Source organism: Athene noctua, chromosome 1 (genome assembly GCF_965140245.1).
Source record: "Athene noctua chromosome 1, bAthNoc1.hap1.1, whole genome shotgun sequence".
In the NCBI taxonomy this organism is placed as follows: Eukaryota; Metazoa; Chordata; class Aves; order Strigiformes; family Strigidae; genus Athene; species Athene noctua.
The window spans coordinates 109875962-110127293 of record NC_134037.1 but is presented as its reverse complement, the minus strand read 5'-3'; the positions used below and the strand labels follow the sequence as shown (position 1 = coordinate 110127293).

At 38.3% G+C, this 251332-nt stretch overlaps 1 protein-coding gene across 6 annotated transcripts; it reads left to right on the top strand.

Annotated features, from left to right (window-relative positions):
* The first annotated feature begins 61501 nt into the window (after positions 1-61501).
* Positions 61502-251025, top strand: CDC42BPA (CDC42 binding protein kinase alpha). Of its 6 annotated transcripts, XM_074897328.1 has the most exons (41): positions 61502-61930; positions 62722-62946; positions 122803-122894; positions 129104-129187; positions 133723-133818; positions 138611-138759; positions 170973-171066; positions 171811-172011; positions 172607-172855; positions 174530-174609; positions 175699-175865; positions 176292-176414; positions 182636-182769; positions 184330-184572; positions 184826-184936; positions 188817-189064; positions 193739-193844; positions 195580-195704; positions 202717-202822; positions 203424-203572; positions 204782-204873; positions 207572-207648; positions 208789-208836; positions 215797-215916; positions 216629-216709; positions 218842-218947; positions 219700-219836; positions 220467-220606; positions 221470-221551; positions 222728-222944; positions 223679-223741; positions 224669-225262; positions 227171-227268; positions 228878-228962; positions 230668-230791; positions 232098-232215; positions 238286-238354; positions 238495-238680; positions 243646-243763; positions 244763-244920; positions 246104-251025. In XM_074897328.1, exons 2-41 carry the CDS (start codon positions 62751-62753, stop codon positions 246233-246235), a joined length of 5598 nt encoding a protein of 1865 aa, XP_074753429.1. In that variant the 5' UTR covers positions 61502-61930; positions 62722-62750; the 3' UTR covers positions 246236-251025. The 6 variants fall into 6 exon arrangements, 5 of the variants coding, with proteins under 5 accessions (XP_074753429.1, XP_074753430.1, XP_074753433.1 ...); XM_074897329.1 differs by lacking the exons at positions 238286-238354; positions 238495-238680; XR_012632934.1 differs by lacking the exons at positions 238495-238680; positions 243646-243763; positions 244763-244920; positions 246104-251025 and adding an exon at positions 236354-236509 and having other exon boundaries at positions 238286-238310.
* Positions 251026-251332: the final 307 nt, after the last annotated feature.

The window sequence follows — 251332 nt, the reverse complement described above, 5'->3', positions numbered from 1 at the left end:
TGCAGAATTATCCACAGACCCCTAGATATGACATGCGTTGGTTTTGTGAACAAGATATCTAAACCCCTAGTTCCAGTTTAAAATTCCTCCACAAAACAGAAAAATTCCCAAGTCTCATGGATGTTTCCTAGCACTGTATTTAATCCTGTTTGCTTCATTTTGATTTTTATGACTTTTCTTTCCTTCTTCAGTGTACCAGACTTAATAGTTTCAGTTAGGTTTTTTTGATTTTCTTAAAATCCCTGGGAAAGCACTACATCAGTCTCTCTCAATTCACAATACAACAAAACCGAACTAAACTACTCTTTTCAGAAAAAGTCTTTCCTTCAGTATTTTGGAAATATGTCAGAGTGAATACAATACATACATTATTTTTACCAGCTTTTATCTTCTGACTAACGTATTCTATTGCCCAGTCTATCCTCTAGAAAAGCTATTTTATACGAAGTGTCAAACGTTGCCTCAGCCCTTCTTTACAGGCATTTAGTTTGCTGACAGTATAGCTCACAGCAAACTTGTGCTTAACACCAGCTGCCTCAATCTACATTTGCAGTGAAGTTGTGCATAGCTGAACCAGTGCTGACACCTATTGTCTGGCACCTCCCACTTTGTAATATAGGAGTATTGGAAAAATGACACTTTTCTCCAAGAAATCTTCAGCTCTGTTGCTTTATATCTATGTGCAGATTTACACCGTCACTACCCTCACGTAGCAAGCATCAATCTCAAGATTAGTGTACACAAGCTTAGTACTCATAAATAGTTTTGTAATATTTAAAATAACAATTATTACTCATAACCACAGGTACACATTACAGCAATCTTAAAGCAACTAGCCATTACAGTATTAACACCAAAATCAAACATGCTTAATTTCCTAATCTGTCTTTTCCATAATGCATGATGTTGTTCTTAAGTTTAAAGAACACTTGTAATCATGTCATCTCTTTTTTTAAGGAATCCCATGCACAAATTTTTGCCTAGCCTTGGTGATAATCTTATGGCTAAACTATCTCTTTCTAAATCAGTAAACACCATCTTATGATATTCCACCATAATGTTTATTTTTGACCCATCAACCTACTATATACATAACAAAAATAAATACATCCGTAATAGTAACCTCTATATGTAGATTACATAGAAACACAAAACTTCAGACTTCACCTCAGTAGTGTCACTGATCACAAAATAATAACAAATCCATTCATTCTCTCACCACCCCAATGGGATAGTCTATTACTATACCCATTTCACAGGCAGAGAACCAAGACACCTAGAATGGGAATTTTCCAAATCCTCTTAAATAACTCTGGAGCATGATAGCTTGTGTTATTGAAGTCTCTTAGCCATTTTTGGAAATCCCACGCCAAACAGTACGGAGGATTACCAGAAATGACAGAGAAGAAAGTGAAAAAAACCCAAACCCTACTCTGACTAAAATTCTGTAACAGAATAACATCTCCATTAGCATAAAACTCCCCTAAGTGAGCCGAAATTAAAAACCATTGTCAAACAAACACAAATTGGTTATGAGACAAAGTATTCTGACTTATTGGCCAGTTTAAATCTAGAAGGTTTCCCATTTTAGAAATCATCCCTTTGCCCATTCACAACTCCAAGATGGGTACATTTTTGAAGTTTAAAACTCCCTGCAGTCTCTCTCACTTATTAAAGAGCTCAGAAAGCAGTTGATATTAGTCAAGAATAAAAAAAAAAAAAAAAAAAAGGCGGCAGCTGGCTTTTCTCATTTTGACTGGTTAATCCTGCAGACCTGGCTGTTGCAATCATGATGATAATCTGTTCTGCAGATGATCATACATGTAGCTCCATAAATACAGTGAAATTTAAAGAAACACCATTCCTGACTAAGGAGTTTACCGCCAGAATTAGGTAAATGCATGGAAGTACAACAATGAACCAATGCTGGAAGTAATAAAAGAAAAGGCTTAAAACAAAAAATGGTGAGCTTTGTTGCTTTGTTCTCATGATCACACAATTCTGTGATTCCTCTTGCAGGAAATGGGAAGAAAGAAAGTACAGGCAGCTCTGAAAAGGATTCTGTGGAGGCATTGATGAGAAGCAGTTTGGTAAAGTAGATAGTAAAGAAAACACAGTCCCAAGTCACTGCTTTAATGTAGTACCCCATGTATCAACCTTCCAGTGTTTTCATATTAACTCTGTGTACCTGCTGCCCCTCTCTCATAGCTGTACTACTTCTACAAATTTATGAGGAATCCACTGTTGCCAAAACACGTGGACAGCATCTTTCAGCTGAAGTGGAAACCACTTGTTTGCTTTAGATCTGGAGACTGCTCTTCAGTTGGCAGAGTTATCCTGGCACTCTTTTCAGGGATCTCAGGAGGTGTCCACCTGCTGAAATCAGAGTCAGCTCTGAGGACTGTGCTGTGTTTGTGTGTGTGGTGGGGTTCTTGGTAGTGGGGGAGGGGGCTACAGCAGTGGCCCCTGTGAGAAGCTTCTCAGAGCTCCCCTGGCTCCAAATCAGACCCAGCTCTGGCCAAGACAGAGCCAATTAGTGACAGTGCCTGTGCCTCTGTGGAAGAGTTGCAAGGAGGACACCTATGTGAACACCGAGGTCAGTGGAAGAAAGGAGGAGGCAGGGAAGAGTGCTGGAGCAGAGAGCCCACTGCAGCCCATGGTGAGAGGGCAGGGCCACTCCCCTGCCACCCATGGAGCAGAGGACCATCTGTGGCCCGTGGAGGACCCCACACCAGAGAAGGTGGCTGTGCCCAAAGAAGGCCAGGACTCCGTGAAAAGAAGTCCCCACTGTTGTAGTTCATCGCTGAGAGGACTGCAACACATGGGAAGGATCCACACCACAGCACCTTAGAAAGAGCTGTAGCCTGCAAGAAGGACTCACATAAGAGAAAGTTCATGGAGTACTGCCTCCTGTGAGAGGGACCCCATACTGGAACAGGGGAAGAATGTACAGAGTCCTCCTCCCCACTCCCTGCCTCCTGCACTGCATAGTGAAGTCAGGAGCAAAGCTGAGCTCAGGAAGAAGGAAGAGGTGGAGGCACAATGTGCTTCTCACTGTCCTACTCTGTTAAGTAGTGTTGTTAGTGTCTGAATTAAGTTCTTTATCTTCCCCTAACAAATCTGTCTTCTGCCCATGACCATAATGGGTGACACACACACACACACACACACCCCCGTCCTTATCTTGATTGCCAAGTTTTTGTCTTCATTTTCTCCTTCCCATTCCTGAGGGGGAAAGGCAGAGTGAGCAGCTGCATGGTGCTCAGTTGCCCTCTGAGCTCAAACCACAACAAAGGCATACCAGGTCAGTTAGGGCTTTACACACAATACCTTACTTAAAGATTCCTTTTCAGAGCATAAACTATTGGTGGCTGTGTTGCTTTGTTGTAAGTGTTCTTTGTATAAGTTTAAAAAAAAAATAAAAAATTCACACAGTAATGATTACAGACTGTGAATGTGAAGGCAGAAAGTGTTGCCTGAGGATGTCTGTTCTCCTTGGCATCACCTGTTGACCACTGTTGAAGACAGGCTCCTGAAGTAAGTGGACTTTTTACCTGACTGTATGGGGACATTCATACTTTACTAGCAAAGTCTCCCAAAAGATCTCAAAGAAATGGAATCTCTTCAGGATCATAATACAGGCAGTAAAGTTATTACTTTGTAATAACAGCAACAAAAAAAATCCATAAAATTTCCATATGTGTATGAAAGTAAGGAACTGCTTATTTTTTCAAAGGCATTTATCAGAGTAAAAAAAATAAATCCGAGGTTTCATGAACTTTTGTATGAGGTTGTCTAAACTCCTTTCTGGTTACAGAAAAAGACTGGTCTGAAAAAGACCATGGTCACAAAGAAAATATAAGTTGGATCTCCTGACTGAGGTTTGTGAGTGGATGCTAGCTCATTTTTTGTGAATCACTAATCACTCAGTGTTCAGCTTATAATTGTATTAATATTGTCTAATTGTATGGATTCATTTCCTGAATTATGATCTCTTCACCTGATTTGAAGATGGGTGGAGTTTAATTATAGTTCTTTTCGTAGTCGTACCACCTGGCTTCCTCTGACAGCAAGAAGAAATGAACAAAGTTAGTTAATCCTGACTTCTCTTGAAAAGTATTGGTTGTCACTAGTCTTCAGAAAAATTAACAGAGCAAGATATTTCTTCCAATTTACAGTTTTTCTTTCATTACCTAACTCCAGTGGGCCAAACAAAGAATGTTTCAGATATTTGACCAGACAATCAATTTCTTTTCAAGCAGGCTCTTTAATATGTGTTTCTCGTCTTCAGAAGCATTGTCTTCAGCAGCAGCTAACTTGACACCCATCAGTTGTCTTTTACTTGTTTCCAGGGTATCACAAGACACTCTTCAGATACCCGTCTGATAATCTAACTCAATAAAATCAGTAAGGTATTTCTATCTTTCTTCTTGGCCTGCCTTTCCCTTCATCAGCTGACATTCCAGCAGTATCTTTTGTATTTAGTCATTATAGATGTGCCAGGATGCTCCTGAAGGAAGCAGTCTCCTTGCAGAGACTGGCTGCTGTCTTTGTCCCAGGTGGAAGCATTGTCTTCAGTGGGTGTTTCAAGGAAGAAAGAGGAGGGGAGAGCTGCAGCAACCATTTAGAGCTCTTAATTCTTCTGAACAGCTGCTAAAGCACCTCCTCTCTGGCAACAAATAATACCCTGATATTCCAAAATAATACCCAGGATATTCCTGAGCAGGCAAGTAGGAGCTTCTGGGCCAGTCTAAATAAGTAAAAGCTAGTTCCCATACCTAGCTTGCGTAGCATATGGCTACTTTTCCACTCCTTTTCTTCACAGGAGACAGTCTACACAGTGGTCTGCTTGTCTCATTTTCTTCTGCCTCTGAGAAAGTATGGATGAATTTTGCTCAGGAGATCATTAAATCTAGTATTCTCTTTGTCTATACACCACATGCAGTCTAGCACATGGCTCCTTGTCAGATCTCTGATACCAGCTATATGATTTCAGTTTCTATTTAATATACTGTCCTAAACCTGTCTGGGCATCTTCACAACTCTTCTAGCTACCCTGTGTATCTCACTGCTAGTCACTTTCTCATTTTAAAATGCAGTGTTTGCGTGAACAGTTTTTTTCAAAAGACAAGAAATTCTCCACAATTGCTTCTGTTAAAAAAATACTTCCTAACATTTGACTGTTCTGTCTAGGAAGGATTTGTATGCTAAAAAGCTTGTGAGCATTCTCCTGCTACTTAAGTTTGCCTAAGACTGCCTCTCTTCACAGACCTTGCTTAAACAGAGACCTGTAGATCTTAGTACCTTGTACTATGATTTCCGTCTAGCTCCCAACTAGCTTCTACCATTAAGATGACTGACAGCTGTCAAAAGTAGACTTATCTAGACTGGACAAGTATGGCAAGTCAGTCCCCCAGAGAATTTCAGAAGAGCTTTCTTATCAGTATAACACAGGAGAGCAGATGCCATCATGAAACAGGCTAGCAGTCTCAAATTACAGCCATCATGGTCAGCTTGCATCCTCCAGACTGTCTTGATTTATCTCCAAAACAAACTCATTCTAAATAATTTGCCACTAAGTAATAGTAACAGAATACATATCAGGCAGGAAAAAGCATCCCACTGGAAAATCATGGACAGTGCTGGCTCAAGAGCAACTGCTATAAACTCAGCATGAATCATTTAAGGTGAAAATTAGAAAAGCCATAAACACTATAGCAGTGACATTGAAGAATACCCTTCCAAGAGAAGCAGTGCATGAAAGAAAGATTAACTGCTTTCAAAATTAACCTTGAACAGCCTACAAACTGGATAACATATTATGCATATATTACAGAAGTCAAAACTTGAAATAATTTAAGTCCTGTGTTTCCCCTCCAATCCTACCTCATGTCTAAAAGACAGGTTTTCTTAAGTCATGTTCCTGATAGCCTAGTCTCAACCTGAAACAAAAAACCCTTAATACTCCCAAATTTATTTTAAGATTAGACAGGGAAGAAAGCTGACAGTACATAGAAAGCCTGGAACGATGTACCTCTTAAACATGTCTATGAATCCCCAACTACTAAAAAGAGATAATTACCTGGATTATTTTCAAACATATGTACCTTCTAGCCAGTCTTGCTGCTTTCAGTGGTAGACTTTATGCCTAAGTATAAACATTTGAATGCACTAAACAGAATCTTACACTGTCATCATTCCCAAGTTTTCTAATTCATGAAGAACAAGTTACCTCCACTTTTCAAGAATTCACTTGGAAACCAGTTGAAAGAGATCAATGTATTCCCTTCATTACTTACAATCCTTCCGTATTTACATGATGGACTTACATATCCCAAATATTTCTCATCATTTACCATGATTGTCCTTTGTACCACCTGATGACAAATACAATTTTCATCTCCCTTTTGAATTGAAGTGGCTTCCTTCTTTAATAAGACTGGTTTCCCCTCACTGTTATTTTGTATCCTGTATTCTTTTCTATCTGAATACAAAAGATAAGCCAATAGTGTTCATGGGATGGCAGGAGGTTACTTAGCAGAATTCAAGCAAGCAAAATGAGGTTGAAATATTTACCAACAAATGACTTACAGGGCTGTTGCAATAAAATATCCAGCATGACTAATGCAGACACCTAACTAGAGTACAGATATACCTGTACTTTCAGGACAATGATGCTGATGTATCTTGGTGTAAACATGATTAACAACCTTGTTAAATTAAGATGATAAGATGGGCTTTAATCAAGCCACTTAGAAAAATACCTGGGAAAAATTATGGAAGAGTAAGATAAGGTATAAGGATGTGTGCATGTAGGAATTGCCAAAGTGGCATCTCCCAGGACAAGGTAATTGTGCCCTAATGGTCAACAAAGTTGGAACTGTAGCAATTGATAACAGACTGCTGGTTGGTTTTTGCTCTCTGTTATCACTACTACTAGCAATACAGGAATGTCCAATCATACCTCTGTCTGGTTTCTGCTGAATAAACCCAAGGTTTCTTTGCAATGATTTTTCAGTAATCCTTCCAGGAGATAAATCAGATCTAAACAAAGCATCTGAAGTTAAGTGGTCAGAGTAGCCAACTTTAGTCACTTTATTAAAGACACAAAAAGCTTTTATTCCCTCAAGCAAAGTATAAGCTATTCTATATAAATAAAAACACAGTGGAGTTAAATCCAGAATTTCAAATCCATCTCCTTTGAAGACTATGATGGTTCCAGTCCTAAACTAGATTCCATACAAAACAGCTCTGACATTTTTTGTCCCAGGAGAGTTGCAGCAGTGGTCCTATATTATTGAGTTTATTACCACTACAGAATACTTCCAATAAGAGGGAGAGATTTCCATTTTTGTGCCACAAAGCTTGCAATCCAAAAGAAAAGCCTCTGAAGAAAAAAAAAATAGCTAAGAGCCCTTAGGAAAGACCTAGTTCTTTTTCTGTTATTTTTATGATGGCAATTACTAGTGTGGAGTCTGTAACATGCAACCTGCTGCATATTCCATGTCTTACAGAATATTAAGCACAAACACAAACAGTAACCTGCATTGAGAGCTAAACTAACACGAGAACTGATACGATTCTAGCATCATCAACACCAAGCTACTGATATCAAATACCCAGATCCTAAGGAACTTGAATGGTCATCGGAATCAATTTTTTTTCCATCATCACATCATCCCATATCACAACTGTCCATGGCAGAGGCAATTTTTTCAGATCTTTATTTTAGTGATTTTATCTGTTGCATTGGTCAGACAATATTTGCATGTGTTCAAAGATTTTACTTTTTATATTTAATCGCCCTAATCTCTAAGTTTATAGTTGTGAGCCATTTTCACTGTGACAGTGAACAAAGATCAAGAACAAGGCCCCAGTCTGTTAGTCTCTTTGCCAGTTCAGAGCACAGTCAGTCTCTGATCCACTACTTCCACTGTAGACAAAGCAGCTACAGAGGAAGAACCACAATCCAGCAGAACACCCATAAGATCAAGGAGTAGCAGCCAATTAGATACATGATTATTACTTTAGAAACAGCAAAAAGTGGTGATAGGTTTTCGCTAGACTCTGTTCTGGAAGCTACATTCTATTCTTCGAAGGCAGGGTCCATTTCTTACACTTGCCTCTTCCTTTATGAGATGCAGAGCTCAACCAAGTTGGCCTTCAAACCCCCATTTTGATCCATCTGTTAGAGTCATACATTGAATGATCCCACTTTTCTATGAGTATAAACAATATTTGGCAAGAAAAAAGACAGCTATTTTGTATCTACCTCTTACATTATTTGAAGTGTACAAAACCATCCTCTTAATGGAACATTCTTGGAAAGCCAGCTTTTTATACATCACACTTCTCATTTCTATGTGGATAAAAAGAGCTAGTTTGAGTTTATCTTAAAGAAATTATTGCAGGACAGAAAAGTTAGACAACCTGATCAAATAGCAGGACAAACAGTGATGATACCAAGGGTGAAATTTTCAAGAGTGCTGAGTTTCTTTCTCACTACACTCAGTGGGAGAGAAGTTAAATAAACATCAAATGCTTTCTGAATAATTCCACACAGTGAGAAACCACCCACTGTTTTCACTGAGACTAGAATCTGAACCCAAAATCTATACTCTGTTGACTGAAACATGTACATATCTTTTCTTTGTTTACAATTCCCACCACCAATGCCCCTGCAAAAGGATGCAAAGTCAAAGTAAGAACAACAAGAGTAAACACTAGACTGTTTTCCCACACTGACCTGAAAGGCATGAAAGCAACATAAGCTTGAAGAACAACGCAAATACTACCAGTTTTCCTGGAAAAGTTTTGTTTTGTTTTCTGGAATAAGAAACAACTATAAAGCAGCTTATTCCGCAATGCATAATCCAGTGAATTTCCAAGAGCAGGATAGAGAGTTCAAATCATATTCTGTTATCACAACTCCTAGATGTCCATTATATCTTTATCCAAATAAGATCTGTAGTGAGTACAGCAACTCAAGTAATGTTGCAGTCTCCCAAAATATGAACTGAATTTTTTAATTTCTAGTTACCCACATTTCTTCCCTGTATATCAAGAAAATCTCTTTAGCACATGAAACGCTTTTTACATTAAAACCACTAAAAAAACCCCCATATAGTAAAATTGAGTACCCACCAGTTTTGGGGCACCATTGATGATATCTTTGATTTTGAGATATTTTTCCCACGCTTCATGTTTCTCAGGTGGTCTAACCTGACCAGTGTTCATGTCAGCATTTCTTGTAAGAAAAAACATAATTGTCCCTGATCCCTTACCTACACTGACGTCAGAGGAAGTTTGCATGCAGAAAGATGACAAAGTGTTCAGGATACACTAAAGGAAAAAAAATTTAAGAAATTTCATGGTCAGGGTCAGCTGATCTGTGAAACCCTGACTCAGCAGCAACTTAACAAAAAAGCAGGTCCCTATTGGGTGAGAAGAGGGAGCGGATCCCAGAGCTGGTCAGCTGGAGAGGTCAGCAGCAGGCCTGCAGGAAAGGTCAAGGGCCTGGCAGCCAGTGCCTGGGCCCTGTGCCCAGCAAGGGCAGGCAGGGATGGCCAGCGGGGCACCAGCAGGGTAATCCTCTTTCCTGCCCTGCACTGGTCACTCCACAGCCCTCAGAAGGACCCCAGCACTGGGATAGGGCTTACTGTCCACTGATGGCAGCTCCTCCACGCTAAGACTTTGTGGAGACCAGCTTAAATGCAGCAAGCCTTCTCATAAGCAGACATTCAAAGAAGAAAAGGGGGGGGAAGAGTCAGACATCCCACTGCTTATATAAAAGATAATGGTGAGCAAGTATATACACTTTATTGAGTCTTAGTGGATCTCCCTGCACTTCCTTCAGCATGTGCCATGCCATCTACTGGCTACTCCTCAGCTTGAGATGGTCTGAACTGAGCAGTCTGGCAGCACCTGCTGTTTCTAGATGGGCCATGAGCTAGACATGTAGATAACCTAACCATCAAAAGCTGAAAAAAGCCAATAGTTAGAGAAAGAGAAGAACAGATGCACTTCTAAAGAGTTGGGGTTTTTTTTAATTATAAGTACAGGAAAATTATCAGGCAAATAAGACATATTTTTTTCTCCGGAAAAAATATCTCTAAATTATTTCATCTATTGGTTGAAAAGTCTTCTGGCCCTGCCCAGACTGACAAGGCACATTAGGATGGCTTCCTATCAGATTCAACTTCTCCTGCATTGCATAGGACACTTCAACAGCTGCCCTGACAAGCTATAAATAATTAACATAATCCACATTGTGCAAGCAACCGGGCAAAAGATTACAAAATCCATTTATGCAATTGAGACATGTTACGTTGGGACACGCAGAATACACCTCTTTCACTTTTTATACATAAGATGGAAAACCAGACATAGCATAAGCTAAATCTCATTTAAAATATGGAACTCCTAAGCTGGAAAATAAAACATTTTTTAAAATACTCATTAAGATTCTCTCATACAGCATTGCTAATGCTGAACTTCAACACAAAAAAGACAGCACAAAAATAGTTGTTTATTCTATTTATTCCATTGTAAAAGCTGAAAGGCATCTGAAATCTGGTAATCAAGATAAACAACGCATTTAAACTTGGTTTTCCTTCCTCCTTTCAATTTATGATCTGGCAAGAAGATGACAGTTTTCCTGTAGGCTTCTGATTTTTAAAAAGTATTCACAAATTGTTCCAGCACATCATTTTTGATATATTGATAATGCAAACTTCTGCAAGCGTTCTCCACAATGCAGAAAGTTTCCAAACGATTGTGACTAACTACAACTACTCAATCATCATACAATTGATAGCATTAATTTCCTTGCCTGGAGAAGGCAAACTCTTACCACCATTGCTTGGTGAGACATTATAATCCTCTTCACTGACTACCAACGGAAAAAACCAAGATCAAATTCAGCATTTTTCTTCTAGCCTTTCCATATAAAGGATGTCTCAAGATCACTGCACACTCCAGAATTATTAAACTGCTCAGCTGTTTATCACACACCTCACACACCATTTTAAATAAGCATCTCTGAGTTACAATAGTGAGACAGAATGAAGAGCTGGTTGACAAGTTATGGCAATGCATTGGAACTCAAGGGAAAGGAGTGACACCATCTTTAATAGGGCAAAACCCATACTTGGAAAACCACAGGTAGACAACATTCTCAGAAAATATGGCAATGCTCTGATGAAAATGTACCAAGTGAGTGATGATGTAAAAAAGAGGTTTAGAGCCTTTTTCCACTGAGATGTCAGGGGACACTTATTTGATGTCATAATCTGTGTATTACAAGTCTTCTCTCAGATAGCATGGCGTTCAGCCTGGGCCGAGCAGTTCCACAAGAAGGAAGCTGATCTTACAGGGCTCTTGGAGCCAGTCTCACACTCTGCTGAGTTGAATATACCCAAGTTCAACAGGGGACTGCCTGTACAAATACATCCACAGACTAAGTCCATCAGGGATCATAGTGTTCACAAGGCCAGACATCTCATCTATCGTTATGACTACGTATTTTGAGTTTCGCATCCAGCTCCACAGAACTTAGAGATGCAAGAAGGGAAAGGCTGAAACAGATTGATCTTAAAGTTTCCTTCTTGTAAGACTAAAAGCTGAAGGAAATAAAGAATGATTTCTCCATAACCATTGTCTTAAGACCATGACTCTTACCCCTTCCAGCTGAGAGTTTCTACTCAGAATCTCTATTACCTTTGATTCATCCAGGACTGGGACTTCAGAAGGTCCTTTGAAGTTACCAAATAGAATAATCATAAATATGCTTTAGCAGTGATTCCCCAGAGAATTTCATTGAATGGATCCCACTACAATATCTATCCCTAAGTCTTGTTGATCTCCACTGATTATTATGAATTCCTGAAAATCCAGATTGATTCAGGACACATGCCATGTATTTCAGTCTCTCCACACCACATCTGCTACTTGCTAGCCTACAGAATCACACTCCACAGCAGATCACTGATGCCTCAAATTCCAACCATGCTGTCAGAAGAAGATTTTATTACCTTTCTGATCTAGGCTGTTTGTACAGAAAGGTGATGGCGTATTTCTCTTCCTTAAATTTGTCCCCTGCTCAGTTTTCTACTTCTGCTCTGCAGCTTACTGACTCAAGGTTGGCTTACTGCTCCTTTCATACAGCCTGACACATTGCTTGAATGCCTCCATTTCATTTCCTTCTCCTTGGCTGTGTTTCATAAGTACCATGATAAAATGCTTAAAAAAAACCAAAAAACAAAAAAAAAAGCAATGTCCTCCCTGGCAGTGTTCAAGGCCAGGTTGGATGGGACTTTGAGCAACCTGGTCTAGTGGAAGGTGTCCTTGCCCATGGCAGGGGGATTGGAACTGAATGATCTTTAATGTCCCTTCCAACCCAAACCATTCTGTGAGTCTATGACTTTTTCAAAACTTGTGCTCATTAAGGGGTTGTGGGGTTTTTGTGCTGGTGCATCTCATTGTTCACACTTCATGAACAGAAATTTCCTTTCCATTTCAATTACTGCTGGGGATCCTTACAGCAGTTTAACAGAAGCTAAAACCTGCCCAGATAGACTAAAACCACATAGTGAGCAAGTGTACCTCAGGCATTCAAGCCTGTTGTGGATATACAAGAAGTATGCATGGTTCTAAACCCAAGATGGACTGCAGAAGCAGCTCTTTGATCAGCACATTTAAATAACAAGTAGACACCTGAGTATCAATATCTAAGTAATCAGATATATACATTATCTTATTCAGACATCTGATTCTGCTGTTTTCCCTCCCTCCTGTTCCTATGACACTGAGCTGTCTTCAGTGAATGTTTCATGACTACGTTCACCAGAATTACCATTCAATCTTTTATTGTCAGCTGATTCCTCTTCCATGGAGAAAATCAAACCTAAGTACATACTTCATAACAGTTTTACTCCCTTTTGAAACAAGAAGTGCCTCTAATACAGCCAGGATTTTGACAGATTCTCTGCACTTTTTTTCATCAGCTGGTAACTTCAGTCCCAATAACTCCCTAGTTGCAAAAAAAATATAACCAGCTGCTTCCATTTGGTGCAAAGTGCACCTGTACCACGTTATCTGTTCACCACTTCACCATTTCCTATCCTCTGATTAATTTACTGTTTTCTTCTTGTGATTCTTACTCTTCAGCATCCAGAAAAACTGGTTTAAGCCCTCCTTTGTGTCTGTGCTTTTCTCCTCAACCAGTTGAAGTCTTTCTGTTGCCACCCTCACAGTACTTTTTCCCATAACAAAACAAGTCAGAGCCCTCAGTCATCTGACACAGCTAAGCATTTGCCATCTAGAACTCTATGCTCAGCTTGGAAGATTTACCTGAACACTTCCACCCTAATTTTGAGCCCTGTAGTATTTCCTAAGCATCTTAGGAACGCAGGAAACTGGCTGAGAACACAATCATCAGGATGAAGAACCCACAGGTATGTCCATCGGGCAGAATAACACCCCAGGCCCCATTAAGACAAAGTCTTGAAACATTACTCTCCTTGACTTCCTTGAGGGTGAAGGCAGTGGGCCTCCATCCTTGGCTACATAGTGCTCCTCTTCATCTCCCTTCTTATTTCTGACCTCAGTGGAGAGGAGACTTGCTTGCACAAAACGTCACCATCTGCCAAGTGGGATGGTCAGTGGCTGGCTCCTTGGTGTGGAGCAGTGGGTTCTCCTCCTTACAGCAGTGTTGGTGCATTCTAGGATCAAGCCAGATGGCTTCCTCCAGCTTAAGCATCCTGCAGATGAAAGCCATGTATTCCCACTTTTGCAATTCAGTCACCACCTACAGTAGCTGTTGTAGGTCATTTAGCAACTGACATGTTTTGCCTTGAGTGGTACCTCTGACCTCTCATCCTTTAACAAAACTATCAGAACTACATTCCCAACAAGTCAGGATCAGAACTGAGGTGGAGAGCTCCAGAGGCAAAGACAGAAGCAGAAACAGGAATAGAGACAGAATGCCTAGTTTTCCCTCTGGAGAGGTAGAAAATAGGCACCTGCTGTCCTCTCTCACCTGAGGAAGTCAGATGGTCTCTGCCAAATAAAAATTATTAACTTTGGTTTCCTTGACACCCTAGACCCTCTTAGTAGCCTAAAGAAAAAAAAAAAAAAAAAGAAAGCCTGGTCCAGAACAGATTACTATTTCTATTTGTTAGAAATAAAGAGCTTGATGACAGCAAGCTTTTTAGGCATAAAGCAGCAGCAGACCCTAAATGAGGTTCTTCCTTTTCACACAAGTTTGGCTTCATGAACTCCATGTCTGAGGTCCCTGCTCTGCTAGACAGGAAACCTCAAAATGAAGCATCCATACCTGCTTTGCCTAGCCTCTGCAACTTTTCCAGTATGCATACAATTCTTGGAGAAGAGCTATTTAGACCTAGCTGTGATTTCTCAAGCTCTAGACAATTTCTTCATGTAAAGAACTCCTTTACCAGTTACAGCTTCCCCTTCTGTCCCACCCCATATGACATGATGCATCAGTTAAACCAGTGCAGTGGGTGTCCCAAGAGCACAGCAACTTCTTCTTGTTTGAATTCTTGGACAACTCCTTTCTGTGTCTCTCTTGGGCATCATTTAACTCTGCCACACCTATTTCCACCTCCTTCAAACAAGGGCCCCATCCTGTTGAGGAGTAAGGCAGCACCTGCATGAAGGCATGGACTTTATTTAAACCAATTAAGTGATACCAAAACAATAGGATAGTGAGGGGGGGCAGGATCTGTCCCATTGCTTGATTAATAATGATCAGTTACCAATATTACAAAATCTTCAGGCACATTAAAGAATGCCAGGCTAAGTATTTCTTGGTCAAGCAAATATTATTGACCAAATCCTGAAATGAAAACTATGCTTTACTTGTGGCAAACCCTCCACAACCAACTACACTTTGTTGTAACTAACATGTGTGGTATGTGGAGTGTGAGGATGGCCCGAGTCCAATATTGACGGAGAGGTAGAGTCTCAGTGAACCAAGCTAGCTACCTTGCTGCTGGAAAGCAGGGGACTGAAGTGTCACCTCATCATCCACTGGAATGGAGTGAGAAATGCTCCAGAGCCTAACTGGACATGCAAAGAGAAACTAACATTTGGAAATATCACATTCTTCTTCCAAACTAAGTTATACATCCCACAATGACAAAACCTAGCTGAGAAACCAACATGGCAAAGGAACTGTGAAGTCAGACACAGGATATTTGACATGCCACAGACCAATCCTTCAAAGAGTATACCAGAAACAAAGCAAAAAAGATTTATGCTCTGACTCATTCATATTGTAGGATGCCTCAAATGACTCAATGGTACACTGTCAATGATGTCATTCTGGAAAGTTTATACAAGTGTTTATAATTACCCAGGAACTGTTTATAAATTGGCAAACCAAAGGAGATGTCCCATTCACAATATAATCCTGTTGTATCCTCCTAGTGTGGCTCTGAAGTTAATAGAATATGAACAGTAAACTTAAAACCATGTGACAAACTCAATTTACCTGTCAGGTACAGACCAGAAATTATACCTTACAGATGAAAAAGCAGATACAAAAATGTTGACACTTCGCCAAAGAAAACGTTGCAAGAGTAATAGGGCACAAAAGTCGCCAAAAAGAACTGCAAAATAACAGAGAAATAAAATGTTTCTGTGTATTTATTGTGTTACATTCAAGATGTTGCTGATGCACGTAAGACAAGTCCAGCAGTGACTTCAAAACTATACATGGACAAAGCTGTAGAAGTGTATCATGACAGAGGAAGCATCTTATCATAGCACTATAAAGTGTAGTTTTGGTCAACTGAACTGCTTAATAAAAAAATCCTAAAACCCCACGTACAGAAACTCCTTTCTACAAGCCATCAATTATTATTTTCATATGGGTTTTTGTAGGATATACATCCCCAGGAGAACTATAAACTTGACCCTATGTATTCCATACCTTTCCAATTACATTCACAAAGTCAATTATTTAAGGCTTAGAATCAAAGTTATAATCCAAATCTGAAATTTTACATCTTCAATGTGCATATTAATGATTTGAGAAGCGCCTGTAGGAAATATCAGAATTCCTTTAAGTCTACCCAGTGTTTAAGACTGATTTGATTGAATCTATGCTTTAAAAACTTGAACAGGTATATTCATTCATTTTTGCACAGTGCTAGTACTGGGCCGCATACTATTATTTTTCCATGTAATAACTTCATGTTGCTATGTTACCAAGAGCTAAAATAATCTAATGAACATTAATTAACATTTGCACAACACCCTGTAATGTGGTTACTTGCAGTTTTACGGACAGGAAAAGCTGACACTAAGAGGAACTCTTCGATCATTTGAATCAGCAGTAGCTGAACAGGAAGAGAGACAATAAATCCACACTCCTATTTCTACAGTGTCTGGGTTAGGCCCTTTATAAGTGACTAAACCATCCAACTAATTATATTATTTCAAAACATTGCTTCAAATTAATTTGTTGAAATTGATAGTACAGCTTTTCACCCAATGCTGATGGGTTTGATCTTCATTTACTGTAGAATCTTATAAGAAAAATCAAGGTTCCTTCTTAAATTGTTAGAAAGCAGAAACTGCAATACTGGCAGGGCTAAATTAAGGTTCCCATGATTTCACCTCCAGCTGCCACCTGCTTCTGTGGCAGAGTGGACAAGGAAGAAGAGTTTTTCAGGTCTACATATACAGAAATTTCCACCAGATTCTCCCAGCTGATCCAGCAACAGACCACAGGAGAAATCACTGATGTCTTGACTCTCCTTTTGCCTGCAAATTCCTCCTCTTTCCCAATAATTACATTGCCCACATGGTTACCCAAGGTCATCTAGTACTTTTGGTTACAGCTCTACCTTCCCACGTATCAGTAAGCTTCAGCATTTTTAGAGCAGAACATCAGCTGTCAACTTCAGAGCCCACCTCAGAGCAGCACCTGTCACACACGAACACAGGAAAAAGTGAGTCCCCAGTCTCACCCTACCCCACATGCTTTTGAGAGACAAAATTTCTTTCTCCTGAAGTAAACATGGCCATCCAGAAAGAATGGTCCTGCAGAGACAAATCCAGTCCATATATCAGTTCAAACACTCCCACCATGTATAAGGATAACGTCCAGATGTGTTTGCACCTCTTTTGAAGTTTTAATTTTGGAAAATTAAAAGTCCATTCAATCACAAAATTGCAAAAGCTTGGTGTCCTTCAAGGACATGAAACTGAGCAGTTAATGAAGATTGCTCTAGGGATTACCAATTGCACAAACTTTGTAGAACCTTATTTGTTGTTTTATCTTGCCAATTTGATTACACAATAGTTGGAAAGTAGTGCTGACTAAATTTCTCCTGCAGTTCGATGGGCCAGTGCTAACTTGCCTCTGGTTCAAATCCAAAACAGAATAAAGTGAAAACTAAAGCATTTGTAAAAATCAGTATCTTGTGCTTAAATAAGCTGCTAATGTTTCTCTTAAATTTAGGTAACTGTTTCCTAGGTGGTATTTTACTAATTCCTCTAAGGTAACCAGAGGCCTTATCAGTTACTCTGAATCTACTGCACTTAAATCTTACCTTTTATTTCTTCAGCCTTCAGCAATTTTGCCTCTTGAAGTTAATTTTAAACAGAGAATATATCCAACCCAGAGTTATCTTCATTGATTTATGTCAGTTAAGAATCTGAAAAGGTTTGCCGCTGCCTGGAAGAGATGTATATTTATTTTACTGCTCCTTCTAGATTAATATCCATGGTTACCAGTGATGGAGTTTTCCCGTGTATTCAGTTTAATGCTGATAAAATCAGCAAGATTATGCAATTAGCAAGATACTATCTAAGATTTTGATTAAATTTTAACATTCAGAAGTTCTGCATAAAGATTTATGCTGCTGGGTTGGACAGTTAATACAATTTAGTCTTAGCAGTTAGGGTCAAAATTCACTCTCTGTCTGGCCATAAGTTAGACACCCTGAAGTTCGCTAATTCTGGTAATGTTATAGTCAATAAGGCACTCACATTTATTCTAGAACTAGTGCCATGAGATTTTGTGCCTAAAGTGCAGTCTACAGATGACACTTGATTCCCTAGTTCTATCAAAGACAATTACAAGTAGCATCAAGCCAGTAATGATGATTTTACAGGTAACGGTGTCCAATTCTATTTCCAGCTCAGATAATCAAATATCCTGTGAAGATGTGCTTACAATCACTTGGTGAGACCACAGTAAACTGAAGCAATTCAAACTAGTTCTGCTTTTTCCCCACTACCATTACTAAAGAATGTCATGAGATGTCCATTATCATGAGATCTTTTTAGATTACAAATGCATCACTTGCAATAAATAATTGATCCTAACACTTTAATAAGTCACATGAAAGCACTTATTACTACCTGACTAGCTTCTGCTTGTGTTTAACCGCAGTAGAAGCAAACTACTCCCATGGCCTCCGATTGACTGGCACACCTCAGAAAGCCTAACGTCACTGTTAGGAGGTCATTTTTAGAGATGTGTGTATGCTTTCCCATTGCAATCACTAAAGAGCAAACATTGACTGATTTAAGTAACCTGTTTTGAGTATGTGAAGAATTATCACGACCTTGATCCATCCTTGTGTAGCAAAAGTCTAGATGACCTATCAGTTGCAACTTGCAACACCTTTCCAGACTCTTCACCACTTAGGGTAAATGGCGCAACCCTGAGCAAAGCCAATGCACTTTGGAACATTCACCAAGTATTTCACTGTTCCCATAGTACACGGCTGGCTTAAGGATTATTCATAAGAGGAACACCCATTTCATTAATTGTCTTTGCAAATGGTAGAAATAGAAAATGCCAGAACTAAAGCTTTTTAAGAGTGGTCCAAAAGGTCAAGATTTTGTCCAAACACAGTGAGAACCTACAAGGCATATTCTGATGAAACACAGCGTCCTTACCTATAGTTACAGCAGTCATAGTTGCCCTATCTTATCCCCTCAGGGAAGAGTTTGTTAGGAACAGCGCTATAATCTAGCCCCTCCCTAGGTTAGTATTCCTTATAACACTTAATTTAACCACATCTGGGGAAATATGCATATGCTTTCCTTTTTTTCAAAGAATTATGTATGTTTCTCATGTCAGTGATGAGGGGACATGGGAGAAAAAGCCACACAATGACTTCCAGAAGAGGATGAAAGTGATATTGAATATTTTCCTAGTTCAGGTTGCCATCGGTTGTTTCATGAAGGAAGTGTATTCAACCATGCAGAGCTTTTCAAATCTTCTCATCACACCTCCTTTCAAGTCCAAGTGGCAGACCTAGAATTTTCTGGAAACACTAATCTATCATTGAGACAGGCACTCCCTGAAAAATGGCTTGTCATATTCTTCTAAAGACAGAATCTGTCACAATGTAGAAGCTGAGGGAAGCAGTATGTATGAGTGCTTAATGCTGGCTAAACACTGCATGAACTAACTCATGAGCCATTTAATCTCCTGTCTCCAAAGGCAACCATGCTGCCTTTTAAAAGCCATTTTTTGTTCTACTCTGTGCCTCTCCTTTTATTATTTTTGCAACATCAAAACATGTGCAAGCATATCTTCATCACTGCCACATTACAATTTTCTTCTCCAAGGCACCTAGACCCTGCATCCTTCCCAGCCACAGGATGTCAAGGAAGCACTTCCCTGCAGTCTGTCACCCATTAGGCAGGTTGCACTCCCTGCAAAGACAACTACTTGCAACACTCTGCCAGTTGCCTTCCAAACCCAATTTCTCCTGAATGCCAAGTTACTTTTTCCATAAACTAAGCATTCAGTTAAGCCCAAGGCAAGGACATATCTCTGGTGATTATCTATGTGATGCAGTGAACTTCCCTGGCCCATATCCACTGCAGTGGCAGTGCTAATGCTTTTTAGCCAGTGGAAATCAGCAGATCACATCCATGAAAGACTTTCCTGACAAAATCTGCTGTGGACAGCTAACACAAGAGGCCTGGTTTCTACCCCACATGTTGCTGCATCAGCAGAGCCAAGGGAGAGGGAGCTAGTGTGCCTCATTTGAGACTGTATCACAAAAACAAGATCATACCTTGGATTTACACTACACTGGTGTGACCTCTTTCAGGTCCTCTTGCTAGCTGTCTCAAAGAACGTATATGTAGAGTGTACAGACTACACTCTCCATTTGCCCTAAAAAGTTACCCTTCCAACTTGTTAAGGTAGCACTTTTGCCCCATAAATCAAAGATCTTAGGAGTGTCCTGAAGTTCGGGGATAGTCTGCTGTTCCAGACACCTCTTCCTCCTTCAATTTAAGCAGCTCAGGTGAGTCAGACAACAGAATAGCTAACAATGTTGTGGACTTGCTTTTCTGTTTAAATAAGCCAGTCAAGAAAGTTTGTTCCTCATATTTCCCGACATTAGTTCAGCCCATTCATAACTTTTCCAGGCAGATATGTCCAGCTGCATCTCTAACTCTGAAATTTAATCAGGCAATTATGTAAAAAATACCTGCAGTGACACTCATGACACGCAGCTCCTCAGACATGCCAGAATTTTTAGAAGACAGTAGCAATAGTAGCTGGATACTTTGACCTAGAAGGATGTAGAAAAAGAACTAAACTGAGCAGATTGCCAAAAGACCTGCTAATTAACTTCCTCCAGGACCAGTCTATCAGTAGGATGTAGTTTGAAGCAATTAAGCGTAGGAGATTTTTATAACTACTGTTTCATTTTCTAACCACTTTGCTCTGGCTGCACACCTATTGAACCTTGGGGATCAGTTTGCGCTGTGTTACTTACACCAGCTTATCAAAGATATATCCTATAACTGCTTTTCTATAGGCAGCTGGAGCATGACATTAATATTAAAGTCACTAATTCAGATTTTAATGAGCAACACTGAGCTTTGCAGATCATCCACCTAAGTTATGCCTGTGCAATGTATCAGGCAGGTTTCCCCCAGCTGAACTTAGAAAGCAAAGGTTAGAAAAGTTTTTCATCTAATATTACAAAGGAGCATAGCTATCAGGGCTCTTCTTTACTCACTGAGCAATCTGCTTTACAATACTGCTAATTCCCCCAGAAATCAAGAAAAACTTTACTAATGATCTTTATAGGTTGCAGGCTGGGCTTTTATCTTCCATGGACACTTTGCAATTCAAGCAATACAACTGCAGTTGTTCTCTTTCTCAAAGGGAAACTAATAGCCTATTTTACTTAGCTCCTAAAGACACCTACTTTCTAACTGTCCTTTGATAGCAGTGAAAGGCATATGCTGAATAAGAAAGGAAAAGTTACACTGCAGGCAGATTAATTCAGTGAAATCAGAAGTGCCTTTTGCAGACTGCAAAAATCAACTTGCATTAGGAAATCTCTAATATGCCAGCCTAAATATCTATGTGGTCTGTTCTTTCGAACTTCCTGCATTCGCCAGCAGCTGCCAGAATGATGCTTGCCCACCAGGCAGGAGGGGGCCAGCCGTCTTGACCAGGACTGCCAAATTTCTGACAGTGCTGTGGCAGGTACTTCAGGCATTGAGGGCATGGTAGGACCAGCTGCAGAGGTAGAGGCTTTGCTCCTGCTTGCAGGGAGCTTAAGCCACGGGCACAGCAGCCCAGGCCTGCTTGCTGCAGGGCACCAGCCACCCTTGGAGTTACAGAGAACATCAGTCCCCTCCATCTGTCTCAGACTCCTTTGTGTAGACTCAAGCGCTTGAACCTGAATCTCCCTTATGGGAAGGTCACACCAAGCAGACTGCCAGCAGGACACAAAGCCCCCAGGGCCTACACCCTGAGTACAGAGAGGGCATGTACCACCTCATACTGCTCTGCCCCATCCCTCTTAAAGACCAGGGCATGAGACACCCACCTCCTTACAGGGGGCTGCTCTGTGCAGGAGGAACACAAAGACCCCACTGACAGGGCCAGCTCCTAATCCTAATCACTACCAGGAGTGCAAACTGGGAGTTCTCCCAAGGAGGAGTTTCCTGCATCAGGGTGATGGCTCATGCTGGGAGAAAGCCAGTAGGAACCACTGGCTTGGCTTCTCCAGCAAGCACCGCCTCCAGCAGCCCCTCTAAAGCACTGCTCACAGAGAGCTCCAGTGCAGAGGGGACAGAGGGCTGCACAGCTCCAGGTGATGTTCACTCTGACTGCAGGGCTGCCACCCTCACTCTATTCCCAGATCAGATGGCTATAAACCCCGGCCCTGCCTGCAGGTGGGCCATGTTGCCCAGAGTGCTACTGAGGGGCCTACCTCCGCCCTAAACACAGGGCCCAGCCCCGGGCTGGAGTACTGATCTACTGCTGTGCCACTCAAAATATACTACAGAGTTTTGTTTGCTTTTAAATGAGAATGGGCAAGCGGATTCACACACACATTCGGACATCAAACACCTCCCCAGAGGAGGAAGGGGACTCCAGCCGGCCAGAATCAGACAGCCACTTTGCTTACCCATCAGCAGGAGGAGACTGCCAGGCCTATGGTGGCCGACAGCACTCAACCAGCCAAGGAGCTTCAGAGGCTGCCAGAAGGCAAATGGCAGAGCATGGCCTGAGTTCAGGCCTGTCAGGCTGCCCAGACACCAGCAGGGGCCATCAAAACAGAGCTAACTTGCTGTTCCCTCCAGCTTCTCCTCCCCCATATGAGGGGCCACAGCTTTTTCCACCAAAATGCTGCAGTACCTGAGGAGCTACAATAACAGCAGCCAACACCACACCAGCCTTCTTTCTCCCTTTCCTCTGCATTTATTAACTATATACAGGCACAGTCAATTTGTTACTAACACAGCCTACCTGTGCCAGGGCCCATGTGCTGTCACAGAGTACCACTGAAGATAAAAAGCCTTATTTAGCCTCCTCTTTCCCTGTCATTCTCTTCTATTTTTATATTTTTAATATCAACATGAGTGTTTTGCCAGCTGCAATTCCAGCAGTTTTTCAGTCAGGCGCACACTAATGCACTTGCTTTGTTATGCTCTGCTGTCCTTTTCATTGCTCAGCAGCCCTGTCTCAAAGGATCAGGAAAAGGATCTCTGATCCCTTCTTACCTTCTCCTTGGGTTGAAGGAAATAAACATTTATGCTAAGACTTGTGAAGACAGTCATTGAGCCTGCTAGACTGGGAATGAGGGAAAGGGCAGACATTAAACCCCAACTACCCCATAAGTCCCCAAGAGGCACTGAATTCTGATGGAAGTCGTAGTCAGAGAAAGAACTTTTCCTGTGGCAGAAATGTATCAGTCCTCGATTTTCCTTATGAAGAATTGCATCTCTATGCCTTGCATTTAAACACATATTCTTGCAGTGAATTCTGTACTCCTCTCCACCTGACAGCTTAATTTGGAAGCACTCATCTGACCGTACAAGCTTCTGGGTAGATACCACACTCCTGTCATAAACTGGGTTAGCAGCTTTAGGCAAAGTACAGCAATTGCAAAAAGCCATCACTGCCACAGAGGTTATTAACTCTTCCCTGCAAAAAGAAGGGAACCTATGTAAACTGTCATTATGACAGTGCATCATTGCAATGCGTTATCCATATCATGGTAGCATCAATAAGTTCCAATAAAGTCATAAGCTCCTCCATTCGGCAAGTACATAGCCTCAGCCCTAGATGCCTAAAATTTAAGTAGGTAAGACAGAGAAAGAGTGTGGAAATGAGGTATAAGAAAGTATTTTCCCAAGGTCACTCAAGAGGTCTGTGGCAAGCTGAAGTACAAAACTCTACATCTAGCTGTTATCCACAGAGGGCTCATTCCCTCATGTCCCAGTCAGTACATCTGAAATGGGTTTTGCCTCCTGCCTTCCTCCTCCTTAACGTTACTTCATTTCCGAGGTTTAGTTCCTGGCCCATGCCACATTTGGCAGACACTGCCTACACGTCACAGCCTTAGGAGCTGTTATTATAGTTTAATAATGGTGCATGTCTCTCTCTCTTCCCTATTTTCCCTTGTCATGTTCTCCACCTGGTGTTTCCAAATTGATTTTACAGGCTGCAGTCCTATTCAAACCCAGGGCCTGAGATACAGGTACTGGGAGTTGGGTAAAGTAAGGAAGATAGTGCTGCATCATGGATGTGTCCTCAACTGTCCCCACACAAAAAAAGTCTCTTTAAAAAGCCTGCAAAGTCCAGAGTAAGTAATGTCAAGAGTTTCCCAGACTTACTACTTTTGAAAGCATAAGAGTTTATCCTCTAGACTGTAGTAGCAGAATCAGCTATAAAATGGGAAATTACTGTGTCCTGTCCAGCCTTGGGGTAATCTTTAAATACGCTTTATGAATCAGTGATACAGACGGTGACGGTTTTTATTAACGTACTATTCCCCAGTCCTAAAATGCTACCAAGATGTTAAGCAGAGTCCACGTTTGATTGTCAGATATGGTTCAGATCTGATAGCATCCATTGTGGCTGCACTCAACAATGATGCTACAAAGCTCACATGTCAGAAACATTCCCATTTTAAAAAATCATTGCCTCTCTATTTGTTTCCAAGTTGTCAAATAACATCACTGGATGAGCCCTTCTGAGTAAGAGGGAAGTTTCTACACATCAGACTCATGAAACTTCCAGAGGAATGCTGGGATTCAGTGATCTTCTCTGATCCCTAGGACACCAGCTCACAAGCCAGCTCACACAGCCTCTTAGGGGCAGGTGTTTGTTAATGCTTATGCCTCAGTAACCCAGTTTATAGCTTCACCATACTCTGGGATAAGGAAATGTTCTGCCAGTAGACAGCCATCTTGAGATTCAAATCAGGTTAATGTAAACTGCAAATGAATGTATGTATAGCATACAAAAAAGACAATGTAGAGACAAATACTTACAAAAGATACAGGTGAAGAAATTAAAGGGAAAAAAAGGTATAATGTATTTGCACCAAAGTTGAATTCTTAAAACACCTTTCCCTCATCAGATCTGAACTATTGTGAATGTTTTTGTTACACATATACAAACTAATTAACATGTGAGGGGATCTTGACAGATTAAATTCACTTCCTTGCCTTTCTCAACAAGCCTTATATATTTCATATTCATTTAGAATATAGCCTTGATATTTTCTAACTAACCAAGAATGTGAGAGAACATTTTTTTTTTCATCAACAACAGCCGAAATCAGGACCCTGCTCTCTCTTGGGGTGTGCATTTGAAATGCTAGAGTTTCAACCCCAAGCCCTGAATTAAGGTTAGCATATGAGTGATTCCCACAGCCCTTCACAAAGGGGGGGGTGAGTTTACCTTTAAGCTTCCCTCCAGGGTGCAGTGGCCTTGCAGGGAGAGCCATGAGGTAAATGAGCCCCAGGTGTCTGCATTGAGTAAACAAGGGTCAGGTGTCCCACTTATAGATAAAAGCTGGGACCACTTGCAGGAAGGGGCAGTGTTTGTCTGTGGGGTAGATGCACTTTGCAGAGTTCCCTGTTGGGGAAGGGCCTCCTGCCTCCCTGGAGCTGGGGTCCAGTCAGGTCTGGCTTTTGTAAATGTGGGCTGTGTAGAGAGTCAGTATGTGGCTTCCTTGGTTTTATGTTTGGCTTGTTGACTTGGTTGTCTCATGTCCCTTCTATGGAAAACTGCATTTCACCATTTATTCCACCCATTGTTGGTTTTGAGGTGTCATTGTTTGGGTCAGTGGGATTGATGTTGATTATGTATAATCTGACTGACTTGTTTGTACCCCCAGCGCTCACCCATGTGCTGACCCTTTTGTATCAAATACAATTTGGTTATTGGTTCATCTTTATGCTGGCTATGTCCTTTATGCTAGGCCTAATAATTGGCAAAACAGCATTTCAGTTCAAAGCCTCTTATCACTGAACTTATTTGATATTAAATTGTCCCTAAAAACATGTATGTTACAAGCATGTAAGGAAAATTGTCATCAAGCTCATAACTGGTTCTTGTTCTGTACTGGACACAAAAATACTAACCATTTGGAAGCAGCTGACCCTTCACCATCTATACTCTAAAGATTCAGTGCCATCAACATACTCATAGGTCTTCATTCTATTAGGCAGACATTTCAGGCTCAAATTTGCTCTGCTCCTATTTCTGAAAAGCTACAACACCTTAATATGTCACATTGGCAGCTTCTCCTAAAAGAAGCACAAAGATGAGCCACTTCTTATGATGAGGTGACATGAAAGAATTCTGCATATATCTAGGCCCATGGAATCCATTAATTATCTTGATATGTTAAAATACTGTGATTTTTTTTTTTTTCCAGGGATGCTTTTCAGTTTCTCCGCATAGAGCAAATTATGTGATAAAAGTTTTACTCAAATTCAGAGAATTCACGCAGCTTTGGGATTAGATCCCTTTTTACTTCAATTCTCTCCTATGCTGCACTCAGTCATTGTAACTTTTAGGTGACATAAGTAGTACAGAAAATAGTCCTAAGTCTCCCATGATATATATGCTCAGAGGAGGGGGAAGTAATTAGGATGATAGATGCTGCCAAACTGATTCCAGAGTATCTGTCTTGTGCTGTCCAAAGCTACAAAGTAATAGCATTGTCAGGAAATATGTAATGTAAGACAAGGGAGGATTAAATTTACATCAGGCTCAGAGAAAGAGATTGGCTATGCACCACCCAATCTCTTAACTATTTCTAGTTGCTGTCAGCTTCTGTAAATGCAAATGTGGCAACATATGCCACAAGTCCCTGGTAGTGAGAGGTACTCCAATAAGGGACAGACATCTTTGGCTACTGCAGGAGAGTGACACTAGTTACTCAGTGTATTTTCCCTAAACTTCATAATTATATCACCATCAAATACAGAATACTTCTAAATAATCCAATCTACAAGCAGGTCATAAATCCTGGGTAACTGGAAAAGATTTCACCTATGTTAGGTGGAAAGGAGTTACAGTGTTATCCCATCAGGGCAATGTGCTCTGAGAGCGCTAGACACTTTTTTGAGTAAGTAAGGTTAGCAGAACTCCCTATTTTTAAACCTTCCTAGCACTTTCTGTTGCAGAGCACCTATTTCAGTTGCTTATGCATTTGTCAGCCAAATCTGCTAGGCTGCAGTTTTCCACACTAGGTGAAAAACTATTAGCCTTAGTCCCCCTTTATTTAGAAAATGTTCAATCAAAATTATCCATCCGTTTCTAAGAACAAGGCTAAGGGTTGATTTTGATGTTAAAAAATGACAGTGTTGACAGTTGTTTTCTTGGGGTGGGGGGGAGGGGAGGGGATGTTGGTTTTTATTTTGACTAGAGGAAAGCTGGAGAAGCGTTTTCTATGAAGAAGAGAGTTTAAATTTGACCTGGACCCAGAATTCCATAAAAAATCTGCCCATGTTTGCACAAAATACAAAACCTCTTAACAATGACAGCCTGTTCATCTTCAGTAGAGTTGTTTAATAGCTTCACCTAATAGCTAGAATTTCATCCTTGCTGAGTGTGCATTCACACAGCTCCTCTGCATGCCAAAGTTATGCATGTGTCACCCCTAATGACCAACTGTTCATGCCTAAATCTCATAGATCCTTTGTGTTACTGTATGTTTATATGCCATATTTATAAAAACACAACCCAGACCTGTAAGTGGCAGAACTAAGTCTTCTGTGTTTTTGTGTGCTAGCTACCTGTTTGCAGTGTCTCTGGCCCAAAGTGATACAAGGGCAAGGGTGAGCAAGGAGGCAGTTTGTCTGTCCCTCCTGCTGATACTCAGTCAGTATGGGGAAGGAATGTGTCTTATTCTATAGCAGGCCCCAAATTGAGAACATGAGAAATAAACTCTTGGAATTAAATTTGGAAAAAGTATCTGGGCAACATAGCCTGGGATGAAGGTGGTAAAGGCTCTTCAAGGACTCTTTGAGGTCCATGGAGAATAAGGAGGAATTAGAGGACAAGCAAAGGACTAAGCATAGGGAGGAGTATAGGTTAAGGACACGGAGAGAGACAGGAACTAACAGAGTAAGGATATTATGTCTGGTAACAACAGGGATGGAAAGTAATAGATGGAGGGATGAATGGATAAGTCTATGCCCCTCCGAGGCCTGGAATGGCAGGCAAGACCTCATGGCTTCCCCACTGTTGGAAAGCACCAATGAAACCTGCTTGAAAAGAGTCCTGACCCCTTCTAGTACTGATCTGCTAAAGCCATGACAGCCTCTTCCTGGTGAGGACTCACCAGCATCCTCAGGAAATCTCTATTCAGCCTGGCTGTAGTTTCAAACGGAGCAAAGTTTAAAACAGGCTCAAAATATGAAAGGAGCATTTTTTACATTGCAGAATCAATCACCCCAAAGTGATTCCAAAATCTGCAGAAGAGCTCAACCAAAGCAGCCCGAAGCAAACAAAGGTGCACACTAAATTCAGCTGGTTTTACCTAGCAAGACCAAAAAAAAAAAAGCAAACAGGCTGGCTGATGGTATGCATGAGTGTGAAAACAAACTTGTCACATTGAAGATATTGTTGCCACTCACTCAGGAGTCACACTAAGCCACAGTGACTTTTTTCAGTCTCCCACTGTTACAACATGGGAGAATTCACCTGGGTCAGCCACTGGTATTCAAACCTTGCCATACTTTAAGCATTGCACAACCAACCAGCTCTGTAGGACAGTGTGGTTCATGTACTGGCAGTAGTAGCTCTTGCTTTATTTACACAGAGCAAATCTGTTGCTCGTTGCAGTGGGAAGTTTTAAGAAAGGACAAACACAGGATTATCACTTAGAAATTATTGGATTCTTTCTCTGTGCTCAGAGCCTTGTCCGAGGCCACCCACACAGACGTAGCTGGGATTAGCCGGGGTTAGCTGGGGTTGCATGCAGGAGTCCTTGGCTTCCAACCCCATGCTCAGTTACCTGACCTCTCTGGCAGATCTGCTGGATACAGAGGCTATACTGTTGCAGACTTTCCTCAGCTGGCACAATGGGCATCCCCCAATATGACCAACAGCAAGAGAAGTCCCTACATACTTTGATCCCTTCCTCTAATTATGACTAGATAATGAATCTACAGCCCAGCCACCGGCATACTGGGAAAGGTTCAGGGCAGTCCCATTAAGGTCAGCACGTTTGTCCCAAACAGTTCCTGAAGAAGAGGGTACACCACCATGCTCAGTGCTTCATTTGTTCGCTAGTCAGTGGAGGCGACAAGCAAAGCTTTGACATCTCAGATATTAATAAGCAAAGTGAATGTTCTTCTCAATCCCACAAGATGGCAGGAGATGCTCAAAAATTCACCCTTGGTCAGCTGGAAGGGCTTTGCAAGCTTTTGTAGTTCTCCTCTGACAGCTCTTGCTCTGTGAGGAGTTAAATGAAACCATATTTTTTAATAAGACAGGAGAAGCCTGGCAACAGCATATCAGCGAGTGCTCATGGATCTCTTAGGAGCAGTGGGATGTTATGTCAGTGACTCGACAGCTCCGACATACCCATGTGGGGGAGTGTTTCATGTGGGAACTATCTCCAGAATTTGCTTTCTTGTAAGCAGAAAAAAAAAGAGAATGAGCAAACTAAAAGTGGACAGAGGAAACTGCAACTAGCTTGTATAATTTTTTTGGTTTTTAATATCAGAGCTTGCAGACATTCTGCCTGCAGCATTCCTTACATTACTCACAGCATGAAGACATGAGAAAGCCACGAAATTTCAGACAGTTTTTCAAGAAAGGTAAATTTTTACTCCCTGTAGTTTACAGCTGACTTCTCCCCCCATTAAGCACTTTATTTTTCCCAAGAACCTAAATAAATGCAAGTTCCTGCACCATATCATATTCTACCCTTGGGTTGATAATAATCCAAAATGATCCAGAATGACTGAATTCAGTACTAATTAATAGCCCTGTGAATGAGTCTGGTACTTCATGAAAAAAATATAAAGGAAAGGTCACTGAAAATTGAATGAAGTATCTACAGTGATATCTCTGATGCAGGAAGCACTGAAGATAATCCTTGTGTGATCAGCTTCAGAAGGGAAAAGAAATATCCAGATGAATTCAATCACCCCGAAATCAGCTATCCCTATAAGTGAGTTTTCCTGTGACTACACAGAGTAACCATTTGGAGGTCAAAACAGCACAATTTGACTGATGAAGGAGACTGAGCCCTGACCTGACGCTGACGTGTTTTGGGTTAGATGAAGCTCTTTGCCTGCAGAGGTGCCAGCCAGGCAGTGTGATGGGAACACTGGTCCTGTGGAGCTGAGGCAGAGGTCTACCATTTCTCTTGACTCAGAGCTGTAAGCAATGGTGCTACAAGATGTTGAAAAGAAAATGTTTATGCTCAGAGGGTAGTATCTGACTGCCATTAAGTCTGCACTATGGACCTGAATCTATGGACATGAAGCAAGAGGTCCTAAAATCACATTGTTTATCCCTGATACATCAAGTCTTCCGTTTCATGCCTTCTCCTCCAAGTACTTTTACAGGGCTAAAGCTTCTGGCAGGCACCATATGCCACTTCATATATTGCTTCAACCTCCTAACTTAAAGTACATTTTTTAATTACATACACTTAAACATTTATGGATTTTTTTTTCTACACTGCATCTGGAATATATTTAGGTACTTTATTTCTCTAATCTCTGCTGTGCTACTTCAGCAGATATATTTTTGTATCTGATTTGTACTGACTAGAATATGGGTTTTTTCATGGAGTTTCCAAAAATCGTTAATACTGTGGCACTGACTGTCTTCTGTCCCCTTGTGGCCAGAAACCAGACTGAACTCAGTCTACAGATTCAAGAGATCATTTGCCTTGAGTAAGAAGGAAGAGCTTATTTTGCTCAAGAAGGAAGCTCTTACATATCATACTAGTTCCTAGAAAGCCTTAGATTTAACTATTATGGAAGTAATTTTCATCTCCAAAATTCGGATTCCCTTTCTGAATATCCTGAAAACTGGTCATATTCACATCTGAACTCCGGGTTCTGCTATTAACCATTTGCAAGAAAAATCTGGATCCAGGTCTGAACTCCAAATAACTTTGGTGGTTAAATCACTACAGATGCATGAGCAAATTCAGAAATAATGGTTATATTTCACAGATTCTCATTCACAGTGAAACACACACAAAGCCTGGGGCTACATGTGTGCAAAGCTTTGCACAAGGGATGGTAACTACCCTTTATGCAGAGAACAGAACAACCTTCGATTCTGTCCCAAAGTCTTTAAGTCCCAAGCTGAAATGCCTATCAATTTAGCTCAGACAAGTGCAATTAAGTCTTTTCATCAGGTGGTTAACCCTGTACATTCAATTAACATTTTCTAAATTTTAAGTTGAGCAGCAGCTATAATAACAGATACACTAAGCATGAAGGTTTGTGGAAAATGAGGCCCTCCTCAGCAAAGTGAAAAGCACAGAGAGATGCACAGCTGGGAAGCACCGTGGACTGTAAAATGGGAGCCTCATGCCACTCTAGCAGAAAAGGAACTGCCCAGAGCTGAGGAGTCAGAGTGAAAGGAGTGGCACAGTAGAGCACCAAGAACAGAAATGAAGGGCACTGGATGTGAGACTACAGAGAGAGCACAGATTTGTGGAGTTTTGATTTATAATCTGGACTCACTTGGTAAACCTTCCTCTCTTCCTTTGTTTTACGCCTTCTGTGTTTTTAATTACCTCTGAGTAGAAAGACAGTTTTCAGAAGCAAGCCCATCTCACAAGGTGGACATATCATACATACAAAGGCTTCCTCACTCCTGATGCGTTTCCCGAAAGCTGCTTCTGGCAGTCTTGACACTAATCCGTTTCAGTGATAGGGTTTCATGAAGCACCAAACATACTCTTGGCAGGCAAACTGTTTGTGCATCTGGATGTAATAAGGAGCTAGACTCTAGCTGATGTGGTGGCTCAGCACAGTGAGCCACCAGGCACAGGATGGTCATTTTTTTCCTGCTGCCCTAGTTCAAATCACAGCAGCACATTGGAAGCTGGTTGTGGTGCGAGCCTCTCGGTAAAAACATCCAGACCACAGAGAGGGAAGTAAAGGAAGGTCACTGGGAGTCAACTGAACAGCTGGTTTCTGGCTAGATGACTCTGAAGAGTGTGACAGTATCTCCCACCAGCAGGAGTAGGCAAGACTCCCCTCAACAAGAACGTAGCAAGCAGGGAAGCATCCCCGTCCCAGAAGGTAAGGAAGGAAGAAGGTGAGGAAGGAGCCCCCTAGGGGTGGGGAAGATGTTGGCCCAGCTGGGATTGCTAACAAAGAGAAGGTTGGTGCAGCATCACAATGGCACTCCAGTGGGGCTCTGTGCACTGCTACGCTTCCTTAGAGGCTTTTAGTTTTTCATCTTTATCGCTAAAGAAAGCTCCAGCATTGCACCAGATGGGCTGCTGCTGTTTCCCTGCAGGAACTGTTAACACAAGGGTGGCACTGGTGTAATGCAAGCTCTCCCTGCCAGCAGCACGTGCTTGGAGGGACGGTCTTATGTAGGGTATAGCTGGTCTCTGGCACTGCTGAGCAGCAGAAGATGGCAGGATTTTAGTAGGGAAGGAAGGACTTTTGGCACTATGCTGAAACAAACTGGGCCCAAACCAGCTCACACCAGCTTCCAGGATCCCAGCTGCAACATTTACCCCTCTCTTCAGCCCTGCACAATGCAAGGCATATCCTCCTGACTCCGTGTCTTCACTGCACACACAAGAATAAAGGAGAGCAAAAATGATCTTGCAGTTAAAAGTCATGCTGAAGAAGAGCAAGGTCCCTTTCCTACAGCTGAATTGGCCTTGCAGGGCTCACAGATGTGGGGATTTTTAAAAAAAAAAAAAAAAGAAGAAGAAAAGAAAATCACAGTAAAACCTTCATTTAAATGTTATTTAAGTATATCTGACTCTTAGGATACATGCAAGAAACAGATGTGCAGAACAAAGAAGTGTCATTTTTATGGAGTGGTTCTTCAGTGTTTGAACCACACTAGGTTACATTTGTAGTGTGAACTCCTCAGCTACACAGTGTAAGACTTATAATAGTTTAGAGCATATGGCCAAATCTTTCTGCCAGTGAAGCCATGTGCCTCTATCAAACTCAGCACAAGGTGGCAATATACCAAAATAAATGGGATATTAATACCTTGTTGTCCTACACTTTGCAGATATCCCACACTTCACCCTACATTAGATTTACTTCTCTCTCTCTGCTGTTGTTCAAGCAAGGGGTTACTTCTCCCTGACTTTTATGTCCCGGGATGCAAGTTCAGGGAGCACAAATCAGTGTAAGTTGTTTATCAGGCAGAAGCAGAGCCTGTACCGTTGTCAAGTCCCTGAATCCTTCATGTTAGTATTTTTCTCTGACACTCTGTCCCATATTTGGGCTTTGGATAAGCTGACAGGAATGTAGTTTCTATTTAAAGTTACACTGTCTGTTACTTTTATAATAAGTAATAAATTCAGGATTTGAAGTACAAGCACCAGGAAAAAAACAGTTGGACGATTTATACATTGAGTCACCTCTAATAAAACACCATTTAAGAAAAAAAAAAAATAAATTAAGCTATTCTTATGCACTTCCTCATAATCTTCCCAAAAAACTTCCCTTGGCCTGAAATTTCCTGTGTTTGGTCTCTACCCAAATGCGAATATTTAGATTCCTGCCAATTGTTTTCAGTCAGTTTTCAATTACATGAGGATGAAAAATAGACATTCCTTCCTATTCCTAGGACCAGGGCTATATTTTCCCATAGCTACTCTGAAGCAATCCGAACACTGAAACCTAATTTCAGATGAAAAAAAGTTATCAATAGGGTACAAGGCCTTTGAGAGTCTGGGGAATCCTTTTTAAGTTTTACAAATGCATTTTTACCAAGGAAATTACTGTTACACTTGTGCCTCCTTCCACATATGTGCTGCATATGTATATTCAGTCATAGATAATTAGTTATTGTTGAAAGCAAATGTATTCCTCCTCAGCCCCATTACCCTTCCTGAACATGCTCTTTGATAAAAGAGAAAACTCAATTCTGTTATCTCAATTTCTGCAGATGGTTTTCAAAAGTACTTAAGAGTAAGTAAATGTTTGACTCTCAGTGATTTTCAGCCATCACTCATGTACCTCTTCAGTGCCCTTACCCACATTCAAAATTCCAATTGAAGCTGATATTAATGTTGAGGAATAAGCCAGAAAGGATCCAGTAGGGCATTCAGGTTGCAGACAGCGTTGAGAATAGGCAGTGAACTAAATGCAGCAGATATGATATAGAAAATTCTGCAACATTATGTTGGAAACCCAACATATCACCCTTGCAATTTCTTTGCAGAGACAAAACCCACCTGAACCACCGCTTGTCTGAATTAAGGCTAATGTTTTCTCTCTTTAAGCCTTGATTTAAAACACTGGCAGGTGACCTCCCTTCATATTGACTAATACAATTACCCCTCCACTTCCCACTTTCCTAGCCAGTGAAGCACAACACTGCTCCTCAGAATTTATTAAATCCTTAGATCACTCAGTAGGAGTATTTGTGCACTCAAGTGCTACTCAGTGCAACTAAGCATGACAGATTCAGCATGCTGCCTGTAAACAAGTTTTTCAAAATCTAAAGCCAAATGAAAAAAGATCAACCCAATTAAAACATTTTGCTTATAATTCATGAGCCTTCCCTCACTGTTTATAATCCAGACACTGCAGTTCTGGAGATGACATGAGGCAGATATCAATTATTGACAAATAAAACAGATTCACTGCTTCTTATCATTGCAAAAAAGTAAAGAAACCTAAAGGCAACCGTCAAAACTTTCAGGTCCTTAGTCATGGCTTAAGGTTATTACTTAGGAACTACTCCTGCTGCCCTCTCTCATCCTGAATAACACCTTTTTCTCCATTAGTACCACTAATTTTAGTAATACCATTCCTGCAGGAAAAGCCATAGTCAAGTTAAAAATGCCTGTCTTTTCAGATAGATTTCTCCTAAGCGTGTGCAGAGCAAAAGGAAAGTAAAGGTGTCAGGATCCAACCTCAGAAATAAGGAAAGTGAGTTCTAACGAGAATGAACTCTCAGGGGAGAAAGAAAAATCAGAGTGCAGAAGGATTGAACAAAGGAGATAAAGGCAGGAGAGGAGAATTTATCTTACACAAGCAGAATTTGTGTTGGCCCATGCATCCATGACACAAGCACTAATAAGGCTGCCCGTTCACAGAGGCCTCAGATAAACATACAGATGGTCATTTAAATCACCACAATGGAGTATGTGTATTACGTGAGCCAGTGTTTTCACTTGGAGAGGGTAGATCGGAAAAGACACAGGGCTGGAGATGATGAAGATAACAGGCCAGGATTATTGGACTTTTCCTATGCCTCAGCCTTCATAAGTTCTTCTATGAAAATGCTCGTAAAGAGCTGGACTATAAAAATTCCAGACTTTACTGTTGGCATAATTGATCTCAGATATGTCACCACAGAAGGAGACAGAGGAGTATTCATGTAAGACATACAAATCTTGGAGAGGAACCAAGTGTAATATATAATCTTTCCTTCCCAGAAAACCATTCATGGTGGTTTTGGAATAGATTTAGATTTTTAAAACCTGTTCTCCGACCTGCAGCACATTTCAGACAAAAGCTCTCAGGTTCACAATAAAGAACACTGGAATTTGATAGCGTGAATTGTGTGAATTGTGAATAGTAGTGAATTTGATGATTATTCATCGAGTTTTGAAATAATAATTCCTCAATGATACTTTCATATTTCACAGATAGGGGACTGAGGAACTTCCTCTTTAAAAGACTCTTCAAAGGATCTGAAATTTTTTAAAAAACAGAGACCAAATTCACAGCTGGCACAAGTGGGCACTGCCCCGTCTGAGTGTGTGATCTGGGGCTTACAGAAACATTTTTGCTCCGGTTGAGGTGTCTACCCACACTGTATAACTGTTACAGTACCACTGCAAGAATTTTTAGAAGCCTGGCTTTTATTTATGCACCATGCTGTATGCTTTTTTTAAAAAATACGTTGCTGTTCGTTGTTGTTGTTGGCATTTTACCCCTGGGGGTGTCTGGGAAAACCTGGTTTCCGTTTCTAGTCATTTCTTCCTTCGCAGCTTCTTCACATTCCTCTTCAATTTCCTTCACAAATGCTGATCTTCAGTCCTCCTGACACTACTTTTTCAGCACCCTGTTGTCTCGCTTGTCTTTCTTCTCCAGGGAGTACAAGTTCTTAGCTTCTCCCCTTCAAAGCTGTTGCTGCATCAGCAGTAACTGTAGGATACACCTAGAGGCCACAACTGACATTACAAGCCATCACACAACGTCGGACACAGATAGTCGGTCCCCTTTTATGCCTCTTCTGCTATTGTTTTACACTGTCAGCATCTACCCTGTAAGCAGTTGGGACATGTGGCCCAAACTGATTGCTATGGGCTTGATTTGTGGTCTCTTGACTGAACATCAAAGAGAGACTCACACTGGGTTCAGCAGGCTGCACATCAGATCCTAAGACACCATCAGAATCCTCCATCAGGGTGTTGGAAAACCAGCTGAAGGAAAGCAAAATAAATTTTCCTGTGGAAATTAAACGCTGTACCCAAGCTGCTTACAAAATTAGTGCTATAAGCATGCAGAACAGGGAATTGCTTGTCTAAACACTGTGTGTGTCTGTGTGTGTGAGCAAATGAGCAAGACATCCTGTGGGCCTTTTAGAGCTGGTTACATTTAGTGGCTTTGTGGCTGGTGCCAAATGTTTAGTAGCTGTGACTCACTGACTGACTAGCTGTCTTAATGTCTTGCTTCATTGTCCTTTTCTCTTTATGAAGGTTTCCCCTCACCCCCATCCGAGATGTCAAGAACAGTGATTCCAGATGTAAGCAAAAACTTTTCCATCACAGTGCATTACAGGACCTGCAGGCGTGCCTCGAATGAAGATTGCAAATTAAGTGGATGCCGTTAGACTGCTGAACACCTTGAGAGCAACGCTGATGGATGAAAGTGAATGCGCAAGGCAGTCTGCCTTGTTATATGGCCTTCAGGTGAATGAAAGATTAGTCTGTAAGATATTTTGAGATGTGCCTTTTCAGAGCTCAGGAAGCAAATCTGAGTTCCTTGTGAAACAGGCAGAGGCACGTGGGATTTTGGGGGTACTTGTGAATACAGTGGAAAAGGACACAGGGGTATTGTGAAGAAATTTGACCAGAACACACACCAGACCCTGCCCAGATTTAAAGGAACAAAATCCAGTAGCTATTGGAGAGGAACAATACATTGATGATTGCGTTCTCAAAAGAGCTCAGTCAGAGACAGCAGCCATCCTTCTCCCCTGAATCAGCATGTGCTACCAAGGAGATATGATCCGAGGTCTCAGGACACATGACCTAAGGCTCCAGCTCTACAGTGCTTGCAAAGCACTCTCACCCGGGTGAGCTGATACTCCTCAGCTCTTGTGCAGAGATGTTCAACACTTCACAGCACTAAGTTCCCCATCTGAGGATATTAGGAGGCTGGCTAGGGAACCCACTCTAGGAATGCTCGGTGCCAGAGAGGTGGTAGCAGACCCTGGGCAGGGATTAAACCAGCAACATTTAGAGCCGTGGATGCTCAAGGAGTAGAACAGCAGTATTTAGTGCTGTGGATATTCAAGGCTTTCGAGTTCATCCATCTCCGTTTGACTGTCCCTAGGCAGGAAATTGCTAATTACCTTTCCCCAGCAGGAGCAGTTCAGCTCCTCTAGGGCAGAGGGGTGAGAATTGGCCGTAATTATAGGAGGAGCACACAGAACACTCTCCCTGGTAGTGGAGGGACTGAGCTGCAGCCAACATTTAAAGGCCGATTAGTATAACTGCTTGCAGTCAGTATTTACAGTCACTTCTCAATTGCCCTTACCCTGGGAAAAATGAGATGCTGTCAGCGAAAACTTAAGAAAAAGAACAATAGAAATCAAATTATCTGTTTTCTTTTGATATTCAATCAATCATAATTTAAACAATTACATTAACAATAAGATTTTTTTCCTAGCCCTCCAGTGCTCCTTTTGAATTTTCCCCACAACCCATAGTTTGGAAAATTTGTTTTCAGAACAAGTGAACTGTACATGCATTCAATAATGGCTTGAACAGGGGTGAGGGGCATTCTTACTAAAAAGAGCTGTGTGAATATTTTAAGTTATTGAGTAGGAGGGGTGGTAACAAGAACAATAGCAGAACAAAATTATTGCTATTTTGTCTCTTCCAGACCTCAATGCTGTCATACATTTGCTCTTTCCCCTGAAGTGGGGTTTGTCTCCATGATGAGCTTCTGGGGAGCTGTCTGAGCTAACACAATTATTGTGTCAAACTCTTATCTCAGGGACCGAATAATGGAACCAGGCTTTGACAGACTGTCTCCTCTGATTGTTAATGAACTGTTTATTGAGATTAGCACCCGTGTTCTTTTAGCTGGGTCTGGTGGAGGAGTGTGTTTAAAAAGCTCTAAGAGGGAAGAAAAGACAGGTAAGAAGCAGAAGGATTGGGGGGGGGGGGGGAAGTGTAAACAAAGAATGTAAGGAGGGATGGGAAAAGAGAGAAGAAATGTTTGGAAGGGAAGAGAACAATTTCAAAGAATAGAATTTGCGTGGTGTACTATTTATAAAGACCTTTAAAGACTGACAAATACAGGAAAAAACGTGGACCCTTTATTCAAGTTAGCTTGAAGTGTTCACAAGCACGGTTGCACGGCTGGTCCTGCAGTCTTTGCTTAGAAGCAGATCATTCAGGTCAAGAATAAACACGAGAGGGCAGCATCGCTCTAGACTTACGGTATGAGCTATTGAAGTGTTTGGGAAAATGCATGTGGACAAACCCTTCATTGTGGGTCACCAGGCAATATATTGATGAAGGGAGTTTGCCGGCAGGTACCTCACTGGAGGAAATGTCTACATGGGAGGACGATGCAAGAATAAGGCTTTTTGAGTGCAGGGTAGAAAGCAATGTGAGTGTGGTACTTCAGCAGTGCTTTTGCCTTGTTTCAGTTCAACTGCTGAAGAAAGACTCCAAAACTCAGCATTAGGCACCATACATCTAAGGACAGAAACTTCCAGCAGTTCATCCAGTTACATTATATCTCAGCCATTCATCCAGTTACATTATATCTCAGCCAAAGATCACTATACTCTTATAAGAAAACTTATTTCAAAGATGCACAAATGATACACAAAGGGTGGTAAATACCCTGTCAAGTGTGCCATGTGGCCTCAGGACAGCATGTGGATGGCCACGCTCCCACTGAAACACATCACGCCTGTCCATTGCACGAGTGCAGGGCACTCTTTTAATGATTTCTGAGATGTAATCAGCAGACCAGAATTGCTGATTCAGCTTCACCTCAAGGATCAGTGCTCTGCTCTAGTGTGTTTCAAATCAATTTATTTGGTTATATAAATATATGAGAACATCTTAAACCCTGGCAAAGATACAGTAGCCTTGGTTATATCAGTGGAAACTCTAATGTTAGTGACTTTTAACAGAGGACAAAATTTGGTCTGTTAACTTTTATTTTTCTTCTCCAACAGCAGTTATTAGAGGCAGTTGTGGATTAATGAACTGCTCTGGGCAGGGGTTCTCTCTGACATACGACTTTTTCAAGTTATGCAGTGTGCAAAATCACATGGCAGAGAAATTCCCACACACATAAAAAATAGCCATATCTATCAATTGTAACCTTGGCTCTGCTTCCTTTCTGCCACAATGTTATGCCTACTTCAGTGAAGAGAGAGTAATTCTCTTTACAATTGATGGTTCTGCTAGTACATTACTAAATCTGCAGAGCTGTACGGGATTTGCTGCACTGCACCCTTTTCAAATCAGGCTCACCATCCAGAGAGGAAGATGAGTGCCATTTCAAAAGAGGGTAATGGTACATTGGTTCCAAGGGAGTTATTTTACTCAATCATTTTGCAATATAGGTGAATCACAGAAATCTTTTTCATTTCATAGACAGTGTTTTAATATCTCTGTTCTGTTCCCAAGGTATAGAATGAGAAAGCTGGGGTTTCATTTACTGAAGTTTGATGGTTAATATTTCACCATCCATGTAAATTAATTGTTTGATCTCTGTGGAAATTATCAATAAAATACCGATACTGAAAGAAGTAATCTTGGAGATGACTCTGTGAGAAGTCTGTGAATGAGAACACCAAATACACATAAACCTACAGAAACCACCAAACATCTGTTTGGACATGGACAGAATTCTAGAAATACAGAGATAAATGACTGCCTGACCTTTTTATTGAAGCAGACATTTCAAGTAACATTTTCTAATTGTAAAATTATTTTTGATCCACTATTTTGTAACGTGTAAAGTTGTATTGATTACACTTAGGATCTTCAGATAAATGTTGAAATGGAAGTGGTTTTGTTTTGGCAGTTTTAAAAATCTAATCTTAAAAATAACTTTTTTTCTTTCCATTATTTAATATCTATAGCTGTGCTAAAGTAAATGAACCATTGTTACTGGCATGTTATCATATAACTGAAGGATTGCATATGACTGAGGATGACTGAAATATGTTCTTTTAACACATTTTCAAAATAATACTGCCAGATGCTCTTTAGTACTGTATGAAACATCTTATCTTTTCTAGCCCAGTATGTAGGAGTGGCATTTGATGTTTTAAAAGCAAATTTCCATCAGTAGCCTCTTCATGTAATGAAAACTAAAAATATTGTGAAAGAAACACTAAGCCTTGAAATTTTCGTCCAAAACAACACTAGCTTGGATTTTCTGCTTTATGGTAATATTTTTTGCTTTAAATATCCTGAATCAGAATGAAAAGTAACATTTCAGTGTCAAATTTCCCAGAAAACAGAAATTCCATGTCTTGACCAACTATAATTACCAAATGAATGAGTAATTCATTTTCTCCCAGGCCCTCAGTTTTGTCAGCACTAAATTTACACACAATAATTTTTTAAGGAGATATGGGAGGAAATGCATAAATGCCAAGAATGTTTGTTCAGGGAAATGACACACCATCCTTTTCCCAACATCTGGTTATTCATGAAGGGCTGACAAATCTTCTTTTAGACTTATTAAGCGTGAAGTTATCTATTCTGAGGGGATCTGTGATAAAAGCAATTTTTTTACGGTAGGGAAGTTGGAGCTGAAGCCTAGTGCAGACAGAGAAAAGAGACTGGAAGAAGGAGAGCTGCTTCTGTTGGTCCGTGGCTTGGGAGCATTAGCTGTCCTCCTCTCCAGATCTCTATTTTTAGATGACCCCCAGTGCATTAGATCAAATGTATAAATTGAATGAGGTCAAACCATCTCTGTCTGTGAATATGCAGCTCCCAGAGGTGTGGCGATGCCTGTGGAATTCAGCTGGCTGGTATTAACCTGAACCTTGTGAAAATCAGACTACAATGTCAGTCTTTCTATTAAACACGGGCCTGATAACCTTTTGACAATTCGAAGTTAAATTCTATTTTAATTTATGCTGATGTGGATGTAGAGATGTTGTCAGTAAAGGGTATTTTTGCTTTTACATTGTCTTCCTTACCATATTAGTAGCTCACTGCCATCATAAAATGTCTTTGCAGGAAAAAAATTATCATCCCTGAAAACAGTAGAAAGCCCATCATTTCTACTTTTGTAGCAGTTTGATGTTATTCTAACCGGTGTCATCAGAAATTTTATATAATGGAGCATACTTCTGTAGATGTAGGTGTGTATTTATAAATACACACACACAATTAAGAATACAACACTTACTAATTCGTTATCCAGGTAACAGAGGAAGTAAGTACACTTCAGCAGACCACAGAAGCCACCCATAGTAAGTTCCCTTTTGCAAAGCATGAGTACTGAGTGACTTGAACATCACGTGTCATTTGTTTAGCCTTTGTACTGAGAAGAGAATTTCACCTCAGAACTGTGAACTGGCAGCCCCGAGCCCTGCCAGATTTATGTGCGGCTGCTGGTGGTGTTGTGTCACTTGGTAATGTAGGACTGTGTCTGTGGAGGGAATACCATGCAGTGTGGAGGCGAGCTAAGGAATTAAATGGGACGGGATTTGCATTAGAGCTTCACCAGAGTTAATCAGCTTTGTCTCTGAAATCTGGCTGCAACTTGCTGTATGGCTTCCTGCTCTGGTCAACAGAAACTCTAAGACTCCAACATATAAAAATGCCTTCAAGAAATACAAGAGGAAAGGAAGCAATTATTCCAGTTCAGCTAGATAAGTGCCTAAGGGATCAAGTCCCCATCTAAAAAGTGTATTGGCATTCTCTGCCTCATGACACAGATTCCGCAATGAAGAAAACCCACATATAGAATGAGGTCAAAAAGTTAGCTGTGAGTGTATTGTCTGGGCTTTAAATTTAACCTTGCCTTATATCTAAACCCAGATGACTGAAGCATTCTGCTAAGTCTTTGTTGCTTGTGATTACATATATTTTAAAATATGTGGAAAGCTCTGTGGCTCCTTCTCTTCCAATGGAACTGGGGATTCAGTTCAGCGAGTATATGGGCTGATGGATACAAAGGTCACCAGTTACTTCTTGTGGCAAATTAATTTTACTGAGTATACCTCATTATTTATCCTGTATGCATCAAAAAGAACACCCAGCTTAGACTGAAAAGTTTCTGGATTCACATTCATAGAGAGATGAGAATTGCCAGACTGGACTAGCCCAGTGTCAGTCCACATAGTCCAGCAATCTGTCTTTGATAATAACTAGCACTAGATACCATAAAGGAAAAAAAGCCTCTACTGAGCAATAACCCCAGTCATTAAAGAGTTTTACCCCAATCAGAGTGAAGTTGGTGCCCAAAGCATGAGGTCTTTTCCAAATATTTGCTAATCCGGCTGGAACATTATCAATGTAAATGTCTGATTCTTTCCAGATCTTGCTCGCCTCTTCAGAGAAACCACGTGGAATAAAAGAGCAGTTAGATGAAGGAGAAGACAGAAATTTCCAAAATGTGGGATATAAACAAAGAAGGTTTGGGGCAGAATGAAAAATAAACAGAGAGAGTGTCTGGAGGGGAGGAGGGAATGAAAGAAAAATTCTGTCCTTTAAAAATAACACAGGCTTCGTTTATAGCTCGCAAACCACTGAGGCTTACCTTACAGGGAATAGTTTATGACTCATACCCTGTTTTGGAAGTCCAGCAGAGATCAGCAAGATGTCAAACCAAAATTCAGCTATCTCTGCAAATGTGCTGATCAAAGTTCTGCCCAAGACAGAGCAGCAGACACTGTGGATTATGTCGACTCAGTGAAGTCAGAGGTGACCATGGAGGATCTGCAAGCCTAGATCCTCTGGCCCTAGTCCTGCAGAATATGACAGTACGAGGGCTTGACTTAGAAAAGGGCTGGGATTTTATCTGCTGTGGAGGTCAAGAGGGTGGAAGGAAAATCTCACTTCACTGATAGCATAAGGGTTGAAAGCTACAACTGCTCCAATGATAATAAGAATTCAGGACTAGCAAGATTTGTGCTTTCAAAGAACTAGTACAGAAAAATGTCTCAACCTCTTGCCCATGAAAGCTGATAGATAAAGCATTAGCATGATATACTTCAATATGGTTTCCAAATCAGTCCAATGTAAACGCCCTGCTTTGGGAGACATGAATAACAACTACTTGCGCAGGGCCGAAGCGCACAAGGCAAGATAGACAGTAACACGTTGTCATGGTTTGAGCTCAGAGGGCAACTGAGCACCATGCAATGGCTTACCTCCCTTTCTCCTTCAGGAATGGAAAGGAGAAAACAAAGCAAAAGGCTCAGGAATCGACATAAGGACAGGAGGGGTGTCTCACATATTACAGTCATGGGGAAAAGACACGCTCATTAGGGGAAGAAAAAGAGCATCAACTTAATTCAGACACTAACAATAACAACACTTAAACAATAGGACAGTGAGAAGCATTACCACATCTCGGAAACTCCCCCCACCCCTCCCTTCTTCCTTGGCTCAGCTCTGCTCCAGATCTTTTACCTCTTTCCCCACAGCAGAGCAGGGGGCAGGAAATGGGGGGGTGCAGTCAGTCCTACCGCTTCTTACTCCTCGGGGCAGGGGGCTCCTCACATTCTTCCCCTGCTCCGGCATGGGGTCCCTCTCACAGGAGGCAGTCTCCCATGAACTCTCTCTTACGTGAGCCCTTCCCAAGGGCCAAAGCATTTCCTTAGCTGCTCTGGTGTGGGTCCCTCTCATGTGTCAGCACCAAACTACAACAGTGGGGGCTTCGTTCCACAGAGTCCCGGCCTTCTTCGGTCACAGCCACCTGCTCCAGTGTGGGGTCCTCCACGGGCTGCAGGCAAATCTCTGCTCCTCCAGTGACCTCCATGGGCAGCAGGGAGGTGGCCCTGCCCTCTCACCACGGGCTGCAGTGGGTCTCTGCGCCAGCACTCCTCCTTGCCTCCTCCTTTCTTCCACTGACCTCGGTGTTTGCATAGGTGTCCCCCTTGCAACTTCTCCTCACAACTCCAACTCCTCCTCGCAGGTTCCCCTTCTTAAATACGTTATCACAGAGGTGCAGTGACCATTGCTAACTGGCTCAGCCTTGGCCAGAGGTGAGTCTGACTTGGAGCCAGGGGAGCTCCAAGAAGCTTCTCACAGGGGCCATCACTGTAGCTCCCTCCCCTGCTACCAAGAACCCCACTCACACACACAAACACAGCACACATGTAAGAGTCAAAAGAGTTTGCAGAATAAGGGAAGATTGAACTTTGAGAGCCATATCCTCAAATACAACAGAGAAACCCACTTTCTAGGGTTCCGGTACTGTGAGATCTTCTCACAAATGTGGACCCCACGCATGATAAATAACCCTGTTTCCAGATATCCTGAAAAAGTTTAAGGGCATAGCTAATGACATTTTTAAAGACAATTTCTGTGCTGATAGATGGTAGCACTGACATTTTGCATTTATTATTTAAGATTGTTTTGCACTTGTAGAAACAGTGAGTGCATTTTGAAACTCTGATGGTAATTTGACATTCACAAATTTCTTGTCACCTGGCAGAGTCTGTTAAAATGTTACAAGCAATTATTTTAATCTTGTTGAAGATTAATCATACTTTAAAACATCGGTTCTGGAAATAAATTCTAAATGTTAATACTGATAAATTACTGTTGCGAATGGATCATTATGTAGAGGAAACATTTAGTTTAATTGGAGTTGTTCCTGAGCCACTCTACATACATTATATGCTTCAAGAAGCTGAAAGCAAGTTCTGTCCTTCTGAAGAAAAAACTACTATCCCATCCTGGTTTTAGCCTCTATTGTAAAAGGACTAAGGGAAATCAGGTCAGACTAGGTGCCTTGCTTGGATGTCAATTTTTAATCCAGCAGACAATTCCAACCAAACTGGGCAGAGCATTCACAGAGATTAAGTTTAGGCAAAGCCAGCCAATATAAAGATTTTGCTAGGGTGCTCTGATCATGAAAAGAGACACTTCTGGGGATATCAGAGAATCTGCAAGAGACTGAGACTTGGTCATTAAGGGACGAGGTCTCTTCATGCAGGAGACAGAGCATTCAGGAATATCTCTATGCAGCTCTTCCTTGAAAGAGAAGCACATCACCCAAGGCTGCTAAAATGCACCTGTTAAGTCATTTTAATATTTCCTTCCCTTACAATGCCTTGGTCCTGGCTCTAACCAAAGATAAAGTAGCTGCAAATGAGGCAAAAATGCTGGTAAGCACTCTTTCTCCAGCAAAATTCTTTGGAGAAGTCCTCTGCTATGTTGGCAACCAAGATGGATGTGAAAAAGAAAAGCTGTGTAAAGCTGACACATAACTGGAACATCCTTAGACTAGGAAGATCTATTACTAACAGATAGTTCTTGCTGGAAACACAGTATAAAGTGAACCTAACATTCTGAAAGCCAAGCCTGAGACCTGTTTCACATTGGTTTGAGCCTTGGTTTTGTGAGAACTTGAGCATCCTCAGCACCAGCATTGCTTGGGCTGGAGGGCTCCCGGACCACTTCAACAAGCCCAAAGCACCATGCAGAACTGGGCTTGTCTCTCTGCCCTGCCCTGCCCCGTGGCTCCTCTGCGCTGAGGCACATGCCTGAATCTCTATGTTTTTGCAGGAGTTCCCAGCACACCACATGCAAAGACACACTAGGGAACCTTGTCCAAAGGGTCCACTTCTGCTACACAGCATGCATTAGCCATATATGAAGACAGCAGCCTACTGGGTAACAACTCTATCACAGTCTCTGAAAGCCAGGTTCTTTAGAGAAGACAAAGGTCTTAAAAAAATTCCTCTTGTATCTTCCACAGAAGCATCAAGCTAGCTTTCAAATACCAGCATCTCCTAGACAAAGGTCCTCATTTCTTTACCAGCTCCGGGGGCACTGCTATGCTCCCATGTATTGCATGCAGCATAGCTTCTGTGCCTCAAAAAATGGAACTGTCTCCTTACAGTCCATCAGCTCCTCACCATTCCCTACCACCAGGGTGCCCAACAGGACAGGGCAGTGCTACTTCACCTGACTTTTGGATGGGGAAGCTTTTCTGCTAGAAGGCTGGCTAACATCATGGACTATTTCTATCCAGGCAACCACACTACCCTGACAATAAGAACGGACTTGGATTATGTTCAAGACCATGTATGGAGCCCAGGGTTCTGTGTCCCATACCTGACGAAATGGACTAAGAACTTGAACTATTTCAGGCTACCACATAACCCTGACATGTTAACAACTTGGGCTGTTACTGAGCTGGGTTAGATTCAAATCCATGGAAGAAGGTAAAAGGTTTGGTGTTCCATTACTGGCGCCAAACATTCTGTTTTCTTACTTGGCTCCTTTCATTACCATGTTTTTCAAAGCTGTTAGAAAGCACCCGTTAGCACTTCATTCTGTACAGCTAATCTAATAAAGGGACAAGTGATGTGGGAGGATGGAGAAGGTGGGCAGGAATTATTATCCAAATTAGGTGTTAAACTTTGGCTTCTGCCCCCACCTTGGGTGAGGGTTACAAGGATTAGAGTGGAGAGAGGGAAAGGAACTTCTGTTTCTAGAGCATGACTGTGAAAATAGACACACTGGTAACTATGAACAAAATGGAAAAAGTAAATACAGTCCATGAAGTAACACCATCGGGAAAACAAATGTTCTCAAAGAAAAATTTCAGAAACTGCACAATTCTCTGCAGTATGAAGCACTAAGAGCCAAGGTCTGTTTTTTTGGAAAAGTTCCTTTGCATCTGGATCCCCATCAGACTTGGAAGAAGGAAAGTCTAGGAGGGCTGTGGTTTGGAGTGCGCCGACGCTCTCATTGCATATTGTTCCATTTTCTTTGTAATAACAGCAGAAGTTTCATGTCTGACATAGTGAGTCTCCCCTCTTCTGTCTCACCTGAGATGTTTCTTGCCACAGTCCAGACGCTGAAGAACTGTAACAAAGCAAAAGCAGAAGCTGGATATTGATCTCAACGTGAGACTCAGATCACACAGAGCACACATACTACTTTTGAAGATTTGCTGTAACATCAGGCATTGCTTGCCTCAAGCCCTGCTTTTGCACTTCATATATGAGAAAGAGCTTGACACAGATAGCAGCAGAAACTGGAAAACAAGATCAGTACATACTAGCTCAATTCAACCCCTGAGCAGAAAATATTGTGGTGTATTGTGATGACTTCATGTTCCAAACGTTGACACAACACCTGTAAGTTATGTCAGACCATTGCACTGTGTAGCATCCACCTAAAAACTGTAAAGCCACTGTGGCATATTTATGGACAAAATATTAAAGGGCGACTCCCCTTTTACGATCCATCTTGACCTGGGTGACAGTAATGCTGCTTTACAGCTTGGAGCACCTGCAGATTTCCATAGTTAAAAAGTAATTGACAAATTGCATCTATCTTATGTGAATAAAGAATTTAAGTAAGTTTCTTTTGTCATTTTTCCTCCTCTTCTGAGGAGGTGTTCACCTGAACTGAAGTCATAAGGCCTTTCTTGACACTGTCAGGAATAAACCCTAAATACAGCAGAAGGATATTACAAAACAGAACAAAATACATTTCAGTTACAAATTCCCGAGAACACCATCGCCAACAGACTGCAGAACAATTTTTGGGTTTAAGGAGTGATACGTAATTTAAAAGTCATGCTCTTTGGGATTACAGGGGAAAAAATCTGCAGACTTTATTGCCTTCCAGATTCTTAATTTTTTTTCAATCCGGTGGTAAACCAAACATTTTTATGCATTTTTTGACATGTCCAGTGCATCTGGCACCGTGCAAAATCCTTGTTATTTGGGTCAGAAGAGCGTCCTCAAAAACAAGGCAACCCAGCAGACCTTCCAAGCTGGGCTGTGCCAGATCCTGTTTGCTCTGGTTCAGTGGAAGAGGCTGTTAAAGACAACCTACAGGAAGCCCTGCTCTGCACCAGGGCTGTGGCCTCTGTGGGGACCTGGGTTGCCTGGCTCAGCCTCCTCATCTTCTTCCTGACTGCTCAAGGTCACACCTGGGAATCCACTGCCCTCCACATGGGGCATGCCGAGAGACAGCAATCTTCACCAGCTCCCTATCGCTGCCCTTGGCCCTGGCCCCAGAACTGGCTGATACTCATTTGGCAATACACCCTGATTTCATGCCTCCCTGCTAGAACTCACAGTGGAAAGACAGAAAAGCAAATGGGCCATAAGAGCAAAACCTCTCTCTTCCCAAATTGTAAGTCTGTGCGTAAGAAGAGCCTCTGGTGCATTTGTACGAGTTTACTGCATGAATTGATTGGATGAACAGCTCTCATTTACTGCACACAAGAGATACATCTCACAGCTGCATCTCCTCCTCTCCTCAGGTACAGATTATCACAAACAGAAAGGATTTAGATCCTTAGTGCCCTCCCACCAAGCCCTACCCTCCCTCCCAGCTTCTGTCTCCCTAGTTGCTTCTTTGTATCAGTGTAGCCTGAAAATAGAAGCCCTTGTCTCCTTTGGCTGGTAATTTTACCTCCTTTAAAGAGGAATCTCATTTTACAAAAGTTCAAGAACTGAAGAAAAGTTTATCCTGGTTAGCAAGTTTTTATCTTCAACGCTCTGACTCAAGGCAGTTGAAAATGAATATGGCACAAACGTATGATGGAAACTCTCTATAGGCTTGAAAACTGTGTTTACAAAACATCCTACGTACTATGTGAATTCACTCTTTCTTTAAAATATAGCGGGTGGGATCCAAAGAGCAGATACATTTACAAAGACAGAAGATGATAACTTTTGTTAAGATATCAGATGTGGAGCTGTAATTCTCACAAACTGGTTTTTGAATCAACTGTTTTGTCTCTCCAACATATGTTGCACATTGTCCTCACTCATTTGGGTAAAAGCATTTCCTTGAGTGACAAACCTGTAAGTCCACTTAATAGGAGCCATATTGCCTCGGCTTTTCCTTGCTTTATCACAGATGTCACTGTACCAGCCCACTTGGATGAGCAACTGGCTCATTTTAGGTGTGTACATTGTAAGATCCCAAGTGTACTTTAGAAACTGTACTTAACCAACAGCACACTAAACCTGGGTAACAGCAGCCATCAAAAACATCAAACCCAAACAAGCTCAGCCCATTTTTCTTGATGACAGAGACATAGATGTTGGAATACATTCATATTTACATCAAATATTTATCACATACTAGAATGCCTCAGTTTGCAGAATACATAAGCAGCATTCAGCACACATGACTTCTCTCACTGTCACTGTTGTACTGGCAGACAGGCAGACCCCAACATACACTGCTACTTTTCCTCTCCAACACTCCACAGCTGCTGCATTTATGTCATTTGCTATATGTATTTCTCATGCCACTGGAAAGCACCTCTGATATCTCTCTCCAGAGGCAAGGCACAACCGTAACACCCCACAGACGTGAGCACTACGGGGGAACCGAAAGAGTTTGGGAACCGGCAGGCGAGGATGGTGGGAGACCACAAGCATGGAGGACCCTTATTGTTCTGCCCACTACAACACCTGGAGCACTCCCACCAAATCCAGGTCGGGCTGCCCCACGCAGCCCACCAAGCACAGGAAGAGACACTGTTCTGTGCCGAGGTGCAAACGTGGCCAACGTGCCCAAGAGGAAGCCCTGTGCGATGGGCTGATCAGTCCCTGCTGTATTCCTGAAAGGGACACACTGAAGCTAAAGAAGTGGATGGGGTGAAATCTTGTCCTAATTGTGTTAATAGGAGTATTGTAATTGTCTTCAGTGGAGCTAGGCTTTCTCTGTAGGGAACCTGCCAGAAAATCCCAATACCCATTTGTATTTTCCTATTTCGGGATGAAAATTAGGTACAGCACGTATTTCACCCACTGGTGTATGGCTGTCACCGTGGAAACCCTGTTCAAGAGAGTGTGAAAACTTTTACAGTATTGGCTGGGTTCATAGAGTGCTAAGCACCATTTTTTTCCCCATTAACTTTATTAAGGGTACTATCATTCAAAAATTAGGCCACCCACGTATGTACAAATAGCTGTAATTATACACATAGCTGCTACGTATGTCTTCTGAAATAAATCCTGTACTGTATTTCTCAATTAAATTCCGCTCTTCAAACATACCATGATGATATAACAAGAAGTTCTGTATTTTTCCAAGCATATACTAATTATGTTTTCCATTGCAACATCCTATGAGTAGATACTGCCCCGTTTTGCAAATGGGGAAAGCAGGGTACACAGGAGTCGCAGACCTTGTCAAAACCATGCAGCCAAGTCCTGCCAGATTCGGGAATGGAATCCATGAGTCCTGACTTTAGTTCTTAGCTCTGATCACCAGACAACACTCCCTTCCTCTGAAATAGGCTATTTTGATTGAAAACAGATGGTGTACATTTTTGGCACAGTGTTTTAACTATATTAAAATGCTCTGAATGAATATGTGCTTATATCATACCTATATATATGTATACATGTATATACGTGCATACTACATCTATGCATACAGAAATAGGTATGAGTTAAGGACATATTAATTTACATATATCGTATGCAAATGTAATGGATATGCTGAAAGATACTTCAGTGCAGCTGGACAGCTGACATACCTAAACACATAAGCTGTATTCTTCGGTGGTATTGTAATTACACACTACGTATTCCCTCTAAGCAACAAACTTTATATTACTGATGGAGTATGCACTTTGATGTAATACACGTATTAATGTTTTTTATCATTTCATGAGACATTTTAGTGTAGTTTCGGTAAGGGATGAATCACATCCTTTTCCATTAGCTCCAGGACCAATCTCCATCCTAGCTGAACAATGCACTTAGTGGACACCGCCTGCATTCGTAGTGGGTTTTTTTCTGCAACTGAATTGTTACATCTTAAATACCATGCTTATCTTTTGAATTTGCTCTTTCTGTCATAAGATTTGCCCTTGCATTAAGCCTTTTCTAGACAGTTTGTTTCCAGCTAAAGACTGGCAAATCCTCTCTTGGACTCACTGTCTGTCAGGATGAAGATCTTCACACACATCATACCCTGGAGAAGATGACAAGGGCCAGTTTTTATCATCCAGTTCTTTGCCTGCTCACCTGCAGCCTTGAGTCAGGTAAAGATGGTGTGTCATATCAGCTGGCAAACAGCTCAGGAGATCTTCCCCATGGTTGGAAATCACCAGAACGGGCTTGTATCGCTTTCTGTCTCCTGTGCATCCCCTGCAAGGGTAGGAGGCTGGGCCTTGAAAGTTACTCACATGGGATACATCCCAGTTACAACCCCCTTTCCATAAACCCCTTTTCCACAACCCCTTCCCATTGACTGTATTTCCATCTCTTTTATTGGTCGACTGGATTTTCCCCTTCACTTACCGCAAAAGAGGTAAGGAAATAAACCTTCAAATCCACAGTTATGCAGGGGGAGCTGAAAACAGCTCATTCCCCACGGGTGCTAATCCTTTGTCTGCACGTTGGCCCCAGCTACCTCACGCCTTATATGCACAGAAAGTGAGCCAGAATTGGGGGCAAGATTAGAATTTGGGAATTGTATCCTTGCAGAAAGGGGAGCCTGAGCAAAACCAGCTATTTCGGTTTGTGCTAATTCCTGCTGGACTGACCCATGAGTGCACAACAGAAAAAGGAAATATTGCTGATACTCACTGCTCTTCAGTCTTTTGGTTCTAAATCTGCAGAACTCGGGAATCAGGAAATGCCTGCAGAAAGGTTTTGAGGAGGTCACAGAAACAGAAGTATGCTACAGTGCTGCTTTATCTATGGATAAACAAAATATGGCCACTTTTTATAAAGAAAGAAGAGCTTATTCTCTTTCAGAACTGTACCTCAAAACCCACAAGAAGTAACATTGGCATTTTCTGGTTTCACAAACAATGCTGTAATGTAATATTAAGACCTCCACAACTGTGCTTACAACATTAGCTAGCAGCTGTTAATCAGGAGAGAACCTTACCTCAGCTCTTATCTTGCATAGGATGGATTAGCATGTTTATATTTTCCTATCTGTTTGTTATGCTACAAAACTAATATTTTGGCACAATCTATTCTTAGTAAAGATTTTTTTATGCTAATTTCCTCTGTATCAAAAGATACAGTAAACATATGCACTCAGGATAGCTCTCTTGCAATTCAGTACACTGAGCTATTTTGCTCTAACTGCAAAATGTAATATAAATTTCCAAGTAGAAAAAGTGTTAAAAGAAAAGTCTGTTCTTGCAAACTATTATGTGGTAACCCGGCCTCTCTCATATCAATAAAAAGCTCTCCACAGTGACACCCTTGCCCTTTCTCTGGCCACTTTCTGCCAGGTACGAATCGGAGAAATGCAAAATAGCCTTAAAAGCTTCATATCTGATCAGAGGAAATTCTCCCAGCACAGGCTAGGCAGAGACTGCCAAAGGCTTTGTTCCAGTTCCCTTTTAATAAGCCATTGCAAAGGGAGTGAGTTAATTTTTCAGGCTGCTGTATGGCATGAAGGCAACAGCCTGGACAAAATCTGCTGGATTCGCCTCCTACAGCAGGCAGTGCTGGGATGATGAGGCTTCTTGAAGGCAACGCAGCCTAAGTCGTTCTGGGCTGTTGGTTGTGTGCAGTGCTGGATCTTCTTCCACTAGTTTCTGAGGGATTCAGACTACACTCTTGCCATTTAAAGTGCAAGTGGACTCTCTGCTAATAAGTTACCTTATGTCTTTCACGAATACTGAATAGAGTCCAGAGACTAAAGAAAAATCATAAGGAGAACTAACACATAATACATACCCAAGCAGAAACCTGTTCTGTCTACAGCACTTTTTCCCTTCTGTGATGTTCTGAAGAGTTTTTTCATGTTCCTTCATTATCTCCCTATCTTTACCAGTCAGAATAGATACCCTATGATAAACATGTGCAGGAAACTAAGCCCCAGAACAACTCCGTGATTAGCCTGAGACTACTTGGTGAACTGGCTGGAGATGGGAAGACTGCCCAGCTCTCTCAGTAATCCACCCTTGGCCCCAATTCAGCAGAGCACTTAGGTACTTGTTTAACTTAAACAAGATACAGTGCTTTACTGTGAATCATAGACCTTTTTATTATTATCACTTTTACTGCAGGGCGAGGGAATTGAGAGAAGGACCTGAAGCAAACGGGAGCAATAAATTCAACATCCTGAGGCTCTGCACCCTGGGTCTGTCAGAGTCCCCAATTGGAGAGAGGATGAGGTTCAGAGACTGTGGCCCAGCTCATTTCCTCCTCCCATAGGAGACAGCAGTGAGATTAGTAAGATTGCTGCTATGTAGAGCTGTGCTACTCATAGCTGGAAGCTAATTACACATCCGCTAGCCACTTTCCTCATTCTCATTCTCAGTCAAGAAAGTCTTCACTTTGTTGGAAAAGGCAAAAGAACAGCTAATAACTGCTGATGTCTTTTTTTTGGTGGTTTTTCTTTTTTTTTTTTTTTTTTTTTTTGAGAATGCACAACTATGGCTATCACTCTTCTTTGTAAAAATACAAATATTTTCTTTATAACATCAAAAAATCTTTTTTCATTACTTGCATGGAAACCCAGTTTTCATAGTCTCGGAAATGAAACCTTCCTCTTCAGGAGAGAGAGACAAGAAATCAGTTGCAGCAAACACTGGACTTCAGGTGATGAACATGGCTGGTCCTTGCTTCCCCCTGGTGCACCACACATAGAAATTGTCAGTCTTCAGGGCAAACTGTGCTGGTCTCTATGGCTGAGGAAGAAAAGGTTTAAGAAATAGCTGTATTATGATTAATGTTTCTATGACAGATAAATACACTACTCGACTAAAGTTTTACAAACATTCCATTTTATGTGGTGATTTTAATTCACTTAGTGTGTGCTTTGGCATAGCTTGGGGATGTTAAGGGGAGGCAGCAACATCTCTGTAGTTAAAGCTGAAGCACCGTTATAGCACCCTATTTCCATCCCTTCATCATAACTTTGGCTTGGAAAACTTCTCGAATCTAAAGCTTGCCAGGTGGATTTTAGTCACTTTTGCAAAAACTGAGGAAAATCAGCCAAATTACTTTCAAGTTAGGGGTTGTTAAAACTCACTCTGATTGGAAATATTTACTTGTAATAAGTATTTTTAGTTCTTGTCTTCAGTTTGATTGATTGAGTCAAATCAATGCAGACCATAGCAACACTCCTGCCTTACCAAAATGTCACGTAACTTGAACTTCTGCCCAGCTCAATGACAGTGACTGTACAGCAATATTCTCTTTCCGACCCATGTGTGCCCCATTATGAGAGGTTATTGTCCCCAACTCCATCTCTGATGCTTGTCTTTGCCCATCTGCTGGAGACTGTCCATCCTTTTGATGTCTCAGGAGGACTAAGCGAGCCCCAACTTATCCCAGCCAAGGTAAACTGGGTTACTTTAAACTATTACATGGTGATTCATTGCTAACCTTGCTCTCTTGCACTGATGCAGGTAGGGAGCACTGGTGCTAGCAGATCTGCTCTCACTTCTGTAAGAATGGTTACCTTCACCGAGGCAGCACTATTAAAAAAATGAAGCTCTACCACTGGCCAGCAGCTTCTTCTACAGGTGCAATTATTCTCAGTGCACAGGGCTTGCTACCCCCATACAAGGATCCAAGCCAGTGCTATGTCCACGCTTTTGATTAAACTAGTACAAATATTTGTCCTTCTCTACCTCAAAAAATAGTTGGAATCACACTTCTATGTTAAATCCTCTTAATTTGTTCACTGACAGTTTACAAAGAAAAATGGTTGATCTTGTGCAAAGATATAATCCACTCTCACTATTCATAAACCTAAGTCCAAACAGTTTTGTTTTTTTCAGAAGAATTATGAGTTCACATATGTTCTTTCTGAGATGAAGGAGCTTTTTTGGTATTGGCTTGGGTGAGATAATGACTGAACACTAGATAACATTTTGAAATCATCTTCCATTGCCCATTTCTCTTCCAGATTTCCTTCTCTTTGGGAGGTGACCTAAATTTACCTGCTGAGCGCAAGAGGCCTTTATTTACAACAAATGCTTTCCACAAGTCTCTCAAGTTTTACAGAGCACTTCATTTTTCTATTAGTTTTCACCACAGAAGGAATTAATCCACAAAGTGTAGTATGGGCAAATAATAAAGGTGCTGATTTCTAGTCAATTGTTACCACCTGCTTAAAATGTGATGACTAATTGAAAATTTAATGCATGAAGAGAAAGATGGGGCTAGCTGCCTTGCCATCTAAATAAAATTTAGCAAACACAAAATGCCAATTTTGATGAGTCACAGTATTGTGATTACAATCTGCAGACCACGATGGAGGTGTCTCTTTACATTAAGGGTCCTATCCGTGATTAAAACACTGACTTCTGCCTGCATTGCAACTGTCATCATTGTCCGTATCTGTCTTCCCAATGAAATACATATTTTAGAGCCTTGTTGCTGTTTTGCAATTTTTAAGTTAAAAATAAGTGACACATAAAATAAAGGCACCACTGTTTTCAGTATATCAATGTTCCTTCAATTAAAATTCAAATAAATGAAAATACTACTTTAAAACAAAAACTGAATTGGTCAGACTTCTAATCTGAAAACTCCACAGCCTTGGAAATTGAGATCAGTGTGTGATCTCTTTCACTCCCTTTTGTAAAGAGCTGAGCACTCTGAGCCCTTCTGTGACGTAAAGCTAATCCCGTTCAATCCACCCTGAGCTCACATTCCAAATTATGCTTCTTGCTGGGCTTGTTTTCATCTAAGTGCAGAATCTGCTGTTTTTTACAAATAAGAGCTTTTTTTTCCCCTCTCCCTCTTCACAAGCTTCCCTTCCACTCTCTTGCCAAACTCCCTGCCCTTGGCTTCCTCTTTCAAAATTACTCTTCCTTCCCATATGATCTCCAAATTAATCATCACTGTCCCTCCCTGTCTCCTCTCTATCCCATTTTTATTCACTTCATCCTGTTTCCTTCCCCCATCAAAGATCTCTTAGTCACAAGTTTCCTCACTCGTCTCTTCCATCATTGTTACTTATATGACAGTAGCAGCTCATTGTGGGTATTTTTTTAAATCACTTTCACAGTCAGGTCCTCACTGCATTTATCTCTAAGTATGCCCTTTTTTAAAAAAATCCATAATACAGTATTAGGTGTTCACCAGAAGAAGAGGTGAACAGTTTTAAAGGAACAGATATCAAAAGTCTTGATTATGATCAGCAGAAATTATGAAACATTGCAGAGAGGAGGTTTAGAAGCAGCTCTCATGCCGAGTTACTGCAATTATAAGATAATACTAGTTTTATATAGGCATCAGCCAAATGATGTAAATGTATCCACTTTTCCTTGGAATCAAATGGATTTTTTTGCCATGCTTTGTGTGGCAGTGGCAGAAATTTGCATCCATCCAGTTTCACAAATAAATATGTGGTCTTCCTGAGAACTCTTCAGTTTGAAAAGCCACTTGACCTGAGGAAGAGTTCTACCTCATTAAATAGGTTAATTTAAGGGACTGAAGTATCTTGAGGGGAATCCAACTTCTGAAGGTGGCATAACATGGTTAATAGATTTGGGAGACAGTGGAAGAAAACTTCAGCATAGATAGAAAAATCCAAATGAGAGGACTGGACTATGGAGTGACTAAAGGCTTGAAAAGTTACAGACATTCTAGACTACAAAAATGAGAGAGAAAAGAACAGTCTTAGATTTATGTTACTGAAGAAAGGAAAGTAAAAAGAATCCCAGATTGCTACACAGACACTAATTAAGCTTTACAGCATCCCTAGGAGCTTTGGCAGACTTGGTCCCACTTTTACAGTAAGATGAAAAAGCACTGTCAGAGTGCAAACAGGGTCCTGTTTGGAGGTCAGCAAGAGATGTGATTTTGGTCAGTTGCTAGTATGCATCATAAAAGCAGGATTCAAAATAACAGCAATTTCATGCAGTTATAAATGTAATTTCATTGCTTCCTCTCCTCTTCTTTAATCACAGAGGCTAGCTTGTTTCTGTTCAGAGCACAGCACCCCTGGACGCTTCAGCAGGGCCAAAAGCACTTAATTCTTCACAGAAAATTGTGTCCTGGTGGTGGCTACGTTCTCATTAGTTTTAAATGAAGACTAAAACCAGAGGAGTGAGGCTGATGCAGAACCAGTGTAGTGAGATCAGCATGATGCAATTTGTCTCTGAGGTAAAATTAGCCAGTTCAGCCATTCACAGAAAATTGTTAAGACTGTAAATAAGACTCTAAAGACCAATAAAAGAAGCAAGAGGGAAGAGAAATATAATTCCATACTTATTATAATATCTATATATGCATACACATCTATGATCATTGTTTTGGGATTAGGTAAATAATAAGCATCAATTTTGCCAGGTACCATTTAGTGCTCGTACTTGGACTTGTCTGTAGACCTCACAGGAGAAACAGATCTTGGCAAGACACTTAAAGAGGAAAACAATAATAGATTTACAAGTCTTTAAAAACATTAAAGCATATTACTAAATGCATTATTATAGGTACTAAGTTCTATGATAGTCATCAGTTTTAGTGAAGAGACCTCTGTGTTCGCCAGGATTAAGTTTGCCCCAGTAGTAAGATTTATGTGAAACTACAATGCTACAGACACTAGAACAAGTTTTGCTCCCTTCACACATGCAAATCTTCAGAGTCATCCTAGAGTGCAACCAATGTGTGCTCCACCTGCAGCTACCTGCAATCTATTACAATAACCTCAGTTATTGCTATAGTTCAGACAACAGCTGTAGGACCCCTTCCCAAATGGCACCATCACATGTCTAAAGACATGTTCTCTACATTGGGTGCCACTACTGTTTCTTCATAGACTACTGCCCAAATTTTCCTCAGGAGATGAACTGCTATGTCAGTACAAACAATGCGTGTCTACAAAGTTTTGGAGAACAGAAAAGACTGGATGCAAAATGTTGCCAACACATAAAAACCATTCTTGAGTATTTGCCCCTAAGTATATAACAGATTTACCAGTCGCAAGCATTTATTCATCTGCCAGGAAGTGTATGGGATGCCTCTTTACTTTAGAAATGGTTTGCATGCCAAAAGCAGATATCTGCAATATTTCACCCAAAACAATAAATCTCCCGTCCCTCGGGAGAAAAGGCTGTTTACTCTATTATACCAACGTTAAGTATTGCAACACTCAACATACATGTTGTTAATACATAAACTATATTGTTTCGACTGTATCCTCCTCATTCCCCACTATTCCCTCTGTTGCTATCAGCTTGCTTAATTTATTGTAAGATAAAAATGCTTTATTATCATTAGTTACTCTTTATGTACTGTAAACATTTGCAAAGCTACGCAATAAGAAGCGAATATTATTGTGATATTAATAAAATAAGAATGGGGTGAAACAAATACATGATAATTATGAAATACTGGGGTATGTTTGCACAACTCTGGGTGTATTTTTAGGAGACAGTCTGTCTTAGTGACAGAACATACAAGGGAGAAGGAATTTCCGAGTGTTACGCTAAGTTCTGTTGTTGGTTTTCTAAATATTCTGGACTAAAGTCTCTCTTATAAAACAGAGAAAATATTTTTTCATCTCATGGGGGTATTGTGAGAATTACTCATCTGGTACATAGATAACACCCAGCAAATAAAAATGCCACTAGGCATTGTTGTCATTACCTGTTCCTCAAAGCTTCTATGACAGGACGGCTGACTACAGTACAGTGGGCGTATCACCAGTTGACATGGGGACCACCTATATAATTCTGGACAGGCTATCAGATAAGAACAAATAATTCCTGTTTTTTGGGTTCAATTGCAGCTTACATAGCACAGTTTTAATAGAAAAATGTGTCGTGTGCCTCTCATAGCCTCACTTGAGCTGAAAGCATGCTGAAAAGAACTGGCTTGATGTGCAACTTCTGGCAAGTGCTGCTGACAGAAACAAGGGCTCAACTTTAAAAGCAGAAATATAAGGAAAGTGAGTGCCTTTGCTAGGTATCCCTCCTTGTTTGCAAACACTTTGTCTGCAATAAAAACAAGGAAAGACTTTATTATTAGCTGAGGAAAACACAGTAACATAAGTAAATAAGTAAAATATCCACACCCATCATATCTCTGGCAGTGGTTCTTTAGTTCACTTCCCTACCAAGTGGTGCCAAAGTCCAAGGAGCTAACATACCTTTAACTCTTTGTTTTCTCTCTTTTCCCTCTGCAATGCTATTAATGGTTAATGTTTGTTCAGGATGAATTTGGCTAACGTGTCTCCAACCCCTATAGGAAGTGCTATCTGATCTGGTCCACCAACCCCAGCAATAGCAATTTATTTTTATTACTGACATCAGACGCCCCTCACCCCCAGCTTCAGTCCCTATTTCTGCAAGTTCAGCGGAGAGCCAGCAGGAAATACCTTACTCCCGCTGTAAAACTGCCTGCGTGCCGCAGCTTCTGAGTGGGCTCCTACCACGGAGGCACTGTGTTGACTTGTTCAACGAGACCCGTAGTGGACAAGGACCAGCAGCACCCCAGATCCTTACAGGGCTCTTGTCATACCAAGGGTGTACGTCAGCATGGGAAGGGAACCCTTTCCTTGTCCCCATCTTCTTCGTTTAATCCTATCTTCAACGCATCACAACTCACTTGCATTTTCAGTAGTTCCTAACAATATTTCTGGGAGGGTTTCTGCATAATAAGTTTTTAGAATTAAATTCCCTGCACACCTTCATTCACCAAGAGTTGGCAATAGAGTTTCTTCTCTTGAAAGGCCATTGCCCAAGCTGATGGATCCCCTTCCCAGGCTCACTGACAGCAAGCTCCTCTTCCCAGCCCCACAGCCCGTCTGCTCTGCCTTTTCACTCGCACGGAGTAGGAGTCATTATCCTCTTTAGCTTTGCACTAGTGACTATACTTGAGCAACTCTGAGCAAACATATGGGACTTTTGTTTAATTGTATTGTATATTTCATCTTCATGGGTATATAAGACTGATGTTTTATATCAGCCAGTAAAAAGGCCAGTTTGAAAAAAGAAGTATTATAGAGATGCTTGTTATGGCAAAACCCAGCTGAGGGTCTTCTGTCGGTTACTGAACTGAGGAAGCAGATGTCCGAGCCGTTTCGCTCCCCGGAGCTCCAGCAGACGCAGGACTTTGCAGGTTTTCGGAGAACGCTGAACTTCACCCACAGCCAGTGACCCCTGGGAGCTGCGCTGCCTTCCTCCCCGTTCACCTGACTTCTGAGGAAGGACAAACTGAAGTTACTGGTTGACATACAGATGACATTTAATCCCCCGCAGTAGCCTGAGCACCACACCGCGCCTCTGACACCTTTGGGGAGGAGAATCGCCAACCACCGCGCTGCCGGGCAGCTGCCACATTCCACCCCGGAGGTGGCCCCGTTTCAGCGCCGAACAAGCCCGTTCCCCCGGGTGTGCTGGGGGGTGGCACGGCGGGCTCCTCGGGGGGGCCGGCACCTCATCAGCGGGGTGTGACCGCCATGAACCGCCGCATTTTCGGTCACGTTTTGAGCCGTCGAAGCGTGAGGCGGATGGGGTCTGTGCTCGCTCCTGGAGCTCGGCAGAACTAACCGTGGCAATGGAACGGCTGGCAGGGTACTGCTCTCCCTGCCCGCCGGCCTTAATGGGGCTGATTTTTAATTAAAGGCGGAATTGCCGGGAGACGAGCCGGCAGGGCAGCGGCTGAGGGGGACGGGGCCGCGGGCGGCGGCGGGGGGCCGCCGGCGGCGGCGGAGGGCCGCGGCGGGGAGGTGGCTCCTCTCGGGGAGCGGGGGAGGCCCCGGAGGGACCCCCGGCCTGGCGGGTGGGTCTGCCCGGGGCAGCCCGGCGGCTGCGGCCGGAGCCCGCGGGGAGCTGCGGGACGGCCTCTCCTCTCCTCTGTCGCCCGCCGTCCCGCCCTCCCTGCGCCTCGGTCCGCCCGTATCCCTGCATTCCCTGCTGCAGCACCCCCCTCCTCCCCTCAATCCCATCAGTAGCGGCGGGCCCGGGCTCGGCTCCCCGCGCTGCGGCGGCGCTCGGCGGCGGCTCCCCCCCGCCGCGGCCGCCATGTTGGGCTGCTGCGAGCTCGGCGGCGGCGGCGGCAGCTGCTGCGTGTGACCGCGGGAGGGAGGGAGGAGGGAGGGAGGGAGCGGCGGGGGAGAGGAGGGCGCGGAAGCGGAGGAGAGGGAGGGGGAGGGAGAGAGGGAGAGGGAGAGAGAGAGAGAGAGAGAGAGAGAGAGGGAGGGAGGGAGGGCGCCGCCGTTACCCCTCCCCGCCGCCCCGCGCACGCACGCACACACACCCCACACGGGCACCGGGGGAGGATGCCCTTTGCCCGGCGGGGCGAAGCCGGGAGAGCATCTCGCCGCCGGGAGTGAAGCCGCCGCCGCCGGGGCCTCCCGGCCCGCAGCGTGCGGCCGGAGCGGGGTCGCCGGCGCTTCCCCTCTGCCTCAGGACGCGCACCCGGAGGAGGAGGAGGAGGAGGAGGAGGAGGGCGCCGTCTCCGCAGCAGCAGCAGCCATGGGAAGGATTTGACAGGGCTCGGAGCGCTTCCCAGCCGCCCCGCGGCGGTGCCGGTGTGTAGGGGCGCGCGTCCCGCCCGCCGCCCCTTGGCGCAGCGGAGGAGAAGGGGGCGACGATGAAGACTTTAGTTTTTTTGAATCACTGAAAAGCCTTAAAAGGAGACTCGGTAAGGAGGAGGAGGAGGAGGAAGGGAAAAGCTGCCTGGGGCAGGACGTGGCTGCGCCCTGAGGAGGGGCGGCCGGGGGGACCTGCGCCCCACCCCCACGGCGGGCGCGGTGGCCGCGGAGGCGCTGCCCGCCGGGGCCGCGGCCGGGGCCGGGGCCGGGGGGGCGGCGGCGGGGCTGCGCGGCCCCCTCCCTCCCTCCTTCCCCAACGGTGTGCGCCCTGGTTCCTTCTCCCTTTCGTGTCTATAAAGATCTAAATACATATAATTTTTTCCTTTCCCATCCGTTGTGGGAAGCGAAAGGCTGGTGCGAGCCGAAGGGGGCTGTTACGCTGTAATGATGCGGTGGGGCTCCTCTCAGGATCGTGCTGCATGATCTGCATTTTGAATGAAGGAGAAGACCTTTTTAAATATATTAAGTGCGTATGCCTGTGCACGCACGGGGAAATCGGTGTCAGTCAGTCTTGGTTGAATTTGAGTGCAATTATTATTATTAAGGCATCAGGAGTGGCCATGTATTTTTTTTTTCCTTCTTATTAAGCATATTAAAAGATATATATATTTTTAGGATAGCTATTTTCTTATCTTAAAAATTATGCATACACAGATATACACATTGTGTGTGTCTGAAAGTCGCAGGGGTTTAGTTTCAGGTCGGTAACACCGAGGTGGGCTGGAAATCAAGCACTGACAGAGTTTGACACTTGTTAAAAATACTGTTGACTTCTTTTTAAGCAACAAAACCCTCAAAAGATTTTTTTTTGTTTTATTTTTTGTTATTTTTTTTGACAAAGTAATAATAATCATTAAAAAAGAAACCCCAATGCAAACTGAAACAACCATGTCTGGAGAAGTGCGTTTGAAGCAGTTGGAGCAGTTTATTTTGGATGGGCCAACTCAGACTAATGGGCAATGCTTCAGTGTGGAAACCTTGCTGGATATACTCATCTGCCTTTATGATGAATGTAATAATTCTCCTCTGAGAAGAGAGAAGAACATCCTTGAGTATCTAGAGTGGGGTAAGTTTGAATGTGTTTATTTTGTGTACATCCGTCCATGTTCCTGTCTGCTTTGTATAACGTCTGTTACTTATGTGTAAGAGGGGATTGTTTATAATTCAGTGTTTTACTGGGAAGTGTTATCAGTTTTACTGTTTTTACTGTATTTAAACATGGTGGTGGTGCTAAAAAAAAAAAATCCATATTGGATATTCGTCTTTGAGGTATGCATGTAAAATGTATGTGGAGTTTTTTGTGAGAGGTTTTTTTGACATGGATCACACTCTGGTACATGAGGCGTATTTGTTGCCTTCAGGCCCAGCTGTTGAGTTTTGTATCTGAAAGTTGCTGGGAATGTAGAAGGGTGAGGGCTGAATTCTCTGATGCCTGGAAAAAAGATCAGTACACAATCCTCTGGTTTGCATCTGCAGTCAGATCTATACTTCTTTAAAAGGTGTTGATCAACATGGAAATCCTCCATCTCTCTTAAACGATATGGTTTTGAAATGACTGTGAAAAGGGAGAAAATAACATTTTCTTCTTTAACATAAAATAGTTGCTGACTTTATTAGATTGATTTTCCTGATGAGGATAACAAAGTTGAAAAGCAGAATGAGCAGAATGAAATTGTGTGTCCCCCCAGCACCCTTTCCATTTTCTTTGTTTCGGGGAGGTAGGGTATTTTGCAGATTTTTAAATGAAGACAGGTAGATGATAGCATTCCAGTTCTTCTTAAGTTGTTATAGAACTGGTTGTCTCTATGTTTTTCTTTTTAATTAATTTTCTTCCTCCTCCTAAACATAGATGCAAAACAGAAGATGCAGTCTGACATAAGAACCTTGATGAGAAACGGTTACTGTATCTGACCTTCAAACTTCAAAGTCATGCAGCACTTCTGTATTTACGTGCAGAACCATTTACCACATTTGCTTTGTAATAAATACATAAGCAGGCCTCCTTTATTAAAAAAAGGGCACATTTTTAAAAAACGTAACAGGCGCTTGATTAATTAGCTGGTTGAGCTCTTCATAATGAAGTCACCGAGGAAAGACATTGTTTTGATAACTGATCTAACAACTTGAGGCTGATATATGTGTGTTTTATTTTCCTGCTCCTCACTGTAGTCATACTGACATCTAAAGGACATCTGACTCAGTAATTAAGTTTCTTGTACTGTTCATATTGCACTGGCCTTTGTTTTCTTATTATCTGGAGGAACAGGCTATAATTAATGCGTTCTAGCTAAGGAGGAAGTAGTAATTAAAAGTACTTCTGAAGAATCTTCCCTCTAAAACTGTCACTGGCATACAGAAGCTGTGAAAAACTGGGAAAATATGGTGGCTTCAAGGGTGTTTTGTATGCAGAAACTTAGTGTCGTCTGCAGCAGATCTAGCCAGCTGATATCCTGTAAATAATAATAAAAAAAAGTTAACCGTCAGCGTAATGGTGTGTTTGGGACCCATCGTATTGGGTGCTTGTGCGTTCGGTGGTGGTTGTTTGATGGAGAAATGTATCATTACAAGGCTCTTGACGGTACCTGAAGATTTCTGTAATAAACTTTACAGGCCGCTGATGGAAATAATACACTGTTTTGGAAAGGCTGGAGTAAGGTTTCTTGCTGGCCTATTTTTCCTGCTTCTTTTCCGCTCTCATGCTCCAACTGTGCCTTAGTGGGACTCTTCATCTTCAGACAAGACCAGTTCCTCCCATTTTCAGAGCTGAGTCTGTCTGCTCCCAGCTTTGCTCTCTGGACTTCTACCCTGATTTTCAAGAGTGTTTGTGAGGTGAAATGCAAGAGCAACAGTTTCTACTGTCTGACGTTGAGGGTGTCTATGTGAATGATGTCTTTATCCTGCAAACACTCACATGAGTTGTCTCTTCTGAAAGCCAGCCCTTCCATTGAAACTAGCAGTCTCTGGCATTTCTGTTGAGATCAGGGGGTTGGCAAAATGAGGTTCTTGCAGAGGTAGAGTACCCTCCAGTGATTTGGTGCAGTCAAGTTACTGAGGGTACCCTGTTCTTTGATGTAATCGTGACCTCACGTATCTCTCCCCAGGAGGGGAAACAATGCAAGGGGTTGATTAGAAGGAGGTTATATGTTGTTTTAAAGTCAGAGAAGTGCCGAATGGTGGCAGAAGCAGAAGGCTGGCAGCCAGAAATTGTAGGCTCTACCCCTGCATCCCTCAGTGACTCAATGTTGAAGTGCTTTCAACTCGTTTTTTTTCAGCTTCCCTACTTGAACGTTAGGGAAAATACCACCAGTTGTACACCAGGGAGTTCTGAAAGCTGCTGTATATGAAGCACTCTTAATTTTGAATGTACCGTATAAAATAGTGTGTGTTAATTTATTTTTCCCATCAGTGACATAAAACGTGGTGCCTGTTATATCTACTGGTGGTCAGTTGGTTGCTGTCTTGGAAAGACATTTTGTGGGTTTATGCCAAGCATCCATAATTTTGCTTTATTACTATGATGAGTGCAATCTGAAATTATTGTAACTGGTCTTAGAATGGTATGAACTGGTAGGTTTGTGCACTTACAAATTGCAAAGTACAAAGTACTCCTGAGAACTGTTCATCATTAAACTGCTTTTAAAAATTATTTCTAGAAGCAAATAAAATTTATTTATATAGTTATTTTTAAGAAAAGCCTAATAAATAGCTGTTTGGTGATCAGAGTCCTGCATGGCTCAACAGCAAATAATTTTTTCCTGCTTTTCAGTGGTGCAGTTTTGAGGGTGCTGTTTGGTTTTGTGGGTGTTTTGTGGTTAGTTTTTTTGAGGGTGCTGTACATGGATGTGTATTTTTATTTAAGCTGTTCTAGGTCTGAGATGTTACATGCTGTGTTTTATGTAAGACTGAATACTCATAGCACAATCTAAATTTTTTGGAGGAAAGGTTTAGGAGGTATTCTAGCATGGAAAAGCTAATGTGGTCTTAGTAACGGCCATGTGACTGCTGCTATATTTAGGGGAACTAAGCAGCTTCATGTTCTAGTCCTTGGATCTTTTAGGACTATTTTATGCACTTGTTATCTAGATCTATAATTTATTAAAAACTGAAGCAGCGTGAAACAGTTGAGAGTCTGAACTGGTTGCTCATCTTTTGATGTTACAAGTTTGACTCAGCAAGTGGAGAAAGTGAGGTCTTTGGAATGTGAAGTTGAATTTTACATTTTTGTAGGTTTTCAGTCGTTTTGAGTGCTTGGCATTACATTGGATTGGTTTGAAGTGTTGGGTTAATTGATTATTTTGTGATTTAGAATCTGTATTACTTCTAAAATCCCTTTTTTGGCTTAAAGTGAAAGCATAATTTCCCTATTTTTATACATTATTAATTTTGTGACATGCAAAGAAGATGATTTGATTTTGTTGTTTATTTTACGTAGATATTTTATATGCAAAGACAACCATGGAAACAACCATTGTATTTTAGTTCTGAGGGTTAAATCAGGGCAAATTTTGAGATGACGGGAAGGAAATGGAACGTTTAGGTTTGGCTTGTTCTATGTATCTGATGCTAGTTTTCATTTTTATCTCTATTGATAGCTGTATTTGTGATTTAGAAAAGGGACTGTCTAATTATAGCAACTGGAGCTTACCAGAAAAATCTATTGAGAATTCCAAGCACTTTGCTTTTTCTTTTCTACATGTGTTTGAGTTGCCACAATGTCTCAAGACCGTGAGGGATGTAACAAGGGCTGTTAAGCTCAACCTGAAATAAAAATACAGTGTTAGAAAGAAACTTCTGGAGATGTCTTAGTTCTGGGAAAACTTCCTTTACAATGGCTTCAATTTGAATTGTTTTTTAAAAGAAACTAGAACAATGTTATTTAGGATGCATTGAAAGAAAACAAGAATAAACTTCAAAATGTGTGGAGGTATAAGAGAGGGAAGATGGAGAGCACTACCAATAGTGTGGGGAGGTCAATGACTTGATTGTTTTCTTGTAGGAAAAGTGTAAACTGTCCTTTAGTGGTTTTTATGTTGGATTTTTTTCTACCAAAGGAGGGTTTGGAAGGATTAAATTGTTCTGATTTCACCTCTGGTAGAACTGAAATGTTGTGGTGTTTATGCAGTGCTGTTACGGTCACAGATTAGACTGTCATCACTGGTATCCTACTTCTGTCATTCAGATGTGCAGCGTGTCTTCTGGATGTTAAAAATGGTTCTATCGCCATAAACCCATTTTTTCAAGACAGAGATGTGGAGAGGTTGTCAGAGTTTTCTTTCTCTTTCCTCTCACATTTTTTCTTAAGAAAAAATAGTATAACGTTTTGAAGCTAGGTTTGGTTTTAAATATTAGTAACAAAATAAAATAGAATCTTGCCTCTAGACTCCTGCACCTCTTCTGTGTTGTTCATTTGTTTGTAGGTCATGACACAAGTCACAGGCTTTTGCAGCTATGAGTTGCTTATATTTTGCTTTTAGAACAAACTGTTAAAAAATAATCCTTCTTTTAGGTTCTACTCTTCATAGAGAGAGCAGTAAAAGACTTCAGCTTTTAAGTGTTCCTTATTTTTTATTAAAGTAGACTTTGGTGCTTAGTACTATCTAACCTATTAGAAATAAATTTTTCAAAAAAAAATTTACATTTTAGGAATTACCTTTTTTTTTTTTTCCTTAATGTAGTAATAAAACTGGAAATACCTCTTGGTCTGATTGACATAAGGGAAAACAGTTATTAAATTCTTTTTGGGGAAGAATGAGCATCCTGCTTGTCACAGCAACTTAATGGGCTTAAGCATATATCTGATTGTAAATGTGAGTTATTTCATTGCCTGCAGCTGAAGTATGTGGAGGTGTGGGGATCCAATCTATGTAGAAGTCATCGTGGCATTCTTGAGGCACACATTTCTGTCATTGTTTACGATAATGCTTTACTGCTTATTTTATGTAAACTGGTGTTTCTGTTACATAGCTGCAGCTAACAAATGCTTTTTATTGATTAGGGTGAAAGAAGGAGGGTTTTCAATGCTGTCAAATAGAAACGACCTTCCAATCTCATGTTTCAGAATGTTGTGTAAGCAGCTTTTGCAGAGATGCAGTTTTATACCAACTGACTTGAAAAACAAAGAAAAAATTGCAGGAAAATACGTAGGAGAATGGTTGACTGTGCGGACCTTATTGTTAGGTAGCTCTGTGTTTAGCCTCTATCTATACCTTTTGAATTGTGACCTCTCCCACATTTATTTCAGTTTTGATTCTTGTCATGAACAGAGGAAACTAATTACTGTAAGTTTATCAACAGTTCTGATGTGATCAAATGAGCTGTGAGATCATCCAGTTAATTCTACTTGTTTTGCATGAGCGTTAAAGCCAATTTCCAGTAGAGTGAGGCATTAACCCATTGTAACACATTTGTTTCTTAACACGTATACCATATACCAAGTTTTTAAAACGTATTTTTACTTAAAATTAAGTGGGTTTTTAAGGATGTTTGTTTTGGTTGGTTTTGTTCTTTTGGGCTGGGGAGGTTTGGAGGTATTCAGAGGCTGCCTGACAGACTCTGTGGCTTGTGTATTTAGATTGACTGACTTCTGTCAGTGATGTCCTTTTTATTGCAAAGGAGTACAGCTTGCTTAAATAGAAAGCTAACTAATACTTCATTTTCAGGAATTTTAGGAATGCCTTTATTCTGTACAGAAATTCCTAGCATACTTTGGTCTAATGGAGACAAATGGAGAAATACAATTATGAGTTAGTCTGCTCAGTGGGCATTATAAACCTCATGACAAAACAATAAATTCCCTGTTACTAAGACATACCACATTAAAGGGTTAATCCAGTAGTGTATTTGGGGGGCGGTCATAACTGTAAAATATACTGCCAAAGGTGTGTTTGTCTTAACCTCTGTGTAGCACATGATGCTGAGTATGTGTGTACCTGGTTAAACTCCTTCCTTGTCTTTTGGCCCTTTTACACTCTTTTGTACGTTTTTACAACCCGTAGCCTTTTATTAGTTCGCAGTTGACTGAAAGGATATTGTGCTGTAAGAACAATGAGCTTATTTGGCCCAACATAGTTTCATACTTTGTTTTTATATATATTTTTATTTTTTTTACAAAGATGGAGAGGAATTACCTTTCTTTTTGAAGCTGTATCTTATGCCTATGCATCAGTGCTTCTGAATAGCAGCAGCAAATAAAAGTAATTTCACTTCTGATTCATACCTGTGGCTGTATAGTTAAGTGTCAGTGTTGATTTGAAATTTTATTGTGAATAAATTGCAAGTACAGTATTTCCAGATACAAAGTAGATTCAGGCTACTATCCTGGTAATTATTTTTCCCATATTAGTTTTTGAAAGTGGACGCTCTAAATTATCCTGGATGTTTGCAAAATATTAACCCTTTGCAAAATATTAACCCATACATAGCATCCCTAGTTACTTTTATACTGTAAAAAATTTATCATCTCCATTTGCACAGAGAACTTCCAGAAGCAATTAGATCAATCCTATTGCCAAGCTGTTAAACCTGACTAGAAAAGGTACAGTGGATAGCTGAGACAGAATTAAAAGAAAAGGCCAGCTCCTAGACTCTTTTAAGTTTTACCTTTTGGCAAAGCAGGCATTCCTTCCATAAGCATTTGTACTTGCTTAATTTGATTTTCTTTTTCTGGCGGAACAACTAGAATATTTTGTTCTACTCTGGTCTAACTTACCTCACCACATTATTTTTCTAAAATCCTCATTAAGCTTGGGAATGCTACTAATGTGGACTAAAATCTTTAAAAAATGCAAGTGATTTAGGTCAGTCATGTGCAATCTTTTGTTAGCTACAAGATTTTTATTTCAAGTAGTTTAAACATGACATTAGGCTTCATAATACCTGAAAAAAATCTTCTATTCAGATGAGTCAGTTTGCTTTATTTCTCGTAATACACCCTAATTAGGTTTACTATCAGTCACCATGGATAAAATCCACATGAGGTGTATCCAGACTCCCAAGACTTAGTGTTTCATAATTCTTCCTTATCTGTATCCGGACTTCTAGTTTGATTTAAATTATTTTTGTTACACAATATGATAGGTTTCTTTTATTCTTAGGGTTCAGCTTCTTAGCACACCTTATCTCTGCATCTTTTGGAAAAGTTTTTGATCTGGAGCTTGTAGATGTTATGAACTGCAGTATTTTCTAGGCCATTTTGAGGAAAAAAAGCCAAGCTTTTAAATGTATTTTGTTCAATAATTTAGTAAAAATATATGGTAATTTTTTTTTTGTAGAAAGACTAGGTGAGTTTAGAGTGGCATTCAAAGGGGAGGGAAAAAGCATGCATAGATGTTAATAACAGTAGCTACGTTTCCTTCAAACGTTGTGGGATTAGGCCAGCAACACTTTATTGATCTTTTGTTCGGCTTCAGTCTCAGAAGTCTGGACTTAGAGGAGGACTCTGTTTTATCTCAGGAGCATGGAAATATGTTGTTCTCCAGAGTGGAGGATATTTGAGCAGTTTTTCTGTGCAAAGTGATTTTCTTTCCTTTTTTTTTTTTTTTTTTGTATTCCCTCCCACTGTTGTCCCCATTTCGTCCTTTTCATCTTAAAATCCTACCTTATTTTAGGCTTGTGTGACTGTGCTACTTGTAACATGACCTCACCTGTGGTGAAGTGCCCACAGGTCTCCATTTCTGAGTTCTTCCTCCTTTCCTTTCTGTGTGTGTTTCATGAGTAATGTTTTTCCAAAGCAAAGCTTTAGTGTAGGTACCTTTTCTCAGCTGAAGCCTCCTTCTCTTATTCCCCGCATCCATTCTTGTTGCTTTTCATCTGAGCAAGATCTCACTTTCTCTTTCTTATATGAGGCAGATATCTGTGTGTCAGTGGGATGCTCCTGTGGCCAAAATCTTGGTTTCTGCATTTGGATTGCTTTTTTCCTTTGTTTCTCCGCAGTCATTGTCAAGCTTTCATGATTTAGGTGGTCAGGCTCATAATATAGAAATTGTGTGTGGAGAATGGTAACAAAAAGTTGTCACCTGTGTGAGCCATACACATAGGCTTTATTTACCTACAGGTGCATCTACACAGTGTTTTCTGTAAACACCCTGTATATTTCTTATTAGATCCTGTAGGTATCAATCGATTTACTAACATGAATCATTTCTGTTTGTAAGCTCTTGTAGAGCTGGGGCCTTGGGCTGTTTGTTCTGGCTGTAAGGAGTTGTGATCTGTTTTAAAAACTCTTGTAGTCTAAATATGAGAGACTTGAGTGAGAGTATAGCTTTTACCATTTTAATACCTAAAACTAAAATAAAGAAGTTGTAGGAAGGGTAGCAACAACTTTTGTTACATGACTGTGAAGTGGTTTAAGAAAATGTCATTCGTGCTGTGGGGACACCGTAGTCCCAAGGTATTTCCTGCTGTTGCTCATTGAAGATCTTTCACCTTTATTACGCTGCCCTTTGTAAATAAAGCACTGTGTTGTCTGGATGTTTTGTAGGACACATAGTAACAAGAGGAGGAGGAGGAAATAGGAGTTAGTATTTTAACTGTAACTCGTCTGGTTTTATCTTGGGTGTGAGCTGACTTGATGGTGTCTTAAGACTGGCCAAGTCCACTGATCTCTGTTTTGTTGGTGCTTGTGTGGGCAGAGGGACAGATTGCAGTTGAAAACTAACCCTGCAAAAACATGTTAAAGTCTGTTGATCTGGTTGTGTGAAACGATTGTACTGGTGTTTGTACAAAAGAAGGGGGCTAGGACTGTGACAACCCAGACTTCAGTGGCTTCACCTACTGTAGCTCCTGTGCTCCGTGTTTGGAGGCTGCCTCTCAGATTCCCTCTAACATACAAAAAAGCTACAACTTTGAATCAAATTTTGACATTACCAGCTTTTTCTGATGGATATGTGGTGTAGAAATTGTGAGCCTTTTTGTTTCCATAAGTTACCAAAATTTTTCTTCTTGCAATGAGAAAACTTCTAATCATGAATAGGCGTCTACAAAATAGCTGTCTGATTTTGATGATGGCAGTTTCTTGGAGAAAGAAAGTGTTGGTGTGTTTGTGTGTTTTGTGGTATTTGGCATAGTATCAATCAATGTCTTTAAACAGTTTTCCTTGTATGTTTTGTAACTGAAAGACAAGAATTCTTGTATTAACACACTTGGAATGGTTTTGTTCTATTTCCCCCAACTTTTAGAAAACACTTGACGTTGTTCTATTTTGTGATAATTTAAAAGGATCCTTTTATAATTTTGGTAGGGACTGACACAAAAGAGACTTGTTTTTGCTGTGATCTGATATGTTGGAGGGAAATTATAGAAGCAGCTTCCTACACAAATAGAAATTTGCAGAGAAAATCATTGTCATTTAGCTGTGCTGTTTCTGTCCTGAGATGCTTTATTTTGTTGTGTCCCTCCACCCCCAATATTGACTATTTTTATTTTCTTAGGTAGCAACCGCCTTTAGCTAGTGAAAGATATATTTCTAAACTTTGTATCTTTGCAAAAGTAGTAATTTAACTCTCGAAATAAATTGAGGCAAATTGGTTTTTCTGGATCTAAGTATTTGGTAGGCTGACATTTTTGTTTTCTTTATACTCTTGTGTCTTACCTGTTTTTCTGAAAGGAAAAATTATCCACTGATTTCTGAAAGGAAGAATTATCCACTGATGATAATAATCCAGACTCTCAAAAAGCAAACGGCACTAAATAGAGTTAAGGTGACTAAGATATGTATATTGTTGCAGCTGGGGTGTGTTATTTCTTGGTTAACTTGATCCTCGAGTAACACTTGGAATTGAGAGAAGATCGTCTGGGAAGCAGTTACTTCTAATGACATAGTTTCTTAGATACTTCAGTGAGTGTCTGTACAAATAGGCTGTTGAGTATATGCTGCCTGAGCTCATGTGTAACATCTGAAAAGTCTCTTCCTGGGTGATTTAGCCGAGATGTCATCTGATCTTACTGGCAGTAGCCTAGTGCTTTAACTGTCTGAGGGGGGAAAGAAGGGGTGCAGTGGGGGCAAGCAGTTGCTGATTTGCTGTCTAGCTACACTGTTGAATTTTTACATTCCTTTTCTCCAAAAGTTAGATTATTTAATGAAATTAATCAGTATTAGTTACTGACAATATTACATTCGCTTTGTGATCCTTGGCACTACTAATAGAAGGGAATCTCTTCCAAGGAATTCTTGACATTAGTACTTAAAAATTTGCTTTAATTTCACCGCTAAGTTTTCTTCATAAGGGAACAATCCAGTCTCGAAAGTTGTTTTTCTTTATCTTGATCGTGTAATTTATGTTGTCAGTAAATGTATTTAACCATGTATATGATCACAGTTATAATTACAAAAGCTTCTTAAACAGCCCAAAAGCTATATATGTCACTGTGCATTAACTGCTGCTGAAGCCTCAATACATTTAGTTCTACCACGTGCTGAATCTGTGGCACTAAAACCCTTCAATAACATCAAACTGTCATATGATTATTCAAAACTTGTCTAATTTTGTTCCATATGATCTTGTGATTTTTTTTTTTCCCCATCCATCTTTAATTAAGAAATAGCATGTTAATGGCAATTCTTAGTGATGACTGCTTGTGTTCAGCAAAATTGAATTTTGCTGAGCTGCTAGGTCTTAAAATGTAAGTGTTATTCTGTCTCTAAAAGAACAACGGTTTCTTGCCTTGCGTCTTTCACTTCAGAGAGAGATTCCATCTTTTGGTGATTTCCTTTTATTTTTGTTTACTACTTTTTTTTTTTAATTTTTCAGTATAAAGAAACCATTTTCTCTAATAAGTCTCTGCCAGATCTGGTGAGATCACTTGTTTGGGGCAAGTATTTTCTTCAGTAAAATAAAGTAGTTTTGATCTTACTGATCCCACTGATTTCTAAAGCAATAAACAAAACTTAGTGACAGATTTTCATGGCATTTTTGCTAAAGACTGCCATTTGGTTTTGGTTTTACTGTAGATTTTCAGTTTCTCTTGAGCACACCTTCTCCAGTTCTTTCTGTATCCCTCCCCGCCCGCCTCCCCTCCAGCATGTGAAATCACACACTTTTACAGCGACAGGGCGTGAAGGTCATTCTTAGCACCGTTCTAGCATCTGAAGTACAAAACCATTTCCTATGGGAAACGGCAGAGGAAACTTGCAGGAGTTGGAAGATGGTAAGTGAAGTAATTTTGGCAAAGCTACAAGGATTTCTTCGTGGTATGCTGATTGTTGTTTTCAATAGCACCCCCCCCACCATCCCCCAAAAGCTTGTGGCAGAATTTTAATTAACTTAAAGAGAAGCCAGGTCAAGCATGTCAAACTGCACGTTCGAGTTAAGCATAAACACGTATCACAGGGGTTTGGGGTCCTTTGTGTGTGTGTTTATAAAAGCGGTGTAGCTCTGCTGCATTGTGTAACACCTGATGTCCTTTCTCACTTAGAGTATTCGAATAAGCTAAGTATTTGAAGTCTGTAAGTGTGCTACTTGCCAACATTTTGAGCCTCTCAGTTTCAGCCTAGGACTTGATGAATAAACCCATGTTCTCTTCTTTCTCTCTGCCTTAATGTCCATCTTATATCATACTCCTCTGTACCTGGTACTTGAGGACTTAGGTGCTGTTTTTCCAGGCTGCTTGTTCTCTTACAGAAAAAACAGGCTCTCCAGTCAAAGGCACATTTCCCAGCCAGAGGTGGTGTGCCAAGACTTCAGAAAGTTTAGACATCTGAATGGAGATGGATTCATCAGTGGATATTTAGGAAGGGGGACTGTCTGTCTTTCAAGATGAGTCTGTATAAAATTCTTAAATAGAAATTCAAATACTGTATTTAGAAGACTCTGTGTGTATACATAGATTATATATATAGGAAAATATTTTTTTTTTTTTTTTTTTGTTACAATAAACCTATACAGACTTTAGGTGGTAGGCGTTGACTTAACAGCTATGAGCCAAAACTGTCATGTGTGTCTGGTAGGAAGAAGAAAGCATTTGTAAGCCAAATTCTTCTCCCATTTAATGGAGATAAGCGTGATGTTAATTCACTGATAGCCGTGCTGTATTAAAGCAGTTCATATTTGCTGCTGAGCTTTTAAAGAAAGCCAAGCCACTTATGTGAAGGCATTAACTAGTTAAGAATTTAAAACTAGATTTCAAGTACTGTAGCTTTTTCTAGATGTCCAGGGAGAGTATTTTCTTTATTTTGCTTTAATTTTTTAAAGGATACTTTAAAAATGTGTATTTGTTTCCAAGTTAGGAGGGTTGTAAATGTCCTTTTTCAGTAGTATGATTCCTGGTGAGAAAGTAATTTACAATGATACTGGACACTTGCATATATTGCCTTGAAAATCTGTTTGAGAAAATGGAGTGGTTGTTAGCATCTTAAATATCTCTGCAAAGAGATGGAGTCAGAGCTCTGATTTGTTCAAGGCCATTCAAAAATTCATGTGGAAAAGCAGTTTCTAGGGTCCAGGTCTATGTGTACATTCCTTCCAAATTTTTTTACTTCCAAAGTTTTTGAAATGTTTTCTGTGGAAATTCCTGAAGGTGTGGGTAGCTTGTAACTTCTGTGTTTAAGTGCTTTATTTATTTGCTTAAATTTTCAGCATACTGTTTGGGCACTCTCTTTTTTGGGTTGTTACTCAAGAAACATTGGAATCTTATTTCTGTGATCTTGTTGCTGTGATGTCCTCTTTCCTCCCTGTCCTGTAACTTCAGCGTTGTACAATTTGTAACAGTGGCAATTGTTTTATTTCTCAGAAGGGAAGTGCTCTTTTCTGCAGTGATCAGGTGGCTGGTTGCCAGGATTGTGTTTTGAGCAACTGTTTATGTTTGTTGAACTTGGACCTGCATAAAAATTAAGCTGCTTTTAACTCATACAGCAGTTTGTACCTCACCTTTTCAAAATTTTTCCTGCAGCCTCATGAAGTACATGCATGCCACTGGTACTTCAGAAAAATTGCCCCCAAGTGTCTAAAGATCTTGTATCAAATGAAATACATACCTTTAAATCTTGTTTCATAAATAGTAAGTAGGATACCGCTCTGCCACTGATTCCTGCTGCATGTGGGGTTTGCTTAGCTTGAGTGGACTTTGAAGATGACTGTTGGTGGTGTTGGAGCAAGTAACCATTAGGCTGCAAAATTCAGTTCAGAGAGGAGAAAGGGAATTTGTATATAACATTGCTACACTAGAAACTTTTCCCATAAAACTTTGTATGTTTTCAGGAAGTCAAATGTGATGACAAGAGAGATATCCAGAAACTTGATTATAATCTCCAGCTAATGCTGGAAATTATCTCCTGAAAAGCTGTATGTGCACAGGTATTGCTCTGAAAAGTTTTAAGTGAAGGTTGAGGCAAGTCCTCTTATAACCTTATATTTAGTCATCAGTTGAAGTAAAACAGACAGTATAGGTAGGTAATTTCACAGTACAGTTACTTCCGTGGATGAGGAAATTCCCCCTCTCTACCCTTCCACCCCTCCTTTTTTTCTACCTGGTCCTCCTGAGTATCTGCTTCCTGCCTGTTCCCACTGCACTGTGAACTGCCCTGTGGATTTTTGAAGCAACTGTGCTGAATAAAACTCAACTTTCCATTAAGAATGGATGCTCTACCTTTTTAGTTAATTTTGTTTCAGTGTTTTGTGCATAAGGAATTTTGAACACATTCAGTAGGGTGCCCTGAGGTTGGTTGGTCAGTCAGTCAATTTTTACAGCAACCTAGTCATGACATGCCAGAAGAGAAATGCTGAATTTTTCTTTTTTAAATAGTACTGCAAAAGAACCATTCAAGATCTATTCATGAAATACTACTTCACAGATAGCAGCTATCTCCCATATGTAATACATAATGCTTTACATTGGAAGCTGTTATTTTTTATGAGGGAGTTTGTTTAATAAGGATATTTCTGAGTGGTTTCACTGTGTCATTATAATTTGCACTTACTTTGTGTTTTGTTGGTGCAGAAACATTTTATACAACTTGCTGTAATTTATCTTTTTGCTCTGCCAGATTTAAATGGCAAAAGTTCTTGAAGTGTCCCAAGGTAGCTATGGTATACGTGGAATAGAGCAATTGGAACAGGCATGGAGTTTCTCCAAGTTCGTCAGTGAAAGTATGGTAGGGGTTGGAATTTTCCTTCCAGGGTCTACTGCCATAGCCAGCCCTTATGTGTGCTTTCTGAATGTGGGGAAGGAAGATTAGTCCTCTGCTCTGCTGTAACATATTTAATATTTGTAAAATGACAGTGATTTAGGGTTCTCATTCTTGATTCAGTACACTAGGACTTCAGAAACTTGCCTCCTTTCTTTTACAGTCAGATGTGGAAGGTCACAAATTAATTGGTGCTCTGAGGTGATAGGTTTACTGAAATGAATATTTCTTGCTAGTCTGCGGAGAGTGGAATTTGGGGTTTTAATCCAGTCTTGGCTTCATTAGCAGATGGATAGAGTAACTTTTAATGAGTTTTTTGTTTACAGTGAGCTTTCTTGGAAAAAAAACATTAACAAAATATAAGACTTCAGCCTGACCGCATGACATCTGAAGTAACGGATAGTCATTTACACCTGTGTAAAATAAAAGGCAGTCAGAACAGTAGTGGGTTTTAATTTTTTTTTTTTTTTTTTTTTTTGGTATGGAACAGTAATATCTGAATGAAGTGCAAGCTAGTGCAAAACCAGATCCTACATCAGTATTTGTGTTGGAGAGCTTTAGTAACTCATTTGTGGTTTTCCTGCTTGTAAATAATGCAGTTATCCCGTCTCCTGCTGAATGTTTTTATTCTTTGTATTTTCTGCTGATGAATGTGTCTGTTTCTCTGAGCTATATAAGGAAGGGTATAGAGCCAGTTACTCACTGATTTCTTGAGCTAAATCCCAACTTGCACAGAAGAACTTCATGTTCTCCTGGAGGTTCTTGGGTCCTTTCCCCATTCTCTTCTCAGTTTCATGTAACAGAGGAATCTTCCTGTTATGTGATATTAGTATAGCAAGTCCTGTCCATTTTGTGAGCTCAGTACTGTAGTAGGTGAGTTGAGGATTAAATGGAGAGTAACACCTTTACTCATCCCTTTGAATACTTTTTCCCTCTTGTTTCTTGTGCGTTTAACTAGTAGCTGAGACTGAATTGCCATGTTCAAGAATCTCCTAGGCTTTGTTAGCACACTCAAAATAATCTTTGTTTTAAGGTATTTTTCAGACGAAGCATGATGATATTTTTCCTGTGGGTTCCTTTAATTCCTCAAAAATGTTACTGCAGATGGTTGCAGTAGAAAAGAAGCAGCATGTTTCTCTCTTGTGATTTCATTAATTGCATACTGTGCATCACTTTGGGGCTTATTAGCTGAGAGGAGTTAGGATTCTAAACTTAAATACCTGAAGTAATCCATTAATATTTTTCTTTTTTTATGTTGATCATGGTGTTAAGAGAAAGATAAACACAAGAAAAGTCAATGTGATAATTTTTCTTTCCTCCTTCTTTCAAGCCTGATAGCTCAGGAAGGAAATCTTACCATGAAAAGAGAATTTGATCCGTCACCATTTCAGTGGTATTGCAGAGCACTGGCCTTCTGGTCATGTTCAGGGCACTGCCCTCTGCTTAGCTTCTGCACAAGTGCAGAATAAATAAAGGGTGGTTCAGAACAGCCTTTCCATGTTTGCTGAGCATTATGTACTCATTCTTAAACCTTAGTGCTTTGATATGAACTAAATGCAAAGCCAAAGCCTCTGTTCTCCAATATATGTACCTTGCTTTTGAGGGGTTTCAAACTGGTGGCAGGACAGGTAGGACCAAATCTTGCTTACTGAGTTCTCAGAATCATTCCAAGCGTGCGCTAAATATGACTTGAACGGTATGCAAGGACTGTCTTTGAGTCCTTTGGCCTGGGGTACTCTTTCCCCTGAATTTGAGGAGTTAGCTTTGTATGTGAGAGTGTGCCCACTGCCTGGCAAATGTTCAGGTTTTCAGGCAGTCTCCGATAAGAGGAGTCGTCAGTCTTTCCTGTCATTTGTAAATGCATGGCCTAATTCATGACTGTGTTATGACTTTTTTGTTTGATATCAACTGATATTTTGAAAGCACTTGTAGAAGTAGAATCCTTCCACACTCACTAGATGTTGAGCATTTTTTGCCTGGCCTCTTAGCTGCTGTTTCAGTCATAAAGATTTACAGCTCAACTCCACAGTTGGACATCTGCACACCTGAGGGCAGTGAAGTGATTGCAGGGTGAAATGTGTCTACAGTAGCAGCAAGGCTAGCTTAAGAAGTGGAAGGAAGTCTATTGTGCAACTGTACCTGTTAAGTGTTCAGATTTTCATTTATCTCTTTCCCAGAAATACAACATCAGATCCTAATGGTGTAAGAATGGAGTAAGGCACATGACAGTGTTGGTGTTATGAAGAAATTTACCTGGTGTTCTTTCTGCATCTGTGAACTATTTTGGCTGCCTAAAAACTTGAGCTAATTCTGGTTTTGCATTAAAAGTCAGGGAATTACTTCTAGTCTGAAAGAAAGGAAATGGGAGTATTGTTTATAGCTTTAACCAAAATAGTCTATATTGTACTTTATTCTCAAATGGGAAGGTAAGAGGCATTCCGAATTGCAATATGGGGAGTCTTTCTGGGAACTGCTTTGAAGGTTAATGTTGCTTTCTATACTTTTCTCCACTTGCGGGCACTTGAGTGTGGAATATGGAGCATCAGAATTCAGAAAGAAGGAGCAGCAGGGAGCTGGTCTCTGCAGGTCCTCTGACGTGTGGTGAGGTTTAAGCACGCTGCAGAGAAGAGGGGGAGGATGAGGGACATTGGATGCATCTTCCAGGGGCTCTCTCAGATGTCAGGCCTGGGAGCGGCCACTTCAGAGGTCTGGTAGAAATTGGGTTTAGGAGCAACTTAAAGGTGATTTTTTTGTTTAGATGTATCCTGAATGTTACGTAAGTAGATTTTGCCTGAAAATTTTGATGTTATTTAAGTGATTATTAAATGATTTAAGAATACAGAAAAAATTTCTGAAAATTTGTTTTGTTACTAGTATATATCTATGATAGAAATACTGAAAGAAATAATAATTAAAACCATATAAACACAAACTGACAGATTTAACAGTCTATCTGTGTGTGTCCCGTCTTTGTACCTGTATGATTGTGGCATTTTCTTGGCCCCCCCCCCCCCAGTTTTGCTTATCCCATAAGACAGTAGGGCTCTGGAAATTCATTCAGATGCTAATGGGGAGTAAGCTGTCAAAGTTAGCTGTCAGTGTAGTGAGTGAAGTTGTGGTTTGCAGAAAAGGAATTTTTTTTTTAATGCGGTAATTGAATGATGCTATGGAAAATGTGATTCTTTTGTTGACTGCTAGAGACGGTTGGGGTTTTTTTTTATGCTGATACTAGATACTAACCACATATTTTGTATGTAGCCACTAATTCTGCGTTCATCACCATATGGATCAGTTAGTTGACTTCCTGTGGTTTGATGTGAAGAGATACTGAGAAGTCTCAGCTGTCACTTAAACCAGTTGGAGCTCTGCTTTAAACTATAAAGCTCTATGTAATGCTATGTGGTCTACAAAACTTTTGTCTGGATTTCTGAACTTATTAGTTAATATTGGATGACCACTTTTTCCCTTAATGTTTTATGTCCCAATTTCCTTTGTGATAAAGGTGGTAACATCACTGGCTCTTTGAAGGGTACTTTGGAAGGTACTGTATTTAGGATCCTCTATAAAGAGTGCATTTAACAAATTTTGTGAGACTTCACAAGTCTTGAAGCAGAATAAATAAGATGGGCTGTTTTCAGGAACCACCTGAATATATCTTATCTGAGCATTGGAAAGGTCGTAGAGTGTTGTCATTTGTATATTCATGCCCTCTAGTTTGTCACCATCCCAAACTAATCTCCTTCAGCATTGACGTCTTAGCCAGTTTTGGTTAGGATGGCCATTTTCTCTGAATATGTATTTCGTACCATTCTTGAAAACAACTGTTTTGGAAGAGATGAGCAGAATTTGTCTGAGTTAAAATGAGGTGTGATGGAGCTACTGATAGATGAGGAAAGGGAAAAGTCTGTATAAAAGAGGTGGTGACAAGTTTCGTTTGGCTTAGTCTCAATGTAGATAGCTGAGGGGGGGTATGCTGTGATTAAAAGAAGATAGTCTGTGTTTTAGAGAAGTAAGTGCATTTTAGAGCACATGTTTAAAATTCCCATAGATTCAGTGAGAGTTTGTAAATGTATTTAAAGGCTTCCAGAGAGGGATCCTGTCTGCCTAAATTAAAGGTTTTCTGTCACGTACTTCTCTCAACCTTTAGGAGAGCATAGTTCAGCTTTTGTGTAGTGCACCTGTCAGTTTGCCTTATCACCACCTTGCAGTTGATGCTGTTGTGTCTTTGAACACGCAAAGGTAACTCTAAAGCCGTAGTCCAAAATAATTTTTTTCTTGTTAATTTGAAGGAGGGGTGATTGTAGGGAAGCTACAGCTGCATGTTGTTACACTGTTTGAAGTAATGTGCCTCAGCCAGTAGGGAAGGAAGCCAGTGTTTCAATTCCAGCTCCAGTCGTTTGTGGCTAGAAGACAGCATCCAGGCCCAAAGATAAAGGACATTCTGTATCTCTTCTGCCTCACCATTTTTGGGAAAAGAGCACTGTGTTTTCCTTCTCCAGTGGTAGGCTTTGTAGTAGGAACATACTTTTCCAAACCTTAATTTAAGAAAAAGCATAACACTGATTGTCTTTCCAAAATTCCAAGTATTGCTTTTTGTACTTTCCTCTTTTATATTTTCACTGCTACAGAACAAAAACAAAGCAAGCTACTTGTCAGTTATCAGGAATATTCAAAGCTGCACTCCTGACATTGTGCCACATACTTGGTATAAGAAAAACCTTCCTTTTGATGGAGATGTGGGCATCTTGAGCCCTTCTTCTCTGCCTTGGTAGGTACACTTCTAGCCCTGGTACTCTTGCTCAGATTCATAGAGTGCAAAGTGGAGAAAGCAAGCCTTCAACAGAGACAATACCTTCAATAGCGATCAAATCTTAATCTTTACATCCATACAGCTACTTCCATGTGGTTTGGAGAAAGGAAACAAAAAGTATATAAGTTATGCCTTAAACTGTGCTCCCATGTCACTATTTCATCAGCAGCCTCCCTCATTTAAAGTTTTCCTTGCCCCTGGCAATTAATCTTCTTCAGACCCTAAGCTTGGAAGCTTGCACACCACATGCCTTGCACTAGACTTGAGATCTCTTTGGGCAAACTCCTTCTTTTAAGTTTACTTGGAAAAATAATGCATTAATACCAGTATTGGATACTCAGTCCATAAGAGTTCCTGGCAGCCTGGCTGTATCCAGTTTAGAGGTAGTTCTGTACCTGGACAGATACAGGTGGTAATGATGCAGTTATATAGGTGGCCAAAAAAGTTGCTGAACCTTGCTAATTAGTGGAGAATGATGCAAATCACTTAGCAAATCTAACTAGGGAAATTAAAGATAGATTTTATTGGCAAATTAGTATGATTCTTCTGATTGTATATTCTGACTACTTCCATAGGAAAGGAACCTGTAAAAACAGTATTTCTTTTCAGTCTGACTGTAGATTTGCAGGGTATGGGGAGATTGTCTACAGGACCTTCTTAATTATCTCCTTTGAAAGACTGAATTTTCATCATTTAGTTTTACCAGATCAAGTTTACCTGAAAGTGAAAATAATTGTCACAGCCTTGTATTTTATTTTATTTTCTGCAGTGTTTTTTATGGTAGCATCAATCCTCATGTTTGATTCTAATGAAGTTCCAGATACTTGCTTTCTATGTTCTTTAGTTGCATAATGTGGACAACAGTTGATCTGTGCTTCTCAGGAGTCTTGAGGCTTCCATAGCTGTAGTATGTGATGTGCTTTGAAGAATTCATGTAAAATACAATGTTTAGTCCTGAAAGCCACAAACTGGTAATTTACTCTGGATTTCTGTCATACCCTTCGCTGATTGTCTTAGGGGAACAAAGGGTGCTTACAACTAATTGAGGTGATCTGTTGGAGTTCCCGGTGAGTGATGCTCAGAGAGAGCACTGGGAGAGGCCGGGTTGTGGCCTGTGTACCCCATATTGGGGGTGGGATCTAAACTTTATGCATATGGAGGGGTAAGCCATTGTATTGCACTTAAGAGCTGTCAGGAGCTGTTTAATTTATTTTTACCTGCACAGTATTCACCTTTTAATCAGAGGTTTATATGAAGTGCTGTGCAGTGTTGCTACCTGGTTAATTCTGTGAGAAGGATCTAATCTACAAATACACCCATGGGTATCAGTTTGAGTGAAGATATTTAGGATATATATTTGGGTTGCAGGTTTTGGACTTTTTTTGTGGCTGTGAGCCTGTTTCAGGTGAAAATCTGAGATGTGGCACAGTTACAGAATCCAAAAGAAGTCTGAAATGGTTCAAATGTTGGCAATTTTTTTATATGACAGTCTGTATCATCTGTTGATGTATTGAGATCTAGTCATTTTTTTAACGGTTGTCAAGTTATTAACTGATTTTTGTTTGTGGGGAAACAGTAAAGCTTGGTCAGAAAACAATCCTTTAAGTTGAACATTTCTGTTCTTAAGAACAAAAGCAAAATCCTTGTGATCTTATTTTGCTGTTACCGAAGAGCTACCTGTGGTATTCATCCACACTTTGACTGCTGCTGAAGTAAGCACCAAAGAAAAAACACTGCAGCTTGTTCTATCTTCATCCAATTGTAACAAAATGATGCAGTAATCATGTCCATGTTGATATTTTATTTTAAGGAGCACCAATGAAATTTGATTATTTCAAACTTTAAAAATGAATTTTTTGTAAAATAATGGAAAAATACCAATTGGTGTATGATATAGGAGAGAAGGTGTGGGGGTTTTTCATGTAATTTATTCCAGCTCCCACATCTACATGCAAAAGACAGTTATTCTAATAGACTTGTACAAATCTTCTGAGCTTTGGCAAACACTGTGTTGTTGCCCGATTCATATTTACAAAAAGTTACTCTGTGTGCTCAGATATGACTGCAGTATCATGCAAAGCTTGTTAATTAAATAATGCTTTTAAATTCTTTTTGAGATAAATTTCTGTTCTCTAGCAGCTCTAACAACAGACATGGCTTTTCTGTTACATGTGGCCACTTTTTAAAGAAACAGTTCTACATACTGATTTTCTAATACTTTTTATTTAGAAATCTTTTGGGCCTTTGTGGATAGATGGATAGTTGTGTGAGAATATAAAACTATTAAAAAATAAAGTGTTTAAATGTGAAAAATAAGTGTTACTAAATAAGAGTGTACTTAATAACTGCTGCTGATCTGCTGTCCACTCAGGTAACATAGATTTGCAGACTTTTAAAATACAGATACAGTTTTAAAAAAATTTGAAGTAAAGCAAAAGACATATTTTTATACACAGAAAGTATGCAAAGATAATTAGAGCTGTGTGAACATGTATGTATTTTGGTGTTGGGTTTGGTTTTTTTCAAGGCAGACTATCAGCTGGATTTTCTTGTGTGTTTTGTTTCTGAAGGCTTACAGTGAAAAATTTTGTAAAGAATTCTTGTGAAATAAGCCTAGAACTCTTATAAATACATTTTAGTTTTGGGAATTGAATTGTGGGTAAAAAGTTGGAGAATCATGTTGCAGTGCTTAAAAATATGTATATTATTTTTAATTCAGAAAAGCCATTCCATAATGGTGAAACATAACTCCAAATGCTCCGTGCTTCTGAGCAGTTTCCTTTGCAGGAAGGCATGACCATGCTTAATTCTGTTTCTGGAGTTATTCTTGCGTTGCCAGTGGGATGCTGGAGGCACATCAACAGATGGCAGCCAAGTGGAATTTGAATGTGGGGGTCCAGATAGGAAGTAATTAAATGTTCGAGGTTTTGTTTACTTGGGTTCATTTTAAATATCTTAATGGATGTTTTTTGGTTTTGGAAGCCTGGCCCACAGCATTGATAAGTAATATTGAATGAATGGCTGTTACCAAAGAGTGAAAATGGTGTGGCGGTGGTGGTATGTTTGAAGAACCTAATGTAAAGGAAACTTAAGTGTGTTCTCACTGACCTTATTTGCTAAATCAAAGCTAACATTAATGTATGGCCACTAAAGACGTCAGATGGCTGGGCTTTCTTTCAGACTTTAGAAATAGTGTTTTCCATATTGTTACAGATGCATATTTTACATTGCAGTGTGGGAAAGCCTCTTTTTTTCAGTTTTCTTATATTTATTGAACTTATTAGAAAGGGCTTGCTGTGGTCTCCTCCCTGGGGCCTGCAGGGCAATCTCTGCTGTGCCACCTGCAGCACCTCCTCCCCTCTGCCTCCTCTGACCTCGGTGCTCGCAGGGCCATTTCTCTCACTCTTTATCCTCACTTCTGTTTGCCTTTGTGGCATTTTTCCCTTCCTTAAACGTGTTTTTTCTCCAGGGTGTCACTACAGTGGCTGAGGGACTGGGCGGGGGAGGCCCTGTGGCAGGGCTGCTGTGGGACCAGCCCTGACCAGCATGGGCAGCCCCATCCTCTTCTCACTGAGACCAAGCCTCCTGCTCCCCATGCTCCTTTGTAGGTGAAAATGATAAGCAGCAGCCAAGAACCAGGGTTAAAGTTGGTTTTGTTACATTGGATTAATGATCCCTTCATAAATTGGTAATTAGGCAAGTATAAGAGTATAGGTCAAGACGACTAGCACTGAAATTAGATGGTGTTAAATTATCTGCATTGCCGCACAGCCATGTTTTCTATCCCACCATGCCACAAAACTGTAGAATTGTATCAAAAAATTATCTTATTAATTCAAACAAATAAAGGATTTTTTTTTCCCCTCATAATGCTTTTCAATTCTAGTTGAAAATTATTTGCTGATTGTAGAATCAGCTTCAAACCTTCAGGCTTTAGGTTGTTATACATTAACATTAAAGTTTATTATTGTTGCTTTCAACCTTGTGGAGTGAGAAGAGTTTGAAAGTTAACTTTTAGGACTATAAAGGGGCTTCACTTTCCCACATGGAACTGAAATCCATATGGTAGCAGTGTTTTATGCTGGGTTTGAACCATTGTGTGCTTCCATCCATTTTTCTGTCCTTTTCTCAGAGGAGGTAAACAGCTGTTCTTAGGGGGCAATTTAACCAGTGGTGGTAACCACCAAATGCTGTCCATCATCTACCTACGTGCTCAAACACAGAGCAGTTTGGAGCTGCTGCCACTGTTGTCTCCATTTCTGCAGCCACAGAGCTGTCCTGGAAACGAGACTTCCCCAGCTACCGGCACTTGAATTGGCTTGTTATATCCAGTTACGCTCTCAAATGCACCTGTCTGATTGCTGCTGGTGGCAGAGTCAGTGTTTGTGAAGCTAGTTTGCTAAGCATTGCTTGTGTGTCAGGCAATACAACTCATAGTCTTGAGACACTGTCTTTTGCCTAGTCCAAGCAGCACCTGATTATTGTGAATCTGAGTAGTCATTAAATACAGAACCATTTTTGTTCTCTGGTATGTCCCTTTACACAATATCCTGCTGGTAAACATCAACAGCTGATGAAATGTTAAGCAGCCATATTAATTTTAAGACCATTTCCATGTTTCTCAGACTTTTTTCCTGACTGTGTAGCTAGAGAAGAAAACCTATTTACATCTGGGTATTAATGGTACAGAAGAAACTTTTAAAATTTAGCACTGTATGTGTGAATTTTTCATTAGCTTTCTATTTTTCAGACCTACAAGGGAGCTTTTCATTTGACCCATTTGAGACCAAAGAATATCTCTGATAGGTGCTAAGTAACTACTAGACTGTTTTCTGGTTTTCTATGAAGTATGTGTGGTGTTGTATTTAAATTCCTTTAGGGACAATTTTTGGTATGTGAACTCTGTTACTGGTTTGCCCACAAATTAGGCAAAATTAGCTCTCAGTGGCTGTGGTAGAAGTCAGTCTTTTTTGATTGGGAGCAAAGTACATAGAATATAAAACAACAACAACAACCACAAACCCTCCTTCTGCTTAATAACTGACTTTTAAAATTTATCTATTTTAAATGAGGTAATGCTGAAAATACATGGGAAAAACTTGTTGTCTTATAGGCTAGTTAGTGATCAATCTTCACTTTACCATGGATGCGAAATTTAGATGCTCAGGAAGCTGGAAATACTTTTCCACCATTGGTCTTAATACATAATAAGTATTCTTAAATTGTGAATTATAAAAAAGAAATTGCATGTATTTACTGGAATCATTGTTTTGAAATACAAATTAGCACTTGCTCTGACAACTACTGTGTTCATGAAAACCCTGCTGTGGAATAGCCTGCAGAACAATTTCTTCTAGTACAGTTGTTTTTAAGTAATCCCTGTCAACACTAGGCATCGAAAATGTGCTAGCTATGCTGTGGTCTGAAACAGCTGTCAAATGTAGTTTCTGGCACAAAGCCATCTTTAGATATTGTTGTATCCTGTTAACACAGAAAATGAAGAGATCATATTCTTCTGAGCTGGTTAGATTTGTGGTCGATGGAAGAGGAAGAAAAGGTCCCAAGTTATAAATGAAAAGAAATTAGTTCAAGAAAGGTGTAAATGAGCCTTAATCAGTGGCTACCTTTATTCACATCATGAAGTGCTTTCCTGAGCGTAAGGATGTACTTAACGACATGCTTTCCTGAATCTAGGTCAAAGCTCATACTGCTTTTTGACTTTGGGCTAAGATAAACTGAGCAATTGTAATTTATAACTAAGTTATTAGATACTATCCAGAAAGTATATTAAAAATAAGTAATTTCCAGGTGATTTCTCTTTGATCCATAAGGACAAGGCAGACAACAATGAATTTGAGGTTAATAGGAAAACAACTAAAGTAGAGAGTTCGGGAAGAAGATATTTTGGAGAGGGGCAGAAAGGGAAGTCGTTCCAAGGCACTGGCGTGTCCTCTACATACAGGTTTTACTTTGGATAGGACTGTATGTATTTCAGTTGGCAGAATTCAATTTACAAAACTGATTTTTTTCATGGTAGCTAGATGTCATCCCACAGAATCCTGGATTGTTAAGAGAACGTAATAGTTTAGTTAAGTATATGGAATCCTCTCAGGAATTTGAGTTTGGCAGGGTAATTACAATATATTCTGGCAGAGTACATGAAGTCTTGCATGCATTCTTTACTTAAACTATATAAAAGAATCTTTACCAGTAAATAGTTTGTATTTAATTCTTTCTTCCTCTTGGTCGTTATGGTTATTTTGCTCATCCTTGACAAAGCCTTTTCATTTTCCTTGAATTTTAGAAATGGGAAAGCCCCATTAGTATTAGATCAATCAGCACATTCCCTTGTCAATGAGGGATTTTCAGCAGAGTCTTTCTGCCTCTTGTTTTATGAAGTTCCATATTGCAGCCATGAAGGTTTTTGCCATAGAAAAACCGGATAAGGGCTTCTTTTAGAGTCTGTTAATGAATTTTAGCAGATCAGAGCACTGTAACATCATACCAGATCAATGTAATCTAGTCTTGGTTTAGACAAAATATCTTGTGTTTCATGTTCTTTCAAAGTGGTTGTTAAGGACGATGTTATAGGTTATGTTTAAGTATTGTCTTTACGTAGTTGATGTAAATAAATCCCTGTCCAGAAATCAAGGTTACATGTTATCTTCACTTCGCCATTTTTCTGTAGTTGGTATGTGTCGTTTGAAAACCACGTGTCTGTACTAATAGGTTTTCTCTGTGTGATAACTAATACAACAAAAAGTAAATTAATCTAAAGATAGTCTCCATACTCAGGAAAAAAGACAATACATAGACACCACATATGTCATGCTGAAATTGAGTGGGGATTTTTAAATACAGTTTGAAGTGTCGTCTTGTACAAAATGCATCTGGTACAGGTTTTAACTGCGTATTCTGGGTAATGAGCTGTGAAATAGAATGGGACTGTATAGGCTGACGATACTCTGTGGTTTGAAGATGCATAACTCTTTTAAACTCTTAAATTTACTAGAAGGAAAATGACATTTGTATGGCTTGTTGGTTGTTTATTTCAAGGTACTTGTTTCTGACAGGCAGTAAATACTGTGAGTCCAGTAGTAGTAATATTGTTACAATGATTATGATGCTGATGTTTATTTTGGTGACTAGTAGTGTGTGTTTTATGGAGAACATGGAAGGAGCCAATCCAAGGACATTTCTACTAGATGTTTTGTTCGTTGATTTTTGTTAAAGTTAGGTTCAAGTAATGCTACAATTGTATCCAAAAAAGTGCTGTGTTTAAGACATTTGTAGCTACTTGAAGTGTCTTCAGCTTTTGGTCTTTTCAGATCCCTATTTGCAGCCCTGTGCAGGTTGTATACTAGTATACATGCTTATTGGAAAACATTTCCATATCCTTTGTTTCCTCTTCTTCTCCCTTCTACCTCACGTATTTGCATTATATCTTTTGTAGGAATTGAGAACAAGGCAAAGATACCTGCAGTGTATCTGTCTTGACATTTCAAAATCTTGGATTTCATAATTATTCAGTGAACCTACAAAGTGTGTATTTTTATGACTAACTTATGTGTGCTGCTAATTTGATAGGAGCTAGTGTTATTTTACTATTTGTAGAGATAAAATCAGATCTTCAGGTTAAAAGTGTACAGATTATGTCATTTCTATTTATTGTAAGAATTCATCAAATCACCTAAACTGAAAGATGCCTGATGTTTTATTGCCTGGCCTGCGAAAGTTACTTATGCTAGAAATAAAGTACAACTGCTATGTTAATGCATAAATGTCACTCACCTGCAATTGTTCTTCTAATCACTTTGGTTTTCTGCTTTCACTGAATCTAAGTGTTCTTTGTATAAACTTGTGGATTATTTGTGGTCTGTGATATCACTGAGACTTGCTGTACTTTTTTTTCATGTAATACTGGTTGACAGATGAGTAAGTTCCTCTTGGTTTCCTCCTGCTTTGTCATAGGAAGTCACATTTAATTGATTATGTGACTGAAGAGTAAGGATACAACCACAGGAAATCCTGTGGCTGAAACCAGTTTTGTTCTCTGCTTTCTTTTGCTAATAATTTTGCATTTGCAGCATACTATCTTTGATTTAGGACTTCGTTGTACTGTGACTTTAAAAAGGTGGTACTTTCTGCAACATACAAACAGAATGGCTAACAGTTTTTGAGATGGAGAGTCTTTTTTTACAAAAGATCTAAAAATAGTGGTATTGCTGATGAGAATTTGTGGATGAAAACTTGGCAACATGGGTCACTGCAAGCAAAACAAAAGCTAATAGTGTCAAATGTAAACACACCTGAAGGAAAAAAATAAATGTAGCATGTGCATACTACATTTAGAGGCTTTGAGATGTAAGAGGTACATGGAGGCATATAGGGCTTCTTGCTCATTGTTTCTTGAGTTGGAGCAGCAAGCTGATTCTGCTACACAAGCCCTCGTTCTTGTAGAAAGAAAGGATGTGTCAGGAGAGTGGGACTATTCTTTCTGAGAACACAGCACATTTAAATTGTTTTAACCAAGTCTTCACCCTCATTTTTGATCAAGAACAGTATATATCTTGTCTTGAAGCCCTTACTTTCAGGATATAACAATATGCAAGTTTCTAATTATTTTAATTTTTGTTTGGGACAAAAATCAGCTCTATGCTGACTTTTGAGGCACAGCAATAACATTATTGAGTGTCAGTCTCTCTATAAAAATTTTCTGAAGAAATTGAAAGATGAGCTTTTAGATACAGCTGCAGATTTTTTCCTTTCCATTTTAAAGTAATTTAAAGGAATTTATTACCATGCTAAGTAAAACTAGGGAAAGGCACAATTAATCAGAATGCATTTTCCTTCTTCCTTGCACATGATGTTACTGTTAGGCCTTATTTAATTTATAAATTTGTGAAATAAATGTATGCCTAAGATAAAAGGGCAAAGGAGGGAGAAAATGTTTTAAGAACGTACCTCCTGGCCTTGTGGAGAGTGATTGTGGTGTTAACCCTGACTTGACAGCTCTTATAAAAAGGGATTACTGTGATAACCAGAAGAAGGCAAGCTACTAGTGTTTCCAAACTGAGGCGTGCTGTACTGGCAAGAAGGGAAGATGGCTTGAAAACAAACCAGGATGGGGAAGAAGGGGTAGGAAATGCTGAGGTCTTGAAGCATGTCATCCTCAACTCCTGTACTCTGGGCAATCACCATCTGGTATCGCTTGTAGCTCTATACTCACTGGACACATACAGCCTTGGCGCTGTGTGTGCTGGGGTTGCTGAACCTGGCTGGGACCTTGTGCTTCTGTGCCGCTGTTACATGTCATGAACTAGTGCAGGAGTAGGTGTTGACCCCTAGCAGTTGAGCGAGTTGTGGATACCTGTAGCAGTGTTCTTCAGTTTGGGTGGTTGGACTCTACATCGAAAGCCCCTATAGGACGTGTGCTGTCTGGGAAATTATGTGGAGAGTTGAAAAAAGAGGGGAAGGAGGCAGTAATAGTAGAGGTAAATTGGGATAGCAGTACTAGGGACAGTAGTTTGGAGAATGTTGATTTAATAGGAATTCAAGTTTCTTTTTTATTTAAATTATGTTCCCATAATTTTTTCTCCCTATTAGAGACAATTACATAGTGTTCAGAAAACAGAAATATTATCAGTAGAACTGCTTACCTCAGAAACTTATGTGGTAGAACTACCGTACCAGCACGAATGACAAATTATCTGCTTATTCAGACTGAAACTAACAATATTAGTTTGAGCTTCCTGTGTTGAGGTAAGCGTATGTATCCCACATACGTTTCTCTTTGGATGTTAAAATGAAAGTTAAAGCTCAGAAATAATGGGAATTAACTAAAGGCGTTGCTAATAGCTGAAAATTGTCTGGAATAACTTGTGGAAAGTGGTCTTTTGGAAGAAGTAGTAGTAGGATTTTTAAAAAAGTAGTTGAAAGATGCCCGAAAATTACTTCGCAGAATCTGGGCTGCATTCACTTCATTTTCTTCGCAGCTCGAAGCATCAAGAATATTCTGTGATGTAATATTTTTTATTGTCATCGGTAGTAAATTTGGGGAAGCATGTTGTTGCAAATGGATTTATGAAGACTGATTATCTGGTTCAGAAGTCTGGGCCAGAGGTGGGAATGTGGGTGGCTCTGCTAGCCTGCTTGGGTCATCAGAGAATGCCCGTGAAATTTATCTAGAAGAGTAGTTTAGATCTGTTTTTTGGGGAAAATTTCTTCTTTGAACTGGCCTCTCAGCAAAAGAGTAGGGATGTTTTCATAACATCTCACTTGAGCTTATGTTTTTATGCTGCCTTCTGTGCAAAATCTAAAGACTGGGAGGGGAAGCGCAGAAATTGATGCTTGATTAGATGCAGTTCTAAGTGACAAATAGCTAAATGAGTTCTTGTCATCCAGCATAGTTTAAAGCTTTGCAGAGTTAGCTCCTCTTTGTGTAAGTACTTCAAAGAAGTTTTAAGACTATCTGTGGCATACTGAAAGGCATGGACTCCCCCCATTTTAATTATAAAATATACTGCATGGTCATATGAGCACTTAAACATAACCCAGCAAAAAAACCCCACCTTGACCATAGTGACCTTTAAAGGAGATCACCGATCATGAGCTTTGTGAGACTTGGAAATGGATGAAACTTAGCTGGTTTATGTAAGATGGAGATCTGGCCCAACTGAAGCAGTTTATTTTTCTGTTTTTTCCTCTGAATTATTAAATGTGCAGTACATAAGCACAGAAGCAATAATACTGTACAAGTACTGGGGCTGTGCGTGGAAATACCCAAACTCCAGAACAGTACCTCTCTCTCCTCCTAGTCTCTTCCTTTCCCATCTCCTACAAGGTTATTTAAGGAGTGAGTAGTTAGTGAGGAAAAAGTTACGGAAGAACACTTTCTTCCATTCCATACCATCCTGTTGAAGTGGCTTCTTTGGGCAGCTGGAATTGTTACCTACACTGTATTTCCTGCACCTTTTACTTGTTGTGACCCACCCCAAAATTGTAAAGCATTAAAAACCCATAGCATGGTCAGAAAATGCAAACTTTTGCACTCCTTTTCCTCACATGTATATCAGAAATAAAGGTGTTATTAAATTTGGACCATGTCAGAACACTTAAATGTGTAGTCAAAGAGGAAACGCCTTTTTCCTCGTAGAAATTGCAGGTCAAGTGAAAGTGGATGAAAGGAGTAAAAGTGATGAAAACTCTGGTGAAGGGAAGAGAAATCATTCCTTGGAAAGACAGTGACTATCTGCAGCGGTTTTGCGGAAGATGTTCATAAACCATAAATGTTGCCGTGGAGAGCAGGCAGAGCAAACAGACAAGAGTTCTTGACTATACATGGGATGGGACTTGTGATAAATTCCTAAAATAGATTTACTGATCTGTTCCAATATACTGAGTGTTTTGAAGATTATATCCAAACAATCTGAAAATTAATTTTTATTCCTGCATATACTCAACTGTTGAGAGGAAAAAAGAATAAACAGGATAGATCTAAAATCAAGAGAAACTTTATGCAGCACTTTTTAGGATAAAATGTTTTAGAGTATTTAGTACACCAAAATATTTTGGATCAAGAGACTTGAGGGCATGTTGACTTCATTTGTTAATAAAGCTGTGAAATGCACCTTTGTGTTTTCAGTTCATAGTGTGATCTTTATACTGCCTTAAGTGGGCTGAAGACCTGCAATACCTCTCTAGCTTTAGAGCAAGCATTTTATCTTTGTTTTTAAGCTAAATTTTACCCTAAATTCAAATGAAGTGAGTGTTGCATTTGTGCAGTAGTGAAAGAAAATTTCTTTTTCTAACAAGGTTTGAGAAATTGCCTTTGGCTTTGATTATTGATGCATGCACTATAGAACCTTAACTCTCCTTATCAAGTTTAAAGTAGTACAAGCACTTCAGCGTGAAAATAATACTGGTTAAAAGTACCTCCTATATTGTGTGTACCTATGGAAAACGTGAAACTATAGCAGTGTGAGCAGTTTTACTCTCAACATTTGCACAGTAGCAATTAATAAAAGTGCAAGACTTCTAATGAAAGTTATTCCTAGCTGCTGTAAATGCTATGTGTAGCCTAACATTTTGTTCAAAGAAGCTTACTTTTCTCTTGCGATTAGTTTAAAAAAAATATGTGATGAATATGTGAAGTAATTTTTTGGAGATAGTTTGCTTTAAAGCATTCAACATGAATAAGTGTTTTTTTTTTAATAACGCAGATAATAGCATTGAGGTAAGCCTGTTGGTGGTGTAGAATGCAGTGGCACAAGTAATTAGTAAATCACTACTATATAGCATACATAGTAAACTATGGTTAGTAAGGAAAGAGGTATATTTCTGCTTGTTAATGAGAAAGCCACTTGCTTTCTTCAAGTAAATGGACTCTGTTGAAAATATAGCTTCAGCTGATTTACCAGCATCAACTAAGGCTACAGGATCTTAAGTTTGAGAGGGAAATACCTTCTATTTGTATTATGTTAAGGAGTAGAGTATGTGAGATTGCTTTGAATCAAGCACTTATGTTTCCAATATTAGACACTATTTAGTGGTAGTAATGTTTCAATACTTTGTTTATTTTTGTTTCTCGAATTAAGTGCCTGGGAAACCAAATACTAAAAATCAGATCCACCAGTTAAGTGAAGGACATGTTCATATTGCAAATGTTCTATCTAACTGATGAAAATCTGTAGGTAGGGCCAGAACCCATACAGTGAAGTTGTGCCTGATCATTGCAACAGACAGCTCTTAATGAAATCATATGACTAAGGACCTGCAGACTTTGTCGGTTGTATTTAATATTAACTAATTTTATTAAACATATAGTTCTAGGTAAATATAGGTATACTATCTACATACATAAGTAGGTGTGTTCGTGTGTAGGTGTGTATATAGACACATGCACACAGTTACATACTGATATATATATATTTGTATAATAAAAAAGCCAGCTATATGCTTTGGTACTTGATCTTGGTAAGAGTTTTAAGGCCCAGTTCCATAAATTTCTGCTACCCTCCAGAAATGTTTTAAAGTTTTAGTTCCCAGGGAGAATTAAGATTGTTCTCTGCTTAGTATGTGTAAGAATCAAATAATTATCTCTGTGATTTAATACTGGATTAGCTGTTGAGCATATTGTGCATGTTAGGTTTTTAAAAATTTTTATTATTTTCTTGATGTCTGATGTAAAGGCCACAGGAAAATGTGTAAAGACTAACTTCAGAAAGCTTTCAAAATCAGGCTGTTGCTAAACTCAGAGTAATATTTTATGGAAAAAATTACATCATCAGATCAAGCTGTAATGTTCCAGGTGCCTAGGGTTTTTTCTCTTCTACCTTTGTGCATATATATATAAAAGTAATAGATCAAATATTTTAACTGTGAAGTCAGTGTCAGTTCCTTTTTGGTATACATCATTGATACTGTAATAAGTACGTATTTTAATGCCTGAATTCTAAAAATGAATAAAGTTGCCACAGTACTTAGTAGCAAAATAGGTAAGTGTTAAAGAAGCTCTTGCACAGATGCACATGCTTAACAGAGATTATATTGAATTATTGTAATACCAGTATAAAATGGTTGATGTTCCAGACTCTGTGCTCACCAAGTAAGATGAAAAAGCTGTCAGAGGAAAGGGGGGGCATTAGAGGAAAACATACATGCAATGTACACATAATTTTTTGCTGCTGAGAACTACTGATAATTTTTCATTCTAAAAAGGTGTCACTGCCTGAAATAAAATAATACATAGATATAATACATTCTCAATGGTATGGATATTTATAATGTTATTTTAGCATATTCTTAACGGAATTTTTGATGATTTCTAAAATTTTAAAACACAGGATTTTGTGTGGCAGTTTTCTCTACTAAGTTATAATATATACTAACTACTTTGAAGATAAGAAGAACAGTATTTGTGAACTGTTGACAAATCTACATGAAGTTATCTTGTTTCACGTTTAACTCTGAGACAACGGTATTTTAAGGTTTTGCAACTGTTACATACACATGAGCATTTTTCTTACTGTAAAAATAATTAATTTCCAAGTCTTTGTGTAGGGAGACATTCAGGAAGTTTTCCTTTTTACTCTTCACTTTGAAACAATTCCATTTCCCTTCCACTAGCTCTTTGTTGGCAAAGGTAACCAGGCCTCTTTCCTCCAGGAATAGCCTTTTGTTTGTTTCTGTTTGCTTGTATTGGTCTAGTCTGCAAATAGGTGTGTTATCACACAGACTTTATCCTTGATTTTGCGCTAATAAAACTTGTCAGGTCTCCTTATAAATGTTCCAGTTTCAGATGAGTTGTGTTTGATATTTGCAGAAGGAGGGAAGGATTGTCTTTCATTGTTTGCAGTCATCAGTTGAATCACAGTCTAAAATACAAGTTGAAGGTGGTTGGAAACTGCAGTTCTTGGTCTCCTAGAAGAAGCGCTGAGCTTCAAGTGGCACTTGATAGTAATGTGATGGTTACCCAGAACTACTGAAATGTAATGTTTTGCTCTTTCAGTCCTTGATTCTGCCAGTGCAACCTATTGTTGTATATGGGTTCCTATTAAAGTACTATGATAGCTACAAGAAAGGCAAATGTAGTTTAAGCCATAGTGCTGGCTCTCACGGGAGGTAGTTTGTTCTGTTGGCATTGCTGAGGTACAAAATTTGGAGGTCAGGAGGACACCCTTGGAAAGAGTGGCAAAGGACAGGCTAAAGATCCTTTTCTGTTTTTTCTTGCATAGCACTGCCGCTCGGGCACTTGCTGAGCCAGGGAATGGTTCCTTTCGTGTTTAATAGCCTTGTGACTTTTTTTATTAAGTTTATTTTTCTTGTTTCTCTATTTGGTGGGAAAGGTGCTGTGTTTTGGGAAGGAGACAAGTTAAACTGCTACTCGTCCTTCTTGTGCCTTCTCCCTTTTTGACATTGAGACTGTTCTGTGCTGTATTGGTGTTACTTAATTTGTGTTTGGTCTAACTTGTGAGAAATTCAGCTGTCTGCAGATATTGGGATATTTAGTTATGTAAGACACGGTCATTGCAAGAGAGCAGGCTTTTTCGTTAAAACGTGACTTTCTGGGGCTATCAGATTTTAAAGTTGTGAGGCCTTACATATGACTATAAACATAAAAGATTTTTGAATTTCAAGGCTTCTACTATAGCTGTAAAATCTTCAGGGCCAAGTTCTAGGTGAACTTGTGTAGTCCATTCAGTGATAACTGGATTTCACAATCAGATACATGGTTGGAACATGGACACGTGCTTTTGCTTGATTTAAAAATGGATGCACTGTTCACGGAGTATGATCTAGTTGCTAGACTTCGTCTCTTTTCTTATCTAGAATATACAGTAGTGATGTTGAAATTCTAATGCAAATGATTTTTATGAGCTTTTGGTGCCCTTGTTGAAGAACTGAGGGTCCAGTTGTGAACATATTCACTATGTTAACATAAAAAAACCTGTAATATGTGGACTTCAGATTAGTGTCCTCATTGATGTTAGAAGAAAGTCATGATGTTCACAAAAATATTTGTTAAAAGTTTGTTAAAACATTTTAAAGATAGAACAACACGGGGTATTTTAACACATTTTACAGAAAATTACTTTGTTAAACATGTAACTGGACAGTAGCACTTTTGTAGTTCTAGTAAACAAGTTGTCATGACCCTTTTTAACTTTACAGATAAAATTGAAATCTGGAAGATGGTTAAAAAGAGCAGTTTAACAGTAAACAAGAAGAATGTGTTGAGTCTTACAGGAGCTGCCACAAAAATGAAAGCTGATTTGCTTTCTGAAATCTATTTCACTGTTGATCAAATGGCTCGTGTTTGGAGCTTTTGAAAAGTAATGCCCATTATGGTCTGCAGGAGCAGCATTTGTCTCTAATTTTAACACCAGCTGACCATTTCCTAAAAGACTGCAGCTGTTATTTACTCAGAGCAGTGTAACTAATTTGATTTTTTTTTTTTTTTGTCTGCTGCAGAGCTAATGAATAATTTTTTCTCTTTACTGGGTGCTATACATACATAAATCATTATATCAAATATTACATTATTCTGAGGCCTTTTAAAGGGCTATGTTGTTGAAGTACTAAGTGTAATGTAAATGAGGTACCAAATGTAATGTGCTTAATTCTGGTATATTTTCCTTTATTAATCAATTTTCTCAATTTATTAAAAATCATATTTGTAAAGCAAGTAAATAATATGGCAACGGTGCATAACTGATATCACTTGAAGGTCATTTAGGATCATAACAGGAACACTGGAGAGTTGTATTACAGAGCAGATTGCAATAGTAGAGGTTTCAGCATGGGAATCGCTGCAAATTGTGAATTATGGGATTCTGTATTGGTGATCTTCTGAGAAAGCATGGAATGAGTCTTTGGCAGAGGTAACTACTCTTTACTACTACTGGCAAAGTAATACTGTCAGATCATGCGAAGCTGAATCTTCTGAGCTTGATTCCCTGTGTTGTGTGGCTCTTATTTGTTCACATATCTTCATTAGCATAAAAGCTAACAAAGCTAATCAGTATTCAAAGAGGATATTATAAAGGAAAATGGATACTGCACACAAAGAAAGCACGTGACATTTTGGTTAATAGAGATGGTGTTTAAACTGTAATTGAGCATTACTATCAGCATGCGTCTGGAAGGGATGTATTTCTGAACATGCTTATTTCAAACGTTCTTGGTTGGTTCTAATTTTTAGGACAAAATGTATGTACTAGTGTATTGTAGCATAATTACAGGATTTGTCTAGTATCAATTACTGTGTATAGGCTGTAGACAGTTTAAACAAAATTGTGGAGGCTTTTTACAGTTGTCATTGTTTGGATTTCCTGACCTGTTTGGTTTTGTAGTGTTGTGGGGTTTTTTTTTGTCACGATGCTGAGCACTTCAGAAAGGTGGTGAATGTCTGTTATCAACTTCCATAGGAGATCAGTTCTGAACCCTGAAGACTTTCTACTAAGTATTTACTGTGCTGTTCTCAGAAGTGGCATTGTTTTTCTGCTATGCTACAGTTGTTATCAATATGAATTAACAAAGCACTATGAGGTTAAAGTATTGAATGAGTGTGGGGAAAAGCTGTAGTATTTTGCAAAGCCATTTCTTTTAACAGGGGCTTTATATTTAATAAGTATTAAAATAATTACAGTAAACTGTCTGATAAGAGTTTTGAAAAAGTTTCAATTATAGGGGTAATAAACAGTATTTGGAATCCCTTAACACTAGCTTTCTACCTTTTTGTCTTAAAAAGAATTCCAGTGGAAATGTGGGCTTCTGTACAGAACATTTAAGTCTGTGATGTCCATGGTTTATTTCAGTTACTCATGAACTTTTGCAGGCCCTAAAGTGTTCACAATCCAGAGGTCAAAGACTAGTGAATTGGAAGGCTTGTCTGACCTGCTGATGGAAGAGAAATTGTGTATCGGTCTGTTCTCGCCTTCAGGAATTTTTGTTCATGACTGAAATAAAACTAAGATGAAGAATGTTTGTAAGAGCAATCTCCAACTCTGTGAGTACTCAGAGCAGCCTGTAGACAGGACTAAAGTGGTAAGGATTGAATTTTCCCCCTTCATTTTGACTCAAATAACTGGAGTTATTCCGTAGTTGGAAATATTTTTTCAAATATTGCTATTGCTTAACTTGTGGTTTTGGATAATACTCCCTTGTATGTTCACAGAGAAACAGAGATGGCATTCCGATGACTTTACACTGGAGCGTGTGTTTGTCTGGACCATTGTAGATATTATTAAATCCTGTCACAAAAGGTTACCAAACATAAAAGTGGCACATTTTTGAAGTTTAACAAAATATTCCACCTAGAAATTCCCAAACTGAACACAACTGCTTTGTGTGTGTGCATGCTGTCTAATAGCTGTTCCTCTTGTGTATGCAATGACAAGTTTAGCATTGTCATGTGAAATACCTGTAATTGATATCTTGATTATAGAATCTGACTTGAAGGCCTTTGAATGGCAGAAAGATTCTCTCATCCTCGTTGGGGGTCAGGACGATTACATCTTTATTATTTCTTGGCTGTTAATGCTTTTTTATGTTAATTCATTTGCTGCTGCTTAATTAAAGCTGTAACTACTTGAGCACTTTCTTCAGAGTGTAGGAAGTGTATTTAACAAGCGTAATGCTCTGCAGTGGCTGAATGTACCTGATCGGTCTGTATGTTTTGTTCACATAAGCAAGTATCCCAGAGGAGGGTTTTGCCAGGAAATATTCTGCCTTCCAGCTGTAATTGAATGGGCTTGAACAACAAGCTGAGACAGCTGGGTCCTGTTTTGGTCTTGATTTGTAGGGACCCAAGGGATTGGGAGAGTGGGAAAGGATCCTGTGCCAGTTGAGTGAGTTCAAATGAGGAAAAGAGAGCTTTGCTCCCTCGGCTGCTCTGCATTTCAACTATTAATACAGCAATAAAGCCTATTCAAAGAGTTCTGTGTTCTTTGTGTTTTTTGAAAGAAGGCTTGTGTGCTTAGCTATTGTGTCTTTTTTGAAATTTAATGTCTTATCACATGAGGCAGAATTTTCCAGGTCAACCACCCAACTTTAATCGTGAGATCTTGTAGAGTGCAGGAAGGAAGCTGAGAAGTCCTCACAATAACCAAGGAATAACATCCTATTGGAAGTGTTCTTTCATAGGGTCATTCACATTATAATTAAGAAATCCCAAGAAACAAGCAGTTAAAGCATTTGGACCTCAATCTTGATCAACTTTTGAGTAGTTTAAGTCTTTGATGTATCTGTATTTTAAATGAGTTTTTGGTGGTCCTGAGGTGTAACAGGAACTTTTACACGGTCCTTTTAAATGCTGGTCAGTTCTGAACATGTATTTCACGTTACTGTAAGGAAGTCAAATTGCTGCTTTCAGAGGGAACTCTTAATTTGAGTATTTTCAGGTTACATTGCAAACATTAACTGTTTGGTTAAACTTTCTATTTGCCTCAGGCTGACCTGTTGTTGACAAATAGCTATTTCTCCTAACTGAATCAGACTGTTTTAACAAATTGTGTTTAAATTCTTTTGTCCAAATCCAGCTAATGTGATTGCCAAATGAAAATAATATGAGGGTAGAAGTGGGGCAAAATGAAGCTATGTTTACATAGTGATCAACTGCTTATATTAAGTAAGGGTGAGACATACGCAGAGATTTGTGGAGGAACTGCCTATTTTTAAAAATCAGGAAAAAAAGCTACGAAGACAGAAGAGATCATGTCAGAAGAAAATAAGCATGTCTATACTACAATATAAAACAGAGGATCCTGTGCTACCAGATTCATCCTAGCAGTACATCCTTAGTAATGTTAGGGGGGGAACAGCTCTGTGCTGTGATGGCTAGATCACTTCTGGTACTCTGATTTCCTATACATCCAATGATGTATTACTACATCATTGCTTGCAGTGTAGACAGACTTACTTTAAACACACCATCACAGAAAGCTAAAATTTCTTATATACTGACTTTTGAATACCTGATGTATACACACAGCTGAATGTAGACTGACAAGTTGAATTTCTAGCAGCTCCTGGATTTTCTTGCATGATAGTGTACCTCCATGGCTAGGGTTTGTCTGATGCTGTGATGCAGTGGTGAGAAGTCCAAATACAGAGGGCTCTAGTTCGTACACTGCTGTAGTGATTTTTGTGGCAGGTATCCTCTAACTTCACATGGGGCAGAAGTATGTATATGCATTTGTACTGGTTCATCAGTACAAGACAGCCAGCTGATCTTGACGCTTTTTATTAGTTAGTAATTTTGTTTAGGTACCAACTCACGGTGTCTCCGTGTGTTTTAGTGATTTTGTGCTCATTTGGTTATTTGGATGTGTAGAGTTCTCAAAACTTTTTCGTAAGTAGTTATGTTCTTGCAGGTATGAGTTGTAAGCTAGGTTAGACTTATAAGTTCTTGGCTAAGGAGTGTTTTGTAATTTTTGTCTCGTGTGGTATCTCATGTGTTCACAAATGACTATTTTGCGTGAGTATTGCAACTGTTGTGAAGTGTGGGTTCGTTGTCATCAACTCCACTGGGGCAAAAGCGGTTATTCTAGAGAACTGTACAGTATGCAACATTTATTCCAAATAAAATTTCCCTTGATGACAACCAGTTTTATAAAAGGAAGTAAAAAAGATGCGGCACGAGCTTCTTCTGCAGCTGTATGGAAGTTCTGCCATCTTTAGTTAAGAGTAACACTGAGCAGAAAATCACGTGGTCTTTTTGCTGCCTCTGGATAGGTAAAATATTTTATTTGTATTATATTTAGATTTTTCCCTAGAACAGAATAGCAGAATTTATATGGACCAGACTAAGCCATTTTCCAGTTTTTCACATTCTTAAAGAAGTTAACTCCTTAGTGGAGGCTTTTTCTTTCTTTTTTTTTGTCTCAAGGGACTTCATACTGTTGCTTACAAGCAGAACTGGGAAAAGCTGTTTTACATTAGGTCTAAGTGCTCTTTTAGGGACAATCTCTCTGTTGTCGATTGGTTTGAAAATTTGAGAGAGAAAGGAGAAAAATGTTTGTATAGCTAGTGCTGTGAAGGCTATTTTTCGCATAACATTTTACGTTGGAGGTGACACTTGGTTTATTTTAACCATGTAGCAGAGGGGCTTCTATGGTGTCAAGGTTGTAGCCAGAGAGAGACTCTGGGAAATTTTTTTTTCTGAGGTAAAAGACCTATAGCATGTGGATTTGGATATTTTAGGTAAAATTTTCTTTGAGATTAGAGGAGATAAACTATTGTTGTTTTTTTTTTTTTTTTAAAAAAGTAACTGAAAATACAGTGTTTCATCTTCAACTTTTTGTAACGTTTCTATACAGGCAATACTAAAAGCATTTATATGTTTCTCTAGTGTACTAGCAGGACTCCTAGCACTTTATATTTACATGTCGCATATTATACTTCTTAGAGTGACAACATGTAATAAAAATAAATGGATATCTAATTATCTTTTATACCTTTAAAGGTTAAATTGATTTTTTTTTCTTGATTATTTCTTTTAAATCTATCTTGTGTGATCCCTGCAATGAGTTATCGATTAAACCATCATACCAAAAAAAAAAAAAAAAAAAAAAAAAAAAAAAGATTTAAATACTATTTTAATTGATGGATTGTCCTGAATGCTTTGTAATATGCCTAAAGAGCCACTAGAATTCATTAGTGTATGTTTCATTTGAGTATGATTTTAGACTATTTTTTTAAAAATGCATATCCTTAGAACAAATGCTGATGTGACAAATAGCAATTGCTTTTGTTTAATTATTATTTGTATTAAGGAGAAGATACTGCTAATTAAGAAGTTGAGCTAGAAGTAAGGAAAGTGGTTATCACCTTTTACATAGCAAAATGTGAAAGCTGTGTTTACTCTCTGTGTATGCACACAGTCATACAAATAGCAACAGCAATCCTGTGCAGCACCGGAGGGTAGAAGAACGGTGTGGTCACAGATTTTGTCACCTTGGTTGTTATCTAGCCTACTTGTGTTTGCTGTTGGGTAATTTTTCACTTTGAAATGGAAAAAAAAGGTGCCTTTGAAGAGGAGAGAGTAGCAGAAGCCTCTAACTAGAAGGAAAGAAGGGAAAAAAAAAAGAATGAAGAAATCGAATCTTTTAGATGGCTTTCTTATTTCCTCTGGGAGGAAATAAGGCCAATCATGTCAGTAACAGTCCTCTATTATTATTGATTAAATAACATCTGCCTTGTTTCTATGGTGTCTTTAACTATTTAGTTTTCAGAAATAGAAATGTTCTTGTCTCATGAAGGAAAGGAAATGGTTATACTGGCATATGTATTAGAAGTTTTCAAGAAGAAATCCTATTTTTTACATAATCTACTCAACCAGACCTCATGCATCTTGTCAGATGGCTCATTTTTTGCAATGGGAAAACATTTTTTCTTTCCATTTATTATACCTTTGTCTTTTATTTTGTGATTTTGTTCTAATGAACAATTCAGTTGGGTGAATAAATGCGAACCACCCAGCTTTTTCTGTTAAAATTGCTCAGTTATCTCTTTGCTTAAATGTTTCATTCATTTATGTATTTTGGTATGTTATTTTCATAAGTCAAAATGTGATCGCAAAATGGCAGTTTAAAATTTATGTGCAGGCTGCACTTGACTACGTTCATGGCATTCTGTTGAGACTATCAGGGTGAGAACTGAATGTTGCCTGCCGCCTTGCTCTCTGCTTTTGAAAAGTTCAGGCCTGTAATCCTGACAACAAATTTGTGTGCATGTACACACATGTATATGGCATTTGAAGTATTTCCCAAATAAAACTGGTCAGGAAATAATTATTTTTCCCCATGTGCAAAATGATAAAGGGTTCTTTGCTGTTTTGAGTAAGTACAAAATGTTTGTTTCTTGGATCAGTGAGAGAAATTACTACTCATGGGGCAAAAATTTGTTTACTCTGTCATGTGTACTGCAGGGTTTATGGGATGGGGAACAAAGCACCATTTCCTTTTCCTGGAGGCACAGAAGCAGGGTTCAGAGTAGATGTTTATCTGCTACCTATATTTGATAAGGAAAGAATTGGGGAAAAAGCTAAACAAATCACCCTATAAACTTGCATAACCCCAGTAAATCATGGTAATTTTTCTTCATCTCTACCTGACTTTAGTTAGTGGGAGAAATGGCAGGTCAGGTCATGCAGATTATATCCTATAATATTCTCAAATGCATCCTGGTGACATCCATCGTGAATGCTTCTTTACATCTCTTTCATGCTTTATTAAAGCTCCAAACCACCATAGTGTTTCAAAGATGGAAGATATAGTTTAGGGTTTGGGTTTTTTTGTGGTGTGTTTTTTTTTTTTTTTTTTTTTTTGTTGTTGTTATTGTTTTGTTGTTTTTTTTAAAAAAAAGAACAAACCAAAACAAACCCAAAAAACCTTTTATGGTCTCTGAGAAGAAATTGTTCATAAGGTTATTTTCAGTGTTCCTTCCATGGTGTACGTTTTCTCTGAGTTGAGGTAGTGAGGAGAGCATATGAGACTTCATGTGTGAAGAAGGTGGTCCTTGTTCTTTTAATGGCTTTATGTGCGCAGCTTCATAGATTCTGGACATCACGTAGAGGAATAGGATTTTCTGTTTGTACAGTGAGTTGGTTTAGGTTAATTTACTAGTTAGGATTCTCTAATTTACTGGTCAGTTTTTGGAATGACTCAAAACTTACTTCTAGTAATTAGGAAATTATATATGATGTCTGGTCAGTTATCTGTATTTTTTAAAAATCTGTGCAATCTTTGGAATTTTAATCTATTGTACTCAAATAGTTCAGCATCTTTCAAGAAAATAGCTGAATTACAAACTCATTAATTTAAATCTAGAAAAGGTGGTAATAAATGTGGATAATAAAATTAATTTATTTCAGATATAGTAAGCTTGTTTGCAGTTGTATAGTCATTCAAACTTGAGAACAGCAGTTGTTCTTTTACAACAGAAAGGATGGAGTCTGAGATATTTGTCAGTTTTCTTCTAAAAGTTGCATGTAGCACAAGGGTCTCAACTGTCCTTTTGACTTTTTTTCCCTCCTTCCCCCCACATGAACATTGTTACTTACATATATGGCAGGGTTTTGTTTGACTCTTAAGCATAATTGCATTATAGTACTCTTTTGTGTCCACTTTCACCAAGTCTTCCAAGTTTCTCAACTGATGTTGTATTTCCTGACCACTGCATGCCCTTGCAGCATTTCAGGTGTACTACGTTCTCTAATAACAAATAAAGTGACTAGTGTTGTCATTGAAACGTACTTACGGTGTCCAGAAAAAATGAGACATGTTTCATTACAAGAAAAAATGCTGCTTTGAACCTCCATTTGCTGCTTCCTTCAGAATTGAATTGAAAACTTGGGAGCTCAGTTGTAATTTTGTGATGCTGTTTTAACACCCTGTTTGTAACTTTGTTACCTTTTGCTTACTGTTTCAAACTTACACTTCAAACTTCTATTTAAAAAAAAAAAATCAGCACATGTAAAAGCTGAGATTTTAATTTCAGTTCTAGCTCTGCAGCAGGTGGGGCATACTTCCCGTCTTGTGTGGAAACATGGGGACGTCATCTGCTGAAGAGTACGAGCAGTTGTAACACTGCACAAAAGGATTTTTTTGCTTGTTTTACTAGTACATCAAGGCTGCTGTTCTCTGCTGAGTTTGGGGCCAGAAGGTGTTGAAATATGTTTGTTTGGTTTTGTTTGATTTCTTCTGATGGTGCTATCTCTCATATCGGCACAGGACCTGGGCCACAAGAATTTGGATGTTTCTGGGATAAACTTTACATTTCCGTCATTTCCCCAGACAGACTGAGGAGGGTACAGCTGTTTGGAGTGCTTCAAGATTGTCTCCAATGTGCTTGAGTTCAAAAAACTACTGGGGCTTTAAAAAGCAGAGCACCTCCTTGAAGGCTGCCTTCATCCTTATGTCTGCTCAGACGTCTGTTGTTTTGTTGTGGTTTTTTTATTATTTACTTTTCTCTCAGAGGATTCTGTGAGATATATAAATATCTTCATCTGGCTATGGAATTGTATTAAGATATATAGGAATCTAGATGCTTCTGTGGGAGGAACAAACCTTTCAGAAGAAGGTTTTGTTTTGTTTTTTCTTATCTAAAAAAAAAAAAATCCATGTACTGTTTAAAGGGGATGTTTGACCAACAAAGGTAAACAGCAAGGCTAATTACTAATACTATTTTTTTTTGTTAAGTGTGGTGCTGATTTAAAAGCAAATTGGGCTTTCCTTGATACCTGCATGGGCTTGGTGTAGTGAAATTGTGAAATTTCACTTATACCCTAGAAAATCTAGCTCTTAGGTTGCTGCAGAAGTTGTGTTATGATTGGAGGACCGAAACTCATTTTCAGAACCATATGTCACTTAGCCCCTGAATTTTGCAAATTCAGCCTCTCTTGTGGAGGATTGTTCAAATGACACTTTTATGCATTATTTTTCAAGCTATTCTCTCTGACTCCCATAGAAAACAGATGGTGCTGCTCAAAAGGCAGCTTACACGTGAGAAGATTTTTTTTTTTTCTTCCTTTTTTGTTCTTTTTGGGATTTGTTTGGAAGTAATAAGTTGGTTTAAGAAACTTGGTGTTTCCTACAGGCATGTCCTTCCTCTGGAAATTTCCATTTAGTGGAATATACATATATATGTATACATACATGTGTGGGTACACACACACATATGTATAAATAAAAATTTTTGTTAGCTTAGTTAACACAGACTAGTCCCTATTATGGACGAGGAATAGGCTTGGTTGTAACTCCTTCCCTGATCTATATCATAATTGCATTATCACAGCTACTTCCTCTTGAGTGCAGCAGCCTGTTTGCTTATTGGGATTCAGCTAACTGTAATAAAATTTCAGCCTACCCGACATTCTTTACAGTACATGATTGGAAATTAATAGATTGACTTTCAGCTGGAGAGTGTATATTTTTTGGTCCCCTGGTGATTCAGACTGCTAATTTCAGTAACTTGTTGATCTCCTGTGGTGGCACTCGTGTCAAGCTTGAATTCTGCCATTTTACTTTTAGGCTGCAGGACAGAGTTTTCAGGAGGTAGATGTGGATGTGCAATTTAGATTTTACGAAAAATAAAAATTAATTTTTTTGCCCATCTTAGATGTTATGGAGTTGTGTTCATTTTCTGTGTTCTTAAGTAGAATATCTAATAAGTCAGAAATTGTTTTGCATACTTCCTCAAGCCCTTGGGAATAAATTTCATTAGGCCTTGATGATTGAAGCATATCTAATGCATTTTCTTGTTTATTTAATCTTTGTATTGATATCAGCAGAGGTATTTGTGATTTGATTGAGCCAAAAAAGTTGAAATGCCTTATCTGTAGAAAAGTTGTTCAGATAAGGCATGTTGGTTAGTACACTGTGGGGAAACCTGCTCTGCCCTTATTTCAGACAGCTAGTACTCACCAGTCTAGTAACTTTCACAAATACTAAATGCACATTTGTTCTAAAATGTACTAAAATAAGTGTAAACAGGCAAAATACTACAGTGTGAGTGGTTCTTAGCTTAACAGATGGAGCCTAGGCAAGCTATACTGCCAACTGGTAAGACTGAGGAAAAGCTAAGGTGAATGTTGTCTGTTTTGATGACTAGCAACCCAAGTTACTGACAGTCACTGTTTCTTGAGTTCAAGTTGAATTCTTCTTGAGATTCAGAAGGATTTTAAGATGATGGCATCCATTTATCGTGAGGTTTGTAAAGAAATACTTGAACACAATGTGGGTAAAAAGTTTGTGCGTTTGTACACTTAACTGATTAGTATTGGTGCTACTATCTTCGAGCATGAATTAAATCAAGTCCTAATGTTGGGTTAAAACAAATGCATTTTCCATTCTTTCTTGCATGCAATAGTAGTTGATTTAAATTAACAGTTGTGTTGACCTAGAGATACTGTTGACACTTGAAATAGTACTGAGTGGTTCATTAGTTGAAATTTATAAAGGAGCAAGAGGTAAGATTTATCTCTACAGTGAATATTGGTCCTTTGTATGTTGGTACATAGAGGGGAGGCACTGCACTGTGGCTTGTGCAGAACACGGGGGAAAAATACCAACTAGGCAAAACACATAATAACTATAACATGCAGTAACTGACTCCAGCAGAAAGGACCTTTTGTAAGGGTTGTGTAAGTCATCTGAGAAAGTTTGATGTTGGATGAGTTTTGATATTCAGTATCCCAACAGCCTCGTTGTAAGGTGGATAAGTTGGTGTTTGATGCAAAGATTGAGAGATTTACTTGGCAGTGCTCAGAAGAAACTGTAGGAAAGTAATCTGGTTTTAAACTTCCCTCAGCGTAACTTCAGAGAAGCAAAATATGAAGTAGTAGTAGTTGTTAACATATGCCACTGAACTCACTCTCTCCAATGTAGGATCTGTTTTATTTATAATGTTAAAATTGCATTATCATTGGAAGGCGAGACTTTTGTGATTAAATGTATATAAATACCCGTTTTATTAAATCAGGAACAATCACAATTAAAAACAAGAAAATAAATGGTTTGAACATTTCTGATGGTGCATTATATCAAGGTGCTCCCTATCATTAAAGTTTTGTTTATCCCTCTGTGAGGGGTATGCAATTAATTACAGACAAAATGAGGCGTGAGGAAGTTGAGGGTCTTGGACATCTTTCTAATACATCAGTGAATAATTAATTCGCGTTCTGTGAAATGTTCTTTCTTTTGTAATGAACCCTTGTGTACACAAATAAATTTCACAACTCTAATTCTGTCTTGTCTGAAGTTGGCAGTTTGCATCGGAGTTGACAGTTATGTGGTCACAGATGTCCTGTTGATTTCAATAGGAATTAAGTGTTTGCATTCCTCTGAGGATTTGGGGCCCAAGATATCTTGAAAACCCATTGCAGTAATTTCCCCAATGAATGTGTATTAAATTATTTTCCTAGGAGAAATATTCTGTGGATGTCAGGTTTCTAGAGAAAGGTTTCTCAGCTTTGTAAAGTGAGATCTCATGTTCCTATTAATCATCTTTCCCATATTTGTGTGTCAAAAGAAGTAGTAAATCAGAGTTGCTACCCTTGGAGCTGCCCAAACTTTATGCAAAATATTTGTCTATTTTTTTTCCTTCTTTTTTAAATATCTGTTTGATTACTTCCTCCAGCTCTCAAGCAGTTGCATCTGTTGGTTATGCTAGGAGTCTGGACACAGACTCTTGATTTAAAAAACTCCAGAAAACAGAAAAACAACAAACCCCCAGATGTCATCCATGAGCAGAAGTGACTAATAAAGCTTGGTTTCCTGTTAATTGTGCCTTGTGGTTGATTAGAGTCCCTGAGTTAAAGGTTTTGTCGCAGTTACAGCACCTGTATGGGAAGATGTCTGCTCCCGCCCATCTGTCCTGTTCCCAGGGTGTTACCCTGGGATTAGCAAGCAAGGGGATGGTGCTGTAGGCTGCATGGGTTTAGGAGTCTCTCCTGCCACACGCCTACCTTAATGGAACATGCAAAAAGTGAATTGTCTTCAAAATATCTTCTGCTTAGTTATCTGATTCAAGTCAGGTGCTGGGTAGAAGTTACGAGGAGACCTGGATGCAGATGTGCGCTGTGACAGTGGAAGTGTTGCTTCTGTCATCTGTGTCACTCTCCTGACAGTAATTAAAGTATATTTATGTGTAAGGGTTTTGGTGGTGGTGATGGTGCTTGGTCAAAGTGATTAATTTAAAAATAAATCCAGGTCTGTCTGAGAGCAATTGTAAATCTGGAGGACAAACCCCAAATGTTTCTGAATACCGCCTCTCTTACAATTCTTTGAAGACTGTATTCTGCCCTTCTGGTGGGTTCGCTTTTTATGGACTATCTGTAAGAAAATGTACACAATGGCTATTGTGAATACCAACCTTCCATTTGTTGCTGTATGTAGAATTTTTAATTTATCTGCCACCATTATTTGAAAAAATAATAAGAAAGTAATCCCAAAATACCTTATTGTATGAAGGAGTCCTTTCCATTTAGGCAGTTAGATAAGCAGCCCATTTCCTCTGAATGCATATTGCTCAAGTTGCTTATAGTAGTGCTGTATCTGGACTGAATTCAGGTTTTCCAGGTGTGTGTTGTACAGATAATTTTTGAATGCACTTTGAGATAAACTTAGAATATTTAAACAATCAGTTGAATATTATATTTGAATGATAAATAGAGAAAGATTTAGGTGGAAAGAGGTATCAATATAGGTAGGAGTGGATGGGTTGAATCTGAGTTGTTGGGGGCAAATGCATTTTGAATTCTTACATGTGTTGCATAAGAGTGCTAAATTTTCCCTTAATTTCCCTTCCCATTTGACATGGATTTAGGCCTAAGAATATTACATTTACTTTCAGTAATCAGTTTTATTTACTAAGATACAACTAGAGAATCTGAAAAAGAGCAACAAATTAAGGGTTTTTTGGATGAGCAATGATGTGAAGCTAAGCTAAAACTCATAGGAATGTATTGTGGTAAATTCTGAGTAAATACAGAGTAGTAAACTAAAAATGCTTGTTAATAAGGACAAGAGTTGCCACACTTTCCTAAGGATATGAGATCAGAAAAAAACAATGTTCAGAGTGTGGGAGGGGAAATGTTACAGTTCTCATGTTTTTCATAATAGTTAGAGAGTGCAGTGTGTTATTATGGAAGTAATCTAGGTTTGACCTAGGACTTGACCCATTTGTCAAGAATGGTTTAAAAGTAACAAGCTCTGTTTGGCAATTACATGGATGGGTACACTTATGACCCATACCTTCAAATATAACTAATTCCAAATACACAATTTGAGGCTTCATTATGTCTAATCTCCATTTTTAGTAATAGTATTTTGGTACTGTTTTCATATGGATAAGTGTTTGTAGGATTCGGACTTGAGGAAGTTTTAGCCATCTTTCACGTTGTGTTGTTAAGCTTACGGTAATTAAATATCTTGCTCTAGAACACAGACTACAGTCTGGAGGAAGAAGAGCTGTCATGACCAGGTGTTTGAACTGAGGAATCTTGCTGAACAGGGAAAGATGATGAAATAATTAAGAAAATTGGTTTAGTCATATAATATGGAACATACATTATCCATACTAAAAAGAAATATTAATGTTTGCTTGCATTTTACTGTGAACTACTTAAATTGCTCTTTTGTGAACTGTAGAACAAGGTGACATTCGGAAACGTGAGATATGAATTCACCTCCATACAAGTACTTTTTCATAGAACAGCCTTCTATAAACTAATTCCGGAGTGAAAAGTCATGCATTCCTAACATTCATTTTGCTTATGATTTAATTATGACTTATGTTTTTAAAATGTTTTATTATCTGTAACTGGAATCCATTTTTATTAAAGTGCAGTTTCCATTTAAGTATTTATATTAAGTAACTAGACTGATAATACTTAAAAAGTATAATCACTAACTAAAATTTGTGTATGTTACCTACTTCTGAAGTGTGGTTGCTTTATTGAGGTAAATGAGTACACTCTCTCTCTCCTGAAAACCAGTGTGTTTGTGTATAAATTAATAAATATGTTCTGTGCTCTTCTGAAAATGTGTCCAACTTCCTTATTATCCTATTACTTATCTCAGACTTGTTCGTGTGTGCTATGTCTTGCCTCTTAAGTTTCTAGTAAATAAAACTTTTGAGATAAAACTTGGGTAAAAGCATTCAAAGAATTTTTGGAACTCAATGAATATTTTTATGCATTTAGTATCACAACTTGTGAAACATTTCTTCAACAATGCATTGGATGCATACAGGACCACCTCTCCTGACCACATTTGGGGAGAAAAGCATGCAAAATTTTGAAAAGTTGTCTAGAATTTGAAGATGAAGAACATTTTTAATTGATTTTAATTATTTTTGATTAGTTTATAGTTTGAAACAATCCTTCATTTACAGGAAGAATGTTAATTTCACTTGCTGTTACCTCATTTTCTCTTAAGCTGCTAAATAAAATAATCATATCTTGTTATAAAATTATTGTATTGCCATAGAAAAATTGCCTTTTATCTATGTAGCAATAAGCCAACCCTTCAATCTGTGTAGACTATCATAACAGGGATTCAGCAGTGCAACTCTGTGTTACTATAGGGAGTAAGATTTAAAAAATATTTAATTTAGGCTCAGCCCTGCAAATAAGAGTTCATGATTTTGAGATCTCTCTTATTTCTGACTTGGCATTGATGGGGGTAGTGAGATAAATGATGTGCTCAGTGGCATGGAAGTCGTTTCAGATGTACTGCTTAGTGAATCCAGTCACTTAATTCATTAGGAACTCTGAAGGCTTAATTTGAAACAATATGCCCTTAAAGGGTAGTCTGAAAACCTTTTTGTGTTTGGGTAACATAAGCATAAAGGGGCCTAAAAACCTAACAGAGAAACAGAATTTAAAAAAATCAGTTAAAGCTTCTCTTTGGTTTCACAACCAGTTGGGTCCATCAGTGATCTTGGTTCCAGAATTATTCTTTACTGCATCCTTGGTGATACAAAGCGGGTGCGAATCAAAACAAAAGGGCTGTGGTGCAAGAATCTCTGACGTGTGTGCAGACGTGCACACAGACATATGAGGTTTATGTAGGAACTTACTACTTACAGAAAATACATCCTAGTCTGATAGTTATGGGTGTTGGGAAATATATTTGTCTTCGTCAAAATCAAGAATCCGTTGAAAGTTTGATTTATATTAATGTGGATCATTGATCTTTTTGAAGTAATAATAGATTTTAGCGATTAAACTGCACTGGAGATTGAATGATTAAAATTGACATGAGGTAAAATGCGGTCAAAATAAAAATATCTTAATTGGCATTGTTTTACAGCGATCACTTAATCAGGAAGAAAGCGAAGATGATTGTAGTTGAGAAATAGAGTGCCGGATCTGGTGCACAGTTAGATGCTTAAGCATTATGATATGGTCTTTATTCTCAGGTGGGCCAAATCAAGTTTATTATAGGCAATTCATATTCTAATGGCAGTGAACTTTCAAATGATTAATTATCTTCTAATTACATTAGTCTTAAGGTAACTCTGAAAGCATGGTGATGTTTTAGGATCTCTGAAGATCTTTAAGGAGTGTTGTTAGTTTAATAAAGGATTACTGTTAAAGTCATAACTCTCTTAGAGGTAGCAAAACTAAGAAGAGTTCTTGCAACATCACATTTTTTAGAATTACTTCCTTTTTATCATTGTGTCAGTGCAAAAGAACCAGGCAATAAGGAACATGTTCAATTGCATTACACAGCTTGAACACAAGGAAGCAAGCAAATGAATACTTTGCAGTTCTTACAGCAGAAGTAATACAGGGTGATGGCATTAAAATGGTGTGAGGTATGTGTGAAGTGGGAGCTTAAGCTGTGGAGGTTGAAAAATTTCTGTGGACATAGGAAGAGTGTTTTGTTTTCTTCAGTGACTGTGAACTTTGAGTAAAAAGCAGTAGAAAGACTGCAGCAGTGTATTTTTGTTTTTCATTGCACTTGCAGCTTAACATTCAAAAGCAACATTTGACTGTGATATATTAATGCAGTGCAATACAATCTATTTTCTTATTTTTACTAGTTTCTGAGTAACCCACAGAATGTATCAGACAGTGTAAAACTAATGCAGGCAGTGTTCAAAAGTAACTTTTTATTTGGATCACAAATGCTACTTTAAAAATATATGTAATGAGTGGTTACTTCTAAAGAAAATTAAAAATCTGACTGTAAAACGTGTAGTATTGTAACCTAGGCAAAATTCCTTCTCAGGATATTAAGTTCCTAATACTGGTTTTAATATTTCCATTTGACTTAAGTCATATCAGAGTAATTATTGCTTTTATGAATTTTGAACTTCAATTCAGTATCAGGTATAGATCATGAATGCAGGACTTCAAATAACATCTTTCATTTCAAACGCTGTCCAGAAAGGCAGAATTAGGAGTGCAGTTGTGCACAGCTAGGAGTGTAATTGTGCACATTTGTACGATATTCACTATCCAAAGTTGTTTTCCAGTCCTGACTGGGACTTTTGAGATCTGTTGCATTGCAAATAAAAACAAGTGTTGGTGAAACCTGCTGTATACGAAGGGCTTATGATCAGGTTTATGCCATGCTTTTAGAGAGGAAACATGGTATGTTGTTACATGATAGGTCAGTTCATGTAGTGGGTGCATGCCTGCGACATCCTGAGGAAGAATTTCCCTGCTGTTAGAGCTCAGCTGCGTTACTAGCTGCCTGCTGGGAGGGTAGGCCCTTGTGGCTTGCTGGGAAGTGTTTGCAATGATGGGCAGCAAATTTGGGAGTAAAAGCACCGTGATGGAGGAGTGAGAGACAGGACTCAACTGATTCATGTGCTGCGTGAGACTTGACAGATGTGCATTTTGACAAGTTCTAAGTGTAAGTATAGTTAAGAATACATGACTACACAAACGCGTCATTTTAGAGGAGAGTTTGTGGAGAGCCTGCTCACCCCCCTTCTCATGTGGTTTACAGCATATCCTTTAACTAACTAAAAGAGATTAAAAGTGCTTTCAGTTTTACAGAGCTTTTACAACTTCTTTTCCTTAGAAATGAAAATGAATAATGCTAGTTGTTCACCTAAGATGTAATGAAACTCACTATCAGCAAAAAAAATCAAAAGTCTGACCTCAGTATATTTGCTTTATATAGATGACTGTAAAAACGGTCTTTCCTTTTAATTAAAATTCTAAAGTAAAAGGAAGGCAGGCTGATGTGTAGCTGAAGTCCTTGTTTGTTAGTCACAGCTTGATGAAAATAAAGGCGCTCAAGACTAGTGTGGTAAACGGAGAAAGAAAATCTATCAGGGAATTTGAGAAAGGATAGTGACAGGGCATCCTGCCTTGCATTTTGGAAGAGAGACTCCAGCTGGGTTGATCAGAGTTTGAAAGGAAAAATAAGAAATTATAGAACTAGCAGGACTTTGCTCAGATGGTAGCTTCTGTGATCATCAGGGCAATGGGATGGGGACCTGGAGACAGAGAGAGACATGAGCAGACCTATACAAAGAAGCAGGCGAGGTACAGTTGTGGAGAAAACTGAGGAGGCTGTGGGCAGAAACCATCAGGTGTGGTGGCAAAGCTGTATGGGGACAGGACAGAGTGATAGTGGATGATGAATCTTGTGGGAGAGGTTAGGACTGAATAGCTGAGAAGGAAAGCGTTGGGACGAGGAGTTCACAGCAGAGATGATGTGAAACTGGATCATGTATTTGTGAGAGGCAAAAGAACGGAGTGTAAGGCAGGCTGCAGTATTACACAGATGTTTTGAGTATCCCTTAAAATCCTTCTTTAGCTTCAGAAATGGAACGGGAGACTCAAAGTGCTGTGAAATACCCAGGAAACTGAGTGCAGGCCCTCATTAGTGCCAGTCCACACAGCGACAACCTGCAGCACTGGTCCTTTAGTCAGTGAGGATCATGTACCAGGTATCTGTGTTCTGTGGACCAACATTGCTAGCTGCCTTTTTTCTTTTTGTTTTCATCCCCCCTGGCCCCTTGAATTTGCTCTGTGGTTGCATAATAATAATTTTTTTTCTGTGATATTCATTGACACAGAATCTTTCATAAACAGTAAGATAGTATTTTTCAAGAGTCTAGTCAGATTAAATGGTGATATCTCTGTTTTACATAATAAAAAGTAATGTATTGAGGGACTAAGAATTTTACTTAAAATATTAATTTTTGATGCCTGGTTGATTTTGACTTTTCAGAACATTTAGTAATTCTAAACACAGGTCTGATTGATTTTATTTACAGCTTAAATGTCCAGCATTTTTCGGCAGTTAGATACCAGCATATTGAGTTACATGTCAAATATTGAGGAATGTGAAGTTTCAACTTGACTGTCAGAAGTGTGATTTTAACTGACTTGTCTCCAGCTCTGTGACAGTATGAGGCATGGAGTCTAAGCAGTATTCTGCTTTATAGGTGTAGGACCACCTTTCTCCTTTTCCTTTGTTAGCCTTTCAAGTTTTGTAAAGATCAAGATCCATCAGCTCTTGATTTGCTCACAGAGCATTTCCACCCACTGTAGTAGGTGGAACAGGAGTCCTACAGTAAAGATTTTACTGACCATGCTACAAGCATTGCATCAGAATTCCAGTGCACAGCAGGATGAATTAAAGTTCGGTATTTCACTCTGCTGCTAGTATAATAATATTTAAACATAGGGTGGTTCACTGAAATTCTTGTGACTAGAAAGAATGGTAATATAAAAAAATAATGGCCATATCTTGATGTGGTATAGAAGTGTTGCCCAGATCTGCTGTGGGCGTTTCATGAATACAGGTATTACTTTTCATCTGAGTCTGGGGAGGGCAAAAACAGAACTGCTCTCATAAGTTTGGGAAAGATATTTCTCTCCCTGATTTTAAAGTTCCTGTTGAAGAATCTTTTGTGGTAGCTGTAGCCAGAGATGGCTGGATGGTCTCCACTTGACCTAGATGAGAACAGAGTACTGGTTGTTGTTTTTTGTTGGTTTGTTGTGTTTTGGTTGTTTTTTTTCCCTCCAAGATGAATAGGATCCAGAATATTGTGTCCATACCATAGTACAGGAATTTGTGGACATGCTTTTCATTCTTGGAAAATGCCAGATTCTTAACTTGTACTTACAGATGTTGGCACTTAACTGTTCATCAGGAAAAACATCTTAAAAATGTTCTGAGGGAGTGAAAACTGAATCTCAACTGTTAAAACTGAGAAGGGTATTTGTGGCTTGTATTTTTTTACATTGCCTTAACTAATGCTCTGTGGTTCAGCTGCTAACACTGTAGTTGACAGCGATTTGTCCCAGGTTTCCTTCAAAGAGTTGGCAGAAACTGCAACAAAGCTTTCTTGTGCTGTTTTGCCCATCTTAGGTGGGTGGAGAGATTTCTGTCCTCCCTCAGTTTAATTAGGCGTTAAACAGCTCTTATCTTGCTGATTGTCAATTATTTCTCCTTTGTTTTGAGAAATACTGTTTATTTTGGGGGGAGTATTCTGTCACACCTCCCTTCTGGAGTTTTTTTGAAACCTCCAGTTATGGTCTGTCTTAACTCAAAAATGCTATTTACACATTTCATAATCACAGCTGATAGAAGCCAGTGGAAAATAAATACTTTGGGTTTGGACTGAGTCTGTAAAATAAAAACACTTGTTAAATTCCTTCCAGGAATTTAGCAGAAACTTCAAAACTGGAGAATGTTTTTAAAAACAAAGCTATCAATGTATATTATTCTGCTTTGTTCTTTTTTAAAAAAAAATATTTTTTTCAAGGACAGCATTAGGAAGATTTGGAGAGCCTTCTGGTATTCAGTTAAGTGACAATCTCTTAAGTTATATGGTTTTTCTCCTTTACGTGGGAAAGCTCTGTATGTATTTTTGTAATTATTTTTAACTAGTGAAGGAAAGGTGTTTTTTTTCTTGAAATGGCAAGCAGCTAGTTTACCGTGGTGGTTGTTTTCTTTTCCAATCTATTTCCTTCATAATGAACTTTCACCATTGCTGTTGACAATTCTGGTGGATACAACTTCTAATTTCTTTGTCTTTGGCTTGACAGAGTAGTGCAGTGGGCAGAAGCCTGGGTTTGCAGAGTGATACCTGAATCACTAAGGAAGCAGGTTTTGTAATTCCTCTGGGACGTGGGTATCTTACTGAGACCTGCCAGTCAAGGATGCAGTCTTCCATCTGAGCAGTTAGCCAGCCTGTTTATCCAAAAAGCAGCTAAGACACCAATGAGGCACCAAGAGGAATTCCTAAACGCTGTCCTGTTCTGTATTGTTTTCTATTTAAATCAGTTGTGGGGACCCATTTTCAATTGCTGCTCCAAGTCTGCAGCACTTCCTTTAAACAGTCAACATGATCTTCATCTCCCTTTAGTTTCAATCCATGCCTACAACAGCTCTGCTTTGCTGCAGTGCTTTGTTTGGGGGGCTGAGAGGCACTAGCAGGTGAGAGAGAAAGGAGGAGCTCACCACGAGCTCCCTGCCCTGGCCAGCAGGTTAGCCCTAAAAAATACGAATTTCAGGGATCACCCTGCCCAAGCTCAACAGGCAGAAAGTGGGAGCTGGAAGGAGAGCGAGCAAGGCAGGAGCATGAGACTTAACTTTGCAAAGAAAGCCTCAGTAATGCTGTTCTGTTATCACAGTACATAAACTGTCTTGGGTAATCAACCATGTCACCATGTCACTTGTCCTCCCTGTGTCAGCTCCTTAGGAGATGGACTTTTATTTCCAAGAGTTTAAAAATGAAACCCCTTGGTATTAAACGTGCTGTAAGTAACACTAGTAACTGCTTTCCTCCCCCATAAATATGATAAACGGACTATTGAAGCACAGTGTTGCTACTGCAGAACCATTGTTTTGCTTCTTTTCTGCTGGACAGTTGGAGTTGTAATAAAATCCTCCCTTTTCAGGGCCAGAGGGTATAACATATGCTGCTTAGTATGCCTGCTTTGGTAGCTGCAGTCCTGCTGACTGTTCTATGTGCTTAACATGTTACTTCAGGTGAAGTTCTAGTGAAATTTCAACCAGAAAAACCCTTAAATTTCAAACACTCGTAGAATTCTCCTTTTACTGATTTTTATTTTTTGAATGCATTGTAAGCATAAATGGAATGAATGGCTAGAACATAAATGTGGGGAAAACCCACAAAAACTTAAATAACTTGAAGGAATAGTCATGACGGGTTCACCTTGTTTGAAAAAACAGCTCAGCTTACGATTTCAGTACATTGGTTCCCCATGAGGGTGAATTGGGTGATTGGTTTTTCTTGCCATGTGTAATGGATTGCAAGTGCAAGAATCTTGCCAAGTGGGTGGTGGTGCAGTTTTCCCAGGCAGTAGCCTCTTCTGTAGACTGTATGACTTGTCATTTTGTGGCTGTAGAGAACATCGGGGCAAATTTGCAAGTTTTAAACAATGAATTTTGGTTTCTGCTGAGTTGAAAAACCAGGAGGAGCCAGGGGACATGCTGCTCACACTTACCCTCTGGTTTGGAGGAGGCAGAATTTGATTTGGCAGAGCAAACTACTGGTCCCTGGTATGTATCACACATGGCTAGCAACCTTGAAAAGGGATGTCTGTTTGGAAAAAATCAGCTATCCCTCTGTGTATTTCTGTAGGTTGAATGAAGTACCAAAGGAAATGCCCATACAGCCTTTTGCTCTCAAAAAGCTGTAAAGACAGTGTATCACTCTGTCACTCTGGTATCAATGATCAAGGAAACTGCAGCTCCTTCTGAAAAAGAGGGTGTTGTTTTCTGTTAACTTCATGATAATCCTCTTTAGGGGGATGGGGATGTAAACAAGGGAGGGCTGTGTACCTGTATGTTTTAAAACAGCTGTGTTGCAGAGACCCCATTGAGCACATTCATTTTGAAAACCGTTCCCTGACCTCAGAGTTTGCTGTCTTTATAACAGCTCATATGACATTGCCAAACTAGTTGCAAGAAGTCTGCCTGTTAACCTCATAGTCTGGAAAGCTGGATGTATGAAACGGCTGTCTGAAGATATGCCTTCCAAGACCCTTGGCCAGGCCAAGTTTTCTGTACTTAAGATTGCTGTTGCCACAAGAACAGCAGATGTTTGCACAGCAGACAAACAACGTTGATGATAAAGCAAATTGACCTTTTTTGGAACAAGCTATTTGGAGCACATTCCTATGGCAATTTTTTTTTTTTTCCCCTTCATTCTTTTCTTTTCTTGGACTGTATGTTTCTTCATAAAACTACTTGGCTATACATTGACATGTTTGTTGCTAGAGAAGATGAAAAAATGTAAAGAGAAGAATTTACAAACTTTTCCACTAACACTGATATTACAAATCATTAAACCTAGTCCAAACCTATTTTTGTCGGCTGTATTTTACTGAAGTAGTTATAATGATGTTTATTTTTCCAGTGTCCCTATGGGAACCCTGGAAGATTCCAAAATGTAATAATTAAAGAATGACAGGCCTTTCCTTACAATATAAAGTGAGGAAGAGTTCTGTGGTTTAAACAGCTATGCTGTTGCTTGTTAACAAGATATTTTGCCTTGTAGTCTAGCCAGGCTTATAATTGTCAAAAAATGTTGAAGTCAAGAGCTACACGTTTGTTTTCAATCAGTTGTTTTTCAAGTTAAAAGGCTTTAATTGCTTCTTTTAATTTGTTCAGTAGTATTTGTCAGTAGCATTAATATTCGTATTAGATCACTTGGTACAGTACAGCTGAGACTATGCCAATAAGGCAGTACAGTTTGTTGTTACTTATTTTTTCTATTGCAAGACCTTTCTTTTAAGTATAAAAGATTAACTGGAAGTTTGGGTAATCTGATAATTTGAGTAATTACTTCTGTTTATATTCTATTTTTAAAGTATTTTAAATGTAATATTAAACCCTTATTTTAATTGTATAATTAAATATTGTGAATAAAATGGTTAAAAATTTCAAGTAGTAATATTATTAATGTGAAAAATCTCACTCTTGTATGACTGCATCCTTACTATTTGGACCTAAACCCTAGGGTTTTTATTCATAAGCTTATGTTCCTGTAGTTATAAAAAATAACAGCTGTAACTCCTATTAGAGAATTGATTTCTGGCATCTGAGGAGTTTTAGAGAGAATTACTAAATTCAGACTTTGGAACCTCTGAGATTTTAAAACGATTTCATCTATTGTACCACTAACATTAGTGGAGGTGTGCTGTATTGCTTAACAACAAGATTTTTCAGATGTGATTTACAGTGCTAACTTAAGGACGAGGATAAAGAAGTTTTTTAGGTACTGAAAAGACAGGTAACATGACTCAGTTTATAAAATTACTTTGCTGAATAGTAGGCAGTAGGCTTCTGAACAAAATTTTTGTAGTGTCTTGAAGGGGTGTGTGCTAATATCAAAATTATAAATTGAATGATGGGTTATCTGTATCAGTATTAGGGTTTTTTTTTTTCACAGGATTAGTTCATAACGTTAGAAAGACAAAATAATGAATTCTAGGAGAACCCAAATCACGTTTCTTACATGTGTCTGGATATAATTTGGGGTTTTTTGTAGCTTTTGGAGCTTTTGAAAAGCAATTCTCATTTCTATTCAGAAACATTATTCTGAACAAATTGTTCTGCAGTATGATGCCTTTTACAACTCTTCACTGCAAATAAAGCTGTACTAATTCCATCAGCCTCTGTATGGATAGAAGTGGACGTAGATAGTCCCTGTACCATGAAGGCATAAGCTAAAAAGGTTTTTGTGGACCATGTAAAATGTCTACCTTAAGATACGCTTTTTTGTTTCTGTCTTGATCCAGGTAAGTGTGTTCAGTGGCTTGTCTGTCACAAAAATACTGGCCCTGTTTTACAGATGTAAAACTCTAGGTGAAGTATCTGAAGCTGCTGGTTTAGGATCATTGAGAAAGACTGCCTTTGAACCAGAAATTGAACTTAACATTTTCTGAGACCCATTCCAGTCCTGTGTATACTGGGTTTTACAACCATCTTTAGGGACAACTTTTATGAGCAATACTCACTGAAGCTTCTGTTTTAGTAATAGATTTCATTAGTGTAAAGTATAAAACATGATTTTAAAAATAATTATTTTCAAAATAACTTATTTTCCTTCTTAAATTATTTCAAGTTCGGGGATTTTTTTCTTTTTTACCAAAGGTTGTGTTGTGTGGTTTTTGAGGTAGAGTTATCAGTAACTTGGATGTTTTTCATGCAGAGGGCATGTATTAATGAACCAGAACTCCTTAGTTGTAGTGATAACTGGGGCTGAAAGAAGGGAACAGTTCTCCTGATACTGTTGCGTTGCAAAGAACACTAGGGTTAGTTACCTGGCTGGAATACTATACCTTATTTTGCTTACTGCTTTCAAAGACATTTTAAAAGAGGGGAAAAAGAAGAGGGAAATAAAGGTTAAGTTTATATATGTAGGTTTTTTCCACTGAATATGTTAATAATGTCTTGAGTACAACTGTTCTCACTTCCAGAAGCCAAGAATTGAGTGTTAAGTGTCCCCTGTCTTGAAGAAATGATCTCCAAAAATATTGCATAATACATCATTTAGGCCAGTATTGCCCTTCCAGTTATCAACATTTTAATTTTTCATTGAATACATTATTGTTTTGCTGTTTGGCAGAGGAATTAATATTGTCCAAAGTGAAGTCCTCGTTATATTTGCTTTTGCAACCAGAGTTAACAACATACAGCACAGATGCAGTGGATATCTATGATCTCTTAAAAGACTGTAGAAAAATAGACAGCTTGACTATTATTTTTATTTTGAATTTAAAAAATAGCAAAAGCAAGACTTACTTAATAAACTTTTTCTCACAGCAGTTTTGGCTTAGTTTTTACTGGTCATTATTTCTAGCTTTAAACTTCACTATATATTACATTAGGGAATATAGGCATATAAGCAAAAAAGTCTGGTTTTAGGGCTCTGATTACATCTATTTTATGTTACTATTGTTGCTTGTTTTTTTGATTTTGGTGTGGTGTGTCTTCGTTTTGTTTTGGTTTTTAAATGATTGATATTTTCCTTTGTTTCAGCCAAACCTTTTACATCTAAAGTGAAACAGATGCGACTACATAAAGAAGATTTTGAAATCCTGAAGGTCATTGGTCGAGGAGCCTTTGGGGAGGTATGTATGTGAAGGAGGTGGAAGGAAGGGTTTGAATAACGTTTTTGCAAATTTGCAGTACTGAGGAGAGACAGTTAATAGCAATACACTGATGTAGAGGTTTTTGCATTATTTAGCCATAATGGATATTGTAGGTCTACCTAATGTTTGATGCAAATACATTTTGATTTATACTTTCTTTGACAGCTCTTTTTAATAAAGCCTTCTGAGGGAAAGCAAATTCACATGGATTAAAACACCATGTTTCAACTGCCTGATGATAAATCATTTACTTGACTAATTACTTCCAGTCAGCAGGTGGAGGACAGCGAGTTACTGATGGTATAAAGATCTAGCCATTTCTAATCATCCTAATAACTAAATAGTCTGAAAGTAGTTTTCAGCAACTTAAATTGCCAAACATTCGATTCCTGTCACTTTGTTTCCTATTTTTAATGAGTGTTTGAATATTTTTCCTGTATTTCTTTTGAAGAGTTTATCAATTGTTAGTTTCTTTTTCAGTTGTCACCTACTGCTATCAACCTATACAATTTTTTCACTGCTTCTGATTAAGCCATCTTTTATTTGAGGTTGTCAAAGAAGGCTGTCGATCTCTAGGTTTTACACTAGGATGCCACATTATATAGGTTGAGGAAACTTGAATAAATAAATATTAGGCTTCTTCCCCTTCTTAATCATATTAGGTGCAGGTGCTTGTGCTTTTTTCTTCTTGCACGACACTATGTATGTAGAAAGATCAACCTAATGTATAACAGTGCCTTGAATTTTTGATAGCCAAATACACTACAGAAGGGGATAATATGTAAAGCTTCTGCAGAGGGTCCTCCATGCTGCCTGAAAATATGTGTGAACTGAAACCTAAGTATAAGAAAAAGATTTTCTAATGTCTTCATTGCTTTTGGAACTGGGAATGTTTTGGGTTTTTTTTTTTTCCAGTTCTCTTTGGTATGAGAGCATCTCTAGAGGCTCTGTGGCATATGACAGAGAAGAAGAGTTGAATTTAGGTTCACTTACATGTTTGCATCGTGTATGAAAATTAGTCTTTACTGGTCTGCAGTTATGGAAGAATAGACTTCTATAAGTAGTATATAAGGAACAGAAGTTTTTGTGGTTGTGTATGTCACTATGTACTCTGATATCTACATTCAAATATCATCATTGGGCAACTGTAAAAATAACAATAAAAGAGTAGTATTTATTTAGCTACTTTATCACTTTTGGTTGGTTTTGCTCCATCTGGAGTAATTGTTCTTTATAAAGGAGGCTGAAGTTACATGTGGATAATTTATCTTTAGTCTGAACCTCTGCCGCAAAGAGAATGTTGTATTCTCTGTTTTGATGTAAAGGCTTCTGCTTAAAACATCAGCTTTTTTCTGTGCTGCCATAGTAGTTGCAGCTGAGTTCATGTACAGATTGTATGAGATATAAGAAAAATCACTGATGTTGCTGCTTTCCTGGCAGAAGAATCATATGTGAAACCTGCCTTGCATTGTGTTTCTAACAGAAGCCATTTTTGTCTGCTAAAGCTCCACAGCAGCTAAACCACAAAAACTAGTTCCGTCTCAGAAAGCTTCTTTGTGGTGAATCATCCCGTGAATAGTGAGAGTGTAACTTTCCCCATGCTCTTCTGGGGACAGCCTGTGTAATTGGTTAGATCTCTTCTTTTAGGAACAGTGGTTCCTTTCTAGTTCCTTATCTGAGAAAGATAGCATGACTCTACTTAATTGTCAAAATCTTCAGTAAGGGGAAAACTGAAGTTCTGCCAGTGAAGGTGTTTGGTTTTGTGTGACCTTAAAGTAGGACTTAGTAAATATTTGCAAGGATATATGTAAAATTTTATTACTAAATAAGGTAAGTTTCAAGTCCTACATGGACATTTGTCTGAGAAAACAAGTTCTGTATGACATTTCCAGTTACCCTTTAAAATAACCAATAAATATCCAAACAAGGTTGAAAAAAGGACCGCCAAATTCTACTACTACTTACACCACCAAAACCTATAGTAATATTACATTGCAAAATACTTGTATGATTCGGTAGACTACAGCAGTTTACTGAGACAGATTAAGAAATCTGGAAGAATGTATTTTCTTTCCAGCAAGTTATAAATGCTCTAGGTTACTGGGAGGAGTAATTTTTGTCTCCTGAATCAACATAATTCTGAAATTCTGTAGACTACAAAGTTAGTGCAAGTTTTCTTTGGCATGGTCTCAAACTCGTTCTTATTTTGATTTTACGCTACTCAATTTCTTCAATTTGCATAGTCAAGAAATATTTCCCTTTTTGTTTTTACAAGTTTGATGTAGACAAAAAGTATTTTAAACTAGTTATTGCTTATAACTGTAAGAGTTCATTGTTCCTAGTTTTCTTTTTCCCCTACCCTGCTTGCTGTCAGTCTAAGAATGCTTCCTTTTTGTCAAATTAATGACATGCCCTTCCCTCTGCATGCATACATTTACTTATTTAAAATTTCATGTAAAGGAGAGTGATGTCTTTAGAAAACACAGATGTTTTGCTTGGAGGAGGAAAATTATCTTTATAAAATTAATAATGTGGGCATCATGTGTTCATTGTGCTGGCTTTGGGCAGCATGGTCTGAAAAACTTAAACAACTCTAAACAAGAAGACTTTAAACTTGGGATTTGAAGAATGCTGCTAGGAAAGGTGAAGCATCTGGACAACAGCTCTTAGTGTCTCAGCAGTATAGAAGTGCACCTTATTGAAGGGTCTAGAAAAGAAAGTTCAGTGCTTGCTTATGCAAGCAAATGTTATGTTATGTTGTTGATATTTTGAAGATGATGAATTGTGTAGCTCTAGGAACTAGTTAGTTACTCTTAAATTTTGGCATCCAGTTACGAACAGTAGCATTTCCTCTTCCTCTTTCTGGAGAGGAGCCTACTCTTGATGGACAAGAAAATCAATGCTGAGTATTTTTCTTATTTTTCTTTTTTTTTAAATTTCATTTTTAATAGCTTCTGTTTTAACTTTTTTCTGTGTGAGGCTGTTACTTTTTAAGCAAAGAAAATGTTCAGACATGTACTGTAGAGACAAGTAGCCGAGTTTGGGGCAGAAGGTGTCTGACAGCATGCCAGACTGTACTGCTGTTTGTGGGAAATACGGAAAACTCTTGGAAGAATGGGGAAAAAGAAAAATATCTGACTAAACCACGATGTTTACATCAGCACATACCAATCATTTTTTGTTGGGCTGCTCACAGGAAAATATAAATTTAAAAAAACCCCTACACTTAAAAGTCCAATTTTAAGAAACTCCAGTAGCAAGACATTTTAGGATAACTAGATGGGAATGATTACCCGCCCTTCTATCTTGACAGCTTCACTGGGGAAGGGAGAAGATAAAAACAGCACTCTGTGTATATGGGCCTTTGTGTACAGAGTATGTACCTCTGTGTGTGTATGTAAACGCTGCTTGGGTCTGTAATCATGTTTCAGAATTTTTTGTTACAATTAGAAGATACATCAGACTGCTCATTGCTAAGTGTCAGATTTTTCTTTCACAGTCCCGAAATAAGCATTTTAGAATTTACTTTCATAAAGCATGGAGACACCCCCCACCCCCCCCACCCCACCCCCCCCCAAAAAAAAAAAAAAAAAAGAAGATGCTGTGATAACAGAAAAATTATGTTTGTGATCTTTTTTGTGTGTGTGTGGTGGTTATTGATATGGAATATCATTAATGTCTTGCACAGACTAAAAGGCTGCTCCTGACTAATTGTAAACACAGCTGGTAAACATGAGTCTATTTTTGTTCTTTAGTCACTATTCAATACTATTACACATTCACAGAAGGTATCAAGCCCTTGATCTTGTAATTGAAAGCCTATGCTCCAGCTGTTAACCAAAGGCAGTGCTATAGCTCTCTTGGTTGTGTCCAAGTGAATGCTGGATAGGAGACGACAAATTTAGGCAGCTGTGCAATTAGCATATGTCTTTCAATAAGCAAGTCTTCTGTAGAATAACACAACCTTTACTAAGCGAGCTACAGGCAAGAAATGAAATCTTGAAGTTGGACCGGAAATACATGTATTTTGTCTTATGCCTCTGGCTGCCTATACTACAGTGGTTAATGGTGGGGAAAAGGTTATTTTTCACACTGGTCAGTCGCAGCAGTCTAGTCAGCTCTAGGACCAACTCTTTTAATTTTTCCCTCCAACAGTTGCAAAACTCTTAAAGGTCTTTAGGGCAGAATTGCATTGTAGCTTCATACCACAGACTGCATCATGCAGGGGGGTGGGGTGTGAGGTATGCGTGTCCCTGTCATCCTAGACATGATATAGTTTGAATGCTGACTGGTTTCAACGTTAAGGATTTCTCCTCCTGACATTTCTTATTAGAAATCAGTACAGATATGGCTTATCAGAGTTTCAAGCTACTTTTAGCTAATAAAATAAAAGGAGAATCAAGATTCAGATCCACATTGTGGGTTATATATCACTGCAGACGATTCATCTTTCCTTCTTAAAGAAAATTGTGATACTCAGTCTTGGGGACCATACACATAAGAGTAGACATTCTTTATGAATTAAAATTAGATTACAATCTAAAGTAATAATTTGGTTTTGTGTTTCAAATCTGAAAGTACCTCGAGGGATCCCAAGTCTGGACTTGAATCTCAATTTTTATGCATGAAGTAACCTTTAAAAATTTCAGTTCATAAACTAGTTTAAACAAGCAAATGTATTACCTTTCTGTCTTCTCTCCTTTTTTTATTCCCCACCACTTCCACTGCCCTGCGACCCCAGAAGGCAGCAGTGTCAAGAGCAGGGATGATAAACTGATGCTGCACATATGGGAAGTGACAGCTGCTTCATCTATTAATCTATAGCTAAGCAAGAGGTACACTTTTAGATATGCTTTAGTTTAGACATCTGAGTATTGCAGTCCTCCAATCTGCGCTTTTGCCATGTTCATGAAGCTGCTGCAGCTGATGACATATTTGAAGATGGTTGAAAGAGGTTTGCATGACACTTTCTTCAAACTGTCTGATCCTGTATTTTCTTCTCTCTTATCACTGTCTTCACACGTAGCTGGTTTACTGATTATGAAAGAGGTGGAAGGAATGTAGGATTCAGATTTAGTATTTTTTTGTCACTGGCCTGCAGGATCAAGATGATGATCTGTGTGACAACATGTTGGCTTGTAACCAGATGCACACAGAATTAAACTTTTATCTGTTTAAGCCTTAAGATTTATTTCTATAGGAAGAGTTAGAATTGGATAGTTGGAGGATGGTTGTTTAAATCTATTGATTATTGAACTTTTATATAGTTGGGATGGTAATGTAGTGGTCTGGTCTAGCTCTGAGTCTGTGACAGATTCATGGTCGTTTTGGGTATGACACTGAGCTTTCCATACTCAGGGAAGCCTGAACTGTGAGAACATGTTTGTGTAAACTTCTACTCTCCCTTTTTTCAAATAATACTCTGTGTTAGCTTTTATTGTAGCTAAACAAAATGGTAATCTCAGAAAAGGACTGTGTTGGTTGGCTTTGTTAATTTATTATTATATAGGCCTATGCTATCTAATGTTTCAGAAGCAATGAGAGGGAAGAGGGGGCTTGTGTTTCCTAAGTTTTACTTCTCTAGAAAATGTGGATTTCACTGTTCCCCTGTCGCTGACAACAGACCTAACTCACTGAACTTCAGGTGGAAAAATGTGAAGTAATACTTTACTATATTTTTGAAGAAAGTCTAATGCATTATTTGAAATGACGGTGGAAGTTGTTTTATGACAAACCTACAGTCTAATTTGTGTCTAAAACCTAGAAGATATTGTTTATTTTACTTCAGAAACTCCTACATTGTTGTCTTTTCTTGGCACTTCTGTAATTTAAATTAGTGTGTAGGACTGAAGTCCAGGAACATAAAGTATACAGCCAGTGATAGTGTCATAATAGTATGATAAAACTGGAAGTGTGATGGTGAAAAATACCATTGTTCATCTACAGTCACCTAGAAAAAAAGATACATAATGAAAGCTTAAAATAGACTTGGAACATTTGCAGAATAAATATCCTGTACTGTTGTGATGGTACTCTTTCTTGATGGTGATGGTATGGTATTGTATGGGTAGTAAAGCTAATTGTCCAGAACACTGAAGAAGAAAACTCCAAAACTGCAAGGTTTCATAAAAATGAAAACAATATGCATTTTTGTGGTTTAACATTTATCTTTCATTTATCTTTTCTAGGTTGCAGTAGTAAAACTGAAGAATGCAGATAAGGTTTTTGCCATGAAGATACTTAATAAGTGGGAGATGCTGAAGAGAGCTGAAGTAAGATTACAGTAGTGTTTTCCATAATCATGCACCCTCTTACACTGCTGAATTGTTACTTCTCTTTTCACAAGACTCTGTGTAGAGAGGGATTGAGGAGGTGCTTCACTCCTTACTGACAATATGAGTTTAGTATTGAAATGAGCTTAAAGCAGTTAATCAGAAGGGTTAAAATGGCATGGAATCTTGACTTAGATAGGGATGGGTGTTTTAGACATTATAACCTTCCTTTAATTGCTCAAGAATTACCAACTATACAAGCAATCTTTTAATGCATTTATTTCAGTTAGGAATGTAGTCTTTAGCAAGTATTTTCCATGGTGAAGGGTAATTACTGAGCTGTATCTCACCAAGCTTATTAGTTTATCAGTAGTTAGAACTTAGTCCAGGTAGTAGATTTCGTAGATTAAAAATCAGAAAGATAAAAGTTTCAAATTAATTTGAGTTCATGTTTCATAAAAATGTTCAACTACAAAAATCTGTGATGCAAGGCTCCTTGTTAAAGCTTGAGTCCATTCTGTGTTCTGAAAAAAATGGAACAGTTCTCTCACCAGTCCTGCTTTGCCTTGGGTTCCCATTTTCTTTATACAACTCCACTCTTCATAAAATCCTCAATACATTTCCCTGGACTCCTGTGGAAGGAAACTTATAAAATGCAGGCTATGCCTGAAGACTTGTGTTATAATTTTAAACAGAACATCTATCTAACTCTTTGAATTGCTTTGAAATTCTTCATATATGCATACTAAAAACAAACTGAAAAATAGATTCATAAAAATATAACTCGGTGAGTTACAGATACAAAGTTGCTTTAGCCATTGGGTTTTCTTCAGTTTGGACAGTGCAAGCACTATCTCAGTGTCTCTCCCAACTTGTCTGATCAAATTATCTCTAGCCTCAGTTTTTATTTGAGACTCCTACTTTGCTACTCTCAGACTACCTTGCTGTTCAGTTGCTTTCAAGTTTATTCTGATTTCTGCGTTTATGCTTTAATGATACCTTGTTAGGAAATGAGATCAATGGGAAACCATCACACTTTTAAAAAAATAAAAATGTATCCAGACAAGTTAAAGCCAATTTCTGATGTGTGCACATCTTGTCTCTTTTAATGAAAATGTTACCACATTAAGAGGTATAAAGGGCATGCAGATTGTGGTTAGATGTACACAATGTGTTCCCTCTTTATCTAGAAACTATTCAGATACTGAGTAATATGGTGCTAGTCTAGGTACAAAGAGGTATTTCTCCCCATGACAGATGTCATTATTGTAAGTTTTATTATTTCAGTGAAAAAGAAAGGACCAGAAATAAAGTTCCACTCTATTTTTAAATGTACCCTTTTAAAGTCAGTTTAAAGCTATTTCTTTCCATTATAATACAGTTATAAATAGGTTTGAAAGATTCTTTTCTATGCAAGGTATTAAAAATACTCTTCCCATGGGTCCAGCTGAATTTCTAAAAGTCTGAACCATTAGCCTAAAAAGAACTACAGCTATGTTTTTCTATGTATTTGTAACCTATGGGTATACAGTGGAAACAAAACCATCTGGAGTGAAAATGCATTAGAAAGCACGACCTTCAACAACTGTAACCTGTCATTTTTAAACGTTGATGAATGCATCTCACTTGTTACTACTGCTAGGGAAAATGACCTATTTTGGCTCTGTGAGCAATGTGCTGCACTAGCACTGAAATACACAGGAAGATCACACAGTCCAAAATTGCAAGACAAGCATATAGGTAGGTGTATATGTAAATGGCCGAAATAAGTTGTTCATATATCCCTCTATCAACTCTGTGGGAAGTGGGAGTTATTTGTAAAAACAGAAGGGAGTATGTACTCAAGAGGCTTGTGAATGCCAGGTTAAGGTTTATGACTTCAAGCTTTGAGAGTAATTCTGTGCAAAAACTTCGTTAGAATGAAATTGTACAAATTGTGAGGTCAGTGTTCTCTTTCCTATTATAAAGAGCATAAGTTTTCCAAATACTTGCCCCTGTTGAAAACTCTGAGATGTGATGTAGAACTGGGGACATTACTGATACAAGGAGTACATGAAAGTGTGCAACAGCTTGCTGTTACACTCCTAGACCTGTTACCCTGAGTGTTGACAATCACTCACAGTTATGTGTGTGCCATGGTGGTGCCAGATGAAGCTTAGGAGAGACCAGGACAAATACTATGCAGCATGGAAGCAGTCAGCACTCCCAGAAGGTGCTAACTCTGAGCTCTGAGGTCATGAGCACCAAATAGCTGAGCAGCCCGAGTTCTTTGCTGGTTGAAGGCCCTGGTAACAGTACAGATATAACTAAGTTGGCTTTGCTGTGACAGAGAGTTGGATCAGATGACCTCTGGAGGTCTCTGCCAACAATTCAAGGAGACTGTGCTTAGGGAAGGTGAATTGTAATGTTGAAATAATGAAAGGCACAAAAAAAGGCTTAATTTAAAAACATAATTGAGCTGTGTTACAATAATTACAAGAACCATTGCTACCATCTTTTTTTTTTCTTTTTTTTTTTTTTTCTTCCATGAATTAATAAAAAGCCCATGAACCACTTAGACTTTATGGCTGTTACTGTCTCAGCTGTGATCTACTGTGGTAATAGTGGTTCCAGTCAGCTTTAGGCATGCTGCCAGAGGTGGGTGTCTAGAATGCTTAAGGAATGCACAGCCTTTTGTTAAATCATGGCAAAACCAAGTGGAATTATATAAACTCTCTAGTAACTAATCCTGTGAATTGTGTTATTAACAAGTAGAGAAACTATGTGTCATTTATCCTTGTGAAAACAAGAGTTCATAGTATCTCTCTCTGAAATATGTCAAGAGTTTACAAACAAGGAAGGAAAAAAAATCAAGCTGAAGCATAGAGCAGCTTTTCTTCCTTCTGGAGATCATCCTTTCTCCTTCTCCCAACAGCAAGTCCATTTTTTATTTATTTACATTTGAGGGTATTTGTTTAAAGTATGTTTTGTTATTTTCTCAGATTTCACTGATTTATCTCATGCGTTGTGCTATGATTAAAGTATACCATCTATCTTTTTCCTGATCTGCATTATTCTTACTCAGTCTATTCACCAAAACAAGACTTGGTATGGTTTATTTGCCTGGAGGAGGGAGTTATCTGTTTTTATTGCATGTATTCTTGTGCATAGCTCAATCTAAAATGATATTTTGTTTTTCATTCTTCACTCTCCAAATCTCACAGCCAACAATAACCATGACAGAGTTCTGGTATTTGCCTATTGGTTTTGGAAATGAAATTGGAAAAGTGGGAAAAAAAAGTATTTGGTTTCCTTTAAATTTAGCTATCTCCTAAGATGGGAGAGACAGAGCATGTTTCAAATCGATGAAACATCTTTGTGAAGTAGCAAAGTGTGATGGAAGAGATTATGGTCTATGTTTTTCTCTAACTCTCCATCTGCCTTCTAAATAGAGCCCATAAAATTATTATTCTTTCTTTTACACTATCTTTTAGAGCTTTTCTGAACTAAATTGTGTGTTGGCTTTGCTATTTGGTACCTCTTATTTTCTCATGATATTACTTCAGAACTCTGTCCCTTCAAAAAGTTTATCATATTTCTTTGCTGTAGTTTCTTTTTGGCTTCTCATCTGTTTGGTCAATTTTCCTCTGTTATTCTGCAAAACTGCTTTTGCTGAGGTGTTTTGTTCACTTCTTGGGGCAGACCTCCACTTATTTAACTGCCTTGCTTCTTTCCAGTTGATTATTTTCTTCACATTAAATGTTCTTTTGTTTCATATGAACCTGTGTTCTCCTTCTTCTCTTAGGTATTCCTTAGCATTTCTTGACAGTTCTTGTTCCTCTTCTGTTCCACTTGCTGTGAAGGCACTTTTTGCCACCTGTGTTTCTTTCCAGTATATTGAGGCGATGTCCTCCTGGATGTCTTATCAACAGCTTATATCTGGCAAGAGCAATACTGAGTTCTGTCCTACCTTTTCTGAGCAAAAAGTGGGGAGAAAACACCAGCTGGTTAATGATTATCAAATTATGTCTACATGGAAGTTATTGGCAGCTACTTTCAAATGAAAAGAACCACCTTGCTTATATGAAAATTCAAGTGTAAAGCTAACAGCATCATGAGATAAAACAATGACACAAGACTCCAAATTCTAGTTCTTTAACTTCTATTGCAGTTATAATTATATAATGCCATTATTGATTGTTTTCTTCCATATTATATTGCACTTCTGTCATTATTGATGCTTTATTTCAATATCTATACATACAAAAAAGATAAGATTTTGACTTGGAATTTTTTGACAATAGGAAGTATCAGCTTATTTTTCCCTTTGCATCACTTAACAATATAGAGAACTACAACTGTTTAAATTTAAAGAAGATGAACTTTTTTGATACCTAGTTTTTCTAGATTTGGGTATGTCTGGAGACTGTAGTAAATGACTTTTTAACTGAGGGGCAGTTTAGATCCTTCCCCCCCCCCCCCCCCCACTAAACGTAGTCAACTTAAAATGTTTATATATTTCACTTAAAGCCTATAATTATTTTTCTCCTCTTCAGACAGCCTGTTTTCGAGAAGAGAGAGACGTGTTAGTGAATGGAGATAACCAGTGGATCACAACATTACATTATGCATTCCAGGATGAAAACTATTTAGTGAGTGTTGCTTTTATGTATATATAGATGGAAATGCAGATTCTTAGTTGTGGTCTGAGACCGAAGTATAGTTTTTTTATTTGTTAATTTTGTGTTCTGGACCACAGACCGTGAGGATCTGTGATTTTCTGTGTGAGATTCTGAAGGGTGGAGAGTGGTCAGAAACTTTTAAAGTTTTTTATAAATATCTCAGGAATGCAGTGTTATTTTCTAAACCACTTTGCATTTGTTGATAAATGTTAGTTTAGTCTTTCTGAATCTTCTTTCTTCTAATTCATCACTCCAATTGGTTTCGCAGAAAGTGCACTTACATAAATTTTCTATTTGATGTTAATTTTTGTGATTAACATTGCTGATTACTGGTTTACACTTAGAAATAGGGAGTAGCCCTGTTTTGAAACAACAGTTCACTTTGATTCATCTGTGATTTTTTGAGGACTTAAACCCACTAAGATGTTATAAAGCAATAAAATGTTCTTGCAGAATGGAAGAATACCACTAAATGTTCATAAATAAGAGTTGGAAGCTCTAATTGTACGTGAAAGTGTCTCTTTAATATTTAATGTTATTTAGTTTACAAGTATTTTGAAAGACTTGCAAAATGAAGGTAATATGGGGGAAAAGTGCCAATTTTCTATGAAATCTTTCCCACTTAAAATGTATTTTGATTGTGATACACTTTTGATAATATTTATGTCTGAAAAAGTAAACAACTACACATTGACAGATTTTGCTTATTTGGGTTTTATTGCCCCATGCTTTGGATTCTATATTATTATTAAGTTCTAATGTTTTCTTTAAAAACTGCTATGCAGTCGTCATCTTTCTTTTCCCTCAATGTGTCCAATAAAAGAAGTGTTATGCATGGAGTACTTGCAGAATTGCAATGCTTTTTGCCATTATATTGCTTTCTGTTCTGTCAGCTCAGATACTTGGAGGTTTTGATGGAGTTTATATAGAAACAGGGCTCTGCGTTTGTGAATCTGACTGTTGGCTTAAATACCTCTCAGCCAGCTTCATGCTTTGTTAATGTGGACAATAAAAATAATCTCATGTTTTATGTAATTGTGATCTTACTATTAACAGTATTTCAAAGAAAATGTTATATATTCCACAACAGCCTGCTAGAATTTGTTTTAATCTTGCCAGTTTCCTTATTTCACTAAGCACAGAGCAGCTTCTGTTCTTTATCTTTGATAGTCTGCTAACAGGAGCTAGTTTTGCAGCCTGCTAGGGAAAAGAACAGTAATGCTGTTTTTCCTCATTTTAGTGTGAATGTACCACTAGTCCTATATGCTTTTTAGTAAAATAAAATATAACAGAGGTGGGCTTTAATAAAAGAAAAAAAAAATCTGTGTAGATTGAGCTGTAGATGTGGTTGAGCAGTGGATGTTGTTTACCTTGACTTTGGTAATGCCTTTGACACTGTCTGCTGTAGCATCATCACAGATAAGCTGACAAAGTAGACATTAGAGAAGCAACAGTGAGGTGGCTTGAAAACTGTCAGAACTTCTGGGCTCAGGGGGTCATGATCAGTGACACAAAGCCCAGCTGGAGGCCAGTCAGGGGTGGTGTACCTCAGGGCTCAATACTGGGGCCGACATCTTCATTAATGATCTGGGCAGTCGAATGGAGTGCACCCTTAGCAAGTTCACAGATGATAAAAAGCAGGGAGAAGTGGCTGATATGCCAGATGGCTGTGCCATCATTCAGAATGGACCTCGACAGACTGGGGAACTGCACAGGGAGAAGCCTCATGAAGTTCAATAAAGGGAAATGCAGTGTCCAGCATCTTGGGTTGGAATAAAACAAACCCGGTACATGCTGGGGGCCAAGTGGCTGGAAAGCAACTTTGCTTGAGGTCCTGGTGGATAACAAGCTGATCATAAGCCAGCAATGCACCATCTCAGCAAAAAAGGCCGAGAGTTTTCTGGGCCAGCAGGTCAGTGGAGGTCCTTCCTCTCTGCTCAGCCTTGGTGCAGCTGCATCTGAAATATTATGTCCAGTTCTGGGCTCCACAGTGCAAAAGTGAGGTGAAGCTACTGAAGCGAGTCCCATGCAAGGCCAGAAACATGATTAAGGTATTGGTGGACCATCTGTCATGTAAGGAAAGGCTGAGAGAGCTGGGATTTTTCAGCCCAGATAAGGGAAGGGTTGGGGGGGGGTTATCATTAATGTGTATAAATACCTGATGGGAAAGAATGAAGATAAGGGAGCCAGATTCCCCTCAGTAGTGCCTGGTGACAGGACAGAAGACAATGGACACAAACTGAAACACATGGAATTTTCATTTTAACACAAGAAAACACACTTTTACTGTGAGGGTGGTCGAACACTGGAACATGTTACCTGGAAGAGTTGTGGAGTCTCCATCCAGGGGATGTGGAGTCTTCATCCTTAGCCTGCTCTAGGTGACTCTACTTGAGTAGATGAGTTTGGGGTAGATGATCTCAAGAGGTCTCTTCCAACCTAAATGAGTCTGTCCTTTAGAATTACATGCCCATGTTAAACTTCCACTAGTTACTAGAAGTCAATGTCCTTAAATCTGTGCTGCTTCTTTCTCTTGGAAGGACAGTGCTGTTGTACAGTAGTATTTTGAGAAATATTTAAGACTTGAATAGATCTGGGTGATTGTGTGCATTTTTAGAAAGTATTTTTAAAGCTTTTTTTTTAAAAAAAGTGGTTTTTAAAGGACATGTATCATTGACATTGGATGGGATGCTATACGTTGACTGAATTGTTTTATTAAAAATGTAGTTGTTAAACATAGCTTTGATTCCTATGCATGTGTTTAATTTCCAATTCACAACCTAATACTGTGAGTTACAGTTTCAAGTGTTGGCATATTTGAGGAATTGAAGGTTTCCTTGTCATTAGGCTACTGTGTTGCTCTGGCAGAATTGGAGGTGCCGAGTCCTGTGTTGTAAGAGCCAAAATTTCATCATTTTGGTATATCCAGTAACTGAGTTGTACTGGTTTTTAAAAATGCTGAAGAACAAGTGCAGAGATTCTACATCAGTTATGAGAATCTTAAGAGTTTTTTTTCAATATAATTTCAAAGCAGTAAGTTAAGCTCTTGCAGATCTCTATATAGTGTATTGGTTAATAATCATTATATTAAGTTCCAAAGGCTTAATGTATTTTCTAAAACTGTAAAACATGAGAAACGAATACTGTAGATCTTGTTTCAGAGGGAGCGTAGGAACACCACTGAATAGAAGATACTTACCTTGTGTAAGGCTTGTGAGCATAATTTAAGAAGTTTACTATTCATGTCACAAAGCAACAGATGAAAAATCTGACTGTCAGCACATTTAAAATTTTGTGGAAATGAATTTTGTACTTCATGCACTTGGAATTAATGCGGATGCTAAGGTTATTCTGCATCAGATTGTTAAAATCTTTGTTCATCACCTTTATTGTTATGGAAGATATGAGGGAAAAGAAACAAGTGTAAGATTTCTGCCTGCCCCACATCTTCCTTGCAGCTGGTATAATTTTGCAGAATTTTTTCCACATATCTTTTTCTGAAGGTGGGAAAGACTTGAACAAATGAGGAGAACTAGTTATAAAAAGTCCCTTTAAGTTGCTATATCAGAAGTTTAAATTGGGATATACATTATTTAATCTTTAATATTTTTTTATTATTTGTGATTCATTATACACTATTGTTAAGAGTCACTGCTTCAAATGTGTATATATACTGCCTTACTGGAACTCTAGGCAAAAGCTTTCAGATGCTATATACGTTAGTGGGAAACTATTGTCATAGCAGTGAGTGTTAAATTAGATTGCTTATAATTAGTTTGTTAGTTATAATTAGTTTTATTTTTTTCCCTTTTTCCTAGTTACCCTTCCAGTTATTGTTCCACAATAACTGTTCCACAAAACAACCTAAAATAAGATAAAAAGATATTAATTGTGAATTTCCCACTTTTCTGAGGTTTACTTTTTTCAGTCATTTTGACCACGTCTCTAAAGAAATTGGCATTTTGTTTTGTCATACTATAGTAAAATGGAGAAAGGTTCTCATCTCTTTAGAGTCTTTTTACCTGATTGAATGGCAAGCAGGTTTTATGTTTCATTAATAAATCAGAAATCAAGGGTATTTTTTCTTACCAGTTTTAGACAAGGTGACTCCTTCCACTGTATGCTGGCAGATCCTGTATTATGCACAATGTCAACAATATCTGGAATTGTACTGTGAGCCACTGGAAGTCTCTTAATCTTTGCCTTAATCTGAGTAGTCTAAAAATTTTACTCTCCAAAATAATTTGTTTAATGGGAAAATAAGTTGGTAGGAAAAAAAGGAGAGGGAAGCCTGGGAAATTAGAGCCCTTATATGAGAGCACAAGTAAACAGAATTGGAGTTGTTTCTATAGGTCTAGGCTTTAATCCTTTACTCCTTTTGCTTTCTTTCAAAGGGTATTGTTTTTACAAGGGAATCCAGAGCATATGAATATTTTATGTTTGGTGATGGGACAGTGGGTGAAGCTGATACTATTTTGTCATGAGGCTTACTGTAGTTGGGGAGGTATAAATATGAAACATGTTCAAGTAGGTTAAATAGTAAAATGAGGCTGAACCAGCTACTTTTCCTCAGAACATCTAAGCTTCTTGGTTAGCTTTTTTTAATGCCCATAATAATTTTTGCAATGAAATTTTATGCTTAAGTTAGTTTTCAGTCTCTGATTCACTCAATAAATTGGTTGTTGTGTCGTGTCCCCCGTGTCCCCCCGTCCCCCCCCCCCCCCCCCCCCCCCCGTGTTTTCTTATCATTCCCACTCCATAGTACCTGGTTATGGATTACTACGTTGGAGGAGACCTGCTTACATTGCTCAGCAAGTTTGAAGACAGACTACCTGAAGATATGGCTCGTTTTTATTTGGCTGAAATGGTGATAGCTATTGATTCAGTTCATCAGTTGCATTATGTTCACAGGTAAGTAACTTGACCTCCAAATTCCTGTTGGGAGTTATGATCAGTTATTTGATGGAATGAAAACAATTCCTGTTAGAGTTTAAGCTAATAACAAGTATTTGCTGTAATATTAAGCATGGTAGACCTAACTTGCCTACATCTTGTGGTTATCAAGAACTGTGGCTAACCTTGTAGCATATAGCCAGAGACATGAATCAATATCTGAATGCATGTGATGAATCCTGCACACTGGCATGTTTCAAAGTTAGTGATCCGTAATTTATAAAAGCAAAAGTGGAAACCTGTTTGTGAAATATGATCAACTTTGAAAGGTTTATTGGAGGGTCAGGTTCTGTTTCTTTGATTTGTTCAATCTATATGGAAATTGAAAATACAGCATTGTGTGATCCGCTTTGGATTTTTTTCACTATTTTATTTTGGGCTCAATGAAATTCTTTAAAATGAAGTGAGGGCACTTTGCTAAATGAGTGGAACTATGTATATTGTGGTACTTATGTTTATCTTGGTATATAAAAGAAAATATATTCTGTTCAAGGGAAAATAATAAAGTTGTTTGTATCTAGCGTTTTTTGGAGTCCATGATTGATTTTTACACAAAATTAGTGTCATCTTTTCTTTAATGCATCATTCTCTACTGGGTTTTATGGTAGTTCTTGTATGCAGAGCAAAAGATTATGTTACAAGAGTAATTTTCAAATACACTCAATAGGTGTACTCTGACCAAAATCAAGAGGAAAATTCGCAGTTGTTTAAGTTGAATCATGAAGTTGCAGAGTAAGTTCATTTGATACATCCATCTATTGCTCTTAATCAGAGTCTGTACTGGCCATTCCTTCTTTTACTGTTCCCGTTTGGCTGCTTCACTCCAGAAAATGGTGGAGTTTCTTTGTCCAAAAGGTGTATTGTGGTTTGTTTTGGTTTGTTACTGGGTTGTGTTTTGTTTCCTTTGTGACTGTGGCTTTTCATGTAAGAGCTGTAGTTTAGGAGTGCTTTAAAGTGGGATTCTGCTAAACTGCAATTTGCTCTTCTGGAATATTTTGAAGTCTTGATAGTTTTGTTGAAGAAGTGAGTACCTGCTAAAAATTGGTCTTTGTGATAACACTTTGTGGAAAAACCCAAACAGAATATTTTCCTTAAGCAGTTTTTTTGAATTTTGAAGATTTCATCTGTGTTATTTCTGAGAAGCTGTTTGTTCACTTAGAACCTGATGTGCAAGTCTTGTATTCAGTTTAATTGGGATTTAACTTTTACAGTGTGTTTGTGGGTGAACTGTTGAGTTGCTATCTCCTGTTACTAGGTGGAGAGTACTTCATGTACTACATAAACTGCTGTATTTTACCCAGTAAGTCTGCATATGTGGTAGTAACTCTTCCCAGAAGACCAGATGCCCACCATCTCTACCTTTTCCTCCAAAACTGATAAAAACCTGTGTAATTCAGCACTGTTAGTATGTAATATGCAGCAGCTGTGATATTTCCATCTTCAAACAGTTTCCCCAAGATGAAATAGGTGTTGATGTAAAATTTGATAGAAAATTCAGTACCATTGCAGTTCAAAACAACATGCTAATTATTATGCTTGCATATTTATTAATATGAATGCTTACCAAAAGAAAAAAAGTCCCTATACATTCCCAGTCCTTTGTTGTTTGATTTGTGGCTTTGCCAGTGAGGTTCCAACTTCTGAATATCATTTTGGCATTTTATCATTAATACAGCTGTAATACAACCCTTGTTTCTAAGGGGATGTTTTGCAAAGATTAAAAATGTAAAGAGCACTTGAGTGTGTGTTAAATGATCAGCCTTTGAAATGAGACCCATTCCACTGTTAGTTTTATTAGGGTATTTTCAACTGCTAAAGCAAAAGAAAGGAAAAGAAAACACATCATCTAAATACCGCTAATGCTCTTTTCCTGAAAGTTTAACTGTGGTGGCCACATCCTTTTTGGGGGTGTGTTGCACACAGGAAAGGACATAGGAGAAGAAGGAAAATACTACTAAATGATGGCTAATGTAACAGCTATAGTAGCGGTGGTATTTCATATGAATAGGCAGTATGCATCAGGATTTGATCTGAGTTGCAGCTAGTGAGCTAGAAGTCATGCTTTAGGCATGTTTCATTCCAGGCTTTTGTCATACAGTGAGATAGCACATTGTTTCGGTTTGTTTCCTTTTAGTGCCCCAGTTCTTTATGGATAGATTTTCACATTAGCCATACATAATGTTGTACTTCGATAACTGTATTTTTCTTTGAATGTTTTTGTACCTTTTAAAAATTGCATTTCTGACTTTATTCTCAGTGTGCAACTCCTCTTTTTATCCACTGTTTAAATAAATATGTGATAGAATGAGATCACATCAATCAAAACATAAAACTTGAGTAATTTTTCATTTCTGATCAATTCATTTCTGTGAACGAATGATGTGGTATTTTACCTGATAGTTAAATGATAGCTCAGAATGTTAATAGAATGGGCTTCTCTTTAATGTGTATCTTAGCTATTGCTATAAATGCACCAGCACTGGCATTACGAAATGACATTAGCTTTAGAAAGAGAACTTCATCTAAGTTAAGTATAGGTGCACAGTGAGGAAGAAAGTACATATGTATATCTCTCACAAATGCACAACTTCCTTGGGAGTTCATGTAAAGCTTATATCTACCCCTGATACCTTAAATTACTAATTTGTACTAACGAAGTGATGCCTGCTTGTAGGCCAAGGTTAAATATTGTCTTGTGCCAGTTTTCTGCAAACTGTAGTATCATACAGGGTAAGATATTATGTGCGTTAGGAATCAACATCAATTTGTATTTTATAGATTTGTAGCACTTTTTTTTTTCTTTGAGTGGAAACAGCCTCTACATGCATTAGTATTAATTTCAGTTTCAAGGTTGTGTTGTTACTTAGTTCCTCATGGCATATGTTAAAAGCTTGTATTTGCATGCGTTATCAAATATTGATGTGTGGGCTGGAGTAAAACCCTTACTGACTTAAACTAGGTAGCTACAATTTTTTATGCATGTTGCATTACCTCAAACATGTAAAATTTGTTTTTCTTATAACTGAGACTTTAACTCCTTAATTACTTTATTGGTGAGCCAGGTTTTCTCTCCATTTTATGTAAGGTGGAAATTGAGGTGTAAAATGCTTGGTTTCGTCTAAATCCTTTAAGTAAAAAAGAATTTAGAAGGCCTGGTTGCCACTGATAGAAATTTCCCCTGATCGTTGCAGAAGATACCCTCTGGACACATTCTGGTCCTAGCTAGGCACACTGTGTGTGCCACCTGTGGCTTTGCATGCCCCTTTAGTGTGTCTGTGCTGCTGCCTTTTGTACTGTCTTCTGAGACAGCCCTTGCTTTAGTAAGAGTGCATGTAAACCTGTCTCTGTCCTAAATTTCATTTGGGACATTACAGCTTCTTGAATAGTACAGAATTATAAGTGTTAATGTGCTTAAATAATTTTCATCTTGACTTTCTTTCCTCCGTCTCTTTGTTCTGTGCAGGATTGCACAGTGATTCAGTGCAGAACGAATTTGCATCTAGGGAGTGTTCAACATATTTAGGCTCATGATCCTCTGGACCACTGCAAAAATATTCATTTAAAATAGTTTTCATATATTGGCACACACCCACGTTAAACAGTCTTCTTTTTCTATTGAATGGTAAAACAATCCTTGCTTACCTTCTTACTAAGAAAATATTTTGGAAAGATTATGAAACACCTATGTTAATTATGCTTTTTGTTGGTTAAGTTTATGGGAGGGTAATTAAGACTACAGGGCAAGCTCTCAAGTTACGTACGTTTCAGATGTTGTCTTTTGCATGTGAAAAGATAGGCGTGCAAAGCATAAACACACCTACTTCCATAAGGTATATGCGATTACAGTTAGCTTGATCAGTGTTTCTGGATTTCTAGTTGCTACTGTCTTTGAAGAATTTCAGCATTCTGGATCACCCGCTGCATTTTTTTCTTTTTCCATTTTCTTCATCAACTTCTGAAACTTAAGTTGGTGTTCACTAGAACATTTGAGTTCTTAAAATGTAGAGCAACAGAATTCTCTGTGGAAGTGACATCCTTTCTGAGAAATATTGAACATAAGGGAATAAATCCGTTAGAGGGATAAAAGAACTATCTATTCCCTATCAAGCCAGACTCTTCTTTGCTTTTAACAAGAAGGTACTATTTATCCTCAGTAAAAATAATCTTAGGGACATCCCTGAAATATTTACTGCAGTTAGCAAGCAGCTGAAATCTGGGATTCTTTGTAGGATGCATTTCACTTTCAACTATAAGTTTTGGTGCCAGCATATCCATTTTTGACTTGCTGAGTAAGTGGTTTTCTGTCTTCTGGGTGTATCCCATCTTTCCTGATTGTTAATTTGCTTAAGTGGAAAATTTGGGGGTGGAAGGCCCATCTAGGGAGTTAGCTGCATTGCGTGGTATGTCTGTGTTGAGTTGGCACAAGGATGAGCCAAGCGCTCTGGCCTTTGGTAAAGTGAACCATAATTGTGGGTTTGAAAGAAAGCAACAACATATTTTAAGTGTTTACCAAACTTTGCAACAGACATAATGGTGAACACACACATGAAGATGTCCTTACAAAGTGCTGAGTGTGAAGGAAATGGGGCTAGAAAAATAAGGAAAAAACAACGTAAGATTATTTTGATAGTCTGCTGAAAATGTATTGCTTTGAAATGTTGCATGGTTTAGTTTTACATGGAAAACTGCAGGACAAAAAGTTATTTGAGTGAGTATTTGGTAAGCTAGTGCTTCCTTACAAAGTATTCCTTTACATAGGTAGGAGAGCTCTGTGAGACTAGGCTCTGTGTTTCCTCTCCATTTTTCCACTGAGGAGGGGCTGGAAACAGAGGTCATCTTTACAGACTCCATGCTTTTGTCTGCCCTGTGACTCTATACGTTATAAACACTGGCAGCTGCTCCCATAGTACCCCCTCAGGGTGGCATCTGACCTGCAGTGAAGACTGTATGAGGTTAATGCTGTTTGACTAGAATTTGTTGGTAGGATTTCTGAAGGAGCCTGTGATGACCTAGAAGTATTTTGGAATAAAAGACCCATATATGCTTGGAGTGCCAAGAGCTAGTGGATTACACTGGCTGTGCTATCATGTAGAAGGCAAATGGTTTCTTACAGTGTTGTGTCTAGTGGGGGTGTTAATTTAAGTGCAAGCGGTGTAATGGGTGACTGAGCTAGCACAGCCATCTGGCATATCAACCACTTCTCCCTGCTTTTTATCATCTGTGGTATTCAAGCAGAAGGAATTTAGATATCCTAACATGAGTGCCTTAAGCGATAGTAGCCTAGAGTAGTCCTTTCAGCAGAGGTGCTTTTACAAACGTTATCCTTCAGCCTTTTTTCTCCCATTGTTCCTCTCTCTCCAAGACCCAAGCTCCAAACATCCCTTTTGCTCTGCTGAAACAAAGGTTTGTGGGCTGTGCAGTGAACTGAATGAGGATACCAGTCCAAGTTAGAAGTTACTTCAAATTTTAATTAACCTGGGTCAGTTCTCCTATCTGCTTCATGGAGAAGGAGAATAGGAGGAAATCACTTTAAGCTGGTCTTTCCAGTAAAATCTATGTTCGTCACATAGCTGTTTTTTCCCCTGTATCTATTGAGTGGTACTTGAGATATCTGTCAGTTTATTCAACTCTATGATTTTAAAGAAAAAGGGATACAAGAAGCAGTTGGAGATGGGATATTTTAAATGTAGTTAGCCATAATACCCACAGAAATAAACCCTTCCCTTTTCATTTCTGATACCTACCTCCTAAGGGAGGAAATTCGAGATTACTGTCAGTTGAGGAAGGCCAGCAAGACGAGGAGTACACCCCTCTGTTCTTTCAGGTTAGTCGCCACCAGTCCGTTAGTTAGGGCAATTAACAGCTTTATTAGAAAAAGGAGGAACATTTAGATGAAAGTGTTTTTTTCTTTTTTATGTGGATTGGTATATCTTCTGGGTGAAGTTGCTTGAAAGGCAGATGGATGTGAGCACTCTGTCAGATGGTATGTTTAGGTAGGAACTTGATGTGGTGTCATAAAACAGAAGTATGTAAACCCTTCTAGAAGTGAAAATGAGACAGACAGACAAGAAATAAAGTTTCATTGAAAAGGGTCCTTTTTAACCTTCTGCTGCAATGAGGAAATTCTTAATACCAGAAGTCTTATATGAAGAAAAAAACGCCAGATATTGCCTTCCAAGTAATAATGTTTATAGCAAGGCTCAGTAGATGCTAAATATGGTGGAACTTTCCAAGAGATGCTACTGCCTCTAGCATAAAGATTCATTTGACTTCCGTGGTGTTTGTGGGAAAAAAAGTTGACATTAGAACTGTCATAGCTCTCATATGAGATCTGTTTCAGTGTCTTATGAAGTTGGAGGTGTTTTCAGAATTTAATAACTTCTTTTGAAGACAAAACATTCCCGTTTGCAAGCTGTTTTTATGTGAGTTAAGCTATAATTTTACACTCGTTCTTTTCTGATTATTTCAGACCTGGAAATGTTTTCTCCTACTACTTTCTTTGATATCCAAAATCAACATCAGGAAAGTAGGACAAAAACATATTCCTTATTTCTGAATTTTTAGTCCTGGCGACTGTGGTTCCGAGGGTGTAATGATCTCATCGTTTGGTGGCTGAGGATAGAGTTGGTAATTAATACTTTCAGTGATTTTATTCTTGTTTGTAAATTTCAGAACGATGCAGATAGAAATGAGGATGGCAGTTGTGTGATGGAGTCTTAATTTTTCTCAAGTTTTTTGTTATTTTAGAAGGAGACTAACTGCCTCATGTTTTGTCTTCTACAGACTTTCAATTTCATTATCTCTTTGTGAACACAGTATTTATTTCAGAACTACCTACTTTCATAGTGTTTTAAATTCTCATTTATTAATACCCTGTGTGTTCCTCAGGTTCCTCTTTAGAATGCCTTTTTTTATTTATGATTATGGGCCCTTTTGTTTCTTTCTTCCTGTTTGAAATACAGTTGGGTTTATGTTCAACAAGGCCAAGTGCAAGGTCCTGCACATGAGTCGGGCCAGTCCCAAGCACAAATACAGGCTAGCCAAAGAGTGAATTGAGAGCAGCCCTGTGGAGAAAGACTTGGAGGTGTTGGATGGAAAACTGTCTATGAGCCAGAAACGTACACTTACAGTCCAGAAAGCCAGCAGTATCCTGGGCTGCAACAAGAGGAATGTGGCCAGCAGTCAAGGGAGGTGATCCTCATCCTCACTGCTCTGGTAAGACCCCACCTGCAGTGCTGTGTCCAGCTCTGGGGCCCCCAACATGAGAAGGACATGGACCTGTTGGAGTGGGTCCAGAGGAGGGCACAAAGATGATCAGGGGCTGGAGCACCTCCCTTATGGGGACCGGCTGAGAGAGTTGGGGTTGTTCAGTCTGGAGAAGAGAAGGCTCAGGGGAGACCTTACAGACGCCTTCCAGTACTTAAAGGGGGCTACAGGAAAGATGGAGAGGGACCTTTCACATGGGTGTGTAGTGGCAGGATGAGGGATAATAGCTTTAAAATGAAAGAGGGTAAATTTTTCATTAGATAAAAGGAAGAAATTCTTTATTGTGAGGGTGGTTGAGGCACTGGAACAGGTTGCCCAGAGCAGTGGTGGCTGCCCCCTCCCTGGCAGTGTTCAAGGCCAGGTTGGACGGGGCTTCGGGCAACCTGGTCTAGTGGAAGGTGTCCCTGCCCATGGCAGGGGGTTGGAACTAGATGATCTTTTAGGGCCCTTCCAACCCAAACCAGTCTGTGATTCTTAGATTATTAGATCAGATTAGAAGCTGCACAGGACAAATTCGCTATCATCATCTGAATTTGAGTGCCATGTAGATTTGTCGTTGCATAAATAAGCAATAATAACTTGGTCTTACTGTTTGATATTCCTGCAGTGTTAGTATAAAACCATAACATTGGGATGCTTGAATACATTCTAAGAAGTATTTTAAACCATTGTCTTTCACTTAGTTTCTTGCTCGAGCATTCTTCCCAGTATTTAATGTATTTGGAGTGAGAATATCTTCATCATCTGAACTTTCAGATCTGACAAGTAGAAATCTGGTGTTTGAATTTCTGAATTAAAATGCAGTTGCCCCAACCATTAAATGTAATACTTCCTTTTCTTCATAGTAAATTTAAGATATCCTTAATTATAATAAGATACCAGTGCAAGAATCTGATTCCTGAAAGGCCAGTTGAGGAAGTATCAGACCAAATAACATTGTGTACATAGAAGCTGTTCTACTGTAAGCATTTCCCTGTTATTTTCCTAAAGAGCTGTTGTATTGTTAGAAGAGCCTACCCCATGTTCTTTTTTAATAACAGAAAAATATTGCTAGGTTTTAGCTTCTTACATGAGGAAAAAAAAATAGGTCCCTTAACATCCTGCAAATTAGAATACTGCTTACAAAGCAGATGCTTGCATAAGGTCATGCTTGGTTCAGTTATGGAAGGCTTCGTGGTTGGGGTCAGGGAAGCAAGACCTTGTGGAGCTTTATCTGAAAAGTTGTATTAAAATCTTTATTGACTCAGGTGCTGTGATGTTTATGCTGTTCAGTTTTTCTTTATTAGCTATTGGGGGGCAGCCTTTAGCGTTTCCTCATGCAGCAGGAAGCAGTGATATTACTGCCACTGTAACTCAGTAATTTTTAATCAGATATAGTGTGTAAAGTCCAGGAAAAGTGCATTGGAAAGGTGTGAAAGAGGAAAAAAAAAAAAAGGAAGGAGGGGCTAAAATCTGATTTGGTATAACGGTAGCAAAGTTATGTCTTCCTCATATAGGAAATTGAACTTGTAGCACAGAAAGGAATTTACTTTTTTGAAAATACAGCTTTTTTAAGGTTCTGCTTAAGTTTAGTGGCTGAAAAGTCAAGCCTTAAGTGCCTGTCTGAGGTACTAAAAGAAATTATGTATTTGTTTTATTTTTAAGCAAGCATAGTGCCTTAAGCTTTATGTTAAAAGAAAAAAAGTGTATCACATGCAACTTGGATACAAAGACTTTCAGTAACACTGTCGTTTATTCTTAATAAGTGTAATTTTAATGTGTTTGAACAAACAGTGCACTCTTTTATTTTTCTTATTATTTTTAAAGTTCTGAGATGTTTTTCTGCCAAGCTACTGTAGGTACTGGATATACTGGGATGCATTTAGAACAAATGGCATTTCTGCCTTTATAGTCTCTGGCTACAGTTCCTTCCTCAGTCTGTTGCTGTCAGGAAAAAGTTTTAGGCAGGTGTTACAGTGCTTATAAATCTGGATCATGCTTGTCCATATGTTTTGTTTGTTTTCTAACCACAGTGAAAACAAAAAACACATATCAAACTATTTATGTCTTAGGTCTGTTATTACATGGCATAGTAGAAGACCTGTAGACATATGCTTCAGATTTGGTCTGGTTTATTCCTGCATGTTTATTTGGCTTTTGGTTGGAATATAGATTGTCTTACAGGTTGAACCTACCTGAAGACATTCTGAATGGGTTATGAGACTCTTTAGGATACACTTTTTTTTTTTTTTTTTCCATGATTTCTGTTTTGTAAGAATAATGAATGTATTGCTTTAATATTCTTTCTCTCAAATTATCTTCTTCCTGTGATTTAACATGTTAGGGGCCTATGTATTAAATAGAGCTATTATTTTTTCTGAAGAGTTGATTTAAAAAACCTATAAAATATTCCCACGTAAAAGTATGAAAGTGCAATTTTGATCTCTGTGCAGCTATCTTCTGGAAAAAGTGTATTCTTACAGTCCTCCTCAGATGCCAGAGGTATTACAGACTAATTTAATGCTGATTTTACATGTAAATATATTGGTAGGTTATGTTTATACAAGCACTTCGCTTTTAATATGCTTACTTGTGTATATGCTGCAGTAGTTTTGCTTGGCAAAAGAGAAATTGTTTCCAGAACAACTTCCATACTGAATAATCTTGTACACTAAAACTTTCTACAGTCTGCAGCTGCATGTTAAGCATGGAAAAGGCTGTCTTAGTGACTGAAAAGAGATAATTTACAGAGTGCCACACGGATGACACAGTGATAGACAGAAGCCATGAGAGCTTTACAAAAACAAAACAAGCAAGAGCTTGAAATTGTCTCATAGTGATTCTTGACAGTTAAGTGGTGAATAGGGTCAACTGGACATCAGATGACATCCCATTGAGGTGTATGGGAGTTTTACACGTTGTTTCTGGGATTTTGAAGATAGCTAGTCATATCCTCATTTAATACATTAAGAAAGTGGAATACAGGTGTAGGGAAAAATAAACATGGTGTGTAATTTTATGTGGTGGACATGTTTTCATTGTTGCAGCAGAACAATAGAGCTATAGAGTTTCACTGCAGGTTAACTTTGTCTTTGACTTTGTAGGTGTAGTAACAGCCAAGCTACAGCTGAGAGTAAGTGGAATGTTTAGATTATGATTACTTCCAAAAACACTAGTAGGTTTGGGGACTGCAATAAATAAGGGAAGATAAGAAATCCATATGTGCTGTATTTCAAAGACTGGTTTTGATCATGAGAAAGTGTTGCAAAATAGAAGAATTGGAAAAGGTAATGTTTCTTTATTTACACGAGTCTAACTCTAAAGACTTTACTAGTGATGAAGAACAATTGAATTTCCTTATCGCAATGACCACTTTGTTTTGATTTGTTTCATACTATTGGAGCTACAGTTATGTTTTGTTTTTGTGTTTGGTAGCCTGACTGGAGTTTCTTATGTGTAAGTTAAAATTTTAGGGATTTCTTTTACAGATCACAGTTTTTGAAGTAGTGTTTCATGCCAATTTTGAGTATAGTCATTCTTCAAGTTGTTCAGTCTTCAAGTTGTCAGACAACTTTCAGCTTTCTGGAACTTTAATGTAATAACAAGGATTGTAAATAATATTCTAGATGACATTTTAGAAAGAACTTTTGTTCTAACTGCAGTATTTTTCTCTCTGCTAGAATATTTCTATTTCTAGTGAAACCAAGAACCATGGTTCCATCACACTGAAAGGGTACTACAGGTATAATATTTGGTGTACCCAGTTCCTTCTCTGTCATTTACTGTTGATAAGCTCTTAGTGTATAGGCAAAGTTTCTGCTGTTACACTCAATAGTCAGTTATTTACATTTTACACTGTTACATTTAATCTGATTTCTGTTATTATAGTCTTCAATTTAGCCATTTCTATATGTCTGATATTACAGTCTTCCCTGCTGTTACTGCTACTTTCCAGCGTTGTGGTATCTACAGATTTTATTAGCTTGCATTTATTTTTTGGCAAGGTTATTAACTAAAATGATAAATCAGTTTCAAAACTGACCCTGGAGGATTACCACTAAATATCTTCCTCTGATTTTATTTTCTCTTTCAGCACTATCCATTGTCATCTCTCCTTCAGTCAGTTCCTTACCAATACTTTACTAGTGCTGTCATTCATTCTTTCAGTGGTATTCTTTCTCATGTGGGGAAAAAAAAAAAATCTGTTAAAAGATTTTCATACAGGATTTTGTCTCAAATTCATAATGCTGTGATAAAAATTATCTGGTCTTGATGAATTACACATGCAAAGAAATTGAGATTTTGCTCCCAGTGTTTGCCTAGTCCAACATGGTATTCCTCATAATAATTCTAAGTATTATGTGTTATATTTAAAGAAGTGAAAATTATATAATGTTAGTATAGTCTAGATGTTTTCTGCCTGATTAATTGCAGTAGCTCCAAATAATGTTTCCTTTCTACTCACTTGCATCACATCGCTGGTATTCCTTTTTAAGAATGTAAAATCCCAAAAGGTGTGTAGGAAATTTATTACAAAACCATGATTTTCAGAGATGGCTTTTTTCCAGTGTACCCAAAAAGGAAATTATTGTTGAGTTGCAACACTTTGAAAAACACTGATTTAGTCTTTGCTTATCTCGTTGCTTTAAACCGTAGTTCTTGGAAAATAATTATCTGAGATTCCGTATTAACAATTGCGTGATCACTTTTGACAGTCAGATGCTAGGAGAGTTGTGAATGCTGAAATGTAAAACATCATGTTTCCCATTTGAATATAATAAGTGGGACTAACTTGTGTCTTATCAAAAAATCAGAAGGGTTCTGAGGATGTCATGGGCAAGAAATGCAGCACTTGTGTGTTTGTAGTATCTGACTTCAAACTAGACGTTTGCATCCCTTCTCTCAGAATTAATGCCAGTTAAGGAAAGCTGATTTCTAATAAACGATGATGTCTGACCTTACCATGACTAAGATTTTAAAAATAAAAGTATGTGTCATCAACAATTATGCCATTATGTCAGCTCCATTAGAAACACAAACAAATGAAGAAACTGCTCAGTGCAGTTTCCCTGGGGAGATAAGAGTCACGTTATCCTGTTCTGCTTGTTCTGTCATTTTCCTACTTTTTCTATTAGTATACCAACACCCAAAATTTCTGTCCCGTAATTTTCAAATGAGTTTGTAACTTCTGTACTCTGACAGTATCTCCATGAATGCAAAACAGTTTGCCCATTTCCCTACTTACCTTTTGAATGTGTTGCTGTAATATTTCTGTGTCTCTGCCTGCCGAAACTGTGCTTGTATCAAGATATTGGTGTCTTTCTTCCTCCTAGTTTCCTGGCAAAACTGGTTGCTCGGGGCTTGGATGGGCACACGCTTTGCCGGGTAAAAAACTGGCTGGATGGCCGGGCCCAAAGAGTTGTGGTGAACGGAGTTAAATCCAGTTGGCGGCCGGTCACGAGTGGTGTCCCCCAGGGCTGGGTTTTGGGGCCACTCCTGTTTAACATCTTTATTGATGATCTAGACGAGGGGATCGAGTGCACCCTCAGTCAGTTTGCAGATGACACCCAGTTGGGTGGGAGTGTTGATCTGCTCGAGGGTAGGGAGGCTCTGCAGAGAGACCTGGACAGGCTGGAGCCATGGGCTGAGGCCAACTGGAGGAGTTTCAATAAGGCCCAGTGCCGGGGGCTGCCCTTGGGCCACAACAACCCCCAGCAGCGCTACAGGCTTGGGGAGGAGTGGCTGGAGAGCTGCCAGTCAGAGAGAGACTTGGGGGGGTTGATGGACAGCCGGCTGAACAGGAGCCAGCAGTGTGCCCAGGTGGCCAAGAAGGCCAATGGCATCCTGGCTCGTGTCAGCAATAGCGTGGCCAGCAGGGACAGGGAAGGGATCTTACCCCTGTACTCGGTACTGGTGAGGCCTCACCTTGATTCCTGTGTTCAGTTTTGGGCCCCTCACTCCAAAAAGGACATTGAATGACTCGAGCGTGTCCAGAGAAGGGCAACGAAGCTGGTGCAGGGTCTGGAGCACAGGTCTCACGGGGAGCGGCTGGGGGAACTGGGGGTGTTTAGTCTGGAGAAGAGGAGGCTGAGGGGAGACCTCATCGCCCTCTACAGCTCCCTGAAAGGAGGTTGCAGAGAGCTGGGGATGAGTCTCTTTAACCAAGTAACAAGGGATAGGACAAGAGGGAATGGCCTCAAGTTGCACCAGGGAAGGTTTAGACTGGATATTAGGAAGCATTTCTTTCCAGAAGGGTGTTTGAATGGGCTTCCCAGGGAGGTGGTGGAGTCCCCATCCCTGGAGGTGTTTGAGTCGGGTCGACAGCGCTGAGGGATCTGGTGTAGTTGGGAACTGTCAGTGTTAGGTTAATGGCTGGACTGGATGATTTTAAAGGTCTTTTTGAACCCAGATGATTCTGTGATTCTGTAACTGAATGTACATATATTACGATGTCTTGATGAAACTAACAGGAAACCTCTAACACGTTAAAACATTGTGGAGAATATACTGTAAAATCCTAGATTTTAACTTTAACTTTGAGAGTGTGTTTTCCTGTTGCAGGTACTGATTTCTGTGGGTTAGGAAGTGTTATGTAACATTTTGGCTGCACTTGTGCATTCAGATCAGTAAGTGTTTCACAAACATGTTTTGGGTCTATTATTACTTCCCAATTCCCTTGTACCAGATCGATGCAATTTAACATGTACAGAATATTATTAGCAGCATCAAAAATTTTCTAATCCCTCTGTTTGACAGAGGGTGATGAAATAAGAGTAATTCTGATAAATCAGGCAATTCCTGTTGCCACATGAAAACAGAATATCTTGAACTGGGATGAAGTTTCTGGTATCCTGATATAGTTCTTGTGTTCTGTTATGATTGAAATTCTCTATAGCTGGTCTGTTTGAACATAGTGGAGTAGTTACTGAAGACCAAATGTACATTTGAGGGAAATGCAACTACTGTGTTAAATAGTTGAGATATGCGTACTTGTGTGGATTCATACTGCAGGCTTCAACTTCATTTGTATTTTATGGTAATAAGAATTTTTGGCTGACAGTGTCTGATGGTGTGATACTAGTTTGTGCAACGTTCAATTAGCATCAGTAATAATCTTATTGAGATTTATAATTACATTTGCATAATATATTTAGCAGAAGAACACTGAATACCATATCTGCTGTGTGCTACTTCACAGGAGGTCAGAGAGGGCCCCTTCAGTAGGCTTTATTAAGAAGCTTGAAAGCTGACCATAGATAGATAAGAGGAAGCTGGAAAATTGGGTCTAGCTAAGAGAATAAACATGATTAGCTCAAACAGACTTCAACTGGTAAATCCTTGTTATTGTTCTTAAGTAACTGATCTTCTCTCAGTATTGCATACTTTATAAAAGTGATTGTTGTCTTTTATCATTATAGTTTTTTAGGGTCTTGGAACAGAATCTTTAAAATACTAACACAACTGATATGTAGGAAAAAACCCACAAAATTCTCAGAATTTATCTAGAAAGATGAATGTGACTTAATTTTATAAAAAGTATATTTTGAAGTATATATCTGAATTACTTGCCCAGTCTGGTCTTGCAGGCCAGCTGATTTACGTGGTGCCAGAGTGGAGGATTTCACATCAGTACAATATTTGAGTAGAATTTAACATCAATAGATGCAATTTTCAGGAGAGTGGCAGAGGCTTTTTTGTAAACTTCCAGTCTAATTGATATTTTTGAACCATGGTTTTATATTAGTATGTATTTATGACATTCAAATCTCAATGTTGGGTTTTTGTTTTATTTGTTATGTTAAAGAAATGTAAGTCAGGCAGTACTTTCCCACTATTATATAGTTGTATACTCCTGAGCTCCAGATCCATGAGAAGAAAGAAGATAATTTATGTAGATATTTTAAGGAACGTTTTTATTTATTAAAGGAACCAAGCATCAAGGTGTCTATCTGTTGGCTGGACAGGGTGCTGGGCCATCTTGTCTAGACAGTGCTTTTGCCAAGAATGATTGGACCAAATGATCCTTGAGGTTCCTTCCAACCTGTATTCTATGATTCTGTGATGTGATTCTATGATCTATTTAGAACAGGTCATCTCAAGTTGAGTACTAAAAATTCGGTATTTAAGCACTGTCCATTGCTTTCTGATGTTTCAAAACAGAAGATGCATTTCTCTTTGAATCGGGGGGGTGGGGAAGCACATAGGTAACTTTGCTTACTTATGAAGCATTGTTTTCTCAGAATAGAATCATGGAATCATCCAGGTTGTAAAAGACGCTTGGGATCATTGAGTCCAACCATCAGCCCTACTCTACAATGTTCTCCCCTACACCATATCCCCCAGCATCTCATCTAAACGATCCTTAAACACATCCATGGATGGTGACTCCACCACCTCCCTGGGCAGCCTATTCCACTGTCTAATGACTCTGTGTGAAAAATTTTTTCCTCATGTCCAGTCTAAACCTCCCCTGTTGGGAGTTTAAAGCCATTCCCTCTTGTTCTGTCACTAGTCACCTGTGAGAAGAGACCAGCAACAACCTCTCTACAATGTCCTTTCAGGTAGTTGTAGAGGGTGATAAGGTCTCCCCTCAGCCTTCTCCTCCTCAAACTGAACAGTCCCAGCTCCCTCAATCTCTCCTCATAGGATTTGTTCTCCAGGCCCTTCACCTGCTTCATTGCCCTCCTCTGCACTCGCTCCAGCACCTCGATATCTCTCTCGTATTGAGGTGCCCAAAACTGGACACAACACTCCAGGTGTGGCCTCACCAGTGCAGAGTACAGGGGGACTGTCACCTCCCTACCTCTGATGGTCACACTATTTCTAATGCAAGCCAGGATGCCGTTGGCTTTCTTGGTCACCTGGGCACACTGCCGGCTCGTGTTCAGCTGCTTAATACTTTGGTAATGATGTTGATAATGTCAAGAACTGTGGAAAAAAAATTTCCATTTTTTAAAATAAACACCCTGCTGGAAGCTGTTTGGCTGGTGGTGAGTTCAGAAAAGTCTCTCCTGGTTGGAGCTGAGGCACAGGCATCAACTAGGAATGGTCTTTGATTCCACACTTCTGAGTAAAATCAAGTAAAATTTTTACTTTGTTTTTTACTCAGACTTTTCCTGAGGCACATCAGATATAACACGTGTCCAAGAAAAGTTTTTGATTAACTGTGCTTATGTATCATGTTATTAATAAATCATTTATAGATGTAACTGGTCTACTTGCTGGTTTAAGATCTGAACCACTGTTCCCTACTCTGAAGGGTTTGATTACCAGAGACAGGAAAGCAATGCTTGAGTCTTAGCCGGACGATAGTGGTTAATACAGACATCAGTCAAGTCGCATAAGTTCAAATATCAGTCAATTCTGTAAAAACAAGCATCAAAGCTAGCTAAAACTGCTTTTTATGTGAGTTCTGAAATGCACCTTCTGTAACATTACATAGAGCCAAGGATTTACTGTTGGTCTCCTTGTTAGCCATCAGGTGCACAGTAGACAACTAATTCTACTTAAACAGGCAAGCAACAATGAGATTAACCGTAGGTTAAGTACCTGAAAATAGCAACTTTGATCCTCCAAGTGACCAGCTATTTAAATGGGGGAGGATACTAGACAGAAAATAATCATGGGAGCAAGAGGAACAAGAAGCGCGGAGGAAGATAGGAGTGACTTCTGAGGGCTGGGGTGGGGCTTTTTTTGTGCTTTTGAATATTCCTAAACAACTATTTGTTTGAAGATAGTGTTCTTTGACTTCCTTTTAAAAATGTGAGTTCAACCCCAGCTTTCACTCAGTAGTTGCCGTTCTTTATTTGAATTTGTCTCTGATACAACACTTGTAATTTAGGCTTATCAAATCAAGCATATCTTAATATCTGGTAAAAAACCCCACAACATAGCAGTGCTATGAAGTGCATAGTTTTCTACTACGTGTTTTCTCATTGGAACTTTTCAATATGAATTCTGTTGTATTCTGTCATAGTCTAAAAATAACAAGGCTTGAATCACTTTCTATAGTTTTCACTGAGCTGCAGGCTTCTGGTTCACTTGGGTGCTGCAGCACATTTGACTCTTACCTGAGATGCAGCCCAACTCTTACCACCTTCCCCTTCAGCTGTCTGCATATGGTGCTGCTTTTCAGCATTTTAAAGACTCAGAAATTCTGACGAATGTCTTCCTCTGCAGTTAATGGCTTTTGTATGAGTATTGAAAGTGAAAAAGCACAATAGAAAAAAAACCACAAAACTAATAAAATTGGCTGTTACTGAAATAATCAACAGTCAGGCTAGGAATTTGAATCACATCCTCACATGGGTCACATCCTTCTGTTCAGTGCTTTCTGCCCTTTCCATCCTGCTTTGATACATGTTTGTACTGTACAGCAAAGAAAGGTCAAGGAGCTGGTCTTTCTGAGGAGAAAAAATCTCCAGGCTGTATCCCATCTTGCTTGGTATCCCATGGTTCAGTGAAGGATCATAGCCTCTGTATCCTATAGAGGTCTCGCCCAAGTCCTCTGCTGCCTGAAAAGTAGACAGGTTAGAAGAACCCCTGAGTGTAAGGAGTTAAAATGAAAACCCAAAACCTTATTATATAGGCCAGAAATCTATTACTTTAAATGTAATTTTAGTGTCAAAAAGGAAAGCACCCTACTGTCTCAAAATAGCAAAATAAGGGGGTGGGGGAGACAAAGCTCTCAAGAAGTAGTAAAATTGTTTTTCAGATGGGCATAGAAGACTTCTGGGGAGTCTTCTAACCTACCTCGTGATCCCTCTGGGTATAGTCAGAAACAAACATGTGTATTTGTCACATTCAGTTGTGCTAAGCTAATTCAAAAGCTAATGCCAAATAATAATGTAAAATGTATCTTGTTTTACCTGTCAGGGTAGGACTTCTGACTCAAAAGATTAATTACCAGCCTCTGTTGTATTCAGGTCTGGGGAAGGCTGGTTGTGCGGGTGAGACCGACGTGCCAGGTGTGGTTGCTGCAGAGCAGTGCGTTAGGTCTTTCACCAGGCAAGTGCTACTTTCCCAGTCAGGACTCAGAAGCTGAGAAACTAGCCATTAGATTTGCTTTTCACCCTTTAAAAATTATTTTTGGAGTCCTGAGTGATATTACATCATGACAGAGGTGGGATGATTTCTATGTTTCTTCATTTGTGTTTTCCTTATGGATTTAGATCCATTTATGTCCCTCTTCAGCTTCGTCCACTAGTGGGTTCTTCTACCCTGTGTGCTGGCCTCCCTGCAGAGGACTTGGTTGAGAATTTCATGCTGTGATAGGATTCCTCATCTGGCTGTGGAATAGCACGCAGGAAACAATACAGTCCTCTGCTGCTGTTTTCTTTTCAGTACAAAGCCTTGCAAGTGCACACTCCTGTAAGGCACTCATTCTTTCTCTTGCTGCCTCCAGCAAGGCTTTGATTCAGCCTATATCAACACTGGTCAGGTTGAACTAGCAGCTATTCATGTGGTTGACATGGAATGAATAATAACATGAAATAATCTAAATTTCCAGTGAAATATATTTTTTCTTCCTTCCCTTATGCACATATATATGCTTTCACACATGCTCTTGTTCTCTTTTTTGTGTATCTAAAAGTCAGTCACATAACATTTCTTATATTTAATGTCAGTATCTTCTGCTGTATTTTAAAAACTTGTGCGTAGAATTCTTTCAACACAGTTACTCATTAGTGCATTTTATTTTTTACAAATAACCAAAAGGTGATAAATACAATGTCATATTTGTAATACAGTGAAGAACATGAGCAAGCTGGGGGGAAGCAAGAGAAATTATCCTAAATTTAGGTTTATTATTTCAGTAATAGGTTCTTTGTTCTCTGCTGTTCTACTTTTTACTTACTCACTAAAAAGGAATCTTCTTTTCTATTAGCATTTAACCTATATACTGTTAATTTAGGGCACAGTGAAGTAGAAGACATATTTGGAGAAGCCATGTTTTTGTCTGTTGTTTAGTAGCTTTTCCCCTGCCTTTTTTTTTTTGAGGGTGAGTAGCTATTCTTAACAACACTAACTTACATTTAAAAAAAAAAAGGAATCACAAGTATCTGTGTAACTGCTGAGTAAACCTTTATTGGATGAAAGAGGAAGAAAGCAAAGGATCTGTGCAGCACATTTAAATGGCTGTATAATAGTGGTGTTTTCTGAAACATTCTTGTTCCTGCTGGGCAATGTTTCAAAATATATGTGAAATGAAAAGCCATACCAGCCTGAGGGAAGAACAGTAAAATATATAGGATATAACAGTGCTACTTCACATGTTGTAAGAGCAATGGCAAGTATTTGACGTATATATTTGTTCTCTTGGGATGGCGTTGGTTTTCTTCTTGTTGTAAAGCTTTTTCTTTGCTTTTTCTTTTTTTTTTTTTTTTTTAAAGCCTCCAGGGTTTATTTTACAGTATTGCATCTTTATCTTTGTTCTGTTTCCCAGATAACTCAGGAACAAGAAACAATTTATTTAAATTCTTGTGATGTGCTTTCTATCCCTTTATATTTTACATGTCTTTAAAGTATGTTCTGCATTCTTGTCTAGTTTTTTTTCCCCTCCTTTAATATATTTTTATAGCTTCATGGTGATTTTTATTGCTGATCAAGTACATAGATGGGAGGAGGGATAAGATCAACCTCATATTAAGACTATATATCCTTCCTTTGGCAACATGAAAAGCATCTAGTGGTCTCAGAACTCATTTCTGTACAGACCTCCCTTTCCCTCACTTCCCGTAATTCTTGGTGGTTTTATACCTGTGTATTTATTCGTGGAGGAAAATAGAAAAGGACTAGAGAAGAGTTGCCTTGGGATGCAGTATGGACCCAGCAGATTATCAGTCCCATCAGTCCTCATCAGTCCCAGAAATCTTCTAGTGATTTGCAACTAACAGTTTAGAGCACTTATAAATATCCCTAACCATTAAAAAACACATACATGTTTCTTACACAAATTCACATACAAACATGTATGTAAGAATATATATTAAAACTTGTCCAAACAGCTTGAGTGAACATTCATCTGTGAATTGATTTGTTAGTATCATCAGCTCATTTTAAAGAAAAAGAATATAAAAAATGGGTTTTTGACTGTCATTGTCAAAACCAATCAAGTCCTCAGTTTGTGTTGTCTAATTTACTCTCAGAATTATTCAATGCAATCAGCTGTTTCAGAGACTACATATGGTTGTCCTGAAATGCAGAGAGCAGAGACTGCATATCTAAAATGAGAATCAAAAGGAAAAAAACATTTATATGCCTAGAGTTATGTGTTAAGGTTTTCTAGCATAGGTAGTAATTTACAGTACAACAGCTGGGCATATTCTGGATTCCGCGTTAGCATCTTCTTTGAGGATTTCTTTGACAGATGGCACTCACAGATGGACATTCTTAAGGAGCTTACTCTTTCTACTCCTTTACCCACCAGTAACTCATGATACTATTAAAAATCTAAAAGCTTTGACATGAATTAGCCTTACTTAGCAGACTTTAATTTTTTAATCTTTAGAATATGCTGTAGGATAGTGGTTGTGGAGTTCTTAATCTGTTTACTTAAGTTATTGGAAGCCAAGGTGGAATTCCAATAAAGTTGATACTGCAAAACATTTCAAATAGACGATCTTCTTTTATTATTCTTTAAATTGTCATAATAATATTTTTATTCTTACCTTTTGAAGAATAAGTGTAGAATGGTACAAAAGAGTGTACGGTTCAGCAACCCAGAAACAGCTCTGTCAACTGAAGTTCACAGAAGCTGCTTGGTATTCCATTGTAATTGAAATCTTGAGTGAATAAACCTGATATTTAAAGTTGGCTGGTCAATGAAACTTGTTTCTACCACCATCAGCTTAAAATAGTTTGGTTTTTAGTAGGTATCTTAAAGTATCATCTAATAGACTGTCACAGAAAAGAGCAAACTGTATTCAAGATATTTGAATACACTTCTATGATAGTTATTTGTCTGCCACATAGTGTTGTTTCTCAAAATTCATGCAACTTTGGGCTTGAACTTGAAGGCCGTTATTCTCTCAAGTGTTGACTCAAATGGTCATTTTCTCTGATGAATGTTGTTAGTGTGGAGTTTCTGTTGAGGAATGTGAAACTATAAGCAGAATGATCAATCCAAAAAAAGCATTGTGACAGCTGGGCAGGTTAGAGAGGCAAAAATAGTGAGTGCCCTCAACCAGGTCCTCTACTGCATGTATTTGTAGCTTGTTAGAAAACTAGAACACCAGATGGAGGTAGAGAAATTAAATCAGTTTCCTTTGTTTTGTTTTCTAAATGCTGTGTAAATTAAAAGTTCCCAACTCTTCCTTCACAAATAGTATACAGCTCACAGTGGCAAAAGTTCTCATTCACAGCCCATTTCCAACAGGTTTGGGTTTTTTTCTTCAGGGCCCCTCTGGTGTAGGCTCCTTGCTAGGTGAGCAGTGCACTCCCTGCCAACACTTTTTTCCCAGAGGCTTCTTCATTTCAAGTTCTTATTGTGTTTTCAGTGTAGGCACACTTAATGAGTTACATAAGGTATAATTTAAACACCTGTTTTGAATCCTCCTTCTGAACTGTCAATAAGCAAACAGTCCCAATGTAAATCCTTTTCTTTTGCATATATTGATGTACTCTGTTCTGGTGTCTGTGTATTCCAGAGATACTCTTTTGTAATAATAAAAAAAGCATGCATATAGTTACTGCAAATTTAAAAACAATTTAGCTAAGGAAAATGTAGTGAGAAGAGTAATCCATGCACTGGAATATGAGGTTCAGATAAGTAACCAGGCCACAATAGTGCCTAGTTTACATTTTCAGCTAATTCCATATGTATTTTACCACGTATAAACCTTGTCTTGCTGCTGTTTGTTTTAAAAAATAAATATTTTTTTAAATAATTCTTGTCTTCCTTTGCTTGTTAAGTTCAATACTGTTGTACGCTTAGTTTCAATATGGTTAAACAGGGAATCAGGATGAGGATAGAATCCTCAGTTAAGAAAAGCAAGAGATATTAGGAGAAGCTAATGAGGCAAGCCATATGATGAAGTTATATTTCAATAGAATAAACCAGTTAGCTGATCCATTAACATTATCTGGCAGCAAGTGTAAACTCTTCTTGAAATAGGTATAAGGAAAGACTGCTTTGGGGCAACAGAGCAGTGGTACTGGTGGTTACTATACTTCGGAGACACAAGGAGGAAAAGACCTGTACACTGTGCCCTGCTGTAGCCACAGACTTGTGTGCTGAAGCTGCTCTTACAAGGAGATGAGTCTCCTTTGATCGCCAGGACTACTTATGCAGAGAAAACCTGTGCAAAGGAGAGTGGTGTGGATGGCTGTTCACGTAGTGTTATCTGATGGCTTCAGGCCAATCTTGCCAGTATTTATTATCTTAACAGTGTCAGCAATGTCAAAGACTAACCTTGTTGAGCATTTTGGGATAAGTGGGGGCTGTTTGTCAGACTTTAGAGCAGAAAAAGGAAGTTTTTCTTTTTAACAAATTTCTTAAGTGTGACTACTACTGAATGTCAAGGTATAATCAAGACAGTTCTGTGGTTTTAACTGTTATATCCTTGTAGAGTTGAGAGAGAGAGACTGCCAATTTTTGTTTCATGAACTGCAATTTCCAGGGCAAAAGTAGGCACGTTATTAATACTAAGGCTAAAGACGCCTTCTGTCTTGAGCCACAAGAACTCAGAAGTATATAGGCTGCTACAATTGAATATATAGTATCTTGGTGTTACTCATTTCAGAATTAGATTTGGGGAGTTTTTATACAGTGTAACCAGAATGTTATTATTGAAATAAAATTGAAAAGACAGCTTTAATAATAATTTCAGAATCACAGGATGGTTGAGGTTGGAAGGGACCTCTTGAGATTAATTAGTCTCACCCTCTTGTTTAGAGCAGGGTCAATGAGAGCAGATTGCCAAGTGCCATGTCCAGTTGCATTTTGAGTAGTCTTTTCAAATTAACCGTGATTCTGGATTGACTTTATTCAGTGAATGGCATAATACTTCCAGAGCTTTAGAATATTGTTTGATAGTTATGTTAAAACTTGTCTTGTTTCATGGAAGAATATTTGTCTCATTGCCTGAGCATTATCTCCTTGAGTTTTACAAATTGCATTTAGTAGCAGTTTTCACTAAATTCTTATGCTCTTATTTGGACTCCTCAAACCAAATACTTGTTTTTCAAATTGGCTTTTGTTTCTAAAAAAATAAAAAACATTCATGTTTTGTTTCTTCCATCTTTTGTTTGCACATCTTTCAAAGCTTTTATGCTTGTGCCTCGAATATTTTACATCCTGAGGGACCATCATAAATAGCTACTTGAAACTATTAAAATAACCTGAAAAAGACCACGGTATGAGGCTCTTATGTTTTTATGCATGAATTTTTACTCAAAATATAATTTTGTTCAAGATCAATCCATTATTAGACATTCAAATGTTCACTGTGTGCCCAATTTTATTTTTGAATCCCTACAAGTTTTTTTTGTCTGAGTAACTCAGGTATGAGACAATCCTGAGGGAAGTTACAAGCTTCTATATTCTTGCTCTACAGTAAGAGGCCAGTTCATTTTGGTTTTTTTTTCATTTGGGATTTTTTTAGTGTTTCCAATGTTTGGTAGTCAGACTATTTAACTTTTTAATGTGAACTTTTACCAGTTTCAGGATGCATTAGATATCAGACCTTCCATTATGTCAATGATTGTTTGCCATAAGGAATTGTCTTTCTGATAATGTCTACAACTTTTTATTTCATAGGTGTTTAAAATGATGCCTGTAAATCAGCATTGTAAGGTACTAAATTTAAAATGGTTATAAAATGACACGCTGTGTTTCTGGTTTTAGTCTGTAAAACTGACAAGACAAGAGAAATAATCCTTAGACATCACAAATGACTTTGCCTTGACATCTCTTCAAAATACTGCATGAAGGGCCTAGGCTGAATGTGAGGGTTTTCTCAATAGATATCTGGTTCTGTCAGTTGATTAGCATTTTAGATGAAAGACAATAGGTACAGGGAGTATGTAGCTGCCAAGCACTTGCCAAAAAGAATTTTTCAAATCACCCCTTATACTTAATTTTTCAAAAGAAGGAAAAAAAAATTGGATATAAGCAGCTTTAAAAAATAATTGTCCTTGTTTTAGAGCTGTTATCTTATTTGAGATCCATTATTTGAAAGAAAATACATATGCTCAAAGGCCACAGGGAGACATTTTTCTAAGGTAAATTAATTCTGGGACATTATAATATGATGTGGTGGAGCATATATTTATAAGCCAGTAACTGCACACAGTTCAAGTGTTCAGGAATGAATATCAGTGCCTGAACAAACTCAAGATATATATGTGTTGGCTGAGGTACTCATTCCTTGTTATTTGTTATTATTTCCTTTATTAGCATTTGAAATTCATAAAGTACAGTGGATACCATAAGATAAATACTGTGTTGTGTCCAGAATACTAGACTGAGTGGCAGCAATTAAAGACTGTAGAGAAAAGGACTGGGAGAGGACTTGGAGAGGTCAGCTAATACTTTCTTCTGCTGCAAGGCGAGATCAAACTGTAGCTAAACCACTCTTGATAGATGTTTGTCTAACCAGTTCTTAAAAAAAACACCAACCAAAACAGTGATAGAGATGGTGAAATGCCCCTAAGCAATTTGTTCCAGTGTCCTACTGTTATTATGAAAGTAATTTCTAATGTCACATCTAAGTATCTTTTGCTGGATTTAAATTCATATGTCTTGTGTTGCCCACACTCAGTGTGGATAACAACTTGCCTTAGTCTTTTCTGCATTATATAGTTCAAGTCTGTGGTGCAAGCAATTTGTAGTAAGAGAGGAATGTAATTACTTTATTCTTAGTGGACACAGAAGTTACTTCTCTCAATCTGGATTAGGGATTAAAAAAGTATACTTTGGCAGAACGTGTAGTCTAAAACTAAGTAAATTTGGATTCAGTACTTGATTCCCTATGTGATGTAGCACATGTATTGCATCTAGGATATGAAACCTTGATTTCTGTATTGTCTTTCATTTAGTTTTGTAGTATTACTAAGAATAAAACTTAAGATGTGTAACAGTATAAATATAATACTGCACACACTTTTCAGTAAATAATGACTACATCACGGATCTAGAACCTTTATTGTCTTGATTTAGTTGATGTTTCCTAGTAATTCATGGGAGTCTGTCCACTGATTTAGATAAGATTTAGATGAATCTCCTGCTGCTGAGAGTAGTGAGATTCTTTTAGTAGAGGTGAATTACTGGGTGTTCCTGGAACAATGCATACATAATAATTTATTATCAAGAGTTAATGAGAAAATAAGAGAGTTTTACAGTATTAAGATACTCTTTTAAGAAGAAAAAAGTCTAACTTCCTCACTGTAATTTTAAAATAAGATTGTTTTACACCATTTATTTTTTCATGTAGTTGCTTTTCCTATTGAGGCTTAAATTCTAAAGTGTTTAGTCTTTGACTGTTCCTATTGACTTCAAAGTTATATGCAAGGCTACTACATCTTTCAGTTGCAAGTTTTAGTTTCTCAGCTTTATATGAAGCAGGTTTTGTTTAATATACAAACACGATGCAACTGTTTGGGTGCCATGTAAATAATAAGGTTGTGATCAAAGTTATTTAAATTATTTTAAATTCAATTGAAATATGTACTTTCTGGATTCCACCCAAAAAAGTGGAGGAGTGTCTGTTTAGGAGGAGGCACAGTAGAGTCTTGATAAGAGGCACGGTTAATGAGGTACAACATATTCCCGTTTTCTCATGATGCTATCTTGTGTAGCCTATCTTATTGGGATTACTAAAGAATAACTGCCGACTGTCCAAATCTAATTTGGCTCAGTGCACATTGGTCTTTCTGCCAGATGGAGTGTATTTCTAGTTTTGCTCACTAGAATTCAGATAAACTGTAGTTGGCAGAATATGGCAACTTTGACTTTGATATAACCCAGTACACTGTAATGGAAAATAGAAATAAGCTCCTGGACATCAATATCTGTAGGTTTGACTGTGGGGAAAAAAAAAAGCATCAATTGACTAGCATTCTTTATGGAAGTTCACCAGCTGTTTCACTCTGCATATCTAAAGCAGGCTGTCAGTATGGCATCACTGAATACCTTAAAAACTTCACAGGCACCAAATTTTCTCCTTTCATGGGAGTGCTGCCAAAACCAAGTGTCTTCGGTTTTTATCATGGATGTAGCATTTCGTAGTGAGGAGGAGCGTGGAAGAAAAGTCTGCCTGAAACAACAGAAGGGAGTGCAGTAAACAGTGTGCCAAACTTCTGTCCTGACTCAGGATAATCCTGTGTTCTGAAGGAATTTTGGATAAAAAGTCCAGGCGTTCTGTCAGTAAGATTCTTGGTTATGTTTTTTTAGAGTAGGTAACTTGGCAAAGGATACCATTTCTTGTTGTAAAAGTAGACAATTATAATCATTGATGTCTGCTTTTAACCTTTTTATTTATACTTTTGGGGAATGCTCTTGCATGTATAATGAGAAAATAATGTGCTGTGAAATCCTCAATTAGTAATAAGTTATCTGGATCAGCTTCTCTGTGCCAGCAGTTACACCTGAAACTAATTTATTTTTCTCATCTGCTGGTATTTTAATTTGCATTGGTAGCATTAAAAAAAAAATAGTGTTCATGTTAAGATTTCACAGAAAAATAATTTAGTGTAAGCTATCCACTTTATTCTTTACTATTCAAGGACAGCATGACTTGGGACCTGGGACCTGTTTAGGAAAACTAACAAATTTTCATATTTTTCTGATGTTAATATTTAAAATAAAAATTAGTTCTCCATATTATTATTTTCTTAGCCAGTGGACTAACTAAACTAGTAGCTCGGCTATCAAATTGCTCCTTTAATTTCAGACAGGTCCATTTCTTTCTTCAGGCTCAGCTCACGGTTGTAGTTGTTGAATTTAGAACCACATAAGCCCCTTTATTGTCATTTCAGTTCTGCTGCTTTAAAAGCTCAGCTGTGTGTGTGAGGACAGTCCATTAACACCTGAAATGTTTATTCCAGTGAGGACATATTGGACATATTGAGAGGTGCCTCCTTGCACCATCTGGCCACCTTTTGTTGATATTAGTTACAAAGAAGGACTCGCCTTTTCCTTCATTTCTGCCTCATCATTTTTCTTTTGAAAAAAAGAATAAACAAGGACATTATCTAGTCCAAATTTCAGTATGCAAGGCCTCATGATTCCTGAAGTTTTGTTTAGTATCAGAAATGAATCCAGGTAATACATTCGCATGTATTAAAAATTCTTTTTAGTTTGTTTTACAGCTGGAATGTGCTATGGATTTTAGCATGCCGCAGAGGGAATACTTTTTCTTGAGTCTTACTGAACAAATGAAATTCTACTCTGGCTCATTAACAGAGAAATCAAAATGAATGGCAATAATCCAGATATCTGCTGTAGTTCTATTTCAGAACATCGTTTATATTAACACAGTTAGTATGTAAAATGTTTGGGTTTTAATTATAGCTTAAGAAAGTAAACTCTTTTAAAGAGAAGTGAGTGAAGTCATCTGGGTAAACGTGCCAATCTGAAGAACAGCTCCCCAAATTAAACCAAGAAGCATTATGAAAAATGATTCATTAAAGATTTTTCAAACTTTTTTCATAAGCCTCCACACTCATTTTCTGTGCAAGTGTAGTTTCCAGTATCGCACAGAGTATTTATTCCTACAGTATTCTCCAGATGAACAGAAGCAAATAATGAATGACTGTAAAACAAAGAGTGTCACTCTATCTGATCTGTTGTGCAGTGCCAATTTTCTCCTACAGTCCAGGCCTATACAGCTCAGAAAAATAAAGGTCACTCCCATACTCTGTGTTGGAGTCATGATTTAAATGGACATACATCTTTTTAAAGAAGTTTATTTGGTCTAGACTTCTCTCTCCTTTGCTGTATATCACCCATTCAAAAAAAAAAAAAAAAAAAAAAAAAAAAAGCAGAACAGCAATGTTTGCACAATTCACATCCTCAGGTGGCAGTGCTACAAAAAAGTTGATACAAGGAATATTTGTATTTCTTTGGCTATGCTGAGTACCCATGTCCCCTTAATTCACTGTGGAGTACATTTGAAGAACTTGTACTGCTTAATTAGTACCAGGTCTAACTCTGGCAGCCTGTACCCATTGCACATCTCAAGAGTAGGGCTGAACTGCCTGGGACTTGGTAGAACTCAGGGTCTCCAGAGAGCACAGTATTGTCAGAGCAGTGCCCCCAATTCAATACTTGTTCCCCCTATAAATCTAGTTCATAAAATGGCTTCCAAATGCTTATACTTCTTGAAACTGATTTATTATTTTGTATTTTGAGTGAGCAGACTTTTTTTTTTTTATTATAGTGAACTAATTATAGGGTTATTAGAGTATTAGTGCTTCACAGCCTTCTAGCCAGATGATATTAGTTGCTTGACTGAGCACCAGTGTTACTGTTGAGTGATGTTGAAATGGTTTGCCTGCAGTTACCTAGGAACTCTCATCTACAGAGATTCAGCCCAGTGGTCTCTTCACTAAACCATTTAACTTTTCGTTATTTGCTTATTACTTTTGCCAGATTTTAGCTACTTGGTCTGGAATTTTCCTTCCGTAGTATCTGCCTGAAGCAACATCATCTCTTTTCCAAGAACAAGATCAAGAAACATGCATTGCTTTTCCTATATCAATTTTAAATGAATAAAGTAATTCTTAAAAGTCCTGTGAAAAATTCTTCTGCTCTGGGATATGAAGACACTGTTGAAATCCAGGAGAGAATCTTCCTTGAGTCATGGATGTATTTTCATTCTTCTGCCCTCCACCTAGATATTTTCAGGTTATAATTTTCCCCTCAATATGCCAGAGTTTCAAACAACCACATGCAGAGTTTTGTCCCTAAATGCTTTTCAGTTTTCTTCTGCTGTAGTTTTGTACTGTTTCAGAGCTGTAAGAATGAAAGTGACTTGCCCTGCAATATTGGGAGATGGTGGTAAATAGACACTAGAGACTCTTTGTTGCTAATAGTGTTCTTCCTTTTGGTGCCAAAGAAGTTTTTTATGCAATAGAATGAAAACTGGACATCAGGAAAGAGGGTGATAAGGATTAGAGGAATAGGATGCTAGTGGAATGAGAAGGGTATCTGGGAAGTGGCTATGGGGAAATAGTGCCTGCTGAGATGGGAGAAAAAAGGATTGGTTGAATGTGTACATGTAGGGAGACTATGGTTTGGGAGTGAAGAAGCTGAAAGTGAAAGAAGGAAATAAAAGGGGAGGACATTTGGGTTTGATAGGCCATGGAGCACTGGACATCTCACCTTCTGAGGTGAGTCTAGGAGGCAGGGGATGATGGGAATAGAGCTGCAGCTGAGATGGAAACATGGGAAGAGGAAACCAGTTCATACAGTGAAGAAACTGTGATAAGCTGGGAAAGGTGGAGTGAGTGTGAAGAGGTATCATCATGCTTTATTTAGAACAGGAGAAGAATTAGTTCTGATCGCTAAAGGAGTCACCAAATGTCATTCAAAACAACCTGGAACAAACCTTATAATTCTAACACCATCTAACTACTGCGGGCTCAGTAGAGATGCGGTGTTTATGACGTATTATTTTTTCACCATAATCAACACCTCTGAACTCTTCAGTTACACTGGCAATAATTACTCCCCTTATTTGTTTCCCTCTGGGGCTCATAATTTTCTTAACTTTACTTTTGTTTATAGCCTACTCTGCTCTGCAGGTGCCAGCAATTCTTGTCTTTCAAACTGTCTTTTATTAACGTAGTTCAGCTGAATTCAGAACAGTTGTTCATAACCTATACCTTCTGTTACAAGTGCTGAATAGAATTTGTATGCATTAAGTTGGCCTTTTTTTTTTTTCCCCTGAACTATAAAAATTGTTCTTACAAAGTTATTATTGAGCCTTACAAACTTCACTTTGTGGGAAACGCTTGTTCCTCTGAGTGCTTTCAGTGTTGTTTGTGGGTTTCGTTTTGCACGGCGTTGACAACAAAGTGAGATTTTTCATGTTTTCTGCTGTTTTGTGTGAATGAATGGGGGAGGTTGGTATGATGATGATTATTATTAGTAGTATTATTATTTCTCTTGGGAATATATTAAAAGATAAAACGTGGATAAATGTAGCCTCAAGGGTGACTCATGTTTTTGTTTAGCTTGAACTAGGTCCAGCTTCTAAGAGGAACTTGATTTTAGGTGCATGTTTTTGCAAAGTGTTGTAAACTGAAGTTATAATTCCAGAGGTCTCAATAGCATGTGTTTGTTTTTATTTAGAAACATGTTTAAAGAATGTTTTTGGTGGGTGAACGTAAAATAAATAAAACTATCTCAATCTGAAGGTTGCAATTCTTTGGCATATTCAGTGTCAGCAAAAATCAAGTGGAGGAATGTTAGTTAGGGAATGGACCCAGTTAATTTTTATGTTTTACTTTGTAAATAATTGTCTTTATGCTCAGTTGTGGAATGTGAAAGTATGATTTCTGAAGTAGTGTTTGCATTTTACTTTGTAAATGTTTCTGCATATTTGGAAGGTGGCTAAAATTTGTTTTCAGCATGGCCTACTACCTGCTCATCTTTGGGTAATACAATTCGAAAGTACTTTTCTTCAAAACAATATGCTGTTACCATATTAATTGTGACTGAGTGTGTAACAGTGCAACACCGTCATGCCATTGATTCTGGAATGTCGTTCAAGGGCGGATTCTAATTTTTTTACCATTGTAAATTCTCAGGAAACATTGTTTATAACACAGTTTTTATTTAAAAAAGCCCAAACCAAACAACAAATCTGTTTTCATGTGCAATGTTGTAGCTTGTGAATATTTTGAAATTTGTCTGCAAAGCAATTGATGGCATTCGTTTATAAGTTGTTAGGGGAATTAAGCAAAGTCAGGGCTTCACTTGTTTTTTGTTTGGTTTAGGGGATTTGTTCTTATGTCTTACAAACTGTTGTTCACTGAGAAAGTATTCATAGTACTTTATTCATATAGCTGTAATTTACCTTTCGAATAGATAAGGATAGAGTAAGAATGTAATAATGTCATCTATTTTAAAAATGTAGCTTAATGGATATTTCTAATAAGTGTACTTTAATGAAAAGGAAATTTCAAAGTTTGAACCTAGCTTGAAAGCTGAACCATAAATGTCCCTCTGGTAACTTTGAGAGCATAGATGCTTTCATCCTAGTCAGCTGCATACTGGGGGCATATGCTTTATCTTTCTTTCAGTATACTTAGGTATCTGTAAAATGTGAGACAAAAAAAGGGGTCAAATTTGCAAAATAAGGAATATTTATTATGTTGCCTGCTTAGAAGGATTTTGCCATGTGTATCATGACCTGAATGAGACAGCTGCGGATTTTCACCAGAGTGGCAGACTGCACAATGGCTTTGTTGATCGTTTCAGCAGAAGTATGACAGATGTACATAGTGAACTGAGATGTCTGTGAGAGAAAAATATTGATGAAAGACACTAAATTTGTTAAAAATGTGTTAATTATTTTATGGTTTCATTGACTTTTTGCTCTACTGTAAAACTTAAGAGATTGTTATCTAGCTCCAGTATAAGGGTGCATCTTTACACTTGACAGTACTTCACTAGAATTCTTCAGATGATTTAAAAGTTTTAAGTACAAAAGTTCAGAGCTAGTACGATTCTCCTGTATACCTGTGAGAGATGAGAGGAATTTGACCTCACAGTAAAATTAACAGGCAGTGTATGATCTGATCTACAGTCCCTGTCATGATATGTCCCTGGTGCAAATTTCACCATGTGATGAGTGACTGTGTTCCATCTACTGATCTTTTGCTGGTTTTGAATGATAGGAGTGTTGCAGAGTCAATGCTTGGACTATATATTATGCAAAACATTGTCGTACTAATTCTGGAATGTGTTTTAATTGCAGGGATATTAAGCCGGACAACATCTTGATGGATATGAATGGACATATTCGATTAGCAGATTTTGGTTCTTGTCTGAAACTGATGGAAGATGGAACGGTAAATTAGAAAGAGTGATATATTCCTGAACGCTTTTGCTACAGTCTTTTGCTAGCCACTAAGATGTGTGCTAATAAAAAGAAAAGGTGCCTTATATCAAATGAAGTGGAATTGTAATGGTATTGGTATGTAACTAACCTTGGTATGACTGCACACTGCTTGAATTTACTTTCTATTAAAAGCTTTTTAGATGCATATAGTCAACACATAAATAAAGATAAGCTACACTGTCAGTACTGTTTGTTGATGAGCTACGAACCTCAGTTTTGAGCTCTGAGCTCTAATCTTTATCAAACATGTAAGCTTTAGTATAAGCAGAATGAGATACTGAAATATGATGATGTGCTAATTGTAGTATATTTAAACTTGCACGGTGTATAGTAGGTGTGACTAGAATGTAATTCCAGTATGTTAATCATGTCCCAGAGTATTACAAAGTATTTGAGTTAATATATGTGATTACCTAATCCATAATTACTTAACGGCTCTAAGCCTAAGAATTGACAGTTTTGTTCTTTTTGTTATTAAATATTTGTAAGAGTTTAGCAAAAATATGTTACTGGAATGCCTATTAATACAGTGCCCTGGATGCTTAAGTATTTCTTTATTAATTTAGAAGCCTTTGTGTTTAGTTGTTACAACTAGCACACTAAGCTAAATTTATATATACATGCACAGTGCCACAAACAGCAGTGTCTGTAATGATGGAAGTTTATTTTAATCCTGGAAATGTAACTTCTACAGGTCCAATCTTCAGTGGCAGTTGGAACTCCAGACTATATCTCTCCAGAAATCTTGCAGGCCATGGAAGATGGAAAAGGGAAGTATGGGCCCGAGTGTGACTGGTGGTCCCTAGGCGTTTGCATGTATGAAATGCTATATGGAGAAACACCCTTTTATGCTGAGTCGTTGGTGGAGACATATGGGAAAATAATGAACCACAAAGTTAGTGCACTTTCTCTTTCTCTATTTAAGCTAATTTTTAGGAAGTAATAGAGTATCTTGAAGGCTTATTTAAAAATTACTTTTTATGTACTAATTATGTTAATATTCATAAATGTAGAACAAAAAATATGTTTCCATCTAGTAAGTTTATGGTTATGGATTGCAGATGGCTTTGCTTTAGGATAAAGCAGTTCAGAACTAAAAATCTGGATTTGAAAACATGGCTGTTAGTTCACTCTGTGGAGTAAATCTTGGCTATATCACATCACTCCTTTTGTGTTACTTTCTTCTGGCAAATACATTGATTGTCTTATGCAGAAGATTCTTAAATGTTCTTCCACATGGAGGTAACTGTAGAATTCAACAGTGTAAGAGAAATATAAATAAAGGAGAAAAACTAGGAGACTAAAAAAAGTCAATAGTTTCTATCCTTTGAAGAAATCTTCTTCCTAGAAACCTTACTGCATATATTTAAGAACTGGAGTATTTGCACATTTCTTTTACTACATAGTGATTTTCTCTAAGAAGAACCTTTTTCTTGTAATAAAAAACCTTCTTCTTGGTAATAAACTATTTTCTCTTATTGATCTTTAAGGAGAGGTTTCAGTTTCCTGCTCAAGTGACAGATGTCTCTGAAAGTGCAAAGGACCTCATCCGAAGGCTCATTTGTAGCAGAGAGCATCGACTTGGACAAAATGGGATAGAAGACTTTAAGAACCATCCATTTTTTTCTGGGATTGATTGGGACAACATTAGAAACTGTGAGGCACCTTACATCCCTGAAGTCAGCAGCCCCACTGATACATCAAACTTTGATGTGGATGATGATTGCTTAAAAAATTCTGTAAGTATAGAGTTAACATTTTGACAATTCTGCTTTTGTAGTTTACTTTATAACAAAATATATGTAAATGGCAGTTTATTTCACTGTGTTCTGCATAAACAACAAAAAAGTACTGCTTTGAAGAACTGTGAATGAAGAACATTCGTAGTTCAGAGGCTGATCCTCCAAACATATACGTGTAAAGATAACTTCAGTTCAATTTTGTAAATTCATTGTAACTTTACACATATTTAAACATCACGTACATCTATTATTTTCAGTAACAAGATCTTAATGTCCATGATTTATAAAGAATAATATATTTACATGTAGATAGTCTGCAAGACACAGTATTTCTAACAGAGCATTGTTGAGACTTGTACTAGGTTTGCATAATACGTTTTATTGTAATGCTCTACTCTAATTGCTGCTGTCTCTGTAAGATGCCGTTCCGTTCATTCCCACTAAAATTTTTCCTGCTTGTTTTCTGCTTTGAGTTTTGGGAAATCTAGGAGAAATACTACAGCCATTTCTTCAGGTATAATCTTAGTGAGAAAGAAATGATTTTGCCTTTACTTAAAAAGCTTTGCAACTACTGATTTTTAACAACCTTAGTGTTTCTATACTTTTGAACAGGAACTTTGACAGATGATAGAGGTCTTAGCATCAGAGGAATGCCTTGTGTTGTCTCCTTGGGAATACTTTTTTTTTGGGGGGGGGGGGGTATTGAAAGATGCAGAAGCCTGCTGTTTACATGCGAGGTGAAGCATTTTCACCTTTTTTGGTTTTGTTTTCTGAACTACCTGTGCAGTAACGTGGTCTTGTTCTTAGTTTTCAAAATGCACAACAATGTAGTCTTGATGTACATACACAGTCTAGCCATGTCGTTGGTGGTTTTTTGTTTGAAAAAAAACATTATGTTACCTTTTCTTGGAATTTAGAGTGTTTTAGCACTTTCAGCATGATAATCTTCTTAGGGAGTTTCTTTTGATGACCATTAAGACTGTTTCTAGTATAGCAGCATAAACCTTGCATCTTGGGGTTAAACAGGAAACTTTTAGCAGGGTATTTAAGAATATTAGAACTTACAATGGTTCAAATAATATAGCAACAGGGTTATTTTAGCCTGAGGAGAAGCTCAAAGATTTGTCTTGGTTTGTACTTCTTTGACTGGAAAAAGGAGCAATGAAGGAAGAAATGGTAAAAGCACTAATTGGATTAGAAAATCCTGTGGTATTACTTCTTTCTAGTAAATGTCTGACTCTTGTTCCCTCCAAATAGAGATAGCCTACTCAGAAGTAGGGTTGGTAACTCTACAGGCAGGAAGCCCTGCTGACTAAATAGCAGAGAGGAGTATAGGAGGGAATAAAAGGTGATACTCTTTATGCTAAGAGCTTCCTGGAAAAAAATAAGGAATAAATCAGCTTTTAATATATGTTATATGTTATATTCTGCTTTCCTCCAATGATAGCCTATTTAATTAGAAAAGCATTTTTATGCCAGCATGCTGTATTTTTGTATATTGCATGCTGTTACAGGTTTAGGTTATGCTGTTTCATATTTGGGCTGTAGATAAAGATGACTGTTAATATATTAACACTAACACTTCACATGGTTAAATGTGAAAATCTTTTTCAGTCCAGTAGTAGTAGTAGTAGTAGTATTACTTACTCAACTGTCCTATTATTTTTCTAGGAAACAATGCCTCCACCATCACACACTGCATTTTCTGGCCATCATTTACCATTTGTGGGTTTTACATACACAAGTAGCTGGTAAGTTAAGAGTTCCAAAATTATCTGTGGAATAGTTACATAGTATCTTAAGTTTATGTCTCTGAAACCAACTGCAAACAGACACCAAAGAATGTGGCTTATTGAGGAAATTACTAGGCAATAATCTAAAATGCTGTCTGTCCAAAAGAATGAGCTCTCTGCAGGTAAAATTTACTTGAATTTAAAGGTCAGCACTTGTGTTCGGAAGAGTTTTGTTGATAAAGGTGGTTTTCAGACAATGTATGAAGTTAACTGCATCTGACAAAGTTAGGACCAGATGTGCAGACCCAGAGTGAACTTAGCTTATTAGACTTTAAAAACAGTTTTAGTTCTAGTCTTTTGCCACTCGTGTAAGTCTGAATGGAAATCTTTTAAAAATTGCATTTATTGATGTTTGGTATTAATGTGGTATTTGTCATGTTCATCTCAATGCTAAATTAATCAGTAACAAGGAAGTCCTTGTATGCTCCTTGATCATATCCTTGGTCGTATTTTATTTATGAAAATAAATAAATAAATGTCGTTTACAACCACTGAAAAAACAGGCCTATCTTTCTGCAAACACATGTGCTTAATGCTGGTTATGTGACATGTCCTGTAGACTTCAGAAGGATTATTTGCATAAGTAGTAGTATGTGTACATGACTATCCACAGAATCAGGGCCACAGCATTTGTGATATGTGCCCTAGCTGTCATGTGCTAATCTCATACTATTTGTTGTGATTGTTGTCTTTAAAGTATTTGGGAAACTTGATTAATTATTTTAAAAGAAACCATTATTGTAATCTTACTACCTAGATTGTTGCTTTTTGCTATCTGGCTAATGTTGGCTGTCCATAATGACAGTTTTTAATCAAGAGTTCCTTCACTTTTATGTAACAATAAATGCACTGAAGTGATCAGTCTTGCTAGGTAAAAATTAATTCAATTTTTAATGAGCACATACTAGCAAGGTATTATTTGACTGTATAATAAATTGCATAGTAATTAACTATTTAAACAACTATTCATTGATTGGCTTTTTAAAAAAAATTATTTTAAACACAGTCTGTTGTAGAACCCAGTGCTATTTAATTTTTTTCTCCCAGTGTGCTTTCAGACCGCAGCTGTCTAAGACTGACAGCTGGACCACCCTCCATGGATCTTGACGCAAGCATTCAAAGAACTTTGGAGGATAGTTTAGCAACAGAAGCTTATGAGAGGAGAATAAGACGTCTAGAACAGGAAAAGCTTGAACTTAGTAGAAAACTACAAGGTATAGTCACTAAAAAAAATTATTCAACTTTGATTAGGTTTGTAAGGTATGGTTTACACTGTGGAAAAAAATAAATACACCTCCTGGAATGCTTTTTAGCAGAAAAGAATTCTCATTATTTCCTTTGACAAATTAAATGTCTGTTACTTTTTATGGCTGAAATATCACATGTATGTAACTTCTTATAACATGCTGACTTTGTTCTCACTGTACCTTAGTTAATATGGCATAAAGATTTCATTCTTAAAACCTCTAAAAACTTAGTTTGTCTAGCTGACAACTGTTACTGAAAATTTGGCATACGGTAGTTGGAAATTACAAACTGTAGAATACTCAGTGAGGCACGTCTTAATCTATCAGTAATATCTTTTTGACCTCCTGAGATGTCAGGTGTCTAATTTGTCCCTCTTTACCATCTTTTTCTAGAGTCCACCCAGACAGTCCAGGCTCTGCAGTATTCAACAGTGGATGGCCCAATAACAGCAAGCAAAGATTTAGAAATTAAAAGTTTGAAAGAAGAAATTGAAAAGTTGAAGAAACAGGTAACAGGTATGTTATAAATATGTTACAAATATTAATGTAAAAACTGTAACAGGAAACAATATTTTGACAAGATTTTTTTCTTGTAATGTAATGCTAGTTTTACTTTGTTTTTTCATAGAGTCTTCCAGTCTATTTCTACTTCTCATTTTATTCTTTGCTCTTCATTGGTAGCTCAACATTTTCGACAAATTGAACTTAATATACAGTACTTCAGTAATTCCAGTTGCAAGGCAGAAGGAAGATTTCAGTGACTTCTGCTATTATTATTAGTGGTAAAGATCCACTAGCTTTAAATTATGGTGTTGCTAATTTACATGGATCAGGCACTACCTCAGAATCTGTGAAACCATGACCAATTTCCATAGTACTACCTTTTTGTTGTTTTTTTTCTTCCCCTTCCCTTCCTCCTGCAATGTGTACTGCAAGAGCAGATGAAGCACTTGATTGATTATTTTTGGCAGTATCAAAAGTCACTGCTGTCTTTTCAGAAGTCATAGTACTGTAGCATATCTTGGCATTCCTTCCTTTGTACATCTCTGCACTCTGCTGTGCAGGTAGATAGGTAGTAAAATGGAAGGAAGGTGGTGTTTCTTGCTGACATAAGTAAATATGAGGGGTGAAGAATTTAACATAGCAATTTTAGTAGTCTTAAAAGTATTTGATGGAAGGATAGTTTATTATGATCTAAGCATCAACTGATATTTTTCATTGTCTCATTTTCTGTTGAATCTCCCTTGGAAGGGCCAAATTTGTGAGATGTGTTCACAATTTTGATTGTATTTATATTTTCTTTGAAACCACAGAGGTTTACGATGTGCTGTTGCTTAGTGCATCGTAACTGGATGTGGAGTAAAAGCTAGATCAAACTGGAGATGTGGTTTTCTGAGTATTTTCTTGGAACAGTATTTTAGAATAGTGTGGGAGGTGGGCTGTGTGCATGTGGGCTACAGTGATACTGAGTTTTCCAAGTGGCGGGGAGTAGTGGAGGGTGTTTTCCATGGGAGAGGACACTACGGGGTATAAGACTGCAGTTCCACAAGCAGCAAAACAGACCAAACAAAACTCTGCCACCAAAATGGGTCCTGCTCACAGCTGTGTAGCACTTGCTCTCTCTGTGCATGCCCCAGACTCTCTTTAATTCACTCAAAGAAAGAAAGAAAGAACTGTCTAGATACGAAGAATTTACTCAATTTATGATCTGATAAATCAGCACAAGGTGGGCAATAGGTGCATGCAAGGAAAGGGAGATGAGAGGGGGAAGAACCACCTCTCAGCTCTGCTGTCAATGAACTGTCATTTCTTACAAAACTGAACATTTATTTCCTTTCCATTTTATTCCTTTGCTTCTGAGAGTTCATGAAGATTTTATGATAACTAAAAATTTGGCTATCAAGTATCTTAGTACTTTAAGTTTGAAAAGTGTTTTGAAATCTGTGCAGATAAAGAGCTTAATTTCTTTAATTAATGTCATACTGTCTTTCTTTAGAACTGCCAGACTAGTCAAAAAGTGAAGATCTACTTAACCCAGTATCCTGTGTCTTTACAGAAGCTACTGGAGACATTTAGGGAAAGATCCAAGGAAATCCAGTATATCCAAATCCATCTTTTTCCAGCCTTGCTCTCCCAGATTCTGGCAATTCATGTTTTAAGAACTTGCAGAGAGAGTTCTTGATATGATGCTCTGAATTATGTTAAAGGGAGTTTTCTCTTGTAGTGATTTCATAGCACAGGACTTCTGCTCTCCTGCTCTCTAACTGTTTCTTCAAAATAGGATCTTGAAAGCAGAGAGATCTTCAAAGAGGAAAAAAAGGAAGTACAGCAAGATGTTTTTTAGTTACAAAAATTAACAAGATTGATAGAGACTGTTAGGTACCAGGACTAGAACCATAGAAATGGGAAGAACAAATCTAAGTTCTCTTGTCAATTGAAATAGGAAAATGTCTGAATTTATGTGAGGGAAAAATCAGTCACAAGTAGCGGTAGATAGATCTCTATTACTTGCCACCTGTGGCAAGGGAAAAAAATCCAGCGGGAAAGGTTGGAGGAAACTACAAAAAATACTTGTTTTGGTTTGTATTCGTGAAAAGACTTCATTCAGTTCCTGAAAGTGTCAGGAATGCCAGCAGTGACACCCACAGAAAGAATAACTTGAACTTAACTTCCCGACATTTTAGTTGGTGTGTTTAGACCCTGCTGCTACATTATGGGGCAGAAACATACTGTGTATGAACTGCAGACTGCAGCACGTAGATTATATGCTGTTAAAATTGTGGAGTCTGAAAAAAGTCTCTTACAGATACGCAGTTGGACAGCTGCTCTGGCGTGTTGCAGCAATTTCGTATTGTACCATAAGCATTTTTTTGGGATGTGAAACATGGCTTAACTATATCTGGGAGGATCACTCTGGTTTGAGTGATGCCATATTGGTGCTATGTCAGGACAAAGGTGGTTGTGTAGTTTCTCTCCAGCCAAATGTCCCTCCGCTTGCTGCTGTAATGAGGAAAAAGACATGATGAGAAAACTCTGTTCTGCAGCGATCCTCAGCTCTGGTTTTGGTTCTTTGGGACCAATGAACAACAACATATACAAGAACAGCTTTTGTGTGGGACCAGACCTTCATAGAAAAGCATCAGGATCATCTTTAAATTATATTTTATTCTCGTCTATTGAGCTGCAACTTAGATTTCAGTTCATTGCTGAAGGTATTACTCGATTCCTTTGATAATAAAAAAAATTTTAAAAGTTGTGGGAACGTTCCCTAACACAACTGTTAGCCCTTTTCACATTTAAAAGAAGTCAATGTCTGGTGGAGGCAGTTAATATTGAGAAGGTTCTCCCTTAAGTATCCATTAAGAATTTTCTGCTTTGTGCCACATACGTATTTGTGTATTTATTCCTAGATACAATATGTGCTTTTGTGGTTTTTTTTTGGTTGGAAGTGAACAATGTGATTAAATGAGGAAGATGTAGAGGTGTCTAATCCATCACCACGTAACTTTCCCAGTATATACTTGAATGCCTTTTCTGGTCCAGACAGTACAGCCATTAGTTAGAAGACTAATTTGTGTCTGGAGCTGTAACTAATACAAGCTAATTTGATAAAACTGGGAAAAAAAGAATGTTGTGTTTTGCTTGATTTTATGGGATTTTTTTGTGAGATAGATTTTAAAACTAAATTAATGACAGAATACAGGCACAAACCAAGTGATGGTCATGTTTGAATGCTTCCAAATACAGGGGAGTTAGTTCCAAGTTTTCTGGGTGGCCTTTAAAATATCTAAATTTCCAAATCTAGATCTGTTTAACTTTAAGAATGTTCAGTTCAGATGCAGAGCTGAACTCTATGCTTTGGGCTCATCTCTTGGACAATTAAATGTAATGTAATAAGATGCTACAGTGAATAAATGTTCCCAACAACTAGAGTGATTAAAAGGAAGATTACCATTTACTACACATATGTCATAACTGGCTTTTGGTTATGTTCTTTAACCTGTTTTACTGCCTCTTTTAGATCTGTGAGAGTAAACACCTGCTTAAAAAGGTAATAAAAAATGAACATGAAATTGTGTCAAATTCAAGACTGTCACTGGTGGGACCTTAGAAAAAAATATTTTTCTTGTCTATCTAGTTTTCCAGGAAATGACAAGCTAGCATATGCTTTCAATTTTTGAGGTCAAAGTTATAATTTTAGTTCGCTAAGTTACATAGGAGAAAACTTTGAGGAATCTTTAATATTGCCAAATATGTAAAGGGCAGCAATGGAAGAAGAAAACAGAGCTGTGGAACAAAGTAGTTCATGCACAGAAGAGAGATTTATCTTGGCTCAGTAGAGCTATATATAAACTTTCTTTTTGCTAGTGACTTCAGAGTAGACTATATAAGAGTCAGTTATTTTCTGCTTTGAGCTGCATCTCTTATTTAAATGCATTCTTTTAAATTTTTAAAAGAGTCAATGAATTAAAACAATAGTGAATATTTTTCTGGGTACAAGCTAATGGTATTCATTTGCTTGTAAAATTCTTATGTTTCAGAAATTACAGCTCTTAGAAATGTATGTGTTTTTATATTTGATTTCTCCAAGAGCCAGTCTCTTAGGGTTGCATTTATGAAAAGTAATAAAAGGCTCTTATTAAGGGTATAGATGGATTCCTGTTCTGTGGGTAAATACATATGGTGTGAAGACCTGCCACAACTGAAATCAAAGGCAAAATGTCTAGTGATTTCATAGAAATTGGAATTAACCTACCTGAAAATATATATGGCTTTAAATTCTTGTTTTTAAGCAAAGGACAACAGAAGAACAACAAACCTGATCTCCTTCTACGACAGGGCGACCTGCTTATTGGATGAGGGAAAGGCTGTGGATGTTGTTTACCTTGACTTTAGTAAGGCTTTTGTCACTGTTTCCCACAGCGTTCTCCTGGCAAAACTGGCTGCTCACAGCTCAGATTGGCACACGCTTTGCCGGGTAAAAAACTGTCTGGATGGCCAGGCCCAAAGAGTTGTGGTGAACGGAGTTAAATCCAGTTGGCGGCCGGTCACGAGTGGTGTCCCCCAGGGCTGGATTTTGGGGCCACTCCTGTTTAACATCTTTATTGATGATCTAGACGAGGGGATCGAGTGCACCCTCAGTCAGTTTGCAGGTGACACCCAGCTGGGTGGGAGTGTTGATCTGCTCGAGGGCAGGGAGGCTCTGCAGAGAGACCTGGACAGGCTGGAGCCATGGGCTGAGGCCAACTGGAGGAGTTTCCATAAGGCCAAATGCCGGGGGCTGCCCTTGGGCCACAACAACCCCCAGCAGCGCTACAGGCTTGGGGAGGAGTGGCTGGAGAGCTGCCAGTCAGAGAGGGACCTGGGGTGTTGATGGACAGCTGGCTGGACAGGAGCCAGCAGTGTGCCCAGGTGGCCAAGAAGGCCAATGGCATCCTGGCTTGTGTCAGCAATAGCATGGCCAGCAGGGACAGGAAAGGGATGTCGGCACTGGTGAGGCCTCACCTTGATTCCTGTGTTCAGTTTTGGGCCCCTCACTACAAAAAGGACATTGAATGACTCGAGCGTGTCCAGGGAAGGGCAACGAAGCTGGTGCAGGGTCTGGAGCACAGGTCGTAGGAGGAGCAGCTGAGGGAACTGGGGGTGTTTAGTCTGGAGAAGAGGAGGCTGAGGGGAGACCTCATCGCCCTCTACAGCTCCCTGAAAGGAGGTTGCAGAGAGCTGGGGATGAGTCTCTTTAACCAAGTAACAAGGGATAGGACAAGAGGGAGTGGCCTCAAGTTGCACCAGGGAAGGTTTAGACTGGATATTAGGAAGCATTTCTTTCCAGAAGGGGTTGTTAGGTGTTTGAATGGGCTTCCCGGGGAGGTGGTGGAGTCCCCATCCCTGGAGGTGTTTAAGAGTCGGGTTGACATAGTGCTTAGGGATATGGTGTAGTTGGGAACTGTCAGTTTAATGGTTGGTCTGGATGATCTTCAAGGTCTTTTCTAACCTAGACGATTCTGTGATTCTGTGGTCTAAGAGGGGAAAAACCACCCATTAGCTAGAGATTTTCAGTTGTTGTATTTTATGGATTTAAACTCTTCACATTGTAGCATTTGAGTGTATTTATATGACATTATTTAGCTGTGGCATAGAAAGGTACTGTCATTGTGTAACTGACGGTAAGAAACTGTAATAGTCTTCCTGTATTTATAGTAGTAATAAAGCAGATCACATAAACACAAGTGGTTTTCACACTAGAAATAAGTAAAATCATCTGAAGTTAATTTTAAGTGTATCAACAGGAGAACGCTTGCCAGCTCTTGAGTGACCTGTTACTTTTACTGTTTCTTTCTGGGGGAGTTTGTGAGGAGGAGGGCAACTGTTTACAATTACAGTGTAATAAAAGATGCATTATATATTACATCACAGTGCGTAAAAGTCAAATGCATAGGTCATGTCAGAGCATACATTACAGAATTATGTACAGTGCATGATTATTATAAAGTAAAAAGACAAGTTGTTACTGCTTTCTATGTTGTTTTGCAGCAAGCTGTGACCTTCTATTCTGTTTCATTAAAAGCAGATAATAGCAGTTGAAACAACCTGCTCACTTTTCTCAACCGGACAAGAATTGCATTATTTTGTGATTAAATAGAAACACATACTGAAGGGACTTAAAGGAGCTAGACTGTGCTGTTCTAGAATAATGATTTTTTTCCTTGACGTATTTAGAAGTCCCCTGTTTTTTCTAGATTCTGGTCAGCTAGAACAGCAACTTGAGGAGGCCAGCACTGCAAGGCGGGAGTTGGATGATGCTTCCAGACAAATAAAGGCTTTTGAGAAACAGGTCAGAACGCTGAAGCAAGAGAGGGAAGATCTTAATAAGGTAAAAGCATTTTGTCAGCAACTCTTCTAAACCCTAAAGACTATTTTATTTTTGTTCATTTTGCTTGAAATAACTTTCAAGTGTAAAACTAATGAGCAGACAACAAATGTGTAGTGTGACCTACTTTGCTTTCTACCTTTTTTTTTGAAGACAAGGACGTTATTTAACATACTGTGTGTATGACTGCTCCTACGTGACTGCTTATAGATAGTGGCTGCAAAGAAGGTTTTATAGCTTCAGATTAAGGTGATAATGCTAGTAGTTAGAAGACAAAATAAAGAACTATTCTAGATAAATAATATAATCTGAATGGGTAAGACTGTAGCAAGGAAAAAATGTTAAGAATATGGTATTAAAGCTGTGTCACAGAATTGTTTCCAGAAGAGAGATATGAAAAATTGCCCACATGTGAAGATTGAAAACTAATTTGAAATAACTACTGTTAAACAATACTGAGGTTTATTTCTTCTTCTCTGTCTCCTTGATTCCTTGTTTTGTTATTTATAACATACTGTCCTTTCATGGCTCTTTTTTATATTCATGGTTAAATCAGCCTGTAATCAGGTGTGAAATACATTAGCCTGCTTCTCATGATGATTATATCTGCCCAGTATTTTAGAGTCCACACTTGATGTATTTAACAGTTTCTTTTAACCCTTAAGGCTCTTAAAACCTTGAAAGCTGCCAGTTTGTCCAAGAAAGAGCATCTCTCTTCTAAAACAACTCGTAGTTATTAGGACCTCTCTTCATAACAAATGCATTTAGAGTTGTATAGATGTCAACAGTGCTAAATATTGATTCTTCCTGCGGCTGTTCTTTTCATCCTCAGACTCTCTTTTCCTTGCTTCTTTGTTCTGCTCCAGTTTGGCTGAACATCATTAAACCGTTTAAACTGTTGTGGTGTAGTAGCACAGATCTAGGACACAGCAAGCTTTATGAAGGTACTGTGCTGTAGAGTTATCACAGCACTAGCAGTGTTACTTCATGTAGGTTCTTCTAAAAGAGTAATTATCATATCTTGCTGTTAATCACTACAGTGCTTTGTTGCCTGAAACTTTCTGTAATATTTGGTATTATGGTACAGTGTGTGGAAGTCATACTCGCCATTGCAGGTCAATTTTCAAAAGCTTCTAAGTAGAAATTTTCATAGAGCAGAGTTCTCCAATTAATGCAAAAACTTTTAAAATCATTTAGCAGATAAGTACTATTCTTTTTATTTATTTAATGATTTCTGAAAAACTATGCTGATGATATCTTTTAGTTAAGAAAGCAAGGTATTTTTGTATTTTAATGCTTGAAAGCCGTTGTGTTTAACGTATAATGGTGGAGTAAGTTCCTACTCAGTTTACATTTATGCAGTTTTATGAACTTCAGTAGTGTAAAACCTGGCCTCTTTCCATATTTATAGAGGCATACAATCTGTATTAGAGATGCATTCATGAAAAGAAATTAATATGTAGTTTCTGTTCACTCTGGAAAAGGTGTTAGATGCGCATCCAACGACAGAATTGGCCTTGCAGCTTTCTAGGTTTATTACTTAATTCTTTTTTTAAACTGTAGGAACTGGCAGAGTCTAGTGACAGATTAAAATCCCAAGCCAAAGAGCTGAAAGATGCACACAGCCAGCGGAAATTGGCAATGCAGGAGTTCTCAGAGATGAACGAGCGGCTGACAGACTTGCACTCTCAAAAACAAAAGCTTGCCCGCCAGCTCCGAGATAAGGAGGAAGAAATGGAAGTGGTGATGCAAAAAGTAGAAAGTTTAAGGCAAGAGTTACGCAGAACAGAGAGACTTAAAAAAGAAGTAAGTGGTGAGAAGACTGTTTAGAATCTATGAAATAGTAGTTATACGTAAGGTTTTCTGACAATGTAATTTTTTTTATCTATAAATCTTTAATTCTTTGTTGTTTCAAACAGTACCGATTTTGTTTTCTAAAAATTTGAAGTGTTCAGTTTAGTGCTGAAGATTTATCTCTTATATTGCAAACCATCAATAGATTTTGAAAAAAAAAAACCCATAAGAATCCTACCTATTAAAAACATATGTACTTTTGTAGCTGGAAGTCCAAGCTGAAGCCGCAGCTGCTGAGGCATCCAAAGACAGGAAATTGCGAGAGAGGAGTGAACAGTACTCTAAACAGTTGGAAAGCGAAGTAGAAGGGCTAAAGGTTAGTCTGTTTTGATATTAACACCTGCAAACTTACTAGTCAACTAGGACTTGAATCTGTTTGATTGCTTTCAGATGTAGAACAAAAGGGTATTGTCAGTTTGTCACTTCAGTTGATGCTGAATATTAATGCAAGCATGGATCACATTCCTGTCCAGAAACATCAACATGTACCTAATGCACTTTTCAGGGCAGTGTGTTCAATGCTCACTAAAGTATTTCTTAATAGTCAATGATCTTTCTCCAGATTGCTTTCATTATTACTTTGTTTACCTGTTAAAAAGTGTTCTGTTGGGTTTTTTTTGGGTAGGATGGTTGAGTATTTGAAGATAAACCTGCAGTCTATACAGCTTTCTGTATAGATGTCTTGTGTACTGTGTTGTTATTCAGCATGTCAGTCCAAAGAAGGATGGTTTCCTCCACCATAGTTGTCAACTGATGTAACTGTAGAGAAAAAGTTTTAGGGTAATTCTGCCTTTCAGTCAGACGTTGAGACATTTTTGCACATGAGCACTAAGACTTTGTTTATATTGATGAGATTGCTCAGACGTATATGTGTTTTTAGGAGCAGAAATTAAGTAAGCCAAGAATGTTAGCCGTTATTTTATGGTATAATTTAGCATTTTATATGGTGCTCTGAAGAAATCAGACTATCTCAAAAACTGAGTGAGAAATTTTTTTATTTCCACATGAGGATTGTTCTTCATTTACAGCAAAATTCTGTTCCCAATGTTTTGTCCAGTGGGATAATTCTAAACTTTTTGTGCAAAATATCAGATTAGGCCTATTCTGGCCTTAATTTACATGAATAACAGGGGTTTCTTTATTAGAATTCTGTGGGATATTTGTCAACATGAAGTCACTCTTGGGGTTTCTTTGGAAACATTCTTTTATTTTGCCTTCCTTTGCTAAATGACGATAAGGAAATCCATTCAGTAAGAAGTTTGGATTTATAAAGTTTCCACTGCTGTGAGTTCAGATTGTTATCTGAAAACTAAGATGTATTTCTTCTGCTTTCATGAATCTTCACCACCAGTGAAGAGTTTGTATGATGGCTTAAGAGGCAAGAAGAATTTATGGAGCTCTATTGAGAATAAATGATATGCTGATTTATAACAACAGGGCAAGTTTTCAGAAGAGGAAAGAGGACTTGTAGCTTTCTTAGTAATATTTCACAGTACAGTGAGCATGCTTTGGATCATATGCAGTTGTTGTGATGCATTCAGTCAGATCTCTGCATGGCTCCTTAGCTAAGTTCAGGAGACTATTATAGAGAAAAAGTCGATATTTAAAGAAAAAAAGGAAAGTTTCTTCAAATGAGGAGAATAGAAAAGTCCATAAATGATGGCAAGTTAAATGTAAACAGGATGTTGAGGACTGAAGAGAGAGAATTTAGAGAGTACTTTGCAAAGGATGCTCAGAGTGATTGTGGGAAGTTCTTTAAATCAAAAGCAGAAAGCCACCTTAGGAAACTCATGGGGGGCTGCTCGTTGGCAGGGATGAAAAAAGTAATCTGAATTGATAGGACTCTGACAGAAATGCTCAACAAGTTTTTGGTGTGTCAGACTTTGCTGCTGAAGCAGGGGAGGTTGCCACACAGAAGTGCAGGATGTTGGTCAGATGAGTTGGTTCAGTCAGAGGATGATGTGAAAGAAGCATTTTTGCTGGCAGGTGAGTCAGATGTGCAGTCAACCCGAACCGGTGGCCTCACTGAGGGGGTTCTGAAGGAACTCAGGTGAGAAGTAAGAGAGCTGCTGGCCACGATGTGCACCTTTTTATTACAGCCCACTGTGCCACTGTAAATCTCATCCAGAAGATCCTGGAAACTGCAGAGCAGTGGGTGGGACTTCCTTAGGAAGGGGGTAGAGCCTGTAGTAAAGAGTAAGATCTGAGCTCATGGATAAAGTAGAGCCTATTGGGAAGAAGGCAGTGTGCTTTCTATCCAGCCAAGTCCTACAACACTGACCTGCTGGAAGTTGTCAATAAGTGTGTGGACAAAGGAGATCCAGTGGATGTCATATATCTGAATTAAAAAAAAAAAAAAAAATCAGGCTCAATATGAGTTAGCAGTGTGCCCAGACAGCCAAGAGGTCAAACAGCATCCTGGAGTGCATTAAACAGCACCTAACTATCTATGTGCCAGGAGATGTATTATGTCTCAGTTCCACCATTTGTCCACTTGAAACAGGCATGTATGAAAACATCTACTTGGAATTGTGTTTACATGAATTCACAATACATTCTGTGTTTCCTGTATAGTTCTAGTTCTGTAAACCACTGTACAATACCATACAGCTTTCTCTTCTACTGCACCATCTGTCATAGAGTCTTAATAGCATCCTGTGGAAAAAAAAAAAAGGGAAACACCACTATAACATTTTATGTACCAGATAGATGATGTTGCAGAGCTCCATTGCCATATATGTGTGTGCAATTTGGCATGTTGGGCAGTAACAAACTTAAGTTCAGTAGTTACCTGTCCATGCATGAAAGAAAATTCCTATACTTACTTTCTTTTTTCTTTTTTTTTTTTTTTTAATCTTTCTCCAAGCCATCTCCTGTTAGGATGACATCTTCTTTCTCCAATTTACCATTCTGCATCCTAAGGGCAGGATTTAACTCTTAGATCAAAACAGATGACCGTTTTGATGAGTTAGAGAAAACAATGCGGTAGCAGCACATATCTGGCTCATATGTTTAGTGGGTTTTGCAGCGTTCTGCTGACACTAACAGCAAGGCCCAGCTTTCTCACAGAATTCGTCACGGTAGAAATTCAACTCATTTGAACATTCTACAATGACAGTTAACTCCTGAAGTTTGTTCATATATCAGCAAAAGAAAACTACCCAAAGCCATGTTTAATTAAGGGTGACTGAGAGGATTTTAATATCTCATGGTAAAAATGGAGGTACAATTAATAAAATATCTTCAATCCTCCTAAAGGTGTGAGACAGTCACTGTAAGGAATTAGGTTTTCCAGTTACCTGCAATTTCTCAAAACACAGTGTTTTTATTAAGTAACTTCCTTTACTTAGACTACGTTTATTTAATTACGTATTTTAAAAAACAGAAAAAAAATCCAAACCAAGTTATACATATGTTTACATTAAAAAGTATTTCCAAGCTTGGATTTCAGTGCATGTCATGCCACTCTCATTTTGAACCTGATCTTGCTCCTCCTCTATGTTATGGCAGGACATTGAGTTTAGTGAGTGCAGCATTTGGTGCAAATGTGTATGTATCCTGAAGCAGTGTGTAAAGACTATTGAAATGCCAGAAGACCTCACTAAGAGAGCTATGCAGCTGCGAAAAGTGAAGTAATTACTCTTATTGTTTAAAGCTTGTTTTTCCTATTAATCCACTATGATGTAAATGGTCAATTTAAATAAAATAGGTCAGATTTCCCTCCTGACTGATGCAATCCATATAGTGCTTCTATAGCTCGTTTCACCTTCAGTTAAGCCTCTGCTTGTCCTAGTATAGCTTTTCCATAAATTATTTGTGCTTTAAAATATATTGACTGTATATCGTAGTCCTTATTCTGCATTACTGAAAAACACTTGAACTCGTTGCTGTCAACTGTGTGAGTGGGAGCATAAAAATCTAATTCTGTGGTCACTTGCTGACTCCATATAAGGAGAGTCAGAATGTGACCAGAGATGTTTAAAGAGATGATCAGATTTTCAATGGCTTTAAAACTATTACTGCATTTAAATCACAAAAGAGTACAGTTCAGATTTATGCTCTAACAAAGTTTCAAAAAAACCTGAGATAGGTGTGTTTAAGTCAAGTGGGATATTTTCTAAACAGACATGAATTGAGTTGTTATTAAGCATCATTTTCAGCTTTCTTGAGTGCTAACTTGGGGCTATTTATTTTAGCAAAAACAGGTTGGCCGCTCACCTGGCGTAAGCAGTATAGAACACCAGCAAGAGATCACTAAATTAAAGGCAGACCTGGAAAAGAAAAGTGTTTTCTATGAAGAGGAGCTATCTAAACGTGAAATAATGCATGCTAATGAAATAAAAAGTCTGAAGAAAGAACTGCGGGATGCAGAGAGCCAGCAGCTTGCTCTCAAGAAGGAGATTATGATTTTGAAAGACAAGTTAGAGAAAACCAGAAGAGAAAAGTGAGTATTGTGTGAAATTCACCTTTAAGCTCAAAATATCTTTTCAAATCTCCTAGTATGTTTTCAAACACGCTATCACTTCCTTAATTGTAGAGCAGACAGGTGCATTTTGGCTGAGCTAATGCCAGGGTTGAACACAATCACCTTTAAAAATAAAACAGAACAAAAAAATCCACATCCCTCTACTGAAATGGTTAATTTTGCTTCAAAATTAACTGGCTGGCTGACCATTCCAAGGTATGTAATTTGAGTTGCAGACTTGCAGCTTGGGGTAAGTCAACCCCTGAAGCTTATGTTGCAGTTTAAAATAGTTTTTTGACTTTTTTTTTGTTTGGTATTTTCATCTTTTGATACAAAACTAATGTGTTAGAGATCAACTATTACTTACATTTCTGCCAGCACAGGAACAGTCACTTAATGCGGACTAAGGCTAATCCATGCTGGGTTCCATCCGGTGTTAACATCAGTCATCAGACTACTGTAGGCATAAGCTGCTTTATCTCTTCTGACATGGTAATTTGTCAGAGACCTGTTTTTTTCTGTCCCACGTGGTGGAGCTTATAACTGGCCTTGAGAATGTTCCTTGAGGCATTCATCAATAAAAACAAGTTTTTCTGTTGGACAGTGGTAGTAATGGAAACAGTCATAAATTGAACATGTTCATTTTCATTCATAAAAAATTCAGAATGCTTTATAGACACTAACATAGATGCTTTCTTTTGCTGCTGTAGCAAGATGGCATATTAGAAAACCCATAGAGAAGTTCCTGCTGAAAGCTTAGCCAAACTGTAGCAAGTCCTTAAATACAAGTACTAAACAAAATACAGAATTTTCAAAAAAAAAGCTTATGCAAACAGAGGTGGAAACACTGCTTTTCTAGTAAAATGTTTCTGTCAAGGGAAGTAGATCATACAGCCTAGAATGCAGTAGATATACTGTTTCTTCCTAGAATGCAGTTATTCGTAGGCGGAACATACTAACACAGTAGTTTGCTGCTTTGTTCTAGGTTGAGAGGTAAAATTTGCATCAGCAGAGTGTTTTCATTGTACCACAACTTAACGGTCTTGCTGACCTATGAGTTACAAATGCACAAAAGGCTATGCTGTTTTATAATATATGAAGGTGATAGTATGATACTCCTTTAATGCCATCTCAGTCCAGTAGTGTCTCAGAAGAAGAAATATTCAATAAAAAATCAATAATACCTCTTTTGGCAGGTTAAACTGTTGCTAAAGATCATACCTCCAAACACTGACCAGACGAAATGCTGCTTGGAGATTTATCAGAACCATTCTAATGTTGTACAGCTGCAAAATTTCTAACTAGGTGTTTATCTAGTGAAATAACAAATGACCTAGTGATGCTGATCTAGCTAGTTCATAAACCTTTTTTTGGTCTAGTTTCTCTCTATAATTAAAAAAAGAACTGGATGCAAATCTAAAATGATTGCTGACATGACCACATATTTTTGTGTGTATTTCAAGTGTTGGTGGAAGAGAACATTTTAAAGCATGAACACAAATGTGTCACATAACCATTATCCAACATTTGGCTCTTAATGGGAGCATCATACAAAGTCAGGTGTCCAAGCACATGATGAGTGATTAGTGAAGACCTGATCTTAACTGGGTTTTGTTAAACAAATCTGCAGAATCTCGTGCAAGTGTTGGGAATCCACAGAAATGCAGAAGCCCACTGTTCGAGGTGTGCTGCAGATTGATTTCTGTAGTAGTTCAGGGATTTAGAAGGGAAGCTTAAATATTAGGAATGGAAGAATTGCTGCTCGATTCTCAATATTTGGTAGCTTTCTTAAGTGAACATGGATTTATTTTTTTTTGTTTCTGCTTACACATATTGTTTTTAGCTATTGTAATCAGGCTTGCAAAGCTTTTTGTGAGTCTTCCAGTACAGAGATGTTCAATGTAAGTGTTGAAAAGGAAGCACCTGGAGGCTTTATGCCAAAACAAGTGGAATTATTTCAATAATGGGCTTGGGATGGGTGTGGGCTTGAAGTGTGTGTATACAGTTTGGCAAAAAAATTTTAGTAGTCTAAGAATAATCTTTAGTGTATATTTTAAAAAAAGGCTTTTGTATAGTGCATCTTTTTAAAAAGGCTTTGTTAAGAGGATGTGGTTGCATTACTTCTTAAGGGCTATAGTATATAGAGTGAGTTATGTAGGTTTTTCTAAGCAAGGGTTAATAAGAGCTTCATCAAAATCTGTGTGCACTCTTTTATGTAACTTGTATGTTGGTGGTTTCTGTTTTATTTTTTAAGATAGGTATTTTTTTCTTTGTCTCCTTTAAATTTAAGCTTTCTTCTGTGATTTCAACAGCATTAGTCTTGAAGGGAAAAAAGCTATCTTTCTGTACAAAATTATTGCCCTTTTCTAAAGTCTCATAAAATGTAAGCTACTAAGATTGGGAACATAGGAACACGGTATCAGGCCAGTAATCTGTGTAGCACAATGCTCCATTTCTTAGAATTGTCATTATGAAATATTTCAGAATAAGGTGCAAGAAACTGTGTAAATAAATCACATTTGTAGAAGTTTGTTTTAAGCCTGTCATTTAATGATAGATTTATAAAGCAGAGAGCTTTATAAAAACAGCGTTTGCTGTTTTAAAATTGTGTGATACAAAGAAACTTGGGAGCTGGTGTTTGTTTCACGTCTACTTTTCTTGGTTTCAGAGCAGTAAGTTATTTCTCCACTTTGTACAGCCACAATAAAGAGCTGGAGCGACAAAGTGATACCATAAAGCTGTATTTCACATTGCTTGCATGTGGTTTGCTACTATTATTTTACTGATAAAAAGAATGCTGGATCATGTAAGATTTCTTAAACTGGAAGAGCAGATACATAGCTACATTTTAGATGAGAGAAAAAGCTTGATGTGAGAGGAGGATGCCAGGCTTCAAAGCAAATAGATTATTTTGATCTTCCTGTCTGTCCAAGGTATGCCTCTGGAGTCTGTTGCAGTTCTGTGGTTTGCCAAGTTGATATTTTGGTATGTTTGCACCCACATTGTCTTCTGTTTAAAATTTATCTTCATTTCTGTATTATACTATACCAGTCTGACTGGTATAAATTCTGACCAGAATTAATTTTAGACAAATACAGAACAAAAAACCCTAAACAAAACCCTAAAAGCTAAATAAAAGAAATTAATTAGAAATTAGTTTGCTCTACTCTCTGAGAAATTAGCTTTGAATCTATGGCTTGCAAACAGAAGCAGGACCTGTTATTAATTCCCTTGACAGCCAGTGCTTTAATCTCTTCCTGCCTTTTCCCTAGACTGCTCATCATATGCATAGAATCTGTTGATATAGAAAAGGAGTGGTGGTGAATTTCAAACTTGGCGTTTAAACAGTAACGATAGTATGTTACTTTACTAGGATGTAGTGTTATGTTTCAAAGGATGCCTAGCAACATAGAATTTCACCATGAGTCTAACATGCTGTACTGGATTTCAAAGAGCAGTTGAAGCACTAAATGAATTTCAAATTAGCAATAGGAAATTCAAACCAGCATTATTCTTAACTGGGTTCACTGTAACCGCTGACACTTCTCATCTTTTAAGGGTGTTCTCTCCATTTGGCAGTCCTAGTAGTTCTGCATCTCAGAAAAAGAGGCGAGGATGTAATTTCTCTGTTGCACAATGTAAAATTCTGATCGGTGTCCAGAAAAAAAAGTACAGTGCTCAAGGCTTACCCTGGATTTTATTTTTACAGTTAACCTTTTATACTGGGCACTTTTTCAAACCATTTAAGGCTGGACAGTGGTATTTGCTGACAGGGTATTTATACTGTATGCGGCACTTATAGTATAGTTCCATCAACCTACTGATGAATTTTGTGCCAGATACCTGAATAATTGGTGAAATGGTGAATACAAGATTCACATGTAGTGAGTCTCAAAAGAGCGGATGTGAGGTAGGAGTTATACATCAAAACATTGCCATATACCACTTTAAGGAAATCACAGTGTTTTTTAGCAAACAGGACCTGCAGCTTCATTTATTTTCGGGTTCTCGTATTAATTGTGCAAGATCAAAGTTGATGTTAAGCAGAACGAACCAGGGGTTCTCCTTTTCTGAATGACATCCACAGTAGAAGGGAGGGTTTGGGGGAAACGGCTACTCTGAAACTCTCTCAAAAAGAATGGTCCAAATCTGCTCTAGAGTCTGGTGATACTAGGAGTGTATAATCCACGTTTTGCTGATCGTAAATATGTGGTAGAGTTCGAATGGATCCTCTAGCTTTTCTCATCAGAGACCCAGCCCCAAGCACTCTAATTTAGCTTCTGTATGTTCTGATTTCATATGTGGTCATTTTTGCCTGTCATTCTGTGTGAAACTTGGAATTAAAGAAATGTCTAAGTTTAAAATAATGTTTCTGTGAGATGAGAATTTACCCTGAGTGTCTTAGAATATCGACACACACCTTAGTCTGCAGAATTACATCTGCTCAGTGTTTGAAGGATTCATTTGAAGCCTAAAATATGTATAAGATTGATAAACATGAGCTCAGTGGAGCTCTGTTAATTATGTACCAGAGGAAAGATCATTGTCTAAGGACTGTGTTATAGTCCTCATTGATCTTTACGTATTTAAGTGAATAGTGTGGTGAGTTTTAGAATAGGAAACTTTCTAATTCTGCTTAATTTTATTTCTTAGCCAAAGTGAAAGAGAGGAATTTGAAACAGAGTTCAAGCAGAAGTATGAACGAGAAAAGATTCTGCTGACAGAAGAAAACAAAAAACTTTCTAATGAACTTGATAAGGTAAGTGCTGATTACTGGAGTCCTGAGTTTACAACTAGAGTATGCTATGTACAAATTGGACAGTATAGAGCTGTACTGGGTTATTATTAACTCTTAATTGCTAGCATAAATTGATATTACACAGAAAATGGTGTTTAATGAATGATTTGAATAGAGAATATCTGTATGCATCTTGAACTTGAGAATGTGTGCATATATATGTATGCATGTATGTGTAGTAATTGAGTTAGATGGTTTTACAGTTTGGAAAGATTAATTTTAGACGGTATCTTAAGCCCCCCCCCCAAAAAAAAAAAAAAAGAGTATTTCATTGTATGACCCAAATATAAAAATGCATAGTTAACTATGTGATTGCTTAGCATATATTTGCATGTCAATTACTGTGAAATAGTAGGGCCCCTCCCACCCATTAAGTGTTACTTTGAGGTATTAAAAAAATACAAATGATAAAGCATATTAATTGAAATGTGTTGAGCAAGGAATAATTGTTTCATGCATTTAGATTATCTCTTTATTGTTCATTTTGACAGGTTATTCAAGTTCATTGTGGATTAACCAAGTCTTGCTAAACTTGTCTATTCTTTTTGTAATGCATTAAATTTTCTAAAAATATGATGAAAGTACGGTGTTCTTCAAAGTAAGCATGTTTGCATGTCAGTGTTCAAACTGAAGTATATTTTCATACCAGTATAAAACACATACTGTATGCCTGTATGTAGGTTTAGTCCAAGAACAGTAAGAGTCTAGTCACTTTGATGGCTTTTCTGCTCAGTCTCTTTTTTGTTGTTGTTGTTATTTGACAAGAAAAATACAAAGCTATTTAATAAAAAGGCAAATCTAAATCATAAACCCGTTTAAATGATAAATATGGAGTGGAGTACTCATATTAGGACTGAAAAGCAGAATAGATTTAAAACTGATATTTTTTTAATCATTTTGATGTGCTAATATATTTCAGTACTAGAAGAAGCCTTTCACATGAGATTCATTCTCCTAAGCAGGCCTTCCTATAAAGTCTACCTGATCTATGCTTCCAGTTTGATTTTCTGAATAATTATTTAACATAATGAAGGTTTAATTTCCAATACCAACTCAGGTTAGCTGTGGCTTTTGTCTTGCAGAATGTGCATGTATGAATGACAGCTATGTGAATGTGAGAGGTTAATTGCTAGGTATAACATATTGTGCTTACAGATGTGCATTTAATTTCAATTTCCCTGTCTGCCAGTAAGTAAAATGAAAAATGGGGCAATGTGAGACACCTGGAGAATCTCAGGACTGACTCACGCCTGTATCTGTTAAGCCTCTCATTCTCCATGGTTACTAAACAAAGGAGAGATTTGGCAGTTTTATCTGAGCTATAACAAATTTTGTGCCCTTGCTTTGCTCTTTTAATATAGTTTTTTTCTATATAGAACATTCCACACCTATATGGTGCAAGCAGAGACCTTATAAGAGATGTAGATGTATTTGGAGACTAGTTCTCAGAAAACTAATTAATTTGTTAAAGTAAAAATGTAGTTCTATCCCTTAAAAATGGTCTTTCAGTACAGCAGAGGTCATATCTGAGAAGGGATTCTGGCTCTTATTGTTACACTGTGTTTATTGAGATGGGTAGCACCGTTTTTAATGCAGGTGCATCATGTGGAACAGAGGAACACGTGGCTTTGAGTCTGCATAGAGATGAAGTCACAGCAGTTCATACCTTTAACTAGTTGTTTAAATTCTCATTCAGCTCACCACCATGTTTGAGAGGCTGAGTATGAATAACCGGCAGCTGGAAGAAGAGATGAGAGACCTGGCTGATAAAAAGGAGTCCGTGGCCCACTGGGAGGCCCAAATTACTGAGATCATCCAATGGTGAATACTCTGCTCTAATGTCATTGCAGAATACCCTTAGTATGTGGTAGGGCTGTTAATGAGTGTTTGCCTTTGAGCATGGCACTTGCAAGTGCTTAGGTGAAATTTCACACCTGTTTGGGATTCTGCTGTATTTTAGCTTGAGATTTTAATAATATCCAAATGTGGAAAATTGTGTTCCTCCTTAAGAGTGAAAGTGTTTTACCAAATACAACTTTAAGTGAAGAAGAATCGTGGCCATTGGGTGTGGCTTGTGGCTTTGCAAGAATGCTGGAAGGAGTCATGTGCTGAGCTCACGCCTCTGAGAAGGGACCAAGCCTGGGAAAAGCAGTGGCTGAGAGTATTTATGTCTCGGCATTAATTTCCTTCATCTGCTTGGCATGTGGCAGAATGAAACAAATACAGTGCAACTTTTATGTGATTTTTTTTTACAAGGCGGGCATTTGAGACTACCACAAAGCCAGTCAAGTGATGTTTCTAATAATACTTTTGCTAAATGATGACGTTATGTTTCTAAAGTCGTCTGTCCACGTCTAATAAATTAAGGAAAAAAAAAACCCAACAGTTGAAATTATTAAAAGAAAAAAATTGTTTTATCTAGGTGGCCTTTATTTTTCCTCTCCATGCCTGCTTCTCTCTCCTCCCCTTTCATGGTCCATTTTTAGCATCTACCACATTTGCATCCAGACATATATTATTTTTAACAGATCATCCACTTCTGGAAAGACCTCATCATCATATAAATCTGATCGTTTTTTGGGGTACTACTTGATCTCCCCTCCTGCCCCCTCCTATTTTTCATGTCTCATGTTAGTGAAAAAATCTAATTTGTTGTGTCAAAGCAAAAATGGGAAACATTTGTTTTAATGAATTGTGGTTTGGTATTGTTGTAATGTCGGTGTAATTTTGTTGTCCAGATACAGAGAAGTTTGGCTTTTGAATATAACCATGTGAATATGTAACGAGAAAGAAAGGCTGTTCTCTGGGTTTCTGGAAGTTTTTTAAACAGTGTTTGTTACTTAAAATTACGTAATGCCTATCTGTTATGAAGTCCATAGTGTCTCAAGGCATTGTAGTCATAGCAGAGGTTAAAAAATTTAAAGGGTCCACTTCATTTGTGTTTCTTTTAAATCTTGTCTCTCATAGGTGTGAATGTAGTAGACAGCCTGCATCACAGAAATAAAAAAAAAAAAAAAAAAAAGTTGTTTAAAGATACAGTTCATTTCTAGCCAGAAATGTTTATTCAGCAAATAATCAATGTAAGAAGAGAGACAAGTTTATTATTTCATGTTTCACATTGTTTTAAGGTAATACTTATCTGTCTTAATGCACCAAAGTCACCAAATGCCATTTTTCAGATTTACACGTGAAAGCACTCATGAAACTTGGTAGTTCTGGAAAAAGACAAGTCAGAGTTAGTTGTGGATTGTTTTACTTAACACTGTGTAAAAATGTCCCTCTCCAATTTATGAGAGTGTTTAATATTTTAAGATGTACTACTGATGTGATTCAGGTATATGATAAAGCATCTTACACATATTAGAAATGTCACTGGAGAGGTAAAAGAGGTTTGGGATTGAGTTTTTTGTTATCTCTAAAGATACTTAATGAAAAAAGATCAGGAATATGCAAGATGAACTTTCTGAATGAAAGATATCATTTTACTGATCCCTTATGATAATATAGTGTCTTTTAAAAAGTATGGAACTAAAAATTAAATAATTATGTGAAAAGGAAAAAAATAAAGTACTCTGGGCAAACATTAAGGAGATAAAAAAATCTGGCTTGGTTCCAGTTTTTAATCACTGTACACATCTCAGTTTTTCCTCCATACTTTTTTTCTGCTTTGTTAACTTTTTTTCAGCTATGTGAGGCCTTATCTTGGCTTACATTTTTTTTCTTAATATGTTCAGAGTTTCCATGTGTTACCCAGATAATCTGGTCATGTCCATCTGCTGTCCTTAGAATTCAATACTGCATACTGAAACTAGGTCCTTCTCTGGCAATACTTTGCTGTGGAACATGGGGTGCTATGTGAAGTATTTAAACGTCTATAATAATAATAAACATTTTAAACAAAAAAAAAAGCCAACTAATTTTGAAGAAAATTAGTCTTATTTAATCATTCACAAGCCTATGTTTTCCTCAGCAGAACATGTAATGTAAATCCATACCTGTCCACCTCTTCACTATGACAAAAGAATGCCTTGGACTTGACAGAGTAGGGTAGAGGTTGTAGGCTCCATCTTCAAACCAAACAGATTTTTCACATAATATTACTTTAAAATGTGTATTCTTGGTGCATACTTTCCACCTCTTAAAAATCGGGTTTGCATACCATCTGCTTTTTGTACCGTGATTCATGAAGGACAGGAGGCAGTAGATGGAATTAATTACTGGTTTTGTAAACAGTTTGCTCAGCTGCTTATGGTAGTTCAAAGAATTTGTTCTAGCCCTGTTTTAAGTAACACAAGCCCAAGGAGTCCCTGACTTCCTTTGAGTGCTTTGCCATCTAATAGATACCTCTCAGTAAATCTGCCCCACTATTCAAATCCACATTTTTGGTGGCTAAGATTGCCACTTTCTTCACAACTCCTTGGGCCCTTCTAAATTATTATTTCTTTCAGATTTTGTAACTTGCAAGTATTTTTAATGGCCTGTGGTGTTCGCTTTAGCCTTTCCCTGCTTTCTTACTGTGCTGTCTTGCATGGTTTTTAGGGCAACTGTACAAAGGCATTTTTATTTTTGCTGTTATTATCACAAGATGCCATAAATATAGCCAAAATTTTAATATAAATACTTGAATCAGACTTCATTGCAAATTCTAATGTGGTAGCAATAGACCCTCACAGATCATTCAGCCTTAATGGAGCTATTATATTGACAAGTTTATATTAGCCAAATCACTCATCATTCCTCGGCAAGAGTAAGAAATATTGAGGCTTTTATAGTCAGCTATAAATTTTCCTATGGGAGATGGGAAAGAGATTCATTGCATTGGAGGTTAATGCAGTCACTTTAAAAAGGAATCTTTTAAATAACCATGGTACCTTATTTCTGTTCTGTTGCAGAAAGGAGGTCGATGGAAATCTTGGTAGTGAGTCCCAGAGTACTTGGCAAGAATCTTAACTTATTAGTCTCTCTGGGAGGGATTCATGTAGCCTAGTTCTAGAAGTCCTAAGGTAGACAACTAAAATAAATCCCATGACTAGTACTGTAGAACTTTCTTGATCTCCCCACTGATTGAAAAGGAAGCCTAGACAACTAGTTTGAATTATTCTGTATTGTTGAGTATGTTTATATGGATGAGCTAAATCCTACCTAACTTACCTATTGGGTGAATGTTAGGCTTAGATTCAGCTGACAAGAAGCTGTGACTGTTGTTTACTGGAAAATTCAGTTAGTATTTTCCATGTTGACTGGATATTTTTCCAATCAACTGTACTCTGGTTGATTTGATCTTAATTATTGATTTAATTTAAAAAACAAAACAAACACTAACAAAACAAAAAAAAACAACCCACCCCCCCAACCCACCCCCAACACTTCTACATTAAATCAAACAGAAAAAGCCCCAAAGTTGTTGGGTTTGGTTTTGGTTTTGTTTGTTTGTTTGGTTTTAATCTGGTTGCTCTCAGGAGAAAGCACACACAAGTTGTGGAAAGGGTTTATCAAAAATTCAGGGAAAACTCAACTCTGAGAAACTCAGACCATGAAAAATTCTGAGATGTGTTCTGCTTGAGGTAAGAATAATCAAAAGTTAATTATCTATTAAACAGAAATTGTGGAGGGCAGGGGGAAATGTCACTGTTTGGGAGCAGAGTGCAGTGTTGAAATTTTTTAGAGAAGTAGCTTTAAAAAAAAATTCTGTTGGAGAGGGCAGGGGAAACAAAAAAATAAGTTGAAAGCTTTGAGCATAGTGATACGAAGACAGAAATTTAAAAGCATTGAGAAACTACAGGAGAATTTGGAGTCATGGCTCTCAGACATCCTTGGGGTTTTTAAATTACATAAGATGCAGCTTGACGTAAGTCCCCAGGGCTTAAGACCTGTCCTGTTCAGCAAAAATGTCAAGTCCTCTGGGTCTACTTTGTATTGTAACATGTCCTGTATAGAGAGACCCGGAGAGTCTGGCTTTGAGCAGCCTGACAAAGTTTACTAGATACTTGTCAATGGTTATTTGAAGGTTGTAATGATGTTGACTCCAACCAAAAAGTTAAATTTAATTTTACAGGAATTTGTACTATACAGCTGTTCTAGGTTCTTTGTAGTTAACAAGCTTGCAAGAGCACTTTCATTATATATGAAAACAGAACAATTAATCTAATCTAAATGTTCAGTAAAGAAAGAAGAGTGGCTCTGGCTGGAACCTGAAGAACTTTTCTCCCTTGCGTCTTTTACTGTGCTTGTTAGGGCTCTCTGTAAGAAGGGGGGCAAGGAGAGAAACATTAGTAAGAGTAACTTTACCATCTTGGTGTGGTTTTTGTTTGTTTGTTTGTTTGTTTGTTTGTTTTTTGTGTTGTTGTTTTTTTTTTTTTTTTTTTAAAAAAAAGCGCCAACCAAACAAAAGAACCTCAGCAAAACATTAACAGATCAAGAAACTCCCAACAGCTTCTGGTTTTACACAATGTTTAATGGCTGTGTCTCATTATCGAGAGAATGTTGCCATCTAGTGGACAACAAAACTGCATCTCAGCTCCAAATTGTACTGTTTCCATTTGCTCTCTTTGAGTCTGAGAAGTTTTATTGAACTCAGTATAGATTTTTGCAAAAATTGACTTTGCATGCATATTTTCATTTACTAGATCTCTAGATTATGTGGAATATCTCGCTGAGGTTTTTGCATGTTCATCTTTTCAGCGTTAAGAGCCTGAAGGTTCTCTATATCATAAACCAAATAACCAAAGTGTTTTCTCACCTTCCATAAAGAAGAATCTATATGGCATGATAAAAATCGGCAAAGAAACTGGACATTTAAAGTTTTTCAGCTTCAATTAGGAAAGTTAAAAAATAAAGCACTATTTCAATTTTATTTTTAATCTGACATTGATCCTTTTCTTCTGCAGAGATTTTACATGTCATTAAAAGTAGAGAAGATCAAATGCTAATTCCTAAATCTCTTTTTCCTCCTTGTGCATCAGGAAAGCTTACTTTCTCACCTTGAGAGCCTCACATTCTTTTTACTTCTGTTTACACTCCTTTCTATTATATATTTCATTATGCACACCCCCAAAATTTGGTATGTTGCTTCCATTGAGTTCTAGTATACCTTGGGAAAACCAGTGACTCATTAATACCAAAACTCGCACTGACTTTGATAGAGTCAGGACATATGGGTTTTTTCTAGGCTTCTCCCAACCTCTTGAACTAAATTGTAAGCAGGAGATAAAGAAGATGAAAGTCCAAAGCATTAATAAGCACTTACTTTTTCATGTTAGGCGTGAGTTTTGTGGTAAATCGTTGCTACTTTTGCGTTAGTCTCCTCTGTATTAAAGCAGTCTTCTTTATATAAATCTTAAAACTGCACACTCAGAAGTCACTGCAACCCGTAGTTGTGTAGCCCATAGCTTTCAAAGCCTGATACTGCCCTAAGGCCACTATGGGAAAGCTCTTCTGTTCCTTCCTTGCCCATGGCAGTTCTGAGTTCCTGCTTTCTGTCTTTCTTGCCTCCTGGTGACTATCTATGAATCTTTGTGGAAACTTTTTATTATTTTTATGAATAAATGGTAAACTTGCAAGTGGCACCATTTCCATATTCACTATGTATATGAACCTCATAGTATGAACTAGAGAAACATTGCTTTATAGGCACAGAGTGGGAATCACTTTCTGCAGAAAGGTCACTGTGAGACAAATTCAACCATCTGGAGAACTGTCATCTCCAGTCCAGCATACTTGGGATTACAGTTACTAAGGAAAGATAGGAAAGCAAGGAAAAGTTAATTTCCATGAAATAGAAAAACTGCTTTCCCACTTCCCTAAAAGTTAAACTATTTGAGGTTCATTGCTTAGAGCACATCCTGAACATTTTTGTGGTTAGTGTTGATAGATGTAACTGTGATCAAGCTGTGGTATTAGACTGCTGGTCTCTTGAGACCAGCTCAGAGACTCGGGTATGCTCTGGTGTTGCAGAACTGAGTTTGTTCTTCTGTGGGCAAGATGAGTATGTTCAGAACCAGGCATATAAGGTGAAAGGAAACGTGTGTGGGGAAGGAGGTTGTTTTTGTTTGTTTGTTTTTTCTCCTCTTTATTTTAGGTTTTTCATAAGCTACTTGGTTTCAGTGAGGTAATTTTTTATTAACTTTCTTTTCTATGTTAATACCTCAGGCAAAGTGAAGAAAGAACCTTCTGCTGTGATTAATCACAGAAAGTTGGTTTTTCCTGTGTGACTGATGATCAAAGAATCTGAAAAACATAGATGTCTCCTCCTTGATGTCTTTACACCCAGAAAACATGTCTTGATAGAAAGCAAGCTCAGGAGATGAGAGCACCTCTTCTGTCGTATGCTGTTTAATAACATTAGAATTGGACTCTCCCTATTTAATTAGCATGTCTTGAAATAACATCACTGATTCTCAGTACTAGTTCTCATAGTCAGTTGATACAGTGAAGTCAACCACCAGCTCCAATATTATGTGGGTAGTGGAATTGTTAATTATTATAAATCTTCTCTTAATTTACTTCCTAAAAATAGATTAAGTCCTGAAAGGTTTGTCTCCCACAGTCTCAATTTTAGGTAGCTGACATTTATACTGAGACATATATTACTTGCTTAGATATGTAGTTCTTCAATCTTTATTCCTTGTCTTATTGTTCATTAAAACTCTGCAAAGCAGCAAAAGCTTAGTTCTGTGTAGTTTTCTGTATTGGGTTTTTGTTTCGTTATGTTTAATGATTTTTATTTTGTATTCTGCTTTTTTTCTGTTTCTGGTTGCTATTTTGTTGAAGGGACTTTAGCTTTTTTCTTTAGATTCTTTGATTAAAACACCTTTTTTCTTATGTAATTGTTTAGGGTAAGTGATGAAAAAGATGCCCGAGGTTATCTTCAAGCCTTGGCCTCTAAAATGACAGAAGAACTAGAGGCCCTGAGGAACTCCAGTTTGGGTGCAAGAGCTACAGTAAGACTCTACTTCCATATGTCAGAAATTTTTTTTGATTGAAAAAACACTAATTTGATACTTTCAGCTGCAGTAATAAGCTGTCTGTAGAATGTGTTAGTCAAAATTTAAACTTTCATAGAGCTTCTTTTCTGAATAACTGAATAGCAGATTTATTGTTTATCAATTAATTAAACACCAATATCTTTATAATGTGATTTTATCTTTATATTGTTCAAGTAGCTACTTTATAATCATATTGATTTGTTGAAGGGTATCTGTACTTCGGGTCATGAAACCTTAAAGTCTTTCACTTGTGAAATGTGAATATCCTTTGTAGATGTCATTTGAATTGAGGCACATCAAAGCTAGAATTCACAAAATCTCTTTTCTTTTGAAATCATGACACCATAAGATGTTCATCTTGTCTATTTCATACTTGAGTTTAATTCTAGTAACAATACTCTTTAATTTTTTAATTTTAGATTCCTTTGGAATAAATGAACTCTTACATTAAGAACATAATAAACTGAGAAATGGAATTGTTGAAGTTAGTTATGTTCCTCATTTTTAGCTTTCTTTCCTCTTACTCCTTCTTTTCTCTTTTTTTACTCTTTACTAGGACATGCCCTGGAAGATGCGCCGCTTTGCAAAACTGGATATGTCTGCAAGGTTGGAACTACAGTCTGCACTTGATGCTGAAATCCGAGCCAAACAGGCTATTCAAGATGAGTTGAATAAAGTCAAAGCTTCCTGTATCTCTACAGAGTGGTAAGACTGAATTGTTCTGATGGAAATTTACTTTGATACTTTCCAGGGTGTGTCATCAAATCATGATTTTAACTACCTTGTCTGTCAAAATTCGATAATGAATGCTATGCCTGTTTCTTATAGCCAAATGTGGAAAAAAGACCATATCTCTCTTCACTGTGTAAGCAGCTGAATGCTTACTGGGAAAATTCGAAATCTTGAAGACTTTCAGAGGGGACACTTTCTCTTTAATAATATAATCTCTTCTAGTCGTGATAAGTTCAAATAAAAGCAGAGTTTGGGTTTGTGTCTTAGAACATACTCTCTTCCATTCTGTTGATAGCTGCATTGGGTTAGTTGACGAAAATCAATTATTGCATACTGATTTGTATAGTAATAAGATGTGGTTATGGAAAATTATGGATTCTCTTACTCTTTCCTCAGACCTCTCTCTTTCTCTCTCTTCCTCCACCACCACTCCACCCCACCCCCATTACCAAAATTTATTCTGAGTTGGGGTTAGTAGGAAGACATTCCATTTGTAGGTCTCCAGCTTCAATTTAGCTCAGAGTAATGACTTGCTTTGCAGCTTTAAGAAAGCAGCTGGATATTGCTGAGATTCAAGTATGTTATCCATAAAGTGGGAATAACTTATCCACCTGGCTTGGGTGTTTTTCAGGCCAGATAAAATGATGATAGGTAGCATTGTAGTTTCTCTAAGAACAGGAGAGCCAGTGTTTGCTTTGATAGGCAAGGATGAGAAGTATGGTAGAAATGCATAGTAGTGTTACCTATCCAGCTGTGAATCGGAAAGCACTGAAGGAACTAACTGTAGAGTAACTGAGAAGAACAATAGTTCAACATAATCTGTAAGTATCACAGGCACTGTGAATTAACAAATTTTTTTAAAAAATTAAGCATAAAAATACGCATAGTCTTTTTTTCTCATTTACAGGATACAAGCTCACACAATTACTCCTAAATTGGAAATATGAGCCTATTTAGTGGGTAAACAGGGCAATTAAGTTCTTGTTCTGGTTTTGTTGGTTTTTTTAAAGATATCGTACTAAACAGGTCCCAGTAGATTTCAGAATTAATGCTGGCATTTGATGATGTCATGAAGTTTGGGCATTAATTTTTAAATAGCATGCAAAGATGGGGGAAAAAAGGTTACTTGTATTGTAGGTTCTCAATATTTACATAGGGTTTTCTGTTTTTATTTTTTTGAAGTAAATTGCAAGAATCTGAGAAGAAGAACATGGAACTGCTGACAGATATCGAAAGGCTGAAAAAGGAGACAGAAGAGCTTAGATCAGAAAAGGGTATGGCAACTGATATCCAAGTAAATAACATGTTTCACATTGTTGGGTACATCTTATCAGTTAAGTGTCAGCTTGCAACTGAAAAACATGGTACCAACAGACTTTAACATACAAAATGTGAGCACAACAATTACATGTTAAGATGTACCCATAGCAGTTGCATTTGCACTTCTAATACATATTTGTAATACACTTCAGTTCTGTTGATACACTTGAACCACTAAGGTATTATTTGAGTTGGAAGTGCATTATTTTTATTTGGCATGTGTCTGGTGATTTACTGCTGGAAAACTGTTAGTATAGATATATTTATATTTTTTTCCCCTTTATGATGGGTGGTGGTATTTAGACCCTCAATATTGTTCATAGTTTTCTTTATCTATGAATGTTTTGGCCCTGTCTACACAGAGAGTAAACAAGTACAGAGACATTCACAGCATTCATTTGTTTCTGGGATGACTTCGCTGGTCGGCTTTGTAACCATGTAGTGAGCTGTGTGGCCATGTTTGCTTTGATGTGGTATTAAGAGTATGTTCTGGGATTTTTAGTGCATCTGTCTAACAGTTTTTCTCATTGTTGCTGGGAGAAAAGACTTTTTCGTAATTCTGAAATGTTTTATTGAGAGCTAGTTAATGATTTGGCTGATTCTTTGCAGTTCCCATGATAGCTCTAATATTTCTATCTTACAAGTCACATGGAAAGAAGTGATTTTTCAGACCAGATGGAATTACCTAATTTTCTGAGGGAACTCTGAAGTCCAGACTTTCAACACCCTGGCAACAATTACTGTGTAGGGATGTCAAATATTGTTCAGCATTTGTAACCTAATGGCATGTCTATCAATAATGTATTGCAGTTAACATTCATCTCATATATAGGCCTCCAAGTGCTGGTTGACGGGTAAAAATAATACAAATCTATACAGAACATTAAAAAATGACTGGTGCTGATTAGCAAATAAGACTTAGGGAATTTGTACTTGATGCTTAGCACTGATACCAGGATTATGCTTCTTCCACGTGCTTGGAGTGGAACTCTTGATAGCATCTCCATGGGGGCAATAATTCTTTGTCATGTTTAGCTTTTATTTATAGCTTCTTGAACTGTCATAAATATTATGCATGGTTACTTGGCTTCTGAAATCTTCCTTTGCATTAAACAATCTGTTAAGAGTTTGTAAATAATACTTTACCCTGTATTTTTTCCAGTGTTTAAAACCTTACTCTTTTTGGATATTTATTCTTTTCTTTAAAAAAAAAAAAAAAAAGAAAAGAAAAGAAAAGAAAATACACTGCTCAAGGAAGATTTAGTTACTATGCTTTATGCCATAAATAAATAAATAAGATTCTACTACAACTGTGCAAATATTTTGATGGAAAATACACCTTAACCCAAAATTCATATCATCTTTGATCTTGGTTTTCTCTTACAAGAAGAAATACATTGATATTTGAATCATGAATTGTACAGAGGATTCAAATCTAGTCCATGTACAGTGGTAGAGTAACTGTGTGTGGAAATGGATTTCTAGGAAGGGATTACTTGAGATTAGCACTTGAATCCTTTGTTCTTTATAAAGTTCCAGAAACTGAGGAGGGTGAGAAAAAAGATTACTAAAAATGATTCTGTAAAGTAGCAGGTAATCTGAGAATTTGTTTTTAGTCTTTTACTGGGGTTTCAGTGTATTTATATTTTGAAGAGGAAAAGGTTCTTTATAACTTGTTTGTCCACTGTGGGTTATAATTAAAGCAAACAGGATGATATAGCCAGGCAGAGCAAGACACTGACATTTTTTAAAAGAAATAAGTGGCCTTTTATAACATCAGTCTTTTGAGATGCACATGGTCTTGCAGGCTCTGGTCATAATAAGTGTGTGTGTATATATATACATATAGCAAATCTGCTTACAGTATTCAGGAAGCTAGAGTTTGTACACATCTGTGATTTATAAACACCCACAAAGCAACTTGATTATTCTCCAAAGAAGAAGAAGAAAAAAACCAAACCGTTAAAGCAAATTAAAGTAACAATCAAGATGCGCCAGCCTCTCTAGCTCCAGAGGATGCAACATTCCTGCTCTGCTTACTGGCTGAAAACTCTGTAAAGGTGTAGTGTGACAGAGACATTTGAAGCTTTACCCAGGATTATTTTACTCCTGGATATCCAAAACTGAGAGGTGGCAGACAGGCATAGAGCATGGGTCAAGGAACTCCTGTTATTTAGAAATGTGGTGTCTTCCTCAAGCAGCCTCGTCTGTACATTTTTGTGGAGGCTCCCTGTTGACTAAAGCTGTCCTGTCCTGGTAGGCTGTCCAGCATGTGGCTGGAGCAGGGATGACACCTGTGCCTTGGCGTGTGTGCCTGTGTGTCATGTAGGACACCTTGCAAATGAACAAAAGCACATTAGGAACTTGTGCCTTCTGCATAATAGACACATACATACAGTATGTTTTCATTTTTAATCACACCACACACATTCTAGGTTGGAAAAGGTTAATTAAACATACACTGCTTGCTTAGTGAGTGTATGTCTATTAAAAAAAATCTTCTACTCTGGAAAACAAACCAAATGTGACAACAAATCATTTCAAAAAATGTAGGTGGTTCAGGTGGATACTCAGACCCTGATTCAGCAAGGCAAAGGTCCTCCATGAAAAGGTCATTTTTCTGTAGCTTAAAAACCTGCTGCTGTTTTCTAGGTGTAAAGCACCAAGACTCACAGAATTCTTTCTTGGCATTTTTGAATGCGCCTACCTCTGCTCTGGATCAATTTGAAGTAAGTGTACAGCTATTCTAACTCTGTTAGTCGGTGGAACTACTACTGTTATGTGCTGTTATATGCATATAAATGCATATTTGCTGAGAGGTTGCTACTGTATTTTAATCATATTGCCCCATTTATATTCGTGTATAATAATAATATGTAAGAATTGTTCGTTGTTTACAGTGCTGTCAGTCTTCTCTTGAACACTAGTAATATTAGTGAATTCTCTCTCAAACCCTGAATGCAGAAATTTTCCTGATTTTTGTAGTGAACATGAAAAGGGTAGTTTTTCAAATCACCTTTCTTTGTCTTCAGGAAAATGCTAAGTAATGCCGATAGTGGTTTGGTAAAAATGAAAGAAAATACATAATTCTTGAATCTATTCCGTGAAGTCATTGGTACTGTATATTTATTAAGTTTTCATCTTCTTTTCATTTTACACAGATCTCTAAAATACAGCCAATTACTGTTCATCTCATATTCACAGATCCTATATACCTAAAAAATAAATCTGTTTCATTCCTTTGTCAATTTCAGACAAAAGATCAGTTTAGGTAAAAAACCCGAAAGAAAAAAGTTGAAACAGTACTACACATTTCATATCTTCTTTTTTTAATCAACAGTTAGCAATGCATCCTTTTTCTTTTAAAAGAACAGCTGGGGTGAAATATTGGTCAAACTGAATTCAGAGGGAATAAGGCACCACTGTTAGTTGTATATTACTGTTTTTTTCCTGATGTGTGTACAAAGTCATCACATTTAGCTATGAAAGAGCATAATCCCTGATGTTATTGATGTTCCAAAATTTACTTTCTTTTCATCATGTATTCATTAATTCATTGTTCTCTCTTGAAGTCCTCACAATTAATACCAATTTTTAATTTGCTTTTTAATCATTTATCTTATAAGTTACTTTCAATATAAAAATCTTGTTGGGATGAAGGAATATTTATTAAGTGAATGCTGGAAAAACATTGGGTTTTATGCAGATAATTTATTGATTAATTGTCCATGAAAGACAATTAATGAAAATTTACTGAGGCACTAGTTATTTACAGTTCTTTATTTTTGCACTTTTATTTATACTGAACGGTTTTCTTCATCCATCTCTTTCTCTCTCTTTTTTTTTTTACTGCTGTTTTCATTAAATAGGATTCCTTTTCCTCCTCTTCATCCTCATTGATTGATTTTATGGATGACGTAAGTCTTTGACTTTCAAACCAGTAAATCCCTCAATATCAGAGATCAATTGATTGATTTAGAATATTCAATCATTAATGTAGTCCAAAAAATCTGCAAGTGCAGTGGAGAACACAATATTTCTATAGTAACATACTTGTACCTTTTTATATAGATAGATGTTCATTTTTTAAGTAAATGTTTTTCTTCAGGTGCAGGTGAAGAATTCTTAATTTCAAACAGTTTTTCTAAAGGGGAGAAGCTGTTTTGGGGCATTACGTACTGATATGGCCTGCAGAAAATGGTTCCAAAATCACTGACACATTTATTTCATTTAGTTCTGTTGCTTCATATTATTACATTATCATTAATTGTTTCCAGTCACTTCAGTGAAAATGTTTTCCTTGAATACCATCAATTTCTGTTTGCTCAAATAAAATACTGTCTCTTTTTTAGCCTATATTATAAGAAGTAATTTTCATTGTAACTGAAATGAACTTACTCCTGTTTACTGCCATTTGAGATGCTGGTTTTCTGTCAGGACAATGTTTAAATATTTACCCCAGATAATTGCATACTAAGGGAATTGAGTCAAAAGCCGAAAACTGACTGCATTATGTTTTTTCCAGACTGATGTAGTAGGCACATAAACGTAAATAAGCTTTTTAAAATCAAAGTATATACTGTGCATACATGGTAGAGAACCATCCATTACGGCTCTGTAGGTGTGTGGTGTGTGTACATCTGTGTGTGTTTGTATATATGTGTATACACATACACATTTATGTGTGTGTATTTAAAACAGCGTAATCCTATTTGCATTAAAATGTGATATAATTAATTTTATTCTAGAAATGTCTGCTGTGAAGCATGTAACAAAGAGGGTATAGTATATGGGCCTATTCTACTGATTGCATTTCCTTTTGCAAACTCTGACAGAATGCTTTTCTTCTAGATTTTTTTTTTTTTCTGTAAATCAGGTGTATACCTTAGACAAATTGTGAAGGTATGTCTGTGGTACCATAGTAGAAGGTATTTGCCTGCATTTTTATATAGCATATAGAAAACTTTGTCTTGATGATATTTGTGGTATTTTCTTACACAAAAAAAAAAAGAGAGTATAGTTTCCTGTCATGTTATATCTACAGTAAATGAAGAATATTTATATCCTTTAGCTGGATTTAACAAGTGTTCCCTATGTTGCCTGAGTATTAGGAATACTTTGTTTGTATCAGCAGCTTCTTTCATAGAAAGTTACCTTTTTAAAAATACCTCTCCTAAAACCTGTTGAAAGATAAATCAAGTACATATGTGTCAGAGTAGCTGATAATGTTGTATTTTGCAAGGAGAAACTTAGGACAGTAAGTTTTCCTGGTTGCTATTTGGGTAGTTTTAGAGAACATCAGTACTTTATTCTGCATTTATTGTTTGGTTTTGTGGGTTTTTTTGTAAAGATGACAGCATATTTTTTTTCACAGTCATTTTGATAAAATCACCCTTTTTTTAATCCGTGCAAGTGAATAATTTTCATCTCTTGCCGTGTATCTTTTAAGGCATTCTTCTTGATTGGTCCACCCAGATCAACTCTTTTCAGATAACCATCTTTTAGTCTTAGGTAAAACTCCACATATTAATGTGCACATTGTTGCATGTGGATGACTTACTACACGCAGAATCAAACTTCCCCTGTTATGTCTTCAATCTGAGTCCAACAGGAGTGTTTTTTACTCAGTGGCATTGAGCAAGAGTAGATTTCTGGACTGGACTGGCCAGGGGCTAATGTCTAACACTGGTGCAGAATTCTTTCTCATGTGGCAAAGCTGCAAAAGAAGAGAGTTGACTGTTCAAAGATAGGAAGAGTACCTTGCAGACAAATACAAGACTTACTGAGCTACCTATCTTTATTAGAAAGAGAAATAAAGCTGATGCCCATGTTAGTAGGCGAAAGGTGGTATAATTAATTTGTGCTTAAAGTCTGTTCTACATCTTTCATTTACTGAACAATTACTTGATTAATTCATAGAGAGATTCATAATAAATAGGCTATGAATTTACTTTTTTATATATATATTTTAGCTCATTGAGCTGGTTTGATATCAATGTATTAGGTGGACTTAAATGAAAATAAGAGTATTAAAAATCACTCCCTGCTGGATGTGACCTCCATTCCCTTTACAATGTTTTTTTTTCACAGTAGTTACTTTGAAGGACAGTGTTTCTTGTAGCATCTCAAGAAGAATTAAATCTATGCTCAATCAAGCATGAGAAATATGTGGATTCTTTATGTTAAGACCAAGAATTGGAAATCCTCAGGTCAGACTCATGCGATGTTGCAATATTGCATGGGTTGTAGGAAAGCCTCTCTTGTAATCAAGAGACCAAAGTAAATATTACTAATGGCCTCTATTGGTTCTTCAGCCTCTGTGCTTCGTAAAGAAATAACAGAGTGTAAAAATAGTATGCAACTGCAGTTATATAGCAGTCCTTGCAAGACCTCTGAAGTCTATTTAAGGTATAGATGTGTAAGCAGCACTGAGTTTGGCCCACTGATTACATTTGGAGTTTACTAGTGTGGGTATGTCTTGTGCATCTGCCATACAAATAACGTAATTGTTTATGGGACTCTGTGAATGACTGGAGTTAATTCTAATTTTTTCAATGAGGAAAATGATAGTTTTGCAGTTTCTACTGGAGAGAAGTAAAAATAGATGTCCTGCTGCCTTTGTAGCCTGCAGATGCTGAGCAAGAAAAGTGGTAACTCACTATTCAGATGAGTAGCAGTCACTGTTGATTCCAGCTGTCCCTCCTTGAAAAGATACTTGGTCAGGTTGGCAGAACTGGTACCTAAATCCTCATAGCTGCAAAAGTCCCTGTGTTCAGAAACAATCCTTATATCTCTTGTACGCATGGAAGGGTGCAAAGGGGAGTAGGAATGGGTTTTGCTGTCCTCAGTTTCTGATTTTGGTAGGGAGGGAAGTAACCCCCAGTGACTCTAATACACTAATTTCTAAATCTTTGCCATGGTTTCTCCTGTCTGTTGCAGGCTGTCTCTCAGTAATATTGTCTAGGTGTCCTGCCTTCACTAGAAGTGTGATAATAGAAGTAGTATTGGGTTTTTGGTTTTTTTCCAGGTGGATCTTTGTGTATCTCAGTAGCTACTAGAAGCAATCAACTTGTTTTATTTAAAGATGAATTTGTGATTATTTAATAACAGTATAATAGAATCCCATTTTCCCATGACAAAATTATTTTCCCCACTTGATAGAAAATGTTTTTCTCCCATTATCAACACATTATGAGTTAAAAATAAATTTCTTAAATCCTCCTGCAGTCTGTCCTCACATACAGTTCCTATGGGCTTTGATTAGTCTCAACAAATGTGATCTGTGTAAATAACCACAGAATAAATCATGTTCTGAATTCTTACTATTAAACTGAATAAGACATAGTGTGTGGTCAGAGCCCTGAATCTACCTGCACATTCATAATTAAGTTTAGAATAGTTCTGGTTCTTAATGATGCTTTAAATTGGATATACTGCACCTCCAAGCGATTGCTTTATTCATGTTGTGCAAAGTACAGAGATGCTAACTGCAAGTTATTAGTGTAACATAGTCTGCAGTTTCACTGCTGTTGTCCAGTGTAAAACTATAGACTGTAAAATAACTGTTCCCTTTTTTCTTGATGTTTCTTTCCTCCTGTTGCTCCAGAATATCTTGTTTTCAGAATACTTGTAAAAACGAACATGTCTGTGTGTGTCTAAACACTACCTCTGGAGATACAGAGTGACGAATTCTGAGCTGATGTATGTGTCACTGTGCGGTTTTGTAACATATTCTCCTTTCTTTGTTAAAGCGCTCTCCTTCCTGTATTCCAGCTAACAAAGGCAGACGTGTAAGAGGCTGTCTTACTCTTTGTGGCCCTTTATTTTTTGCCTGTTGTACATGCCTTTGTTTAATGTATGGATTGTGTATTTACCTCACTGCATGTCTTGTGCTGCTGCTACCGTTTGCTGCTGCTGCGCTTTTTGTTGTTTTACAGCTGTGGGCTAAAAGCTTTTGGAGTATTGCATTTGGTAATCCTGTGAGCAGAATATCACAGTAACTGCAGAAGATGCTTCAAGTACTTTCTTATTTCAATATGCAAGTTCTTTGCAAAAGCTGATCAGGTAGATGCAGGTTGGAAAGATGAGCAGGTGTCAGATGAGGGCCTGTTCGTTTCCTTGTCCTTAGCAGAGGGTATGTGTTGAGTTATGGGAATTGCATCTAGGAGGTGGAAGTTTGGCATTTGGGAGACACGTCATAGCAAATGATAGAAAATATCACAGTATGGAGATAAATAAATGGGAAGTGGACAACTGAGTAAGTTGGAGCATCAAGGAAGGCAGGAAAAAAATCACACAAGGAAAACAGAGTTAAATGTGTTGTAGTCTGTTCAACTGGAAAGCTCTGCGGTGTTTTAAAAGTCAAGGTGGATTTTTAAACATGGTGTTATCAAGGCGTTGTCAGACTGAATTCGTACCAGGTATGCTATGTCTGTTTTAAACTCATGCTGCCACTTTTGTTTCTTTCATACACATATGATGATAGGAGTAGGAAAGCATACAAAGCATTTATATTGAATACTCAGTAATGCCCAATAGCTGTAATAATGACCTATTAGGACTATGCAGTTCAGAGCACACCACTCAGTGTCAGGCAAGCTTACAGTAACTGCGTGTTTTTGTCAGCTGTGGCTTCAGTTCAGAAGTTCATCTCTCCTCAAGATATTCTTACACACTGGCCAGCTTTGGCTCAGACCTACATAGGTGACACCATGTAGATGACTAAGCACAGTCCTGTGAAAGATGACAAGGCTATTACAATTTAGTAGGAAATATTAAAATTATGCTTTTGATAATCCAGTGGATTAATTTAAAACTAATTTAGATGGTGTTAATGTGGTCCACATAAGATTTTGGCCATAGTGAGTCAGGTTGCTTTTGTATTTCTTCTCATTAAAGCAAGAAACCTGGAGATTACTGCAGCAATACAGCTTAAGGCCCTGTTTCTGCAGTAGAGGTGGTAGTTAAATTCCATTCAAATTCTGTAATAGTAGATCAGGTTCTGTGTGTTTTGTGGACTTCTTATGTTCATAAGTAAAGGAAAAATACATTTGTTACTGGTTCAGTAGTTGTCTTTAACCACAAAGGCTTTGTAGCACATTCCAGAAAAGTGCCATCATTCATATCATGCTTGTACTAAATTTTTTTAAGAGACATCATGAAAATTCTTTGGTATGCAGATGCTACTTTGAAAGGGAAAGCCTTTGGAGTATCTGGAAACGTTTATGAAATGATAGATTAGATCCCTGAGTTTAACTTGCAGAAGAAAAGGAGCGTTTGTTTCTTGCTACAAAAAATTCCCCGGTAGTTACTCATGGTCTTATTTTTTAATAACTCTTTTAAGAAGGTAAAATTGTTCAAGGTTAAACAGTCTTTGAGTGGACTACAAGTTATCACATGTTTATAGACTTGATAAAAAGTTTAAAATAATTGAAACAGTGTTATGTGTCTGGGGATTTACTACTTAAAGGCATTTCTAATACTGGATAAAGCCTCCAATTATTACTTGCTTCTGATAAATCTGAGCACAAAATGTTTGCTTTACTGCTAATTTTTGCCTCCGTGCTTGAAACACATGATCTATGTGTAGAAAACAGGTGTATCCCAGTGTGAGAATTTCCTGGTTTCATTTCAGAAATACTTGCAGGCATATTAATGGGCCTAAATTGATTAAGCTGATGAGCATTCTGCACCAGATTTTTTTTTTTTTTTCAAGGCTATGATAAAACTAGAAACCATCAAACTTAAGTCACTACTATTAAAAAAAAAAAAAAAAAAAAAAAAAAAAGAGAGAGAAAAAGAAAAAACAGCAACTGCACCTGTTCGCTACCATGACTGAGTTTCTGGAGAACAGGACTGTATATGCATGTATAAGATTGGCTTGGCAATATATTTTATTCCTAAAAAGCAGTAAAGTTGTGGAATTCTTAGTATGATGACAATGGCAAATGAGATAAAAACCACTGGAATGTTCAAATGCTTTCTGTAAATGTTGCTGCATATTTTAGTTTGTGTGCAAGCTAGCTAAATCCTTAGCAATGGGGAACTGATGACAGCATTGCTCCAGAGAAGCCAGGCATGCAATGGAGCCTTCTGTAGGCCTCCAACTTTTAGTTTTATTAGTTGAGAAAAGCATCCTCATCTTGCTATAATTTTCAAAAAAATGTATAAATTTACATAGAAAACTTTGATGTGGAGATGTCTTGTTTTCAGGGAAGAATCCTGCATTCTCTGATTTTTCAGTTGCACTGACAAAAGATGACTTGTTATCCAAGATACCTGGTTGTACCTATATGCCTTGATGTTCAGTGTAGTTCTGTGTTGGACTTAATTTCATTGTATATCAGGGACTAGGAAAATATTCCCCTGAAGAAAATGTTTTCCTGGTAAGGATATTTTTGTAGTTCAAATGGTGTACAAAACCCCCCCTCAATTCTCTGTGAATATAATTAACCTCAGGAAATAGATTGTTTGCTCTGCCTTTTCTCCTAAATATGTTTGCAGATTTACATGGGCTATATGGGAATTCACTTCTAACAAATCTCTACTACCAGTGGTGTTTAGAAAATTCTCCCCCTTTTAAAATGCTGAATTACAAGTCTCTTCAAGTGTTTATCAGGCCCCTGAACTAGCAGCTCTTATGCATGTGCTCACCTCTCAGCAGAAGCCTTGACATGTTCATATTCAATAATTTTCATTGCATTTTTTTACTTTAATTAGGAAGTTGCTTAAAACTGAATTTTTATCCTCTCAGTTCTCTCTTAGGAATTCTACGGCTCTCATATCTTATTTTGGTAAGAGTTGAGAATTATTTTTTTAATGATGTCTTTGATTTAATTTTTTTGGTTGTTTTTTCTTCTCTTGAATTGTTCTCCTAGATTGATTCGGTTGAGAATTTTACATTGTCTAATACTCCATCACGGGATGAAGATAGCAAGTCTCACCTCCATTCAAGATCAAGGTCTCCTTCTACAGCTAGTGAGATTGAACCAATCGAGGTACTTCAGTGTTGACAGTTTTTGTCTTTTTTTTTTTTTTTTTTTTTAGGAGCAGCAGTTTCACTCGTATAAAAATGGCTATTGCAAATACTTTAGAGTGAAACTCACTATTCTGCAGTGAGACTATTTAGGACCTTGTTATAGCCTTCTGCAGTAGTAATGAACTGTGTTTTGGGGAATGTTGCATTTCCTTTCACATACAGTTAATTGATTAGGTATGGGAACTGTGTTGAATCAATGATTAGATACAGTCTTTCTTCATAAGGTGATACAGTCTTTCTTCATAAGGTATCCTCAGTCATGAATATTTAAGAAATGTTGTCACAATGTTATACTGTAGTTTGTAAGAGCACACTTTGGAGTCCTGCTGAAATTCTTGTCAATACAAAATATTAGCTGGGCTCTGCAACTGTAATAATACATACCCTTTTCCTGTTAAAAATATTAACTATTTTACATTAGAAAAGATTCTGTCAAATGTTTAAGACAATAGGAAGTTATTTTTGATGTTCAGGAGATAAATCTTACACATAATTTTGCTAAGAAGTAAGATTTAGTTTTCTGAGCCCTTTCTTGTGTTAATCAGTTTGGTTTTGTTGCTTGTATGTTTGGGGATGGGGTGAATGGGACATTGTGGTCGTCTTCCTTTATTCAAGCTGTCTTTGAGATTGTGTGTTTGATGTCTTATTGATCCTTTGGGGACTATGTTCAGGTTACAGATCATCCTCCCCGTTCAATTCACACACCAACCATGAGGACAGCATATATTGGATCAGGACTCTCTGCACCAAAGGTATTCAGTCAAGCGTTCACACTTTCTCTATAGTATGGGGGAAAATAACACTCCTGGGCAACAGCTGCAGGAGAACTATTTATCACAGTAAACTTACCAGAACTGCCTAGAAGTGTTGTTTATGTGCAAGCTGGTTGCTTTCTGAAATTTAAAACCCCTCATTCTTACATTATATGGTGTGACAAGTTGTACCAGGCATGCCACAGTAGCAGCGCACAGGCATTTGGTTATAGGAAAAACAGTAGTTTGAACATTGGAAAGATATAGATGAACCAGAACATGAAGAAAGGGAAAGAGACTTCCTAGGAGGAGAGTGTTTTCCAGCATGTGTCTGACCAACCTACCTCTGTCCTCTGCATACAATAAAACTGATATCGCTGTGGGCGAGTCTCAGATTAGCACATCTGTGCTAATTAGATGCTTATTTTTGAGAAAAGACAAAGAGTAAGCCTAAAATGAAATGGTAGATTTGCATTTTTTGTAGGCCATGTAGAGTGAGCACTGCAGCACTGGGCTGGGAGAGGAATTCCAGTTTTGCTGTCTTCTGGCTTTTTACTTGCATAAATACTGATTTTACATCAGTTGTTGAAATTATTTTGCTGTTGGCCACATAAGTCAAGTCAGTGCACGCTAATTTACCACGGTATTGTGTATATTCAAGCAAATGAGGCATAAGATAGAGGCTATTAAAGGAAAAATTTTCTCATAGAAGTTTTAGAAGTGCCTTGATGGCTTAGGAATCTTCTGTGTATTTTAAAAAATGATGGTTTTTCTGCAACAAATCAATGAAGTAAGTCTTTCTAACAGATCTGTTTCTCTTTTTTGGTAATTTCCAAAATAGCAAAAGACTTCATTTGTGTAAAGGAAGGTTAAAAAGTTTGAGCAGATAGTGAGTGTTCTGTTGGCAACATTTGGTAGAGCAATTAAAATTACAATTAGTATTGAAAAATTACTGTAAGTGCTCTTAAAATTATGTGAAACACTTTATTGTGCATATAATTCCATTTTTGTAAATATTTTGCTCAGTAAAGTTTGGCTTTCTGATTTATTGTGTTCCCTGAAGAACCTTCTTACTTTATGATTGCATCAGTTTTTAAAGCTAAGTATTGTTACCCTGCAAGTTTTAAAACAAGACATGCATCTGTAGGCAGAAAGCTTCCATTGTAACAGTAAAACTGTCATTAAATATGGATGAGCCCTCAGCTGTGATATCTTATGCTGTGAAATACAGGAAAGTGAGTAAAATTTTAATATACCTACTCATTAAGGCAGTCTGCAAAATTGTCTTATTGCAGATCACATATATTATCCATGTTGTTTGGACAGCCTTGTGTTTGCCCTCTGCTGTATTCTTTCTCCACCTACCAGTTGTTACTTTGCTGGGAATATTTTTTAGAAAAGCAAAGCAGCTTTCTGGATTTTATATAAGGCCTTTTATGAATCATACTACCACATTACACAGACATATAGCCCTGGTATCATAGCATCAGGCACTGCCGTCCTTGACGGAAGAGAGAGAATTAAAACACTTACTCATGTAGCCTGTGCTCCCAAAAACTAACAAGAAGAGAAGCCCTTTCAAAATCAACTTCATCTATGCTCTTCCTTTTAAATTGGGTGTTCTGAAATTGCCTGTGCCTTACAACATAATCCTGAAGTGTGTCATGCTTTCTGACATAAAAATTAGAATTTTGAAGAAGTCTGATTTCTTTGAGCTAAGGCAACACTCCTTCCAGAGGAGCACTCAATTTGCAGCTTAGAATATACTGTGGTGGGTTGACCTTGGCTGGCTGCCAGGTGCCCACCAAGCCCATACTTAGGCATGTTCAACTTCTAGAGTGTAATGGAATAATTTTGGCAACTTTCCTATCTGCAGTAGAAGCAAACTCGTGTTCTGAGACAAGGTCCAGTTTCCCTGGTTTTGTTTACAGAGGATGTATTAAATTATCAATGCCGAGCACTGATAAGGAACTTTTTTCAGCCCATGTGTTAGGAGCTCAGATCTTATTTCAAGCAAACACAAATAAGCTTCTGTTTTAAACACACCTCTGTACTCTTATGTCTGTGAAAAAAACCCAACCGTTCTTCAGAAGCGTTACAGGTATTAACATCCTTGTCTGCTTGTTTCACAGCCTAAAGCCCACCAGTTTGTAGTGAAATCATTTAACACACCAACAAAATGCAATCAGTGCACATCTCTGATGGTTGGTTTAATACGACAGGGCTGTACTTGTGAAGGTAAGCACTTGTGGAAGCAGGAAGTCTGAACTGAAGTTCTTAAAAACGCAAACTGCACGGTAAATGTTGTAGTGTGATGATGCAGGAGTCTTCTGTTTATACTTTGAATAACAATATGTTCTCATGCTTCAGTCTTTTAACAGTAGAAGCCAACCACTTTGAACATAGTATGTAACAGATTACCTAGTTATCTGAGGACATACTTAACTCCCATTGGTGGTACAAGAGATTAGCTCAGTTTACTTAAAACAGCAACAAGGACCCACAGTCAGTGGTCAGGTATGCTGACAGCAGCTTTGCTTTCTGGCTCAGGGCAAAATGTAAGACAGCTTTGCCATTCAGTACTAATTTTGCTTATTTCCAATACCAATTTATTCTAGGTTTGTATGTACACAGAATGACACTCACAATTTAGAGGAGCTTCCAGCTTTTTGTTTACTAGTAGAGTTGGGCCTAGAGGAAATCATACAAATTATTTTAGCATAAGCTTCTGGTTAGGCTTGCTTTTACCTGGATGAAACCAGACCGTGTATCCATACACCTCTGAAAATGTGAAAATTAGAATTTAGAGCAGATGAAAGTATGAACTGCTACTGTGCACAAACATATATTTCTGTCTCAGTGTAGCAAAGTTCAGTGAAACTATTCGGTTGCTAGTCAAAAAAAGGAGGATTCCTTTATAAATGTCATCGTCATTATCATAGCACAAGAAATAACCATCGAATCTTTTTGTTTCTTCTCTTCCCCACAAGTATGTGGATTTTCTTGCCACGTGACCTGTGCAGACAAGGCTCCTGCAGTATGTCCAATCCCTCCTGAACAGACTAAGGGACCTTTGGGAATAGATCCACAGAAAGGCATAGGAACAGCTTATGAAGGACATGTCCGAGTAAGTATCAGGTAGCTGCATTTTGGGCACTTATATTAAATGTGTTGTTTTTCAGAGCTGGAATTAAACTCTAATTGGGGCATTGCAGGGGATGGATTCTATTATGCCTTCAGGTGACAGTTTGGAAACCAAGATCTAAATTTTCACAAAGTAACTCTTAACATTTTCATCAGTAATTCTCTCTCCGTCTCTGTCAGCCATTGTGCTTGGAGTTGGTCAGAGATCAGACCATCTTCCAGGGCCTGTGAGTTTTTGAGTCTTTCTGATGATGCTAGTACTATCTAGGGTCATTGGTGTGGATACTTGTACATAAATACTAAAAAAATTACTTGACATAATTTTTGCCAACTGGAGATGGGTTTCTTTCTCTGTGTTTGTTAATATAGCTTTGAATGAGTTTGTGAAAGAAGAAAGAACTGTGATACTATGACCTTTTAACACAATATATTGTGGTGTCATGTGTGGCTGTGTTTGATGGCCTTGCTACACCTGTGCTGTTGCTTATATTTCTTAACGTTGTCACTGAATAAAAGCTTTTCATCCTAAATGAGAGAATTGATGTTTTATACTGTCTGATTTTTTATTGCATTCAAACTTACAGAGAGTTGATGAGAATTTATTTTGCTAAAGGTACCAAAACCAGCTGGAGTAAAGAAAGGTTGGCAGAGAGCACTGGCAGTGATCTGTGATTTTAAACTCTTCTTATATGATGTAGCAGAAGGAAAAGCATCCCAGCCGAGCGTGGTAGTGAGTCAGGTCATAGACATGAGGTAAGCTGTTCGGTGCTGAGTGGGAGCTTTTCAGAGGCACTGGGAGGTTTTTTCCTGCTTTTCGTTTTGTATAATGAGTAAGCAAGCCCCAGAGCTTTATTGAAACACTGTAATCTGTGTTGAGAGTCTCTAATTTTCCAGGAAAAAGCAGTGCTTGCAGTTAGCCTGAACTATACTTGTGTGTGCCTATGTGGCAATTTAAACTTCCATTACTACATCATGTGCCAAAATGCATGTCTTCAGCTGTGTAGAGGATCTGGAATGAATAAAGAAGAAAAAGACATTATTTTGGGGTTGAATAGAGTTTTGAAAGACAGATAAAACTTCATTACAGGATACAATTAATACAATTTTTGGTTCAGAAGGGTTAAATAGTTTGTTCCCACTGTCCTCAGTATTACTGAAATACTATTGACTTCACTGAAGGTTGAGAACATTTAACATATCAACTAAATAAAGCTCATCTCTGAACTAGGTTAGTTTATCCAGAAGATCTCAAACAGCTGTAGCTTATACCTTCTAGTGAGTTTGGACGTTTGTGAAAGAGTTGGGTGTTCTTGGTCCAGGGTTGTATTTTGATTATTTTTATTTTTTTAAAAAGGTTTTATTAAGCAGATGAAAAACAGATACTCTGAATAGTTATCTACATCAACATTTACCAGGAACCAATTATGCAACATTGCATTTGTGAGTTTCATCTGCAGACAAAGGAGAAAGGATGATTAAAAAAATTAAATAGCAGTACTGTCTTATTGTGTCTTGCACAAGACAAGGCTATTGGTACTATGGAAAGATAAGTAAAAAGCAAACATACAGAGTTTACTTTTTAACTCTTTTCCAATTATGTTTGTGGTCTCCATAAGGGATGAAGAATTCTCAGTGAGTTCTGTTTTGGCCTCAGATGTCATCCATGCAAATCGAAAAGATATCCCCTGTATCTTTCGGGTAAGTATTATGTCTTGAACCTAGTAACTTGGAAGTACAGGGTTTCACAGTGTGAAGTACCGTGGCATTCATTGACAGCTTGCTAGTATTTTATTTCCCTTCCTTTGCAAGTTCTGGCCATGTGGTATCCATGGCAGCAGCAGCAGTGCACAAGGATCTGTACATACATCTTCTCTGTGGTAAAAATGGCACAGGTACATTTAGACAAGCTCTCATCTCCCCCCTTCATGTGGGTTTTATTTTTTTAATCTTCATGACAAGACATACTGTTCTCAACCTCCTGTTAGTCATTTGGAATCTTCTGTTCTTCATGACCTTCTACATTTTCATTTCCTAAAGTTGCCTTCTGCTTCTCAATTTAATGTGTTGTGTTATTCCCGACGCTTTGACTTTATGTATTTTCTCTGTATGTATGCATTGGATTTCTGAAAACTCCCGTTCATCATGTAGTCAGTATAGAAATTTAGTGTAAAATACTCATCAAAATTTATGTCTAGTATCTAGTATCAGGATTTTGGCATCATTGGATTTTTCTAATATTATTCTTAACAGATACTCTATTGAAGTTTTGACCTCAGTGAAATATATTTAGTGTTTTATTAATTCCCCTATCATTTTTTAATATACCATTGTATTTCACTCTTTGGTTTTGGAGCTTTCAGACTGTTCATCACTCTGGATGCCGCGAGAAGATAAACCTACAAAAGGGGCTTTCATTTTTATCTATAGTAGCTGTACCAAATATGTGAAAAGGACCATAAGTCATTCTCCATAAAGACCATACTTATTGCATTAAATTATTAACAACAACTATTGGTCTTAAAAATAATACAGAACACTTTGTAAGAAATGCTTTTCATTATAAAATTGCTGTGGGAAACAATTGACTACCTTATTTAGGGCAGACATTTCTGAATTACAGAATAAATACAAATGCATTTAGAATAAAGCCAAAGTTTCCTCTGTTGTTTGAGTTATTCACATCTACAGGTTTTTCTGCTGTGGGTTTTTGATTGAGATAGAGTTTTTTCTGTTAACTAAGGATAAATTTTTGCAGTCTTAGTTCAGACAGCTAATTAAAAGGGCACTTATAGGCTTCTGATACCCTTGTAAAAATGATCATGATGAAATTTTTTAGCACTTATGACTTAAAATACGTATTTTAAAATTTTCCAGGTTACAGCTTCCCAGCTCTCTGCATCCAGTAATAAGTGTTCAATCCTGATTCTAGCAGACGGTGAGAATGAAAAAAGCAAGTGGGTAGGAGTGCTGAATGAATTGCATAGGATCTTGAAGAAGAACAAACTCAAAGATCGCTCAGTCTATGTTCCCAAAGAAGCTTATGACAGCACCTTACCCCTCATCAAAACAACACAGTCAGCAGCAATCATAGGTATGAAATGGATAAGAAGAAAAATGGGTATGCTAAAAGCATGGCTGGGGGGGTGGGGGTGGGTGTAGTGTTAAATGACTTTATCTACTGAATAGGGAGTAACATGTGATGGTTTTATCCCATATGGAAGTATTTATGGTTTTGAGAGAAGTGCAATTCACTACCCAGTACTTTTGTCAGATCTTTAAGAATATTCCCCCAGTTCACACGTAATTATGAATAATTCTGACTGAGAATTGGACACTACTTTTTTTGTTACTCTGTAAACATAGTTCCTTAACTGGGCAAAATTTGCACTATAGAATAGACGTAAATCACTGACTTTACAAAATCTGCTTGTGAGACCAGAGAGAAAATATAAAAACAGAGAATGGATGTAGTAATTTTAAATGATACTGCATAATATATGTTAAACTCTGATTATTTAAATTATTTTAATATGATGTAGTTATTTCGAAGGGGGTAGTACACTTAAGTGCTCCGAATGGTTTGTTAAAAATTACATTTCTTGATGTTAATTCTTTTAATAGGGGAAATGGGAAAAGACTTATTTTTTCAGAAATTTGAAAGACTGAGAGGTTACCAATGTTTTCTTGTTACAGGAATGTGTTGAGTGTGGCTTTCTGTTTGTTTATTTGAAGATATTAAAAACTATCTCTGTTAATCAGAATTATCACTACTGTTGATGAAGTATTTCCAAAGAAAAATAACCTCTTTTTTTCTTAATATCTTAGACCATGAAAGAGTAGCTCTGGGGAATGAAGAAGGGTTATTTGTTGTGCATGTCACCAAAGACGGTAAGAGATTAGGAACTGCTAATAATTTCCCTAATATTAAATAATCAGAAAGTGACTTTGTAACCTTTTTTCTCACTCAATATCCTCTGGTTTCATTTTTCTCAATTTACTGCATTATCAGCTGGACAGCCCCATGTGAGAGGTGATAATCAAGGAGGTGTTCTGTGTGCTTTCTGTTTTGGGTATCCTTTCCAGTAACAAAGATCCAGCACCTGAAATGCAGTTGAAGGTTTTCTTCTCTTGCTTGAAGCAGGCTCAATACTGAATTCAGACCAGGTTGCTCAGGACTTTGTCCTGTCGAGTCTTGAAAATCCCCAAGTATGGAGGTTCCACAATCTGTCTAGGCTTCCTGTTGCAAATTTTTCTCACAATGAAACATTTTCTTTGTATATCCAGTAGGAACCTCCCTCATTTCAATTTGTGACTACTGTCTCGCTCTTCTCCTGCTGTGCACTTCAGTAAGGAGCCTGGCTTGATCCTTTTTGTAACCTCCTCCTTGGTACGAGAAATAAAAACTTATGTTCAGTATTGTAAAGAAATGTAATGAGCGATGCCCAAGCTAATTTGACAAGCAACGTTGTTTAATTGTATGTTTCAGTTCTTTGAGGGTTTTTCTTTATTTTGTAGTTTAGTGGCTGTAAACTGTTTTTGAAATTAATACTGAAATAATTTGTTACTGCATTGGATCTGCTCCTCCCTTTTTCTGATGAGGAAAAGCCAAAGGTCTATCCAGCATCACCACATCTGGTATTATTAAAATACAAGTTTTGATTCTGTACTTTTTAATACTGCAGGGAAGTAATAAAGGGGATTTCTTGGGTTTCCTTCATAGTTTATCTTTACAAATACATATGTTATAATCAATTCACACTTCAACGTTATTTACTTTGATATGTGGGGGTTTTTTATCCTTTTGGTTTTTTTTAGAGATTATCCGTGTTGGTGACAATAAGAAGGTTCATCAGATTGAGCTTATCCCAAATGAACAGCTCATTGCAGTAATCTCAGGACGAAACCGTCATGTGCGGCTCTTCCCTATGGCTGCCCTGGATGGAAGGGAGACTGAGTTCTATAAACTGGCAGAGACAAAAGGCTGTCAGTCGATAGTGTCTGGACATGTACGCCACGGAGCTCTTACCTGCTTGTGTGTAGCTATGAAAAGGCAGGTCCTCTGTTATGAACTAAATCAGAGTAAGACACGTCACAAAAAGATCAAAGAGATCCAAGTCCAGGGGAATGTCCAGTGGATGTCAATCTTCAGTGACCGTCTTTGTGTGGGCTACCAGTCAGGTTTCTTAAAATATCCCCTTCATGGAGAAGGCAGCCCATACAGTCTTCTCCATCCAGATGACCACACACTATCATTTATCTCACAGCAGCCAACTGATGCCATCTGTGCAGTCGAAATCTCAAATAAAGAATACCTGCTGTGTTTTAGCAGCGTAGGGGTTTACGTTGACTGCCAGGGCCGAAGATCTAGACAACAAGAATTGATGTGGCCCGCAACTCCATCTTCTTGCTGTAAGTTGCCGTGTGTGTGAATTTACTTGCTATTATACACTGAAGTGATTGCTGCTTGTATTAATAGCCACAGAGAGTGAAGGTAAATGACAATTACCTGACAGCTCTCAGCTTCTGTGAGCATTAATGTAGTCAGAGGTTCTGATCTTGATCTCATTTATGCTAGTTTTGGCAACTCTGACCTATACTGCTGTAACACAAGAGAGGAATCAAGGGTCAGGATTTCTAATTCTGGTGTCCAGTTTCTAAACACATGTCCTGATCTCTAAAACAGCCAAAAGCCTCAGGTTCTACAGAGGCTAATGGGATCTTTTTGCATTTGCTACCACTGATGCTGGACCGTTGTTACTTTAAGTCTTAAAATTTGATTGTACTTTGGCTTAGCACTGTGATTCAAGCTTTGTTGATGTTCAGAGTCATCAGCATCAAGTAGTTTGACTTGCTTTTCTCTGATGGTATTTATTCCTACTTACTGGGGTTTTTACTTTTCTTTCCTTACTCCTTCATTCTCTCTTCCTCAGCAGTTTTTGTTGACACTCTTGTCATTCATCTCCTCCTTTTGCTTTTTAAAAAAATCAGGTTTTAAGTTTTTCCCCTCTGTCTCCCTCTTCCCTTCTAAAACACAGTGTATGACAGGCAGTATAGAAAGTATATTTCATAATCTTAAGGGAAAAATACTGTAATTTTTCAAGATGTCTGTTTCCAGCAAGAATGGTTAAACATTTATTGCACATGCTTTCAAAGCTGGGACTTTATCCTTGTGACAGTTGGAGGGGAAAAAAACCCTGCAATGCCTCTCTTTTTAATGTCTTTCTGAATGCAGATAAAATTAGCCGAATTTGTCCTCAGAGTATCTGTGAATGAGCCCAGTCTTACGTTGATTTTTAAAATAGTCTGCCTTCTTACCTCACTGTGGCAGCAGTACAGTCACAGGGCAGAGGAGAGGAATGTTTCACCTTGTTTGAGTGAAGCCCCTCCTGAATGTGGAAGGAGCAACTTTTACAGGCTGTATGTCACTTCTGGTTTTCAAGCAAGAGTGTGATTATTACAGTGGACTCAGAGAATGAACAAATCAAAATAAAAGATTTTGTGATAGACTGAAAAACAGGTATTTTCACATGTAGTTCATCTATGCTGGTCACTGATGTTAGTGAAAGTTTTTTGATTGCCTTAAATGAAGTGACTTGATGTTATTCCAATTCAGAATGAAGGTATATTTTATAGCCAAAACTGTTACATTTAAACACAAATTGGATGCTCTTGTTAGTCTTGGCAGACCATGACAGTCTTGTTGCCAACATGGAAATACTGAATTCTCCTTTAGAAGTGGTCCCCGTGGAACAAATTTCATCCTGGGGAAATGTGCCAGATAAGTAGCACAAGAATTCTCTTTACAATCCAGAAAATAAGAAAGGAGAATTAAAGCTAAGAGGAAACATGAAGATTTTTATTACTGTGTCATGGTGCTTAGTTCCAACTGATATTCATTTAGTACAAAGACTAAGAGCTTAGTTCATTCAAATGACAGTTATTAAATAAGAACAATATATTTTCCTACCACATCATTTATATAATACGAGCTTTTAAAAATAGAGCTTTTAGAAAAAAAACCCCTTTGAACCACATCATTGCTTGGCAGAGTAAACTGTAATCCCTTGTAGTTCAAAAAGTAGTTTGCTTCTGCAAAGTTAAAAGAAAATCATGGAGCTTTTAAGCTTTTTGGTGGTGCTGGTTTGCCTTCAGAATAAATTCCTTGGTAATTTTTGAGTTAAAACATGTTTTGCAAAGTTTGTTGTTGGATTATGGGGTGTGTTGGGTTTTTTTTTACTAAATATGGTTAGGCTATAAGAAATAGTGTATTTTGAGCCCTTTCTAAAAGCACATGACACTCTAATCATTCCCTCTCAGGTTACAACGCACCATACCTCTCTGTGTACAGTGAAAATGCAATTGATGTCTTTGACGTGAACTCCATGGAGTGGATTCAGACTATTCCTCTCAAAAAGGTAACCTGCTGTTTCAATATCAGTTTATGTCTAGACTCAATACTGCTTTGCTACAGTCGTGACAGGTTTTTTTAAGCACATTAGAAACCATCAGTAACGCTGCTTGTTTAAACATAATTGAACTAAAAGAAGAGCTCCTGCAAAAAAACCTAGTGCTTTTTGTTTGAAATATAAGATACAAAATGTGGTTTGCATGTGGTTTCACTGTTTTAGATGAAGGGTCAGTCTGGAGCATGTGAGTATGTTAGACGTGCTGATATTGTTGTAGAGAGTAGTTTTGTGGTATTAATTACATATGGCTTCACTGGGACTGATTCCATCTATGTTATTTCCAGAAGATGGTGGATGTTAAGATAATTAAACAGGCCTTCAAAAATCTGTTCTGCTGCTTGAGAACATTGTAGACAGATAGGGTTAGAACATTTTGGTTCAACCAGTACAAATATTAAAACCAGGATGATGTCAGGTTTGGATCACTTATCAAAAGGAAGTTTTTGAAAACTGACACTTCCTTGGTATTTAGGAGGTGTTTGCTCAGCTGTATTTGGAAAGAAAAAAGAGAAGTGTTTTTTTTTTCCCCATAGTTTAGAGGGACTTCAACTTTGTATTAGTGTCAACATAATTCCTTTACTGGCATGCTGATGACATAGAACTACAAGAAATTGCCCTTGTGGTCTTGTGTTAGTCATTCAGTCTCTCAGCATATCAATTTCACACATCAGGTGCAGACCAGGACATTACAGCAGTGCTGTAAGGACAAATAATGCAAAAGATCAAGGTGCTCAGCTATTAACCATCTTAAGGAGAGAAGAAGTATCTCACCTTTTAGAGAAAATTTCCTCTACTCTTTCCGATGTCCAAACTTTGAGTTATTAAGCAGTTGGAGCGTTTATTTTCCTACACAGCAGAAAGTGATTTAGTACTTTGATTAATATTTGGCTCAAGACAGCCCATTTGATGAATGAAGATACTTTCAACAAACAAGAATTGCTACATCTAGGGGACTGAAAAATGGCAATTTATTATGAAGAGTTTGTTTCTAACAGTTTGCAGACTGTGGAATGCTTTCCTTTTTGAAGTTGGAAATCACAAATACCAGTAGGTTTTAGCAGTCTGTATGTACTCTTACCAAGCTGCAAAGGGTAATTGTGACATGATACTAACATAAAATAAAAGCACAGCTTATTGCTTTGTGCATCTAATAGACAAAACTGAATTGTTATATGAAGTAGATTTCTAACAGAAATATTTATTTAAAAGCTGGGAGGAATGGTGTTAAGCCTGTCTTTAAGTGGAGTTTTAGGCAACTCCCTCTGTACTTATTTTCCAAACAGAAGTTTAAAATTGTTTTTAACTCTGCTTAGTGGCTATAATAGCTCACAATTGTTATTCTTGAGAGCAGGCATGTGTCACTGGAGATAGGAGGCACTGCTCCCTCCAGCCTGCAGTTTTTCTGTGGAGCAGGCTTTGCTGTGGCCAATTATGCTGTTCTGCTTTATAACAGTGCTCCTTTTATAGAGTTTATAATGTACCTTGGAGCTCTCAGAGTAAGATGCACTATATAAATGTTAGTTATTACTATTACAAGGACTGATTTTTCTTGTTTCAGGTACGGCCCTTGAATACAGAAGGATCACTAAACCTTTTAGGCCTGGAGACAGTTAGATTAATATATTTCAAAAACAAAATGGCAGGTAAGTTAAGAAAAGCCAATTTTCATCATGCATTTTTTTTGTTTAGAAAGAGCATTTTTCTTTGGCCTGGATCTGTGCCTTGTAGAAAGTGATCTCTCAAACATCTGTGTGCTTGTTAATGTGGGAGAAAGCTAAAGCTCACAGATGCCACAGTGGTTGCAATGATGTCTGCCAGTCAGCTACTCTGAACTTTTGAACATTCAGTGAAGACTTGAATGAAGACTGGAAATAGAAAATAGACTTACTAGATGCTCCCTCCAAATCTGGGATCACCTGCCAGAACACTATTTAAAAATGCCTGCACAATTAAAGACTTTAATAGTGAACTTGGCAGTACTAGATTAAAATTAATACTATGCTTAACATAAACTTTTCCCAAGGATCAGAAAGTAATATAATATTATGTATTCATAACTTGTTATTAGGGCCACATATGATTGTCTGCCAAAGTTTTTGCTTCAGAGTTCTATTTTTGTTATGAGTCTTTCTGACCTTTTTTTTGTTTATAGAGCCCATTTCATAAACATGCTCCTGAGTAATCTCCTTAACCTGTAGTTTAACCTCTTACATGGAGAGGGGATGTTCTTTGTTTTAACAAATCTATAATTTTTTTTTAATATTGTGAAAATAGTGGAAATAAACACTCCAGAATACTGCTGTTGGCAGTCACCCAGTGTTTATTTAAATTGCTAGCAAATTAGTACAAAAGTAATGATACTGGTAGAGGGAAGCAATACATATAAAGGTGCAAGTACATATAAAGAATTTTCAAGTCTAATAAAGAATGAACATTAAAAGTAGAGCAGAAGAGGAATAAAAAAATGGAGAGCAGAGGATCAGAAGTGAATAAGGTTGATGCTTTGCTCCTGTATGCTATTCACTGTCTTTCAGAAAAGGTTGCCAAGTAATAAAGTATCCTCCAGGTGTATCTCTTTAAAAGTCTACATGTTTTTTTCCTGAAGCTACTTACCTAGTATATTCCACACTTCATGTAATCTCCAGATGATCTTAAGGAAGGAAGAGATTTCAGTTCTATACAAAAACTGTTTTGGCAAAGAGCAGTAGGTGTTGAGTATGTTCAAGCTTATTAAATGTAACTTTGGTCTCCATATATATAAAATAAGGCAGAGCAGTTGCAGCGTTCATTCAAGGTAATGCTGCTATTGTAGGATTATCACTGCTATACATTTCATGTCTTTATTAAAGATACCTTGGCCAGACATACACATGTGGAACAAAATCTTCCCTTTTCCCACAGTTGCACTGAAATACATCAGAGTTCAAACATTTCAAAAGGAGTAGTCTCTTTGGAGCAGAGAATGAATGAAAATGAATCTTGCATTGAGTTTCCAGACAACTGGCAGAACAAGTCTGTTCCAGTGATTTTTCAGTGAGAACTGCCAAATAAAGTTTGAGATAGAGGACTGAGATCCCTTCCTGCCCACCTAAATGTTTTGTTTGAAAGAATTAATTGGTAGTATTTTGAGAAGACAGTTGTGGCAGCTTGTGTGTGAAGAAGGGTTCAAGCTGTTGCTATGTAACAGAGTAGATGACCAAAATAAAACTCCGTAAACTAAGGCTCGTTTGTTCAGGTTTGATGGGAGATGGGTGGTGTCCAACACTATCGAGAGCAGAGGAAGAAAATGTCTTTGAATTAAAATTCCATGAATTGTCCACTGGATCATGATACTTATATTGATTTCAGAGGGCGATGAACTGGTAGTTCCTGAGACATCAGATAACAGTCGGAAGCAAATGGTTCGAAACATCAACAACAAGCGCCGCTATTCATTCAGAGTACCAGAGGAGGAGAGGATGCAGCAGAGGAGGTCGGTATTCAACATGTACTTGTCTTCTGTACATGCCTGTAGGCCCTGAAGGACAGTGACTGATGCAATGTACTACTTCATTTGTTGCCTTCTGAAATGCCCATTCAGATGTTTCTGTCTCTTCACTACCGCGTTAATCCTTAGTGTTTCATTTGTGTTAATACCAGTTTGGATATGGGTGTATGCATTAGATACACAAGTATTCGTTAGTTCAAATTAATTATGTGAAACAGCTGTAATTTGGAATGCATGTTTCCACATACTGTATATAGGTACATAGGTGTGCACATATACTGTATGTATAAAGATCTGTAATAAACACTTCGCAAAAGGAGATTACATTGCTAACTATGCATATGGATTAATTACTTTCAGACTCTGGTTCTGCTTTTCTTTCTGAAGGCAATTCTACTCTCAGCAGTATTCCAAGGCGTCTGCTTTTTTGGTTTATAGATTTAACTACATAAACATTCTATAAATCTCAGAAAACTCACCTCTTCAGAGGACATAGGACTTCAGGATGTGTTTCTAATAGAAGTCTTTAACCGGTCACAATTACTTTCCTAAATGCCAATAAAAATAGGTCTGCACTACTCACATTGTTCACAGAGGATGTTACTGACCATTTACTGTCACTCACTAAAGATAACCTGCTGCTGTGTTAAGCTGCACTCCAAGAACTGAGTATTTCAGTTTTCTGACTTGCAACGTCTTCTACCGATGGTTGGCTCCCAGCTTTCCTTTCTTTTTGGCTCTAAGAAAAGTGACAGCTGTGTACAGTGGAGACAAAATTCCAGTTCTTGTCCTTGCCTTTTCTGAGCTGATCACGGTTTGGTCTTTAAAATTTTATTTATTCTGAGTTGTGAAATGCATCCTTGCCATTTTGAAGAGCTTTTAATTCTGACCACAGACTGAGAAAGGTACTGCAGTATTATTTTAATTCTCTTTCCATATTTTGTACTTCATTTTCACCTCCACTTTGTAATACATCACAAATGAGTTCTGCTTTTACTCATCTTACAGAGCTTTTTATCAGCTCATAGTAGTTGTATGTTCTTTGAATGTTAGTAACTACTGGGTGTGGGCTGTTAGGCTGCAAACAGCATTCTTTTCTTCTGGCCCTTTGCCCTGTCTTCAAGCTGGAAGCTTGTCCATGCCAGTGCTGATAGCAAGGGTTTATCACTGTTAACATGGTTAAATAGTTAATTTCCATGTTAAAATAGCTGATAATCAAAGCTGTACATGTTTTATAAATGTTGATCCTCACCTAGAATTAAATATCTAAATGAAGTATCTTCTCTTCCAGGGAGATGCTACGTGATCCGGAAATGAGAAATAAATTAATTTCTAACCCAACTAATTTTAATCACATAGCACATATGGGTCCAGGAGACGGTATACAGATTCTCAAAGACCTTCCAATGGTAAGTACAAAAGTACACATGAGGGTGACTGACTGCAACAGAGGCTGCAAATAAGGGAGAGAAAGACAAGTACAATTTTAAAGGTATATTCGGAGTGTTGATGTATTTCATACCAGGAGCAGCACAACTAGGGAAATGGAGCTGAATATGCTCTGCTGTATGTGATAAAATTTAAAGAAAGAGGATGACACCTAAGTGTGGAGGGGAGGAAGAGGAGTAGCTAATGCCTCCTGGGTTTCAAGGCAGTTTGGCCTCTCAGTGTTGATGATGATTTTTATGACCCATATGAAGGGACAATATTAAGATAATTTGGGCCTGTGTTCTTTGTGGGAACGGAAAAGAAATTCCTTTCTCTGTGAACTGTAGTTCAATTCCTTTCTTCTCTTCCTATCTTTAGCTGCAACTTAGCCTATTTCTTTACAGCCTCTTTTCCTCAGACAGTGTAACTATAGCAGTTTAACAGTGTGTAGTGCCCAACTTCCTTTCCAAGCTGAAGATGCTGTTTTTCATTTTCTCTCCAAATTAACTAGTCTCAGTGTAACAGAACTTCTTACATGAAAACTAACCTTTTAAGTTGAAAAATGGAAAAAAGAAAACATGTAATAGCACACACACATGTTCATTTCCACAAGACCTTATGTAGGAAATACTCACCTGGAAGTTACTGAAATTTTTGATGAGCTAAAGACCAATTAATATTTTGTTCATAAGAGAGTATCATACTGCTTGCCTCAAACTACCTCCAGCATTTTGTTTGTGTGTTCTATATTGTTTTCTAAACTTGTCCACAATGACACAGATGGGAATCAGAAGATGCTAACTAGCACTGTGAGAAAGGTCAAATGATATGATATCAAACAGATTATATGAGTACCGCCATAGGACACAATCATTAGTGTGGAAGTGCTGTTTAAAATTATCATTGCTATTACTTGGAGTTTGTGCAGAAAGCAGGAAGTAGATGCTGAAATTGGGATTTTCAGATGCTGAAAAGCCCAAAGGAAGCAACAGTAAGACTGAAAAATAAAGTGTGCCGTGCAGTTGCACTAGTTTTAAGAGCTTAGGAGCATAACCTCTGGCCTTCAGATAGCATTTGCAGTAAAAGTGAGGTAAAATGAGTACTTCTGTGTTACATGTTACCGTAAAATCTGTACATTATACATGAGCAGCCCTTCTGGCACTGTGTTTTCCTTACATGAGAATATGCAAGGAAAGGAAAGGATTTACTTTAAATCTTGTTCTAGAGGCACTCTGAGAAAACTCTCAATAACAAATATATTCAGTGCAGTTGAGCAGAAAACAGTGTGTGTGTGTGTGCTTTTAAATGAATAAATAATGAAGGGGCTGCTTCTAGAAAACACATGACAAATCCAAGGGAAGTTCACAGGTAGTGTTTATCTTAACTGGATGTGAGTATACATACATCTAATGTTAAACAAAAAATGATAATTTGCTTCAGGGCAGGATGTAGATCAGAACCTTCGCTTTTCCATTTTTGTGGGTTCTTTAAAATATTTCTGGTTCTGTCAAGCAGAGAAAGTAATCTGATACTGATAAAGGTAGGGCAAAAGACATCCCATTTCACACCATCAGGAGCTGAAAGTTCATGGGAATCAAAAGCTGCAAGGACTCTTAATCAAGCTCCAAATCTGACAAGTGTAAAAAGAGGAATGATTTTATCTATAGAAGGGGTTTTTCTAGAGTTACAGAGATTAATATTTCTTCAGCTATGTCATCTCTAGACGGCTTTTAGCTTTGAATTAATTCTAATTATGCACACCTTGTGTTAGCTCAAAGGCCACGTTTGAAGTTAGGACTGGTATTTGTTTCTTACCAAGGAATATGATGTTTTGATAGAAATTAATGAGTCATGCTTTCCACACTTAAAAGTGATGAGAAGACATAGAAAATATGTACAATATAGAACTGATTTCTTCACTTGTTGCAGTGCTTCTTTTTAAAGTTACTCTTAAAAACTCTTTTTTGCAAGTAGGTATCAGTCTTAATGCTGGGAGATGCCACTGCAGATAAAGCAAATCTGACATATTTTTCCAGCAGCTCCTTGCAATATCATGTTGTATTTGTGTTCCTAACTTAGCGGGTACAGAATTGCGTCAATCACGGGACTTGAAAGTGTGTGAATTTGAAAGTGTAATTTGAGATTAGGAGATAAATGTTCTGTCCAGGCAGCTTTTTCTTTTCCAGAAGCTTCCTGTAAGGTATTTGGCTGGACTAAGTTTTCATCTAGTCTGTTCCAAACTACTTACTTTGTTTCTCAGGCATAAAAATAAAAGGAAAGGAGTTTTGTGTACATATGATGTTATGTATGGAGTCTAATCTTTTATTTGAAAGATAAATTTAGGATTAAAAGAAAGGATGAAAATAGAGGACATTTCCTGGACAATCAGTACATAAGGTAAAGAATACTTATCCAACCCTGTGTACAGTTCATCTGTATGTGGTGGTTTCTTTACAAGGACATAAAATTATTTCACTAGATTCATACCTTGTTCCAAAAGGATGAACAGCTTTTTTTTGTGTGCTTCTTAGCATATATGATGATTTTGCAGCAGGAACATCTTCTTTGTATTTTTAAATAGATTAATATGTTTCAGAAGAAAAAGTATTTATTTTTAAAGAATTATGGGAAAGATTGCAGCATTTTACTTCGAGAATGACTGTTTCTGTTTATGAAAGTGGATGACAAAATACATTTTTGCATTTAAAGAGGGCTACCACTAGGGGGAACAACTAGTGCAAGTCTAACAGTTTTCTCAAGTTCTCTCTTCATCCAACTATTCTAGGTGACACAGCTTTTTTTTTTTTTTTTTTTTTTTAATCGGATACTGGAATACAGAAAGTGTATGAAAGAATGAAGTGAGCCTTTTTATTAGCCGTTTATTCTGACTTATTTTAGCAATTTCAAATTTGGTTGGATCTACTGATACAAATGTGTTCATCCAGCATGAGCTTTCACTTAAGTCACTATAGTGCTATGTAGGCAGAAGGGTCCTTAGTAATAAATGGGTCTTAATAGAAAATAGGTATTTTAATCTCCATGTTGGATGGGATTGTCACAAACTAAATTGCCAGCTCAGCCAAGCTTTTATCTAGCATCCATGGATGAACTTTACAAAGCAAAAGACAATTTTGATATATATGTATGTATTTATATTTATTTATAAATATATACATATTTGCTCTATATATGCAATGTGAATCCAATCAAAACTTATCTCTGCAGTCCCACTAACCTGCCTCTGCTGCCTTTTTCAGGGGAAATGCCAAAAACTGAACAAAGCACAGAATTAGAACTGGTAGCAATGTCCCTTGTGTGGCTGGGCTTCAGCGTGTCGGTGGGCAGGAGGGGACATACACTCGTGCTGCCTTGACCTGTGGTGTAACTACCTGGTGGGTGCACAGCCAGTGGCAGCTTGCTTGCTCTCTGCCCACTACTGTTCTTAATGGTATCTTTTAAAAGATAAACTTTAAAGGGTTTGATTTGTATTCTAAATGTACAAAATGAAAATTGGATAAATGGAATGTTCTAAACTCAGGCTCTTTGATGTGTTGTATCAGATGCCTCCATATGTACAACATACCCGTCTGCATGTGATTGCCCTTGCTGATGCAGCCACGCAAGGGGGAAAGATGCTTTCTCTGTGTGGTGTTTCCAAGGTCTTGGTATGCAGCAGGCACGTGACAGGAACAGTGAGATATGCTTATGGCAAATTGCAGGCTTATTAACCTCGTCCCACATTGTTCTCTCTATGAACAGACACCCTTGACTTCAGTATAGCCCTGTGTTTGGGCAGACACAAACATGCCCAAGGCTCAGAGTGAGATCAGATTTAAGAGAGAAAATATTAGAGGTTATCAGGCTATTGTAAATTTGCATCCTGCTTTTCTTCATGATGAGCAGTTACTCAGGGATCTGGCTTTGACAAGCAAGCTTGTGGGCTACAACACAACAGAAACCAGAAGTTCTTGTTTGCTGTTACAGCGCCATAATCACTACGTATTTGTATTCTATTCATGTGGATACTAGATCTAGATCATTGTCTTGTTTTGTACAATTTAGAATCGTTCCTGTTAGTATATCCCCAAACTTATTTGTTTACATGTTTTTCTTCCCTAGCAGCCTGTCACCAATTAACTGGCCGTACAGTCTGGCCTCCCTTCTGCCCTCTTGTCCCTTGAAGCCACTTTATCGTGGATGCTCCTTTGTAGTGAAGATCTGAAATCTGGAACTGCACTTACTGCAGCACAGACCACCTCTCTGTGTACATCAGATGTACAGGATTGATTTTGCTTTCATTTTCTGCATGCCTAAGTATTTTACATACAAAAGCTACTCTTGACTGCCATTCTATTTCAACATTATGCTTCAGTTGACCTCATTATACATGAGCCATTATACTTCCATTCTAGACGATGTGTGAAGCTTTGCTTGTTTCAAATGAGAAACTTTTAGAGTAAATGAATACTTATCCATATTTGGTATTCTTTAAAGAAAGTGGGAACCCCATGCATGCATCTAATGGTGAGTCCATGGAGAAAGTTCCATGGGGGATCGTTTTTAAAATGTCGCCATATCGTGGCTTTCTCACATTCATGAATGCTGGCTAAATATTTTCATGGTCTGCAGCTGGCCTATCCTCTGCTTTTTAGCTTGTGATTTTAGACACTCTCTTTTCTCCCCTATTGGCTCTTAGGAACGTAGCTGGCATTGCTGCCTGTTCTCTGTTATGAGCAGATAACTCAGCAAAGTCTGCTTCCCTGGACCATTCCTGGAATGGTGGCTTCTTGTACTGATATTTAGATGCTGCTAAACTTACTAATAACAATTTAATGTAGATTATGTCTTATATGCCATAATGTGGTAATTGATGTTTTGGTTAACATGCAAAGCCTCATAATAACTGTATGTTTAAAAAAAAAAAAAAAAAAAAAGTTGGATTTTACCAGCTGAAATGAAGAGAACAGTAACAATAATGTTTGATAATATGTATTGGGATGTGACTTAATGTTCTTCCAGACTTTAATACGTTCTTTAATACGTTCCACATACAAACAGTAGTGCCTTAGGTTTAGTGGAGGGGTAAGCTGTATTTCTACCATATTTTATTTTTTTAAGTCCTAACATTTCTAACGTTACTCAAATCTGTTTGTTTAAGGTGAAGAAATCAGTTGGGTAAGGGGAAGAGAAAATCAGAAGTTAGAAATTAGAGAAGGCTTTCTGATTTGGTGGTAGCCATTGGGCTAACCACCCCCTTGCAGCGTGACCTGCTAAACACGTACAGATAGCACAGAGAGGGAGACCAAGCCTTGAAACGCTCTTCCATTAAATCTGGATTTAGATGAGCTTAAATTACAAGAGCACTTGTGTCAGCACATTCTGTAGGGAAGAATTAGAAATGGTTTCTGTTTAATTTGCAGGATTATTTCTCCCCTTTCTTCCTTTGTCACACTTTGGGAGCACATTGCTCAGTTGACCTATTAAAAACATTTGAATTTCCCGGTGTTGCACCTTATCTGCCACGGGCCTAGTCTTCTGTAGTGCAAAGATGGCAATGCAAAGTCCCTTCACTAAAGCACTGTGAGGATTAAGTGAGCGTGCAGAAGGACACAGGCCTTGTGTTACCTGTCTACAGCAAATTGTCGCAGTTGTCTGACACTAACCAGTTCACTTTCCCACACGACCTGTGTCCCTATCCTGTTGAAACACTGTTCCCTCCTGTTAGAAATACTCTGTGTTTGTTGTACGGGTGATACTTGATTTTAATGGAATCGCTAAAATGCATGAATAACAGAAGGAAGTCTCTTACAATCTTTAACTGTTGTGTATTCTCATCTTTTCTTCTCCCCACACCATCTCACCTGTGTTCACCTTCCTTTGTTTGTTATGTCTATTTTAGATTGTAAGCTCCTCAAGGCAGGGAACTGATGCTTCTCAACTGTCTGTAAAGCACCTTTTACAATTGTGGTGCTCTTTGAAATATCAAATAATAATAAATATTAGAATCTATTCCCAATGAGTTAAAAGTTTTATTTGTTTTTAATGTTCTAGCAACAGCAAGGGCAGCAAGGCCCTGTGACACCATGTAAGGAAGGTGCTCAGAGGACTGGGGGTGACAATGTAAGAACCTGTGTGTTGACGGGCAGGCAGGGTTGCTGTCTGGCTGTCCTTCAGTGTTTGACTGCTCATGTGGACTGCTGTTGCCGATGTAACCTGTACAACCATCCTTCATTGCTTTCTCTCTCTGTTGTCTTTGATAGCAGCGTTCCCCTTATCAATTCCCTCATCATCACTCCCGTCTGATCTCCTCTCCGAGCAACTTTGAGCACATCTACCACATGACTGTTAATTCAGCTGAAAAATTCCTCTCTTACGATTCCATAAACCCTGCATTTTCCCTGCCTCCACGCTCTGTCCTCGGTACTCCAGACTTTATGACTCTGAGGGTATGAACAGCTGAGTCAGGTGTTCACTCTACTAACACTGTGTGGTTTTCCTTTTGCCTGGCGATTAACATGGGAGAAAACCCCTTGTAAGCAATTTCCTTCACCCCTTAACTTTCTTCTATCCCAGCTGATTTATTTTCTGCTATCGGCTGTGGTCTTTCCACAGCTCTGACATGCTAAGAAACAGGTACTTCATGGCTTCAGAAAAAAGAAGTGTAACAACTGGGCTGAACCTTTTTCTATTAGAATAACATTTTTAATCACCGTGAAGGATGTGGGAATTTTGAATGATAAGTTCTCCGTTCCACAGTGTTCAGCCTCCAGTAGTCAGTAGCACGATGCTGTGTATCAGGTTGCATTTAGGAAAAGGATCAGGATCTGTGTTGGACTAAACTTTCAAACTGTTTGTTTGAAATCACATGGAATGTAAGAATTTTTACACAGTATTGTACACAGATTGAGACAGGCAGATGCAGGTTGTGGCTCAGTTTCTAGTGAAATAAGTGAAGTTAGAACATGTACAAGCAAGATCAGAAATTAAAGATGATGGCAAATTGCTGATGTAGATCCTCTTAATCCTGGTAGTTTTAAGCAGAGTCTGAAGTAGGATACTGTTCTGTAGATATCCTTCTAATTGGAATGTAGACTGGGGAGAGGGAAGTGGTCTTCTCTTTTTTTCTTGTATTGTGCATCCTCGTCTGACTTACGTGGGGGTTGCTAGATCCTGTAGAAATACTATTCATACTGAAGCAGGCACTGAAACAGTGTACTGTGCTGTGGCCTGCAGTTCTGCTTGGGAAAGATGCGCAGATAAATCAGGAATAATCTGCAAGGTAGACGTATGTGATGGTGGTTGGTTGCTCAGGGTTTGTATGGGTCTGAGCCATGTCTGCTGCTGCAGTGGAAACACTGCTGTTGGTTTCTGTGGCCTCTGGACACCCTTCAGACATGCAAAGCAAACCTTCACTGCCAGACTGCTTCAAGTGCCTTTTGGTTGCTGTTCTAGATCCCTATCACTGGGAAGATTTTTGGATACGTACCTGCATATAACACTAGAGAGAATTTAAAAATGCAGGAGGAAAATTAATCTCTTCCATATTGCTCCAAAACAAATTTTCACAGCTAAGCTTTGACCGGTGACGTGCGTGGTCATGTGTCACTCTTGTGAAGTCCCAATTATCACAACATTAATATTCAAAAATGAAGAAATGAAGTTGCAGTGTTTTGGAAAACGTGCCTTGTGGTAACAGGTCTGCATCCATCCCAGCTTTTCTGCTAGGAGGAGAGATGCAAATACACAAGAGGAATACTCTATTGAAATACAAAAAAAAAAAAAAAAAAAGTATTGTTAAGTAAATCAAAAGTAGTTTCTCTCTTAAAGGGTCATTATAGGGTCACTGAAGCTGTATTTCAGTTCTGATTTTAACAGGTGTTTCTTTATCCAACCATACTACAAAATTTCCTGTGTTTAATATGCAGTGATGTATCACTGGACTGTGACACATCCTCTACCTTCCCTTTCTCATTTGAGCAGTCTCCCTGGGATCAGTAAGGAATGACCCTTGAGGTTTCAGACAATAACTTAATTTTTGGTTTAGGAGCATCCTTCATCCTGATGTTGCAGCCTACTAGCACAGATTGGAGAAAAAAAGTGAAGTGGGCAACCTGGAGTATCAAGATCTTGTACCTGTTAGCCCCTTAGAGCAGAAGAGGTTTAGTGTTATATGAAGAAAAGTGTTTGTTTCCCTTGTGGCTTGAGGGTAGAGATGGCTGTAAGCTGCATGGAAAGCAAGGCTGTGAGCTTTGGGTTTATGTCTGTCCATCCTCCCTTTGTTTGGAGATTTTAGTGTAAGAAGGGTAGCACTCCCTCTGAGGGGACCGTGCTCCTGGGTACGGATGAGGTATTGGAACCAAAACAGCATGGAATCCGTAGGGGAGTTGAGAAATGAGCCATTAATGTAGGCTTTTAGATTTTGTGATACTATTTCATGGAAGAATTAAAAGCTCACGTTTATAATGTAAGGAACAGAACAACTACTTTAAAACAAAAAACCCAAAACAACAACAAGCAGCATGATGGACAGAGAAACATAGGCAAACAATTGCCTATAGGTTTTGTAACTGTTTAGCTGGACCCTATAGGTATGTTCTCGCCCACTGCCTGAGAAGGCAGCGTGGGAGCAGGTAGTGTGGGAGCCAGAGCTGAGGCTCAGTAATGCTGCAGAGCTGCGAGCGTAGCAGCGATTGCACGTCCATAACCCACAACTCCACAGCAGCTCCGTTCTCTGACTGGGAATTGGATGCACTGAACTGGTTCGAGTCTTTCACCTTATTTCAGAGTGATTAACTTTGCTCAGCAAGCAGCTTCTCTGCTGCTGATTTTTTTTTTTCACCTTTCTCCATTTGGTTCAGCAGTGAGGATGAATTTTCCTGTTAGGATTTGAATTGTTGCTCTAAATGAGGAGGTTTTGTCTCTCTCTTTAAGTAAAGCAAGCTCAGGTTTCTCCCCCCCACCCTCCACCCCCTTTGTTTTTAACTTGCTGCGTTTTGCTGCTTTGTAACTACCGCTAATAACCGCCACTTATTTTTCTTTGAATCCCCTTCTGCATCATGTGCATATCACTTCCAGGAGTTTTGGTCCAAAGTGCCAGGATCTCTGGCATGTGCTTATTTTATTTTTAGAGCAAAGAACAATGAAAGATTTGCTTTGTGGAGAAACTTTCTACGAGGAATTACATGGACTTTGCAAACTCAGGTCATGAAAAATAATCATCTTTAGAATACACTATTAAAATTAATGAGTCTTTTTCATGCATCCACCTGTTCCCTCCTTCCCCTGATGCCTGTATGTTGTCTGCTTAGTCACTGTTAAGGAGGTTAATCATCTTATCATTAAACATAATTGTTCTCTTTGCAAAATGAACCATTGTAGGTTTATACAAGTACAAAAGACCTTCCTTGCAACTCCAGTGTACTGAGGATGGTGCACACGTTTGCCTGGTGCCGCACTTGGCTTTCCTTTGTTTCTCAAAACACAGCAGTAACTTACTCCTTAGCCCATTAGTTCCTCTGCCTATTTTCAGGGGAAGCCTCCATTGTTTATGTACAGACAGGATGCTCATACTCTTACCTGGGTAACTCAGATTTTTTTATTGCATGGTGAAGGACACAGGAACAGACATGTAGTATTTTGTACTCCAAAGTAGATTGGTTGTTCACATTAAAAAAAAAAAAAAAAGGGAGGAAGGTAAGCAAGAGACAGCAGTATGATCCCACAATTTACTTAAGAGACTGTTTTTAAGCCTTCAGGTATAAATCCTCATTATATTTTGTGCAGCAATGAATGAAGGGAGAATTAAACAGGGCTTTTTCATTGGTAAGGTCTCTGGTTCTCTTCTGTTGGTGTTTGAGAGTGATCTGGGAACAAGTGGAGAGATTTTAATTCTTTCTTGTTTGTTGCATGTTAAAAATCAGTCATTTCTAGCCCATTGTGAGAATAAGCAGAGGGTTGACTGTAAGAGCGAAGAGGTCTGTTATAGCAAGGACTCTAAGGATCCTTGTAAGATGATTTGACAGCAGGTTGGTAACAATTATCTGATAAAGACTGAACTGTATAAAATCTGTTCATTACAAAGCCTCTATTTAGTTACCTATTTAAAAATATAGGTAGATGAATGGGTAGTATCTTAGGGTCTCTGAGAATACCCTTGAGGGGGAGGAATCTTTGTTCTGGTCTAAAATTTCCATAACATCCCAGCTTAAAAGGCATTGCAATTGCAACTGTTGTTTTTTGTGTGGCTACTTTATCTCAGAGTGAGGATGGGGACACAAGTATAAATAGGAAGAAATTAACACTTGTTGCAGGGCGTGTTTTGTAAAGTGGAAATAAAGTAATGCTCAGGGCTACCTGCAGTTCTTTTCATGTTCTGCACCTGTAAAGGTTCTTTAAACCTAATTCTAGTTAATGCTAATAATTTAATAGTGCAAATCATGTTAGGAGCAGGATGAAATCTCATCTTTAGCCAGAGATGAAATGATACACATGGGCATTAGAAAGTCCCTCTGGGCTAAGAAGCCAGCTCATATACAGAGATAGGCTAAATAAGCTGAGAAGCCTTTTCCTCTAACATCAGCTGTAAATCAATAGAAACAGAAATAAAATCTCCCAGAACCCAACTTCAGAGTGCTTTTTTTTCCCTTCATTTAAAGACAACTTATGTTTAAGGAACTACTATATCCAAGTAGAGAAACTGTGTTTTATCTCTTCCCTCAGTAAAGGACCACTTCGGTCCAACTTACCACTTTAGAAAATCACACTGGAACTCTGAGGATGCAAAACAGGAGCGATAATCAAAATATGTAGAAAAACAGTGACGTGTGTTCTGGTCATCCTCTTTGAGCAGGCTGAAAACAGGAGGCTGATTCTCACTTTGGCTCAGCTGGTGTAGGTCTGGAGCAATGCTGTTAATACCTTTGGAATTACATAAATAATTGAAATACAGATTGATCCACATAGTGCAGGCATTAGGGATTAACATTGTTACTGTATAAAGTTACACATGCATGGCATAAATGATAGCATCGAAGAGAGAAATTTGAATGAGATCCTTCGAAGCCTGTGTTCAGAAAGAACGCATTATGCAGTATAACTTGAACATATCTATAGCAGTTTAATTAGGCTTGCAAACTATCCTTTCAAGGCAATTCTGGAATCATTAGACATACTCTTTCAGTTGTCTGCATATGTCCATGTAATTCAGCACTTCACTATTGCGTTGCGTGTGCTTCCAGTCTCTGCACTAAACTCCAGAATATTATTTTGCAAATTTTGCTGACTTGCTGCCCAGATAATTCAGCTCTGGTAAGGTTGGGGTTTTAATGTATTTTGGGGCCTTACTTCGTAACGTCCAAGGTTGAGCCAGCAGTCAATAAGTAAACATGTCGCTGTGTGTGTCTGCATTGCAGAATCTTCGGCCTCAGGAAAGTCGGACCGTGTTCAGTGGCTCTGTCAGTATCCCATCGATCACAAAATCCCGCACAGAGCCAGGACGATCGATGAGCGCAAGCAGCGGGTTAGCAGCACGTAAGCAAACAGAACTGTGTTGCTTTGGGGTCTGTGCACAGGTAGGTTAGGAAAAGGGCTACCTGCATTTGCTTCTATCCATACTGGCCCCTAGACAGGATTTTCAGAAGTGATGGATGACTGTATTCTAGCTGAGGGTAAGCACAGTACTTTAATCCCCCTTTCAGAGGAGAACATGAATAAGCAGCTAGCACATTTGAGAGTCCCACATTTGTAATTTGTCAAATGTTTTAAACTGACGTTAGAATTAAAATTACAGTCTTACCCTTGGGACTACTTTGCTGCTGCTGCTTAAGTGTTTTAAATCAGTGGCAAGTTGTTCACAAGTTCCATAGTTATTAACTTTGTTGCTGAACTGTGTAGAGCTCTTGAGGCCTCTCTTGCTGCTAGTGCAAAGAGAAAGTAATAGAAAATTGGCTGCTGGTATGGAAGAGTTGCATTGCATTGGAAACACCTTTCCTAGTGCTGCCATGCTGCCTTGGTGTGCCAGTCAGCACACAAGAACTGTGCTGAGACTAGGCAAGTGACTAAATAATGGACCATGTGAAAGTAGAGGCCAGACTGGTGTCCCAACATTTCTAGGTTTTTTCCCTTCTCGTGGCATACGCCATGTTTACGTTGCACATTGCTTGCAGAAAGCGTGTGTGTCTGCTGTAGTCTGTACCTGCCGGTACAACCCACCCTGGGCAAGAGGCCACTGGAACTAGGCTGCCACCACAGTAGTTTGTGCAACTGCTGTCTTTGGCAGGAACATAGTGACTCTGTCTGTGCTGGGTCAAGTGTGCTAATGCTGACAGGCCAAGGCAGGGACCAGAGAATCCCTAGGAAGAACTGCAGCTGGCGGCAGACAAGATAAAAGCCCACACAGCCTGCAAACCATGAGCTGAGCATCTTGGGACATGCTGGAGGAAAGCAGAACTAACCAGAGAAAGAGTTAACAAATTTCTAGTACCTTGAGTGGGTGTCTGTAACACAGTTTAATTCCTCTGCTTGTTTTAGGGTCATCTGCACAAAATGGCAGCGCTTTGCGGAGGGAATTCTCAGGAGGTAGCTATGGAGCAAAACGTCAGCCTATGGCATCACCCTCGGACGGTTCCTTATCCTCTGGTGGCCTGGACCAAGGCAGCGATGCACCAACAAGGGACTATGAGCGAGAGGTGAGTGACAGGAGAAAGAGGAGAAAATTTAAGTGTGTTGATAAGGATGAGGAAGTTAAATTTTGTCATGGGTTTGGCTACAAGTTTGGGAGTCGTTGACAACGAAAATTTGGATTTCCTGTATTTCAGGCTATCCTGACAAAAGACTTTGGTCAAACTGTGTCTGGTCCTGTTATTTAACATGCAGAAAACTCTCTCTGTGCTCCTTACCTGGAGATAGGTGGGTAGTGAGGCTCCCAAAAATACTGGCCCAGTAGAGCAACAGCTTGATAATGACCTGTCACAGCTTGAAGTGGTGATACTCCTGCCCTTTATTTGCAAAGACTCTTAAGATATCTTAGCAACCATTTTACAGGAGACCTTTTGTACTCAGAGTGCCTGAAGCTAACAAGGTAATTTAAAAATTACAATAATTTCATTAGGAGCAGAAACTGGATTTAATACTTTATATTCTATGCAGAACAGACTCATTATGATAGAGCTGCAGTCCTGTTCAGTACTAAACTCAGTCTCTCCAACCAAGAATGTTTTACATGGGAGGTTTCAATCTGAAGTTGGCCAGCAAAACTACCCCAGCCCATTTTCTTACTAGAGTGGGAAAATTAGAGATCACACAGGCTTTTTGTGGTACTGAGTATATCCTTTCAGTTGAAGCTGGAAGGCAACCCAAACTCAGACATAGTTGCATTCTACTGTACTCTGGAAGATCCAACTGCAGTAACTTGATTAGGACGCTTTAAATTAATATCGTGGGAGTGACAAGGAAGAGGTAGCTGTGATGAAGCCTGTACCATAAAGATTCCTCAGTTCAGTGCAAGAGCATCTCAGATCATAATCTGTGAAAAGGCAGGAGCCATTGTAGCTTCACAGGCACCCTGCAGTTGCACACTCTGCTGACCAGGAGGCCCTCCGCAACAGGCAGACTGCAAGAATCCCACAGGTGCTGTGTCTTTATGGCAGCGTCAGTTATGCCTGCTGAAAGCAGAGTGATCTGACTGCTTACTCTAAAGCCTGCCCGGACCATGATATTCTGAGCAAAAAAAAATTCCTCAGTATTTTTGGACACAAACAAAATACATGGAGGCCTTTTGAATCCAGTCACCTGTTGTTCACACACCCTCAGTCACTCTCAAACTTGCTATCCCGTTACTTACTGGTGTTCTTTTGTGTCTTTGGGCTGCAGGACTCTGACTCTCCGAGACACTCGACTGCATCAAACAGCTCCAACCTCAGCAGCCCTCCCAGCCCGGTTTCTCCTCACAAGACCAAGAGCCTCTCCCTGGAGAGCTCTGACCACGTGAGTTGGGACTCATGAACTGCTTCAGCATTCAGATTTGACATCACAGCAGCTTGCTGTCCCCATGGCTGTCCCCTTCACTTGCTCCAGTTCTCACCTTCATCATCCTAACCCTCCCCATTCCCTGTCTGCAAGTGATCTGGGAGTGGGGTATGGAGGAAGGTAAAAGCTGGTCGTCTTCAGCACCGTTCAGCACTGCCTCACCCTCCCTTCCCCAGATTTGACAGCAGGAAACGAGCAAAGTTAGGGTGTCGGTAAATATCAGATGCTGTAGATTTGTATTAGTATTGGTTTCATTTTTGTGGTTACAGCTGCTTCATTTTTAAAGACATACTTATCCCACCCCCCTTCCACTTCCCAGAAAGTAGTTTAAGTAGACAAGACCAGTATCAACAAGAGAAAATTCAGCGGGATTTTGTTTTCATACAATAGCTCATTGTACTGTACAAAAGTAGCACAGAGACCCCCTTCCCCTGCATGGGGAATGATCAGTATGTCAGAGGCACATAAAAGCTTTCAGCCACCACGTTTGAATGTCAATCTGATTGTCGCCAGCAAATCCTTATTGATTAAAATGATGCATATTTTACTACAGTACAGAGTTTAAATAAATACGCAGATGTTAGAGTAAAATACGTATGTATATATTCAAAGAAAAAAAAGCATTGTGTATGCAGCAGAAGATGGATGCTTATTTAAGAGAGCCTTTAATTTAAGATTTGTGTTGTCCCTGTTTTCATGCTCGGTAATATACAGACTTGGAGGCCTGGCCTAAAACCTTTTGCAGGACAGATATGCCTTTTGCGTAGCACTCACCGCACTGCTGGGAGAGGTCCCTGCAGTGCTTTCACATTTCTTTACTTCTGGCAGTAGCGTAACTGAAGCTATAATTCCTACTTCCACGTTAAACCCCATCCTTTGCAAAAACGACAGTTGGAAAGCAACCGCCTGCCCCGCCAGCCAAGGGCACCAGTCAGCCAGGTGGCTGCCCTGGTTTCTTGTGTGCTGGCTATGCGGCTGAGGAACCTTACGGCACGCGACAGTAGAGGTCCTTCAGGCAGCAAGGGAGTTCAGTGCAGCAGGATTCAGCGGGAAAACTGTTTCCCTGGGTCAGCCTTTAATCAGGTTTAACTCGGAAGGGAGCAGTCTTCCACATCTTCTTGACCATCCCTAACCAGAAAACTGTTACTGTTGTTACCAAATACTAGTTGCTAATACACATCAGCCAAACGAGTGCCCTTAGCCCGAAGCTAGCCCCGGGTGGCTATGCTGTCACTGTAGCAACAAAGAACCTTGAAGACTGACCTCACACTGTTCACACTGTGGTAGTCAAAGATGCCTAGTCACCCACAACTGCCATGCTGGCAAGGTTGGTTTTCCTCTCCCTCCCTCCCCGTGCTGTGGGTTTGTGCAATTTGCAGTTGTTTCTATGTGCTCACCTGCTGTTTGGTTCCGGTAGCAGGTCAGGTTGGAGGGCAGAAAATACTGCGGTGGAAGACAGAGCCCACTGAAGTTGCAAAAATAAATAAAAAGCTGAAGCTGGTCACGCAGTCAACAGAATAAAGAGAGAGACTGATGTACAAATGGATGCTAAGAGGAAGATGTCTCTTCTCTTTAGTTAGCAAGGCAGATGCGTTTTTCATTTGGGAGTGTGTTGAAATGAGCCTCTCTCCTCAGTAGTATTGGCTTTTGCTGGCTTTATACTATGACCATAAACATGTAAGGGCTTTTTGTATTTAGAATACTGGTTTTTGTGGGTTTCGGAAACTTCTTACAGCTCTTATTAAACCATTCCCTATCTTGCAGTCAGCAGTATATAGTGTTTCATCCACATAGAGATGTTTGGAGTTTTTCCAGTTTCTGTCTTCCCTAATAGAGGTTATAGGTAAGTTCAAACCATGTACAGTAATTTCCAGTTATGATCTAAATGTGAAACAGGGAATGAGACTCATCATCTAATCCATTTAATCATGCTGGGTCTCCTAGGTAAAATTCCTTTTCCACTCCGAATCAAGAGGCTTGTCCAAGTTTAAGCTCATTCAATGTTATTTTGGGACAGGAATTCAAGAAATGTTTTTTAGAAACCGTCATATCAAAAGCCTGTCTCTCTCCTGTTTGGGTTTTTCAGAGTAGCAAGCTGGTTGTGTTGTTTGTTTTCAAAGCTACTACTTTTGCAAGCCTGGTATTTAATTATTAAAAGCTTTAGCAAACAGCTAAGCACTCAAAATTAATTCCTCCCAGAAAAGTTTTCAGTCTTTCTGAGGGACAGATAGGCAGGGCGTTATTGGCATTATTAAAATTCCATATCAGCTTCTTTTTAAAGGCTGCATATTGCTTCAAGTATAGCCACTGCTTTTTCCCCACAATTCCCTCCTTTTGGTGAAGCATGTCCACACACTTTTCAAAGCCTTTGCAGACTAGTTTTGTATTTACTGTATGTTGTATTTAAACATTAATCTTATTTTGGTGTTGAGAGAAGGCATTTAAACAGCAGTCATTTAAGATAGAGCAGCCTGTGTGACAGTCCCGAGAGAGGGTCACAGGATCTTTTTTGTGGATTTTTTTTTTTTTTTTTTTCAGTTGAGCTAATGCTCTATCTGAAAATGGAACCCAAAGAGCCACAACAAAGCAAACAATTAGATCGAGTAAACTGCTACGTTTACTCCATTATGGTGCCTGCAATCTATTGATACCACAACCTGACATTTTCAGGCAGAGCGTAGGTCAGCAGTGTTACAAAACTAAGCTCCAGATGATGAGAGCTCCACAGGCCTACACTGTTTGTACACCACACTTTCTAAGCCTTGGCAGTCTCCTTTAGGATTACTATATTTAATCATTAGTTTGGTACTGTGCATTTTTATACACATCTGTTCAAAAGAGAAACAGCAACTGTTCTCTCAGTTGAAAAGCAAATGACCACATCACTTATTTGAAAACAGAAAAATTGTCCTAGTGACTTGAATAGTTTTATATATTTGGGGACCATTTGATTATATGCTCAATTTTAAACCACAGTCTTTTTTTTTTTCTTGGTATGAACACTGAAAACATGCATACTGTAGCTGAGCTTTTTTAAATACTCATTGGGCTAAGAAAAGTAACTTGGTCATTTGAACTGTAAGACTCTTGACTGGTATCTCAAAGGCAGTTGTCTCTTAAGGTTTGACGTTTGCTACTTTGCACTGTAGCATTGCTTCAACTTCACAGTTAGAGGGCTGCATTTTGTTCAGGGAGCTTAAAAAGCTCCTACTGACTTTTTGACTGTAGCATATGTTCTCTGTATACAGTATGTATCTAGCTGATTTTTTCTTTTTGGCTGAGACTGAAGGTGTTTGCATTTTTGACACTGCTTAAACATATGGGTTGTTGGGGTTTTGCTTTTTTTTTTTTTTCCCTTGATGGCAACAAAGGATCTGAACAGATTCAGGCAGCTACTAAGGATTCCAGGTTATAGAATGAAAAAGGTTTTCTAAATAGTTTTCCCCTACACGTGTGCACACACAGATATGTGGCTTCCTTTCACATTTCATAAACTCAAAAGCAGGGTTACAGTACTGTTCTCTATTGCCTTTGACCTGTAGAAGACAGCTGGTGATTTAAAAAAAAAAAAAAACAACATTCCTGAGGCTGTGGTGAAGTAGTTGCTGCTGTTCCTCTCTGATAGTTGCTGTGGCTTGTTATGAATGTGCATTTTGCCCATTTTAGCAAGTTTCAAAACTGAGTCAGGAATGTTATCTCTTTCATTTGATTCTGATAAAATTATAAGCCAGGTGTGTTATTCTCAGGTATAGGGCAGAGGGAAGTTAAAAGGTCTTGTCATACCAAAAAAGTCCAAAAAGCAGAGCATATTTATAGAACTATAGTTTAACCACACCTAACTGGTTCACAGTGTCAGCCTTTCAAAACAAAACAGCTGGAGCATTAACACAGAAATGGGTTCTGGCATCATACTGTCTTGCATGGCCAGACCCTGAATGACAGGACAAACATGCTCTTGGGTGAAAGAAAGGTTTTGGGTTTTTTCCATTTTATGCACATGGTTTCATCTTAATATAGTAAAGGTAAAATACATTGCAGTGCAAGTACCCACACCTCCTGAGCCTCAGTCTGAGCCTCAGTAGCACATAGTAGCTTCTGCTGTGTTTTTTGTTAATAAGAATCAGTTCCATGGAGGAAATGGGACAACTTTCTGCACTAACACAAACTGCACCCTTCTGTGTGCTTTGTGTTCACACTGTATTTGATAGACACCCCCAGAAAAACACTCTGCTGCAGGCTTTCCAATCTAAATTCCAACTCTTCTTTCATTCCAGCCGCAGCTCAGTATAACCTATTTTCACTCTGCATTTAAGAAAGTCTTGTCCACAGGGAAGAAATCCACAAACCAACCAGTGTTGCTATTTCAGAGCAATTATACCTGCCTTTTTATGTATGACAGTTTCATATCATTTATTTTTAAAATATGTTTTTTAGGTTTTTCATTGTAATATTATTGTACAGTTTTGCATGGCATAGATGTAATCACTTTTTTGTTTTAGAGTATAAAAGCTGACAAGTGTGCGTGTGGGGGAAAGATTCTGCTTTTTGCCTCTTCTCACTATTTTGTTTAATGCCCTCAATGTTGTAGGGGACATTGTAAGAGATTCTCTGCTACAGAACAATGATGTAGATTCTTTTGCACAGAAATATTTAAGGTGGAAAAGTCAACAATGTAAAAATGACTTACCACCAATATTTTATGTTGGTAACACACTTAATATTAACCTACTTTGATGTACTGCAATAAAACAGGGAACTGTTAGAAATGCAGATGTTCTGTCTTTTTTTCCTACCTCCCCACATTAAGCTTTGAGGAGGAGAGGGGAATAATGGTGTTGAAGTGTGTTGTAACACATCTGCACAAGTACACAGTGGTAAGAAAAGGAATGTATGAGAAAATGTATTTAGCTGTAACACCTTTCAGAAAAAGTCACCAGATCCTTTTTGAAAATTCAAAGTATATTGGTATATCAAACTTCACCAACCTCAGTTTTCCCTACCTTTTTCTTAGGTCATCTGTTCTGCATCAACATTTGTAGTCATTGTTTCTGATGCTCCTCCTTCATTTAGTCC

What these genes read in the sequence shown, in the direction of transcription:
- CDC42BPA (XM_074897328.1), top strand. Translation starts at nt 62,751, where the DNA reads ATGCAAACTGAAACAACCATGTCTGGAGAAGTGCGTTTGAAGCAGTTG. An exon ending in TCCTGTATCTCTACAGAGTG is followed by an intron (nt 203,573 to 204,781) that starts GTAAGACTGAAT and finishes ATTTTTTTGAAG; the next exon opens with TAAATTGCAAGAATCTGAGA. An exon ending in AGAGCTTAGATCAGAAAAGG is followed by an intron (nt 204,874 to 207,571) that starts GTATGGCAACTG and finishes GCTGTTTTCTAG; the next exon opens with GTGTAAAGCACCAAGACTCA.